Below are 222,194 nucleotides of genomic sequence, written 5' to 3'. Positions count from 1 at the left end.
GGCTATGCCATATGGATGTGGGCTGAAATAGTTAATTTAGCAGATAAGATTTGCTTATAATTCTCGTGGCATTCTTTTTATTTTATAGTAAGAAGAATACATTTGAAAATTGCTGAGTAAAATAGAAAGGATATTTTTCCCAAACGATTTCCAAAGGAGTGCGGACATGTGGCTATTCTGTGTTGAGCGGTTAACAAAGTAATCATTTGAAACAGGTCCTCTTATATGCTTAATATAGAGTTATTTATGCAAATTTAGTTGTGATACAAACCTTAGGCTATACACTGAGCGTAGAAAACATTATGAACACCTGCTCTTTCCATGAAGTAGACTGACCAGGTGAATCCAGGTGAAACTGTTGGTTAAGGGCTTGTAAGTAAGCATTTCACGGTAAGGTCTACACTTGTATTCGGCACATGTGACAAATAAAGTTTGATTTGATTAGCTTTGATTTTGAAAGCTATGATCCCTTATTGATATCACTTGTTAAATCCACTTCAATCAGTGTAGATGAAGGGGAGGAGATAGGTTAAAGGAGGATTTGTAAGACTGCAGACAATTGAGACAGGGATTGTGTATCTCTGCCATTCAGAGGATGAATGGGCAAGACAAAATATATGTGCCTTTGAACAAGGTATGGTAGTAAGTGCCAGACGCACCGGTTCATCAAGAACTACAATGCTGCGCTCAACAGTTTCCCGTGTGTATGAAGAATGGTCCACCACCCAAAGGACATCCAGCCAACTTGACACAACTGTGGGAAGCATTGGAGTCAACATGGGCCAGCATCCCTATGGAACGCTTTCAACACCTTGTAGAGTCCGTGCCCTGATGAATTGATGCTGTTCTGAGGGCAAAAGGGGTGGTGCAACTCAATATTAGGAAAGTGTTCTTAATGTTTTATATACTCAGTGTATGTTTTGATTTCTAACACATTCTAAGGCTGGATGATGCGACTCTCATGATGATTTGAAAAAAAGTTGCACGAAAGGCAAAGTCTCTGCTCTGTTTCTTGCGCAGGTGGGACACACTTCGTCAGTCTCTGATTATCAATTTGACAAGCACTTAATAACATTCTCACCCATTAGGCTATTCTCAATTTAATCTGGTCTTTATATATAGCCTACTAATATATGTGTATGAAGGTAAAATAGAGACATAAGAATGTAAAGTATGATTTGCACATGTAAAATATGAGTTGTACCTGTATAATCAGTTTTGTAGTTGCAAACATGTAACTTCTTTTGAGAATCAGTGCAACAACACTTGCAAGCAGGTAATGTGATGTGTGAATAAATACCAACAACACTTGCAAACATGTAACATGATGTAACATGTAGTCTTCTTCTTTGAATCAAAACTAAATTTGCCGATGTCAAATCTGTGCGCTCTGAGTTTTGTCACTAGTTCTGTGCTTTTAAGAGCTGCTCTGCAGGAAAGCAGCAGAGAAAACATTACAGCTCTGGTGGGCAGGGTTTTCTCTTCAGATCAATCAGGTGAGGTGTTGTCATTCTGGAACGTGCTTTCACATTTCACAAGGTTCCGATCTGGAAGCAAGTTTGTTAAAATGACTAGCTAAATGATATTCACAGAATTTGAAAGCTACAGCAAGGGGATGGCGAAGAAGAATTAAAATGAGTATTTGGACGTTCCCTTTCAGTCCTTATATACTGCTACACAGACAAGTTATATTATTCATGATTTACATGATTCATTATTCATTATTAACGTTGGTTCCTGCATGTGACTGATTGATACCTCACAAGGCTTCTTCTGTCAAAGCTGAGACCTTAAAACTGAGATACTCCTTTTGGTTCCCAGAGCAATGTTGTACTGCCAAATTGCTTATCAGTCATAGTGTGGATTCCTCCCTTGTACAATCAATCAGTCACTCGCATGAACCCAACCAAGTTGGTTAAAGAAAAGCAGCATTATGCTAAACATACGATCTGATACACTGAGAAACTTCCATCACACTCCCTCCTTTTATCACTCTGTGACAACTATTGTTACATTTTAAGCTAAGCATTAGATTATTAAACATTTATATTACAAGTAAAACCAGACACTTTATCCTTTCAAACCCTTCATTCTGGGTTGTACAATCTAACTAGTAACTGATCATTATTCCATAGCCCTTACACTTGTAAAACCATTGCAATAGAATGGTTTAACTTAACTTCTCTTGGATATGTGAGACGCTAACGTCCCACTTGGCCAAAAGCCAGTAAAAATGCAGAGCGCCATATTCAAATAAATTACTATAAAAATCTAACTTTCATGAAATCACACATGCAATACACCAAATTAAAGCTACACTTGTTGTGAATCCAGCCAACATGTCAGATTTCAAATAGGCTTTTCGGCGAAAGCAAACAATGCTATTATCTGAGGATAGCACCATAGTAAACAGAGAAAAACACATTTCAACCCTGCAGGCGTGACACAAAACTCAGAAATAAAAATATAATTCATGCCTTACCTTTGACTAACTTCTGTTGTTGGCACTCCAATATGTCCCATAAACATCACAAATGGTCCTTTTGTTCGATTAATTCCGTCGATATATATCCAAAATGTCAATTTATTTGGCGCGATTGATCCAGAAAAACACCGGTTCCAACTTGTGCAACGTGACTACAAAATATCTCAAAAGTTACCTGTAAACTTTGCCAAAACATTTCAAACTACTTTTGTAATAGAACTTAAAAAAATACCTAATGTAAATAATCGATAAAATTGAAGACGGGATGATCTGTGTTCAATACAGGATTAAAACAAACTGTAGCTAGCTTTCTGGTCATGCGCCTCTATCTAACAGTACACTTCAAGTTACCCTCGTTCTGGATGGCCGTACTTCTTCATTACACAAAGGAAAAAACCTCAACCAATTTCTAAAGACTGTTGACATCCAGTGGAAGTGGCAGGAACTGCAAGAAGGTCAATTAGGAATCTGGATTCCCAATGAAAACCCATTGAAAAGAGAGTGACCTCAAAAAAAGAAAATCTGAATGGTTTGTCCTCGGGGTTTCGCCTGCTAAATAAGTTCTGTTATACTCACAGACATGATTCAAACAGTTTTAGAAACGTCAGAGTGTTTTCTATCGAAATGTACTAATAATATGCATATATTATCTTCTGGGGATGAGTAGCTGGCAGTTGAATTTGGGTATGCTTTTCATCCAAACGTTAAAATGCTGCCCCCTATCCTAGAAAAGTTAAGACCTTTATTTCATAGTGTTACACACATGCTTTATTACACAATCTCATTCATGTAAATTATATCATCATGAGCAGCACCTTCATTGAGTTCCTTTATAGTCCTCATTATCTTCATTATTCTCATTAGCAAATGGCATTTATTTTAGGCCAATCAAATGAACAGTCTCTCCTGCAGTTGCAGAAGTGAACATAATAGTTGCTGAGACCTGTGAGACAAAAGAAGAGCACAGAGCTTTACAACACAAAATCAATGTTATAACACACAAGGACAAATACTCCCAACATGTCCCATTTTGCAAGGTTCCAGACTATGATTCAAACATAGCTGTCACCTCCCACTCGGTATCTTCATTGCCAGAGTAGCTTCTAGCGGTTTCTGATAATGACATTTCAGCTGGAGCTTTTGACTCTCTCTACTTCCTTCGGGTTCTTAAGAGAGTGACAGTAAAACACTTGAAAAGAAAAAGAAAACACAAAATATAAAGTATTAGTAATGTATTGTGTATATAGCCAATTAGTAATAATTGAAAAGAAAAAGAAAACACAAAATATAAAGTATTAGTAATAATTGTGTATATAGCCTTGTGTTACTTTTATTTTATTTTTAACTTTAGTTAATTTAGTTAACATTTTCTTAACTCGATTTATTGAACTGCATTGTTGGTTAAAGGCTTGTAAGTAAGCATTTCACGGTAAGGTCTTCACCTGTTGTATTCGGCACATGTGACAAGTGTAAGACAGGGACAAATGGGGGCCGTGATGAGAAAAGTTAATGCTAGAAATATAAGATGAATATACTGTATGTCAATGTTAGCAGTACATACTGTACATTTGTTTCCCGTATGTAAATGTACATTCTGCCTTTATCGGTGTGTGCTAAATTGAAGGTCTTCAGAAACCACCTGCAGGATGAGCAGTGGACCCTCCCCTCACTTAGTGCTCTCCTCACAGTTTAGGAGCAGCACTCTGTCTCGCCTTGTCTTTCCGAATCATAATTAGAACTATTAAAAAATTATCCAACCCAAATTGAGAATGACAGTCCTTAGTGCTTCACGTTGAGTCTATCACTCAAATTGAAATAGTTCTAGAATCCAGTGAGTTTAGGGAGGGTTCCTCTCAGGGAAACCTTATCTTTTCGTGTCTTCTGAGAGGGAAGTTATCAGAAAGCCCACTAGATTGTAGCTTGGGCTAACCATATTGATAGTAGGGGCTTTGTGGTCCTTGTCCCAATCTCATTCTCATTCTCATTAAGGGTGGTGTGAAATGATTGTCTATACATGTATTCTCTCTCTTCCCTGTTCAAGTCAATATGTTTTCTAAGTGGCATGGACATTTGAGTGATCATTATTCCAGATGAGTGATTGTTGGAAACTGACTAATTGACTTGAGCACGTTTTATGTTTATAACTATATAATTGGTCTAGAAGTAGTAATTAATGTGTTATGGGTTAAATGGAATGATTTCTGTGCAAATGTATTTGTGGCCGGAGGCATAGTACAAAGGGGGCCTGTCTCTGAAACTAGTGGACTGTGGCAGGCTGCAAGAATGTGCACTTCCTAATCGGAAGGTTTCTCCTGACTGATAAGAAGACCGGGAGATGTGTGGAGGAATACAAAGGTTCTGGATTTGGGCTTGTTACGATAACACCACCTGCCTAGCCACCGAGATCCATTGTACATCCTAGACTCAGGAGGGAGAAGAGATTGTTTGGGAAAACATTCATTATACTAGCTGACTGCACATAGCATGCAAATAAAGGGCAAAGTGAGAGGGACATGGCGTGGGAACACCTCTCACACACCTGTAGCCTGACAGGAAAGCCTGGGTAAAAACATGAGTAGGTGTTTTTAGAGCCTTAATTTTTGTGGATCCCAGCAGAACAGTATCCCAAAGGTAAAGAGTCAGGCGAAGGGAGAGTGGGAATCGTCATGTTATGATATATGATTATGGATAGCTTAGGGTACTAGTACCAAGTCAATGTGTGGGGGTACAGGTTAGTCGAGGTAATTTGTACATGTAGGTAGGGGTAAAGTGACTATGCATAGATAATAAATTGCGAGTAGCAGCAGTGTAAAAACAAAGGGGGGGGGGGGGGGGTCAATGTAAATAGTCCAGGTGGCAATTTAATAAATTGTTCAGCAGTCTTATGATTTGGGGGTAGCTGTTAATGAGTGGTCTAAGACACTGCATCGCAGTGCTAACTGTGCCACTAGAGATCCTGGTTTGAGTCTGGGCTCTGTCGCAGCCGGCCGTGACCGGGAGACCCATGAGGCGGCGCACAATTGGCCCAGCGTCGTCTGGGTTAGGGGAGGGTTTGGCCGACAGGGATGTTCTTGTCCCAGCAACTCCTGTGGCGCACGCTGACACAGTCGCCAGGTGTACAGGGTTTCCTCCGACACATTGGTACGGCTGGCTTCTGGGTTAAGGGGACATTGTGTCAAAGAAGCAGTGCGGGTTGGCTGGGTTGTGTTTCAGAGGATGCACAACTCTCGACCTTTGTCTCTCCCGAGTCTGTACAGGAGTTGCAGCGATGGGACAAGACTGTAAAAACAACCAATTGGATACCACGAAATTGGGGGGAAAAAGTGGTACGAAAAAAGGAGCCTTTTGGAGCTAGACTTGGCGCTCCGGTACCACTTCCCATGCGGTAGCAGAGAGAACAGTCTATGACTTAGGTGACTGGAATCTTTGACAATTTTTTGGGCCTTCCTCTGACATAGCCTAGTATATAGGTCCTAGATGGCAGGAAGCTTAGCCCCAGTGATGTACTGGGCCGTACGCACTACCCTCTATAGTGCCTTACCGAGCATGCCATACCATGTGGTGATGCAACCGGTCAGGATGCTCTCGATGGTGCAGCTGTAGAACTTTTTGAGGATCTGGGGATCCATGCCAAATCTTTTCAGTCTCCTGAGGGGGAAAAGGTGTTGTCATGCCCTCTTCATGACTGTCTTGGTCATGTTTGGACCATTATAGTTTTTTGGTGATGTGGAGACCAAGGAACTTGAAACTCTCAACCCACTCCACTACAGCCCCGTCGATGTGAATGGGGGCCTGTTTCGGCCCTCCTTTTCATGTAGACCACGATCATCTCCTTTATCTTGCTCACATTGACGGAGAGGTTGTTGTCCTGGCACCACACTGCCAGGTCTCTGACCTCCTCCCTATAGGTTGTCTCATCGTTGTCAGTGATCAGGCCTACAGTCAGCAAACTTAATGACGGTGTTGGAGTCGTGCTTGGCCACTCAGTCGTGGGTGAACAGGGAGTACAGAAGGGGACTAAGCATGCACACCTGAGGGGCCCCAGTGTTGAGGATCAGCGTGGCATATGTGTTGTTGCCTACCCTTACCACCAGGGGAGCAGCCCGTCAGGAAGTCCAGGATCCAGTTGCAGAGGGTGGTGTTCAGTCCCAGGGTACTTAGCTTAGTGATGAGCACTGTGGTGTTGAATGCTGAGCTGTAGTCAATGAATAGTATTCTCACATAGGTGTCCCTTTTGTCCAGGTGGGAAAGTGCAGTGTGGCGTGCAATTGCGATTCTGTGGATCTGTTGGGGCAGTATGCAAAGTACTTCATGGCTACTGACATGAGTGCTACGGGGTGGTAGTCATTTAGGCAGGTTATCTTTGCTTTCTTGGCCACAGGGACTATGGTAGTCTGCTTGAAACATGTAGATATTACAGACTTGGTCAGGGAGAGGTTGAAAATGTCAGTGAAGACACTTGCCAGTTGGTCAGCACATGCTCTGAGTACAAGTCCTGGTTTCCCTTTGTAGTCCATAATAGTTTGCAAGCCCTGCCACATACGGCGAGCGTCAGAGCCGATGTAGTAGGATTCAATCTTAGTCCTGTATTGACACTTTATCTGTTTAATGGTTCGTCTGAAGGCATTAGGGGATTTCTTATAAGCATCCGGATTAGTGTCCCGCTCCTTGAAAGTGGCAGCTCTAGTTTTTAGCTCGGTGAGGATGTTGCCTGTAATCCATGGCTTCTGGTTGGGATATGTACGCACGGTCACTGTTGGGACGACATCGTCGATGCACTTATTTATGAAGCCAGTGATTGAGGTGTTATAACCCTATAATTTTCCAATGATTGCACTTTGGCCAATAGAACAGATGGTAGAGGCGGTTTACCCACTCTGACGTATTCTGCCCTCTATATTTCCATTTTTTTTTAGAATATTATGAACACATTTTCAGTGAATCAGCCATATGATATGTCCACCCTGTTAATTACTTTCACTTGACTATTTAATAATATTTACATTTTCATTAAGCTATTGTCCATTGTCCATGCTATCCTGTCCATTTGTTCTGGTCAAATTATAAAGAAATAACAGATTTTGTGTACAATGTGTGGTTTTATACAGAACTTCATCTAATTTGCACCTTATCTTTCTAAATTGACGTCCCGCTAGCGGGACAACTTCCGGTAAAGCTGGAGGGCACGCAATTCAAATAAAGAATCATAAAAATTATGGATATTAAACATTTAGGTAAATATAAGTGTCTTATATCGGTTGACAGCTTAAATTCTTGTTAATCTAACTACACTGTCCGATTTACAGTAGGCTTTACAGCGAAAGCATGACATGCGATTGTTTGAGGACGGCGCCACACATCAAAATATTTTTCCACCGGCACAGGTTTCCTAAATTCACAAATTAGTGATTAAATATTCATTTACTTTTTGAAAATCGTCCTCTGATTTGTCATCCAAAGGGTCCCAGCTATAACATGTAGTGTCGTTTTGTTAGATAAAATCCTTCTTTATATCCCAAAAAGTCTGTTTAGTTGGCGTCATCGATTTGAGTAATCCACTCATTCAACATGCCAAGATAGGAATCCAAAAATCTACCACTAAACTTTGTTTCAACAAGTCAAAATACATTTCTATTTAATCCTCAGATACCCTAAAATGTAATCAAACTATAATATTTAATACGGAAAGAAGTATGTTCAATAGGAAAGCAATATTAGCAGGTGAGCGTTGTCTTCATGGCACACGCACACACAAATTTCCAAGCAGATGTCTTGTACTAAAACTTATTCTTACTCGTTTTGGAAGAAACAAAACTGAAACCTTGAACAAAGACTACTGACACCCAGTGGAAGCCATATGAATTGCATTCTGGGAGCTAGATTTAATTATTTCCCTATACGTTCCATTGTAAGAGCACGGGCTCTCAAAAAATATATACACTGCTCAAAAAAATAAAGGGAACACTTAAACAACACAATGTAACTCCAAGTCAATCACACTTCTGTGAAATCAAACTGTCCACTTAGGAAGCAACACTGATTGACAATACATTTCACATGCTGTTGTGCAAATGGAATAGACAAAAGGTGGAAATTATAGGCAATTAGGGCCAACCCCCACCTGTGGACGTCGGGCCCTCATACCACCCTCATGGAGTCTGTTTCTGACCGTTTGAGCAGACACATGCACATTTTTTGGCCTGCTGGAGGTCATTTTGCAGGGCTCTGGCAGTGCTCCTCCTTGCACAAAGGCGGAGGTAGCGGTCCTGCTGCTGGGTTGTTGCCCTCCTACGGCCTCCTCCACGTCTCCTGTTGTACTGGCCTGTCTCCTGGTAGCGCCTCCATGCTCTGGACACTACGCTGACAGACACAGCAAACCTTCTTGCCACAGCTCGCATTGATGTGCCATCCTGAATGAGCTGCACTACCTGAGCCACTTGTGTGGGTTGTAGACTCCGTCTCATGCTACCACTAGAGTGAAAGCACCGCCAGCATTCAAAAGTGACCAAAACATCAGCCAGGAAGCATAGGAACTGAGAAGTGGTCTGTGGTCATCACCTGCAGAATCACTCCTTTATTGGGGGTGTCTTACTAATTGCCTATAATTTCCACCTTTTGTCTATTCCATTTGCACAACAGCATGTGAAATGTATTGTCAATCAGTGTTGCTTCCTAAGTGGACAGTTTGATTTCACAGAAGTGTGATTGACTTGGAGTTACATTGTGTTGTTTAAGTGTTCCCTTTATTTTTTTGAGCAGTGTATTTCAGGTTGGTTTATCTTTGGATTTTCTCTTACCATATCTATTGTGTTATAGTCTCCTACATTATTTTAACACTTCAAAGTGTCTTCTTTCCAATGGTACCAATTTTATGCATATACTGGCTTCAGGGCCTGAGCAACAGGCAGTTTACTTTTAGCATGTCAGTCAGGCAGAAATTGAGAAAAAAGGATCTCTATGGGATCGATGTCCCTATACCGGGATGGTTGAGCTAACGTGTGCTAACGTGATTAGCATGACAGTAACAGCAAACTTTCCAGGACGTAGACATATCTTATATGGGCAGAAAGTTTGAATTCTTGTTAATCTAACTGCACTGTCCAATTTACAGTAGCTATTATAGTGAAAAATACCATGCTATTGTTTGAGGAGAGTGCACAACAACAAAAAACTTTTATCGTGGCAACTGGATTGATTCATTCATACATTCACCTCTGAAGGTAAATAATGTACTTTACATTCAGTAATCTTGCTCTGATTTGTCCTCCTTAGGGTCCCAGAGATAAAATGTAGCATAGTTTTGTTTGATAAAGTCTATTTGTATATTCAAATGTAGGGAATTGGGTTTTACAGTTTGAACCCCTGCTGTCTCTGTCTCCACACCCACCCCGCCATCTAGATGTGTGAAAGTTAGTGTATTAACTAATGATCCATCATGCATGACATTCCTGGGAGTGTGTAAATTTACATTTTGTATTACCATATAATTTGTGTATGTTCTCTATAGTTATGTACTTGAAAATGTATCATTTGACCATTTTGGGCTGGGTTGATACAAAATATTGTCCAGTATTGTAATGCTTCACTAGATCAATCTGAAACTTTGCACACACACTGCTGCCATCTAGTGGCCAAAATCTAAATTGTGCCAAAACTACAATAGTATATCATGGCCTTTTTTTATTTTTTTTATTTCACCTTTATTTAACCAGGTAGGCTAGTTGAGAACAAGTTCTCATTTACAACTTTCTCTTGCATTTCAAAAATGATCGGGGAAAATTTTAGAAAATCCATGTTTTTTTGTTTGTATTACCTTTTACTAGATCTAATGTGTTATATTATCCTACATTAATTCCACATTTCCACAAACTTCAAAGTGTTTCCTTCCAAATGGTATCAAGAATATGCATATCCTTGTTTCAGGTCCTGAGCTACACGCATTTTTGGGTATGTCACTTTAGACAAAAGTTTTAAAAAAGGGTCCGATCCCTGAGAAGTTTTATTACATTTTTGATAATTTATTAACATTAAAAAACAGAAATACCTGATTTACGTAAGTATACAGACCCTTTGATATGAGACTCCAAATTGAGCTCAGGTGCATCTTATTTCCATTGATGATCCTTGAGATGTTTCTACAACTTGATTGGAGTCCACCTGTGGTAAATTCAATTGATGGGATATGATTTGGAAAGGCATATAATGTAATGTAATGTAATGCATACACCTGTCTATATAAAGTCCCACAGTTGAGAGTGCATGTCAAAGCAAAAATCAGGCCATGAGGTCAAAGGAATTGTCCGTAGAGCCCCGAGACAGGATTGTGTCGAGGCACGGATCTGGGGAAGGGTACCAAAAAATGTCTGCAGCATTGAAGTGGCCTCCATCATACTTATTTTTTATTTAACCTTTATTTAACTAGGCAAGTCAGTTAAGAACAAATAGTTATTTACAATGACAGCCTACACTGACCAAACCCGGAACAAACACGGCCAGTCGTGATACAGCCTGGAATCAAACCAGGGTGTCTGTAGTGATGCCTCTAGCACTCAGATGCAGTGTCTTAGACAGCTGCCCCACTCGAGAGCCCTTAAATGGAAGATGTTTGCAACCACCAAGACTCTTCCTAGAGCTGAACCCGATGGTCATTCTGACAGAACTCCAGAGTTCCTCTGTGGAGATGGGAGAACCTTCCAAAAGGACAATCATCTCTGCAGCACTCCACCAATCAGGCCTTTATGGTAGAGTGGCCAGATGGAAGCCACTCCTCAGTAAAAAGGACATGATAGCCCACTTGGAGTTTGCCAAAAGGCACGTAAAGGACTCTCAGACTATGAGAAACAAGATTTTCTGGTCTGATGAAACCAAGTTTGAACTCTTTGGCCTGAATGCCAAGCGTCCCGTCTGGAGGAAATCTGGCACCATCCCTACGGTTAAGTGTTGGCAGCACTCAGGATTCAGGATTGAGAGAAAGATGAATGGAGCAAAGTAGAGAGAGATCCTTGATGAAAACCTGCTCCAGAGCGCTCAGGACCTCAGACTGGGGCGAAGGTTCACCTTCTAACAGGACAATGGCCCTAAGCACACGGCCAAGACAACTCAGGAGTGGCTTTTGCGTCTTTGAATGACCTTGAGTGGCCCAGCTAGAGCCTGGACTTGAACCCAATTTGAACATCTCTGGAGAGACCTGAAAATAGTTGTGCAGTGATGCTACCCATCCAACCTGACAGAGCTTGAGAGGATGTGCAGAGAAAAATGGGAGAAACTCCTCAAATACAGGTGTGCCAAGCTAGTAACGTCATACCAAAGAAGACACGAGGCTGTAATTGCTGCCAAATGTATTTCACAAAGTACTGTGTAAAGGGTCTGAATACTTTCAGTTTTTTATCTTTAATACATGTGCAAAATATTCTAAAACCCTGTTTTTGCTTTGTCAATATGGGTTATTGTGTGTAGATTGATGAGAAAAACAACAATTTAATCAATTTTAGAATAAGGCTGTAACGTAATAAAATGTGGAAAAGGTCAAGGGGTGTGAATACTTTCCAAACACACTGTAGGTTATCATGATTAGAATGGTGTAGAACTTGATTACATTTTGAGATATTTGGTGAAATAGACAGACATGTCCCTATTTCCCCAAAACAATGGCAGTCGAAAGGTTAAGAGCAGTATTTATTTTTTAACCAACTTACTATTTCTCTGCTACCATTTGCCTTATTTGTGTTTAAAATGTTGTGGTTTGAACTAGGCCTCTATGTGAAAACGTGGCAATAACTTTTCTTTAATTTCACAGTTCTACTCCTCTGATGGCATGGCAGGCAGGCAGCACACTCCTGAAAATAAACTGCTCAGAAAAAGAAAAAAAAACTTTTGAGAGCTACCAGATAAAAATAAAAATAATTTTTTTTTTCTCCTGTGTCTGTGTTTATATGTTAAGGGGGTGTTACTTTGGCAGATAATGTTAACCATCTAAAGAAAGTGTATTTGTAGAGAATTTACTAAATGTATGGTGTTTTTGGTTTATGCGTATTTGGTTATTTTATGGTTATAAGTGATAAAACGAACTAGCAAACATTTTATATTTTGCAATTCTGAGTAATTATTACTTCAGTAAGGATATACTCTTTATTCGGTGACCTGAGGTATAGAAACATTTGGATGGTCTGAAAAAACCCAGAATGTACTGCAATTGGTAAATAAATCCAATAGGTGGTAGCATAAGAACACAAATTACATTTCAGAAGATTCTTTTTCTGCCTGGATACACCACTTCCCCTTATAGGAATAGTTTCACGTTTTTATTTCACATGCACAAGTACAATGAAATGCCTTTCTTGCAAACTCAAAACCCAACAATGCAATAATCAATAACAATGTAATACTAGAAAAAAACCTACAATAAATATGAAGAACACAAGTAAGCATACTATATACAGGGTTAGTTCCAATACCATATTTACAACGTGCAGGGATACTGGAGTGATGGAGGTAGTTTTGTATATGGGTAAGGTGACTAGGCATCAGGATAAGATAAACAGAGTATCAGCAGCTTGTATGTGAATGGGTGTGCGTGTGTGTAGAGTCAGTATAAATGTATGTGTGAATGGGTGTGTGTGTGTGTAGAGTCAGTATAAATGTATGTGTGAATGGGTGTGTGTGTGTGTAGAGTCAGTATAAATGTATGTGTGAATGGGTGTGTGTGTGTGTAGAGTCAGTATAAATGTATGTGTGAATGGGTGTGTGTGTGTGTGTAGAGTCAGTATAAATGTATGTGCATATGTGTGAGTGAGCAGACGATGGAGTGTGTGTGTGTGTGTGTGTGTGTGTGTGTGTGTGTGTGTGTGTGTGTGTGTGTGTGTGTGTGTGTGTAGGGCCCTGTGAGTGTGCATACAGACAAAAATAAAAAGGTCAAATGAGGATACAAGATTAACTCAGATAGTCCGTGTAGTTATTTATCAGTCTTATTGCTTGGGGATAGATGTTCAAGAGCCTGTTGGTGCCAGATTTGATGCACCAGTACCGCTTGCCGTGCGGAAGCAGACAGAATAGTCTATGGCTTGGGTGGTTCGAGTCTTTAACGATTTTCTGTGCCTTCCTAACACACCGCCCAATATATAGATGTCCCGGATGGCAGGGAGCTTAGCCCCAGTGATGTACTGGGCTGTCCACTCCACCCTCTGTAGCGCCATGCGATCGAGGGCGGTGCTATTGCCATACTAGGCAGTGATGCAGACAGTCAAAACACTTTCAATGATACAGCTGTAGAACCTTTTGAGGATTTGAGTGCCCATGCCTAACTTTTTCAACCCCCTGAGGGAGAAGAGGCGTTCCCGCGCCTCCTTCATGCCTATGGTCATGTGTTTGGACCATTTTAAGTCTAGTGATTTGGACAAAGAGGAACTTGAAGCTCTCGACCTGCTCCAATGTGACCCCGTGAATGTGGATAGGAGAGTGCTCACACCCCCCCCCCCCTCCCCCCTTTCCTTCCTGTAGTCTATGATCAGCTCATTGGTCTTACTGACGTTGAGGGAGAGGTTGTTGTTCTGGCACCACACTGCCAGGTCACTGACATCCTCCCTGTAGGCTGACTCATCGTCGCCGGTGATCAGGCCTACCACCGTCGTGTCGTCAGCAAAATTGATGATGTTTGGGTCTAGGGTGTCCAGCATGGTGGAGTTAATGTGTGACATAAGCAGCCTCTCAAAGCACTTCATGATTACAGAAGTGAGTGCTACAGGACAGTAGTCATTGTGGAATGAAGCCTGAGAGTTCTTGGGAACAGGAATGATGGTGGTCATCTTAAAACATGTGAGGATTACAGACTGAGACAAGAATAGGTTGAAGATTACCGTCGGGCCCCGTGACCTTGCGGATGTTGACCTGATTAAAGGCCTTTTTCACGTTGGCCTCGGAGAGCGAGATCACCCAATCCTCTGGGTCGGTGACGGCCCTCACACCCGGAACCATGTTGTTGTCTAAGCGCGCATAAAATGCATTGCGTTCATCTGGTAGAGAGGCATCGTTGGGCAGATCACGGTTGGGTCTTCCTATGTAATCCGTAATGGACTGTATCCCCTGTCACATACGGCGGTCGTCGGAGCCTGTGTAGTATGATTCGACCTTATTGCCATATTGTCCTTTTGCTCGTTTGATGACTCTGCGGAGGTCATAGCGGGACTGCTTGTACTTATTCCTGTCCTCAGCCGTATCCTCAGGGTTGTCTATGATAGGTCTGTGTGCGGTAGCCCTGTCCTTTAGTTTAAGGCAAACCTCGGTATTAATCCAGGGCTTTTGATTGGGGAAGCAGCGAACCCTCACCGTGGGGACAACGATAACTCCCGTGTGTGCTTTTTTTGGTCCCTTTCCGCACTGCAAGACGAAGGACTGAAAAAGTATTTGAACAGAGTAGTGGAAATTCATACAATTAATAGTGGGAGTTAATGTAATGATGATTCATGTTTATTATTACCTGTTTCCATGCTCAAGGCTAGAAATTAAACTTGATTACTATTTTAATACGATTATCAATAATCCTAAACATGAATTCAGTCACCTCTAGTCAAGAAAAACTTTTCTTAGTTAATAAGTTCATTGTCAAATTCATCAACAGGACAGGAGCAGGTCAGATGGGCCTAGTCTGACAGACTGGACTAGTGGTGCCTATTCAGCAGCTTGGTGGTCTGGGTGTAGAAGCAATTGCCCAGTGTGACAGAGGTTACCATGACGCGCCTCTCCTGCCCACGTCTGAGTGATGGAAGCGGGGAGGACGGGCAGTGGCTGGGGTGGCTAAGGTCCCTGAGGGAACGGTTAGTGCTGTCCGGAATCCTTGGGACATCTCTACCCTAACCTTAACCCCTAACCATAAGCCTGTCTGTGCTAACATGAACCCTTACATGAACCATTTTACATTTCAAATTCAATGGTGTATGGCTGTCCCAAGGATTCTGGATAGCAACAACCAGAGGGCACGCCAGCAGGACTTTTCCCTCCAGGGGACAGTAGCCAATCAGATGCATGCATTTGAGTTGCCCCGGGTCAATCGGCTATTGGCAACACACTAGCTGACAGCCCCCCTGTGCCAACATACCCCGGCAGCACTGCGGAGATTATATATTTATATACAAAACTGTTTATGGATTAAGCAAGTTTTCCGAATGTAATTTATTGTTAATCTGTGACCTCCCGTGTAAACGTAATTTCTGATAACATTTAAAAAGGTTTCGACCAAGTTTGATGCGAAAGCGAGCTAGGTAATGGCAGCAGGCACTCTGCCTTCTAGTGCAAGTGAGATCATTTGCTAGCCGCGAGGTTTGCATGATGTAATCTATTGGCGGGCTGTGGAAGATGCACTCTCTTGTCCTTTCTATTCCAAGGCTGTTTACTCGCACTGTCATATGAGATATTAAGATGCTTCAACTTCAACAAGATCCATACCAGGGTTGAGGTTAGCTCATCTGACTAGTAATTATTTGGGAGGGATTCAATAGGTCTACCTGCTATAGTTTTTTTTAAAATTTGTTCTCCCAAAAGCAACACAGGCCTAATACGGTGTATATACAGTGGGGCAAAAAAGTATTTAGTCAGCCACCAATTGTGAAAGTTCTCCCACTTAAAAAGATGAGAGAGGCCTGTAATTTTCATCATAGGTACACTTCAACTATGACAGACAAAATGAGAAAAAAAAATCCAGAAAATCACATTGTAGGATTTTTAATGAATTTATTTGCAAATTATGTTTTTGTTATTCTGGCACCATACGGCCAGGTCTCTGACCTCCTCCCTATAGGCTGTCTCGTCGTTGTCTGTGATCAGGCCTACGACTGTTGTGTCGTCTGCAAACTTAATGATGGTGTTGGAGTTGTGCCTGGCCATGCAGTCGTGGGTGAACAGAGAGTACAGGAGGGGACTGAGCACGCACCCCTGTGGATCTCTAGTGTTGATCAGCATGGCAGATGTGTTGCTACCTACCCTCACCACCTGGAGGCGGCCTGTCAGGAAGTCCAGGATCCAGTTTCAATCTTAGCCATGTATTGACGCTTTGCCTGTTTCATGGTTCGTCGCAGGGCATAGCAGGATTTCTTGTAAGCTTCCGGGTTAGAGTCCCGCACCTTGAAAGCGGCAGCTCTACCCTTTAGCTCAGTACGAATGTTGCCTGTTATCCATGGCTACTGGTTGGGGTGTGTACGTACAGTCACTATGGGACGACGTCCTCGATGCACTTATTGATAAAGCCAGTGACTGATGTGGTGTACTCCTCAATGCCATCGGAAGAATCCCGGAACATGTTCCAGTCTGTGATAGCAAAACAGGCCTGTAGTTTAGCATCTGCTTCATCTGACCACTTTTTTATAGACTGAGTCACTGGTGCTTCCTGCTTTAATTTTTGCTTGTAAGCAGGAATCAGGAGGATAGAGTTATGGTCGGATTTACCAAATGGAGGGCGAGGGAGAGCTTTGTACGCGTCTCTGTGTGTGGAGTACAGGTGATCTAGAATTCTTTTCCCTCTGGTTGCTCATTTAACATATGGGATAGCGGTCAGGGCTTTATGATGCCACTCCAATACCTTGACTTTGTTATCCTAAAGCCATTTTGCCACGACTTTGGAAGTATGCTTGGGGTCATTGTCAATTTGGAAGACCCATTTGCGACCAAGCTTTAACTTCCTTAATAAAAAAAACATTTTTTTCCTTTGTCGTTATGGGGTATTGTGTGTAGATTGATGAAAACAATTTTTTATGGCTGTAACTTAACAAAATGTGGAAAAAGTCAAGGGATCTGAATACTTTCCGAATGCACTGTAGATTACTAAAATTATCAGATCCTACATTTATCTATAGGATGTCATATTTTGTGTTTGGTCCACTATCACTGATCAGCTGATGGCTTATCCATCATGTGATGGATATACTGTAGACCCAAGAAATGTAGAAAGATCTGCGGGACAATCACACCCTCAGAGGACATACAGGAGTTGGCGAAACGGCACAATCCGATGGAAGACTACGCTAACATTTGACTGATTGTCAGAACAGAAAGAGTTCAACTTCAATGTACTGGAGGACTACTCTAGAAATTGTAGGCTTTGTTACAGGAAAGATAGAAAGCAGAATAGGACGTGGTTTGTTTGTGTAGCACCAGAATGCAAGGGCAAGTGGATGGTTATGCATCGTAGGGGACCAAAATAATTTTAGGATGAGGCACTCTTGGTGTGAATCATTGCAGACATAGGCACCAGTAAAGGTTACTATCAAAGATGTTTACACTGACACCCCGTCTAGGGAATAGGATTCCATTTGGAATGCAGCCCTAACATTCAGAGATTATAAACTATTGTTCCTCCTGTGCGTTGGCCTACACTGAGCTGGGTCTGACAGAAGAGCTGGGTAGTGTGAGAGGTCTGGCTGTCAAACAGAGTGATCCTGAGGAAGATATCCCACAAGCAGATGGGTCAGTATGTACCAAAACATGATGCAAATATTAAAGATTAAACTCCATATTGATGTTGAATAAATTAGAATACCCTTGTGACAGGGTTTCCCAAACTCGGGACTGCCGCCCCCCGGTCATTAAAAAGAGTAGGGGTGTTAACCCCGGTGTCATGGCTAAATTCCCAACCTGGTCCCATTCCATCAGGACCACCTAATCATCCCCCTCATTCCTAATGGGCATGTACAGTGGGGCAAAAAAAGTATTTAGTCAGCCACCAATTGTGCAAGTTCTCCCACTTAAAAAAATGAGAGAGGCCTGTAATTTTCATCAGGTACACTTCAACTATGACAGACAAAATGAGGGGGAAAAATCCAGAAAATCACATTGTAGGATTTTTTATGAATTTATTTTAAAATGATGGTGGAAAATAAGTATTTGGTCACCTACAAACAAGCAAGATTTCTGGCTCTCACAGACCTGTAACTTCTTCTTTAAGAGGCTCCTCTGTCCTCCCCTCGTTACCTGTATTAATGGCACCTGTTTGAACTTATTATCAGTATAAAAGACACCTGTCCACAACCTCAAACAGTCACACTCCAAACTCCACTATGGCCAAGACCAAAGAGCTGTCAAAGGACACCAGAAACAAAATTGTAGACCTGCACCAGGCTGGGAAGACTGAATATGCAATAGGTAAGCAGCTTGGTTTGAAGAAATCAACTGTGGGAGCAATTATTAGGAAATGGAAGACATACAAGACCATTGATAATCTCCCTCGATCTGGGGCTCCACGCAAGATCTCACCCCGTGGGGTCAAAATGATCACAAGAACGGTGAGCAAAAATCCCAGAACCACACGGGGGGGACCTAGTGAATGACCTGCAGAGAGCTGGGACCAAAGTAACAAAGCCTACCATCAGTAACACACTACGCCGCCAGGGACTCAAATCCTGCAGTGCCAGACGTGTCCCCCTGCTTTAGCCAGTACATGTCCAGGCCCGTCTGAAGTTTGCTAGAGAGCATTTGGATGAACCCAGAAGAAGATTGGGAGAATGTCATATGGTCAGATGAAACCAAAATAGAACGTTTTGGTAAAAACTCAACTCGTCGTGTTTGGAGGACAAAGAATGCTGAGTTGCATCCAAAGAACACCATACCTACTGTGAAGCATGGGGGTGGAAAAATCATGCTTTGGGGATGTTTTTCTGCAAAGGGACCAGGACGACTGATCCGTGTAAAGGAAAGAATGAATGGGGCCATGTATCGTGAGATTTTGAGTGAAAACCTCCTTCCATCAGCAAAGGCATTGAAGATGAAACGTGGCTGGGTCTTTCAGCATGACAATGATCCCTAACACACCGCCCAGGCAATGAAGGAGTGGCTTCGTAAGAAGCATTTCAAGGTCCTGGAGTGGCCTAGCCTGTCTCCAGATCTCAACCCCATAGAAAATCTTTGGAGGGAGTTGAAAGTCCGTGTTGCCCAGCAACAGCCCCAAAACATCACTGCTCTAGAGGAGATATGCATGGAGTAATGGGCCAAAATACCAGCAACAGTGTGTGAAAACCTTGTGAAGACTTACAGAAAACATTTGACCTCTGTCATTGCCAACAAAGGGTATATAACAAAGTATTGAGATAAACTTGTTATTGACCAAATACTTATTTTCCACCATAATTTGAAAATAAATTCATTAAAAATCCTACAATGTGATTTTCTGGGGGGTTTTCCCTCATTTTGTCTGTCATAGTTGAAGTGTACCTATGATGAAAATTACAGGCCTCTCTTATCTTTTTAAGTGGGAGAACATGCACAATTGGTGGCTGACTAAATACTTTTTGGCCCCACTGTATCACCTGTCCACCTGATTGCTGATGTATGGTGAGCGTTCTGGTACAACAATAGTCGCTGTGCATCACCCAGGTGGGCAATGTACAGTGGCAATAAAAAGTATGTGAACCCTTTGGAATTACCTGGACTTCTGCATTAAATGGTCATCAAATTTGAACTGATCTTCATCTAAGTCACAACAATAGACAAACCGAGTCTGCTTAACCTAATAACACACAAACAATTATACGTTTTCATGTCTTTATTGAACACACCGTGTAAACCTTCACAGTGCAGGGCTGGGAAAAGTATGTGAACCCCTGGATTTAATAACTGGTTGACCCTCCTTGGGCAGCAGGTGTATGTATGGTGTAGCATCTCAATCAGGTTGAGGTCAGGACTGACTGGGTCACTCTAGAAGGTGTATTTTCTTCTGTTGAAGCCATTTTGTTGAAGCCATTCTGTGTTTTGGGTTGTTGTCCTGTTGTATCACTCAACTTCTGTTGAGCTTCAATTAGCAGACAGATAGCCTTACATTCTCCTGCTAAATGTCTTGATAAACTTGGGAATTCATTTTCCCGTCGGTGATAGCAAGCTGTCCAAGCCCTGAGGCAGCAAAGCAGCTTCAAACCATAATGCTCCCTTCACCATACTTTACAGTTGGGTTTTGATGTTGGTGTGCTGTGCCTTTTTTCTCCACACATAGTGTTGTGTGTCCCTTCCAAACAAGTCAACTTTAGTTTCATCGGTCCTCAGAATATTTTGCCAGTATCGCTGTGGAGCATCCAGCTGCTCTTTTGCGAACTTCAGATGTGCAGCAATGGTTTTTTTTACAGCAGTGGCTTCTTCCATGGTGTCCTCCCATGAACACCATTCTTGTTAGTGTTTTACGTATCGTAGACTCATCAACAGAGATGTTAGCATGTTCGAGATTTCTGTAAGTCTTTAGCTGACACTATGATTCTTCTTAACCTCATTCAGCATTCGGCGCTGTGCTCTTGCAGTCATCTTTGCAGGACGGCCACTCCTAGGGAGAGTAGCAACAGTTCTGAACTTTCTCCATTTATAGACAATTTGTCTTACCATGAACTGATGAACATCAAGGCTTTTAGAGATACTTTTGTACCCCTTTCCAGCTTGGTGCAAGTCAACAATTCTTAATCTTGGGTCTTCTGAGATCTCTTTTGTTAGAGGCATGGTTCACATCAGGCAATGCTACTTGTGAAAAGCAAACTCAAATTTTGTGAGTCCTTTTTTATAGGAAAGGGCAGCTCTAACCAACATCTCCAATCTCGCCTCAATAATTTTACTCCAGGTTAGCCGACTCCTGACTCCAATTAGCTTTTGGAAAAGTCATTAGCCTAGGGGTTCACGTATATTTTTCCAACCTACACTGTGAATGTTTAAATTATGTATGCAATATAGACAAGAAAAATACAATAATAATTGTATTATTAGTTTAAGCAGACTGAGTTTGTCTGCTGTGACTTAGATGAAGATCATATTACATTTTATGAACAATTTATGCAGAAATCCAGATAATTCCAAAGGATTCACATACTTTTTCTTGCCACTGTACATTGATGGTGGATGAGGTGAGTTCCCCCCTACTATGTAAAGCGCTTTGAGTACCTCAGTTGGTAGAAAAGCGCTATATAAATCTAATCAATTACTATTATGATTTCTGTCTTCCACCATGTCTCATACGCTGCCCAGCATCGCGTCCCAGCCTTCTAATGTCCCTCCCCAGACCGCCTCCACCTCCTTCTGTTCCCCGCTCTTATTCCCCCACTGGCCCTGCCTCCTACTCCTGCTGGCCAACCAGCCACCGGCTGCACACCCGCTTCCAGTTTGACCACAGCTACTCCGAGATAGCCTTTCCTTATCCCATACATTCTGCATGCCAGCCTGCCTGTATGTTTGAGTTATGACTCTCATGGAATTGAATATGTTAAAACTTCTTATGTTAAAACTTCCGCTAGCGGAACCCCTCGACAACATCCGCTGAAAACGCAGAGTGCAAAATTCAAGAATATTTTTTTGAAATATTTAACTTTCATACATTCACAAGTGCAATACACCAAATTAAAGCTTCACTTCTTGTTAATCTACCCATCGTGTCCGATTTCAAAAAGGCTTTACAGCGAAAGCACACCATATGATTATGTTAGGTCAGAGCCTAGTCACAAAAAAACATACAGACATTATCCAGCCAAAGAGAGGAGTCACAAAAAGCAGAAATATAGATAAAATTAATCACTAACCTTTGATGATCTTCATCAGATGGCACTCATAGGACTTCATATTACACAATACATGTATGTTTTGTTCGATAAAGTTTATATTTATATCCAACAAAAATCTCAGTTTACATTGGCGCGTTATGTTCAGTAATGTTGTGCCTCGAAAACATCCAGCGAATTTGCAGAGCCACATCAATTTACAGAAATACTCATCATAAACTTTGATAAAAGATACAAGTGTTATGCACAGAATTAAAGATATACGTCTGCTTAATGCAACCGCGGTGTCAGATTTTGAAAAGCTTTACAAAAAAAGCACACCATGCAATAATCTGAGTACGGCGCTCAGACACAAAAACAAGCCATACAGATACCGCCATGTTGTGGAGTCAACAGAAGTCAGAAATAGCATTATAAATATTCACTTACCTTTGATGATCTTCATCAGAATGCACTCCCAGGAATCACAGTTCGACAATAAGTGTTTGTTTTGTTCGATAAAGTCCATCATTTATGTCCAAATACCTCCTTTTTGTTAGCGTGATTAGTTCACAATTCCAAACTCACGAGGCGCGGGCAAAAGTTCAGACAAAGTCCAAAAAGTTATATTACAGTTCGTAGAAACATGTCAAACAATGTATAGAATCAATCTTTAGGATGTTTTTAACATAAATCTTCAATAATGTTTCAACCGGACAATTCCTTTGTCTTTAGAAATGCAATGGAACGCAGGTCGCTCTCACGGCCACGCCGTCTGTCAGACCCCTTAGTCAAACAGCTCTTATTCTCTCCCCCTTCACAGTAGAAGCCTGAAACAAGGTTCTAAAGACTGTTGACATCTAGTGGAAGCCTTAGGAAGTGCAATATAACCCCATTTACACTGTATATTAGAAAGGCAATGGGTTGAAAAACTACAAACCTCAGATTTCTCACTTTCTGGTTGGATTTTTCTCAGGTTTTTGCCTGCCATATGAGTTCTGTTACACTCACAGACATCATTCGAACAGTTTTAGAAACTTCAAAGTATTTTCTATCCAAATCTACTAAGAATATGCATATATTGGATTCTGGGCCTGAGTAGCAGGAAGTTTACTCTGGGCACGCTTTTCATCTGAATGTGAAAATGCTGTAAGACTGTAAAAGAATGTTGGGCTTTTAAATTGATCCCGTTCTGACTCTTCATGTTATAGACTATAGGCCTAGTGTAATGGGTGTACAGAATAAATGTAAGTTGTAAAAGCCAATTGTTATGACATGCCTTCTCATATTATGGAATTCCAGATACATTTGGATAACAATATCCCTGAGATGAATGTTGTACATAATGTTATGGCTATGGTAGCTATAATTTGCACTTTTTGAATGAGACAATGTATTCCACTAACATTCTTTCAATAAACTTAGTTTTATTAATATTATATTCATTGTTTTTTCTCTTTCCTTATCATATATAAGATTAAATGCTATTTGTAATTTTGGTGTAGATTTGTGTTTAATATTCTATCCAGATAAGAAAGTGTCTGATCCAGGAACATGCCATAGAATTATTGAAAAATACGATCGGTCCCGAAAACAGCTGTAACTTGTTCACAGTAAGAGGTATTTCTATTCTGATTTCAGATGTTCAATCTTTACCAAACAAGGAACAGTCAGAATGATTTCACCTTTCTCTATATTCATTAGAAAGTTGTAAATGGCAGTTGTTTAGATTGATTTATTTTTAGATTTTCACAGGTGTTTTCTTAACTGATTACAATTGGATTGATGGGGTGCTACTATATGTCATCATTTTAAAGAGATGTTTCTCAGCTTTCTAAATATACACTTAGGTTGGGGTCATTAAAAATCGTTTTTCAACCACTCCACAATTTTCTTGTTAACCAACTACAGTTTTGGCAAGTTGGTTAGGACATCTACTTTGTGCATGACACAAGTAATTTATTTATTATTTCGCTTATAATTCACTGTATCACAATTCCAGTGGGTCAGAAGTTTACATACACTAAGTTGACTGCCTTTAAACAGCTTGGAAAATTCCAGAAAATTATGTCATGGCTTTAGAAGCTTCTGATAGGCTAATTGACATAAATTGAGTCAATTGGAGGTGTACTTGTGGATGTATTTCAAGACCTACCTTCAAACTCAGTGCCTCTTTGCTTGACATCATGGGAAAATCAAAAGAAAATCAGCCAAGACCTCAGAAAATTGTAGACCTCCACAAGTCTGGTTCATCCTTGGGAGCAATTTCCAAATGCCTGAAGGTACCACGTTCATCTGTACAAACAATAGTACGGAAGTATAAACACCATGGGACCACACAACCGTCATACCGCTCAGGAAGAAGACGCATTCTGTCTCCTAGAAATTAATGTATTTTGGTTCGAAAAGTGCAAATCAATCCCAGAACAACAGCAAAGGGCCTTGTGAAGATTTTGAAGGAAACAGATACAAAATATCGTACTTTTTGGAGAATTGTCCTCTGGTCTGATGAAACAAAAATAGAACTGTTTGCCCATAATGACCACGGCTGTGTTTGGAGGAAAAAGGGGGAGGCTTGCAAGCCCAAGAACACCATCCCAACCGTGAAGCACGGGGGTGGCAGCATCATGTTGTGGGGGTGCTTTGCTGCATGAAGGACTGCTGCACTTCACAAAATAGATGGCATCATGAGGAAGGGATTTGGGGATATATTAAAGCAACATCTCAAGACATCAGTCAGGAAGTTAAAGCTTGGTCGCAAATGGATCTTCCAAACGGACAATGACCCCAAGCATACTTCCAAAGTTGTGGCAATATGGCTTAAGGACAACAAAGTCAAGGTATTGGAGTGGCGATCACAAAGCCTTGACCTCAATCTCATAGAACATTTGTGGGCAGAACTGAAAAAGAGTGTGCGAGCAAGGAGGCCTACAAACCTGACTCAGTTACTTACACCTGCTATGTCAGGAGGAATGGGCCAAAATTCACCCAACTTATTGTGGGAAACTTCTGACCAACTGAATGTGATGAAATAAATAAAAGCTGAAATAAATAATTCTCTCTACTATTATTCTGACATTTCACATTCTCAAAATAAAGTGGTGATCCTAACTGACCTAAGACAGGGAATTTTTACTAGGATTAAATTACAGGAATTGTGAAAAACTGAGTTTAAATGTCTTTGGCTAAGGTGTATGTAAACTTAAACTTCAACTGTATACACTACCATTCAAAAGTTTGGGGTCACTTAGAAATTTCCTTGTTTTTGAAAGAAAAGCTAACTTGTTGTACTTTAAAATAACATCAAATTGATCAGAAATACAGTGTAGACATAGTTAATGTTGTAAATGACTATTGCAGCTGGAAACATCAGATTTTAATGGAATATCTACACAGGCATACAGAGGCCCATTATCAACAACCATCACTCTGTCACGACTCCCCCGAAGTCGACCCCTCTCCTTGTTCGGGTGGCGTTCGGCGATCGACGTCACTGGCTTTCTAGTCACCACCGATCCATGTTTCATTTTCGTTTTGTTTGTATTACACACACCTGGTTTCAATTCCCATATCACGTCCTTATTTAACCCTCTGGCATACCTTTCTGTTCTGTCTGTGATTGTTGGTGTCTTAGTGGTTCGTGTAGGTGTTATTCTGTCTGTATTTTCCTTATTGGAATATTGCTTTTCTTTTTTGTGAGTAAACTCAGTTGTTTTGCTCAAACCTGTGTCCTGCGCCTGACTCCGCTACATCTCTGCACCCAATCGCTGACACACTCCTGTGTTCCAATGGCACATTGTGTTAGCTAATCTAAGTTAATCATTTTAAAAGGCTAATTGATCATTAGAAAACCCTTTTGCAATTATGTGAGTACAGCTGAAAATTGTTGTCCTGACTAAAGAAGCAATAAAACTGGCCTTCTTTAGACTAGTTGAGTATCTGTGGCATCAGCATTTGTGGGTTTGATTACAGGCTTACATGGCCAGAAACAAAGACCTTTCTTCTGAAACTCGTCAGTCTATTCTTGTTCTGAGAAATGAAGGCTATTCCATGCGAGAAATTGCCAAGAAACTGAAGACCTCTTACAACGCTGTGCACTACTCCCTTCACAGAACAGCACAAACTGGCCCTAACCAGAATAGAAAGAGTGGAAGGCCCAGGTGCACAACTGAGCAAGAGCAGAAGTACATTAGTGTCTAGTTTGAGAAACAGACGCCTCACAAGTCCTCAACTGGCAGCTTCATTAAATAAACTCAGCAAAAAAAGAAATGTCCCCTTTTCAGGACCCTGTCTTTCAAAGATAATTCGTAAAAATCCAAATAACTTCATTGTAAAGGGTTTAACCACTATTTCCCATGCTTGTTCAATGAACCATAAACAACTAATGAACATGCACCTGTGGAATGGTCGTTAAGACACTAACATCTTACAGACGGTAGGCAATTAAGGTCACAGCTATGAAAACTTAGGACACTAAAGAGGCCTTTCTACTGACTCTGAAAAACACCAAAAGAAGGATGCCCAGGGTCCCTGCTCATCTGCGTGTACGTGCCTTAGGCATGCTGCAAGGAGGCATGAGGACTGCAGATGTGGCCAGGGCAAAAATTGCAATGCTCGTACTGTGAGACGCCTATGACAGCACTACAGGGAGACAGGACGGACAGCTGATCGTCCTCGCAGTGGCAGACCATGTGTAACAACACCTGCACAGGATTGGTACATCCGAACATCACACCTGTTGGACAAGTACAGGATGGCAACAACAACTGTCCGAGGTACACCAGGAACGCACAATCCCTTCATCAGTGCTCAGACTGTCCGCAATAGGATTAGAGAGGCTGGACTGAGGGCTTGTAGGGCTAATGTAAGGCAGGTCCTCACCAGACATCACCGGTAACAACGTTGCCTATGGGCACAAACCCACCGTTGCTGGACCAGACAGGACTGGCAAAAAGTGCTCTTCACTGACGAGTCGCGGTTTTGTCTCACCAGGGGTGATGGTCGGATTGGCGTTTATCGTCGAAGGAATGAGCGTTACACTGAGGTCTGTACTCTGGAGCGGGATAGATTTGGAGGTGAGGGTCCGTCATGGTCTGGGGCGGTGTGTCACAGCATCATCGAACTGAGCTTGTTGTCATTGCAGGCAATCTCAACGCTGTGTGTTACAGGGAAGACATCTTCCTCCCTCACGTGGTACCCTTCCTGCAGGCTCATCCTGATATGATCTTTCAGCATGACAATGCAACCAGCCATACTGCTTGTTCTGTGTGTGATTTCCTGCAAGACAGGAATGTCAGTGTTCTGCCATGCCCAGCGAAGATACCGGATCTCAATCCCATTGAGAACGTCTAGGACCTGTTGGATCAGAGGATGAGGGCTATGGCCATTCCACCCAGAAATGTCCGGGAACTTGCAGGTGCCTTGGTGGAAGAGTGGGGTAACGTCTCAGAGCAAGAACGGGCAAATCTGGTGCAGTCAATGAGGAGGAGATGCACTGCAGTACTTAATGCAGCTGGTGGCCACACCAGATACTGACTGTTTCTTATCGTTTTGACCCCCCTCTTTGTTCAGGGACACATTCTTCCATTTATGTTAGTCACATGTCTGTGGAACTTGTTCAGTTGATGTCTCAGTTGTTGAATCTTATGTTCATACAAATATTTACACATGTTAAATAAGTTTGCTGAAAATAAACGCAATTGACAGTGAGGACATTTCTTTTTTTGCTGAGTTTAGTACCCGCAAAACACCAGTCGCAATGTCAACAGCGAAGAGGCGACTCCGGGATGCTGGCCTTCTAGGCAGAGTTCCTCTGTCCAGTGTCTGTGTTCTTTTGCCCATCTTAATCTTTTCTTTTAATTGGCCAGTCTGAGATATGGCTTTTTCTTTGCAACTCTGCCTAGAAGCCCAGAGGTATTTTGTGGGTACTGTTAAATGAAGCTGCCAAACTTCTTCTTATTGGTGTCCTTCAGTAGTGGTTTCTTTGCAGCAATTTGACCATGAAGGCCTGATTCACACAGTCTCCTATGAACAGTTGGTGTTGAGATCTGCCTGTTATTTGAACTCACAGAGCATTTATTTATTTATCCTCGGCAGTAGAGGTAACTCTGGGTCCTCCATTCCTGTGGCGGTCCTCATGAGAGACAGTTTCATCATAGCTCTTGATGGTTTTTGCAACTGCACTTGAAGAAACTTTCGAAGTTCTTGAAAAAGTCTGGATTGACTGACCTTTATGTCTTAAAGTAATGATGGAGTGTCGTTTCTCTTTGCTTATTTGAGCTGTTTTTGCCATAATATGGACTTGGTATTTTCCCAAATAGGGCTATCTTCTGTATACCTTGTCACAACACAACTGATTGGCTCAAACGCATTAAGAAGGAAATTCCAAATTGATGCAGCCAATTATATTGCTGGATGCAACAATCTATCCACAATATTAAAGCTGATCCACCCCTTATTTTTAAATTATTATTATTATTTTTCTTTAATAATGAAATTCCACAAATTAAATTTAACAAGGCACACCTGTTAATTGAAATGCATTCCAGGTGAATACCTCATGAAGCTGGTTGAGAGAATGACAAGAGTGTGCAAAGCTGTCGAGGCAAAGGGTGGCTATTTGAAGAATCTCAAATATAAATATATTTTGATTTGTTTAGCACATTTTTGGTTACTACATGATTCCATATGTGTTATTTCAGTGTTGTTGTTTTCACTATTATTCTACAGTGTAGAAAATAGTAAAAATAAAGAAAAACCCTTGAATGAGTAGGTGTTCTAAAACTTTTGACTGGTAGAATATATATATTTTGTGTTTTCATATATGGTTTTACACCAGCAAATTATACTCATTAATGCAAGTAGAGGTCATGGTCCAGCAAGAAATTGAACATTCCGTCAAGGCTGGAAAGGGTTAACCTAATGATGCTCGTTCATGATTGTTTTAATCTTGTCTAGAGTAATGACATAGTCAACTGCTGAGGAAGAATAGATTCTGCCAGATCATCCTATACATAACCACTGTTTGTACTTATATACATTTTTTCACAACAGTTGGGTAAACTGCATTTGCATTTACCCTCCACCACTTATCAACGTTTTCATATAAGAAACAGGAATTCCAGATCGTTTGTTTTGAAATGGCTCTCAGGTTGATGAGAGAATGGCCAGACTGCTGTTATTGATAAACTTTCAGGAAAATGTACGTTAGTATCTTTCCATCTGTCTAGTAGGAGTATTTGGAAAACAGAAAGGAAAACGCTATACACTGCTGCTGAAGCTCACAGGTGATATTTATGTACATCGTTTCGACCCTTAGGTCTTCATTAGGCATCCATAATCCAGGTGGGGGTGGAAGGACCTATATAAAGGGGCAGTACTCAGTGACATCACTTCCTGAAACAGGAGGTATAAAATGTATAACAGTTTCACAATATTAACATTCAATGTATCAAAATATATTGATCACATTCTCTGTGTATGATCATATTTATAGTAATATACATACACATACAATATTACATTAGGATAAAAAATATATATTATTAGACAATTTAAAATGGTTTCAAGTCAAACTCCTCGTTAAGGCCAGGAGGAGACAGCCTGTAGATCCAGAAATATTCCCTTTGAAGAAGTTTCCTCTCAATGTCTCCTCCCCTGCATGACATCTTGACTATTTCTATTCCAATGTATCTCAGAGAGCTAACAGGATGTCCAGCTTGTACAAAATGAGAAGCAACCGGATTTTTTGTCTCACCTGTCCATATATTGCTGCGGTGCTCACTGATCCTTGTCTTAAGGCTTCTACAGGTTTTCCCTATGTAAGACAGACCGCAAGGACATTTCAATATGTAAATAACATTGGTGGACATGCAGGTAATCAGGCCCTTGATCTTAAATCTTTTTCCTGTGGGGGGGGGGGGGGGGGGGGGTGATGTGGTGTAAATGAGTTGCATTTGTACGTAAAGCTGCATTGAGTACATTGGCCATATTTGTAATTACCCTCCGGAACCTTGTCCAAAAAGGTTTCCCTTTTCTCTGGTGGGTAATCAGATTAAACCACAATATCTCTCACGTTTGGGGGTATTTTAAAAACCATACGTGGGGGATATTTAGATTAAACCACAATACTGCCCCTTTATATAGGTCCTTCCACCCCCACCTGGATTATGGATGCCTAATGAAGGTCTGTTCAATGCTGGTCCGACCAATCTAATTCCACGCTTCAAGACTGCTTCGATCACGCGGATTGGAATATGTTCCGCATTGCGTCCAACAACAACATTGACGAATATGCTGATTCGGTGAGCGAGTTCATTAGAAAGTGCATTGACGATGTCGTACCCACAGCAACGATTAAAACATTCCCAAAACAGAAACCGTGGATTGACGACAGCATTCGCGTGAAACTGAAAGCGCGAACCACTGCTTTTAACCAGAGCAAGGTGACTGGAAACATGACCGAATACAAACAGTGTAGCTATTCTCTCCGCAAGGCAATCAAACTAGCTAAGTCCCAGTAGAGACAAAATTGAGTCGCAATTCAACAGCTCAGACACAAGAGGTATGTGGCAGGGTCTACAGTCAATCACGGATTATATAAGGTAGTAGTTGTGGAATTGTTAGGTTAGATTACTTGTTGGTTATTACTGCATTGTCGGAACTAGAAGCACAAGCATTTCGCTACACTCGCATTAACATCTGCTAACCATGTGTGTGACAAATAAAATTTGATTTGATTTGATTTTTTAAAAATGGGTTTCAATTGAGGGTCAGAATCAATAATGTACCAGTGCTTCCTGATAATGTCCTTAAATGTCTTCCCCAATGGTGAGTATTGGGTAAAGCATGATGGGACATGTCCTGCTTTTTCTTTTAGGCTTCCCAACAGTGTTAGTCCTTCAAAACGATGATTGGCATGTTTTACCCAATTGTCTTTGTACCCCCCTTTCCTTAAACCTTCACGTGAGGGCCGTGGTCTGTTTTTGATAAGCAGCATGCGAGCTGCATATTCTTCTGATACGATTGAATTGACTTACAGAGAGACTTTTAATAAGTGGACGTGGATGAAAGCTGTCACCTCTAAGGAGGGTATTTCCTGTCTGTAGGTTTCCTATAGAGATCTGTAGAGAGGGAGGTTTTGTCCTTAAAACCTCTCTGGGATATGTGGGACGGTAGTGTCCCACTTGGCCAATAGCCTGGGAAAATGTAGAGCGCCAAATTCAAAAAATTATATAAAATCAAACTTTCATTAAATCACATATGTAAGATATCAAATTAAAGCTACACTCGTTGTGAATCCAGCCAACATGTCAGATTTCAAATAGGCTTTTCGGCGAAAGCATAAGATGCTATTATTTGATGATAGCACAACAGTAAACAAAGAGAGTAGCATATTTCAACACTGCAGGCACGACACAAAATGCAGAAATAAAATATAAATCATGCCTTACCTTTGACGAGATTCTTTTGTTGGCACTCCAATATGTCCAATAAACATCACAAATGGTCCTTTTGTTAGATTAATTCCGTCCATATATATCCAAAATTGTCCATTTATTTGGTGCGTTTGATCCAGAAAAAACAGCTTCCAATTTTCGCAACGTCACTACAAAATATCTCAAAAATGACCTCTAAACTTTGCCAAAACATTTCAAACTACTTTTGTGATACAACTTAAGGTATTTGTAAACGTTAATAATCGATCAAATTGAAGACGGGTCAATCTGTTTTCAATACAGGAGATCAACAAACTAACGCTACTTTTCGAGTCTTGCGCAACTCTCAAACAGTACACATGACGTTACACTGTTTCCAGATGGCCTTACTTCTTCATTCCACAAAGGAATAACCTCAACCTATTTCCAAAGACTGGTGCATCCAGTGGAAGCGGTAGGAACTGAAAACAGGGTGATTAGAAATCCAGTATCCCAATGAAAACTCATTGAACAGACAGTGACCAAAAAAATTAAATAAAAAGAATGGTTAGACCTCTGGGTTTTTCCTGCTACATAGGTTCTGTTATACTTACAGACATGATTCAAACAGTTTTCGAAACTTCAGAGTGTTTTCTATCCAAAGCTACTAATAATATGCATATCTTATATTCAGGGGATGAGTAGAAGGAAGTTGAAATTGGGCACGCTATTTATCCAAAAGTGAAAATGCTGCCCCCTATCCTAGAGAAGTTTTAATAACCATCACAACAAGAAAACTGATGTGTGATTGGTTATAGTTAATGGTTAAGTGAAGGTGTTCATTCAGAGTTTAGATAAGCATGGAATTCCAAAAGTCGTTCCTGTGTGCCTGTATAGATCACGAAAATGTCATCCAAATATCTCTGAATATTGGAGAGAAAAGGATTAAGGCCTGGATTCAGCACCATCTATTTCGGAGTATTTCTCATCCATTTTCACCTAATGATGCTGACACATTGTTGTTTGAAACTTTACTTTCATATCAACGAGTGGTCAGTAGTTGTGTGGTTTTGGTCAGGAGTTATGTTCAGTAGATATGTGGTTGTGACAGTACTTGTCAGTAGTTGCAGTCATTACTTTTGGTCAGTAGTTTTGTGGTTGTGGTCAGTAGTTGCAGTCATTGGTTGTGGTCAGTAGTTGCAGTCATTACTTGTGGTCAGTAGTTGTGATCAGCAGTTTGGTTGTGGTCAGTAGTGGTAGCCAGGCGTTATGGTCTGTAGGTGTGTAGTTGTGCTCTGTAGTTGTGTGCTCAGTAGTTGTGTGGTTGGGGTCAGTAGTTGTGTACTTGTGGTCAGTAGTTCCAGTCAGTCATTGCATGGTTGTGGTCAGCAGTTATGGTCAGGAGTTGTGGTCAGTAGTTTTATGGTCCGTAATTGTGTGGTTGTGGTCAGTAGTTGTATGGTTCAGTAGTGGTGGTCAGACGTTATGTGGTTGTGGTCAGTAGTTGTGTGATTATGGTCAGTAGGTTAGGTCCTTAGTTATGGTCAGTATTTATTGTCAGGAGTTGTGGTCATTAGCTGTGGTGAGGAGTTGTGTTCTGTAGTTGTGGTCAGGAGTTGTGTAGTTGTCAGTAATTGTGGTTAGGGCTGTTATGGTGACCGTATTATTGCCACACCGGCGGTCACGAGTCATGATCCCAGTCAAATTCCACGTGACCGTTTAGTCACAGTAATTAGGTTTCTCCTAGCTCTGATGCTTGCTAACTGCCTGATACTCAGGACTCTATTGTCCCTCTAATCACTCGGACATCAATGCAAATGAAATAAAAAATCAAATCAAATACATCATGGGCACTTCACAACAGCCCACGCGCTCATGTTGCGCAACATTTCAATAGGCAATGCAATTGTGAGAAAACAAACTTATTAAAAAGAGGATCCCACCAGCTTTCTATAGGCTAGGCCTACTATATTTATTAAAATGTTCCTAATATTAAGCACATTGCTTCGCTTTACAACAGGAGTATAGCCTACCTAGCTTGCATGAAACAACCATGGGAAAAGCGTCCTCCATTTGCTATTTAAGTGCATAGATTGCATTTATTATTTTCCGCTGCCCATGTCGAGACAGGTGCATTATAATGGTCCATTCTAACTCAAAACTATTTTCACAAATATATGATTTAGTATATGTAAAGATAAGATTAAATCAAGAATAGTCTGATGGGTGACAATATTAGCCTATCACTTGTGAATTATATATTATCACTTGTGAACGATGCCCAGCTTGTGTGAAGGCAAGAAACAGTGCATGCCTTTTTTTGGTGACTTTTTCAAATCAGCCACACACCTAACGTAGCCTAGCCCATAGGCCTATAAGTTTTGATAAGGTTTGTATCACAACTAAAGTGGCCAAATAACTTTTTAAAATCAAGCATTTTAAGCTAAACGTTCTGATTTGTTGCATCAGACTCATTGCTTTTAAACGTTTTTTTGGCGAGTGGTTGTATTAATTTGGGATCTATCGCATCCCACAACTGTCCCAGATTTTTTTTTTGTATAGGCCAATTGAATAGGTCAACTTTTGAACTATGTAGGATAGTAGACTGACATAGGCTAGTGCTTTTGCTGTTCACCTAATCATCTTGGTGGCTGACGAAAAGTAAATGTGGACAGTTCTTCTAACATCTTCAATATGCACCTCGGAATTCAATAAGAAGGACGCGAGCACTTGCGTCCCCAATGTGTCTGTCTTCACTTGTAGGCTACTTCGGAGCTGAGATGCCTGTGACAACGACCCAATCATTTGACAGGCATTGGTTAATAATAATTGCGATATCTGAGAGAGCCATGTGAGTGAGAGGTGCATCGAAGCACGCAACCGGGAGAAGGGAATTATAATTATTATATTCAGCCCAAGCCACAACGGCCACTGGCCGCAAAAGGGATGGATTTTTTTAGGGGGCATTTTGAGGTATTATCAAGTGCTTGTCAAATTGTGAATGAGAGACTGATGAAGTGTGTGCAGCCTGCACAAGAAACATTTCTTGCCTTTCATGCAACTTTAAAAAAAAATATTTGTCACATCATGCAGCTTTAGAATGTATTAAAAATCTAAACATATAGCCCAAAGTTTGTATCACAATTAAAGCTGGATAATTAACTCGAAATTAAGCATATAGGAGGACCTGTTTCTTTGCAGAGAACTGCAGAAGTAGAGGAAGATTTCAGATGTTTAAACTTGTTGTCTATGTTGTTGACAAAGTGGTCAAAGTAGCTGATTTGTGTCAAGTTGCATTGTTACATTTACAGTGAATGGAATGTTGGAAGTGATGACGTCACAATGGGGCCTTTAAGAATGTTGAGGAAATGACATGAAAGTCGATGGAGGACAAAAACAAAAAGCGTACAAAATACAAAAGATATCAATAAGTCAAACAAGATTTTAAATCCGGAACGGTCTACACGTTTTGAAGTTAAATGACGTTTCTAGCTCAAACGGTGTAAAAGTAGCGTGCCAAATGATAAATCACTTTAAGTAACACGGAACCCAAACCGGCTGCGCGCCATCGTGTGCTATCGTGCATAAATTAATTTTGCCCCACCACACCAAACGCGATCACGACACACAGGTTAAAATATCAAAACAAACTCAGAACCAATGACATTAATTTGGGACAGGTCGAAAAGCATTAAACATGTATGGCAATTTAGCTAGTTTGCTTGCACTTGGCTAGCTAACGTTAATTTGTCCTATTTAGCTAGCTTGCTGTTGCTAGCTAATTTGTCCTGAGATATAAACATCGAGTTGTTATTTTACCTGAAATGCACAAGGACCTCTACTCCGACAATTAATCCACACATAAAACGGCCAACCGAATCGTTTCTAGTCATCTTTCATCCTTCCAGGCTTTTTCATCGTTTAACTTATGGTGATCCATCTAAACTTTCATTGTATTACCACGACCGGCAAAACAGTTTGTCTTTCAATCACCCATGTGGGTATAACCAATGAGGAGATGGCACGTGAGTACCTGCTTCTATAAACCAATGAGGAGATGGGAGAGGCAGGACTTGCAGCGCGATCTGCGTCAGAAATAGGAATGAGTTCTATTTTAGCCATTGGCGTCGCAGACGCTCATTGCCACGCACGAGCAGTGTGGGTGCAATAATTGAATAACATGGATTTCGCGACGTGTCCGGTCTGGTCAGCATGTAAGAAGTACAGTATGGTCAAAGACTTAGACACACAGGTTCCCAACTGGGCACACTGGTTGAAATCAATGTTGTTTCAAAATAAATGAAATGTTATTTTTCACGTATGGAATACAACAGCTGTAGCCTTTAACGTGAAGTCCTTACTTACTAGCCCTTTCTCAACAATGCAGAGATAAAAAGTAAGTGATGTAATATTCTGATCAAAAATATAAACTCAACATGCAACAATTTCAAAGATTTTACTGAGTTACAGTTATTATAAGGAAATAAATCAAATAAATCCATTAGGCACTAATCTGTGGATTTCACAACTGGGCATAAGCCCACCCACTTGGGAGCCAGGCCCAGCCAAAAAGATTTTGTTTTTCCACACAAAAGGAATTTAATACAGACAGAAATAGTTCATTTCATCAGCTGTCCGTCCGGGTGGTGTCAGACGATCCCGCAGGTGAAGAAGCCGGATGTGGAGGTCTTGGGCTGGCATGGTTACACGTGGTCTGCGGTTGTGAAGCCGGTTGGACATACTGCCAAATACTTTAAAACGACATTGGAGGTGGCTTATGGTAGAGAAATTAACATTCAATTCTCTGGTAACAGCTCTGGACATTCCTGTAGTCAGCATGCCAATTGCATGTTCCTTTAAAACTTGAGACATCTGTGGAATTGTGTTGCGTGCCAAAACTGCACATTTTAGAGCACAAGGTGCACCTGTATAATGCGGTTTAAACAGCTTTTTGATAATCTATCCACCTGACAGGTGTGGCCTATCTTGGGAAAGGAGAAATACTCACTAAAAGGGATGAAACACTTTTTGTGAACAACATTTGAGATAAATAAGCTTTTTTTGTGTTTATGGAACATTTCTGGGCTCTTATTTCAGCTCATGAAACATGGGACCAACACTTTGCATGTTTATAAGTTTAGGAGTAGAAATGTGCTAAACAAGTCACAATATAAGTTTCAGGGACTCACTGTGTGCAATAATAGTGTTTAACATGATGTACCCAACACATAAGGTCCCTCAGTCGAGGAGTGCATTTCAAACACAGATTGAACCACAAAGACCAGGGAGGTTTTCCAACGCCTCGCAAAGGGCACCTATTGGTAGATGAGTAAAAATTGAAAAAGCAGACGTTGAACATGCCTTTGAGCATGGTGAAGTTGTTAATTACAATTTGGTATCAATACACCGTCACCACAAAGATACTGGCGTCCTTCCTGATTCAGTTGGAAGGAAAGCGCTCAGGGAATTCACCACGAGGCCAATGGTGACATTAAAACAGTTAGAGTTTAATGGACGTTACAGGAGAAAACTGAGGCCGGATCAACAACATTTTAGATACTCCACAATACTACCCTAAATGAAAAGAAGGAAGCTTGTACATAATAAAAATATTCAAAAACACGCATCCTGTTTGCAACAAGGCACTAACGTAAAACTGTAAAAAATGTAGCAAAGAAACGTTGTTTGGCGCAAATCCAACAACACTGAGTACCACTTTCCATATTTTCAAACATGGTGGATGCTGTATCATGTTATGGGTATGCTTGTTATCGGCAAGGACAAGAATGTTTTTAAACTTATTTTTATGAAAATAAACAGAATAGAGCTAAGCACAGGCAAAATACAAGACCAAAACCTGGTTCAGTCTGCTTTCCAGCAGACAGTGGGAGACAAATTCATCTTTCAGCAGGACAATGAACTTAAACACAAGGCCAAATATACAGTGCATTCAGAAAGTATTCAGAGCCCTTGACGGTTTGCACCTTTAATTACGTTATAGCCTTATTCTAGAATGGATTAAATGATATTTTCCCTCAATCTACACACAACACTTCATAATGACTGGTTTTTAGAAATGTTTGCAAATGTATTACAAATAAAAAACTGAAATATCACATTTACATAAGTATTCAGACCCTTTACTCAGTACTTTGTTGAAGCACCTTTGGAAGCGATTACAGCCTCGAGTCTTCTTGGGTATGACGCTACAAGCTTGGCACACGTGTAATTGGGGACTTTCTCCCATTCTTCTCTGCAGATCCTCTCAAGCTCTGTTAGATTGGATGTGGAGCATCGCTGCACAGCTATTTTCTGGTCTCTCCAGAGATGTTTGATCAGATTCAAGTCGGGGCACTGGCTGGGCCACTCAAGGACATTCAGAGACTTGTCCCGAAGCCATTCTTGCATTGTCTTGGCTACATGCTTAGGGTCGTTGTCCTGTTGGAAGGTTGAGCCGTCGCCCTAGTCTGAGGTCCTGAGTGCTCTGGACCAGGTTTTAATCAAGGATCTTTCTGTACTTTGCTCCATTCTTCTTTCCCTCGATCCTGACTTGTCTCCCAGTCTCTGCCGCTGAAAAATATCCCCACAGCATGATGCTGTCACCACCATGCTTAATCACAGGGATGGTGCCAGGTTTCCTCCAGACGTGACGCTTGGAATTCAGGCCAGAGTTCAATCTTGTTTTTCATGGTCAGAGTCCTTTAGATGCCTTTTGGCAAACTCCAAGCGGGCTGTGATGTACATTTTACTGAAGAGTTTAGTGTCGTCTGGCCACTCTACCATAAAGGCCTGATTGGTGGATTGCTGCAGAGATGGTTGTCCTTCTGGAAGGTTCTCCCATCTCCACAGAGGAACTCTGGAGTTCTGTCAGAGTGACCATTGGGTTCTTGGTCACCTCACTGACAAAGGCCCTTCTCCCCCGATTGCTCAGTTTGGCCAGGCGGCCAGCTCAGTGGTTCCAAGCTTCTTTCATTTAAGAATGATGTCAGCCACTGTGTTCTTGGGGACCTTCAAGGCTGCAGAAATTTTTTGGAACCCTTCTGCAAATCTGTGCCTCGACACAATCCTGTCTCAGAGCTCTTCAGACAATTCCTTCGACCTCATGGCTTGGTTTTTGCTCTGACAGCTGTGGGACCTTATATAGACAGGTGTGTGCCTTTCTAAATCATGTCCATTCAATTGAATTTACCACAGGTGGACTGTCAAGGATGATCAATGGAAACAGGATGCATCTGAGCTCAATTTCACATCTCATAGCAAAGGGTCTGAATACTTAAGTAAATAAGCAGTTCATTTTTAATACATTTGCAAACATTTCTAAAACCCGTTTTCGCTTTTTCATTATAGGGTATTGTGTGGAGATTAAATAAACAATTTTCCTCATCAATTTTAGAATACGGCTGTAACATAAAATGTGGAAAAAGTCCAGGGGTCTGAATACTTCCATTTTGTTCAGTGTTTTCATCTTCAGTGATGAGTTGAGGATTAAAGTTGATGTTGCACTAATGCTCTAGCACTAATGCTCCTGCAAGCAAATGGCAGCTGTGGACTGCACTGTCCCTTCCCTCCCCCCTACACTCTAAATGGACTTTACGACCAGTCTTTCTCCCGCTGAGGTACAGAGCATGCAGTTGTTAAGACTAACCGAATCTGGATTTATAGGTCTGGATCCATTCATTGATTGTAGTCAATAAGGACAAAAGGAGAGCATTTAGATGAAAATGCATTCAAAGCTTCAACCCATACGAGTCAGCATTCCCAAGGTGAGCAATACTCAGAAATGTTGCTGGAATACATATGACGTCCATAATAAATTATACAGATTCAACCTCAATATCTACACAACGTCAAAACAAGATAAAAATGATCGATCTCACTAACTTTTACCAAGACGTGTTAAGCTTTCTTTCTTGGTGCTAATCGTCAAAGATATTCTGCCTGCTCATTAGAACTATCAGCGTTTTTTTACCTGTAGGCCCCTCACCCTCAAATGTCTTGCTCTTCCTTCTCCCCCTCTTCACTCCACTACATGACAACAGTAAGCACTCTTCATCCCCAAAGCTGCCATACTCTTAACTGTATGACATGCATGCACTCCCACACTCAACAGTTTTCCCTCTTATTTCAAGTCATGTTGTGATAGACTAAACAGACCAATTTTCATGCAATGTGTCTTTATTAAGAATGTGCCTTGGAAGCATACAAGTATCTCTAGTGCCAGGTTTTCTTATCCATGTGATTTTGGTTGTACTTCTATAAAATTGTCATACATCAATGAAAATCAACATGCCAATATCCACATAGATTATAGTAGCCAATGGTAATACAAAGACTGCAAAATACTAATTAACAAAGACTAGCAGACTACCTCTCCTGTCCACATTATAAGAGCTATAATGTTAACTCATAACTATGAAGACTCCACAATATATATGTTACCTTACCTGCAGACACAATTAATTTTAACATCTAAATACTAACAGAGGGGAAAAATGCCTAATACATTAAATCATACAGAAAATTTGCATTAGGGTAGGAATTGCTGTTGATGGACTTTGAGGTCAAGGCATAGTAGTATCTAAATTAAAGGTAGTCTCAGAGACATGACCGACGCATTAAGTAAACAACGTAGTGGGTCAATTTCTGCAACAACTAAGAGCGTGGAAGTGTGAGGCTCATCTTCTCTTCCGTGCACCTGTGCAGATACTGTGTGTGACCGTGTGAGTGCGAAGCCTTGCATCTCGCTCATCAATATTGGCGATGCTGCTCATGGCAATGTCATTTCATCTACCTTAAACTTAAGTTCCAATTTAAAATAATTCCCAATGAAAAGTGTTTGGGCAACAGGAGTTGTGGGAATGAAAGGTAGGTACTAACCAGAAACGTTGCTTGGATTCAAGGGTAGATACATTTAAAAAAAAAAAAATGTTTATCCATCAATTTATTCACTTAATTGTGGCGTTGTTGATTGAAAATTGATTCAACATTTTAAATGCAGGGTAAAACATTTTATTTTAGCCACAGCTAAGCAAAACACTACAGGAATAACAGGGGCATAATTTGCATGTTCGAAATTTGTGGACAAATCACTTCAAGGAACTTCAAACACGTTACCATCCATTTACGAGAGTAAAGTCATACTGTGTATCTATCCATATATGTATATATATAAAAATCACTACAGCTGTGATGGAAACATGATGTTTCGGTCCAATTTTATAAATGCCGACAGAATGTTTTCATTCGACGTGGTGGGATCTTTTTGTGTTGGTAAAATTAAATATGCGGTGTTAACACTAGGCGCAAATATTGATATAATAACCATCATATCGAAGTAAACTTGGAGTCATGTGATGATATGGTGTGGTTCCTCCCACTACAACTCGGGGAAACCATGCGGTTTATTAGGCTACAGATTAAATAAATTATGATGAACTTCACAGGGTGGTGAACGTTCACGGTGATGAGACACACTCCTTCCTAATAAATAGAGGGTCTTATTCAGATGACATGATGATCGATGCTCGACTGCCGTTAGAAAAATTAAATATTCTTGCTCTTATCCGTAATAATCTCATGTAGGCTTGTCTATTTGTACTGTGTCTGAGATCTGTTGGCTAGAGCGCACGTACCAGAACCAGAGTTGGCACATTAACTATTAAATGCAACAGTTTGTGACAAAACTATCGGTCGAGTTAAAAATGCAATGGAAACACATTGAATTAAGCTTTAAAAATCTAATTGCGTGCACTACAACGTCAAGCACTGGTTTGTATCCGCAGCAATTCTGTTTGGTGAAAAATATTCACATTGTCTTTATGCAGATTATGAATGAAAAATCTGTCACCAAATGAATGGAAACCTGGCTATTGACTTGAGTTGATTTGGCCAAACCATTTTTACCATCAACAATGCCCCTTTTGCTTCCATTGTGTTCTAGTTAGCTGTGGCTATTTAAACAAATCTGAACCCTGCACCTAAATGCCTGGATCAAATCGACAACACAATTAAGCGAATAAACCAATGAAAATGTCAAGTGAACTGAACCTTCCCTTTAAAAGTCCACCACTAGATGCCCAGCATGAGGATCAGATACCCACTTGATTCAATCGGAACGATTACAGATTATATTCTCTGGGTCCCCATACACTAAATACCCAGGGGATCTTACTGTATTTCCAGTATCGCCAAAGTGAAGACTGGCAATTCATTTTATTGTGACCAGCCACAACAGTGCAGTGACTATGTAATTTGGTATATGCATGGACACACACCACGGCCATCTATCATCGATAGCTCAGTACTTCAAAAGCATCAGATTATGAAACGTGTGGTTTAAAATCTAAAACATTATACAAAAAGGGACAATAAATAAAGTTTCACTGATTCAAAATGGCAGAACTTTAACAATTCCCGGATGCTGTAAATAACCTGCTATGATTTGTTTTTAGGTTTTTCCACTTCTCTGGTCAGCAATGCTCTCATTCATTAACAGTCTAAAGGCCCATCCTCAGTGTGGAAAATGGATATAAAGTCACTGAATTACATATCATTTTGTGTTCCTCCTGCCACCCATTTTGTATCCATTTCACCTTATTTCCAGGTCCTAAGCCAAACACATGGAAATACACTGTATATTGCGGTCACCAAAAGCTTTAAAGCACAATGACAACTTTATTTTTTGGGCACAATTGTGTCCTTTACTTTGACTTTGCTTCGTGCCCAAGAAATGTTTATCCCTTCCATCTTCTCAGCAGTTGTGTGTTGGTGAGCGTCGTTCCCGCCTGCCCTCGCTCTTAAATTACAAAATGGCTAACAGTAGCCTGAAAGACAGGAAGGATATGCACTGACTGAAACTAGAATCTAAGCCTATTCAGAAATGAAAGGGGAATTCTTCCTCTGAAATTAATTTCCTCTGAGTTTCTATTGCACGGCAAATCCCTCAAGCACCTTCATGTACTGATGGGATTTTTATGCCAAGCTGAATTTCTGATGTGTCCTTTCGTCAGGGCAATGAAGGATGGACTAAGCAGACATTTTGTTGTCCTCCAATGATTGTAGGTAATCAAGCTCTGAAACAATCCTCCCAGTTTCTCTCACATCGATCACACCTCCTTTGAACAATCTCTTCTGTTGTTGTTGTCATCCTCTCTCACTACATCTCGTTTTCGGTCTGTCTCTCTGATCATGGCCAGTGGTTGAGGTAATGGCGCCTTGTCAAGGACAGTGTGCAGTGTTGGGCAGAATACAAAGTAAGGGATTATTCCGATCGTCTGTTTCTCCACTGCAAGATCCATCATTGGAGAAGCCCAGACCAGTTCGGAGTGGAAGCATCTTTGCATATCGTTTTTTCATTAACAAAGGATTTACGTAATATCAATTATAGAAAGGTATGTAATATCAGGTGTATAATATTCATAGCATGTCCAGTTAATGACTACACTGTAAGAGACGGTAAAAAAGGAACAGTCAGCTAGATAGATCCCGTTTCCGGATATCCAACTGTTAGATCCTGTTTCACGGCAAGACGATACTCAGGATTTCACATTTACTAAAAAAGAAAAAAAGGAACACATCAGCAGTTAGTAAAGCAATTTTTCATTCTGCCAGCTCAATATGGAAGTAGAAGCAAACAGAGCTAAAGAGAACAGTTACATAACGTATCAAAAAGGGCTACCGGCCCTTTACCTCCAGTTGTGTGTACAATATGCAAGTTTTAGTTCCAGTCGCTGCTCTCAGTGAGTTAATTAGGACATCTCTTTGGCTTAAGACCCGACGGGATGGACATTTTTTCACATTCAAAAACAGACAAAGTACTGTTGTTAAGCATTTGATTGAACATAAGTGAACTAAACAATCCCACATGGGTCATTTCATTTGAGTGATTGACCCAGCTTTTTGGCTGTGTGAGTATTTTTGGAGTGAGCCAGTGGACACACACAAAAGTCCTGGGCCCAGTTTCCCAAAACGCATCTTAAGGCTAAGAATATTGTTAGAACCTTTGCACGAGCAAAAATCTCTGAGCGGTTTCCCAAAAACATCATTATCAAAGTTGCACTTACATTTGAGTTAATTAGCAGACGCTCTTATCCACAGCGATTTAGCGGAGCAAATAGGATTAAGGGCCTTGCTCAACGGCACAGAGATTTTTCACCTAGTCGGCTTGGGATTCCAAGCAGCGACCTGTCGGTTACTGGAGCAACACTCTTAGGCTCTAGGCGCATCACTTAAACGCTTGTTATTTACCAACTGCCTCAGACCGCTAAGTGAGTCGTTAGATGCTCTTTTGCATCACTTTATACACAGAGGTTCTCCACTAAACACAGAATCAAGCTTTTTATCTGGTCTCTCAGTGACCTCTGATAACTTCAGAACGAAGTTGACTACAAATACAAAGTCGCCAATGTCTTTGCAATTGTTACGAGCAAAGGATAGACATGTTTCAAACGAAAACCGAGATGACTGCATTAAAAAATAAACAGTATAGACTACATAGGCCTATACATTTTTTTGTTTGTTGTTGAAATCAATTTCATGTTCAGTCAACTGAGTTCTATTTAGCTAAATGTAGGCTACACTTTGTCATTTTTGCCTCAAGATATTTTATGATCTGTAACATGTGCGCAATGATGTGCCAAATCTGTGATTTTGTGCATTATAGGGTAGGCTAAGCATTCGAATAAGCCACCTCAATATTTGCAACCTTATAGGCGATAACATCGCTCTAGGAGCTGATCCATCATAAATATGGTGAAATAATTCTAATGTTAAGGTAAAATTCGAATGGAAAAAGCTGATGAGAGAGCAGTGCTGATTTTTATTTAATTTTTTACATAAGTAAAAAATAACGACACACTTAGCGAACGTTCTTTCGGCGCGGAGTTTTGGGAAGCATGTTACATCTTCGGGAAGTTGTCGGAAACGACGTGTCGTTAAAAACACTCGTAAGCCTAAATTCCATTGCTATAGGGAAACTGGGCCCTGTTTGATTCCTCTAAAACGCAGCCTTCCTTGCTCCCTGTAGATCAGGGCTGTCAAACTCATTCCATGGAGGGCAGTGTCTGCTCATTTTTGTTATTACCTTTTAAAATTTGTCTCCAATGAAGACCTAGACAACCACATGAGGAGTTCCTAACTAATTAGTACAACGGAGGGGTGAAAATCCGCAAACACTTCATGGAATGAGTTTGACACCTGCGCTGTAAATGACCAATGATCTTTAAGTGATTGGATGATTAGATAAGTGAAATCAAAGTGATCACCCTAATGTTTTTGGGAAGGATATCAAACCCTCATAAGTCCCATAGGCCCCTGAGCTTAAGTCCATGCATTAGCTCTGGGAGAAAACAAGTCTTCAGGTCTCAGGCATGGTTACTCATCACACAAGCGTAATTAACAGAACCCTTTTTGGTACACTTTCACTAATCCAAATGAGACATCAGGGAAGGAAGGAGGATTGCATTTCAAGTCCTCAAGAGTGCCAGCCATGGGATTTGTTGGAAAGGCTTTGAGACTTCTGGTAGGATTCAGAAATTAAGAGAGTAGGGCCCGTATTCATGTTGATCTAGGATCAGTTTTGTCTTAAAGATCAAAGACAAAACTGATTCTCGATCAGCACTCCTACTCTAACTCTTTATGAATACAAGCAACAAGAGGTTGGCCAACTGTGATACTCACTCGCCAGGTTTACAATGCAGGCAATGATGATGACTGTCCCTCCTATCAGTGACACTGTAGAGAGCATCCTGGCGAGACGACCCAATCGTCGAGCTCCATCCAGGTTGCCCTGCTCCAGACTGTTCTTGGACTAGGAAAGGAGGAAGGAAGCAGTTGGTTAGTTATGGACTGCTTAAAGGCCCAGTGCAGTCAAAAATATGATTTTACCATGTTTTATAAACACTACATGACCAAAAGTATGTTCGTCGAACATCTCCTTCCATTATCATGGGCATTAATATGGAGTTGAACTGACGCGTTGGAAAGTTGGCATCCTATGATGTTGCCATGTTGAAAGTCACTGAGCTCTTCACGAAGGCCATTCTACTGCCAATGTTTGTGTGCATGGCTGTGTGCTCAACTTTATACACCCGTCAGCAACAGGTGTGGCTGAAATAGACAAATCCACTAATTTGAAGGTGTGTCAACATACTGTTGCATATACAGTGCATTCGGGAAGTATTCAGACCCCTTGACTTTTTCCACACGTTGTTACATTACAGCCTTACCAACTTACCTTATTCTAAAATTATTCAATTGTTTTTTCCTTCATTAATCAACACAAAATACCCCATAATGACAAAGCAACATTTTTTTTTTTTTACAAAAATATCACATTTACATAAGTATTTCAGACCCTTTACTCGGTACCTTGAATTACCTTTGGCAGTGATTACAGCCTTGATTCTTCTTGGGTATGACGCTACAAGCTTGGCACACCTGGATTTGGGGAGTTTCTCCCATTCTTCTCTGCAGATTCTCTCAAGCTCCGTCGGTTTTTTACAGGTCTCTCCAGAGATGTTCGATCTGGTTCAAGTCCGGGCTCTGGCTGGGCCACTCAAGGACATTCAGAGACTTGTCCAGAAGCCATTCCTGCGTTGTCTTGGCTGTGGGCTTACGGTCATTGTCCTGTTGGAAGGTGGACATTTGCCTCAGTCTGAGGTCCTGAGAGCTCTGGAGAAGGTTTTCATCAAGAATCTCTCTGTACTTTGCTCCGTTCATCTTTCCCTCAATCCTGACTAGTCTCCCAGTCCATGCCGCTGAAAAACATCCCCAAAGCATGATGCTGCCACCACCATGCTTCACCGTAGGGATGGTGCCAGGTTTCCTCCAGATGTGACGCTTGGCATTCAGGCCAAAGAGTTCAATCTTGGTGTCATCGGACCAGAGAATCTTGTTTCTCATAGATTCCTTTAGGTGCATTTTGCCTCCAAGTGGGCTGTCATGTGCCTGTTTTTTACTGAGGAGTGGCTTCTGTCTGGCCATTCTACCATAAAGGGCCGATTGGTGGAGTGCTGCAGAGATGGTTGTCCTTCTGGAAGGTTCTCACATCTCCACAGAGGAACTCTGGAGCTCTGTCAGAGTGAGCATCGGGTTCTTGGTCACCTCCCTTAACATGGCCCTTCTCCACCGATTGCTCAGTTTGTCCTTGTGGCAAGCTCTAGGAAGAGTTTCGGTGGTTCCAAACTTCTTCCATTTAAGAATGATGGAGGCCACTGTGTTCTTGGGGACCTTCAGTGCTGCAGACATTTTTTGGTACCCTTCCCCAGATCTGTGCCTTGACACAATCCTGTCTCGGCGCACTACGAACAGTTACTTCAACCTCATGGCTTGGTTTTGCGATGACATGCACTGTCAACTGTGGGACCTTACATAGACAGGTGTGTGCCTTTCCAAAATATGTCAAATCAATTGAATTTACCACAGATAGACTGCAATCATGTTGCAGAAACATCAAGGATGATCAATGGAAACAGGATGCACCTGATGTCAACTTCAAGTCTCATAGCAAAGGGTCTGAATACTAATGTAAATGAGGTATGTTCTTTTATTTTCAATACGTTGGCAATTTTTTTTATAAAAACCTGTTTTCGCATCATAAGGATTTTTTATCCATTTTAGAACAAGGCTGTAATGTAACAAAATGTGGAAAAGGAAAGGGGTCTGAATAGTTTCTGAAGGCACTGTATAGTGTATATTTCCACACTGAGGTTGGAATAATACTGTGAAATTGTGAAAATTAATGATAATGCCCTTTTAGTTTAAGAGCCGTTTGAAAAGACCACCTGAAATTTCATCCTGTTTTGGTGGGACGGATTTTTGGCTTTCCAAGGTGACCATGCTGTAAATTAGTTAATAGACCAATAAGAACAATTATTTCAAACCTCTCTGCCAATAACAGCTATTTTTCAGCTTTCACCTGCACACCCAGACCACTCCCAGATAGTTCTAGTAAACAACTCACCCGTTGCTAAGAAGCAATGTTTGTTTCTTTTGACCAGAAATGTACTTAATTGTTACCCAGAAATGGTTTAATAGAGATAAAAACAGACTAACACTAACTGCACAAGGTATTCTGAAGCCAGACACAAAGCTGGTAGCTTGGTCCCAGATCCACAAACAGATCTGGGACCAGGCTACAAAGCTAGTGCTAACCGTCAATAACACCACAGCAGTCTAAGATGAATAGAAGTCGTTTCTGATAAAGGTACAGACATTTCTGATGAATATGAAACCACATGCATAAAGGCAAAGGTCTTCAAAGCTGTACTAAAAATAGTATTTAGCAAACATTGCAGAACATTTGACACTAAAATGTGACAGAAAGAGGAACACAGTTGTCTAGCAGTAGTCCTGCAGTTCAATCCCCGGTCTTGCCACTCCCTTACTGTGCTATAATCCTTCTCACCAATCTCCCCATCTACATTACTAACCTGTCAAAAGAAAGAGGCTTACCATAACAGAGTAAACAAACCCCACAATGTTGATTGGCCAGACAGGGCAGAAGCAAGCCAGCACAGCCAGTATTAGGTAGTCTTTAGGCTTGGCTCTGTCAATGGGTGGGTTGGTGGCGATGCTGGAGTGGCGTGAGATGGAGGGCCGTGGGGAGAAGGCGGTGTAGCCGATGGATCCGGCACGACTCCCCTTCCGGGTCTTGCTGTTGTGGGGGTGGTGGGAGTAAGAAATGGACTGCTGCCTTCTGGGAGGTGAGGAGATGACTGAGGAGGTGGTGTCAGCAGGGGCTGGGTGTATACCATTACCTAGAGAGGGGGGGGGATGTGGATGAAAGGCATCAGTAAATGATTGAACTAGTGTCCCCTGAGCACTAGTAGACCAGAATCTTATGTTAAATGGATTTGACATGCCCCGAACTAACCGTCTAAGCAAGCGTATGTTGTACAACAGTCCTGTATTCCGCGGGCACACAATTAACTTAAATGAGTCTGAGCTTAAAACGTTTGGGTTGTGTGGTCTAGTGGTTAGTGCCGCAAACCCTGGCACAAAAAAACAGTCGGCATGGGGTCAAATCCGACCCAGTGCCCTTCTGACTTGCAACTCTGCTTACTTTCCTATCTTCTCTCCACTATCCTACGCACCAATAAAATACACAAGGAGCGGGACTGCGCCACTGCATAAAAATGTTTTATCATGTCTTACTGTTCTCCATTTTCTCATTGATCACAATGACCAGTTCCCCTGCCGTGGCTTGACTCAGGCAGGGCCCAAAGCTGGTGGTGGTGCTGTGGATCTCTTGTTCCTCCATCTCTGGTGGGGACGTGACAGTCACAGCGATGATGGGAGCTGGGCTTAACAATGATGCATCTTGGTCCAATAGGGACGGCTGTTCCTCGCCTGGCCAAATGGCGGGGGCTGGGTTCGTGTTTGTGTTCAGAGCCATGTTGATAACAAAGGAGTGTGCTTGTGGGCTTCTGCTTACCTTCTATACACCTGGGGGTTAGACAAAGGGGTTGAACAAAGACAAAACAAAACCTGTTCACCAACTATTGTTTACACTCTGTTCAGAGCAATTTGGTATTTTACTTATTGAATCTGTACTCACTGGCATATGAGCGCACATTATAATCATAACCTTTAGTATTCCGGGGGACTTAGGGTCTGCCGAGAAATTATGACCAGTTTTTTTTCTCCCAATGCTCTGCTTATGCAATAGTAAATATAACAGGAAAGGCTAAGAGGCCAAACAGCTATTTTAAACACTGATCTGGACCTATACCGCACAGGGGAGAATTAATACAAAAAATAAAAGGCCTGTGTATTGAATAATAAATAGATGACAACATTTTATTATACATTTTTTTAAGATATAAAAAAAGGCAGCTGGGCCATGTTTTTATAAAATAATGCTAATAATATTATTGGCAAAAGGTTTATGTACAGGTGTGTACAGACCTGCTAGTATTTATTGACGTGTTCATAACCACTTTCTGAGCACAATGGGGTATATGATTGCAGGCTACTTAGCACAGAACAATGGGACAAAAAAATATATTTAAAAAAAAGGTAACAGGGAAGAGTGAAGACATATGGAAGGAGAGTGAAAGGGGAGGGGTATTATACAGCTACAATTATGGGCTAGAGCATTGGATGCAAATTCTAAAAAGCAAACGTTTACCAAAAGGGAAATGACTGTGGCAAAAAAAACGATGCACATGCAGCAATGTAGGCTTGCATGGAAAACATAAAAAAACGGGATAGGACATAAGTACCCACATTCTCAATTCAAAGCCGTTATCACGGCCTATTGGCATTCTACACAAAACGTTGTATTGAGGATAATGGCATAAGCAAATTGACGATGGTAAAATATTATCAACTCACCTTTTATCCAACGGATTCTTCAAAATACCCGAAATGACCCGTGATTTTGCATGATAGTATTTTCATAAGCGAACCCAATTGCATTCAGCGATTTATTATTCGTTACAGCCTTCAGTATGTTTGCATGCGCAACTCTAAAGTATGTTCCCTAAATACGCGCATCTCTTTTGCAATATTCTGGAAGACGTGTACAGTACTGAATTACGTGATGTAGAGCCCTTTCGAAATGCTGCGCTTCGGGGGTGGGGAGGGTGCAGAGAATGTGGATCAGATAAGAGGGGGAAAGCGTGAAATGAATAAACTGAAATAAACCCAGCCTACGTGCAGGGGGAGGGATGGATTGACAGCGCAGCACCCGACAGAAACGCATCCTTTTTGTCGAATGCCTCATTTCCCAATGCCACATTTACGCGATAAAACGATTGCCAACAGTTTACTTCAACGCCTTCCCATATTAAGGTATGTGTAATAATTTGGGTTATCAAAATGGAGATACCCTTCCACGTGTTCTGCTATTGTCATATTTCACCAATGGTAATATTATTTTGAACAGTGTTGTTGGCTATACATTTATACAAGCAAGCCACATCCTTGAACAACACATACCACATGTAAGTAAGGATTTTAAAGTAGAGACATTTATTGAACGGCAATATTGCGCCATCGGCTGGAATAGCCCAAATACTACAAAAACATCTCAAAATAAAACAAGGACAGATATCACATTTTCGCAAAATATAATAAAAAGTCATACAAGTAAACGCTTGCTGACCACCTCTTATAAGAGGTGTATATACACAGACATATCACGTCATACAGTTCTAAATGAAGAGTCAGAGAGTGGTAAATAATCAGAGAACATTCTTCAAAAACATAAACATTAAAATGTGTTAGAGAAAATAAAAAGGCAAAAATATTGGAAGTACAGGAAAAGTAGACAAAGACCAGATAGCAGAATCACGTCCCCATCATGCTGAGAATGTTGGCCTGTGAATGAAAAGAGAAAACAGTCACGCACCATAAAAGCCTTGCTTAAAGCTTTATTCTTTAATATGGACCAAGAGGACACCCGACGCCTAATGGCCAAACGATAGTTAGCGCCTGGGTTGAATTCATTAGTGTAAATGTACAGTGTAGCAAAACGCTTAGCTGTAGAAAACGTAAACATGCGTTCAGGTAGTCCCTCCCATTTTGCCACTTTGTTTCGGTTTTATTCCTAGTGAATACAACCATGGAAATATCTTACACATGGGCCATTCACGTCTGCTACAACAGTGTTTTAAGGTGTTCCACAAATACTCCAGAGAACATTGGGTTTTCAATGCATCGGGTTATCAATACAATTCGTGCTTAAAAATCCATCAAAAGGATATCCCAGCTAACACCAAACGTTCCCACAACTTTAGAGAATGTTCCCTTAAGTCTCAATAGGTCATTACCTAATGTTTTCAGAGGAATGTTCTGGTGCTGTGCAAGGACTGTTTCCATGAGACCATTTCCTAAATATCAAAATGGAACATACCCAGAACGTGGTTACCATGTTCTCAGAACATTCAGTATTAATGGTCTAGACATGTTTCGTTGGAATGTTGCAAGAATATTCCATTGTACAGTTTGAGGGTTAGGAGAATATTTAAAATCAACATCACACCAAACAAACAGAAAATGGACGCCACATTCTCAGAATATACGATATTAATGCTCTGCACACGTTTCATGGGGAAATCATTTTTTGTCTATTTCCCAGTTTGTTCCGGGGACCTACCTAAAGACTTTTATAGGCCACCGCCGAATGGTCCAAAATAAATGTTATCCCTCACAAAATATGACTTGTTTCTTTACACACCACACCTTGTTACTGCTGCCAAGCCCATTAGGGCCCTGATTGGTGAACCACTGATCCATTTACAGCTCTTTGTCTGTTGGCAAGGTTACCCAAACAGTGCTTTTGACATAATGTTATCAACTTACACACTTGACATACATGATTCCATTGTGCACGTTCATTTAAACAGTAATTATTATTCAACATGTCCTCACCTGGGATTTGAACTCACAACCTCTTGGTTCACTGCATTCCGATCTTCCTGCTATGCCACCTGCTATCTCATTGTCTAATGTTGGTGGTGCATATTGCTCAGTTTTAATGTTACTCCTTAATCACCATGATAAATAAAATCATTTTATTGAGTGTACTTTTAACAGAGATGAGGTTTACTTTGAATTGCAAAGTGTACCAATACAGGTGAAATCAGTCATTGACACAGATGCGGTGGCGTAGCAGAAAAATACTGATTTTAGAGATGAATAATGTTACGGTCCTCACTACTACTACAACAACAAAAAATACTTAAATACAGTCATTTAAAATACTGTAGAATTTCATGAATTCCTATAGAGAACTGCTACTACTGGGGAGAGCCAATACGTCAGACTGTTGGCTTCAAAGCCTCGCAAAGGCCAATACATAGCATCAGGAACCCAGGGTTTATAGACATCATTGTGTTGAAAGCACTGTGTGTGTGTGTGTGTGTGTGTGTGTGTGTCCTTAACCTTGCCAACAGACTGAGCTGTAAATTGATCACTGGTTTACCAATCAGGGCCTTGACTGTCTCGGCAACAGTAACCAGGGGTAATATGTAATGAAACAAGTTTTTCTATTGGAACCATCAGGCGACCTGCTAAAATCTTCTTTAGGGACGTCCCCGGGAGAATCCGCAAACTAGACAAAAACCTCCATGATGCAATGAAAGACTGCCCCATGTTTTAAACCTCCTAGGACACAGGAATGTTATTGTAACGTTGCAAAAAAAATTGTCTAGAAAATGTCTCCTTTTTGGAGAACATTGCAACCATATTCTGTTTATGTTTAGTATGATGATGTTGGAATACTCTCCTAACCCTCACCGAAACATGCTAAATAGGTTCTCAGAAGATTTTTGCAAATATAGATTGAATGTTCCCTTAACTAACGGAAAACTGAATACTCAAACATTTAGGGTAACATTACAAAACGGTCTCGGCCCCTAGAATTGTTAGCCGAGATAGCGGTGAAGCTCGGCAAAGAGATCATTGATGAAAATCTGCTCCACAGCGCTCAGGACCTCAGACTGGGGTTCTACAATAGATTTCTCACCATTTCTCTTATTTACTGAAGAGTGACTGGAGCATAAACCATGTTCATACCCTGACACTTTCAGTAAGACTTCCTGTTCAAGTGTTGGGGCATTTTTTTTGTAAGCGTTACATTTTCTTGACAACATCTATACCATGTACCAATGTTCCATTTCCAAACCAAAACACAAGAGTGATTGTGCTGGTGTTTTTTCAGATTACGATACCACAATGAAAGATGGGGAAAGAGTATTGAGACTAACCCAGATATATTCTATGGAATCTGCTTGTCAGTCTTACCTTAATGAAGGAGGAGAGCCTTTTGGCTGTGATTCCCTCGATTTTGGTTAGATCCTCCAGCTGGAATAAAGAGAGATATTGGCATTAGAACCAGAATGAATGAAACTCAACTTAAATTGTATGTACAGAGCATTTGGAAACTATTTAGACCCCTTGACTTTCTCCAAATTTTGTTACGTTACTGCCTTATTCTAATATTTCTCAATCTACACACAATACCCCACTATGATGAAGCGAAAACAGGTTTTCAAAATGTTAGCAAAGTTAATAAAAATGAAAAACAGAAATGTTATTTACATAAAATTCAGACCCTTAGCTATGACACTCGAAATTGAGCTCAGGCGCACCCTGTTTCCATTGATCACCTTTGAGAGGATTCTACAACTTGGAGTTCACCTGTGATAAATTCAATTGATTGGACATGATTTGGAAAGGCACACACCTGTCTATATAAGGCCCCACAGTTGACAGTGCATGTCTGAGCAAAACCAAGACATGAGGTCAAATGAATGTTCCGTAGAGCTCCGAGAGAGGATTGTGTCGAGGCACAGATCTGGGGAAAGGTACCCAAAAAAAATCTGCAGCATTGAAGGTCCATGAAAACAGGATCCTCCATTCTTAAAATTGGGAGAAGTTTGAAACCACGAAGAATCTTCCTAGAGCTGGCCGCTTGGCCAAAGTGAGCAATCGGGGGGAGAAGGGCTTTGGTCAGTGAGGTTACCAAGAACCCGATGCTCACGGACAGAGCTCCAGAGTTCCTCTGTGGAGATGGGAGAAACTTACAGAAGGACAACCATCTCTGCAGCACGCCACCAAATCAGGCCTTTATGGTAGACTGGCCAGACGGGAGCAGCAACTCAGTAAGAGGCACATGAGTTTGCCAAAAGGCACCTAAAGGACTCTGACCATGAGAAACAAGATTCTCTTGTCTGATGAAACCAAGAATGAACTCTTTGGCCTGAATGCCAAGAGCCACGTCTGAAGGAAACTTGGCACCATCCCTACAGTGAAACATGGTGGCAGCATCGTGCTGTGGGGATGTTTTTCAGCAGCAGAGACTGGGAGAGTAGTCAGGATCGAGGGAAAGAAGAACGGAGCAAAGTACAATGAGATCCTTGATGAAAATCTGCTCCACAGCGCTCAGGACCTCAGACTGGGGTGAAGGTTTACTCTCCAACAGGACAACGACCCTAAGCACACAGCCAAGACAACGCAGGAGTGGCTTCGGGACAAGTCTGAATGTCCTTCAGTGGCCCAGCCAGAGCCCGGACTTGAACCCATTCTAACATCTCTGGAGAGATCTGAAAATAGCTGTGTTGCGACGCTCCCCATCCAACTTGACAGAGATTGAGAGAATCTGCAGAGAATGGGAGAAACTGCCCAAATACAGGTGAGCCAAGCTTGTAGCGTCATACCCAATAACACTTGAGGCTGTAAATCACTACCAAAGGTGCTTCAACAAAGTACAAAGAAAAGGGAATACTTATGTAAATGTGATAGCTTCAGATATTTCATAAATTTGCACAAAAATCCCCAAAGCATTATGGGTGTAGATTCATGAGAGAAAAAACACAATTGAATACAGTTTTGAATAAGGCTGTAGCGTAGCAAAATGCGGAAAAAGTCAAGGGGCCTGAATACTCTCCGAATGCACTGTGCTTGTGTATATACAGCTCTGGAAAAAATTAAGAGACCACTGCAAAATTACCAGTTTCTCTGGTTTTACTATTTATAGGTATGTTTTTGGATAAAATGAAAAGGTTTATTTTATTCTATAAACTATTGACAACATTTCTCCCAAATTGTCATTTAGAGCATTTATTTGCAGAAAATGACAACTGGTCAAAATAACAAAAAAGATGACGTGTTGTCAGACCTCGAATAATGCAAAGAAAATAAGTTCATATAAATATATATATTTTTTTGTACCCCCTTTTTCGCCCCAATTTCATGGTATCCAATTATTAGTAGTTACTGTCTCGTCTCATCGCTACAACACCCGTACGGACTCGGGAGATATGAAGGTCGAGAGCCATGCGTCCTACGAAATACAACTCAACCAAGCCGCACTGCTTCTTAACACAGTGCGTGTCCAACCCGGAAGCCAGCCGCACCAATGTGTTTGAGGAAACACCGTACACCTAGCGACCTGGTCAGCGTGCACTACGCTCGGCCCGCCACAGGAGTCGCTTGTGCGCGATGAGACATGCCCTACCGGCATGGACCTCCCGGTCGCGGCCGGCTGCGACAGAGCCTGGGCTCGAACCCAGAGTCTCTGGTGGCACAGCGACGCAGTGCCTTAGACCACTGCGCCACCCGGGAGAGCCCATATTAATTTTTAAACACAATACTAATGTTTTAACTTAGGAAGAGTTCAGAAATTAATATATTTGGTGGAATAACCCTGATTTTCAAATCACAGCTTTCATGCGTCTTGGCATGCTCCCCACCAGTCTTTCACATTGATGTTGGGTGACTATGCCACTCCTGGCGCAAAAATTCAAGCAGCTCGGCTTTGTTTGATAGCTTGTGACCATCAATCTTCCTCTTGATTACATTCCAGAGGTTTTCAATGGGGTTCAGGTCTGGAGACTGGGCTGGCCATGACAGGGTCTTGATCTGGTGGTCCTCTGGTGGTCTAGGGCACTGCATCGCAGCGCTAGCTGTGCCACCAGACTCTGGGTTCGCGCCCAGGTTCTGTCGCAGCCGGCCGCGCCCGGGTGGTCCGTGGGGCGACGCACAATTGGCCTAGCGTCGTCCGGGTTAGGCCGGTAGGGATATCCTTGTCTCATCGCGCACCAGCGACTCCTGTGGTTGGCCGGGCGCAGTGCGCGCTAACCAAGGTAGCCAGGTGCTTCCTCCGACACATTGGTGCGGTTGGCTTCCGGGTTGGAGGCGCGCTGTGTTAAGAAGCAGTGCGGCTTGGTTGGGTTGTGTTTCGGAGGACGCATGGCTTTCGACCTTCGTCTCTCCCGAGCCCGTACGGGAGTTGTAGCGATGAGATAAGATAGTAATCACTAACAATTGGATACCACGAAATTGGGGAGAAAAGGGGGTAAAATGTAAAAAAAATAATAAAATAACAAAATAACAATAGCGAAAGCACATAGACGCTGTTAGCTAAATGCTAACAAGCAAAAACGAACCAACTAATTGCAAAGACAGGCAAATCCAGCACATACAGTTATAAAAGCATAGCTAGTAGCTACCAAATTGTATTTTCTGTGGGTGTGGATATTTACAAACAAAAGTGAACAAGAGAAATTGTGCAAATGAACAAAGTTGTTATGCATGCTTTTCTGAAGGAAGAGCAGCATGTGTACACGGAGCAGAGGGGGGGGGGGGACGGAGGAGAAAAAAAAGCTAATACGAAGCACAGGGGAAAAGATGGCAACAGCACAGATAACTAATCAGAGGTCTTTGACTTCTGGCAGAAAGCCATTCTAAGATATCCGATGGAAAAATGTTTGTAGTGAATTGCATACAATTGTACATGACAATTGTCATCTCATGTGCGCAGCACACAGAGACTCACCAATAGATATAAAACGCAATAGACTCACCAGCTCCCGCTTTCTCCCGTTCTGCTATTTACAATCAAACATGTGACTCGCACAATTAATCTGGGGAACTATGGTAAACTTCATAATGTAAAATTATGTGAAAGGTGAAATAAGATTAAATCTGCTTTATCGCCTAAGGGATTGCACAAGTTGACTGCAGGTATTAACTTAAAAGGATCTAAAAATATTCAAATTTATTTAAAAACTTAATAAATAGTTTGGACGGTATTGAAAAACTATCGTGTTTTTTTCTCCAAATACCCCGGTATGCAGCCCAAACCTAGTGACAGTAACCAAAGGATAATCAAAAACCTGTGTGTACACACAAAAGATGATACAATGCGTATCTAGAGGAAACACAACATTGTAAATCAGGTAAAAAAACAGCTTGTGACAGCAAGTAAGCACGACATTCGCAAAACCCCTTTGGTTACTGTCTGTCATTTTAAGTTCCATTACACTTAAATGTATATAAAACCTAGGACTCACATGCCATGCAATGCCCCCTGTAACTATTGTCTGATCTGTTTATGTTGTGTTTGAACCGTCTGTGATGCTGTGCTGCCACTAGTATTTGTTGTTCTTACTTTTTACAGTGTAACTGGGTGCCTTGAAAGGACGGCGTGTCAAATAAAATGCGTCATCATTCTGATGGTGACAAGTTGGCTGAAACATTGGTCTCAAAGTATTTGTTTTACTTCAAGAGTGAGAGCTACACCCATTCCCCCCCCCACTATCAACATTACTTTTTCTTTTGTAAAGAAATGGGCTAGCTGTAAACGCTGAAACTTAATATGGGCCCAAACAACACAGACCTTGGTGAAGGAGCCTTGAATCTCCCTCCAGCCCAGAATGAGCTTGGCCTTCTTGTCCCCAATCTGCTGCAGGCCCTTCAGGTCTTTGAGGGACCCAGAGTTGAGCACCTGTAGGATCTTGTGTCGGGACTTATCCAGCACTGACTTGTCCAAATGAGACTCCCAGCCGGTGTCCTTCACATTCTCTTTTCCCTCTTGGACCTGAGAGCGAGAGAAGGTGGACGGCAGAAACAGACATATATATATAAATATATACACTGATTTTTTTTGGTTTTGCCTGCATATTACAGTGCACACCAACACGGGACAAAGGGTTCTGAACAGCTGTTTAATATTGCATGTTATGTGGCTTTGTTCCAATAGTCACACTAGAATTACCACTTAGCATCAATCAATGGATTGGGTGTGCATGCTAAGTGGTAGGTTAGTGTGGTTATTGGAATGAAGCCAGTTTCATTTTACATAGTCAAACAACAATGCTGTTGCTGACCTCACTCTTTTCCAGATTCTTCTGTTTCTTCACGAGGCAGACAGATGGCTTTTTGACCACCGGACACTGCTGGAGAGGTTGTAGCTGGGACACTTAGGGGAAAAAGAGATGTCACACACACACACAACAGATTTCTTTCAATACTACATACAGGAAAAGCATAGACCCTGGCTATTTACAGAGCAGCATATTAAACATTTATATATAAAGCACTATATGAACGTGCCAGAAAACATGCTTAAGCGAAAGACATGGGAAGATGTCCATTGGAAATGCACCGCTGCCAGACCCAAAAGGTGCTGAAGTGGCTACAGATTGTATTAGTCATCATTATTTGATTAGTTTGGGCAGTTTAATAGGCAGACTGCATGGTCATATCAAGTTCCCGATCTAATCAATAGCCTTACTGTTTTACAAGACATTGCGCAATACGATATCAATTGTTGACACTTAAAGGGATAGTTCAGATTTTTTTAGGATTGGGTGAAATGTGACTTGAGTTGTCTACATACTAGTAGTGACAGCATCCACAAAATTAACGCATTGTGAAACCCAGATGTTTTTGAATGCTAACCATTAGCCAGTGGTGCCTGGAGTAAAGAATGCATTATCGTATATTATCACTATGGGCATAAAAAGACTAAGGTAAAATGAATTTAAGCCAAGCATAAAAATAATATATAAAACATACCTTTAAAATTGGCAGGGTCATGTTCATTAGGCACTAAACGGAAGAAAACTGACTAAAATAGGGAGGGACTACCTGAAATTAATGAGATGCTATTTTTCAGTTTCCGTTGAGGAACATTTTAAGCTGTTTTCCATTGCGTGCCCTTATGAACACGACCCAGATGTGTTAGAGAGGTTAAGCTTTGAGAGGTTCATGGGGTAAACGCCCTGGATTAGTGGGTGGGCGGGCTCACTGACCTTGTAGGGGCGACACAACAGCCTGCAGTTTTTTGGGTTTGGCTGCCGTGGACTGTTTTCTGTGTAGTGGGGGTACATGCGTCCTGAAGAGGGGCGAGTCTCCCGATGACACACTGTCCGAGCTGTTGCGAGTGGCACCATTTCCTGTCTCTTTGAGCACCTTGGCTTTGCTCTCAAACGCCTTCTGCTTCTCTTTCAACTCCTGCACAGACAGCAATTCATCAGTGAAGAGTTTTGTAGCCATAGAATTACAAATGAGAACTAATAGGATCTTTGTGATTGTGGGACAACGCACATTAAATCAACATTGCTGTAAATGTGCCAAATTTAGTCCAGCCAGCTAATCTTCCTATTTGCTGTGTAAAGGTGATTCACTATTTAGAATTAGGGATGAGCATTTGAAATTATTTCACTATTTGAATATCATGAAACTTTTGGACGTGGCTTTTGACCATTCCTTATGTCTAACTATTGTTAAAAAAAGTTTGGTCCAAATCAGAAAGGTTTGGTACTATATTTATTGAATATGATATGAATTTTAAGTATTTGAGGTAGATATGTACATGAAGGCAGGGTTGTGACTAGGCATCAGAATAAATACTAAGAGTAAAATAAAGAACAGAGTAGCAGCAGCATATGATGCATGTAAAAGTGTTGTGTCGGTATGTGGGTTTTGTGCGAGTGTCAATGTAGTGTGTGTATATAGTGTCACCCCCTCCTCCAAAAATTCACCTCAGGCAGGCGTTTCAGGTCACTCATGACCAAAACCTCCTGCCACCTGAAAGTTTCTTCCCGGGGCTGTGGCCTTCACCAACCGGCCCATAGAGACTAATGGAGTATGCTGCACACCGCATCAAGCCATCTTTACACTGTACACAAAATAAGTGGACTATACTGCATTGGTACTCTGTTAATCTCTCATTTAGATACAGTGCTTTCAGAAAGTATTCACACCCCTTGACTTTTTCCAAATTTTGTTGTGTTACAGCCTGAATATTAAATGGATTATATTGAGATTGTGTCACTAGCCTACACACAATACACCATAATGTCAAAGTGGAATTATGTTTTTAGAATGTTTACAAATTGAGTCAACATTTAAAGCTGAAATGTCTAAGTATTCAACCTCTTTGTTATGGCAAGCCTAAATAAGTTCAGGCGTAAACATCTGATTAACAAGTCACATAAAAAGTTGCATGGACTCACTGTGTGCAATATATAGTGTTTAATTAAGATGATTTTGTAATGTCTGTACCCCACACATACAATTATCTGTAAGGTCCCCCAGTCGAGCAGTGAATTAAACCAAAGACAAGGGAGGTTTTCCAATGCCTCGCAAAGAGCGGCACACATTTGGTAGATGGGTAAAAAAAAAATCCCTTTGAGCATGGTGAAGTTATTTAATCACACTTTGGATGGTGTATCAATACACCCAGTCACTACAAAGATACAGGCTTCCTTCCTAACTCAGTTGCCGGAGAGGACGGAAACGGCTAAGGAATTTCCCCATGAGGCCAACGGGGAGCAAATCAGTTACAGAGTTTAATGGCTGTGATAGGAGAACGCTGAGGATGGATCAACATCATTGTTTTGTCCACAATACTAACCGAAAAGTGAAAATGACGACTGTACAGAATAAAAATATTCCAAAACAATAGAATAATGTGCAAATACTGTACAATCCAGGTGTGCAAAGCTCTGAGAGACATAGTCAATACATGTTAAAATCACCCTTGGAAGTGATTACAGTTGTAAGTCTTTCTGAATAAGGGGTGTGAATACTTGTCTGCATTTTCACTTTAATGTAGGCAAACTCATGATAAGCTGTAGACCACACTATCTACAAAGAGATTTCCCATTTATATAATTCGTAGCCGTCTATTTACCACCACAAACCGATGCCGGCACTAAGACCGCACTCAAAGAGCTGTATATGGCCATAAACAAGAAAATGCTTATCCCGAAGCGGTGCTCCAAGTGGCCAGGGACTTTAATGCAGGAAATTTAATTCTATCCTACTGATTCCTGCTTACAAGAAAAAAATAGAGCAGGAAGTACCAGTGACTCGCTCAATATGGAAGTGGTCAGATGACGCGGATGCTCGCTACAGGACTGTTTTGCAAGCACAGACTTGAATATGTTCTGGGATTCATCCAATGGCATTGAGGAGTATAACACCTCAGTCACCGGCTTTATCAATAAGTGCATCAACGACATCATCCCCACAGTGACCATACGTACATTTCCCAACCAGAAACCATGGATTACAGGCAACAGCCGCACGAGCTAAAGGCAAGAGCTGCCCCTTTCAAGGAGCGGGACAGTTACCCGGCCAACTATAAGAAATACCACTATGCCCTCAGACGAACCATCAAACAGGCAACGCGTCAATACGGGACTAAGATTGAATCATACTACATCGGCTCTGACGCTCGTCAGATGTGGAAGGGCTTGAAAACTATTATGGACCACAAAGGGAAACCCAGCCGCAAGCCTACCAGGCGAGCTAAAATGCTTTTATTGCTTGCTTCGAGGCAAGCAACCCTGTAAGCACCAGCTGTTCCGCACGACTGTGTGATCACACTCTCCGTAGCCAATGTGACCAAGACCTTTAAATAGGTCAACCTTCACAAAGCCGCAAGGCCAGAGGGATTACCAGGACGTGTACTCAAAGCATGCCCAGGAACGTGACATTTTCAACCTCTTCCTGGCCGAGTCTGTAATACCAACATGTTTCAAACAGACCACCATAGTCCCTGTGCCCTACGTCGGTAGCCATGAAGTGCTTTGAAAGGCTGTTCATGGCTCACGTCAACACCATCATCCCTGAAACCCTAGACCCACTCCAATATGCATACCGCCTCAACAGATCCACAGATGACGCCATCTCAATCGCACTCCACCCTGACCTTCCCCACATGGACAAAAGGAACACCTATGCGAGAATGCTGTTCATTGACTACAGCTCAGCGATCAACACCATAGTGCCCACAAAGCTCATCACTAAGCAAAGGACCCTGGGACTAAACACCTCCCTCTGCAACTGGATCCTGGACTTTGACGGGCCTCCCCCAGGTGGTGAGGGTAGGAAATAACACCTCCACTCCGCTGATCCTTAACACTGGGGCACTACAAGGCTGCGTTCTCAGCCCCCTCCTGTACTCCCTGTTCACCCACGACTGTGTGGCCATGCAAGCCTCCAACTCAATCATCACGTTTGCAGACGACACCACAGTGGTAGGCTTGATTACCAACAATAACGAGACAGCCTACAGGGAGGAGGTGAGGGCCCTCGGAGTGTAGTGTCAGGAAAATAACCTCGCACTCAACATCAACAAAACAAAGGAGATGATCGTGGACTTCAGGAAACAGCAGAGGGAGCACCCCCCTATCCACATCGACGGGACAGCAGTTGAGAAGGTGAAACGTTTTAAGTTCCTCGGTGTACATATCACCAACAAACTGAAATGGTCCACGCAGACAGTGTGATGAAGGCGCAACAGAGCCTCTTCAACCCCAGGTTGAAAAAAATGTGGCTTGTCAGAAACAACCCTCACTAACTTTTACAGGTGCACAATTGAAAGCATCCTGTCAGGCAGTATCACCGCCTGGTATGGCAACTGCACCGCCCATAACCGCAAAGCTCTCCAGAAGGTGGTGTGGTCTGCACAACGCATTACCGGGAGCAAACTACCTGCCCTCCAGGACACCTACAACACCCGATGTCACAGGATGGCAAAAAAAAGGTCTAGAAGCATAAGCATTTCGCAACACTCGCAATAACATCTGCTAACCATGTGTATGTGACCAACAAAATTTGATTTGGATAGGATTTGAAATCGTAGTATGCTGTAGATGAGGGCAATACAGAAGCTTAAAAAAAAAGAGTTCAGAATGACTAACAAAAATTATAAAACATTTCTTTTATAAAATCTTACACCCCTTAACTTTATCCAAATTGTATTACGTCACAGCTTTATTCTAAAATTGCCCATAAAGCAAAAACAGTTTTTTTTTTTGCAAATACACACACACATTGAATATCTACGTAGGCGTACAGAGGCCCATTATCAGCAACCATCACTCCTGTGTTCCAATGGCACGTTGTGTTAGCTAATCCAAGTTTATCATTTTAAAAGTCTAATTGACCATTAGAAAACCCTTTTGCAATTATGTTAGCACAGCTGAAAACTGTTGTCCTGATTAACTTCTTATGGCTGCAGGGGCAGTATTGAGTAGCTTGGATGAAAGGTGCACAGAGGTGCCCAGAGTAAACGGCCTGCTCCTATGTCATAGCTGCTAATATATGCATATCATTATTAGTATTGGATAGAAAACACTCTGAAGTTTCTAAAACGGTTTGAATTATGTCTGAGTATAACAGAACTCATATGGCAGGCAAAAACCTGAGAAGTTCCACTTCCTGTTTGGAATTTTTCTGGGGGTGCCAGATTTTCAACCAAGCTCTCATTGAAATTACAGCGAGATATGAGTTTTCACTTCCTACGGCATCCACTAGATGTCAACAGTCAATAGAACTTTGTCTGACTCTAATGTGAAGGGGGGCCGAAGGAGACAGGATTTAGTCACCACTGCCTCGAGGTGATCACGCATTGAAGAGGCGCATTCACGTGAGAGGGAGCTCCGTTCCATCGGTCAACTGAAGTCAATGTAATTCTCCGGTTGGAACGTTATTCAAGATGTATGTTAACAACATTCTAAAGATTGATTCAGTACACCGTTTGACATGTTTCTACTGACTGTAACGGAACTTTTGGACATTTCGTCACGTTATAGTGGTCGCGCTTTGTGACTTTGGTTAGGGCTTTTGGTAAACAATTCCAAAGTAGCTAATTGGACATAAATAACGGACATTATCGAACAAAATCAAGCATTTATTGTGGACCTGGGATTCCTAGGACTGCATTCTGATGAAGTTCATCAAAGGTAAGGAAACATTTATCATGTATTTTCTGGTTTCCGTTGAGTCCAACATGGCGGCTAATTTGGCTATTGTTCTGAGCTCTGTCTCAGATTATTGCAAGGTTTATTTTTCCGTAAAGTTTTTTTGAAATCTAACACAGCGGTTGCATTAAGGAGAGGTTTATCTATAATTCCATGTGTATTATCATCTACATTTATGATGAGTATTTCTGTTGAAACGATGTGGCTAAAATCACTTGATGCTTTTGCAACTAGTGAATCTATCGCGCCAATGTAAACTCAGATTTTTTTATATAAATATGAACTTAATCAAACAAAACATGCATGTATTGTGTAACATGAAGTCCTATGAGTGTCATCTGATTAAGATAATCAAAGGTTAGTGATTCATTTTCTCTATTTCTGGTTTTTGTGACTGCTATATTTCATTGGAAAAATGGCTGTGCTTATTGTGGTTTTGTGGTGACCTAACAATCGTTTATAGTGCTTTCGCTGAAAAGCATATTTGAAAATCGGACACTTTGGTGGGATTAACAACAAGATTACCTTTAAAATGGTATAAGACACATGAATGTCTGAGGAATTTTAATTATGAGATTTCTGTTGTTTGAATATGGCGCCCTGCACTATCACTGGCTTTTGTCATATCATCCCGGTAGCGGGATTGCAGCCAAAGGTTAAAGAAGCAATAAAACTGGCCTTTAGACTAGTTGAGTATCTGGAGCATCAGCATTTGTGGGTTCGATTTCAGGCTCAAAATGGCTAGAAACAAAGGACTTTCTTCTGAAACTCGTCAGTCTATTCCTGTTCTGAGAAATGAAGCCTATTCCATGCGAGAAATTGTCAAGAAACTGAAGATCTTGTACAACACTGTGTACTGATAATGGGCCTCTGTATGCCTATGTAGATATTCCTCAGCCGTTTCCAACTACAATAGTCATTTAAAACATTAACAATGCCTACACTGTATTTCTGATCAATTCGATGCAATTTTTTGGACACATTTTTTTGGCTTTTCTTTCAAAAACAAGAACATTTCTAAGTGACCCCAAACTTTGGATTGGTAGTGTATATAAATACAACTGATATCACATTTACTTAAGTATTCAGACCCTTTACTCAGTTCTTTGTTGAAGCATCTTTGGCAGTGATTACAGCCTTGATTCTTCTTGGGTATGACGCTACAAGCTGGGCACACCTGTAATTGGGGAGTTTCTCCCATTCTTCTCTGCAGATCCTCTGAATCTCTGTCAGGTGGATGGGGAGCATCGCTGCACAGCTTTTTTCAGGTCTCTCTAGAGATGTTCGATCGGGTTCAAGTCCGGACTCTGGATGGGCCACTCAAGGACATTCAGAGACGACTCCTGGGTTGGCTTGGCTGTGGGCTTACGGTCATTGTCCTGTTGAAAGGTGAATCTTTGCCCCAGTCTGAGGGCCTGCGCGCTCTGGAGCAGGTTTTCATCAAGGATCTCTGCTACGTTCATCTTTCCCTCGATCCTGACTAGTCTCCCAGTCTGTGCCACTGAAAAACATCCACACAGCATGATGCTGCCACCACCATGCTTCACCGTAGGGATGGTGCCATGTTTCCTCCAGATGGCCAAAGAGTTCAATCTTGGTTTCATCAGACCAGAGAATCTTGTTTCGCATAGTCAGAGTCCTTTACGTGCCTTTTGTCAAACTCCAAGCAGGCTGTCATGTGCCTGTTACTGAGGAGTTGCTTCCGTCTGGCCACTCTACCATAAAGGCCTGACTGGTGGAGTACTGTAGAGATGGTTGTCCTTCTGGAAGGTTCTCCCATCTCAACAGAGGAGCTCTGTCAGTGACCATCGGATTCTTGATCATCTGCCAGACCAAGGCCATTCTCCCCCGATTGCTCAGTTTGGCCAGTGGTCTGCTCTATGAAGAGTCTTGGTGGTTCAAAACTTCTTTCATTTAAGAACGATGGAGGCCACTGTGTTCTTCGGGACCTTCAACGCTGCAGAAATGTTGCGGTACCTTTCCCTGATCTGTGCCTTGACACAATCCTGTCTCAGAGCTCTACGGACAATTCCTTCGACCTCATGGCTTGGTTTTTGCTCTGACATGCACTGTCAACTGTGGGACCTTATATAGACAGGTGTGTGTCTTTCCAAATCATGTCCAATGAATTAAATTTACCACAGGTGGACTCCAAGCAAGTAGAAACATCAAGGATGATCAATGGAAACAGGATGTACCTGAGCTCAATTTTGAGTCTCATAGCAAAGGATCTGAATACTTAAGGTATTTTATTTATTTATTTATAAATGAGCAAAAACCTGTTTTCGTTTTGTCATTATGGGGTATTGTGTATAGATTGATAAAATATTTTTCCTCAATTTTAGAATAAGGCTGTAACGTAACAAAATTTGGAAAAAGTCAAGGGTTCTGAATGCTTTCAGAATGCACTGTATACTAACAGCATAACTGGTTATAACGTGGTGGAATTGTCCTTTAATGATAGGTGTGCAAGGTAGTTGGATTTTCCACAAGCCTTTTTCAAATGACAAATTAATGAAACCATAAACACATTGGTTAGCTAGCACACTGAACAACTAAATCAAATGCTTATTGCTATTATGTGTATAAACTTAAAAACACCTGCTCGAGTTGAACTGATTTTCAGCTGATGTTTTTTGTTAAAGAAGAAAAAAGTAGACTAATGATTCTGATGAAAATACGCTCTTGGCCTTATTCCAAAACTGCAGCTTGTGGTTGGAACACACATAATGGGGTCCGAAATTATTGACACACCTGATAAAGAGCAAAAATATTTCAAATACGTAGCTATATTGTATGCTCCAAAAAAGTGGGAAATATTATTTTATAATAAAATGATTGCTCAGAGAAAGAGATTTTGTTTAACAAAAAAAAAGGTAGGTGTCAATTATTGACACCCCTATTTTCAATACCTCACCTTGTGAGGATAATGGCACGGAGACTTTAAAAAAATATATATTTGGAGAACATATTGGGAAGGATCTTAGATCATTCCTCCATACAGAAGAATCCTTCCACATTCTTGATATCCTTCGTCTGTGCTTATGGACTAACCTCTTCAATTCAACCACAGCTTTTCAATGGATTTCAAGTTCGGAGACTGAGATGGAATATGTTGATTTTGTGGCCAATTAATCAATTTGGTGGATTTTGATGTAGCTGCCTGAATAACCCCAAGCACACAAAGCAGATTCCACCTGCCCCAATGTTCAGTTTACCTGCACATCAGCAACTTAATGTCAACCCCTGCATGGTATGTCCTTGTATGTAACAATGTCAAACAGATCATTTAATACAGACATAGCTTTTTCATTGTTAAAATAGGCATACCACCCCCCCCCAAAGTGAACACTCACACAAGTGACCTAATACTAACGTCCGTCCAGATATTCAAATAACTGTACCCATCGCTAGTGAGAACGCGAATATTCAGTATCTCATGACAGTTCAGTCTTATTAACTAGGAAATCAGCTTGTACACTATTCTGAGTGTGTGTGTGTGTACACTCTGTGATAAAGAGCGCATGCTCTTTACCTGGATCTCTCTGTGCATGTTGAGTCTTTCCTTTACTGGGGTGCCCATCAACAGCTTCTCCAGAGCCATCAGCCGGTTCAATACAGATGGGTCTGTGGGGCTGAGAAAGAGACGAGAGAGAGAGCGAGAGATAAGCAGGGGAAAGGGACAAAGAAATGTGACTAAGCTCAGATCGGAGGGAGCTTCCAAAGTTGCTCAGTAAGGAGACAAAAAAAATAGAAAGAGCCCATTCCTAGTAGTAGAATGAATTGTTATGAGTACAGTAAAACACAAAAGGCATAGAAAAGACAGATGTCTCTTTCTATAAAGGTCACCAACAGGCACAGCTGTCAGTGGTGTTTGTTACAGGGAGAGAATTCCTTTCAGCACCAGCTACCAAATCCTGGCCTAAAACCTGTTAAGATGCTGTCAGAGAGAGGATAGATAGATGGATTTACAGTCATGTAGAAAAGTAAGTACACCGCCTGGAAAGTTTATTATTATTATTATTATTTTTTTTTTTTTACATATTTCGACACATGGACAGTTGAGCTTAATTCCAACCACATTCATTGATAAAAAGGTGACCCAATTTAACAAATCACAAAACAAAAGTTAAAATAAACAAAAATGCAATTTCCTCATGCGGAAAAAGTTAGTACACCCCTACCTTTACCATCACATAAAATGGCTAAAATATGAAATCAGGTGCACCAAAATGTGGAAATTATTAGAAAAACAGATTAAGTTGGGAGGGTCCAGTCTTCCATAAAGATCAGAAACTTGGTCTGGTTTGGTCTTAACCATATGGGTGTGTGGTAACATCATGCCAAGACCAAAATACCTATTCGAGGCCCTCAGAATAAAGATGTTTGATGCCCATGAGTCTGGGAGGGGTGAAAAATCATTTCCCAAGCAGTTCGAAGTACATCATTCCACTGTCTGATCATCAACAAATGGAGAAAACTCCAGACCACTGGCAATCTACCTAGCACAGGTCGTCCCACCAAATTCTGCCCAAGAGCTGACCGAAAGATGATCATAGAAGTCTCTACGAACCCCAGGGTAACATCAAGGGATCTTACAAACCTCTCTTGCCACTAATCAATGTCAAAGCGCATGAGTCAACTGTCAGAAAGAGACTGCACAAACTTGGCCTACAAGGGAGGCCGGGAAGAAGCCTCTGCTCTCAAAAAATAATATCAAGACACGACTGACATTTGCCAGACAACACCTGGATTAAGAGCAAAACTACTGGAACAATGTGCTCTGGACAGATGAGTCAAAGGTGGAGTTGTTTTGTCCTCAATGCCAGATGACATGTTTGGCGAGAAAACGAAACGCTGCCTTTGAACAGAAGAACATCATACTAACCGTAAAGCGTGGAGGCGGTGGCATTATGGTTGGGGGATGCTTTGCGGCCTCAATGATTGCAAGTTGGCTAGGTCCCGAGTCAACCATGAATCCCATATTGTACCATTGAGGAGAATGTGAGGCCATCTGTCAAAAAGCTGAAGCCTGAACCAAACATGGCTCATGCAACAACAGGACAATGATCCAAAACACACAAGCAAAGCTACAACAGAATGGCTCAAAAAGAAGAAATGGTGGGTTATGGAATGGCCGAGTCAAAGCCCAGATTTCAATCCTGTCAAAATGCTGTGGGGGGGGAACTTGAAGTGGGCCGTACATGCAAAAAAGCCCACGAACATGACACATTTGAAGCAGTACTGTAAAGAAGAGCAGGCAAAGATTCCTCCCAGTCGATGTAAGAGACTAATAGACAGTTACAAGAAACAGTTACATTAAGTTATTTCATCCAAAGGGGGCTACACCAGCTATTGAAGTTAGGGGTGTACTTATTTTGTCCGCATTTCTGTAGATTTTTCATGAATAAATTATTGCAAAGTATAATCTTTCAGTGTCCATTTGTTAAATTAGGTTACCTACATCTGTCAAAAGTGTTGAAGTGAAGATTACATACCCATCTGTCCCCCCAAAAAAGACAACTTTCCATGGGGGTACTTACTCAGTCACTACCGTGAAAGAGATCAGTTAGTCATGTGGAAAATTATGTTTATATGCACACTAACAAGTCAATATTAAACTGATTATGGCAGTAGGTAGATTATGCAATAGTCCTGTAAACACCGTACTGTGCTTATCTTAAAACGGCTTAAGGTCAAAATCGACGTAAGCATACGGCGATGAAAATACCTGGTTTTCTAAGATATCTTTCGAATTATTAGGCCATGTAAACATCTTAAATCGCCGTTCCAGCAGTGTATTTGATCTGCGCATGTGTGCTAGCCTCTCTTTAGCGCGAGGGAAGTGTGTTCAGAAACACCTGAATGTATGCGTCTTGAGTCATTTTTACATACAAATGATACGTTATGAATTCATATGCTTCCCAAAAATAACATGTTCGCTGTGGTAGAACATTTATTTTAATTGACAATTTTCTGCATTTATCAGACCGCCATGAAGTTGCCTGATTTCAGATGTAAACAGGGTAATTAGGGAAATCGTTCATCTTGCAAAGCATGTAAATGTTTTAATTGAACTACTATATCAAATCTGACTATGCACATAATCATATTATTGTGTGCATGTAACTGCACTCACAGTTTGACATATTACAACGTTAGAAAGTCAACCTTCTTACAACTAACCACTTCAAAATTGTTATGTTAATAAATGTTTAAATATAATAAATAATATTATATACACGCATGCACACGCAGACGCAGTAGCCATCTGACATAAAGAAATGCATGTCGGTGTCGTAGAATGCCACCGGCATATCTCTACAGTACAAGTCAAAAGGTTAGGCACGATTACTCATTCCAGGGTTTTTCTTTCTTTATTTTTTACTATTTTCTACATTGTAGAATAATAAAACCATGAAATAACACATATGGAATCATGTAGTAACCAAAACAAAGTGTAAAACAAAATCTAAATATGTTATATTTTAGATTCTTCAAATTAGCCAACCTTTGATGACAGCTTTGCATTCTCTCACCTGGAATGCATTTCAATTAACAGGTGTGCCTTCCTAAAAGTTAATTTGTGGAATTTCTTTCCTTCTTAATGCGTTTGAGCCAATTAATTGTGTTGTGACAAGGTAGGGATGATATAAAAAAGATAACCCTATTTGGTAAAAAGAACAAGTCCATATTATGGCAAGAACAGCTCAAATAAGCAAAGAGAAACGACAGTCCATATTTTTAAAGATTTAAAAAAATATATATTTTACTAGGCAAGTCAGTTAAGAACAAATTCTTATTTACAACGACGGCCTAGGAACAGTGGGTTAACTGCCTTGTTCAGGGGCAGAACAACAGATTTTTCTCTTGTCAGCTCAACCTTCCGGTTACTAATCCAACGCTCTAACCACTAAGCTACCTGCCGCCCCATTACTTTAAGACATGAATGTCAGTCTACCCGGAAAATGTGAAGAACTTTGAAAGTTTCTTCAAGTGCAGTCGCAAAAACCATCAAGCGCTATGAAGAAACTGGTTGTCATGAGGCCTGCCACAGGAAAAGGAAAACCCAGAATTACCCCCGCTGCAGAGGATAAGTTCATTAGAGTTATCTGCACCTCAGATTGCACCCAAATAAATGCTTCACACAGTTTAAGTAACAGACACATCTCAACATCAACTGTTCAGAGGAGACTGTGTGAATGAGACCTTCATGGTCAAATTGCTGCAAAGAAACCACTACTAAAGGACACCAATAATAAGAAAATACTTGCTTGGGCCAAGAAACACAAGCAATAGACATTAGACCAGTGAAAATCTGCCCTGATGTGAAAATGTGAGATTTTTGGTTCCTCCCGCCGTGTCTTTGTGAGACGTAGAGTAGGTGAATGGATGATCTCTGCATGTGTGGTTCCCACCTTTAAGCATGGAAGTGGTGGTGTGATGATGCTTTGCTGGTGACAATGTCTGTGATTAATTTTAAATTCAAGGCACACTTAACCAGCATGGCTACCAAAGCATTCTGCAGCGATACGCCATCCCATCTGGTTTGCGCATAGCATGACTATCATTTGTTTGTCAACAGGACAATGACCCAACACACCTCCAGGCTGTGTAAGGGCTATTTGAACAAGGAGAGTGATGGAGTGCTGCATCAGATTACCTGGCCCCCACAATCACCCGACCTCAACCCAATTGAGATGGTTTGGGATGAGTTGGACCGCAGAGAGAAGGAAAAGCAGCCAACAAGTGCTCAGCATGTGGGAACTTAGTCAAGACTGTTGGAAAAGCATTCCTCATTAAGCTGGTTGAGAGAATGCCAAGAGTGTGCCAAGCTGTCGTCAAGTCAAAGGGTGGCTACTTTGAACAATCTGAAATATATTTGATTTGTTTAACACTTTTTTGTTGCTAGATGATTCCATGTGTTATTTCATAGTTTTAATGTCTTCACTATTATTCTACAATGTAGAAAATAGTAAAGATAAAGAAAAACCCTGGAATGAGTAGATGTGTCCAAACATTTGACAGGTACTGTATGTATGTATAACACATTGATTAAACACTGGAATGGCTTAATGGTGAACTGGGTCAGGTGTGTAAATTAAGGATTCACTGATGTGGACATTGAGCCAATATTGATCATTTCTTGGCCATAATGACCAACACTGACAACAATATGTTTTTCTGTAATTCTCGGCTAATACAGAAATGAAGACTAATATATTGTGAAACCCTATTTGCACAATTACGGTTGGTATAGTTTGTTGCTATAGTTCCTTTTTTTGTGTAGGGAAGATATAGATTGTGTTCAATAGGGAAGGGCCTCCAACCTGTGTAGCTGTGCTGGGGGTGTAGGCTCCTCCTGGCCAGTCTTCTTCACGTCTTTTAGCTTCTTTTTCTGGGGCTCACCGGACCGCCCAGCCTCCTGCTCCTCCCTGGACCTCTTCACTGAAGCACAGAGGGGAGGGGGACATCAATGATATTACATATCAAAATTAATGTTGCAAAATCCTGGTGCCTCATAAATAAACACTGCGTAAATTTGTCACCAAGACTGAGCATGCAAATATATATTGAGATTTAACAATGCCATACATACCCATGCTTCCCGTTTTAAAAATCTGACCCGTCGTAAAAACTTGCGCGTTAATGAGATTGTCACTATAAAAGTTGAATTATGGGCGAGTTATAATGTCCTTATTTGCTGTATATTTTGGACCTACTGGAATTAGACCAAGTCAGTATCTAAAGGAAATAGCAAACTTGATCAAACGGTTAGGAGCACGTAAAACGTCAGCCATCCCCTCCGGCGCCATTCTACCAATGTCTTTGTGAGGCGTTTCTGAAAGACCAACAATTGCAAATGGTTGTGGACTTGTAAACAGATCATTTGAACACAATAATGTTTTGCATTAACTTTTTATGGAACCTAAATATGCTGCACTGCCCACAAATTCTGAAATAGTGTCTATACACTATCTGAGTATAGCACAGTAGACCTACTTACAGTGGTAGCCTACACACTTCAATGCAAAATAAACTGTCTGTTCACCTGTTTAATTTTACTGTGTGTTATAAACCACGCTGCCTGTCAGATGCATATAGAAAAAACTAGAAATAATAATAGCCTATCTAATAGGCCCAATTAAATGATATGTGGATGGTAAATTGTTGTATGGCTACTTCAGAAAAATAAACTCAACCGTCTCAACATAACCAGAAATGGTGAGGAATTTATTCTGCAATGGTTCTGATATACATTGACAAGAAAAAGTATGTGTACCCTTTGGAATTACCTGGCTTTCTGCATAAATTGGTCATAAAATTTGACCTGATCTTCATCGAAGTCCCAACAATAGACAAACACAGTCTGCTTAATCGAATAACAAACAATTATACCTTTTGTTTTCATTGAACACACTGTGTAAACATTCACAGTGCAGGGTGGGAAAAGTATGTGAACCCTTGGATTTAATAACTGGTTGACCCTCCTTTGGCAGCAATAACCTCAACCAAACGTTTTCTGTAGTTGCGGATCAGACCTGCACAACGGTCAGGAGGAATTATTTTCCTCTTTACAAAGCTGTTTCAGTTCAGCAATATTCTTGTGATGTCTGGTGTGAACTGCTCGAGGTCATGCCACAGCATCTCAATCGTGTTGAGGTCAGAACCCTGACTGGGCCACCCCAGAAGGCGTATTTTCTTCTGTTGATTTACTTCTATGTTTTGGGTTGTTGTCCTGTTGCATCACCCAACTTCAATTGGCGGACAGATAAACATTTTGCAGAAGAATATAAGGCTAAACTTGGGAATTCATTTTTCAGTCGATGATAGCAAGCTGTCCAAGACCTGAGGCAGCAAAGCAGCCCAAACCATGATGCTCCCTCCACCATACTTTACAGTTGGGATGAGGTTTTGATGTGTGCTGTGTTTTTTTTCTCCGCACAGTGTTGTGTTCCTTCCAAACAACTCAACTGTAGTTCCATCTGTCCACAGAATATTTTGCCTGTGGAACATCCAGATGCTCTTTTGCGAACTTCAGACGTGCAGCAATGTTTTTTTGGACAGCAGTAGCTTCCTCCATGGTGTTCTCCCATGAACACCATTCTTGTTTAGTGTTTTACATATGGTAGACTCGTCAACAGAGATGTTAGCATGTTCCAGAGATTTCTGCAAGTCTTTAGCTGACACTAGGATTCTTCTTAACCTCATTCAGCGCTGTGCTCTTGCAGCCATCTTTGCAGGACGGCCACTCCTAGGGAGAGTAGCAATCGTGCTGAACTTTCTCCATTTCTAGACAATTTGTCTTACCGTGGACTGAAACATCAAAGCTTTTAAAAGATACTTTTGTAACCATTTCCAGCTTTATGCAAATCAACAATTCTTAATCTTGGTTCTTCTGATATCTCTTTTGTTAGAGGCATGGTTCACATCAGGCAATGCTTCATGTGAATAGCAAACTCATATTTTGTGAGTTTTTTATATTGCAGGGCAGATCTAACCAACATCTACAACCTCATCTCATTGATTGGACTCCAGGTTAGCTGACTCCAATTAGCTTTTGGAGTAGTCATTAGCCTAGAAGTTCACAATTTTTTCCCCAACCTACACTGTGAATGTTTAAATTATGTATTCAAAATAGGCAAGAAAAATACAACAATGTGTGTTATTAGTTTTAGCCGACTGTCTGTTATATATGGAAGATTAGATCACATTGTTTGACCAATTTATGCAAAAATCCAGGTAATTCAAACAGGTTCACATACTTTTTCTTGCAACTGTATGTATTATGCTTAGAAATTAAATATTGTCTACACAAGAAACTTGACATTACAATATTCATATGTATAGATAAAGTCGGAGGTTTACATACACCTTAGCCAAATACATTTAAATTCGGTTTTTCAAAATTACAGACATTTAATCCTCGTAAACATTTCCTGTTTTAGGTCAGTTAGAATCACCACTTTATTTTAAGAATGTGAAATGTCAGAATAATAATAGAGAATGATTTATTTGAGCTTTTATTTCTTTCATCACATTCCTGGCTCAGAAGTTTGCATACACTCAGTTAGTATTTGGTAGCATTGCCTTTAAATTGTTTAACTTGGGTCAAACGTTTCAGGTAGCCTTCATCAAGCTTCCCACAATAAGTTGGGTGAATTTTAGCCCATTCCTCCCGACAGAGCTGGTGTAACTTGAGTCAGGTTTGTAGGCCTCCTTGCTCGCACACGCTTTTTCAGTTCTGCCCACAAATGTTCTATGGGATTGAGGTCAGGGCTTTGTGATGGCCACTCCAATACCTTGACTTTGTTGTTCTTCAGCCATTTGCCACAACTTTGGAAGTATGCTTGGGGTCATGTCCATTTGCGACCAAGCTTTAACTTACTGATGTCTTGAGATGTTGCTTCAATATATCCACATCATTTTCCTACCTCATGATGCCATCTATTTTGTGAAGTGCACCAGTCCCTTCTGCAGCAAAGCACCCCCACAACATGATGCTGCCACCCCCGTGCTTCACGGTTGGGATGGTGTTCTTCAGCTTGCAAGCATCCCCCTTTTTCCTCCAAACATAACAATGGTCATTTTGGCCAAACAGTTCTATTTTTGTTTCATCAGACCAGAGGACATTTCTCCAAAAATTATGATATTTGTCCCCATTTGCAGTTGCAAACCGTAGTCTGGCTTTTTTATGGCGGTTTTGGAGCAGTGGCTTCTTCCTTGCTGAGCGGTCTTTCAGGTTATGCCGATATAGGACTCGTTTTACTGTGGATATAGATACTTTCGTACCCGTTTCCTCCAGCATCTTCACAAGGTTCTTTGCTGTTGTTCTGGGATTGATTTGCACTTTTCGCAACAAAGTACATTAATCTCTAGGAGACAGAACGCATCTCCTTCCTGAGCGGTATGATGGCTGCGTGGTCCTATGGTGTTTATACTTGCGTACTATTGTTTGTACAGATGAACGTGGTACCTTCAGGCGTTTGGAAATTGCTCTCAAGGATGAACCAGACTTGTGGAGGTCTACAATAGTTTTTCTGAGGTCTTAGCTGATTTCTTTTTTAAATTTCCCCATGATGTCAAGCAAAGAGGCACTGAGTTTGAAGGTAGGCCTTGAAATACATCCACAGGTACACCTCCAATTGAGAGAAATTATGTCAATTAGCCTATTAGAAGCTTGTAAAGCCATGACATCATTTTCTGGAATTTCCCAAGCTGTTTAAAGGCAGTCAACTTAGTGTATGTAAACATCTGACCCACTGGAATTGTGATACAGTGAATAATAAGTTAAATAATCTGTCTGTAAACAATTGTTGGAAAAATTACTTGTGCACAAAGTAGATGTCTTAACCGACTTGCCAAAACTATAGTTTGTTAACAAGACAATTGTGGAGTGGTTGAAATGTGTTTTAATGACTCCAACCTAAGTGTATGTAAACTTCCGACTTCAACTGTAGGTCTAGCTTACAAATGCCAATGGAAAGGTTGAAACATTATTCAACCGTTAAACTGCGCTTCGGATTGGATCGCATAGAGCAAAATACTTGAAATAGCTCATCTAATTTACTACTGTGATGTGGGTCCAATTAAATGAGAGATGGGACGAATGGTAGCCTATACTAACTTGTTGTAGGCCTATAGACTACTTTGCAAGTAGCCTATGAAACCACAATAGTGAGAATAGGTGAGGAATTTATTCTGCAATGATCATGGAAATGTATTTTTCTAATTATTTTGGAATGCAGAGACATAAATAAAGTTTCACTCTTCTCCCTAACGGCAAATGTTTACATCTTATTATATTTAGCTAGGCTACCTAAGAGTCATATATTCCCCATTTGCACAAGGCTACTACTTTTGCCTTGCGACATAATACTTCAACAACTAGAAACTGTGCGTACACATTATCTAAAGTTTGCTGGAGGATAAGCACATGCTCACGTCGAGTTGGGTTTTTATAAAATGTCAACTTTCTCAAAGTTCCCAGGTTTTTAAGAAATCTTGGTAAGAGGGTTCCCTCCCAGCTTATTCCCTGTTCCTGGGAATCATCCAACTGGGTTTTCTAAAGAACCTTAACTTTGGGATAGTTTCCATAATACATTACAGCTTACTAGTGTTCCACGGTACTCTAAATGCTGTACTTTTTCAAAAATAGATAATGGTTCTGTACTAGGATTTGTTACGTTCAGTTCATCTTTCAAATGTGTCTCACGTGATTGAGGGGATCAAGTCTAAATGAGCATAGCCCCTTTAAAAGCATGAAGAGCAAAGTGCCTGGTCCATTTACTCAATCATTGCTAGAGCTGTCTAGGCTACATTGTTAGCTCCCCAGTCACGCTGCACAGAAGTTAACACACTTGAATAATGCACCACGGCATGTAGAAATGTTGAAACTGTTCATTACTGTAGGCAAAACAATGTCCATACAGCCTAGAACACTTATGATGCAAGACGATACCGCTAGGCTACAATTAAAACTGGAAGCTAACTTTCCTTGCTAGCTTACAGCTGAATTCACTTCCCTAGTACATTTTGTGTGATAATATGCATACCATAACACAAAATATGTTGACGTCAAAGCTGATTGCGACCACAAACGTTAACTCGTCTCTCTCGTCACCAAACAATCTAATCACTTCTTAGTCTACCTCGACTCCCGTCCGGTTTCTACTAGATTCCATAAGCACAGTCAGATTCGACAGCCAAATTCTGCCTCGTAAATGAGTCATTACTTTCGTAAAAGAGACTGCACACACTTGTATAAAAGAGAATGCTTCTATGTTATTGATCAGTTCAACAAAATAATATGTTCTAATAGTTGCCAATATAAGAAGTCCTAAATGGAAGGGATAGTTAGTAATCTGTAGCTAAAACAAGCTCAACTCAATGCTCACACACACTCCATTTGAATAATATGCATTCACCTGTATTGTGAATAGACCGAGGCTACATCTTGATTTACCCAGTTCATCAGTAGAGATTTACCATTCAAATAAATTATTACCATTATGTTGTTTGGAAGTTAGATTGGCAAAAACTATGTCAAATTGATTGTATGATTGTATAATGGAGTCATTAACATACATACATACATAGCTGTCTAATTTTTGTTTGTTTTTTGTTTGTTGTTGTTGTGATTAATACAATTTTATGTCAAACAAGAACCACCAGGAAAAAAGGGGTGAGTCATTTTAGCACCACAGGGTTCTTGTCAAACTCGAATCCATCAAAATCTATAATTGTGCTGTGCCATATTACTTGCTGCCTGCAATGAACGGGCCCATAATATAAATAGCTCTGAATTTCACCCCCCTTTCTCACCTTGTACAGACGGCACGGTCACCGTCTCCCGTACGAAGGGCTTGTTGACAATCTGCTTGGACTTGGCGGCAAAGTTGAGTGCTGTGAAGGTTTCAAAGTAGAATGTGTACTCGGGTGCGATGTTGGTGATCATGACCGAGTGGGACGAGCCGCCCAGCGAGTCCTGCAGAAGCCTCGTCAGCTTGCTGTCACGGTAAGGCACACGCCCGCCGCCGCCCGCGTTGAGTGAGTCCACCACCTTGCTGAGGGTGAAGAGGGAGAGGTTGATGGCGCCGCTCTCCTTTAGGCGGATGCCCCTGTTGCCCGTACGCCGGTTGTCCTCCGAGCCGGCCAGGTCCACGAGGTAGAGCTTGCCTGTCTGCTGCCGGTGCGGGGGGTTGCGCTGTGTCCGCACCACCTGGGGAGAGGCAGAAGGAACTATTAACTTGTATTTATTCAGGGAAGCCCAATTGAGACCAGGTGTCTCATTTTCAATAGTGCCCTGAAGACATAAAAGAAAATATAAAACTACAATACGAAGTACACTAGAACATCAATCACAAACAAGTTATCAAAAGTAAAATCAAAACAATTGCACACCTCGTGAATTCATTTGTCAGAGTTTTAAACTGAGCAAATCCAAACATAATGCATTTTGTAAGCGATTCCAAAAATGTGGAGCGTTAAACTTAAAAGCGGATTTACCTAGTTCGGTGGAGACCTGAGGAACCTCAAGAGTTACCAAACCCGTTCACAGGGTTGCTTATGTCATGTTTTTATACTTTAAGAACTAAATAAGGTAAGTGGGAAGCTTGTATAGTTTGGCAAACAAAAAAGGTAGTAATGAAGTGATCTACGGATCTTTAATGAGAACAAGCCAACTATCTGGCAACAGCTCTGGAGGACATTCCTACAGTCAGCATGCTAATGGCACTCCCTCAAAACTTGAGACATCTGTGGTATTGTGGTGTGTGACAAAACTGCACATTTTAGAGTGGCCTATTATGGTCTCCAGCACAAGGTGCACCTGTGTAATGACCATGCTGTTTAATCAGTGCCTTGATATGCCACACCCATCAGGTGGATGGGCCATCTTGGCAAAGGAGAAATTCTCACTAACAGGGATGTAAGCAAACTCGTGCACAACATTTGAAAGAAATCCGCTTTTTGTGCACATGGAACATATCTGGGATCTGTTATTTCAGTGTCTTTAACCTGAGAACAGTTTACATGTTGAGTTTATTATTTTGTTCAGTGTAGTTACTCCACAACACTAACCTAATTGACAGAGTGAAAAGAAAGAAGCCTGTACAGAAACAAAAATATTCCAAAACATGCATCCTGTTTGCAATACGGCACTAAAGTAAAACTTCAAATAATGTGTCAAAGATATTAACTTTATGTACTGAATATGAAGAGTTACCAACTTGACAGTGCTTGAAGAACGTTTAAAATAAAATGATTGTATAATCCAGGCGTGGAACGCTCTTAGAGGGTTATCTAGAAAGACTCACAGCTGTAGTCGCTACCAAATGTGATTCTAACACTCAGGGGTTTGAAAACTTATATAATCAAGTGTGTTCTTTTTCATACATTAAATATTTTTATATGTTTTTTTTATATTTTACAAATGTTACATTTTTCTTCCACTTTGACATGAGTATTTTGTGTAGATCATCGACAAAAAAAAGCAAATTAAATCCCACTTTTACAAAATGTTGAAAAAGTCAAGGGGTGCGAATACTTTCTGAAGGCACTGTATATTTAGTCTTGTCCACATCAAGGACAAGTTTTAAACCAACTTATTGTAAGGTAACAAAGTCAGATCACAGCTCTAATACAGCCTGGTCAACAGTTTGGGCAATAGCATAGATATGTGTCTTCTGAATACAAATGAATATTATAAACAGATAGACCAAAATTATTCATATAAATAGTGAAGAGAACACACCCCAATACCGATCCCAGCATTACACCTTTTGTAATATACATGAAACTAGACTTTGGTTTACACCATAAGAAATCACGCAATGTGTCCTATCTGACAGATAGGCTTCAGTTTGAGAACTGATCTAGGCCTATTTCAGTCAGCCTTTGAATGAGAATCTAATGGTCAAGAGTGTCAAATACCTTGGAAATGTCTATAAATAAGTCAGCACAATGGTTTTAATGACCTAAGCAATTTAACACATCTAGAACAAGCGTAGCAGCTGAAATGGTGCCATGACCAGGTCTAAAACCAGACTGGTGCCCATTTAGAAAAGGATGAGAAAAAAATATATTAGCTGAGAGTTGGGCAGGGATTCTAAAACTTTGGAAAGCCAAGATAAATACGGTTCAATTTATCTAAGTCAGAAGGATCTCCTCCTTAGTGTAGGGGGAGGACATGTTCCGCTTTCCAGATCTTAGGAACAACACCAGAAACAACTGTTAAGTTAAAAATATAGGTTAACGATTCTGCAATAAGTAGGGCAGAGAGCTGCATGGCACTTAGTACTAGAGGTCGACCGATTAATCGGAATGGCCGGGGTATTTGTGGGCGCCAATTTATCAACAAAAAAAAGGTACACCTTTATTTAATCTTTATTTAACTAGGCAAGTCAGTTAAGAACACATTCTTATTTTCAATGACGGCCTAGGTTAAAAATCTGACAGATTTTTAACCTTGTCAGCTCGGGGGATCCAATCTTGCAACCTTACAGTTAACTAGTCCAATGCTCTAACACCTGATTACATTGCACTCCACGAGAAGCCTGCCTGTTACTCGAATGCAGTTAGCTAAGGTAAATTGCTAGCTAGCATTAAACTTATCTTATAAAAAACAATCGATCAAAGACTGTCAATGCTCCAATGTGTACTTAACCATAAACATCAATGCCATTCTTAAAATCAATACACAAGTATATATTTTTAAACCTGCATATTTAGCTAAAAGAAATCCAGGTTAGCAGGCAATAATAACCAGGTGAAATTGTCATTTCTCTTGCATTCATTGCACGCAGTCAGGGTATATGCAACAGTTTGGGCCGCATGGCTCTTTGCGAACTAATTTGCCAGAATTTTACGTAATTATGACAACATTGAAGGTTGTGCAATGTAACAGGAATATTTAGACTCATAGATGCCACCCGTTAGATAAAATAGGTAACGGAATAAACGTTTTGTTTTCGAGGTGATAGTTTCCGGATTAGTCAAAGGTATATGGTTTAGAGAGAAATAGTCGACGCGTTATAATTCATGTAATAACTTGCGGCTGAACTTGAAAGGGGTTCCTTCATTATTTTACCGTTCATGTCTTCCATAGAGAATGTCTTGATCTACTTCAAATAAGGTCTGTGTTTCGTGCAGGCTTAAACCACCTCGACGTTTTGATACCCGTGTAAATCCCACTAGGATAAGGTAACATGTCAACATATTTTCATAAATCCACTCTACAATTTTTTTTATCTTCGCTTATATTTAGCCAATATTGATCAGAGTTACCTTGTCCTATGGATATCTACACAGTTATAAAATTGGCACGGTGGTGTAAGCCTACACAAAACACAGACCTTATTTTAAGTGAATCTAAAAATATTCTATGGAATAAATGAAGGAACCGCTTTTCAGATTTTGCTAGGTGTCATGGGAATTATGACTCGCACTTTGGTCGTCAATTCTCACCATGCCCATTATTAAAAATAGGATTTCCTGCATATAGAAATGACAGTTTTTGTTTTCAACATTCATCACAGGTAACTTACTCTATTTTTATTCAAACAGTTGAGAGTATTTGTCTCCTAAGCAGACTCTTCAGTATCATTGTCACTTCAGAGCTGTGTGTGTGTGTATTTATGTATTAAGTTAAAATAAAAATGTTCATTGTTTATTCAGTATTGTTGCAATTGTCATTATTACAAAAATGTGTGTGTGTATGATATATATAAAACATTTTTATTTATTTTTTAATAAAATCGGCCGATTAATCGGTATCGGCTTTTTTTTGTCCTCCAATAATCGGTATCGGCATTGAAAAAGCATAATCGGTCGACCTCTACTTAGTACATCATATATATAAAATGGTTGAAATAAAAAATAGTGAATGTGTATATGGGAGTTCATCATTCTTTATTTACAGTCACTTTCAAGGCGAATAAAGTACTCCCTCTAATGGAATTAGAAGAATGTCCAGAAACTATTCTTTCAAATAGATGGCCTATCATTTTTTTTTTTTTTATTTTATACGAAGCATGCTTATCTGCTACCTGACCTCGACATTATACATTGGGTTAGGGACGGGTAGGTCCTGTTTTTGCATCAATAACTAGGGTTACGAGTATGGCTCAGGTATCACTAACCTTTTGAAGCTGAGCCATTTGCATGATTTGCTGCGCAGTACAGTGATATCTAAGATCACAACATGGTGTCAGAAGTGCTTCAAACTCGTCAAGTATAATACAGGAGAGATTATTTATCAGAAAATAATAATGTTCCTTGAGTTTTGTCAGAGTTTAGAGTGACGAAAGGAACCAACTGCTCTCTAATGTCTCGTCATTGAGCAGAGCAGCCCAAACGGAGCTATGGATACTCAAAGAAACAGAGCCACCATGAGCAGAGCGTGACTGACAGAGAGGAACAGCTAATGGATTTACTAACAAAGTTATTTCATATTTCGGGCAGGGCCTTAAATTTGGCAGAAGCAATTGAGCCTGGGTAGGTAGGTCCTGAACATTGCGGGCATGGGTAGGGCTTAAAATGAATGTCCATGCAGGGCTCTGATTTGCAACAATGTTAGAGAAGTGAAACAATTTAGGGCCTGATCCGAGTCAGAGATCGATGACAATGTCCCAGTCACACAACCCCAGATCAGACATGAAATTATGCTCATTACAATCCCTAAAATGTCTTTGTAATAATGCATGGATGGTATTTAGGTAGCTTTGCATCTCTTATGCAGGCAATGGTCACTGGTCACTGAGCTCAATAGCAAAAATTCTATGGATGCATTGGTCCTCGAGTCTTCAGTCAGAAAATCTATTTAAACATCACCATTAACAGATTCACAATTTTTTTTTTGTTGCTTATATTGCCTTCTTTCCACCCTCCTAAAAATAAGCTACAGTTTTTGACAACAGTTGCGTCCTCTCCTTCAGTGTCGAATTTAGCATGCAACTGTGTTGACAGTCATTGATCTACAAGTAATTTCACATACCGAACAACCCCAGGGAATATCAGTAGCCTGCCTAGTCAAACTGCGCACTGTGCCCAACGCGAAGTAGGTGGCCTGTACCAGTCAAAAGTTTAGACTCATTCAAGGGTTTTTCTTTATTTTCACTATTTTCTACATTGTAGAATAATAGTGAAGACATCAAAATGATGAAATAACACAGATGGAATCATGTAATAACCAAAAAAGTGTTAAACAGATCAAAATATATTATATATTTGAGATTCTTCAAAGTAGCCACACTTTGCACACATTTTTTAAAAATCTGTTTTTACTTTCTCATTATGAGGTATTGTGTGTAGATTTATGAGGGAGAAAAACAATGTAATGAATTTTAGAATAAGGCTGTAACGTAACGAAATGTGGAAAAAGTCAAGCTGTCTGAATACTTTCCGAATGCACTGTGTATCTCAATTTTTTGTGTTTCTTTCGGGGGGGGAAAAGACAATTAAAATAGGTGTTTTCTTCATTAAAATGAAGAAATAAACAATGCCACTTTCTGTATCAATTAAGCCTATATGTGCAAAATAAACAAACGAACACCATCACTTGCCAGGCTGTCATTGAACATAATATTTTTTAAATATGAAAACATGCCTCATGTATCCCTGAAAATGTGCAAAATAAAACAAATACTAAATTTTTGTCAAACAAAATAATATTTTACTTTGCTCCTATAGGTTTCTGGAGGAACTCAAGCCTGTCTACCGACTCTGGCTTGAGGCATGCCCTACAACATGTAGGGCATGCCACCTGTGCTGAAGACCCTATCTGAAGGGGCACTTGTAGCAGGAATGCATAGGTACTTCTTTACAAGTTCGCTCAGTCTTGGGAAGTTGGCCTTCTGAAGCCTCCACCACTCAAGCGAGTCCGTGTCTGGGTCTGTGTCAATTAGCTTGACAGCTCAGTTTTGATGGTGTCATCCTCTGACTGGGAGGCAGACGTTACGGTCTTCTTGAAGATGCTTGCAAGTATTTTCTTGCTCTTCTTAGCCACAGGTTCAGCTTCTAGGCGCACATGCAGAGCTGTGCCAGGCTGAGGTGTGCTCTTCTCAGCTAGCAGAGACTGGAGCTCCAAAACAGCTCTTCGTTTGATGCCTTCAACCTTGTCATCTGCTATGCATTTTTTCCTGGACCGGGGATCCGGTTTTGCTTCTACACCTGCATTGCTTGCTGTTTAGGGTTTTAGGCTGGGTTTCTGTACAGCACTTTGTGACATCTGCTGATGCAAGAAGGGCTTTATAAATACATTTGATTGATTAAATGAAGCCATATCCAGGTGGTCTTCTTTGGCAGGGTCATCGTACTTGTCATTTAGATACTCCAGTGTTGCGCTCTTGATTTGCTTTGTGTAGACCGTTCTCACCCTCCTCTGGCTGCAGGAGGTGTTGAACAGATGCAGCACAAGCTTCCAGACACCACATCAGTGAATTCTTGTAGTGGGCTTTTGGCTTTGTTCACTGACTCCAAAACGTTGATATAATGCCAGCTGGGCATCAGGTGCCTGCTTTTCTTCTCTGTGCCCATGACCCGTGCTATGGCCTTCTCCTGCTCCAGGACTCGTTCAACCATCTTCTGTCCTGGTACCAAAACCATATCTCTGCTATTTTTGAAGCTGATGACAACCTTTTTGCATACCCCGATGGCACAGTCAATCCAAGGGTCTTTCACACCATTCTCTGTAAAAAATAATAATAATAATATTTAGAATGGCAACATTTTTAGTAATGTAACAAACACAGCATTCCTACACATCGTGATGTAACAGGTTTTGATAAGCCTTATTTCTATTTAACAAAAAATATATTGGCAAAAACTTTTCACCCTGTATAATACTGCTACATTGTTTAGGAATGTTTAGGAATGCATAGATTACATATTTAATCTTTTTGATTGAAAAGATTTCAAATCAATTACATTTAGTCCATATTGTTGTTATTCTTTAAACATGCCTGTGGTTAATTTGCTATTGGATTGGTAGAATTACAACCAGCTACAAAGGTAACTTATTATTATTATTATAATAAAATAAATGTTTACAGCTGGTCTGAAGAATAATTTTGTTAATGCATTTTCATCTTTCATCATTTTCATTTTCATATCCAATGTCACACTTACCGATAGCGACGTGAAGCCTGTGTTCAAAGCACTGCAGACGGGTCCACTTGTTCAAGCGCAATGCTTTTATCATGTACACCGTATGTCTTCTCTCCGCTTCCATGCCAGTGTGTCTTTGAGACCCTGGGCTATTATTTCACCCGTATGGTCATCGGGGAAGTATGATGTCTAGAGGCATACATTTAGCAATGTCCATTCTCCATCTATATACTGGACTGTCAAGCTTAGATATGGCTCCAACGTTCTGGTCGACCATAGATCGGCTGTGGTGGAAAAGTACGACACATTACACCACTGTGAAAGAGTCACAGAGAAGCTGGCTAAAGTACTTAAGTAATAATTATTTAAAGTACTATTAAGTAGTATGTGTACTTCACTATTTATATATTTTTGACAACTTTTACTTCACTACCCCCCCCCCCCCCCCAAAAGTACTTTTCACTCCATACATTTTCCCTGACAATCAAAAGCAGGACAGGAAAATGGCCCAAACCACACACTTATCAAGAAAACATTCTGGTCACCCCTACTTACTAAACACACGTGCTTCATTTGTAAATTACTTTTACTCAAGTATGATAAATTTGGTACTTTATCCCCACCACTGCTCGTTCGCAGGTAGCGATGAATAACCGTGGCAATGCTTCTTCCGCAAAATACTTGCGGCCTGGTAGCTGATATTTGGGGTCAATTGCGTTTAGCAGCTTTTTGAAGCCAGGCTTTTCCACCGTATAGATGGGGTCCATATATTTTGCTATATGATGAGTCACCGCATCTGTTATCTTCTACCACCTCAAACTGTTCTTGTCATATGGATTGACGTTTGAAAATTATGCGGCTATGGTATATTGTCTTTTACCAGACATTTTGGGAGTGGGACAACTGGAAGCATCAGCATCGTGTAGTTTCACGTATTCCTCCCATTCCACTGAGTGTTTCTGTCTCAGGTGCTGGAAGAGGTTAGTTGTGCTGCCACACCTGGTGGCAATTGTCTTGAGACACACTTTGCACAGGACATTGATTTGCTGAACATCTGACCTCAAACCCATACCACTTCCATATGACAGAACAAACATTGCTACCCTTGGGAAGGATTTCATTCTCACGCGAGGCTGAGCTGGCTACCTCGTTGTCCATTTTGATAGAATGTCTGCCGCTACACTTCACGGGCATGGTTACAACTTGGGAAAGGGTGTCCAGGATTGTTATTTGTGGACAACTTTTTAGCAGGGGCTGTGACACCATTGGTTCATGGTTCGGTTCAGTATGGGCTGACAGAGGGCGAGATGCCGCATTTGCCAAAGTTATAATGTAACCCCTCGTAAAAACAACAAATCCTCAATTCTTGTGATACAGCCATTTGGCATATCGCACAAAAACAAATTTGAATTAATCAAATCGATATATCGCCCAGCACTAGTTTCATGTGACAAGAGGAAAATATTAGTTCGAAATCAAGTCAGAAACGGGGAAGATGCTTCAACTAGCATGGGTTATTAATATGAACTATATGAATTATAAACATACGTTTCAAAATGCTGAGCACCTCCACTCAGATTCAAAGTGGTTGATGTGTTGTGAGCAAAAGGCACTCCCCTTCACCCTCCGGATTTGTGACCATTTGATCTGAACGAACTGTGTCTCGAGTATACCGACAGAATCAAGCCTTTAGACGCTCATGTTAATTATCCTTCATTATATTTGTCAAATATATTTATGTAATTAAAAGTCTCATTAAAGTTTGACTACATTTTCTGGCGCCTTCATGGCAGCATCGGTTTGTACATGAGACTGTAGCCAATATGCACGTAGGACTACATGGAAAAATAGATTTGAATATTATTCCAATGTTTGTCTCTCTGATCCAATTCTGATTGGAGTAATCGTTTGATTGGTGATTGTTGTTAGATTTTTTTGTTACTTGTTCTGGACAAGATGAGACAGGGCTCGGCCTTAACGCCTGATGCGCGCTTGAAAATTGTGTTTTACTGGAATAAAATTAAGCTACCGGAGGCAGCTCTCATCTGGCTATAGACTACCTGCTGAACAGGGCTAACAATAGATTTCATTTTGATTCTTCAGGTTCACCGTCAGCAATAGTTTTGCTTTAGGCTAAACAATCAGCGTATATGGTCATCTTGAGAAATAAAGCGTAAAATTGATCATTTCATAACTGAGCACATCAATCACTTTGCGAAGCAAAACCAAGGGAAAAGAAGCTCACTAAAAACTTCCGAACGGTCAAAACCATTTGATTTTGAGATTATGCGAAATTAAAGTTGTGCCATATATACAGTATTCATTGGCTATGTCATAGCTAATTTGTAAAAATATATTGATACATTACTAGCCCAAACACTTAATCTGCAAAAATGACAAGTTAATTACTAGGTGATGGTGATTTCAGAACGGACACACACACACACACAAAAAAACATGCTACATTGCCACCGCCTGCCACCCGCCACCCCATGATGATAGTGGAGAGGTAGATGCCTAGTCTCCCTTATGGCTCAGATCAGGTGCCTACATCGTAGACACACAATTTATACACGCACGCACACACACACGTCAGCTCAGACAGATCCAGCGCAGAGGCCAGCTCATGAGCTCCATCAGCAGCAGATTTTAATTTAGAATGGAAAATGAATGTGTTTACACAACGAATGTTAGTGCATTGACTCATTCTCTAATCAAACCGAATCGTTTCAAACTAAAACGCATTGTTCCTGTATCGGAGCCCATATATTTAGATATGTATCGAATGGTCTTTAAAGGGAAAGATTTGTATCCCGAAAATATTCCATTGGCAGTATACTTATGTGGGGCATTTGTTAGAATAATATCTAAAATAGTTCATTTTTCAGGGTGTTTAAAGTTGGGGCAAGTTGTTTTAGTTATCAGCCAAGTTATATTTGTACTGCGCTAAATCTCTCTCAGCCAATCTGATACTGGCATCAACCAATCCAGATTAAAAATCATCCAAAATTAATAATTCAGATTTAACATAGTCAGACAGTAATTCAGACAATTTGCTTAAAGCACAAGGAGAAGCGATACATTTCCACTAGTGTCAGTTGGACATTATTACCAAGGCCCACATTTAGAATTAACCATTATAATTGAGGAGGAAAAGAAGAATGGGAAAACTGGGAGAACGATAAAGGTATGGTGGAGAAGGAGCAAGGGAGAAAAGTGGAGAACGATAAAGATATGGTGGGGAAGGAGCAAGGGAGAAAAGTGGAGAAGGATAAAGGTATGGAGAGTGGAGGGAAAGAGGAAGGGAGGGGTGGGGAATAATTTTGTGACCCATCTATGGCTCTGCTACAGAGATATCTAAATCTGGGTTCAGACTGCAAAATATGAGTTGCCGTAATCACTAGCCACACGGACTGTGCTATTAAAGACAGAGGTCTTTACCTCCCCGAGATTGTCCCAACAAGCATAGCAGCAGCAACCAGAGGGATGCTTTATGTACTTCTATCTATGTCATGTATCTAATGATAAATATATATATATATATATATATATATATATATATATATATATATATATATATATATATATATATATATAAAAATAAACCTATGGGAGTCAGAGTGTGTAGAAACCTTGATAAGTAGAATGGCGTGGCTGCGGCTGGAGCGCTGGTTGAGCTTGGTGGAGGCCGTGGTGCGGTTGAGGCTGGCAGGGATGAAGTGAGAGTGGAAGTCGGAGAAGGAGGAGAGGGGCGTGTGGGTCAGGCCCGGGATGAGGATGTTCCTGTCCTTGTCCTCTCGGATGGGCAGATCCTGAGCACTGGGAGACAACAGGTCCAGCACCTGGAACAGGGAAGGATCCAGGGACAGACCATGAGATGTAAAAACACGGCACAAAAAAGTCTCAGTAAAATAAAACCAAATCATTGATTCAACATTAGTTTCCCTTTCTATTCTTTGTGTCCACCTCATTCTCAAAAATGCATTGGAGAGGATCTAAGGTCCCTCCATTCTGACTTTCTCCCCTGATGTGTTTTGAGGAGGTGAGGAATGACAAATTAATTAAAGACATATTTTCAAACACATGAAAACACTCACAATGCATCACAATAAATACCAGCAACAATTATAACCAAACAAAACCGCTAAGCATATTTCATAAAAGATCAGACCACCCAGTCCTACCTTCTCGTTGTATATTTCCAGGTAGGACATGCCGATGCTGTAGTCCCAGCCTTCGTGCTCCCTCTCCTTGGCTTTCACCAGGTTGAAGACACCTCGGACCGCCCGTGGGATCACCCCTGGCTGTTCCTGACTGCCCAGCATAGTGTGGGTCTTCCCTGGGTGAGGAGATAGAGGAGCAGGCGGTTGGTGCTGGCTGGTGGATAATGGAGTTTTCTAGCATGCTTCCAGATATAACATATTGCTGCTAACCACTCTTGTTTAGCCATTACTGATAATGCAAATTAGAGCAGTGGTTTTCAGGCCGTGATCCGCGGCCGTACCGAATGCATACATTTTTTAAAATATATTTTTCCAATTTGTAATAAAATGCCTTTAATGTGTTACGTTCACTGCTAAAACTGACTCGAAATTTGACCAGATTTTTGTTGTTGCAACTTATGACTGATTTGGAGGTCCCTGTAAAGGCTGGGAACCGTTGCATTAGAGTATACTCAAAGCTGCACATACGCACAGCGCTGATAAGCAGCTCTAGAAACATTAATGATATAAATATGATGGAAGAGCAAAAAAATGCAGTGGAAAACCGTATGAGAGTGAAAGTACTGATGCTTAACCTGAAATCAGTCTGTGGCAGCAACTCATTGACAGTACCATATATCGCCCTCAAAGGAATACGTAAAGGAGAGCCCTTTGACATACCAGCTCCTGTTGGGCCGTAGGCAAAGACGCTGGCGTTCTGTCCTTTCAGTAGGTGGGGCAGAATGGGCTTCACTGAAGAGAGGAACACCTCCTGTTGAGTTGTCTCCTCATCGTGGAAGACGTCAAACCTGAAACCCACCACAGAATTTTAAGGGACAGTCTGTTGCCTGTGGTATTTTGTGCCCCACACACACGAAAGGAAGCAAGTGATCCATCTGGTCCCCAAACACACCCTCTTCTATGTTCAACAACATCTGTTTTTTAAAAATCAACTATTAAAATAAACTGGCATGTGATGACTAAAGGTTAATATTGTATCAGGCAAAAAGCCACTGACTGGTATTGCAGAGTCTCTGTGGCGTTCCTCCAGTTGATTATCTCCAGGGTCTCCGTATCCAGTCTTCTTACGCAGGCCCCCTCGCCCTTCTGGTCCTGCATGTGCATATAGGGCCGTAGGCGCACCGCAACCCGAACCCTGGCTGTCTGTTTAGTTCCTTTCGCAACGTCCTCAGCCACGCGCTGGGCCGCCATGTCTATGAAACAAGAAATTACCTTTACTTAGCTAGAAAGTGATAATGAGAGTCTAATAAACACGGGTTAGCCAGCTAATGTTAGCTAGCAAACAAGCTTGAAATACATAGGGTGGCAGACCGCTGGCTATCTTTGTTGTTAGACGTCGTTAGCCAGTTTAGTTGTCGAGAATCTAAAGCGAATAAAACAATCAACCTTACCGATAGTTTTCTCCTGTTCTCTATAAAATGTGGTTTGTATAAAAAGTTCAAGATGTTTGCTAAAGTAAATGATGCCAGAATTTGTTGATAAAAAAAAGACTTAAACGATCGTAAAATGGCCTTCCGCCCAATATTTTCAAACGATAAGGCAAAGGGGCCGTAACCAAACTGAGCCAATCGACACTCTTGGTCGTATGACCTATGACGTAACTTCCTCCACCACTTCCTCATCAAATGTAATTGTCAAAATCACGTAAATGTTGCAATTATCCAAGTAAGCAATATAATATACATTTGGTCGATTTGAATATTGATACCTGATATCATGAAGCTTGGAAATTAATAATTATTTTTGGATGCACGGTTCCTTACGCCCCGCCCCCACTGTCTGTGTCTCGTTTCTCCAGAAAATGGCGCTGTGTTTACGTCTGTGTGTCTCCCATCTGCTTAGTTTTGAATGTTTAGACTTTTGATGCATTTATCAATTACTAACTGGTAGGATAATTTGCGTTTATCTACCCGATCTATCTGCGAAAACAGACTGACAATTGGATCAAGGTAGCAAACGTAATATCTTGCAATAGTTTCTTACAGTGACAATTGCAATGCATGTTCCTGCTCACTAACATATAGTTAGTTAGCTGACTAAACTCCACTCCATGGTGAAGGAAGTTTATGTTGAACTCCAGCAACGGAGTGAAGCAGAGACCAGGCTTTGTGGAATTCAGCTCCGACTACATCGATTCGCCCAAGGTCAATACTTTAAACGTGCTTAATTCTGAAACGCTTAACTTACCTATATTTGTCCTCAGTGTAGTTGCATGGTTTTGTTTGTTTGCTGAAATTCATACTTTTTTAATAACTTGTTTGCTCATTGCTGTTGATCTAAGATGGCAACTCATCGCATGTGCCAGTTGAATCTCAACAAGGAAACCAGTCTGTGGTTGTATTTGATTAACGTTTATTGAAAAAGTATGGATTTCAGCAAACAAAGAAAGGCAGGCAACTACAGAGGATACACATAAGTACAAGGTACATGTTTCGTAATTCAATTATTTTGAAGTATTGACCTTAGGCAAATCGATTGTAGTCGGACTTGAATTCCACAAAGCCTGGTCTCTGCTCCACTCCTTTGGTGGAGTTCATCAGAAACGTCTTCACCATGGAGTGGAGTTTAGTCAGCTAGCATACAGTTAACTTAGCTAGCTGACTTTAATAACATGTAATGTGTAGCTAGGCTAATAGTAGGCAAAACAAACATATTTTCACGATTTCACTATCATCCAAATCTATCAATCATATCATGTTTTTTTGGCTCATTCAGTCGTTTTTACCTGATTTAAGTAGAATTCTGTCCAAATGAATAATCAATATGTTGAAATATATTGATATGTTGAAGACCAAGACATAAAAAAAATACTCTCTGTACACATGTCAGATGTGTGTTCAGCTTACTTGTATTTAGCTAAATTAGTACATTTAAAACTGCTCACTCATTGATGAGCTGGTTTTACTGTAATTAATAGAGCGCACGCAAATTAATCAACCACATCGATATTGTATTGAAATCAATGGAACTTGGAAAATACCCGTGGCAACATGTCCCGTTTAAACTCTTCTAAGAGACAAACCTCAAACTTCGGTATACTACATATCAGTCGATATGTATTCAACCTCTTTGTTATGGTAAGCCTAAATACGTTCAGGAGTAAAAATGTGCTCAACAAGTCATGATAAGTTGCATGGACTCACTCTGTGTGCAATAGTGTTTAACATTATTTTTTAAATGGCTACCTCATGTCAGTACCCTACACATACAAGTATCTGTAAGGTCCCTCAGTTGAGCAGTGAATTTGAAAAACAGATTCGACCACAAAGACCAGGGAGGTTTTCCAATGCCTCGCAAAGAAGGGCACCTATTGGTAGATGAGTGTAAAAAGATAAAAAGCTGAATATCCCTTTGAGCATGGTGAAGTTATTAATTACACTTTGGATTGGTGTATCAAAACACCCAGTCAAGTGGTTGTCTCACAATGATCAACAATCAATTTGACCGAGCTTGAAGAATTTTGAAAAAAATAATGGGCAAATGTTGCACAATCCAGGTGTGGAGACTTACCCAGAAAGACTCACAGCTGTAATCGCTGCCAAAGATGCCTTTTTTGTTGTTGAAATAAGTCAAGGGGTATGAATACCTTCTGAAGGCACTGTATTTCTTATTACCTTAGCCATGGAGACAGTTTAAAAGTGTTCATAAATATAATTTAACCAGGGAATCTAGACTAGAGTTTCCATAGGGACTGTGGAGCAGGCTGATCATTCAGCGTCCATGTAATAGCCAGGCTATTTTTCTGACCCAAAATTTCTCCATAAGCTGTGTTGAAAGACACTTTCTCAACATAGATCAGTTTTTTTTTATATGCATGTCTTCTGTCCTAGGGGTGGGTTTGTAGCAAACATTACTGTTACTGGTGCTAACATGTAACTCAACTCAAACTCTCTCTAGCATAGTAGCAACATCAAGATAATGCAGGCTGCAGAGGCTACTACAGACTCCTCACTGAGAGAGGGAATAGAGGTGCTTGGAGTGGGGGACAGTGAGAAACCCACTGGTCGGGAAGAGGAAGGTGACGAAGACGGGACAGATGTGGCAGCTGCAAAAGCAGAGGAGACCAAATCAGAGGATGCAAAAGGTAGGCCCCTCTGGGGTAATGCTAACTACACATTCACAACTTTATGGGAAGAAAGAAGCCTCTACCTAGCTAGCTGCTTTAAGTCCTAAGTGTCCTCAATGGGCTCTATTTTCAGCTAACGTTAAGCCAGCGCAATTGTGAAACGCACGCTTGTTTGCAATTTCGACCTGTTAAAGTCTGCGTTCTTCTATATTCAAACCCTAGCACCAGGATTGGTAATTTACCTGTCTTATATGAGCTCGCTTGCGCTGAGGTGGGAGGGGTGTCAATATCTGAGGTGTTTCCTTAAAAAGGTGCGCCAAAGTGCCATTTTCAGTATGGGCTGGTGTGGCTATTTAAGACTAACTGAAAGCTGGTCTTAGCAGTAACAAGGTTTGTTATGACAGGATTTTGACAACGAAAGTCCAGCCTATCCAGCCGTGGTGCACAGTGGCCATATGCACATGGAACAAGAGAGGTGTGCTTTTTGTGGCCGTAAACCTCGTATTTAGAAACATATATTTTTATAGCCTCCCCTCCTCTCAATGAAGGCAGTTTATTTTGTCATGCCCAATGCATTCGCCAGGTAGTCAAGATTATCGATAAAAGGTTTGGCTCGTGAGACCGCTTCGAAATAAATCTTAATCACCAAAGCTTTATTGAAAGATTAATTGTGGTAGCAGCAAAACAGTGAGCGGACATCCCCTTTTTATCTATGTAGACTATTACATTATTTTAGCCTGCTCCTTTTATTATTTTGGATGTGCATAAAAACCCATCGGTAGGCTATATGCCCATCATGGAACGAGAGTTGAGATAATCCGGTGACACTCCTATTTAGAAACATTTAAGTTATTTTCCTGTAACAAATGCTTGTTTTCTGTTTTAGTTCGATTTTTTTTTTGAAGCCCTTAGTAGGCTATCCTTACCGAAATATAACGAAAGCTGGTTCAACAGCAATGTGTCTGGTGTCTTTCTTATCCTGGCCATGCATTAGCCAAGTAGTCTATCCATAAAAGGTTTTTAAATGGTATACACGTGAGGCTTTTGCCAATATGCTTCTGCATTATTCACAATTCACATAGGTCTACCTGCAATGCATACATACATTTAGCTTGAATTCCTCCCCATTTCCAAAGAGCGCCTCTTGTCCGGCTACCAAAGACGCGCTCCTCCAAACGTAGGCTGTTAACATTTTTCAGTCCATTAACGCCATATGAATGTCAGGCCTAGGATATATCTTGCTTATTGAGAATGTGCCTCACACATACAATACCATTTACGGGAGCCTAGTATTTTTTTATTTGAGAAGTGCGATGCGTGAAGGCCTATACTCGTTAAAGCCAGTTGCAATGTTGACTGTCAACACTCCAAACATATTGAGTAAACACCGGATTTTTTTTGTAACTGTTGCCTATGCTATTTAATCCCTTACACTCGTGGGAATTGGCCTATATAGATAAGGCTAAATTGAGATCTTTCTTTCAGAAGAAATATGGAAATGCATAACCATGGTAGCAATTAAAAGGTAACAGTTTGGAGATTATGGGACAGTTACTAGACTAAAGGTGAGGACACAACAGTTCACCTGACAGAAGACTGAATCCGAACATTACACTGTTGATTTTATGCGCATTCTACATTTACTGTACTTTTCAACTCGTTTTGTTGATAACAAAATCTGAAAATACTCTATATACATTCAGTAGCATAACGAGCAAATGTGGAGTAGGTGCAACAAGGTTTTGAGTGTGTACAGTTGAGTCATTTTAATGCACTTTTATGAATCAAAGAAGAATCTTAAACTATAAGGTCCATTTTTTTTCCCAGCTCTCCTAGCTGTGCGGTTGTGGAAGTATAGAAAGCACACTTGTAGATGTTTTGTTTGGAACACAACCCTGCATCTCTGCCTTTACACAATGTACTGTTGTTGTTTACGCAATCCAAAAACTGTCCATTATCTGGTTCAGGTGGGTGTAATTTGAAAGCTTGTTCTATTGCCAACACGACTAGCTAAATTATAAAATATGATATTACAGTGTTAGGCTTTCACTAGGTAATTCAGAGAAGCAGGTTGTAGTTTTGGTGAGAGTAGAATGGAGTCATGAGTGCATTCAGTTACATGTTCCACGGCAAATTTTCTTCACAATACAACAAATATAACCTAATTCTGTTCAGGACAACCCAGGATATAGTGCCATGACATCTTGTAACTGTACATCAAACATAGTGATCATAAACGTTGACACTGTATATTACATTCGTTTTATCATTATGGAAATGTGAAGTGCACATTTAGACTCATGGATGTTTGGCTTGCATGTATGACATCAAAGCGGTATTTATTATAATCCTCAACGTCTCATCCTTCAAAATACATAGAGTCCTCGTAATTTACAGCATTTCCCTCACTCAGACAACAAAAACATTTGTTAAAGTTGCCCATTTAGCGGGAGGGAGGGGGCAACCTCTTGTATCGCGCGGTGCTTAAGTTCAGAACGGCTGTCAGTCAAAACCAATACAGAGCTGTGAAGCGGAGAACCTGTACAGCCACTGCGTTCCAATTTAGGCGCTTATCAGTGTCCAAATCTGCCATTTTCAAGCCGTATACTGGTATGAATGTAAAGGGCTACTAATCTGTAGTGTCAATCCACAATGAACTAGGAGGAGAATATTCCGTGCCCTCAGCCGAATTGGAGTTGATGACCGTCAATAACCTACAGAGCGTATTGACGCAAAGACCGTCAATAACCTAAAGAACTTCAGACAAACGCATGCAGTATTAAGCCATGGAACGCCTTGCTTGGCCAGTGAGTGGCCAAGCCCTCATCACAACTACAACTTGTTTATTTACCAAAACCCACAGCATTTCGCGCCACTGCCAGCAATTGCGCTTATAATAATTGCTTGTGAAGATATTTCTGGCTCACCCCCGGACCCCACTCCCGAGTGGCGCAGTGGTCTAAGGCACTGCATTTCAGTGTTAGAGGTGTCACTACAGACCCTGGTTCGATCCCGGGCTGTATCACAACCGGCCGTGATCGGGAGTCCCGTAGGGCGGCGCACAATTGGCCCAGCGTCGTTCGAGTTTGGCCGGGGTAGGCCGTCATTGTAAATAAGAGTTTGTTCTTAATTAACTGACCTCCCTAGTAAAATGAAGGTTACACACACACACACTGACCAAAAAGTTATTTTGTTAGCATTTACGCATGTCTCCATTACCAGTAAAACATAATGAAAACCTATTCCTTTCACTTACTGACTTGCTGTGCTGTTTCATTGTTCATTTGTTTAGTCGTTTATTGTGCCTAATCCTTATTGTGGCTAGCTTCACAACACACAACCCCGGTCCATTTCACTAGCCAAATGAAGCTAGCTGGCTGTAACGTTAGCTTTGGACAACAAGGTTAAGTAGCTAGCTAGCTATTTATTTTCATGAACTGTTCAATTTCAACAGGTGAACAACAAGTGGCAACCTAGCTAATACTTACTCAGAAGGATTCCTAAATCATTGGTAAGAATAAATGTAAAAAGTTTCTACTTGTCATTGTTTTCAAGCTGGTTGTATTGGTGCTAGCTAGGTACCAAGCTAAAGCTAGCTACCCCAGAAGTTGCGGTCGAACAAATTATGCTTTATTACCAACGCGGTTTTGTAAACACATCGTTTGTGGCCGGTGTTTGTGTGTTTGCTGACTTCTTTTGCACAGCTTTGACAGTGCTACTGTATCTTTTTTGACGCGCAAAGACCCAAACGGCGTTCCATAGTATGTATGTCGTGAAGCTAATAGCAGTGATGCTATTACTGTGTAACTCCGGTAGGGCAACATCTGAAATATAACGCACTTGGTAGTGTGTACCGGTGCTCGACCAGTCGGCGAAAGCCAACATCACCCACGACAGAACGGTTGATTGTCAAGGGCAGTGAATTCCATTATCTTGGCTTTAATGGATTTCGCCTTTGAGTTGTCTCGCTGAAATGCTCTTACTCTTTCAAATGACTGCTCGACTTGACTGCTCAATCCACATGGCAGACATTGTGGGATAGGTTATTTATTTATTTTTATTTTACCTTTATTTAACTAGGCAAGTCAGTTAAGAACAAATTCTTATTTTCAATGACGGCCTAGGAACAGTGGGTTAACTGCCTGTTCAGGGGCAGAACGACAGATTTGTACCTTGTCAGCTCGGGGATTTGAACTTGCAACCTTTCGGTTACTAGTCCAACGCTCTAACCACTAGGCTACCCTGTGTTGCGCACAATTTTACCTGGATTCATTACATCATGTACCTTCGTTATATAGGTGTACACGTCAGCTTTGACATCGGTTTTGCACATCGGGCGTTAAACTAGGCATCGGCCGATAGCGATGTTGACATTTTTACTCATATCGTCCGATTCCGATATGTTCACTTATATATCGTGCATCCCTACTATGTATAGCTTCGTAAGACTAAAATGACCAACCACCCAGCTTTGGAGTAGTTGGAAGTCTGTTTTTGAGAGGAGCTGGCTACTGTGGGAGACTTCTAGTAATTGTGCTAAGCTAACTATGTGCTAACTTCAATCATCTCCAAACTACACGCTGAGACAGAAATTAGTTCGTCTGACTGAGAAAAACAACCTAAATCTCCCAGTATTCCTTTAAGCCATATCAGTGTCTGGAATAATATTCAACATTCTTTCTGCCATGAGTCATTTATAAGTCATTATTTTTAAAACAATATCTTGACAATACATTGTCAAATGCTCATTTGCAATCGATGATTAAAAACGTACTCACCAATTATTGCGGTCACGTTTTCAGGATCTGATCTCTTTTCCCCCCCCCATCTTATTCCCTTATAGCTTTTGCCACCTAGAATTGTTCAAATGAAAAAAGTTCAACGTGTCAAATAATTATCTAAAGTCATGATGACACAGCCCGATATTTAAATTTGAGTTAGGTCTGAAGATGACTCTGGCTTAGCTGTACAATGATACAAATATTACATACCTATAACGATTGTCCCATAGGATTAGAATGAGTAGAACGGACATTCCCATCCAAAACAGTGTTGGTTTGTGTGAACAGCAAGTAGACCCTTTTTCACAGACGATCTATCTCTGGCCCAACACCCATTATCCTTATACAGTGCATTTAGATAGTATTCATACCCAAGAAGACTCGAAGGCTATAATTGCAGCCAAAGGTGCTTCAACAAAGTTCTGAGTAAATGGTCTGAATACTTATGTAAATGTGATGTTTTAGTTTATTTTTAATACATTTGCAAAAAATTAATAATAACCAGTTTTTGCTTTGTCATTATGGGGTATTGTGTGTTCGATGGGGTTGAAGTCAGGGCTCTGTTACAGGCCAGTCAAGTTCTTCCACACCGATCTCGATAAACCATTTCTGTATGGACCTCGCTTTGCGCATGGGGGCATTATCATGCTGAAACAGGAAAGGGCCTTCCCAAACTGTTGCCACACAGTTGGAAGCACAGAATCGCCTAGAATGTCGTTGTATGCTGTAGCGGTAAGATTTCCCTTCACTGAAACTATGGGGCTTAGCCCGAACCAAGATAAACAGCCCCAGACCATTATTCCTCCTCCCCTAAACTTTACAGTTTGCAAGGTGCATTCGGGCAGGTATCGTTCTCCTGGCTTCAGCCAAACCCAGATTTGTTCGTCGGACTGGCAGATGGTAAACTGTAATTCATCACGCCAGAGAACAAGTTTACACTTCTCCAGAGTCCAATGGCGGCAGGCTTTACATCACTCGAGCCAACGCTTGGCATTGCGCATGGTGATTTTAGGCTTGTGTGTGGCCGCTCGACCATGGAAACCCATTTCATGAAGCTTACGACAAACAGTTCTTGTGCTGCTGTTGCTTCCAGAGGCATATTGGAACTCGGTAGTGAGTGTTGCAACCGAGGACAGACGATTTTACGCACTTCAGCACTCGGCGGTACCGTTCTGTGAGCTTGTGTGGCCTACCACTTCGCGGCTGAGCTGTTGTTGCTCCAAGATGTTTTCACATCACAATAACAGCACTTAAAGTGGACCGGGACAGCTCTAGCAGGGCAGAAATTTGACGAACTGACGTGTTGGAAAGGTTGCATCCTATGACGGTGCCACGTTGAAAGTCACTGACCTCTTCAGTATGGGCCATTCTACTGCCAATGTTTGTCTATGGAGATTTACATGGCTGTGTGCTCGATTTTATTCACCTGTCAGCCACAGGTGTGGCTGAAATAGCCGAATCTGATAATTTGAAGGGGTGTCCACATACTTTTGGTGATGTAGTGTAGCTCAGGCAGTAGGAAGCTTTCCCATCCATTTATATGCAGAGGATACAGTCTCATACTCAGCTGGCACTTCCCTGGATTCTGCGTTAAACGCTCTGCAACAAAGCTTTCTCTGCCCTTGACCTTTGTTTTGGAGGTGTTCAGAACAAGGTTTTGTGGATCATTAAGAAGAATGCTCCAACCCCCCCCCCCCAACCGGTGTGATTACTACCTCTGAGGGTTTAGAGCTTGAGGTAGTCACTTCATACAAGTACTTGGGTGTATGGCTAGATGGTACACTGTCCTTCTCTCAGCACATATCCAAGCTGCAGACTAAGGTGAAATCTAGACTTGCTTTCCTCTATTGTAATCACTCTTTCACCCCAGCTGCCTAACTAACCCTGATTCAGATAACCATCCATAGATTGGCAAGTAAGGGTGGTCTTAAGCAGCTTGATGTTCTTTACCATTCGGCCATTCAGATTTGCCAACAATGCTCCTTATAGGACACATCACTGTATTCTACCGTATACTCCTCTGTAAACTGTCCATCTCTGTATACCCGGCGTGAGACCCACTGGTTGATGCTTATTTATAAAATCCTTTTAGGCCTCACTCCCCCCTATCTGAGATATCTACTGCAACCCTCATCCTCCACATACAACACCCGTTTTGCCAGTCACATTCTGTTAAAGGTCCCCAAAGCTCACACATCCCTGGGTCGCTCCTCTTTTCAGTTCGCTGCAGCTAGCGACCGGAACGAGCTGCAACAAACACTCAAACTGGACAGTTTTATCTCCATCTCTTCATTCAAAGACTCAATCATGGACACTCTTATTGACAATTGTGGCTGCTTTACGTGATGTATTGTCGCGCTTACTTTTTTGCCTTTCGTACCATGTTTGTGCTGCTACCGTGTTGTTGCCATGTTGTGTTGTCTTAGGTCTCTCTTTATCTAGTGTTGTCTCTCTTGTCGTGATGTTTTTTTCCCTACATTTTTATTTTAAATCCCCCGTCTCAGCAGGAGGCCTTTTGCTGTAAATAAGAATTTGTTCTTAATTGACTTGCCTAGTTAAATAAAGTTTTAAAAAAAATATTCGCACCCAGGCCAGGAGCTAGTACTTGATACACAGCCTTTGGCCAAGATAACTGCTGACAAATGCTTCTTGTAGCCGTCAATGAGCTTGCTGCACTTGTCTACTGGCAATTTGTCCCACTCTTCAGCTGTGTTTGAGGGGTGCATAATTAACTTCTTAGGGATGAGACGGGCTGAAATCCGGTTAACGGGATCGATTTGACAACAGCCAGTGAAAGTGCAGGGCGCCAAATTCAAACAACAGAAATCTCAAAATAAAATTCCTCAAACATACAAGTATTTTACACCATTTTAAAGATAAACTTGTTGTTAATCCCACCACAGTGTCCGATTTCAAGAAGGCTTTACGACGAAAGCATACCATGCGATTATGTTAGGTCAGCACCTAGTCGCCGAAAACAACAGCCATTTTTCCAGCCAAAGAGAGGAGTCACAAAAAGCAGAAATAGAGAAAATGAATCACTAACCTTTGATCTTCATCAGATGACACTCATAGGACTTCATGTTACACAATACATGTTTGTTTTGTTCGATAAAGTTCATATTTGTATCCAAAAATCTCAGTTTACATTGGCACCTTATGTTCAGTAATGTTTTGCTTCCAAAACATCCGGTGATTTTGCAGAGAGCCACATCAATTTACAGAAATACTCATCATAAAAGTTGATGAAAATACAAGAGTTATACATGGAATTAAAGATATACTTCTCCTTAATGCAACCGCTGTGTCAGATTTCAAAAAAGCTTTACGGAAAAAGCCTGTAACAAGGTTCTAAAGACTGTTGACATCTAGTGGAAGCCTTAGGAAGTGCAATGAACCAAATGTACACTGTATCTTGGATAGGCAAAGACTTAAATCTACAAACCTCAGATTTCCCACTTCCTGGTTGAATTTTTTTCTCCGGTTTTTGCCTGCCATATGTGTTCTGTTATACTCACAGACATCATTCAAACAGTTTTAGAAACGTCAGAGTGTTTTCTATCCAAATCTACTAATAATATGCATATCTTAGCTTCTGGGCCTGAGTAGCAGGCAGTTTACTCTGGGCACCTTATTCATCCAAGCTACTCAATACTGCCCCCCCATCCATAAGAAGTTAATTAAGCCATTATACCACGGCTAAGGGTTGTTCTTAGGCACGACACAACAAAGTGCCTGGACACAGCCCTTAGCCGTGGTATATTGGCCATATATCACAAACCCCAGAAATGCCTTACTGCTATTATAAACTGGTTACCAACTTAATTAGAGCAGTAAAAATATATGTTGTGGTATACGGTCTGATATACCACGGCTGTCAGCCAATCAGGATTCAGGGCTCGAACCAACCAGTTTATAATTTAGTCTAGAGTCTAGACCAACTGCTACCATAGGTTTTCTATGGGATTCAGATCTGGACTCATTGCTGGCCCCTCCAGAACAGTCCAGCATTTTTTCCTTAACCCTTCCTAGATGCTTTTTGATCTGTGTTTGGGGTTGTACTAATGAAAGACCCAAAACCTTTGACAGAGACCAAGGTTTTGGACACTGGGTTGAACATTGGACTCCAAAACACCTTGCACATTCAAGGCCCTCCGCAACAGAGGTCTCAAAGACACCCCACTGCATTATCGAATAGAGGTCGACCGATTATGATTTTTCAACACCGATACCGATTATTGGAGGACCCAAAAAAAGCCGATACCGATTAATCGGCCGATTTTAAAAATATATATTTTTTATATATATATATTTGTAATAATGACAATACTGAATGAACACTTATTTTAACTTAATATAATACATCACTAAAATCAATTTAGTATCAAATAAATAATGAAACATGTTCAATTTGGTTTAAATAATGCAAAAGCAAGGTGTTGGAGAAGAAAGAAAGTGCAATATGTGATGTAAAAAAAGCTAACGTTTAAGTTCCTTGCTCAGAACATGAGAACATATGAAAGCTGGTGGTTCCTTTTAACATGAGTCTTCAATATTCCCAGGTAAGAAGTTTTAGGTTGTAGTTATTATAGGACTATTTCTCTCTATACCATTTGTATTTCATATACCTTTGACAATTGGATGTTCTAATAGGTACTTTAGTATTGCCAGCCTAATCTCGGGATAGGCTTGAAGTCAAGCATTGCGAAGAGCTGCTGGCAAACGCAGTAAAGTGTTGTTTGAATGAATGCTTACGAGCCTGCTGCTGCCTACCACCGCTCAGTCAGACTGCTCTATCAAATCAGACTTAATTATAATATAATAACACACAGAAATACAAGCCTTAGGTCATTAATATGGTAAAATCCGGAAACTTGTAATTTCGAAAACAAAACGTTTATTCTTTCAGTGAAATACGTAAGTGTTCTGTATTTTATCTAATGGGTGGCATCCATAAGTCTAAATATTGCTGTTAAGTCATAATTACGTAAAATTCTGCCAAATTAGTTCGCAACGAGCCAGGCGGAACAAACTGTTGCATATACCCTGACTCTGTTGCACAGAACGCAAGAGAAGTGACACAATTTCCCTACCTCCGCCATGTTTTAGGCATGTTTAGGTGGGTTTTCTTGTCTTTCTTTCAGATGTTTACCTACAACCAAGATCAGGTAGTTGATTATTCATTGTAGCCTAGGTCTAATACACTGAACAAAAATATTAATGCAACATGCAACAATTTCAAAGATTTTACTGAGATACAGTTAATATTTTTTTGTTTTTATTTAACCTTTATTTAACTAGGCAAGTCAGTTAAAGAACAAATTCTTATTTACAATGAAGGCGTACCAAAAGGCAAAAGGCCTCCTGCGGGGATGGGGGCTGGGATTAAAAATAAAATAAAAAATACCGTGTGGCAGCAACACATGAGAGCACAGCATGGTAGCAACAACATGGCAGCAGCGCAAAACAGGGTACAAACATTATTGGGCACAGACAACAGCACAAAGAGCAAGAAGGTAGAGACAACAATATAACGCGCAAACTGTCAAATCAAATTTTATTGGTCACATACACATGGTTAGCAGATGTTAATGCAAGTGTAGCGAAATGCTTGTGCTTCTAGTTCCGACAGTGCAGCAATATCTAACAAATTCACAACGACTACCTTATACACACAATGTAAGGGAATGGAGTAAGAATATGTACATATAAATATATGGATGCGCGATGGCATAGGCAAGGTGCAATAGATGGTATAAAATACAGTATGTACTTATGAGATGAGTAATTTAGGATATTAAAACATTAGTGGCTTTATTTAGTGACTAGTGATATCTTTATTAAATCAATTTAAGTGGCCAGTGATTTGAGTCTGTATGTTGACAGCAGCCTCTGTTAGTGATGGCTGTTTAACAGTCTGATGGCCTTGAGATAGAAGCTGTTTTTCAGTCTCTCGGTCCCAGCTTTGATGCACCTGTACTGACCTCGCCTTCTGGATGGTAGCAGGGTGAACAGGCAGTGGCTCAGGTGGTTGTTGTCCTTGATGATCTTTTTGGCCTTCCTGTGACATCGGGTGCTGTAGGTGTCCTGGAGGGCAGGTAGTTTGTCCCTGGTGATGCGTTGTGCAGACCACACTACCCTCTGGCGAACCTTGCGCTTGAGGGTGGTGCAGTTTCCGTACCAGGCGGTGATACAGCCTGACAGGATGCTCTTGATTGTGCATCTGTAAAAGTTACAAGCCACATTTCTTCAGCCTCCTACGGTTGAAGAGGCACTGTTGAGCCTTTTTCACCACGCTGTCTGTGTGGGTGGACCATTTCAGTGTACGCCGAGGAACTTAACTTTCCTCCTTCTACACTGCTGTCCCGTCTTTGTTTTGTTGACGTTGAGTGAGGTTATTTTCCTGACACCACACTCCGAGGGCCCTCACCTTCTCCCTGTAGGCTGTCTCGTCATTGTTGGTAATCGAGCCTACCACTGTAGTGTCGTCTGCAAACGTGATGATTGAGTTGGAGGCTTGCATGGCCACGCAGTCGTGGGTGAACAGGGAGTACAGGAGAGGGCTGAGAAGACACCCTTGTGGGGCCCCAGCGTTGAGGATCAATGGGGTGGAGATGTTGTTTCCTACCTTCACCACCTGGGGGCGGCCCGTCAAAGTCCAGGATCCAGTTGCACAGGGTAGGGTCGAGACCCAGGGTCTCAAGCTTGATGAGTTTGGAGTGTACTATGGTGTTGAATGCTGAGCTGTAGACAATGAACAGCATTATTACATAGGTATTCCTCTTGTCGAGATGTGATAGGGCAGTGTGATGGCGATTGCATCGTCTGTAGACCTATTGGGACGGTAAGCAAATTGGACTGTGTCTAGGGTATCAAGTAGGGTGGAGGTGATATGATCCTTGACTAGTCTCTCAAAGCACTTGAAGATGACAGAAGTGAGTGCTACGGGGCGATAGTCATGTCAGTTACCTTAGCTATTTTGGAAACAGGAACAATGGTGGCCATCTTGAAGCATATGGGGACAGCAGACTGGGATAGGGATTGATTGAATATGTCCGTAAACACACTAGCCAGCTGGTCTGCGCATGATTTGAGGACGTGGCTAGGGATGTCTGGGCCGGCAGCCTTGCGAGGGTTAACACATTTAAATGTTTTACTCATGTCGGCCACGGAGAAGGAGATCCCACAGTCTTTGTTAGCGGGCCGTGTCGGTGGCACTGTATTGTCATTTACATTTACATTTTACATTTAAGTCATTTAGCAGATGCTCTTATCCAGAGCGACTTACAAATTGGAAAGTTCATACACATTCATCCTTGTCCCCTCGTGGGAATTGAACCCTGGTCCCCCCGTGGGAATTGAACCCACAACCCTGGCGTTGCAAGCGCCATGCTCTACCAACTGAGCCACACGGGACGTCGTCTGCAAACTTGATGTCCTCAAAGAAGTTGTTTAATTTGTCTGGGAGCAAGACGTTGATGTCCGCGATGAGGCTGGTTTTCTTTTTGTAATCCGTGGTTGACTGTAGACCCTGCCACATACATCTCGTGTTTGAGCCGTTGAATTGCGACTCTACTTTGACTCTATACTGACGCTTTTCTTGTTTAATTGCCTTGCGGAGGGAATAACTACACTGTTTGTATTCGGTCATGTTTCCAGTCGCCTTGCCATGATTAAATGCTGTGCGGGTAAACAAGAAATATCATAGTCAACAAAGCATGCAGGAGTCATGAGGCAGATAGCAAAATGCACAAGAAAAAATATATAATGACCTGGGGCTAGCCATTGTAAGTTCAGAGTCACTCGCCCCAACAGTGCAAGTGTGCTGGAGGCGAGCGAAAGCTTGTGAGAGAGGGGGGAGTGTGGTAGGGGTACCTGTACCAGACTGGGAGACAAGCCAGGGCAGACCGTGATCAGATCGCCAGGTGGAATCCAAACAGCAGTGCAGCAGGCAACGGGAGTCGGTATCATACCCACTTTGGAGAAGCTTTTACTTCTTTTGGCTGATTTCTTGTAGAAAATGCCAGTGGATGGTCTTTGAACAGCAGGGGGAAGCTTCAAGGCCTCTGGATTTGGGTGGGGTAACCTGCCATTTGTTGGGCTCAAAGGCCTCGACACCTCAGTACTAATTGAAGTTGTATCTGGTCTGTCTCAGTTCCAGGTTGGATGGTGTCCTTGGTAGTGTTAATCCTTCCAGGTAATTTTGTCCAACATTAGGTTGTAGGTTTCGAGTTTTGATCTGGAGTGAAGGTTATGCTATGGAGAGTAGCATCCTGTATATGTCGCTGCCGAAAAATTCTAGTTTCTTACTCCAAATCTATCTTTTTGCAAGAAACATGTTGAAAAATGTGAGAGCTCACTGTGTCTCTCTCGCTCTCTCTTTTTCTATTCATATAAGGCAATCAGTCAATTGAAATAAATACATTTGGCTCTAAATCTATGAATTTCACATGACTGGGAATACAGATATGCATCTGTTGATCACAGATACCTTAAGTTAGGGGCGTGATTCAGAAAACCAGTCAGTATCTGGTTTGACCACCATTTGCCTCATGCAGCGCAACACATCTCCTTCGCAAAGAGTTGATCAGGCTGTTGATTGTGGCCTGTTGAATGTTGTCCCACTCCTCTTCAATGGCTGTGCGAAGTTGCTGGATATTGGCTGGAACTGGAACACGCTGTCGTACACGTAGATCCAGAGCATCCCAAACATGCGCAAATGGTTGACATGTCTGATTATGCAGGCCATGGAAGAACTGGGACATTTTCCGCTGCTAGGAATTGTGTACAGACTTGCGACATGAGGCTGTGCATTATCATGCTACAACATGAGGTAATGGCGGCAGATGAATGGCACGACAGTGGGCCTCAGGATCTCGTCACGGTATCTCTGTGCATTCAAATTGTCATCGATAAAATGCAATTGGGTTCGTTGTCCATAGCTTATGCCTGCCCATACCATAACCCCACCACCACCACCATGGGGCTCACCCACACATCTGCCATCTGCCTGGTAAAGTTGAATCTGTGAGGTGCACACTTCTCCAGTGTGCCAGTGGCCATCGAAAGGTGAGCATTTGCCCATTGAAGTCGGCTACGACGCTGAACTGCTGTCAGGTCAAGACCCTGGTGAGGACGACGAGCATGCAGATGAGCTTCCCTGAGACGGTCTCCGACAGTCTGTGCAGAACTTCTTTGGTTGTGCAAACCCACAGATCATCAGCTGTCCGAGTGGCTGGTCTCAGACGATTCCCAAGCTGGATTTGGAGGTCCTGGACTGGCGTGGTTACATGTGGTCTGCGGTTGTGAGGCCGGTTGGACGTACTACCAAAATCTCTAAAACGACGGCTACGGTAGAGAAATTAACATGTCCACCAGAGCTGTTGAATTTTATAACTGCAGCCATCATACCAATTGCATACTCTCTCAACCTGAGACATCTCTGGCATTGTGTTGTGTGACAAAACTGCACATTATAGAATGACATTTTGTCCCCAGCACAAGGTGCACATGTGTAATGATCATGCTGTTTAATCAGCTTCTTGATATGCCACACCTGTCAGGTGGATGGATTATCTTGGTAAAGGAGAAGTGCTCACTAACAGGGATGTTGAGACTCCCGAGTGGCGCGGCGGTCTAAGGCACTGCATCTCAATACTAGAGGTGTCACCACAGACTCGATTCCAGGCTGGATCACAACCGGCCTTGGTTGGGAGTCCCATAGGGCAGCGCACAATTGGCCCAGCATCGTCCGGGTTAGGGTTTGGCTGGGGTAGGCCGTCATTGTAAATAAGAATTTGCTCTTAACTGACTTGCTTAGTGAAATAAAAGGTTACATAGAATTACAGAGAAGCTTTTTGTGGGTACGGAACATTTTGCGTTTTCTATTTAGGGCCTATGCAACCATACGAATTATCGATTAATAGTAATTAACTTATAATTTACACATTTTTTATTTTACCGTTATTTTACCAGGTAAGTTGACTGAGAACACGTTCTCATTTGCAGCAACGACCTGGGGAATAGTTACAGGGGAGAGGAGGGGGATGAATGAGCCAATTGTAAACGGGGGGTTATTAGGTGACCATGATGGTAAGAGGGCCAGATTGGGAATTTAGCCAGGACACCGGGGTTAACACCCCTACTCTTACGATAAGTGCCGTGGGATCTTTAATGACCTCAGAGAGTCAGGAAACCCGTTTAACGTCCCATCCGAAAGACGGCACCCTACACAGGGCAGTGTCCCCAATCACTACCCTGGGGCATTGGGTTATTTTTAGACCAGAGGAAAGAGTGCCTCCTACTGGCCCTCCAACACCACTTCCAGCAGCATCTGGTCTCCCATCCAGGGACTGACCAGGACCAACCCTGCTTAGCTTCAGAAGCAAGCCAGTAGTGGTATGCAGGGTGGTATGCTGCTGGCTATCTGTCTTTACTGTTCCCTTGCCAAATTCACGCATCGCCACTGGCATTTCGCCCACCCCACCGAATACCCAATTCGAAAAATAACGACAGATTGCGGCTGGATGATATTTCACAAAAGCGGGAAAGGTGTCAAACAAGACATGCTCGTATTTAGTTTTTCCGTCAACATTTTTGGGATTTTAAAAAAGGGCCTATTATTTATAGTTATTTCATTTATACTTATACTTGGGATATTGTTTTGTAACAGGAAAGGTAAAAAGAATAGCCGGAGGGCGTCCTTGGATGAGTTTTTCATGGTTGCAAATACCACCGCAATTCAAGAATGACACACTAACTTACTAACACACATGCATGCTTCTGTCCGATTCATCTGTTTTTTTCCAGATGGAGACAAAGGTGGAGATGCGATGGAAGGAGAGGGGCAGAAGGGGGAGATGGAAGCAGACAGCAAGATGGAGGGAGCCGATCGAAAGCAGGTGGAGCGAGAGTGGGAAATCGCCTACAGCGATGACGAAATCGAGGACCCCAAAAACTGGATGCCCCCTCCTGACGAAATCAAAAGACTGTATGAGCTCCTTTCAAAAGGGGAGAAGCTGGAACTGAACTTTGTGCCCCTTCCTCGAAGACCGCCTACACCTGAGAGGACCCCCTCTCCCGAGAGGGATGATGAGGACGAGGCGGCAAAAGAGAGGGAGAGGGAGGATAGAGAGCGCAAGTGAGTTGTGTATTCATTTATATCTAAGGTTGGTTATGTTTCCTTCTAGCTCTGGTCCAGGAGGACTACGGTAAGCAGAGTTGTGTTCATTGTGGTACGCAATGGAAAAGCAAAATTAGCGTTTCTTATTGAACAAGTCTAGGGGCTCTATTTTCAAACACACTTTAGTTTGCAATTGCGTCATGTAAAAACTGGCACACTGGCACTTTTTTAAAATATTACGAGCAGCAAAACAGTAAAGACATTCCCCTTTTTTTTTTATATATTGGACATTATTTTTGTCCAGCTTCTGTGAAAAGTTTGGATGCCCAATGCATGAAAGGTGTTAGCGACTAGGGAAGCGTGTTTAGGAACAAGTTATTTAACGACTTATTGTTTTTCGTTGATAATTTTGTAAAAAAAAATGCACCTTCCACTTTCTTTTGTTGAATCTCGGGAATTACAATCACTGTCCAAGGTTCTGAATCTGCTTGTAAGATGTTTGTTTTTTAACCTTTCATGTTGCAAAGTCACTACTGGCCATTTCAATGGCGATGGTAGGCTATTGCTACAATGCCTTCAGAAAGTATTCACACCTTTTTACTTTTCAGATTTTGTTGTTACATTTTATCCCATTTCAAATTCAGGTTGTATTACACACAATACCCCATAATGTCAAAGTTTAATTATGTTCTTCCAAAATGTTCCCAATTAATTACAAATGATAAGCTGAATTGTCTTGAGTCAATAAGTATTCAACCCCTTTTATGGCAAGCCTAAATAAGTTCAGGTGTAGAAATGTGCTTAACAAGTCACATAATTAGTTGCATGGACTCACTGTGTGCGATTTAATAGGTTTTAACATGATTTTTGAATGACTACCCTAGTCGAGCAGTGAATTTCAAAAACAGATTCAACCAAAGCAGACACTAAATATCCCTTTGAGCGTGGTGAAGTTATTAATTACACTTTGGATGGTGTATCAATACACCCAGTCACTACAAAGATACAGGCATCCTTCCTAACTTAGTTGCCGGAGAATAAAGAAACCACTCAGGGATTTCCCCATGAGGCCAATGGTGACTTTAAAACAGGAGTTTAATGGCTGTGATGGGAAAAACTGAGGATGGATCAACAACAGGTGCAGTTACTCCACAATAGTAACCTTATTAACAGTGAAAACAAGGAAACCTGTACAAAACACATTCCACAACATGCATCCTGTTTGCAACAAGGCACTAAAGTAATACTACAATTTTTTTTTGTAAAACAAACATTTTGTCCTGAAGTGTTATGTTTGGGGAAAATCCAATACAACACATTACTGAGTACCACTCCATATTTTCAAGCATAGTGGTGGCTGCATTATGTTATGGGTATGCTTGTAATCGTTTTTCCGGATAAAAAAAGAAACGGAATGGATCTGAGCACAGGCAAAATCCTAGAGGAAAACCTGGTTCATTCTGCTTTCCACCAGACACTGGAAGATTAGTTCACCTTTCAGCAGGACAATAACCTAAAACACAAGGCCAAATCTACACTGGAGTTGCTTATCAATAAGACAGTGAATGTTTGAGTGGCCGAGTTACAATTCTGACTTAAATCTATGGCAAGACCTGAAAATGGCAAGACCTGAAAATGGTTGTCTAGCAATAATCTACAACCAATTTGACAGAGCTGGGAGAATTTTGAAAAGATGAATGGGCAAATGTTGCACAATCCAGGTGTGGAACGCTCTTACAGACTTACCCAGAAAGACTCCCAGCTGTAATCACTGCCAAAGGTGCTTCTACAAAGTATTGACCCTTGAGTGCGAATACTTATGTAACTTAGATATCTGTATTTAATTTAATACATTTCTAAAAACAGGGGGTATTGTGTATAGATGGGTGCACCTTTATTTATTTAATCAATTTTGAATTCTGGCTGTAACAACAAAATGTGGAATAAGTCAAGGGATATGAATACTTTCTGAAGGCACTGAGCGTATTTCCATATTTAAGCCATGCAATTACTTAACAGGTGGGGGCCACAATCTCAACTCATCATGAGGGGCCACAGTGGCTTGCAGGTCTGCATACCCTGCATACCCAGATCCACAGGCGTTCTCAGAGATTTGCTGGTTAGTCACTTTGAAAACAAGAGTCAGTCCAGTCCGTCTTTTGTTGGCCAATAAGGAAGGCTGCAATTGTGTGGGCCCAATAAGTTTTTTGGGGAAAATAATAGTGAAACTATCATTCCACTATTACTGTAGATCATTTTCTGAAAATACAATGCAAAAATATTACATAACTCTTTTAATATACAATTTATGTTCATAACGCTGGGCAACATGGGCCTGGGAGACTCACATGGATATTGGTATCCACAGTACTCCACCAATTATAAATGTTTCAACTCAATACTTCTTGTTTTCCCCTTAAACATTTTTTTGTACATAAATGTACTATTTAAGCTTTTGTGTAGAATTGCAGAAAATTTGCTTAAACTGCAAAAATGGCTCTTCGATGCCAAGAGGCGGGCCTTTAAAATGTGTCTTCCCAGACTTGGTCCGGCCTTGCATTGCCGAGGTCATAGAAAAACTCCTTGTATGCTATTTTCAAGTTGTGTTCTGATGAATTTGCCATCACTAAAAGGGTCTCTGGCTGGTCTCAAAAAGTTTGATTTGTGCAGTTAAAGTAAACTGTTAACTAAATGCATTATGCCAGAGCCGGCCCCTAAGCGAGATTTGGTTGGGTGGCACCCATACCTCGCGGGCAAAACATTTTACTGGGTCCGTCGTGACGGCAAAGATGTGTACTCTTATTCTAACACTCAACAGTAAGTTGAGACCCCGACTGAGTTGACTGGTCAGGGGCCCCGTTTTGGTAATTGAGGGCCGCCAGTTGCCCATCCCTGACTCAGAACAATGCGGAGTGCAAACATGTTCAACATATTTAGGAAATATGGGATAGGCCTACATTATATTTTGTGTCTGTAGGCCAGCGTTTCCTGGAGACCCTGAGGGGGTGCACGTTGTGGTTTTTGCCCTAGTATTACACAGTTGATTATTTGAATCGGCTGTGTAGTGCTAGGGCAAAAACCACAGCGTGCACCCCTCGGGGTCCCCGGACCACGTTTGGAAACACTGCTGTAGGCCATTTAAAAAAAAATTGGCTATAAATGGACTAACATTCGATTTGGATTTGCTGACAACGCAATACATAAAATGCACAACTTGAAGCAACCACACATTTAGCCATGAAGCAAGTTCTGATTGGCCAGTGAGGGGGTCAAGCCTGACAAACCTACAACTTGCTTATTTGTCAAAACCTAGCCCTTTCGCACCACAGCCAGCTGCTGCGCCCATAATTCGGGTTGTGAAAACAGCAAAATTATTTGACCCCCCCCCAAAAAAAAACTATAGTGCTACCACTTACCATTGGGTTAGGTTTGTTGAAATAGAGGCCTAGGGACTCCCCCTGTTTTTCATAAAGATAAACTATGGCAGTATGGATGACTAGTATTTTCTTTCTTTGTCAGGGCCCCATCTCCCACAGAGTTTGATTTTGATGAAGAACAGATGCAACAGACTCCAAAAAATGCTTTCATCAACCGACGCAGGACACCAGGTATGACTTTCACTTACCTCATTCTTTGTTTTGGAAGATACCTTTCATGCCACAGTATCTCACGCAACTTAGGGTCTACAAGCACTTGCCTATTGCCTAATATCGAGTCATTTTCACAGTGATTTGATGAGATCCAATTAGACTGAACCGGAGTGCAGCTAAAACTGGTGCTGGGGAATAATTGTCAAGAAGGTGGCATAATGCATTTTTCATGAAATATGTACACTACCTGACCAAAAGGTATGTGGACATCTACTTTTCGTACATCTCGTTCAAAAATCATGGGCATTAATATGGATTTGGTCCCCCCCTTTGCTGCTATAACAGGTTCCACTCTTCTGGGAAGGCTTTCCACTAGATGTTGGAGCACTGCTGCGGGGACTTGCTTCCTTTCAGCCACAAGAGCATTAGTGAGGTCGGGCACTGATGTTGGGCAATTAGGCCTGGCTCGCAGTTGGCGTTCCAATTCATTCCAAAGGTGTTCAATGAGGTTGAGGTCATGGCTCTGTGAAGGCCAGTCAAGTTCTTCCACACCCATTTCTGTATGGACCTCACCTCACTTTGTGCACAGGAGCATTGTCATGCTGAAACACGAAAATCCAAATTGTTGCCACAAAGTTGGAAGCACATAATTGTCTAGAATGTCATTGTAAGCGTTAAGATTTCTCTTCACAGGAACTAAGGGCCTGATCCATGAAAAACAGCCCCAGACCATTAATCCTCCTCCACCAAACTTTACAGCTGGCACTATGCATTCGGCAGGTAGCATTCTCTTGGCATCCGCCAAACACAGATTCGTCCGTCGGACTGCCAGATGGTGAAGCGTGATTCATCACTCCAGAGAACGGGTTTCCACTGCTCCAGAGTCCAATGGCGGCGAGCTTTACACCACTCCAGCCGACGCTTGGCATTGTGCATGAGGATGTTAGGCTTGTGTGCGGCTGCTCAGCCATGGAAACCCATTTCATGAAGCTCGAACAGTTCTTGTGCTGATGTTGCTTTCAGAGGCCGTTTGGAACTCGGAAGTGAGTGTTGCAACCGAGAACAAATGATTATACACACTTCAGCGGTCCCGTTCTGTGAGCTTGTGTGGCCTACCACTTTGCGGCTGAGCCGTTGTTACTCCTAGACGTTTACAGTTCACATTAACAGCACTTAGTTGACCAGGGCAGCAATTTGACTTGTTGGCATCCTATGACGGTGCCACGTTGAAAGTCACTGAGCTCGTCAGTTAAGGCCATACTACTGCCAATGTTTTCCTAAGGAGATTGCATGGCTATGTGCTTGATTTATACACCTGTCAGTAACGGGTGCGGCCGAAAATAGCTGAATCCACTAATTTTGAAGAGGTCTCCACATATACTTTTGTATATATAGTGTCTTGCATAAAATGTATGCCCTAATTTTCAAACTAGTTTTCTTCAAGAAAACACCTTTTCCTGTGAAAACACAGAATACTAACTCTGTTCTCCACGTGCTTGACATTTGACTTTGTTGAGGAAATTTCACCATCTGCTTCAGCGGGGTACCCGGCTCATGCCCGGAAGGCAGCCTGGTTATTAGTGCTGAGCGATTAGTGCTTTTTTTAAATCGGTTAGATTATGAAAGAATTATCACAGGTTTACAATTATTTACATTAAATGGACTATGCATTATGTGGGTTAAATCCTGTAACATAGAATAAATTAATAAGTCCCATGATAGTAGTGACTGCTACTTGTTAACCATCATTTGTTCACATTTAAATCTGTTTGTTAGTGTATTACATTTGTTTTATTTCATTCCAAGTCATCTCATCTCTATAGAGGTTCTGCCTGTGCCCTAACAAAATCACAATTTTGTAGTTCTTAAAATGAAATAAGGCGTACTTTTGACTGCTGAATACCACATATCAATCACTTAGATCATTTATTTTCTGGTAGATACCTCAAAGCAACAGCTGCTCTTTATCACCTCACGATTGCGCATTCTTCGCTCTTCTGTAGCAGGTGTGAAAGAAACACAGATCAGACAAGTTGATGCGCAACGGATTATGGTCATTGTAGTTAAGGACCACATTTTATGAGTTAAACTATGTAGAATATTGGCCTGTTGGAAACTACAACACTGCACAGTTCAGGCTGGATCTGATTCATCTCTAGAGAAACTTGTGTGACGTGAAATTCAAATAATTGACCCGATGTAGGTCAGTTACTCAGCACTACTGGTTAGCAAACAAATGCGATCACTTTTCCAACCTGGGAGTAACTCCACCCACCAGGTGAACTAAAACAAATACCCTCAATGGTTAACTGCGGTCAACCACTATCCTCATTCTGGGGTTTATTCATGCATTGTCCTCTTTTCGCAGGGTCTTCGGCTCGGTCCTCTGTCAAACGGGAGGCTAGGTTGGACAAGGTACTGTCAGATATGAAACGCCACCGCAAAATTGACGAGCACATTCTCCGGACTGGACGAGACCTCTTCAAGAGCGAGAAGAGCAGCCGGGCCGGGCCCGAGGAGGCACTCTCTCCCAACAGTCAAAAAGAGCGAGAAAAGGAGAGGGAGAGAGACAGCGACCCCAGCAAAATCTTCTCGCCAAGACAGAGGCGATATTGAGACAGGGGGAAGAACTGCAGGCCAAGAGCTTCGAAGCCTGATTTTTTTTTTATACCATTACCAATTTTGTATGATTGTGCGTTTTGTAGCCTTGTAATAAACATTACTCTTTTTTTTGTTTTTATATATATAAATCAGTGTCTTGATATAACACCCAGACAAGTTCAGAACAGAGGAGTATATTTTAGCTATAAGTTAACAATATAGCCTTCACATAAGGCTCAGAAGTTTATACGGTACATTAATACGTATTCAATTCAAAACCACAAATAAATAACATAAGCATATACAGTAAATCAGTTAAAATGCATTTTTCCCCCAATGGCAAGAACCACATAGAAATAGTTTATCGCCGTCTAGACGTTATTGTCCTATCTTCTTTCTTGCATCCAAGGTTACTGGACCACGTTTGTTTTCCTAGTATTTTATGTTTTCTGAGTGAACAGGGCTCCTGAAACCAGTGGCTCAATTAAATTTGCTCAGTACAAATAAGAAACTGAAGAAGTGGAAACAGACTCCTAAAGCAGTTTCAAGAGCTTTAGAAAGGTCAACCTATGCTAAATGCTACCAAGACAGTGTATTGATTATATTCTGGTCGATTTATGCAATTCACTAATTACAGCAGTGGTAATAAAACATGTTTTTAATTGTTTTATTAAATATTCTTGTGTAACGTCAGCCAATGAATGACAGTATGTGGAATAAATAGGGCTGCTTTTTTTGTTGTTGCACTGGCACTAACTCATTTACCTAATATGCTTCAATTACCACTCACTCAAAAGTTAAGGACCCACGTAGAGCATAGAAACCCAAAGGCCCACAAAATTGGCCATTTATTTTGTACCTCAAAATTACATTCCCTACACTGAATAAAATAACGCTGTTGCAAGGCGGCAGAGTTTAACTGCCAACAGGTGAAATGATTCATGCATTTGCTACCTGAACTACTGGAGATCAAAATGGATTAAAAAAAATAAAAAACAGGATGGGAAATCAGACACAGAACTACAATCCAAATCAACGTGAAGCTAAGAACACTTGTCACATTTTCAGTCCAAGGGAAAATTAAGTATTCCACATTAAAATAAATAAAATGTAGTACACACACAAACAATTGAGATAAGGCAGCATAATAGTCTTATGAGGTTACCTCCCTTCCACCCTGGTCACATTTGTTAAGTGTACAGAGGATACAGATAAATACTAACAAGTCAAAATACTGCTTGGAGAGGTCGTTTCTTGTTACTAAGCCGAATCAGGCCTTTCTATCTACAGCAATGTACTAAACATACCAGTATAATACATTCCTAACTTACCTCCTAGGCAGACAGGATTTCATTTGATCTACATGAGGACGCTCTCCACTTCTCACTCGCTATACTTCTTTCAGGCTAATCTCTCTCCATTCTCAACGTGCATCAGGGGGAACAATAGCTTCTGATGCCTTTGTTGTGTGCTGTTCAATGTGCAAACGCTCGCCTTTATTCGCACAAGCAGAATATCGGTATTGAGTATAGATTCTGGCAACAAAGACCGTACCATTTGAAGCATTTCGAAACTCATGCTTGTTCAAAGTCTCACTACCTTTCGTTCCCTTTCAACCTCACCCATCGGTACATTATCCCCAACTCCTTCCTTACCGCTCACCCTCTTCTCAGTGAGAGTCTGACTTTTGCTCTGTGGCATGAGTGCTGTACCCATTGGCGGGCTGGGACGGCGCCAAGTCATCCTTGGCGGTGACCGGGGGCCTCCGGGAGCGGGAAGAGCCAGTGAAGAGTCGCAGGGCCCCTCGGCAAATGAGGGAGAACCAGTAGACCTGGGGGGCCATGAGCATAGCTGCGCCCAGGTTAACTTGCCAGGGCACGTTGAAAGGAACCATGTGGAGGGGAATGGACGCATACCTGGAGGGGAGGAATTATAAAGAGAATGGGCACATGGGGCATTTAGAGTGGCCACATACAGCCACATACAGTCGGAAGTTTACATACACTGAGGTTGGAGTTATTAAAACTCGTTTTTCAAACACACAAATTTCTTGTTAACAAACTAAAGTTTTGGCAAGTCGGTTAGGACATCTACTTTGTGCATGACAAGTAATTTTTCCAACAATTGTTTACAGAGAGATTATTTCACTTATAATTCACTGTATCACAATTTCAGTGGGTCAGAAGTTTACATACACTAGGTTGACTGTGCCTTTAAACAGCTTGGAAAATTCCAGAAAATGATGTCATGGCTTTAGAAGCTTCTGATAGGCTAATTGACATCAATTGGAGGTGTACCCGTGGATGTATTTCAAGGCCTACCTTCAAACTCAGTCCCTCTTTGCTTGACATCATGGGAAAATCAAAAGAAATCAGCCAAGACCTCAAAAAAAATTGTAATGGGTCAGAAGTTTACATACACTCAATTAGTATTTGGTAGCATTGCCTTAAACATTTTTAACTTGGGTCAAACGTTTCAGGAAGCCTTCCACAAGCTTCCCACAATAAGTTGGGTGAATTTTGGCCCATTCCTCCTGACAGAGCTGGTGTAACTGAGTCGGGTTTGTAGGGCTCCTTGCTCGCACACGCTTTTTCAGTTCTGCCCACAAATTTTCTATGGGATTGAGGTCAGGGCTTTGTGATGGCCACTCCAATACCTTGACTTTGTTGTCCTTTAGCCATAACTTTGGAAGTATGCTTAGGCTCATTGTCCATTTGGAAGACCCATTGTTGCTTTAATATATCCACATAATTTTCCTCCCTCATGATGCTGTCTATTTTGAAAAGTGCACCAGTCCCTCCTGCAGCAAAGCACCCCCACAACATGATGCTGCCACTCCCGTGATTCACGGTTGGGATGGTGTTCTTCGGCTTGCAAGCATCCCCCTTTTTCCTCCAAACATAACCATGATCATTATGGCCAAACAGTTCTATTTTTGTTTCATCAGACCAGAGGACATTTCTCCAAAAAGTACGATCTTTGTCCCCATGTACAGTTGCAAACCGTAGTCTAGCTTTTTTATGGCGGTTTTGGAGCAGTGGCTTCTTTTCCTTGCTGAGCGGCCTTACAGCTTATGTCAATATAGGACTTGTTTTACTGTGGATATAGATACCTTTGTACCCGTTTCCTCCAGCATCTTCAAAAGGTCCTTTAATGTTGTTCTGGGATTGATTTGCGTTCATCTCTAGGAGACAGAACGCGTCTCCTTCCTGAGCTGTATGACGGCTGCGTGGTCCCATGGTGTTTATACTTGCATACTATTGTTTGTACAGATGAACGTGGTACCTTCAGGCGTTTGGAAATTGCTCCCAAGGATGAACCAGACTTGGAGGTCTACAATTTATTTTCTGAGATCTTGGCTGATTTCTTTTTGATTTTCCCATGATGTCAAGCTAAGAGGCACTGAGTTTGAAGGTAGGCCTTGAAATACATCCACAGGTACACTTCCAATTGAATCAAATACTGAAATCATGTCAATTAGCCTATCGGAAGCGTCTAAAGCCATTACATATTTTTCTGAAATGTTCCAAGCTGTTTAAAGGCACAGTCAATTTAGTGTATGTAAACTTCTGACCCACTGGAATTGTGATACAGTGAATTATAAGTGAAATAATCTGTCTGTAAACAATTGTTGGAAAAATGACTTTTGTCATGCACAAAGTAGATGTTCTAACCAACTTGCCAAAACTGTAGTTTGTTAACAAGAAATTTGTGGAGTGGTTGAAAAACGAGTTTTAATGAATCCAACCTAAGTGTATGTAAACTTCCGACTTCAACTGTAGAACTAACAAAAGGGGGGTGGAGGCATTAAAGGGATAGTTCACCCATATTTCATCATTCTGTATTTTCATCAGTTCACCTTAAATGGCTCAATTTGACGTAAATTAGTTGCCTGACAACTCATCCTGAATTACATTTTCCTGCTATATCAAATCGCTCTATACATCAGTCTGAACCAATTCTAGATATCTTTTGTGCTGAGGCCAAAATTACATGATCCATGTAGGCCGTCTCTGGCCCAACCCATCTGTTTCTGGGACCAATCAGAACGGTTTGAATGTGTCTGCATTCGAGAAGTCATTGGGGAGACCCACAAAGAAGCATTAGTGGGCGTAGCGTTTGGCCAGAGTGATGTGGATGGGTAGCCAGGCTATTAAATGAGAGCCACACATGCTATGCTCCCATTGATGTCAATAAATGATTAATGCAAAAGCCAGGGTTCCTTGCGCTTATCTCAACTCTGAATCTGTCCCTAAATGTACAAGGACTCCAAATGAGAAAATGTTGAAAGTATTATGAAATGTAGATGAACTATCCCTTGACAGCCACCCATTACAATGCTGCTCTCTTCACAAGCCCCCGAACCCTGATACAAGAGTTAGAAAAAAATAAGAGATGTGACCAAAATCACCATGCACATCAGTCCTTTAAGCTCAGCATGGAAGCAGAGCGTGATAGAGAGTGAGGGACAGACAGAGACATACCTGCCATACGCGTAGTAGAGGTAAGGGAAGAGGAGGACTCGACAGATGAAAAAAGTGACCAGCATAGTAGCCCCATTCACTTTGTGCAGGAGAGTGTGTTGCTGTTTGTACTGAGAGGAAAAAGAGGGAGAGAAAGAAAGAGAGAAAAAAAGGAGAAAGCGCAAGCAGTAGATTGGTGAGAGCCGAAAAATAGTTAATAGGTCTATTGCTCTACTTTGCACGGACACCAAAAAGTGGAAAATGGAAGACAAAGTATACCTATCATGCTTCAAGCCAAAGGCGGGCTTGTATAGAATACAGTGCTTTAAGGTGTGGGAGAAAAACATGACATTATACACAGTATATTCCGCAGAAACATATGTTTCCACCAGCTTGCTAGACTTCTTCTCTGCTCCAGCAAGCCAAGCGTTTGATCGACAGCTAGCGCAACTTTGACAAGACAACAACACCGAGAAGATGATGATAACAGTTCAACATTTAAGAACCTCAACATTTTCATTTCACATCTAGAAGTATAATTTTTTTTTATCGATCAAATGTATAACACCACACCAAACTGTACTGTGTAGTTTACTTTAAATGGTTCCCTTTGCACAGAGGTTATAAGAAGCATCTGGCCCCAACTCTACACAACACACTGTGGGGAAGGAAGGGGAGGTGTGTGATGTAAAGGGAGGAAGAGAGGTGGACAGGCAGATATTGTATCCGCGGTTAAATCCAGTAGAATACAGGGGGCTATATTCAAAGGCTAACAGATGTGGGAGCATCAGATGTCAGTCAAATCAGCATACAGTGCATGTGGGAAGAGTTCAGACACCTTGACTTTTCCACATTTTGTTATGTTACAGTCTTATTCTAAAATAGATTAAATAAAAAAATCCTCAATCTACACACAATACCACAATGACGAAGCAAAAACAGGTTTAGAAATATTTGCACATTTATTACAAATAAAAAACATATACCTAATTTTAATAAGTATTCAGAACTGCGCTCTGGAGCAGGGATCTTCTGTACTTTGCTCTTTCCCTTGATCCCAACTAGTCTCCCAGTCCCTGCCACTGAAAAACATCCCCACAGCATGATGCTGTCACCACCATGCTTCACCGTAGGGATGGTGCAAGGTTTCCTCCAGACTTGGCATTCAGGCCAAAGAGTTCAATCTTGTTTTCATCAGACCAGAGAATCTTGTTTCTCATGGTCAGAGTCCTTTAGGTGCCTTTTGGCAAACTCGAGGCAGGTTGTCATGTGCATTTAACTGAGGTGTGGCTTCCGTCTAGGCCACTCTACCATAAAGGCCTGATGGGAAGAGTGCTGCAAAGATGGTTATGCTTCTGGAACGTTCTCCCATCTCCACAGAAGAACTCTGGAGCTCGGTCAGAGTGAGCATCGGGTTCTTGGTCACCTCCCTGACCAAGGCTCTTCTCCCCCGATTGCTCAGTTTGGCCGGGCGGCCAGCTCTAGTAAGAGTTGTGGTTCCAAACTTCTTCCATTTAAGAATGATGGAGGCCACTGTGTTCTTGCGGACCTTCAATGCTGCAGAAATGTTTTGGTACCCTTCCCCAGGTCTGTGCCTCGACATAATCATGTCTCGGAGCTTCAATAGAATACAGTATATACAGGTCATGGCCAAAAGTTTTGAGAATGACACAAATATAAATGTTCACAAAGTCTGCTGCCTCAGTTTGTATGATGGCAATTTGCATATACTCCAGAATGTTATGAAGAGTGATCAGATGAATTGCAAAGTCCATCTTTGCCATGCAAATGAACTGAATTCCCCCCAAAAAACATTTCCACTGCATTTCAGCCCCGCCACAAAAGGACCAGGTGACATCATGTCAGTGATTCTCTCGATAACACAGGTGTGTGTTGATGAGGACAAGGCTGGAGAAGCTGTTTGAATTCGAATAACAGACTGGAAGCTTCAAAAGGAGGATGGTGCTTGGAATCACTGTTCTTCCTCTGTCAACCATGGTTACCTGTACGGAAAATCGTGCCGTCATCATTGCTTTGCACAAAAAGGGCTTCACAGGCAAGGATATTGCTGCCAGTAAGATTGCACCTAAATCAACCATTTATCAGATCATCAAGAACTTCAAGGAGAGCGGTTCAATTGTTGTGAAGAAGGCTTCAGGGCGACCAAGAAAGTCCAGCAAGTGCCAGGACTGTCTCCTAAAGTTGATTCAGCTGCGGGATCGGGGCACCACCAGTACAGAGCTTGCTCAGGAATGGCAGCAGGCAGGTGTGCATCTGCACGCACAGTGATGCGAAGACTTTGAGGATGGCCTGGTGTCAAGAAGGGCAGCAAAGAAGCCACTTCTCTCCAGGAAAAACATCAGAGACAGACTGATATTCTGCAGAAGGTACAGGGATTGGACTGCTGAGGACAGAGGTAAAGTCATTTTCTCTGATATATCCCCTTTCCGATTGTTTGGGGCATCCGGAAAAAAGCCGTCTGGGCCTGAAGCCTTGGGAGGGTTAACACGCTTAAATGTCTTACTCACGTCGGCCATGGAGAACGAGAGCGGCCGGCGCCAGTGGCACTGCGTTATCCTCAAAGCGGGCCAAGAAAGTGTTTAGCTTGTCAGGGAGCAAGACGTCGGTGTCCGTGACGTGGCTGGTTTTCCCTTTGTTAACCATGATTGTTGGAAATCTCTGGAATTGTGACTCCATTTTGTCTGTGTACTGTCATTTTGCCTGTTTGATTGCCTTACGGAGGGCATAACAGGACTGTTTGTATTCGACCATATTCCCAGTCACCTTGACGTGGTTAAATGCAGTGATTCGCACTTTCAGTTTTGCGCAAAGGCTGCCATCTATCCATAGTTTTTGGTTTTAATATTCACATTGGGAACAACATCCCCTATACACTTCCTGATGAACTCAGTCACCATGTCAACCCGGAACATATCCCAGTCTGCGTCACCAAAACAATTTTGAAGCATGGATTCCAATTGGTCTGACCAGCATTGAATAGACCTTACTAGATCTGTTCACTTCCTGTTTGAGTTTCTGCCTAGAGCAGAATGGAGTTGTGATCTGATTTGCCGAAGGGGGGCAGGGGACGGCCTTGTGGCCATTCCGGAAGGAAGAGTAACAATGGTTGAGAGTTTTTGAAGTGTGAGTACTGCAGGCAATGTGTTAAGAGAACTTCGGTAGGTTTTTACTCAGATTTGCTTTGTTAAAGTCCCCAGCTACAATAAATGCAGCCTCAGGATATGCGGTTTCCACTCCTGTGTAGTCCAGTGTAGTTCCTTGAGAGCCGCCGTGGTATCGGCTTGAAAGGGAATATAAACGTCTGTGACAATGACCGAAGAGAATTGTCTCAGGAGGTAATGCGGTCGGCATTTAATTGTGAGGTATTCTAGGTCAGGTGAACAAAATTACTTGAGTTCCTGTACGTTACCACAATCATACCATGAGTAGTTAATCATGAAACATACACCTCCACCCTTCTTCTTCCCGGAGAGCTGGCTGTATGGACGGGCACAGTATATCTGGAGAGATATGATTCCGTGAAACAAAGTATGTTACAGTCCCTGATGTATCTCTGGAAGGAGATCCTTGCCCTGAGCTCGTCTACTTTATTGTCTTGGGACTTAACATTATTGAGCAATACACTCAGAAGCGGTGGATGGTGTGTACACCTACTGAGTTGGACTAAAAGTTCACTCCGAATACATCTTCTCTGCCGGCGGGGTCTTGGAGCAGCCACTGGAATAAGTTCATCCTTGGGGGGTACGAAAAAAAGGATCCAGTTCAGGAAAGTCGTATTTCTCTTCGAAATGCTGGTGAGTTACTGCCGCTCTGATAGCCAAAAGTAATTTCTGTATGTAATAACACAAAAAACATTCTGGGCTAATAATGTGAGAAATAACAACAAAAAATAAAACTGCAAAGTTGCTTACGAGCTAGAAACAGAGCGGCCATGTCTATCGGCGCCATCTTTATACTTTAGCGTAAATTAGACCAACTTATGCCGGTGCGCAGCACCCCCAAAAATTAATCTATCAGCACTTCACTCAATGCGCACAGCTCAGTGTCGCTGCACGAGGTGGGATATAGGATTCATATATATTTGTGCAATCAGCAGCTATGAAACAAAACAGCAGAATTTTTTTTTAAACAGCTACTGCAGCATTTTTCTGCTATAAATCGCAACTCACACATGTACTCATTCTTTTTACTATTTTATCAAGCCTTAAAAATACTTCTTCAACCCATCTCCTCCCTTTCATCGACACTGATTGAAGCGGATTTAACAAGTGACATCAATAAGGGATCATAGCTTTCACCTGGATTCACCTGGTCAGCCTATGTCATGAAAAGAGCAGGTGTTCATTTGTTGAATACTCAGTGTATACTGCTGTAATTGAGGTAATCATATTACAGATGTGCTGTTATACACCACACACACGACAGAGTGATGAGCCACATGCCAGGAACCACTAGTCCAATTAAAAGTCAGAGAAATTGAAACGCGAGTGGAACACCTAGAGATGTGTGCAATTCAATAAGTACTTTGAACACAATAGTTAAAAAACTGAAGTACCTGGATGAGGATTTTTCCCAGACAGACCCACGGAGTGCTCACTTCTGCCAAGAACATGACGCCTTGGAAGTAATCCCCCTTGCCCTGTCGCCAGAACTGGGGGAAAGAGGAAGAAGACAGTTCATTGAAAGTCATGTTTTATCATCATGAATAAGCCTTCAACAAACTTTTTTACCAGTGTAAAGTAAGCCTTGTCCATAGGGCAGGAGCCTTTATCCTGTTTTTGTAGCAAGATGCAGCTTGATGTACAAGTACACCCCCAAGACAGGAGGCTAGTCTGTCACAGGGCCTTACCCCCAATCCATCTGTATCCCTAATGCTCAGTACCAAGCAGAGAGGCATCAAGACGATTTTTTGAGTCTTTGGTTGGACTCGACCAGGGATCAAACAGCCAACTTCCCAATATCCGGGCGGAAACTCAAACCACACGGCCACAAAGATTTGCCTGTGTACCCTACCAAATACCGGCAAATATCTTTAATAATGACACACAAGATACTTCCTATAAACACTCACTCGCTCACACGTCATTCTCCCAGCATTTGAATGTCGTCATTGGGCGACAGTTACCACAGAGACGGGGAAGCACACGGTGACCATGACGACGTGGTGGAGTACCATGAGGAACTCGCGCCGCAGGTAGCTGGTCAGGGCCGCACCCAGGGGTTTGGCGCCGCTGTCCGCTTCATGACCCTTGATGCGCAGCTTGTACCAGTAGCACATGAACATGGCGTAGATGTCGTACACAAAGTAGGGCACGGCAAAGAGGATGTAGGCGCTGGTGAGCCAATGCCTGATACAAAGAAGAAGAAAAAGAGGTCGAAAAAAGGGGTTACGGTAAGGTAACTTAGTTGAACAGTGGGCATTCAATAAGTAAGGCTACAATATTTGGATTTGATTAATTTGTATGTAAAAAGGTTTTACAAAAGGAATATAGTTTGGGGATGGAGACTAGGGAGGGATGGTATGGTTTACAGCAAGGGTATTCTGAGTGGGGAAGGACCAATCGGAGGGTTTCCGTGTAAGTTCTGCTTTTTGTTACACATCCATGGGCTCAATAACACTAAAGACAACAATGATATCATTAACATTACTTTCTGAAAAATAATGGCAACACTAGCTATTCTCTCTTGGAATGTGAAAGGCCTAAATTGTCCTATCAAACATTCCATCTGTCTTGATCTTCTAGCAAGTAACCCTATTGATATAACAATGCTCCAAGAAACACACCTGCTCCAAAAGGACACACATAGAATAGAGAACCATTTGTACAAACTGGCTTATTTTTCTTCAGCCCCAAACAAAACAAAAGGTGTAATCAATGATACAAAAGAAACTCAAAATCACCATATTGGGTAAAGGCAAAGACCAGGAAGGCAGAATCACTTAAATATCCATAATGGAAAGAAAATTGCCTTTTTTAATGTGTATACTCCAAATTCATATGATCCTAGGTTTTTGATTCTCTGAACAGCATATTGTTAGGATTAACTGAATTCCAACGGGTTAACGGGACAGACATGAATGCCATTTTGGACACGTGGGACAAAATCTACAGTGTCTTCAGAAGGAATTCACATCCCTTGACTATCCATTTTTTGTTGGAATTTAATTGTCATTTTTAAATGATCTAAACAAAATACTCAGTCAATGTAAAAATAATAATAATCTAAATGGAAAATAAAACACTAATATATCTTGATTAGATAAGTATTCAACATATTACAATCCCCTTTGGCAGCGATTACAGCTGTGAGTCTTTCTGGGTAAGTCTAAGAGCTTTGCACACCTGGTTTGTAACGTATTTGCCCATTATTCTTTAAAAATATTATTTAAGCTCTGTCAAGTTGGTTGTTGATCATTGCTAGGGCAGCCATTTTCAAGACTTGCCATAGATTTTCAAGGCAATTTAAGTCAAAACCGTAACTAGGCCACTCAGGAACATTGTCGTCTTGGTAAGAAAATGCAGTATATATATATATATATTTGGCCTTGTGTTTTAGGTTATTGACCTACTAAAATATGAATTAGTCTATCTATCTTCCAGTATCTGTTGGGAAGCAGACAACCAGGTTCCTATAGGATTTTGCATGTGCTTACCCCTATTCTGTTTCTTTTTATCATAAAAAACTCCCTAGTCCTTGCCGAGGAAAAACATACCTATAACATGATGCAGCCACCACCATGCTTGAAAATATGAAGAGTGGTATGTTGTGTTTGCTCCAAACATAACACTTTGTATTCAGGACAAAAAGTTCCTTTGTCACATTTTTTGCAGTATTACTTTAGTGCCTTATTGCAAACAGGATGGATGTTTAGGAATAGTTGTAACGGCATTCCTCCTCCTCTTCATCTTCGGAAGAGGAGGAGTATTGAGGGAACCAAGGCGCAGCGTAGTGAAATGACATATTTATTGAACAAAAACACGAACTTGATTAAACTAACAAAAACAACAAACGGTGTAGACAGACCTAGACGACGTACTTACATAAAACAAGAAAACGCACGAATAGGAACATAGACTACACAAACCGAACAAACCGTAAACAGTCCCGCGTGGTGTACAGACACAGACACGGAAGACAATCACCCACAACGAACACTGTGACAACGCCTACCTAAATAGACTCTTAATTAGAGGAACGCCAAACACCTGCCTCTAATTAAGAGCCATACCAGGCAACCCAAAACCAACACAGAAACAGAAAACATAGAATGCCCACCCAACCTCACGTCCTGACCAACTAACACACATAACAAACTAACAGAAATAGGTCAGGAACGTGACATAACCCCCCCCCATAAGGTGCGAACTCCGGGCGCACCAGCACAAAGTCTAGGGGAGGGTCTGGGTGGGCATCTGACCACGGTGGTGGCTCAGGCTCCGGGCGAGGTCCCCACCCCACCATAGTCAATCCCAGCCTCCATCTACCCCTAAAAATGTCCACCCATATCTTACCCCCACAAAATCCTCTTAGTAACATCCATGACAGGGACAGCACCGGGACAGAGGGATAAATCAAGACAGAGGGATAGCACCAGACAGAAGGATAGATCAGAATATAGAGGTAGATCAAGATAGAGAGGGAGATCATGATAGAGGGGCAACTCCGGACTGAAAGGCAGCTCCGGACAGAGAGACAGCTCTGGACTGAGGGGCAGTTCTGGGTATAAAGCCGTTTCTGGCTGAAGGGCAGCTCATGGCTGACTGACGAATCTGGACGCTCATGGCAGGCTGACGGCTCTCGACGCTCATGGCAGGCTGACGGCTCTCGACGCTCATGGCAGGCTGACGGCTCTCGACGCTCATGGCAGGCTGACGGCTCTCGACGCTCATGGCAGGCTGACGGCTCTCGACGCTCATGGCAGGCTGACGGCTCTCGACGCTCATGGCAGGCTGACGGCTCTCGACGCTCATGGCAGGCTGACGGCTCTCGACGCTCATGGCAGGCTGACGGCTCTCGACGCTCATGGCAGGCTGACGGCTCTCGACGCTCATGGCAGGCTGACGGCTCTCGACGCTCATGGCAGGCTGACGGCTCTCGACGCTCATGGCTGGCTGACGGCTCTCGACGCTCATGGCTGGCTGACGGCTCTCGACGCTCATGGCTGGCTGACGGCTCTCGACGCTCATGGCTGGCTGACGGCTCTCGACGCTCATGGCTGACTGACAAATCTGGACGCTCATGGCAGGCTGACGGCTCTCGACGCTCATGGCAGGCTGACGGCTCTCGACGCTCATGGCAGGCTGACGGCTCTCGACGCTCATGGCAGGCTGACGGCTCTCGACGCTCATGGCAGGCTGACGGCTCTCGACGCTCATGGCAGGCTGACGGCTCTCGACGCTCATGGCAGGCTGACGGCTCTCGACGCTCATGGCAGGCTGACGGCTCTCGACGCTCATGGCAGGCTGACGGCTCTCGACGCTCATGGCAGGCTGACGGCTCTCGACGCTCATGGCAGGCTGACGGCTCTCGACGCTCATGGCAGGCTGACGGCTCTCGACGCTCATGGCAGGCTGACGGCTCTCGACGCTCATGGCAGGCTGACGGCTCTCGACGCTCATGGCAGGCTGACGGCTCTCGACGCTCATGGCAGGCTGACGGCTCTCGACGCTCATGGCAGGCTGACGGCTCTCGACGCTCATGGCAGGCTGACGGCTCTCGACGCTCATGGCTGGCTGACGGCTCTCGACGCTCATGGCTGGCTGACGGCTCTCGACGCTCATGGCTGGCTGACGGCTCTCGACGCTCATGGCTGGCTGACGGCTCTCGACGCTCATGGCTGGCTGACGGCTCTCGACGCTCATGGCTGGCTGACGGCTCTCGACGCTCATGGCTGGCTGACGGCTCTCGACGCTCATGGCTGGCTGACGGCTCTCGACGCTCATGGCTGGCTGACGGCTCTCGACGCTCATGGCTGGCTGACGGCTCTCGACGCTCATGGCTGGCTGACGGCTCTCGACGCTCATGGCTGGCTGACGGCTCTCGACGCTCATGGCTGGCTGACGGCTCTCGACGCTCATGGCTGGCTGACGGCTCTCGACGCTCATGGCTGGCTGACGGCTCTCGACGCTCATGGCTGGCTGACGGCTCTCGACGCTCATGGCTGGCTGACGGCTCTCGACGCTCATGGCTGGCTGACGGCTCTCGACGCTCATGGCTGGCTGACGGCTCTCGACGCTCATGGCTGGCTGACGGCTCTCGACGCTCATGGCTGGCTGACGGCTCTCGACGCTCATGGCTGGCTGACGGCTCTCGACGCTCATGGCTGGCTGACGGCTCTCGACGCTCATGGCTGGCTGACGGCTCTCGACGCTCATGGCTGGCTGACGGCTCTCGACGCTCATGGCTGGCTGACGGCTCTCGACGCTCATGGCTGGCTGACGGCTCTCGACGCTCATGGCTGGCGGACGGCTCTCGACGCTCATGGCTGGCGGACGGCTCTCGACGCTCATGGCTGGCGGACGGCTCTAGCGGCACCTGTCTGGCGGACGGCTCTAGCGGCTCCTGTCTGGCGGACGGCTCTAGCGGCTCCTGTCTGGCGGACGGCTCTAGCGGCTCCTGTCTGGCGGACGGCTCTAGCGGCTCCTGTCTGGCGGACGGCTCTAGCGGCTCCTGTCTGGCGGACGGCTCTAGCGGCTCCTGTCTGGCGGACGGCTCTAGCGGCTCCTGTCTGGCGGACGGCTCTAGCGGCTCCTGTCTGGCGGACGGCTCTAGCGGCTCCTGTCTGGCGGACGGCTCTAGCGGCTCCTGTCTGGCGGACGGCTCTAGCGGCTCCTGTCTGGCGGACGGCTCTGTAGGCTCATGGCAGACGGGCGGCTTTGCAGGCTCATGGCAGACGGGCGGCTTTGCAGGCTCATTGCAGACGGATGGCTCAGACGGCGCTGGGGAGACGGATGGCTCAGATGGCGCTGGGGAGACGGATGGCTCAGATGGCGCTGGGGAGACGGATGGCTCAGATGGCGCTGGGGAGACGGATGGCTCGGATGGCGCTGGGGAGACGGATGGCTCGGATGGCGCTGGGGAGACGGATGGCTCTGGCCGGATAATGCGCACTGTAGACCTGGTGCGTGGTGCCGGAACTGGAGGCACCGGGCTAAGGACACGCACCTTCATGCTAGTGCGGGGAGCAGGGACAGGGCACACTGGACTCTCAAAGCCCACTCTATACCTGGTGCGTGGTATCGGCACTGGTGGCACCGGGCTGAGGACAAGCACATCAGGATTAGTAGGGGGAGAAGAAACAGTGTGTACAGGGCTCTGGAGACGCACAGGAGGCTTAGTGCGTGGTGCCGGAACTGGAGGCACCGAACTGGATACACGCACTACAGGGAGAGTGCGTGGAGGAGGAACAGGGCTCAGGAGACGCACTGGTAGCCTAGTGCGTAGTGTAGGCACTGTAGGTACTAGGCTGGGGCGGGGAGGTGGCGCCGGAAATACCGGACCGTGGAGGCGTACTGGCTCTCTTGAGCATTGAGCCTGCCCAACCTTACCTGGTTGAATGCTCCCGGTCGCCCGACCAATGCGGGGAGGTGGAATAACCCGCACCGGCCTATGTAGGCGAACCGGGGAAACCATGCATAAGGCAGGTGCCATGTATGCCGGCCCGAGGAGACACACTGGAGACCAGACGCGTTGAGCCGGCCTCATGACACCTGGCTCAATGCCTAATCTAGCCCTACCAGTGCGGGGAGGTGGAATAACCCGCACTGGGCTATGCACTCGTACAGGAGACACCGTGCGCTCTACTGCGTAACACGGCGCCTGCCCGTACTCCCGCTCTCCACGGTAAGCCTGGGAAGTGGGCGCAGGTCTCCTACCTGCCCTTGGCCCACTACCTCTTAGCCCCCCCCCCCCCCAAGAAATTTTTGGGTGTTACTCACGGGCTTTTTGGGCTTCCGTGCAAGACGCGTTCCCTCATAACTCCGGTTCCTCTCTCTCTTTTCCTCCACTCTCCGAGCTGCCTCCAGCTGTTCCCATGGACGGTGATTCACTTTAGCCCATGGTCCTTCTCCGTTAAATATTTGCTCCCAACTCCACAAGTCCTGTATACTTTCCCGTTGCTCAAAACTCCGCTGCTTGGTTCTGGATTTTTGGTGGGTGATTCTGTAACGGCATTCCTCCTCCTCTTCATCTTCGGAAGAGGAGGAGTATTGAGGGAACCAAGGCGCAGCGTAGTGAAATGACATATTTATTGAACAAAAACACGAACTTGATTAAACTAACAAAAACAACAAACGGTGTAGACAGACCTAGACGACGTACTTACATAAAATAAGAAAACGCACGAATAGGAACATAGGCTACACAAACCGAACAAACCGTAAACAGTCCCGCGTGGTGTAAAGACACAGACACGGAAGACAATCACCCCCATATGTCCTGTGGCATATCTTGACAAAGGAGAAATGCTTACTAACAGGGATGTAAACAAATGTGTGCACATTTGAGAGAAATAAGCTTTTTGTGCGTATGGAACATTTCTGGGATATTTAATTTCAGCTCATGAATCATGGGACCACACTGTACATGCTGCGTTCATATTTTTGTTCAGTGTACAATGTTGTTCATCTATCCTCAGTGATCTCTCATCACAGCCATTAAACTTAAATGTTAAAAAATATATATAATAATAAAAATGTATTAATTAAAAGTAAAATAAAATCGCCATTGGCCTCATGGTGAAATCCCTGAGCGGTTTCGTTCCTCTTCGGCAACTCAGTTAGGAAGGGCGCCTGTATCTTTGTATTGACAGTGTATTGATACACCATCCAAAGTGTAATTAATAACTGCAACCATGCTCAAAGAGATATTCAATGTCTGCTTTTTTTATTTTTACCCATCTACCAATAGGTGTCCTTCTTTGCAAACCATTGGAAAACCTCCCTGGTCTTCATGGTTGAATCTGTGCTTGAAATTCACTGCACGACTGAGGGACATAACAGATAATTGTATGTGTGGGGTACAGAGATGGGGTAGTCATTTAAAAAAAATCATGTTAAACACTACTTTTGCACAAAAAGGTGAGTCCATGCAACTTATATGACTCGTTAAGCACATTTGTACTACTGAACTTATTTAGGCTTGCCATAACAAAAGTGTTGAATACCTACGGAGTAAAGACATTTAAGCTTTCCATTTAATTAATTATTTTGTAAAACATTTCTAAAAACATAATTCCACTTTGACATTATGGGGTATTGTGTGTAGATCAGTGACACAAAATCTCAGTTGAATCCATTTTAAATAAAAGGCTGTTAAAAAATATATATATATTTAAAGGGTGTGAATACTTTCTAAAGGCACTGTAATAAGACCAACTACTAACCACACGCAGCCAATGCTCTCCAACATATACTCACTGATTACAGCCAGCCTCATTGATGCCTGGCGAGCACATAGTCCAAAAGCAAACAAGTACACTTTCTACTCAAACAGGCATAAGACATTCTCCCGAATAGACGTTATATTATCTGCGACTTTATTTTCTAAAATGAAGAAAGACACTCAACATATGAGCTTGTCTGATCACCATGCCCACTACTACCAATTTCACATTTCAGAATCTCCTAAAAGAGCCACAAGATGGCGTTTCAATGTTTCATTACTACAAAATCCTACATTCTGTGATCAATTTGAAATTTAACTAAATTAATTCATAATGCTCAATAAAAATTCAGTCAATGAACCCCGGATTCTATGGGATGACACCAAAGGTTTTATAAAAAAGAATGCAACTTCATTTGCATCGGAGTTTAATAAATCACAATTAAATAAGATATCAGAAATGGAAATGTTGATAACTGCGTTGGAGCCTTCTCAACAAACTTCATTTATTGATAAGACAGAGAGCAGAATTTGCCATCCACTTAGTTAGGTTCAACCATTACTTCCATGGAAATCGTCCCAGTCATTTACTGGCCAACAAGCTTCCCAGTAATGGCCAACAAGCTTTGCAGTAATGATCAATTAGCTGATATAGCAACTATTGAATCTGAAACTGGAGAATTACTATCAGAACCCAAATGAATCAAAGATTCTCCCAGCTCTCTAAAGAACTGTACACCTCTGATTGTAAATACACACCAAGCCAGACTAAGTCCTTTCTAAAAGAATTAAGAACTCTTCTCTCAACAGAAAAAGCTGCATTGCTGGGAACCCAAAATCACTCTCAATGAACTCAAAAGGGCATTGCATAGCATGAATAAAAGGCAAATCACCTGGATGGGATTCCCCCTGAGTTCTATTGACATTTTTATCGGTAAGGATGCTACTCAGTGTTCTCACTATCACTACTTGGACTGTTTTATCTCGATGCAGAAAAAGCTTTTGATAGACTAGAATAGTCATATCTCTGGTCGGTCTTGAATAGCGGGATCCGGGTTACCGAGATTTCCTGCCCAAACCCACTCTCTTTTCCCAGGACAAATAACTAAGAGAAACCGGTAAATTATAAAAGTGATTTATATGAACAGCATGACGTGAAATGGAACTTCAATTATATGTAATGTCTAAATCTGTCTTATCTAAGGGCCACAGCCTACTCTGCATGATCAATCATCAACGCTCAGGTTGGGAACATACAGCGCATTTCAGTATAGAGTGCAGTTCACAATGCATGTAGGCCTTTCATCTCATCATGGTAACTTTTTTCTTGTGAAAGGTAGGACTACATTTGCTGTAGCATAACCTATGTATTAGTAATATAAGGACTGAATGCGTGTTTCATTTACACAAAAGGGCACAACAAAGCCTATTCCCCCTCAGCAGACGGAAAAGATTTGGCATAGGTCCTCAAAAAGTTCTACATCTGCACCATCGAGAGCGTCCTAACTGGTTGCAACACTGCCTGGTATGGTCTAGGTCCAAAAGGCTTCTTAACATCTTCTACCTCCAAGCAATAAGACTCCTGAACAGTTAATCGAATGGCTACCCAGACTATTTGTATTGCACCCCCCTCTTTTACACTGCTGCTACTCTGTTTATTATCTATGCATAGTGACTTTAAGTCTACCTACATGTACATATTACCTCGACTAACCGGTGCCCCCGCACAATGACTCTGGACCGGTACCCCCTGTATATAGCCTCGCTATTGTTATTTTACATGCTCTTTAATTACTTCTTACTTTTTTTTAGGTATTTTCTTAAAACAGTATTGTTGGTTAAGGGCTTGTAAGTAAGTTTTCACTGTAAGGTCTACTACACCTGTTGTATTCGGGACATGTGACAAATAAAATTTGATTTCCATCTGGCTTTCGGGGGTCACCTTACTTTTTCATTGTAAAGATGATTTTTTTTTTTTTAAGTTGCATTTGTTTATTTCCCAAGATTTATCAAACAACATTTTAGGACTACATAAAGCAGCTTTTTAAAGGAGTCTGATTTGTGTCTTCTTTTTTGCCATGACAAATCAAGTATCGGGACAACCCTTCTCCCAAGGCACAAAAAAACACTGACAGATTATGATTCTGAAGTTAACAATTCACTTAAAACATTTCTAGTATGGCCTAATGTAAAATATCGCTCAAGGCTGAATGAGACTAAAAAAAACATGCTTTTCTTTTCTCTTCACTCTATGCTGTAGGTAACTGGTTTTTTTTTGTGGGAGGGGGTTTATGAGTCTGATATCTTCTGTCTCTTTCTGGGGCGTGTTCATTAGGACAAGAAACTGAAAATGTTTTACAACGGGACAGAAAAGTAATACTTTCTTATTGAACAACTGTGTCTGTTTTCTTCCATTTTAGTGCCAACAATTTTAGTAACAACAATTGTCAGAAGGACGAGGTGAATTTCTACACTTACTGATCCTCAATGATGTCATCACAGGAGGAGGCAATGATGTAACCAGCAGAGGAGGCCATAATCGCCTGAACAGAGGACACCAACCTGAGAAAGGCCCGCAGGAGAAATTAAACATTAACATTGTTAATAACCTCAGACTACAATTGCTAAATGTCTGGTAAAACATAAAATATTGTGAAATCCAATTTTTTACAAAAATATCATCCTATGTCATTATCAGAATTAACCAAAAGTCATCATAGGACAGAATTAGTGTGGATTTATTTTGAGTGGTAACCAATAGCTCCATCTCAATTAGTCTTTCTGCGATTCCTCACATCCCATCTCCTCGCTTCCTTCTCAAATGTATATTGAAAAAGAAAGTCCAAGGTCACTCCCCTCAGACTTTCTTCTCCAATGCGTTTAGAGAAGGCAAGGAGAGAGAACGAAAATAATTGAGGAAAGATTAACTGAGGAAGAGCATGCATATATGCAGTTGAAGTCAGAAGTTTACATACACTTAGGTTGGAGTCATTAAAACTTGTTTTCAAACACTCCACAAATTTCTTGTTAACAAACTATAGTTTTGGCAAGTCGGTTAGGACATCTACTTTGTGCATGACACAAGTCATTTTTCCAACAATTGTTTACAGGCAGATTATTTCACTTATAATTCACTGTATCACAATTCCAGTGGGTCAGAAGTTTACATACACTAAATTGAATGTGCCTTTAAACAGCTTGGAAAATTCCAGAAAATTATATCATGGCTTTAGAAGCTTCTGATAGGCTAATTGACATAAATTGAGTCAATTGGAAGTGTACCTGTGGATGTATTTCCAGGCCTACCTTCAAACTCAGTGCCTCTGCTTGACATCATGGGAAAAAAACTAAAATCAGCCAAGACCTCAGAAAAAAATGTATTGTAGACCTCCACAAGTCTGGTTCATCCTTGGGAGCAATTTCCAAACACCTGAAGAAAACACGTTCATCTGTACAAACAATAGTAGGCAAGTATAAACACCATTGGACCACACAGCCGTCATACCGCTCAAGAAGGAGATGCGTTCTGTCTCCTAGAGATGAACGTACTTTGGTGCGAAAAGTGCAAATCAGTCCCAGAACAACAGCAAAGGACCTTGTGAAGATGCTGGAGGAAACAGGTACAAAAGTATCTATATCCACAGTAAAACTAGTTCTATATCGACATAAGCTGTAAGGTCGCTCAGCAAAGAAGAAGCCACTGCTCCAAAACCGCCATAAAAAAGCCAGACTACGGTTTGCATCTGCACATGGGGACAGAGATCGTACTTTTTGGAGAAATGTCCTCTGGTCTGATGAAACAAAAATAGAACTGTTTGCCCATAATGACCATGGCTATGTTTGGAGGAAAAAGGGGGATGCTTGCAAGCCGAAGAACACCATCCCAACCGTGAAGCACGGGGGTGGCAGCATAATGTTGTGGGGGTGCTTTGCTGCAGGAGGGGCTGGTGCACTTCACAAAATAGATGGAATCATGAGGCAGGAAAATGATGTGGACATATTGAAGCAACATCTCAAGACATCAGTCAGGAAGTTAAAGCTTGGTCGCAAATGGGTCTACCAAATGGACAATGACCCCAAGCATACTTCCAAAGTTGTGGCAAATGGCTGAAGGACAACAAAGTCAAGGTATTGGAGTGGCCATCACAAAGCCCTGACCTCAATCCCATAGAAAATGTGTGGGCAGAACTAAAAAAGCGTGTGCGAGCAAGGAGGACTACAAACCTGACTCAGTTACACCAGCTCTGTCAGGAGGAATGGGCCAAAATTCACCCAACTTATTGTGGGAAGCTTGCAGAAGGCTACCCGAAACGTTTGATTCAAGTTAAACAATTTAAAGGCAATGCTACCAAATACTAATTGAGTGTATGTAAACTTCTGACCCACTGGGAATGTGATGAAAGAAATAAAAAGCTGAAATAAATCATTCCCTCTACTATTATTCTGATGTTTCACATTCTTAAAATAAAGTGGTGATCCTAACTGACCTAAGACAGGAAATTGTTATTAGGATTAAATGTCAGGAATTGTGAAAAACTGAGTGTAAATGTATTTGGCTGTATGTAAACTTCCGACTCAACTGTACATCGTACCAATCAAAAGTTTGGACACACCTACTCATTCAAGGGGTTATTCTTTATTTTACTATTTTCTACATTGTATGGAATCATACAACATATGGAATCATGTAGTAACCAAAAAAGTGTTAAGCAAATCAAAATGTATTTCATATTTGAGATTCTTCAGAAGTAGCCACCCTTTGCCTTGATGACAGCTTTGCACACGCTTGGCATTCTCTCAACCAGCTTCATGAGGTTGAGTCCAAATTAGACCTGGAATGCATTTCAATTAGCAGGTGTGCCTTGTTAAAAGTTCATTCGTGGAATTTCTTTCCTTCTTAATGCGTTTGAGCCAATCAGTTGTGTTATGACAAGGTAGGGATGGTATACAGAAGATAGCACTATTTGGTAAAAGACAAAGTCCATATTATGGCAAGAACAGCTCAAATAAGCAAAGAGAAACGACAGTCAAGAACTTTGAAGTTTCTTCAAATGCAGTCGCAAAAAACATCAAGCACTATGATGAAACTGGCTCTCATGAGGACCGCCACAGGAAAGGAAGACCCAGAATTACCTCTGCTGCAGAGGATAAATTCATTAGAGTTAACTGCCCCTCAGATTGCAGAACAAATAAATGCTTCACAGAGTTAAAGTAACAGACATTTCAACATCAGCTGTTCAGAGGAGACTGTGTGAGTCAGGCCTTCATGGTCGAATTTCTGCAACGAAACCACTACTAAAGGACACCAATAACAAGAAGAGACTTGCTTTGCCCAAGCAATGGACATTAGAACAGTGGAAATCTGTCCTCTGGTCTGTTGAGTCCAAATTAGATTTTTTGTTCCAACCGCCGTGTCTTTGTGAGACGCAGTCTAGGTGAATGGATGATCTCCGCATGTGTGGTTCCCACCGTGAAGCATGGAGGAGGTGTGGTGGTGCTTTGCTGGTGACACTGTTGGTGATTTATTTAGAATTCAAGGCACACTTAACTAGCATGGCTACCACAGAATTCTGCAGCGATACGCCATCCCATCTGGTTTGCGCTTTGTGGGACTATCATTTGTTTTTCAACAGGACAATGACCCAACAAACCTCCAGGCCGTGAAAGGGCTATTTGACAAAGAAGGAGAGTGATGGAGTGCTCCATCAGATGACCTGGCCTCCACAATCACCCAACTTCAACCCAGTTGAGATGGTTTGGGATGAGTTGGACTGCAGAGTTAAGAAAAAGCAACCAACAAGTGCTCAGCATATGTGGGACCTCCTTCAATACTGTTAGAAAAGCATTCCAGGTGAAGCTGGTTGAGAGAATGCCAAGACTGTGCAAAGCTGTCATCAAGGCAAAGGGTGGCTACTTTGAAGAATTTCAAATATATTTTGATTTGTTTAACACTTTTTGTTACTTAAATGATTCCATGTGTTATTTCATAGTTTTGATGTCTTCGCTATTATTCTGCAATGTAGAAAATAGTAAAAAAAAAAAATTAAAAAAAACTTGAATGAGTAGGTGTGTCTAAACTTTTAACTGGTACTGTATATGATCCCCACTTTTCCTCATCTCTCACCTGGCTGACACTATGACCGCATCCCCTTCGCTCCACCTCAGTGCAGGGATGTGCTTGAGGCATTGCTTGGAGAGCACGAACAGGCCTGGGAAGAAGACAGACCCGGCAGCCAGGATGGTCAACATGGTCCAACGTGTTTGTCTTGGTGGCAAAGTTCAGCAGGTAGTCTGGTCTTTGAGATCTTTCTTCCCTCTGAAATTGGAAGCACCGAGATAAACAATTTCAAAACAAGCAGGCAACTAATGCACTAATAAAAGTTGTTTCCTTTCTTTTATCATGTGTCGCCAAAGGGACACAGAATATTAAGTGGGAAAGGGGCATTGGGACAAAAATAGCACCAGTACAGAGTGGAGAATAGGGCATTTGTTGAATTTACAAAGGGACAGAGAGGGTTAGTGCGTGTGGATGATTGTGGTGATGCTGAGGGCTGGGTGTGGTGGCTGGTGAGTGATTTTCATAGATGAGGAAGTCCATTGTGCTAACATTACAGGGTGGCCATCTAAGGTCATTATGAACCTCATCAGTACTAGGGCTGTGGCGGTCACGAAAATTTGTCAGCCGATGATTGTCAAGCCTGTAACTGTTGGTCTCACGGTAATTGACCGTTAATTAACATAACACATTTAGCATATCATATACAAGCCATTTGAAAAAGTCTAAATCCATGTAATATAGCCTACACCTCCACAATAAATCCATTATTTATATTAGACTGGCCTAAAGATGCATGATATGAAGAAAAAGTATATTTCAGAAGAAAAGGATAGCATACTCTGAGTTGTCCTTTTATGTTAGGACCTGATGTGGCTGTGGCCTACACTAGTTAATTTAGCAGACAAGATTTGCTTATAATTCCGTGCCATTATTTTATAGTATGAAGAATACAATTGAACAAAGCTGAATAAAATATAAATATTTTCTCCAAATGATGAGGGAGCGCGCACATGCGGCTATTCTGTGTTGAGCGGTTAACAAAGAAATAGATACTCCTATATGCTTAATTTAGAATCATTAACTTTAGTTGTGATACAAATGTTGGGCTATATGTTTTGATTTTTAATACATTGTAAGGTTGCATGATGCGACTGATGATTTTTATAAAGTCACTTGAAAGGCTCTGCTTAGTTTTTTTGAGCAGGCTGTACACACTCCAATAGTCTCTCATTCACAATTTGACAAGCACTTTATAATGCCTCGAATTTCACGTTTGTGGCAGTAATCCAACCAAAAACAATCTGTGCCTTTTGTGGCCCCGGAGTGCTGCGTTGTGCCCTTCTCCCCGAGTGTGCTGCGCAATCAGATGGCTCTCCGTCACGTGATCGATCGGGTCTTTCTCACAGGCTACAAGTGAAGACGGACACATCAGGGACGCAACTGCACGCGTCCTTATCCAATTCCCTAGGTGCATATTGAAGATATTGGAAGAACTGTCCATATTTACTTTGTCAGCCAACAAGATCAGCAGGCCTAACGAACAACAAAAGCACTAGCCTATGTCAATCTACTATCCTCCATAGTACAAAAGTCGACCTATTCTATTCTGTGGGAGAAATAAGTATTCCAAACATAGTCTGGGACAGTTGTGGGATGCAATAGATCCCAAATTAATATAACCACCAGCATCTAAAAAACAGTTGTATGCAATGTGGCTGACGCAACAGATCAGAATGTTTAGTTTAAAATGTTGATAAACTAATAGGCTATTTCTTCACATTATAAGCGCAGCAATGTGCACATGGTAGTAGGTTATAAGCACAAATATTCCATTAGCGGGAATACACCATTATCAAAAGTGACCGCAAATGTGATTATGCATGTAATGCTTTTATTATAAAAGTTGAATTTTTATGGTGAAAATGATCTTCCCCAAATGTGCTTAATTTTAACAAGTTATTTGGCCACTTTATTTGTGATACAAACCTTATTAAAACGTAGACCTATGAGCTAGGCTACATGAGGTCTGCGACTATCATTCGAAAAAGTAGCAAAATAAGACATTGTTTCTTATGCTGGGCATCATTCACAAGTGATAATATATAATTAACAGGTGATAGGCTAATATTGTCACCCATCATACTATTCTTGACTTAATCTCATCTTTACATATACTAAATAATATATGTGTGACATTTGTTTTGATTTGGAATGGACCATTATCATGAACCTGTATCGAAACAGGGGCAGCGGAAAAAAATACATGTGCACATAAATAGCGAATGGAGGACGCTTTTCCCTGTGGTTTATTTTCATGCCAGCCAGGTAGGCTATACTCCTGTTGTAAATATAAGCAATGTGCTTAATATTAGGAAAGTTGAGAAATAAATATAGTAGGCCTAGCCTATAGAAAGCTGATGAGATCCTCGTCTATTTATTAGTGGCCATCACTCTGTTCTCACGCAATTGCGGTATCATGTTTTTTTTGTCAAGGACAATATCGGATATCGGTATGGGCAAAAATGTCATATTGGTGCATCACTAGTTGTAAGCAAACCACAATATCCAGAACTCATAGCGATTTCAGGACACGGTATCGCCTCTGTTGAGGTGGATCCGTTTGAGAGTGGGTGTCAACAGGTAGCTAATGTTACTCACTGGACCAGCCACTCGTTCATAAAACATAAGCTTGCGAAAAACTATAACTATATAATAACTATTTTGTGTCGACAACTGTAAAGTTTAGTCATTGTGTACCTGGATCTGCAAACTACAAGCAAGCACAGGAGCTGGGGTAACATTTAAATCGGTTACCTTAAAAAGAAGACAAGCAGAGGTAACGTTGCTAACTTAGCTAGCGAACTAAATTAGTGTATCTAAACCAAAGAAATTCTAATGTAATGTAAATTAGCCAGCTGCTATCTGGCGATGTGATCTGTAACTTTGCAAGCTAACTTTAGCTATGTTAAGTTAGCCAGCTAGCAGTTAGTTACCTTAGTATCTAACACAGAGGCTAACGTGACTGGCATATGCGTTCTATCTACAGAGTCCGATCCCATCAACATGTGCAGCGGCATCAACATCAAGCTCAGCACTAGGAACTAGTTTAAGTAACCTTTGATAAATCTTTCCATAACTCCATGATGAGCTAATAAATATACTGGAGCTAGGCATAAACATGGTCCGTGTTTTGTTGTCATAGTTGATGTGTTTATAAGTAGGCTACGACTTCTACTGTAGTTCTCTGTGTTATGGAGGCTTAGTTGATTGTTTATGCAAAGCTTGAAGTCAAAATGAGAAAATCTGAGTTATTAGTAAGGAGGGGATAGTGTGGGTGATTGACTGGTGTCTGTTGGGGGTGGGTATTGTGTGTGAAAGTTAGCATGATCTATTGACACGAGGGGGATGGGTGGATAAAGTACATTGTTTGCGAGTGTATTAGGGTTGAATAGCGTGAACCGGGTTATCGAGATTTACTGCTCAAACCCACTCCCTTTTCACGGGAAATATGACTAAGAGAAACCGGTAAATTATAATAAATTATTCATATGAACGGCATGACGAGAAATGGAACTGCTAAATTATATGCGATGTCTAAAATCTGGCTTCTTTGCGGCCTTCTCTCTGCGTGACCAATCATCAACGCTCAAAGTGGGGATATTCAGACCATTCGCTATGAGACTTGAAATTGAGCTCAGGTGCATCCTGTTTCCATTGATCATCCTTGAAATGTTTCTACAACTTTATTGGAGCCCACCTGTGGTAAATTCAATTGACTGAACATGATTTCGAAACGCACACACCCGTCTATATAAAAGTCCCACATTCGACAGCGCATGTCAGAACAAAAACCAAGCAATGATGTCAAAGGAATTATCCATAGAGATCCGAGACAGGCATGTGTCGAGGCACAGATCTGGGGAAGGATACCAAAAAATGTCTGCAACATTAAAGGTCCCCAAGAACACAGTGGCCTTTATCATTCTTAAATGGAAAAAGTTTGGAACCATCAAGACTCTTTGACCAGGTGGCCAGCTCTAGGAACTGAGCAATCGGGGGAGAAGCACCTTGGTCAGGGAGGTGACCAAGAACCTGATGGTCACTCTGACAGAGCTCCAGAGTTCCTCTGTGGAGATGGGAGAACCTTCCAGAAGGACAACCATCTCTGCAGCACTTCACCAAATCAGGCCTTTATGGTAGAGTGGCCAGACGGAAGCCCCTCAATAAAAAAAGGCACATTACAGCCCACTTGGAGTTTACCAAAAGGCACCTAAAGACTCTCAGACCATGAGAAACAAGATTCTCTGGTCTGATGAAACCAAGATTGAACTCTTTGGCCTGAATGCCAAGAGTCACGTCTAGAGGAAACCTGGCACCATCCCTACGGGCTGCCACCCATAGGGGTGGCAGCATCATGCTGTGGGGATGTTTTTCAGAGGCAGGGACTGGGAGACTAGTCAGGAGAGGCAAAAATGAACGGAGCAAAGGACAGAGAGAGATCCTTGATGGAAACCTCCTCCAAAGCGCTCAAGACCTCAGACTGGGGGGAAGGTTCACCTTCCATCAGGACAAATACTCTAAGCACACAGCCAAGACAATGCAGGAGTGGCTTTGGGACAAGTCTCTGAGTGTCTTTAAGTAGCCCAGCCAGAGCCTGGACTTGAACCCGATCGAACATCTCTGGAGAGACCTGAAAATAGATGTGCAGCAACGCACCCCATCCAACCTGACAGAGATTGAGAGGATCTGAAGAAGAATGAGAGAAAGTCCCCAAATACAGGTGTGCCTAGCTTGTAGCGTCATATCAAAGAAGACTCGAGGCTGTATTCGCTGCCAAAGGTGCTTCAACAAAGTACTGAGTCAAGGGTCTGAATACTTCTAATTTTTTATAAATTAGCTAAACTTTTTTTTGTTGTTGCTGTTTTTGCTTTGTCATTATGAGGTATTGTGTGTAGATTGATGAGGGGGAAAAAACAATTTAATACACTTTAGAATAAGGCTGCAACGTAACATGCAACGTAACAAAATGTTGAAAAAGTCAAGGGGACTGAACACTTCCCGAAAGCACTGTACTTCTCATTTAACTTTAATTCCATCCTTTTAATTCTATAACCTCCTAACTTGCTTTTTCACACAAGGAGGCTCTATAGTGGTGCTTTGATGATTTGTGATTGGCTGAAAAACAACAATCTACACGCGCCACTCTGCATAGGCTATTCTCGTTGAGCTGTGGAGAACATACTTCAAACTTTTTATCCACAACTTTGTCCATCGTAGTTGGAAATCGACTGAAGCCAAAATGTTACCAAACTGGAGATTTAAACAATGATGGAGGATCCTCCAATTCTGGTTTACCTCAAATTCTACAGAGTTCCCAGCTGCGCCTCACAAAATTAGTTTGAAATCCGGCAGTTAAGATTTAAATTTTGGGGCATCCGGTTGAGCGATGTAGAAAGAAGTCGCACGAGATCTCTCCTCTGAAACATCACCTAAATTCATACTTCCAATGCCTGCAAAAGTTATTTGTATTACCCAGTAAGAGTGTACCTAAGGTGGCATGAGCAAAACAGTTTGGAAAATCGACTGAAAAAAATTCACACTCCACTAAATCAACTTCATCTAAAATGGCTACCATCACTGGAGATCGCTTGAAAGTTTGGCATCAGAACTCACTCAACTCAGAATAACTGACTGGTGGCTGCTCTGGCTCCAATTCAGGCAACCGTGGAAACCATCCAGGATTCTGTGGCATCTCACACTACCAAACTGGTCGAAGTTGAGGCCGGGCTGTCGGGCCACAGCGACCAACTCAACTAACTACGCTGGAAACAAGGCTTGACGATGTGGCCGCTGCCAACAAGTCGCTGCAGCGGAAGATTTGATTTCACGATCAAAATGCCAAAATATCCGCATGATTGGACTGCCAGAGGATTCTGAGACAGGATCTCCAACCCACTTCATGGAGGTTTTGGGCAATGAGGCTTTTCACAATCTTCCTTAACTCAATAGAGCCCAACGCAGCCTTACACCTAAACCTCGCCAATGCAGCCAACCGCGTCCCATCATTTTTTTTAATTTAACCTTAATTTAACTAAAAAAATCAGTTAACCTGTTGAGGACAGAGGGCGCTGTTTTCACTTTGGGTAAAAACCGTGCCCAATTTAAACGGCCTCGTACTCAATTCTTGCTCGTACAATATGCATATTATTATTACTATTGGATAGAAAACAATCTCTAGTTTCTAAAACCGTTTGAATTATATCTGTGAGTAAAACAGAACTCATTTTGCAGCAAACTTCCTGACAGGAAGTGGAAAATCTGAAATCGATGCTCTGTTCTAGGGCCTGCCTATAAATGGGCTTCATATATATCAGTATACATGCACTTCATACATCTTCCACTAGATGTCGACAGGCTGCGAGAGAAGAAATGGAGTGTATAACTTGATCTGGGGTCGAATAAAAGCTCTCGGCATGACGTGTCACCAGTTTCCTGTTTTCTGGAGAGCGCGTGAAGGGACCTGGTTTTGCCTTCTGAAAAGCTGTCGTTATAGACGACTAATGTCTCCGGCTTTGATTTTATTTGATACATGTGACAATATCATCGTAAAGTATGTTTTTTCAATATAGTTTTATTAGATTATTGAAATTTATTTGGGACGTTAGGCGTGTTGCGTTGTGTGCCTTTGTTCAGGAAGGAGAGCTTTGTGCTACTTTGCTAGCTTTCCGTGCTAATTGACTGGAGAAGAGGACATTCTAAATCCAAACAACGATTGTTCTGGACAAATGACCCCTTGTACAACATTCTGATGGAAGATCGTCAAAAGTAGGACCCATTTTATGATGCTATTTCATATATCTGTCGAACATGTGAAATAGTCGTTTGCGCCCAGATTTTGGGTACTCTCTCGCTATAACTAAGCTGGATGTCGTAATGATGTTATTTTTAGAATTCTAACATGGCGATTGCATTAAGAACTAGTGTATCTATCATTTCCTATACAACATGTATTTTCTAGTAACGTTTATGAATAGTTATTTGGTCAGAATAGTTGAGTGTCATAAAAATCTCCGCACATTCTGGGAAAAAGATGCTACGTTAGCACAATGTATAACCACTGATTTCAGCTCTAAATATGGACATTTTCGAACAAAACATAAGTGTATGTATAACCTGATGTTATATAGGACTGTCATCTGATGAAGGTTTATGAAGGTTAGTGAAAATTAATATCTTTTGCTGGTTTATTCGCTATCGCTAACGTGCCTATTGCTATCGCTAACGTGCCTTGATGAATGAATGCGGTAGTGTGGTAGGCTATTGTAGTAAGCTGATATAATGCTATATTGTGTTTTCACTGTAAAACACTTTTAAAAAAATCGGAAATATTAGCTGGATTCACAAGATGTTTGTCTTTAATTTGTTGTACACCATCGATTGTTCAGAAATGTTTTATGATGAGTATTTAGGTATTTGACGTTGGTGTCTGTAATTACTCTGGCTGCTTCAGTGCTATTTCTGACGTTAGCTGTGATGGTAGCTGCAATGTAAAACTGATTTATACCTCAAATATGCACATTTTTCGAACAAAACATAGATTTATTGTATAACATGTTATAAGACTGTCATCTGATGAAGTTGTTTCTTGGTTAGTTTGGTTGGTTCTTGGTTAGTTAGGTTGGGGCTTTGTGCATGCTATCTGTGCTGTGAAAAATGTCTGTCCTTTTTTGTATTTGGTGGTGAGCTAACATAAATATATGTGGTGTTTTCGCTGTAAAACATTTTAAAAATCGGACATGTTGACTGGATTCACAAGATATGTATCTTTCATTTGCTGTATTAGACTTGTTAATGTGTGAAAGTTAAATATTTCAAAAAAATATCTTTTGAATTTCACGCTCTGCCTTTTCAGTGGAATGTGGGAGGAGTTCCGCTAGCGGAACCCCGGTGCCAGACAGGTTAACTTGTTATGGATAGGGGGCAGCATTTTCACGTTTGGATGAAAAGTGTGCCCAGAGTAAACTGCCTGCTACTCAGTCCCAGTTGCTCAGTCACAGTAGATTTGGATAGAAAACACTAAAACTGTTTGAATGATGTCTGTGAGTATAACAGAACTCATATGGCAGGCAAAAACCTGAGAAAAAAATCCAACTAGGAAGTGGGAAATTTTAGGTTGAAGGTTTTCAACTCATTCCCTATTGAAGATACCGTGGGATATTGGTCATCTTGCACTTCCTAAGGCTTCCACGAGATGGCAACAGTCTTTAGAACCTTGTCTGATGCTTCTACTGTGAAGTAGGGCCGAATGAGAGGGGATTGAGTAAGGTCTCTCCCAGAGTGCCATGAGCTGAACATGCACTGACCATGCACGTTCACGTGAGAGCGAGCTATGTTCCATTGCTTTTCTGAAGACAAAGGAATTCTCCGGTTGGAACATTATTGAAGATTTATGTTAAAAACATCCTAAATTCTATACTTCGTTTGACATGTTTCTACGGACTGTAATATTACTTTTCATCTGAACTTTTTCCTGGACCTGCCCGCTCGTCGTGAGTTTAGATTGTGTACTGAACGCACGAAACAAAAGGAGTAATTTGGACATAAATGGACTTTATGGAACAAATCAAACATTTATTGTGGAACTGGGATTCCTGTGAGTGCATTCTGATGAAGATCATCAAAGGTATGTGAATATTTCTAACGCTATTTCTGACTTTTGTTGACTCCAACATGGCGGATATCTTCTTGGGTTTGGTCTCTGAGCGCCGTACTCAGATTATTGCATGGTTTGCTTTTTAAATCTGGCACAGCGGTTGCATTAAGGAGAAGTATATCTTTAAATCTGTGAATAACACTTGTATCTTTTATCAATGTTTATTATGAGTATTTCTGTGATTTGATGTGGCTCTGTGCAAATTCACGGGATGTTTTGGAGGCAAAGGAAAATGTAAACTGAGGTTTTTGGATATAAATATGAACTTGATTGAACAAAACATACATGTATTGTGTAACATGTTGTCCCGGGAGTGTCATCTGATGAAGAATTTCAAAGGTTAGTGATTTATTTTATCAATATTTCTGCTTTTTGTGACTCCTCTCTTTGGTTGGAAAATCGCTGTATGCTTTCTGTGACTAGTTGCTGACCTAACATAATGATATGTCCTGCTTTCGCCGAAAAGCTTTTTTGAAATCGGACACTGTGGTTGGATTAACGAGAATGTTATCTTTAAAATGGTGTCTAATACTTGTATGTTTGAGAAAATTGAATTATGAGATATCTGTTGATTGAATTTGGCGCCCTACAATTTCATTGGCTGTTGGCGAGCGGTTCCGCCAGTCCTAGACAGGTTAAGAACAAATTCTTATTTACAATGACGGCCTACTAAAAAGGCCTCCTGCGGGGACTGGGGCCTGGGATTAAAAATTAAAAATAAATACAATATAAATATAGGAGAAAACACACATCACAACAACGTAGACAACACTACATAAAGAGAGACCTAAGACAACACAGCATGGTAGCAATACAACATAACAACAACATGGTAGCGCCACAATATGGTAGCAGCATAAAACATGGTACAAACATTATTGGGAACAGACAACAGCACAAAGGGCAAGAAGGTAGAGACAACAATACATTACGTAAAGCAGCCACAACTATCAGTAAGAGTGTTCATGATTAAGTCTTTGAATGAACAGATTGAGAAAACTGTCCAGTTTGAATGTTTGTTGTTGTCGTTCCAGTCGCTAGCTTCAGCGAACTGAAAAGAGGAGCAACTTAGGGATGTGTGTGCTTTGGGGACCTTTAACAGAATGTGACTGGCAGAACGGGTGTTGTATGTGGAGGATGAGGGCTGAAGTAGATATGTCAGATAGGGGGGAGTGAGGCCTAAGAGGGTTTTATAAATAAGCAACAACCAGTGGGTCTTGCGACAGGTATACAGAGATGACCAGTTTACAGAGGAGTATAAGGCAGGTAGGGTACAGGCCGGTGCTGATTGAGAACGATAGCACCCAGCAACAGTCAACAAACAGCTATTTGAAAGTTTAATGCTTAAAACCAGCAATTCAAATTGTTTGAGGACAGACTTGGTGGAGAAAACCGAGCACTGAAGGTGATCCTTGTTAAAGATTGCCACTCCCCCACCTTTGAAGGATCTGTCTTGACGAAAAAGGTTATAACCAGAAAGGTTAACATCAATATTCAAAACAATCTTTCTTAAACACGTCTCAGTAATGACCAACACATCTGGATTGGAGCTGTGAACCCACACTTTCAATTACCAATTTTAGGTAATAAGCTTCTAGTTTTAACGTGCAGAAAACCCAGGCTTTTACAAGAGCAGAAGTCAGTGAAGCAGCTATCAGAGCACAAATCAGAATAGGGGGTAGCAACAGTAGATGGGCCAGGGTGTACATGCACATTTCCAGATATAATCAACAGTAATACATTCAAGGCATAGTACAGACAGCTCTGCAGTGCTGATTTATGACATTTGAATGTGCATCAGATGGCAACAAGATCATATTGTACAGCAATTTCCTCAGGTAACATGAATACAAAGCCGGCGAGAGGTGGTTAGAATAGGATGGGAGGCCAAAAGTCGGTGTAACCAATAGAGAGTCAGAGTCCCGAGTGTGGGAACAAACAGTCCCACGGTTGGGTAAAGAGAGTTTGTGGTCAACAAAGTATGCAGGAGTCATGAGGCAAATAGCAAAATGCACAAGAAAGTGTGTGAGTGCTGGAGGAGAGCGAAAGCTCGGGAGAGAGGGGTGAGTGTGGTGGGGGTACCTGTACCAGACAGGGGGAGACAGGCCAGGGCAGACGGTGCACAGATCGCCAGGTGGAATCCAAGCAGCAGTGCAGCAGGCAACGGGAGTAGGTGTCACACCCACTTAAGAAATGCTTTTATTTCTGGAAGCAGATTTCTTGTAGAAAATGACCGTGAATGGTCTTTGGACAGCAGGAGCGGGCTTCAGAAGATGCTTCAAAGACTCCGGCCACTTGTTGGGCCCAAAGGCCTCGACACCTTTTACCTCACACCTTAGTGCTAATTGAATTTGTATCTGGTCTGTCCTTGCAAGCCTGACAGCCTTAATTCAGCATTCAGTCCCCATAAATAAAATATATCATTGTAATGTACTTTATTTAAAAATGTTCTTCTTGGTTTTCAAAATAGCATCAGACCAAACACTACCCACTCAGTGCCAGGTTGGATGGTGTCCTCAGGTTTCTGCTGTTTGTTTGCTAGAGTAGCCTCTGTATAGCTTGGAAAAAGAAAACCTTGAAAGCAGTAATCTCTCCAGTTAATTTTGGTCAAAATTAGGTTGTAGGTTTGGAGTTTTGATCTGAAGCGAAGGCCATGCTGTGGAGGGTAGCATCCTGCATATGTACCCGCAGAAAAAAATCTAAGTTTCTCACTCCAAATCTATCCTTTTGTAAAAAAACATGTTGAAAAATGTGAAAGCTCACATGCAGCTGTCTCTCTCCCTGAGGGGGGCATGTCAGGTTGCGGTTCCATCGATACAAAGGACCTCGTCCTTAAGTGGGCAAGGGAACATGGCGACATCACTTTCCAAGGCCACAAGATCAAGTTCTACCAGGATTTCAGTTCTAGCCTGGCGAAGAAATGGGCCACATTCAACGATATCAAGTCCACTCTGTACAAGAAGGGAATCAGCTTTGGGCTGACTTATCCTGCCCTTCCCCGTGTCACCTTTAACTACAAATTCAATTTGTTTCCGAAACTCCTGAAGAAGCTGAGTTCTTCTACCGACAGTGCATACATTGAATGCCTGGATTGGGATGATTTCTCACCTGCCTGTATTATGTGAGTAATGTTAGTTCTAGTGACACTAGGCTACATTCATCTATGGCCAGCTATTGATCCATTTCTTGTGAAACAATTCTATGCTAAAGCTTGATGGTGCAGTAGGTATGTTTGAAGCAGCACATAACTAGTGTGTGTTGTTGACAATGACATACTATGCTGTCTCTACCTTTCATTTGATCTTGTTTAGTTTCTTAAATCAAAGACAATCGCTGTTAAAAGCGCATCATTTTGATTTCTTTCGTTTTACTAAGGCTTTGAACTTGCTGCTCCACTTATGGCAATCTATAGCCTACATTGCAGTTTGGCAGCCTTTAGGTCATTTCGGATACTAATGTTACTCGCTAGTTAGACACCGATCCTGTCTACCAATATGTGTATGTGTGTATATATATTTATCTCATTGGGGGTCTTTTTGACCTATACCATTTTTGTTGTTGATTTTTTTTATAGACATTCTATACTACCGTGGTTTACGTTGGCCTTAATTGGTGTTGTTGGTCACTGATGGTTCTCAGTTACATTCACTTTATCTTGGACTAGTGTACGACTCTCCTCTTCCAATTTTACTCGTTTAATTGTTGCACTAGCTGAAGAGTTTAGACTAGAGGTCGACCGATTAATCGGAATGGCCGATTAAATAGGGCCGACTTCGAGTTTTCATAACAATCGGAAATTGGTAATTTTGGACGCCGATCTTAAAAAAATAAAAAAATAAACTAGGCAAGTCAGTTAACCTGTTTGGCGTGCAAGCCCGACGTCGGTACATTTATGACAACAGCCAGCTCAAAGTGCAGGGCGCGAAATTCAAAATATATTTTGTTTTAATATTTAACTTTCACACATTAACAAGTCCAATACAGCATATGAAAAGGTACAGATCTTGTGAATCCAGCCAACATGTCCGATTTTTTTAATGTTTTACAGGGAAGACAAAATATGTAAATCTATTAGCTAACCACGTTAGCAAAAGACAACTTTTTTTACTATAACAGTTTATTACTCCATCAGTAGCTATCACAAATTCGACCAAATAAAGATATAAATAGCCACTAACCAAGAAACAACTTCATCAGATGACAGTCTGATAACATATTTATTGTATAGCATATGTTTTGTTCGAAAAATTTGCATATTTCAGGTATAAATCATAGTTTACATTTCAGCTACAATCAGAAATTGCACCGGAAGCAGCCATAATATTTACAGACACCAACGTCAAATACCTAATTACTCATCATAAAACATTTCTGAAAAATACATAGTGTACAGCAATTGAAAGACAGGCATCTTGTGATTCCAGACAATATTTCCGATTTATTAAATGTTTTACAGCGAAAACAAAATGTAGCGTTATATTAGCGTAGCCATAATAGCCAGATACACTTGGGCGCCGACGACCAGTTCACATGCGTGACAGATATTAGAAATAGCATCATAAAATGTTTCTTACTTTTGGTGATCTTCCGTCAGAATGTTGGACACGGTGTCCTTTGTCCAGAACAGTCGTTGTTTGGATCTGGAATGGCAAATATCCCTCTTCATTTAGCATGGGCACTTGCCAAGTGGCACGGATCACTCCAACGTCAACAAAGTCAGAGAACGGAACACGGCAAAACTCCCAAAAAAAATTCAATTATCTGATTAAACTATATTGAAAAAACATACTTTACGATATGGTCACATGGTATCAAATAAAATCTAAACCGGAGATGTTAGTCGTCCATAACGACAGCTAAACAGAAGGCAAATCCATGTCCCCTTTCGCGCGCTCCAGAAACAGGAAATGGACGGTCACGTCATACAAAGAGCTTTAATTCCACCTCAGACCAAGATGAACACAAAATTTATTCTCTCCCAGCCTCTTGACAACCAGGGGAAGGTCTATGAAGTGTACGAAGACTCTTACGTTTTATGCCCATGTATAGGCATGAAGTTGAACAGAGCATCGATTTCTGACATTCCACTTCCTGGTCAGGAGATGTGCTGCAGAATGAGTTCTGTTTCACTCAGAGAAATAATTCAAACGCTTTTAGAAACTAGAGAGTGTTTTCAATCCAATAGTAATAATAATATGCATATTGTACGAGCAAGAATTGAGTACGAGGCCGTTTGAAATTGGCATCCTTTATCAGGCTACTCAATACTGCTAATAATTCAAGCCTATCAACTCCCGAGATTAGGCTGGTGTAACCGATGTGAAATGGCTAGCTAGTTAGCGGGGTGCGAGCTAATAGCGTTTCAAACGTCACTCGCTCTGAGACTTGGAGTAGTTGTTCCTCTTGCTCTGCATGGGTAACGTTGCTTCGAGGGTGGCTGTTGTCGATGTGTTCCTGGTTCGAGCCCAGGTAGCGGCGAGGAGAGGGATGGAAGCTATACTGTTACACTGGCAATACTAAAGTGCCTATAAGAACATCCAATAGTCAAAGGTATATGAAATACAAATCATAGAGAGAGAAATAGTCCTATAATAACTACAACCTAAAACATCTTACCTGGGAATATTGAAGACTCATGATAAAAGGAACCAGCTTTCATATGTTCTCATGTTCTGAACAAGGAATTTAAACGTTAGCTTTCTTACATGGCACATATTGCACTTTTACTTTCTTCTTCAACACTTTGTTTTTGCATTATTTAAACCAAATTGAACACGTTTCATTATTTATTTAAGGCTAAATTGAGTTTATTGATGTATTATATTAAATTAAAATAAGTGTTCATTCAGTATTGTTGTAATTGTCATTATTACAAATAAATAAATTTGCCAAAAAAATCGTCAGATTAATCGGTATCGGCTTTTTTGGCCCTCCAATAATCGGTATCGGCGTTGAAAAATCATAATCGGTCGACCTCTAGTTTAGACCCATGGTTCGTTTGCTTAATTGTACATATCCAAAATGCTAGTTGTCCTTATACCATCATTTAATTGTTCCCCCTAAAGACGTTTGTAACAATTTACCAATACAGGGGCTGACCCTTTTTCATAGTCTACTAGTTAATTTCAAATGTTTCTCGTTACTCAGCCCTGTGGCAACACCTAGTGAACTACATTCATATTATGGCCAGTGAAATGTCACCGATTGCTGTTAACATCTTTCAATAACTGACACTTAAGGTTATAAGGTTATACTCTTTGTTTAAAGTGTGATCGAAACCCAAATTGTTTGGGGTTTTTAAATTTCAAGGTTGTATGTAACTTCTTTCCTAGGTCGGTTTGACCTCACATCACGTAATCAACGGATGCTGAGTAAGAGAATTCCTGCTGCTCGTCGTGTTCATAATGACGAGATTAGGATTAGATTTTTTTTCCTTTAAATGGTTTTATACCATCACTTGTATTTTATTGTTGTGTATGTTGGGGTGGTGTGGCAAAGATTATTGTGCTCTGCTTCTCTAAAGGAGTTTTTTTTTTCAGATTTTTTTTTTCCATGCTGCTCCTCTTTCAATCTCTCTTTTAAGGATTCATGTCTAGTTCAACAACAAGTCAGGATGGTATTTTGGGGCTTCCGCTCAGACTGGTGACATGGAACATTTGCGGTTGTGGGGGGGAAATGAAATGCTTCTGAGCATTTTCGCATCTGAAGAGCCTGAATAATGATATCGCATTTCTTCAAGAAACGCACCTACATATTAACGACCATACTAGATTGCATAAAGCATGGGTTGGACAGGTTCTTAATTCTAATTTGTACGGCAAAGCAAGGGGAACAGCAATAGTGATTTCACCCTCACAGATCATTTCAGATTCTGGAGGATGTTATACCATAGTTAGTGGCACCCTCTTCCAAACCCCTGTAGTACTTGCCAATGTTTACACCCCTAACTGGGATGACACTAGATTTATGACACCTCATTTAGCCTATTTCCCGAATCTTGACACCCACAACCTCATCTTCGGCAGTGACCTTAACTCTGTTACTGAACCAAGACTAGACCAGTTTAATCCCAGAACACTTACTCCTTCCAGGATGGTAAAAGCTCTTTCTACATTCATGACCCAAATGGGTTGTGTTGATCCATGGCGCTTCCTCCACCCGGTCACAAAAGACTTCTACTTTTCTCATGTTCATCAAGCCTACTCACGAATAGACTACTTTTTTTTATAGTTAGAGCCCTTCTCCCCTCAATTAAAATTACAGAATATTCTGTTACAGTAATTTTGGATCATTCCCCCACATTCTGGATTTTGCTCTTACTCCGAACACAAAACAACAGTTTGGATTGGAGATTTAACACAGCCCTAATGTCTAACAAAAAATTATGACTTTATTTCAACCAACATAGATGTATTCATTCAAACAAATAAAAATGACGACACCTCCCCCTCTTTTTTAGGAGACTTTCAAAACTGTATTATTGGGAAAGAATTTCTTACAATGCTCATGATTTCAAACAAAGAAAACTGAAACGTCAAGAACTGGTGGACTCAATCCTGGCAATAGACCACCAATATTCACCTTCTCCATCCCCTGAATTATACGCAGAGGCTGAAACTTCAAACTCAACTTAATCTGCTTTCCACTGATAAAGCAGATTTTCTGTTGCAACAAACAAAGGGGATGTACTACGAATATGGTGACAATGCCAGCCGCCTTTTGGCACACCAACTTAAAACGCCAGTCAGCATCTCATCTCATAGGTATATGACTCTTCCCGTAGTATTACAAGTGATCCCTCTAATATTACTTCAACTTGTGTCATTTTATTCTAACCTCGACAAATCCGAACCCCCATCAGATAATACGGCTATGGACAACTTTTTAGATATCTTGGAAATTCCATCCATTGATTTGAACATGAATAAAGTTCTGGATAACCCTCTGCATCTAGATATCTAGATAGGGGTGGCAGGTAGCCTAGTGGTTAGAGCGTTGGCCTAGCAACTGAAAGGTTGCAAGATCAAATCCCCGAGCTTACAAGGTAAAAATCTGTCGTTCTGCCCCTGAACAAGGCAGTGAACCCACTGTTCCTAGGCCGTCATTGAAAATAAGATTTTTTTTCTTAACTGACTTGCCTAATTAAATAAAGGAAAAATAAAAATGGGATAAAAGGTTCTAAAGTTAATGCAAAGTGGCCAGGCCCTGATGGCTTCCCTGTCGATTTTTATAAAAAATCCCATAAACTAGCCCCGTTACTATTAGATATATTCACCGACTCGTTTTCACAAGGCTCTCTCCCCCCTGACGCTAACTCAAGCCTCCATCTCACTTATACTCAAGATAGATAAAGATCTAGCAGAATGTGGTGGATATCGGCCCATTTCACTTTTGAATGCTGATGTTAAACTATTAGTTAAGGTTCTATCATGCCGGTTGGAACCCTGCCTTCAGGATGTCATATCTGATGATCAAACAGGTTTCATCAAAGGATGACAACTGTTTTCCAATGTACGCCATCTTTTGAACATTATACTCTCTCCTTCTGTCTCTGCAGACCCTGAAATTGTTGTTTCTCTTGGTGCATAAAGGCTTTCGACCAGATGGAGTAGGATTATTTATTTAAGATTTTGGGAAGATTTGGGTCCAATTTCATCTCAAGAATGCGTCTGCTCTATTCTGCTCCTATGGCTAGCGTACACACCAACTCTCAACATTCAAAATACTTCCCCCTCTCCAGAGGGACTAGTCAAGGGTGTCCTATGTCCCCGCTCCTTTTTGCACTTAGAACCACTTTCCTTGACCTTAAAATTATCATCATCATTCACTGGAATCCACCGAGCTGGTGAAGAACAAAGTGTCGATGTATGCAGATGATCTACTATTATATCACTAATCCTTTGACCTCTGTCAATAATATACTACATATTTTAGACACATTTGGATCATTCTCAAGTTACAAATTGAACGTTCAGAAAAGTCAATGTTTTCCGATCATCCCCACTGCCAAGCAAATTCCCCATGGAGCCCTGCCTTTCCGTCTGTTTCCCTCTGGTTTTTCCTATTTAGGTGTGAATATAACAACATTTCTGGCTATCCTACATAAAAACAAACTTTGCAAATCTAGTCACACGAGTTAAAGCAGACTTAAAACGCTGGGATAGTCTGCCTCTCTCCTTAGCTGGCAGAATCTAATCTCTTAAAACATTTTTTTTACCTAGGTTTCTGTACCTTTTTCAATGTCTTCTGATCTTAAGCCAAATTTTTTTTTTACCAAGTTGGATAAGCTCAGTCATTTTATCTGCGCTGGCAAATCACCTAGGAGACATAAAGCAATACTTCAAAAAAGGAGACAAGATGGAGGATTGGCACTTTCAAATTCTGGTGTAATGTTCCAAGTACCAACTGGTGCTCATTAGAAGCACACTCTTGCCAATCATCCTCCCTTTCTGCTCTTACTTGTGCCCCACTGTCCTTCAAAGTATATACTGTAAACCCCATTGTGCACTCTGAAGATCTGGAGACAATTTTAGACTGTCTGCCCCTTCCTCTTCTAAGCCCTGTTTGTAACAACCACCTATTTTTACCCTCCAAACTCGACCAGGCTTTTGTTTTGTGGTGAGAAAGAGGTTGGGTATGTTTCAAATATGTATTTTTAGATACTAAGTTAGCAAGTTTGAATATCGTAGCTAAATGTAATCTGTCTCATTCTAATCTTTCTGATATTTTCAAGCCTGTAACTTTGTTTGCTCTCATTTTCCCACCTTTCCTCAACTGCCTCCCAAGACGTTGCGAGAAGAGATTTTGTCCCTCCCGTGGATTCAGCAAGGTTTGATTTCGGGATTATATGACATTATGCTTTCCTCTGAACCATCTCCAATAAACAAAATCAAGGCAGGTCAAGTTCACTACCCCAGTCTTACACAAGACTGGTGGGAGGAGGCTCTTCTTAGGGTTAACTCCACATCCTCTTGCACAGAATTCCCTACACCAAAGAAAAACATAGTAAATTCCTCCCAGACACAAATGAGACGTGATAGATGTTCATTCACTCCGGCAAACCACACCCATATGTTTTATTCATTTTCTAAGCTGTCTACGTATTTGTCATCCTTTTTTAACACTCAAAAATTCTAGATAGTGACCTGCAGCCTTGTCCTTTGATAGCTATATTTGGAGTTCTATCTTTGTAGCCTAGTCTCACTAAAAGTAAAGCAGACGTTGTAGAGTTTGAATGAAAGATATATCTTTTCTACACTTCAAAAAAATGTAATACACAGAGGTTGTACTGATAAGTTTTTATTGAGATGGCAGCCTTTAATTTCCTTTTTTGAACAGTTGCCTTCTATTGATCTATTCTATTATTCTATTGAGTAACAATTTTGGCCAACAGGATATATGAGAGGGTGTGGGAGGGAAGGGATACTATCCTGTGATCTTTATTTATTTTTGTGTATGTATTTGTGGGTATGTATATTTATATTATTATTATTTCTAATTATATGTTTTAATTTATTTTAGCATGTATGATGCTTTTGTTAAGGGGAGGGAGATGTTTCAATAAGTATAGGGGGATAAAATTATGTATCTGTTCAATTTGTATTTCTTGATATGTTCAATAAAAATATAACAAATAAAATAGATTTGAATTTTGATTGCAACGTGCGCATATACTGCAGTTGTTTTAACGGAATAGCCTACGTCTTTTCAGCTCAGATTTACCCACGATGCTATGGCACACGACGCAGCTTAGGAATAGCCTATAGGCCTAGTGTTTTTGTTTTTTTAAATCCATATTTGTTTATGTATTCATTCGGATTCACAGTGCGGACTGTGAATCAGAATTAGTTAGGTAACATAGATAATAAAGATGTCTTATCTGCATAATTTGTTTATATGATATGCTTGTTATTAGAATGTATCCCTTCAGACTCTGATGTTGGCAGTTGCACTTCCTCCCTCAGCTGGGCCTCAAGTCAACTGGGGCCCAGAGAGGGGAGAATGAATTGGTGTTTCTGTGCTATGAAGTACCAGGAACGAGATCGGAGCCTCGTCTTAGGGGCCAGACTAAACAATAAGAACAGTCTTCATAGCAAATGCTATCTGGCTGCGGGATACTCCTTTCTCATATATCAAGTTTCACCTTGTGACCCATTCCATACATCTGTTGTTTGTCAAAGACTAAAAGGGGGTATCTTTTTTATAAAATATATTTGTAATCTTTGTATGTCAGAGCTACTCGCCACAACACTTGGAAGTGTTGAGCCAACCAGCCTCATCATTATAGAAGCAATTGTTCTATGCTTTCCTTATAAATACGTTTTGAATAAAGTAATATCCTGATTGGTGATTGACCTTGTCTCTTCTCATTATTGATTAGAATTTCCACCACAGGACCAAACAGAGGCCGTAGCGAATTGTTCAGTACAAATACATGTACTGTTACAGCCCTAGTAAATACTGTCCTTCTCTCCCACCTACCCTCACCGTCATTAACAGAACTGCGGGAAAACAATGCCCGACAGGCGGGGGCGAAGGACACTGTCTAGTAACGGTTGCCCCCGCTAGCACAGTAGGCAGGGGGCTGGGGCGAGATTGTGTGCTAGCTAACTAACTAGTTAGTGACACCTTGTGCTAGCACACAGTGTCACCCCCGCCTCCCGCGTATTGGAGAAAAACGTGCCTGACAGGGTCGAAGGACACTGTCGACTGGTCGTCCCCGCCACCCGCTTGCGCAGCAGGCGTGAGGCTGACACTGTGTAGTTGTTAGCAACACCGTATGCTTGCTAGTTACCTAAATCACGATGTAATTCCCGCCTGTTGTGTACCAGTCCTCATTAGGACTAGTTGTCTGAACACCTGCTCTCGCCGTCGTTAACAGACCGGAGGGAAAACAGTGCCCGACAGGCGGAGTGAAGGACATGGTCTACCGGAGTACGGCTAGCTAACTCTCATTGTCGCCCCGTCCCTTCTTCTGTGGGGTTTATCGGCAGCTGGCATCCAACGCTATTGTGCCACCTACTGTACTGGAGCCAAGCTCCCAAGCCAGTCCTAACTTGAAAATGGACCAATAGAAGTATAAAGAGGGGTTCCTGCAGATGCAGGAATGCCCCGAATTGGGGGCCACAATTGCACCTTTCTCGGTCAAACTCGTCGTCAACATCTCAAATGCACAGATATGGGGCAAGAAATTGTACATTATTAAAAGAAATTGTATATTATTAGTCCACAGGATCCATAATTTATTTTCTCAAGGAAACGGAGGTCCACAACATAAGGACCGAGGTAAAGTTGGTTTTATATTCACACATTTGGACATTCAACAGACATTCGCCAAATGCCATTTACAAATGTAAAAATCAATAACTAATTCACCGTTTGTCACAGAAACATCAACCTAGGTATGATTTATTCTATAAATGTCAAGCATACTTTTACAACCTGGTTTGAGTAAACATTCCAGTTCTGATTTGATAGAAATACATCAAATGCCATTTAAAGCTATATAAATCATTAACGTTTTCACTGATTATGACAGAAATATCAAACTAGGTATGATTCATTCTATAAATGCCAAGCATAATTTTACAACCTGGTTTGAGTAAAAATTCCAGTTGACTTGTTAGAAAAACATAATATTTATAAAATGCCATTTAAAGCCATATAAATGAATAACATTTTCACAGATTATGACAATCATACTAAGTATGATTTATTTTGTCTAGTATACTTTTACAACCTTTGCTTTGAGTAGAAATTCCAGTCTTGATTTGATAGAAATACATAAAATCTCAAATATTGCATTTAATAATTCAGTGAAGCAGAAAAAAGGGAAACTTTGCATTTATTTGCAATAACTTTAAAGAAATGTTAATTTCAAGTGCAATTTGAAGTTGTACAATGTTTACAATCTTAAATTGTATGCCAAATCGTGTCAGAACATTCAACAACCTCTGACTCCACTTCGTCAGAATTCTGAAGTAGGAAATCAACAAGCTCCTCAGCATCGTTCTGCTCAAAGTCCAGGTCACCTTCTCCATACTCATTGAGCTCAGATCCCAACTTTGCCGCTCTCCTGTTCCTCATATCCTCTACTGCAGGGTTGGTAGTGGATAGTGTCTCCACTGGATGGTTGCGTCTGGCCTCTCCAGGCACCACCAGCGCTGGTACCCCCTGCTCACTTTGAGATGGCTCCTCCAGAAGCTCCCTCTCCTCCTTCCCTGTGTAGAATATGAACTGCCTGGTACTGCTCCACATTCAATTGGGATTGACCTTGACTAACCTGGGGGTCATTCAAACCATTTGTTTTGCTAGCACAGACTGGAATATGTTCCGAGATTCTTCCGATGGCATTGAGGAGTACACCACATCAGTCACTGGCTTCATCAATAAGTGCATCGAGGACGTCGTCCCAAAAGTGACTGTACGTACATACCCCAACCGGAAGCCATGGATTACCGGCAACATTCGCAGTGAGCTAAAGGGTAAAGCTGCCGCTTTCAAGGATTGGGACTCTAACCCGGAAGCTTATAATAAATCCAACTATGCCCTCTGACGAACCATCAAACAGGTAAAGCTTCAATACAGGACTAAGATTGCATCGTACAACACCAGTTCCGTATATGGCAGGGCTTGCAAACTATTACAGACTACAAACTCGCTTCGAGGTAGGTAACACTGTAACATGCATGAGAGCATTAACTGTTCTGGATGACTGTGTGATCATGCTCTCCGCAGCCGATGTGAGTAAGACCATTAAAACAGGTCAACATTCACAAGGCCGCTGGGCCAGACGGATTACCAGGACGTGTACTCTGAGCATGCGCTGACCAACTGGCAAGTGTCTTCACTGACATTTTCAACCTCTCCCTGTCTGAGTCTGTAATACCAACATGTTTCAAGCAGACCACCATAGTCCCAGTGCCCAAGATCACGACGGTAACCTGCCTAAATGACTACCGACCCGTAGCTCTCACACCTGTGGCCATGAAATGCTTTGAAAGGCTGGTCATGGCTCACATAAACACTATTATCCCAGAAACCCTAGACCCACTCCAATTTGCAGCACTCCACAATGCCCTTTCCCACCTGGACAAAAGCAACGCCTGTGAGAAAACTATTAATTGACTACAGCTCAGCGTTCAACACCAGTGCCCTCAAAGCTCATCACTAAGCTAAGGACCCTGTTACTAAACAGCTCCCTCTGCAACTGGATCCTAGTCTTCCTGATGGGCCGCCCCCAGGTGTTAAGGGTAGGTAACAACACAACCGCCAAGCTGATCCTCAACATGGGGGCCCCCTCAGGGGTGCGTGCTCAGTCCCCTCCTGTACTCCCTGTTCACTCATGACTGCACGGCCAGGCACAACTCCAACAACATCATTAAGTTTGCTGATGACAACAGCCTGATCACTGACAATGATGGGACAGCTTATAGAGAGGTGGTCAGAGACCTGGCCATGTGGTGCAAGGACAACAACCTCTCCCTCAACGTGATCAAGACAAAAGGAGATGATTGTGAACTACAGGAAAAGAAGGACGAGCACGCCCCCATTCTCATCAACGGGGCTGTAGTTGAGCAGGTTGAGAGCTGGAAGTTCCTTGGCGTCCACATCAATAAACTAACATGGTCCAAGCACACCAAGACAGTCATGAAGAGGGCACGACAAAATCTATTCCCCCTCAGGAGACTGAAAAGATTTGGCATGGGTCCTCAGATCTTCAAAAGATTTTACAGCTGCACCATCGAGAGCATCCTGACGGGTTGCATCAATGCCTGGTATGGCAACTGCTCGGCCTCCGACCGCAAGGCACTACAGAGGGTAGTGCGTACGGCCCAGTACATCATCGGGGCCAAGCTTCCTGCAATCCAGGACCAATATACCAGGCGGTGTCAGAGGAAGGCCCTAAAAATTGTCAAAGACTCCAGCCATCCTAGTCATAGACTGTTCTCTCTGCTACCGCACGGCAAGCGGTACAGGAGCGCCAAGTCTACGTCCAAGAGGCTTCTACCCCCAAGCCATAAGACTCCTGAACAGCTAATCAAATGGCTACCCAGACTATTTGCAACCTGCTGCTCTTTAATTATGTTCTTCTTATCTCTTACTTTTTTCTTAATTTAGATTTTTTAGGTATTTTCGTTGGTTAACCTGTCTAGGCTGAGGGTGCCGCTAGCGGCACCCCCCCCCCACCCCCACTGAAAAGGCAGAGCCGCGAAATTCAAAAAAAATATTTTTTTTAAATATTTAACTTTCACACATTAAAGTCCAATACAGCTAATGAAAGACACAGATCTTGTGAATCCAGCCAACATGTCCGATTTTTAAAATGTTTTACAGGGAAGACACAATATGTAAAGATGTAAATCTATTACCTAAAAACACATTAGCATAATCCACCATCTTTTATTTGTCCACCAACACCAGTAGCTATCACCAATTCGGCTAAACTAAGATATTTATAGCCCCTAACCAAGAAAAAAACTCATCAGATGACAGTCTGATAACATATTTATGGTATGGGATAGGTTTTGTTAGAAAAATGTGCATATTTCAGGTAGATGGCATAGGTTACAATTGCACCCACCGTCACAAATGGACTAGAATAACTACATAGAGCAACATGTTTACCTACTTACTAATAATCAAACATTTCGTAAAAATACACAGCATACACTAATCGAAAGACACAGATCCTGTGAATACAGACAATATTTCAGATTTTCTAAGTGTCTTACAGCGAAAACACAATAAATCGTTATATTAGCATAGCACATAGCACATAGCAGCCCAGCATTGATTCTAGCCAAAGTGAGCGATAACGTCAACATCGCCAAAATATATAATTTTTTTCACTAACCTTCTCAGAATTCTTCAGATGACACCCCTGTAACATCACATTACAACATACATATACAGTTTGTTCGAAAATGTGCATATTTAGCCACCAAAATCATGGTTAGACAATGTGAAATGTAGCCCAGCTGGTGAGAAAATGTCCGTGCGCCATATTAGACAGTGATCTACTCTTATACATAAATACTCATAAACGTGACTAAAAAATATAGGGTGGACATCGATTGATAGACAATTTAATTCTTAATACAATCGCGGAATTACATTTTTTTAATTATCCTTACTTTTCAATACAGTTTGCGCCAAGCGAAGCTACGTCAAAAAACATGGCGTCCTAAGCCACTAACATTTTTCGACAGAAACACGATTTATCATAATAAAAATGTCCTACTTTGAGCTGTTCTTCCATCAGTATCTTGGGCAAAGGATCCTTTCTTGGGTCTAATCGTCTTTTGGTGGAAAGCTGTCCTCTTGCCATGTGGAAATGCCAACTGCTTCAGCATGAACTGGAAGCGTGCCCAGCGATTCACAGCGTTTCAGAAATAAATGTCCCAAAATCGCACTAAACGGACATAAATTGCTATAAAACGCTTTAAATTAACAACCTTATGATGTTTTTAACTCCTATAACGAGTCTTAACATGACCGGAGAAAGATTACTCCCAACACTAATGCTTGGAACAGGTGCGGGTCGGTGTCCTCCACGCGCATAACGCAGCTCCAAAAGACTTACTAGCTACAGGGTTTTTTAATTTATAGTGCCTGTGAACGCGCAATCGACCCCATTCAAATCGTCATCACGTAAAGGCATCCAGGGGAAGACGTAAGCAGTGTCCGTATACTCATAGCAATAACTGTGGCCTTTTAACTGACTCCAGATCAGGGGCCAACATTTCTGAAATCTGACTCCATGTCAGGGAAATTGCTGTAGAATGGGTTCTGTTCCACTTAGAGACAAAATTTCAACTCCTATAGAAACTATAGACTGTTTTCTATCCAATAATAATAATAATATGCATATTGTACGATCAAGAATTTTGTGGGAAGCCGTTTCAAAAATTACACGATTAGCATAAATAGTGACAACAGCGCCCCCAGCCTCAACAGGTTAAGGGCTTGTAAGTAAACATTTCACTGTAAGGTGACACCTGTTGTATTCGGTGCATGTGACAAATAAAATTTGATTTGAAATCAATGTTTGCATTTTTTTGTGCAACAGTTCCACATTTTAAAGTAGTTAAATGGCACAACAGTCATATATTTATAAGTATCTAATTTAACAGCAAAGAGAACCCTTCCAATCATTTTCTATTTTGGCTTTGTTGAAGTCCTTCTTCGTCATCCCCATACAAGCTAAATGGTACCATCTCCTGAGGTAATAACTGTTCAACGCTTACAGCCAAATGTTTAATACCCAGAACACATTGCAGGTCTATAGATAGTGGCCACTTTATTAGGTACAACCCCCTTTGCATCTGGAACAGCGTGAATTCAAAACTGTTGATGAAACTAGGAAAAGGAGATACTCTGTTCAAGTTTAAGTCCAGTTGGAGTTTATTACAGTCAGTACAAGTTTTGGAACTTTTGAGTTACAAAAGACCATCACAGACAGTGTTGTCGTTTTACACATTCTAAAGTTCAAACAAACAGTAACAGAATACCTGAATACATCTCTGCATGCTTCAGTGTCCAGCAAGCCAAGACCATGGGACTTGGTGTATGTAGGAGCAATTTATTTTTGTGAATGGGGTGTTGAACCTACTAAAGTGGCAACAGAGTAGATATCACAAACAACTCCTTTTGAGCAGTGTCTGTTATACGATGATCAATGGGTATAATGGTAAATCTGATCCCCAAGGTCCTCATCAGCTCACTTGGATATATAGAGTTGGAGGTAAAGAAATTAAATATGAAACTAAGACATTAAAACACTGGCAGAATTCTTTCATCCACATCTATTCACATAAAATGTCTTTTAAAGTATAAATACCCTTCTAAGACCACTGTCTTTCTGGACATTTTAAAAAGGTTTGCAAATAATTAGTTCTGCAAGGAATATGAATTCAAAGGGATATGGTAATAACTACAGTTGAAGTCAGAAGTTTACATACACTTAGGTTGGAGTCATTAAAACTCGTTTTTCAACCACTCCACAAATTTCACGTCAGGAAACTATAGTTCTAGCAAGTTGGTTAGGACATCTACTTTGTGCATGACACAAGTCATTTTTCCAACAATTGTTTACAGATTATTTCACTGTATCACAATTCCAGTGGGTCAGAAGTTTACATACACTAAGTTGACTGTGCCTTTAAACAGCGTGGAAAATTCCCGAAAGTGTTGTCATGGCATTTGAAGCTTCTGAAAGGCTAATTGACATAATTTGAGTCAATTGGAGGTGTACCTGTGGATGTATTTCAAGGCCTACCTTCAAACCCAGTGCCTCTTTGCTTGACATCATGGGAAAATCAAAATAAATCAGCCAAGACCTCAAAAAAGAAATTGTAAACCTCCACAAGTCTGGTTCATCCTTGGGAGCAATTTCCAAACTCCTGAAGGTATCACGCTCACCTGTACAAATAATAGTATGCAAGTATAAACACCATGGGACCACGCAGCCATCATACCGCTCAGGAAAGAGACGTGTTCTGTCTCCTAGAGATGAACGTACTTTGGTGCGAAAAGTGCAAATCAATCCCAGAACAAAAGCAAAGGACCTTGTGAAGATGCGGGTACAAAAGTATCTATATAACCTGAAAGGCCGCTCAGCAAGGAAAAAGCCACTGCTCCAAAACCGCCATAAAAAAGCCAGACTACGGGCCTCCCGGGTGGCGCAGTGGTCTAGAGCACTGCATCGCAGTGCTAACTGCGCCACCAGAGTCTCTGAATTCGCCCCCAGGCTCTGTCGCAGCCGGCCGCGACCGGGAGGTCCGTGGGGCGACGCACAATTGGGCTAGCGTCGTCCGGCTAAGGGAGGGTTTGGCCGGTAGGGATTTCCTTGTCTCATCGCGCTCCAGCGACTCCTGTGGCGGGCTGGGCGCACTGCGTGCTAACCAAGGGGGCCAGGTGCACGGTGTTTCCTCCGACACATTGGTGCGGCTGGCTTCCGGGTTGGAGGCGCGCTGTGTTAAAGAAGCAGTGCGGCTTGGTTGGGTTGTGCTTCGGAGGACGCATGACTTTTGACCTTCGTCTCTCCCGAGCCCGTACGGGAGTTGTAGCGATGAGACAAGATAGTAATTACTAGCGATTGGATACCACAAAAATTGGGGAGAAAAGGGGATAAAAAATTTAAAAAATAAATTAAAATAAAAAAATAAAAAATAAAATAAAAAAAAATATTTAAAAAAGCCAGACTACGGTTTGCATCTGCACATGGGGACAAAGATTGTACTTTTTGGAGATATGTCCTCTGGTCTGATGAAACAAAAATAGAACTGTTTGCCCATAATGACCATTGCTATGTTTGGAGGGAAAGGGGGGATGCTTGCAAACCGAAGAACACCATCCCAACCGTGAAGCACGGGGGTGGCAGCATCATGTTGTGGGGGTGCTTTGCTGCAGGAGTGACTGGTGCACTTCACAATATAGATGGCATCATGAGGGAGGAAAATTATGTGGATATATTGAAGCACCATCCCAAGACATCAGTCAGTAAGTTAAAGCTTGGTGCAAATGGGTCTTCCAAATGGACAATGACCCCAAGCATACTTCCAAAGTTGTGGCAAAATGGCTTAAGGACAACAAAGTCAAGATATTGGAGTGGCCATCACAAAGCCCTGACCTCAATCCCATAGAAAATTTGTGGCAAGAACTGAAAAAGCGTGTGCGAGCAAGGAGGCCTACAAAACCTGACTCAGTTACATCAGCTCTGTCAGGAGGAATGGGCCAAAATTCACCCAACTTATTGTGGGAAGCTTGTGGAAGGCTACCCGAAACGCTTGACCCAAGTTAAACAATTTAAAGTCAATGCTACCAAAAACGAATTGAGTGTATGTAAACTTCTGACCCACTGGGAATGTGATGAAAGAAATAAAAGCTGAAATACATAAATCATTCTCCCTACTATTATTCTGACATTTTACATTCTTAAAATAAAGTGGTGATCCTAACTGACCTAAAACAGGGAATTTTTACTAGGATTAAATGTCAGGAATTGTGAAAAACTAAGGTAAAATGTATTTGGTTAAGGTGTATGTAAACTTCCGACGTCAACTGTATGTAGGTGATGTAGTTTCTCCACTGGTATAATGTGCGGTAGTTGCACACCTCCCTGCTGAATTATGTAGAGGTGATTTGGGCCAGGTGATATTTTTTTTTTATGATCTTTTGTGAAAAATCATTTTCACGTAGGCTTTGTGCTAGCAGTTTGAGAAAGAGAGCAAATAGCATAGGGACAGACTGGTTGAAGTCCTAGTAATTAATGGTTAGTGCCAGTAGATTACGGAGGGGTTCACATACTGTTCATAAGCAAATCATAATGTATACGTTTAGCCCAAAAACAAAGCATGTACTGTCCACTTCTTAAATTTGTGCTTTTTTTGTTATCCACCCTCTGGTATCTTTCAATATCATGCTAATTAATATATATATATATATACACTGCTCAAAAAAATAAAGGGAACACTTAAACACCACAATGTAACTCCAAGTCAATCACACTTCTGTGAAATCAAACTGTCCACTTAGGAAGCAACACTGATTGACAATAAATTTCACATGCTGTTGTGCAAATGGAATAGACAAAAGGTGGAAATTAAAGGCAATTAGCAAGACACCCTCAATAAAGGAGTGATTCTGCAGGTGGTGACCACAGACCACTTCTCAGTTCCTATGCTTCCTGGCTGATGTTTTGGTCACTTTTGAATGCTGGCGGTGCTCTCACTCTAGTGGTAGCATAACCAGCAGCAAGACCGCTACCTCCACCTTTGAGCAGGAGGAGCACTGCCAGAGCCCTGCAAAATGACCTCCAGCAGGCCACAAATGTGCATGTGTCAGCATATGGTCTCACAAGGGCTCTGAGGATCTCATCTCGGTACCTAATGGCAGTCAGGCTACATCTGGCGAGCATATGGTGGGCTGTGTGGCCCCACAAAGAAATGCCACCCCACACCATGACTGACCCACCGCCAAACCGGTCATGCTGGAGGATGTTGCAGGCAGCAGAACGTTCTCCACGGCGTCTCCAGACTCTGTCACATGTGCTCAGTGTGAACCTGCTTTCATCTGTGAAGAGCACAGGGCGCCAGTGGCGAATTTGCCAATCTTGGTGTTCTCTGGCAAATGCCAAACGTCCTGCACGGTGTTGGGCTGTAAGCACAACCCACACCTGTGGACGTTGGGCCCTCATACCGCCCTCATGGAGTCTGTTTCTGACCGTTTGAGCAGACACATGCACATTTGTGGCCTGCTGGAGGTCATTTTGCAAGGCTCTGGCAGTGCTCCTCCTGCTCAAAGGCGGAGGTAGCGGTCCTGCTGCTGGGTTGTTGCCCTCCTACGGCCTCCTCCACGTCTCCTGATGTACTGGCCTGTCTCCTGGTAGTGCCTCCATGCTCTGGACACTACGCTGACAGACACAGCAAACCTTCTTGCCACAGCTCGCATTGATGTGCCATCCTGGATGAGCTGCACTACCTGAGCCACTTGTGTGGGTTGTAGACTCCGTCTTATGCTACCACTAGAGTGAGAGCACCGCCAGCATTCAAAAGTGACCAAAACATCAGCCAGGAAGCATAGGAACTGAGAAGTGGTCTGTGGTCACCACCTGCAGAATCACTCCTTTATTGGGGGTGTCTTGCTAATTGCCTATAATTTCCACCTTTTGTCTATTCCATTTGCACAACAGCATGTGAAATTTATTGTCAATCAGTGTTGCTTCCTAAGTGGACAGTTTAATTTCACAGAAGTGTGATTGACTTGGAGTTACATTGTGTTGTTTAAGTGTTCCCTTTATTTTTTTGAGCAGTGTATATACACACACTCTAGAGGTCGACCGATTAATAGGGCCGATTTCAAGTTTTCATAACAATCGGAAATCGCTATTTTTGGACACCGATTTGGCCCAATTTTTTTGTCAGTTAAGAACACATTCTTATTTTTAATGACAGCCTAGGAACGGTGGGTTAACTGCCTTGTTCAGGGGCAGAATGACAGATTTTTACCTTGTCAGCTCGGGGATTCAATCTTGCAACCTTACAGTTAACTAGTCCAACGCTCTAACCACCTGCCTCTCATAGCACTCTACAAGGAGCCTGCCTGTTATGCGAATGCAGTAAGAAGCCAAGGTAAGTTGCTAGCTAGCATTAAACTTATATCTTATAAAAAACAATCAATCAATCACTAGTTAACTACACATGGTTGATGATATTACTAGTTTATCTAGCGTGTCCTGCGTTGCATATAATCGATGCGGTGCGCATTTGCGAAATAGGACTGTCGTTGCTCCAATGTTTACCTATCCATAAACATCAATGCCGTTCTTAAAATCAATACACAAGTATATATTCTTAAACCTGCATATTTAGTTAATATTGCCTGCTAACATGAATTTCTTTTAACTTGGTAAATTGTGTCACTTCTCTTGGAACAGAGTCAGGGTATATGCAGCAGTTTGGGCCGCCTGGCTCGTTGCGAACTGTGTGAAGACTATTTCTTCCTAACAAAGACAGCCAACTTCGCCAAACGGGGGATGATTTAACAAAAGCGCATTTGCGGAAAAAAAATCACAATCGTTGCACGACTGTACCTAACCATAAACATCAAAGCCTTTCTTAAAATCAATACACAGAAGTATATTTTTTTAAACCTGCATATTTAGCTAAAAGAAATCCAGGTTAGCAGGCAATATTAACCAGGTGAAATTGTGTCGCTTCTCTTGCGTTCATTGCACGCAGAGTCAGGGTATATGCAACAGTTTGGGCTCCCTGGCTCGTTGCAAACTAACTTGCCAGAATTTTACGTAACTATGACATAACATTGAAGGTTGTACAATGTAACAGGAATATTTAGACTTAGGGATGCCACCCGTTAGATAAAATACGGAACAGTTCCGTATTTCACTGAAATAATAAACGTTTTGTTTTCGAAATTATAGTTTCCGGATTCGACCATATTAATGACCAAAGGCTCGTATTTCTGTGTGTTATTATGTTATAATTAAGTCTATGATTTGATATTTGATAGAGCAGTCTGAGCGGTGGTAGGCAGCAGCAGGCTCGTAAGCATTCATTCAAACAGCAATTTGCTGTGCTTCAAGCATTGAGCTGTTTATGACTTCAAGCCCATCAACTCCCGAGATTAGGCTGGTGTAAACGATGTGAAATGGCTAGCTAGTTAGCGGGGTGCGCGCTAATAGCGTTTCAAACGTCACTCGCTCTGAGACTTGGAGAAGTTGTTCCCCTTGCTCTGCATGCGTTGTACAAGATCTTCAGTTTCTTGGCAATTTCTCGCATGGAATAAGCCATCATTTCTCAGAACAAGAATAGACTGACGAGTTTCAGAAGAAAGTTCTTTGTTTCTGGCCATCTTGAGCCTGTAATCAAACCCACAAATGATGATGCTCAAGATATTCAACTAGTCTAAAGAAGGCTAGTTTTAGCTTCTTTTATCAGAACAACAGTTTTCAGCTATGCTAACATAATTGCAAAAGGGTTTTCTAAACTGGGATTAGCTACCACAACGTGCCATTGAAACACAGGAGTGATGGTTGCTGATAATGGGCCTCTGTACGCCTATGTGGATATACCATAAAAAATCTGCCATTTCCCGCTACAATAGTCATTTACAACATTAACAATGTCTACACTGTATTTCCGATAAATTTTATGTTATTTTAATGGATCAAAAAATTGCTTTTCTTTCAAAAACAAGGACGTTTCTAAGTGAGCCCAAACTTTTGAAAGGTAGTGTATGTTATGGTTCGCTCTTAGTTTTTCTTATCTCCACTGTGGAATGTACATCTTGGTCCTCTCGATCCATCCACCTGTCCTCTTTGTTAGTCAGGCCTGACCCCTTCATCCCATAGTTTTTTCCTGTAATCTAATTTAATATGACTGAAGATGCAGAATTTTAAGCCAGGCCCCTTCTAAAAGGGTATAACAGACTCGTTAGAACTTTTGACCACACGCCCTCCATCAAATCAAACTAATTTTTACTCAAAACAAAAGTTGTAAAAAAGTATGCTAGACATTTATAGAATAAACCATATCTAGTTTTATGTTTCTGTGACAATCAATGAATTAGTTATTGTTTTTTTTACCATTTTAAATGGCTTTTGGCTAATGTCTGTTGAATGTCTGATGAATTTCCGAATGTGTGAATATAAAACCAACTTTACCTCGGTAAAATAAGGTTGCAAATCATACGAATAGCTGAGACCATGTTGGGCAATGCTAGCTAGCTGGTTGGCTAAAGACGAGACTCGGTGCATTGTAAATACGCAATGCGCTATCTTTCCACATCGAAATAAATGCATATAAGACTAATTGTATGCTGGCTGACCACTTATTTAGATAACTAATTATATTTTGGTTATTGCACATCTTTGAGCTTACAAAGAAATGTAATACTTCTAAAACATGACCAGCTTGCTGAAGCATCAGTGGACTTGTTCACACAGGCTAATGTTAGTTACAGCTACCTAGCTAATGAACAGTCATTGATAAAAAAAAAGGGACATCTTTGGCAGTGACGTTCAATCACAAATGACAAAATCAGGCAGTGAGCTAACGTCTTACAGCCGGCTAGATAACGTATGCTAAGTTAACGTTAGTTCAACAACAATATATACATTCTGTATAGAACACGTATAAAACCAAGGCTACAAATTGAATCGCAATAGTACAAAAAAATTGGTGGAAAAAGCACAAGAGTACAGTGGCTAACTAGAAAGCTAATATTTAGCAGCTAGCTAACATTGACCAGTTAGCAACATTACTAGCTATCTAAGCCAAAACACCACGAACGTTTGAAAACAAAGACAAGTAGTTAGCTAGCATGACATGGGTAGATAACGTTAATTCTAATAGTACCATTAGACAGCTCACGTTAGTTCACTCCTGTTCTGGCCTAGCTAGAAAGGCCCAGTAGCGGTAGCTAGCTAGCCACTAGGCTAACACAAACATGCTAGCTAGTTAAATCGAAATGAATGGAACGAAGTTAGGGAGATTTACGTAGATATTTTGCAGTCGGGTCAGCGGCCTGTCGAAACTCGTGTCCTGGAGAAAGCGATTAGCGAGGTCCCGGGGGTACCCGCTTGGATGATCCACATGTTCAAACTGTTAGTATTTGAACCCAAATATATCTTACAATAAAAGTGCTGTGCAAGGGCTTCCAAAATTCCGATAGTTACCCCTTCCAAAATATTTAGACCAGCCAGTGATTGTGCCCGGCGACGCTCTAGCACCTCATCTGGACAACTTGACGGTTTGCAACTGTAAAAAAAAAAGTCTAATTGACTCCAGATGTTGACTGCTAGCACATTGCTTTAGGATAACACAAAACCGCCTCTCCTAGATTTGCAGATAGCCAAGTCTAGATAAATGTGGTCTGGCAGCAACAGTGCTAAGGGGCGGATTGGCCATCTAGCAATTATGGCAAATGCCAGATAGGCTGGGCCTTTTTGTTGACGCATACAAAAAAAATATATATATTTCATTTTTCTTTATTTAACGAGGCAAGTCAGTTAAGAACAAATTCTTATTTACAATGACTGCCTACCCCGGCCAAACCCTAGCAACGCTGGGCCAATTGTGCGCTGCTCTATGGGACTCCCAATCGTGGATAGTTGTGATACAGCCTGGAATCGAACCAGGGTCTGTAGTGATGCCTATAGCACTGAGAAGCAGTGCCTTAGACCCATTACATAAAAAAAACAATGAAAAAGGTGACATGGCTGACAGCCCGTGGGACTGTTAAGATTTTTTATTTTAGAATTTTGCGCAATTTCTGTTAAACTAATCTATAATAAGCCTTGGGCTGGTCAGTGGGCAACGGCCCGTTTTTTCTGATAGGCTGAGCTGAGGTCACACAAACATTCAAAGTCAAACACTGCATCAGCAAAGAGACCTGCTCCGACTGTCATCAGTTAGACAGTCAAGATCATGGATTGTAAAAAATGGAAAGGGTGGATATAAACATATAAAGAGCACATTCTACATTGTCACCTCACTCAAAACGTCCTATTTTTTGGGCAGCTAAAACCATGATATGGTAAAACAGTAAAGTGCATTACCATGATTCTTGTAATGAAAGTTTCTGCCCCTGTCACTGCTGAAGCCTGCTGCTGTGATGAGCGAGCCACTCTCCTCTCCCCCCATGTGCTCAACAGAAAAATGTGTGCTGATCGTATAACATTTCAAAATGCAATTGCAGAAAATTCTGGAGTCCTATTTTGACAGTAAAATATAGCAACTATAATTAATTGTCAACCCACAATGTATGACAATCAGTGGATTAGGGTGCACATCAAAATATCTTGAATCTTTCATTCCTGCTTGGACGTATTAGATGAAACAACTTATTTCTTGAAAACCTAGGTAGTCTATTTATTATACTTTCATGATTTGGGTCGGACCAAATCATGATGTGGGTGCGACCAAATCATGGGCTGGTGCTACCAACTGTAAAAGTGAGTGGCACTAGTGACACCAGGGGAAAATGTTAGTCTAAAGCCCTATAATAGTAAGTAGGCTCTGCACATGTGTTATTTTACACACACTACATAGCTGCTACTCATATTCCCCCTCCTTTCACATTTATTTCTTAGCTCACCCTGTTCGGAACCATGATGTTGTAGCCTATCTCTGGCTCATATTTCTGAACAGCTGAAATAAACATTTGACGGTGATTTGAACTTACATTCCAATATAATGTGCCTTCGGAAAGTATTCAGAGACCTTGACTTTTTGCAAATTTTGTTTCGTTGAAGCCTTATCCTAAAATTGATTAAATGAAAAAAAATCCTCAGCAATCTACATGTAATACCCCATATTGACAAAGCGAAAACACGTTTTTAGAATGTTTGCAATTTAGAAAAAAAGAGAAATACCTTATTTCCATAAGTATTCAGACCCTTTGCTACGAGACTCGAAATGTAGCTCAGGTGCATCCTGTTTCCATTGATCATCCTTGAGATGTTTCTACAACTTGATTGGAGTCCACCTGTGGTCAATTCAATTGATTGGGCATGATTTGTAAAGGCACACACCTGTCTATATAAGGTCCCACAGTTGACAGTGCATGTCTGAGCAAAAACCAAGCCAGGAGGTCGAAGGAATTGTCCGTAGAGCTCAGAGACAGGATTGTGTTGAGTCACAGATCTGGGGAAGGGTACCAAAACATTTCTGCAGCATTGAAGGTCCCCAAGAACAGACTGGCCTCCATCATTCTTAAATGGGAGAAGTTTGGAACCACCAAGACCAAACTTAGCAATCGGGGGAGAAGCACCTTGGTCAGGGAGGTGACAAAGAACCCGATGGTCACTCTGACAGAGCTCCAGAGTTCCTCTGTGGAGATGGGAGAAACTTCCAGAAGGACAACCATCTCTGAAGCACTCCACCAATCACGCCTTTATGGTAGAGTGACCAGACGCAAGCAACTCCTCAGTAAAAGGCACAAGACAGCCCGCATGGAGTTTGCCAAAATGCACATAAACACTCTCAGACCATGAGAAACAAGATTATCTGGTCTAATGAAACCAAGATTGAAATGCTCACTAAATGGGATGTAAGCAAACGTGTGCAAAAATGTGAAAGAAATAAGCTTAAGGTGCATATGGAACATTTCTGGGCTCTTATTTCAGCTCATGAAATATGGGACCAACCCAACATGTCGTGTTAATATTTTTGCTCGCTGTATTATAAAGGCTATACAACCTACTCTGTCTGATGTGATGGATATTGTAGTTGCACAAGCAGGACACAGTCCCTACACATTGCATTGGAGCAAAAACAATCAGTGTTTTGTGTGATTATTTCATTTGTATTTTTTGCCTTTTGTGTGATGATGTAAGCTAATCGTACCCACTTGCCAGAGTTTCTGAAAAAATAACTACTATTTTGAGTGCAATGCTTGCAGTGATCATGAAAAAACAACATTCAATTGCTAATTAGACTGCAAGTCTGTGTCTTGCTTGTGTTTGATATACTGAAAAGATAGCTGCATGTAACTCCCCACTTGAGTTTGCATTGGGGAAATGTTTTATTTTATTTAACCTTTAATTTAACTAGGCAAGTCAGTTAAGAACAAATTCTTATTCACTATGACGGCCTACCAAAAGGCAAAAGGCCTCCTGCGGAGACGGGGGCTGGGATTTAAAAAACTAAACAAAAATATAGGACAGAACACACATCACGACAAGAGAGACAACACAATACTACATAAAGAGAGACCTAAGACAACATAGCAAGGCAACAACACATGACAACACAACATGGTAGCAACACAACATAACAACAACATGGTAGCAACACAACATGGTAGCAGCACAAAACATGGTAAAAACATTATTGGGCACAGACAGCACAAAGGGCAAGAAAGTAGAGACAACAATACATCATGCAAAGCAGCCACAACTGTCAGTAAGAGTGTTCATGACTGAGTCTTTGAATGAAGAGATTGAGATAACTGTCCAGTTTGAGAGTTTGTTGCAGCTCATTCCAGTCATTAGCTGCAGCGAACTGAAAAGATGAGCGACCCAGGGATGTGTGTGCTTTGGGGACCTTTAACAGAATGTGACTGGCAGAACGGGTGTTGTATGTGGAGGATGAAGGCTGCAGTAGATATCTCAGATAGGGGGGAGTGAGGCCTAAGAGGGTTTTATAAATAAGCATCAACCAGTGGGTCTTGCGATGGGTATACAGAGATGACCAGTTTACAGAGGAGTATAGAGTGCAGTGATGTGTTCTATAAGAAGCATTGGTGGCAAATCTGATGGCCGAATGGTAAAGAACATCTAGCCGCTCGAGAGCACCCTTACCTGCCGATCTATAAACGATTTCTCCATAATCTATCATGGGTAGGATGGTCATCTGAATCAGTGATAGTTTGGCAGCAGGGGTGAAAGAGGAGCGATTACAATAGAGGAAACCAAGTCTAGATTTAACTTTAGTCTGCAGCTTTGATATGTGCTGAGAGAAGGACAGTGCACCGTCTAGCCATACTCCTAAGTAATTGTATGAGGTGACGACCTTAAACTCTAAACCCTCAGAGGTAGCATTCACACCTGTGGGGAGAGGGGCATTCTTCTTACCAAACCACATAACCTTGTTCTGAACATCTCCAAAACAAAGGTCAGGGTAGAGAAATCTTGTTGGACCTTAAGAAAGCTTTGTTGTAGAGCATTTAACACAAAATCCAGGGAGGGGCCAGCTGAGTATAAGACTGTATCATCTGCATATAAATGGATGAGGGGGAGCTTCCAACTGCCTGAGCTATGTTGTTGGTGTAAATTGAGAAAATCGTTGGGTCTAGGATTGAGCCTTGGGGTATTCCCTTGGTGACAGGCAGTGGCTGAGACAGCAGATTTTCTGACTTTCTACACTGCACTCTTTGAGAGAGGTAGTTAGTAAACCAGGCCAAAGACCCCTCAGAGACCTTAATACTCCATTGCCAGCCCACAGGAATGCAATTGTCTACCGTATCAAAAGCTTTAAAAATAGCGGCACAACATTGGTTAGAATCAAGGGCAATGCTGACCTCATTGAGGACCTTTAAGGTTGCAGTGACACATCCATAACCTGAGCTTAAACCAGATTGCATACCAGAGAGAATACTATAGACATCAAGAAAGCCTATCAGTTGATTATTGACAAGTTTTTCCAACACTTTTGATAAACAGGGCAGAATAGAAATCGGACTATAACAATTAAGATCAGCTTGATCTCCACCCTTAAATAAAGGACGCACCATGGCTGCCTTCCAAGCAATAGGAACCTCCCCTAGAAAGGAGAGACAGGTTAAAAAGGTTGGAGAAATGCTTGGTGATGATAGGGGTAGCAACCTTAAAGAAGAAAGGGTCTAAACCAGGCTTTTTGGGGTTAAGTTTCAGGAGCTCCTTTAGCACCTCGAACTCAGTGACTGCCTGCAAGGAGAAACTTTGTAGCGGGGCAGGGAGAAAAGAGGGAGAAGCATCTGGGATAGTCCCATTCTAAAGGGTGGGAGATGAGGAAATGTTGTACGGGCAAGGATGCATTGCTGAGTGAAATAGGAATCCTGAATTAATGAAGTGGTGATTAAAGAGCACAGCCATGTGCTTCTTGTCAGTAACAATCACATCAACTTTAAGGGACATGGGAAGCTGTGAGGAGGAGGGTTTATTCTCCAGGTCTTTAACCTTTCTCTAGTACTTCTTGGGGTTTGACCCATAGAGAGGTAACTGCTCCTTAAAGTAACTAACTTTGGCCTTCCGGATAGCCTGAGTACACTTATTTCTCATTTGCCTGAACGATTGCCAGTGTCACGACTTCTGCCGAAGTCGTTGCCTCTCCTTGTTCGGGCGGTGTTCGGCGGTCGACGTCACCGGCCATTGGTTTTGTCTTGTCTTCCCACACACCTGTTTTCAATCCCATTCATTACCTATTGTGTATTTAACCCTCTGTTTCCCCTCATGTGTTTGTCAGAGATTGTTTAATGTCAAGTATTGTTTTCTTGTTGTATAGGTGTGCGACGGGTCCTCATACCCATGTTTATTTGATATATGTATATTTTCGTGCTTGGAGCATATTGAGTGGACATTTAGTAAAAGTCTACATTTACACTCCGTCTTACTCTCCTGCGTCTGACTTCCATGCCACCTATACACACTACTATGACAGCCAGTCAGCCTGAGTATGCGTGTGCGGAGCCTTTCGCCAAATGCAATTCTTGAGGTGGAGTAACTCTGCAAGATCACGGTCGAACCAGGGGCGGAAGCTGTTTTTAATTCTCATTTTCTTTATGGGGGTGTGTTTGTTGATAATACCATTGAAAAATTCAAAAAAGAAGGTCCAAGCGTCTTTGACAGAGGGCATGAAGCTGATTCTATACCATTTTACAGAGGCCAGTTCATGAAGGAAGGCTTGCTCATGAAAGTTTTTTAGCAAGCATCTATGACAAATCAGGACAGGTCGTTTCACTGAGCAGCCATTACGAACACAGGCTGTAAAACAGTGATCACTAAGGTCATTACAGAAAACACAAGACTGATACCCACCAGGATTATTTGTGAGGATAAAATTGAGGAGAGTATCCTTTTCTGGGTGTTTGGAGTCATACCTTGTTCGATTTGTAATAATCTGAGAAGGATTTAGGGAGTCCCATTGCTTTAGGACTTGGTCAGGTGGTTTAAGCATGTCCCAGTTTAGGTCACCAAGCAGGACAAATTCAGACTTAGTGTAAGGGGCCAGGAGAGAGCTTAGGGCAGGTAGGGTACAGGCCGGTGGTGATGGAGGACAATAGCACCTAGCAACAGTCAACAAAGAGCTATTTGAAAGTTTAGTATTAAAACCAGCAAATCAAATTGTTTGGGGACAGACTTGGTGGAAAAAACCAAGCACTGAAGGTGCCAAGGTCATCCTTGGTAAAGATTGCCACTCCCCCACCTTTGGAAGATCTGTCTTGCCGAAAAAGGTTATAACCAGAAAGGTTGACATCAGTTAATGTCAAAACACTCTTCCTTAACCACGTCTCAGTAATGACCAACACATCTGAATTGGAGCTGTAAACCCACACTTTCAATTCATTCATTTTAGGTAATAAGCTTCTGGTGTTAACATGCAGAAAACCCAGGCTTTTACGAGAGCAGAAATCAGTGAAGCAGATATCAGAGCACAAGTCAGAATTAGGGCTAGCAACTGTAGATGGGCCAGGGTGTACATACACTTTTCCAGATATCATCAACAGTAATACAATCAAGGCATGGCATAGGACAGGGAGAGCTTGCAGTGCTGATTTATGACATCTGAATGTGCATCAGATGACAACAAGATCATATTCCCGAGTTTGGCAATAAACATAGTCTGTCCCACAGTTGGGTAAAGAAATCATGCAGGAGTCATGAGGCAAATAGCGAAATAGCAAAATGCATAAGAAAAAATGTAATATATAACGACTTGGGGCTAACCATTGTAAATTCAGAGTCACTCGCACCAACAGTGTCAGGTTTAAATACCCAGGGGATAATGGGGAAGGTGGGTGACACCTGGAGGGGGTGGAGACAAGCACAAGGACAGGTGAAACAGATCAGGGTGTGACAGGGAGCTCATCTGCTCATGACCTCCCTCTCTCTCTCTCTCTCTCATAACTAATAACTATCTGTTTTAACCACACACAGACCCTACTAACTACTATTTTGCTTCTCAATGATCATGCAAGTGCCGCACAAGTAGGCTTCCACCTCTGGGCAGCCAAAGTTCTATACAGCGGAGCGTGTATCTGTCATTTGGCGAGTTCTTTTTGCATCGCCTGGTGCGCTATTATTCCTTACGTTGTTTGTACTATTTGTGATGATAATTTTCATAGTTATGATGCCATATCGAAGCGAGAGTTGCTGAAAAAAGAACTAGCCAATGTTTGCAACGATGATGAGAAAATAACCTTCAATCGCTATTTTGAGAGCCTGTGTAACGGTTTTCCTCCTCGTCTGATGAGGAGTATGAAATGTCGGACCAATTTGCAGCGTGGTAAGTGTCCATTTTAATAATACAATACAAAAATAACAACGTGAAAGAACAAACGAAAATCGAAACAGACCCGTATGGTAACAAATACAGACACAGGAAACAACCACCCACAAAACACAAAGGAAAACAAGCTACCTAAATATGGCTCCCAATCAGAGACAACGACTGACACCTGCCTCTGATTGAGAACCATACTAGGCCAAACACATAGAAAAAGACAACCTAGACATACAACATAGAATGCCCACCCACATCACACCCTGACCAAACAAAACATAGAAACATACAAAGCAATCTATGGTCAGGGCGTGACAGCCTGTCTTTTTTATTTTTGTTCTTTTTTTTGTGCTTGTCTGTGTCTGCCTGTGTATGCTTGCCTAAATAGCTGCATGCAACTCAGTAGCTAAGCAGAACATGAAATCCCGAGACTGTCTCTGTGTCGTGCTTATGTTTGCAATACTGTTACAACGGACAATAAAGTTTGTAGGAATATTTCAATCATGTCGGTTGTATACAACATGATAGTTGCATGTAGCCTAACATCCTTCTTGAAAAAATAACATGAAATCGCGCCAAGAGTGTGCAAAGCTGTCATCAAGGCAAAGAGTAGCTACTTTGAAGAATCCCAAACACTTTTTTGGTTACTACATGATTACATATGTGTTATTTCACAGTTCTGATGTCTTCACTATTATTCCACAATGTAGAAAATAGTACAAATAAAGAAAACCCTGAAATGAGTAGGTTTGTCCAAACTTTTGACTGGTATTGTAAATCTATAACGTTCCATTTATTGGAGTTAGGTTACATTATGAATGGAAAAGCGATCGTACAATATCATACGAATTATAGGATGTATAGTTTCATATGTCTTACCCGGTCGCACAATAGCACACGAATTGGAGGATGTACCTTATCATATGTCACTGGTTAGAACTTGCACATTTTACCACACCTGTCACGTTGGCATGAAGGATCGGGAGACAGAAGCAGGAATGCGTAATAGTTTTTTTTTATTAAGCCCAAATGATGGCGTGTAAGGACATGGGGACTAAGACCAAACAAGCACTATACAAAAACACAGGATTGAAACCCAAACAAAAGATCGAGGAGTACCTCAAATATATAACACACGCGCACAATGATTATCACATGGGACAAGACCCGTAATCATCTGCGGAATCGACAAGGACACGAAATCCCAAAAACACACAGCACAGGTACTCACACGCACCAACGGACATTGTAACAATAATCGACAAGACCATGGAAACCAATGGGCACATGTATACAAATACTAATCCGTGGGAATAGGGGATAGGTGTGAGTGTGTAACCGATCTGAAATGGTTAGCGGGGTGCGCACTAATAGCGTTTAAATCGGTGACGTCACTTGCTCTGAGACCTTGAAGTAGTTGTTCCCCTTGCTCTGCAAGGGCTGCGGCTTTTGTGGAGCGATGGGTAACGATGCTTTGTGGGAGGCAATTGTAGATGTGTGCAGAGGGTCCCTGGTTCGAGCCCCAGGTAGGGGTGAGGAAAGGGACAGAAGCTATACTGTTACATTGATGTTGTTGACCCGGATCACTGGTTGCTGCGGAAAAAGAGGAGGTCAAAAGGGGGATGAGTGTAACCGATGTGAAATGGTGAGCGGGGTGCGCGCTAATAGCATTTCAATCGGTGACGTCACTTGCTATGAGACCTTGAAGTAGTTGTTTCCCTTGCTCTGCAAGGGCTATGGCTTTTGTGGAGCGATGGGTAACGATGCTTCGTGGGAGGCAGTTGTAGATGTGTGCAGAGGGTCCCTGGTTCGATCTCAGGTAGGGGCGAGGAGAGGGACGGAAGGTAAACTGTTACACGTGATGAATGTTCCGGAGGGATCTGTGTGGTATAGCTTCTGTCCCTTTCCTCACCCCTACCTGGGGCTCGAACCAGGGACCCTCTGCACACATCTACAATTGCCTCCCACAGATCTCTATCTCCATCCATGGCTCCATCCACAACACCGTCCTACACAAGAATAATACGAACTGTTGAGAAAACATAGGGAAGTGACATCAAAGGGGAGGAAATGATGAAGGTAATGAAGTCCAGGTGTGAATCATAATGATTAACAGGTGTGCGTAATGATGAATCCCAGGACCTGCGGTTAGTATTCTGGCGACGTCGTACTCCGGAGGGGAGGAGCTGTGACAGTACCCCCCCCCCCCCCCCCTCTGATGTGCGGCTTCAGCCGCAGAACGACGCCGACCAGAGGGACAACCCCGAGGACGAGGAGTGGGTCAGTCCGGAATGTGAAGGGGGAAATCCCGGATGATGTTGGGATCCAAAATGTCCTCCACCGGAACCCAATGTCTCCCAGTTCAACCCAACGCCTCCCAGTCCACCAGATACTGGAGCTAACCCCCACAACGTCGGGAGTCCAATAGGGATCTGACAGTGTACGCCGGACCCACCTCAATGTCCAGGGGGGTGGAGGTGTGTCGTGGGGGATAGTATCAGCTAGGGGGCCAGGAACCACCGGCCTGAGAAGGGAGACATGAAAAGAGGGTGAGATACAATGGTGACTGTGTATTTGTAACCTGTACGTCACCTCATTGACCCTCTGGAGAACCTTGAACGGCCCCACAAACCAGGGGCTCCGTTTCTTGCAGGGCAGGCGGAGTGGGAGGTTCCTGGTAGAGAGCCAGACGCGGTCCCCAGGATTGAACACAGGGGTCTCACTACGGTTGGGGTCTGCCTGTTCCTTCTGACAATGGACGGCGCGCCGGACTCTCACGTGCGCACACCTCCTCTGCGCGCCTGAACCACTCATCTACTGTAGGAGCCGTGGGCTGGCCCGGGGTCCATGGGGCCAGGGCCGGCTGGAAACCCAAAACACACTGGAAGGGGGTCAACCCAGTGAATGAGAGTTGTCAACTCACCCTGCCAATCCTGACAGTGACGCCTCAGGAACCTCCCCAGCTCCTGGTTCATCCTCTCCACGTGCCCATTGGACTGAGGCCGATAGCCGGAAGTGAGGCTAACCGATCCCCCGAGCTTCTCCAAAAAGGCCCTCCAACATCGTGATGTGAATTGGGAGCCACGATTGGAAACTATGTCCTCCGGAAGGCCATAATGCCGGAAGACCCGCTGGAAGAGTGCCTCAGCGACCTGGAGATTAGTGGGGAAACCAGGAAGAGGGATTAATCGACATGACTTGGAAAATCTATCCACTATCACCAGAATGGCAGGAACTTCACTGCTGGAGCATTTCGGGGGACTTGGTTTGAGCACATACGGATTCCGGGGGGGACTTGGTTTGAGCACGTACGGAACAGGAGTTTACATACCGAGTGACATCCTGCACCAAGGTGGGCCACCAGTACTTCTCAGCGATGGAGTGGATGGTGCGAGAAATACCTGGATGTCCAGTGACGACAGCTGTGTGTGCCCAGTACAGCAGCCGATCTCTTATCCCTGTGGGTACGTAGATGCGCTTGGGAAGACAACTCCGGGGTGCAGTCCCCCCCTCTAGAGCCTGGCGGATGTCCACATCTATGGCCCAAACCACTGGACCCACGACTCGGGAGGATGTGACTATGGGTGCCCTCTGGACAGGAACCTCTCCTGAATCGTAGATATGGAACAGAGTATCAGCCTTGATGTTCTTAGTACCTGGGTGATAGGTCAGCGTGAAGTCGAACCTGGTGAAGAAAAGTGCCCACGCGGATTCAGTCTCTTCGCTGTCCGTATGTACTCTAGGTTCCGATGGTCAGTGAGGATGACGAATGGTTCCTTGCCGCCCTCCAGCCAGTGTCTCCACTCCTCTAATGACATCTTCACCATCAGGAGCTCCCGATTGCCGACGTCATAATTCCTCTCTGCGTAGGACATTTTCTTGGAGAAAAAAGCACAAGGATACAATTTCAATGGGTTACCCTGTCTTTGTGACAAAACTGCCCTTACGCAGGTGATTGACCAAGAGGCATTCCAGAACTGCTCGAACGTGGGTGATGTGATCTTTCAGGTTGGTCGAGAAGATCAGGATGTCATCGATGTATACAATCACTTGCCGTCCGAGCATGTTCCTGAACACCTTGTTGACGAATGCCTGGAACACTAATGGAGCATTGGCTAAGCCAAAGAGCATAACCAAATACTCGTGGTGACCAGACATCATGCTGAACGCCGTCTTCGACTCATCCCCTCCTGCATACGGATGAGATTGTACAGGTTCCGCAGGTCCACTTTGGTGAAGAACTGGGCCCCGTGGAACTGCTCAATGGCTGACGGCACCAACGGGAGAGGGTACCGATATTTCTCGGTGATGCCATGGAGTCCTCGGTAATAGATACATGGGCGTAATCCTCCATCTGGCCACGAAAAAGATACCAGCCGACGCAGGGGTTGTGGATGTGCGGATGAAACCCTGTTGGAGCGCCTCTTGAATGTAATCCTCCATGGCCTGGGTCTCAGCCATAGACAGAGGGTAGATGCGTCTGCGCGGAGGTGTAGCACTGGAAAACAGGTCGATGGCACAGTCCCAGGGGCGATGGGGACGGAGAACAGAGCACGGATCTTGGCGAATACCTCATTCAGGTCCTGTTATTCCTCCGGGATGTTGGGCAGAAGGGTAACCATAGGACTCTCAACCGACATGGAACCACAGGGGACAGGGACGCAGGTCTTCCGCAATTCAGGTGACCAGTCTGTGATTTTCATCCTCGACCATGAGATGGTAGGGTTATGGCGTTGGAGCCAAGGGAGGCCGAGGATCAATTTGTGAACTGGTGCACTTGTGATGAAGAAGGAGATGCTCTCCTGGTGATTGGATTCCACGGTGTGGGTAAGTGGTTGAGTGATGTGTGTGATGGTTGAAGATCCTAATGGCCGACAGTCGAGACCTTGAACCGGAAAAGGAGAGGAGAGCGGGTAGATGGTAATATTGAGGGAGGAGGCAAGGGTCTGATCCATAAAATTCCCCGCGGTGCCGGAATCCACTAAAGCTGTAGACACAGTACATGAGGGACAGTCAGCCAAAGTGATGGACACCAAAAATAGTCTAGCAGGAAGAGCTGAATCTAGAATACTCACTCCTAGTCCAGGGGATGGAGCATAACGTGACCGTCCCTCTGCTCTAGTGGCCTGAGTGGGTTGCTGAATGGGCTGTTGCGCTGGTTCGCTGGATAGACTGGCTCTAGAGTATCCTCCGATGCTGGGCTGCAACGTCGCTCGGGGGTGTTCGAGACGCTGCAGCCTGCAGTAAACCTCCTCCATGGCCATCCCCAGTTGAGCCATCTGGTCATGTTGTTGACGTAGAAGGTACCCTTGTTCGTCGACCGTCTGAGAGATATCTGACTTTCCTGCTGCTTCCATAGTTTGAGTTGGTATTCTGTAATAACGGAGCTGTGAGTCGGGAAGCAGTTGAAACGTTTAATGAAACGAATTTAAAGAGTTGCTTTCTCAGTTGCAGAAGCAGCAAGAACTTTTCACAAAACTGCATTCAGAAAACAACGGAATTGCGAGAGTACTGTACTATGTACTATGTACTATGCCAGTACTATGTACTGTCCCACAAAATTGCTAAACATAGCAAGCCATTCGCTGAGGGTGAATTCATTGAAGAATGTTTAATTGACTCTGCAGCAATACTTTGCCCCGACAAGAAAGTGTGAGGGTGTTGGTGAAATGAAGAAAGGTGGAGTCAGGCGCAGGACACAGAGATGAGTATAGTCCGACAGTTTACTCAAAAATGAAAGAATAATATTCCAACACGGAACACAAAATCCAAAGCACAAATAACACGAACCCACATGACAAGCACTAATGCATAAAACAGAGAGGGAAGCCAGGGGGTTAAATAAGGAACATAATTAATGGAATATAAATCAGGTGTGTAATAATGAAGACAAAACCAAACGAAAATGAAACATGGATCGGTGGCGACTAGAAAGCCGGTGACGTCGACCGCCGAACACCGCCCGAAGAAGGAGAGGGACCAATGGCGGAAGTCGTGACAGAAAGAGCTGAATGTTTCCCTGTCAAGACGAACTGTGACTCGGCGTGTTCAGGACATCGCAGAGAATATGGAACAACAAATCACCTATTTCTCCTTGGCCCTGGATGAGAGCAGTGATGCATGTGACACAGCACAGTTGTTGATACTCTTACAAGGCATAACCCCAGTCAACGAAGAGCACAACCACAGGGAAAGATTTATGGAGGTTAATAAGTGTGTGGCAAAGCTGGGACTGAGTTTTGAAAAGTTATCAAGTGTGAAAAGTTATCCACTGATGGGTGCCCAAACTTGACAAGAAAAAACGTTGGCCTTTTGAAAAGGATACAAGATCAAGTACCTGAACTGAACCCAGATCAGTTTTTTTCCCCCCTGCATTCCATTATTCATCAGGAGGTGCTCTGTAAATGTGTTCTGAAAATGAGCCATGTTGTGGATACAGTCACTAAAGTGGAACACTTCATAAGAGTAAAATCTTTAAACCACGGGCAGTTTGTCTAGGGTCATGCAGATCTCCCCTACCACACAAATGTGAGATGGCTGAGTTTGGGGAATGTGCTTAAAAGGGTTTGGGACCTGAAGTCAGAGATTGCTGAGTTTTTGCAAATTAAAGGAAAATATGTGGATTTCTCTCAACTGCAAGATAACCTGTTGAGGCTGGGGGCGCTGTTGTCACTATTTATGGTAATCGTGTAATTTTTGAAACGGCTTCCTACAAAATGCTTGATCGTACAATATGCATATTATTATTATTATTGGATAGAAAACAGTCTATAGTTTCTATAGGAGTTGAAATTTTGTCTCTAAGTGGAACAGAACCCATTCTACAGCAATTTCCCTGACATGGAGTCAGATTTCAGAAATGTTGGCCCCTGATCTGGAGTCAGTTAAAAGGCCACTGTTATTGCTATGAGTATACGGACACTGCTTACGTCTTCCCCTGGATGCCTTTACGTGATGACGATTTGAATGGGGTCGATTGCGCAATCACAGGCACTATAAATTAAAAAACCCTGTAGCTAGTCAGTCTTTTCTTGCTGCGTCATGCGCCTGGAGGACATCAACCCGCACTTGTTCCAAGCATTAGTGGAGGGAGTAATATTACTCTGGTCATGTTTCTACTCGTTATAGGAGTTAAAAACATCATAAGGTAGTTAATTTAAAGCGTTTTATAGGAATTTATATCCGTTTAGTGCGATTTTGGGACATTTATTTCTGAAACGCTGTGAATCGCTGGGCACGCTTCCAGTTCATCCCGAACGCAGTTGGCATTTCCACATGGCAAGAGGACAGCTTTCCACCAAATGACGATTAGACCCAAGAAAGGATCCTTTGCCCAAGATACTGATGGAAGAACAGCTCAAAGTAGGAAATTTTTATTATGATAAATCGTGTTTCTGTCGGCTTAGGACGCCATGTTTTTTGACGTAGCTTCGCTTGGCGCAAACTGTATTGAAAAGTAAGGATAATTTAAAAAATGTAATTCCGCGATTGTATTAAGAATTAAATTGTCTATCAATCGCTGTCCACCCTATATTTTTTAGTCACGTTTATGAGTATTTATGTATACGAGTAGATCACTGTCTAATATGGCGCACGGACATTTTCTCACCAGCTGGGCTACTTTCCCCATTGTCTAACCATGATTTTGGTGGCTAAATATGCACATTTTCGAACAAACTGTATATGCATGTTGTAATGTGATGTTACAGGGGTGTCATCTGAAGAATTCTGAGAAGGTTAGTGAAAAAAATAATATATTTTGGCGATGTTTACGTTATCGCTCACTTTGGCTAGAATTAATGCTGGGGTAATGTTTGCACATGTGCTATGCTAATATAACGATTTATTGTGTTTTCGCTGTAAGACACTTAGAAAATCTGAAATATTGTCTGTATTCACAGGATCTGTGTCTTTCGATTAGTGTATGCTGTGTATTTTTACGAAATGATTAGTAAGTAGGTAAACACGTTGCTCTATGTAGTTATTCTAGTCCATTTGTGACGGTGGGTGCAATTGTAACCTATGCCATCTACCTGAAATATGCACATTTTTCTAACAAAACCTATCCCATACCATAAATATGTTATCAGACTGTCATCTGATGAGTTTTTTTCTTGGTTAGGGGCTATAAATATCTTAGTTTAGCCGAATTAGTGATAGCTACTGTTGTTGGTGGACAAATAAAAGATGGTGGATTATGCTAATGTGTTTTTAGCTAATAGATTTACATCTTTACATATTGTGTCTTCCCTGTAAAACATTTTAAAAATCGGACATGTTGGCTGGATTCACAAGATCTGTGTCTTTCATTAGCTGTATTGGACTTTAATGTGTGAAAGTTAAATATTTTAAAAAAATAATTTTTTTGAATTTCGCGGCTCTAACTTTTCAGTGGGATGGGGGGGGTGCCGCTAGCGGCACCCTCATCCTAGACAGGATAAGGAATGGTTGGATGATTTTGGTTTCACCTTGGACATCATGGCCTTCATTATTTTCTCGCCATTTTGAGGGTTTCAAAGTTTTGGAAAATGACATGCTGTTGGTTTCTTCTCCTTTCACCTTCAATGTGGATAACGCTCCCACTGACCTGCAACTTGAGCTTGTTGATCTTCAGTCTGATGCAGTGATTGGAGAACTATTCAAAACTAGTTTGTTAACAAGAAATTTGTGGAGTGGTTGAAAAACTCCAACCTACGTGTATGTAAACCTCCGACTTCAACTGTATATCTACTGTAAATCATGTCCAGATATGCTACTTATTTTACTTCTTAACATGCACAGAAATAAACCATATACATCTTCTCCTTTTGGTAGGTATTTTCATTATTAAACATGCAATGAACTACATGGAGGGAAAAGTACACTGTGCATTCAGCGTCATGGACAGAACTCTTGTTAATGGGTATTCACAAAAACACACACAAGAAGTAGAGAGAGCTCAAGATTACATTTAAACTACTCGTTCAGTGTGAGGAGTGAAGTCTCTGATGGGCATTTGCTAGAGCAGTGAAGTCAGGTATAGTTTCTAATGTCGCTATGTGCAGGATTGCTGAGAGGTAAGAGATGATCTGTGCCTTGACTTGTTATATTTCATCACTGAAAATGTCTGTTCACATTCATAGGTTGACCCAAACAGTACAGACATCTTCTGAGATATGACTCCTAATCGTTGGAAACTTTTGTTCATCAAGAGATCCAAGAGATCCATGTGCCCCAAGACGGCGTAGCAGTGTAGACGTCTTTGTCCTGTCGTGTCCCGTGTCCCTTGTATATATCTTTTTACATCTTTTTCTTCGCATATCTTTTAAAAATACTTTCTTAAACCTCAACTTCTAAATACTCTCCTGCAACCCGCCTCACCCAATGTGGCGTGGATCTGCTTTTTTCTAAAGTATTTCTATTTACTTCTGATCTGGAATCCATCTACTGAAGATAGCCAGCTAACTGCCTACCAGCTATCAGTTAGCAAACCATTGCTAGCGGTCATCAGCTAACCTTTAGCTCGGAAAGCTCTCGCTAGTTCGAACAACGTGACTAAAACCAGAGCATAACGGACCTATTTCTCTCCATATCCCCGGATTCCTACCGCAAACTCTGAACATTTTCATCTGGATCTTCGCAACTAGCTAACCACAATCCCGGGTGACCACTCCTGGCTAGCGTTTCCATCCCGCAGCAGGCACCGGAGCAGGCACCAATTAGCCTGAAGCTAATTGGCTAGGGCTCCTGTGCTACCACTGAAGCCCACCCCTGGGCTACAAGACCCGGACCCATTTACTGCCGGTACGGAGAACGGAACCCCGCCTATCCTCTACGACTGGAATACCGACATAATCTGCCCGGGGACTCCAACAGGCCCCTCAGGCGTGACACCCGCTGAAGGCCCATTCTGCTAACCTACTAGGCCTGTTAGCTACCTAGAGCTACCTGGAACCCTACTAATTACAGACTTACAGACTTCCCCCCCATCGCGACGTCCCCCAAAGGCTAACTTGCCTGCCCCGGTTTGCTAACTGCTAGCTTATCTTGCAGCTAGCGCAGCCAGGAAGCTAGCACCAGTTAGCAAACACAATTCTACAATTCACAACCTCTCTTTCGCCATCGCTATCCGGCTTGGATTCTCTGTCGACACGACCACGTCTGGTTTGCAGACGTGCCCTCAACCGGTGCCCTCAACCGGCCTCCGTCTGAGCAGACCCCCTCCGTCTGAGCAGACCACCCCCCCGGGCTACTAACTTTAAACGCGTGCTAGCTTAGTGGAGGCCTCACTACTCCATCTACGGCTGCCCCCTGGACACTATGATCACTTGGCTACATAGCTGATGCCTGCTTGACTGTCCATTAATTCACGGTACTCCATTCTGTTTATTTGTGTTTTATCTGTCGGCTCTGTGCCTTAACTCAGGATCTGTGTGTAGTTAATCCGACCCTCTCTGCCCAGTCGTCGCCATTTTTACCTTCTGTTGCTGTGTTAGCTGACTAGCTGCTGTTATTTCACCTGCTGTTTTAGCTAGCTCTCCCAATCATGACCTGCAATCACTTTATGCCTTATTGTATGTCTCTCTCTAATATCAATATGCCTTACATACTGTTGTTCAGGCTAGTTATCATTATTTTGGTTTGCAATGGACCCCGTAGTTCCACTCTCCGTACCTCTGATACCTCCTTTGTCCCACCCCCCACACATGCGGTGACCTCACCCATTGAGACCAGCATGTCCAGAGATACAACCTCTCTTATCATCACCCAGTGCCTGGGCTTGCCTCCGCTGTACCCGTGCCCCACCATACCCTGGTCTGCACATTATGCCCAGAATCTATTCTACCACGCCCATAAATCTGCTCCTTTTATTCCTTGTCCCCAACGCTCTAGGCGACCAGTTTTGATAGCCTTTAGCCGCACCCTCATCATACTACTCCTCTGTTCCTCGGGTGATGTGGAGGTAAACCCAGGCCCTGCATGTCCCCAGTCACCCTCATTTGTTGACTTCTGTGATCGAAAAAGCCTTGGCCTCATGCATGTCAACATCAGAAGCCTCCTCCCCAAGTTTGCCTTACTCACCGCTTTAGCACACTCTGCCAACCCTGATGTCCTTGCCGTGTCTGAATCCTGGCTTAGGAAGGCCACCAAAAACTCAGAGATTTCCATACCCAACTATAACACTTTCCGTCAAGATAGAACTGCCAAAGGGGGAGGAGTTGCAATCTACTGCAGAGATAGCCTGCAAAGTTCTGTCATACTTTCCAAGTCTATGCCCAAACAGTTCGAACTTCTAATTTTAAAAATTAATCTCTCCAGAAATAAGTCTCTAACTGTTGCCGCCTGCTACCGAACCCCCTCAGCTCCCAGCTGTGCCCTGGACACCATCTGTGAATTGATCGCTCCCCATCTAGCTTCAGAGTTTGTTCTGTTAGGTGACCTAAACTGGGATATGCTTAAAACCCCGGCAGTCCTACAATCTAAGCTTGATGCCCTCAATCTCACACAAATCATCAAGGAACCCACCAGGTACAACCCTAAATCCGTAAACATGGGCACCCTAATAGACATTATCCTGACCAACTTGCCCTCCAAATACACCTCTGCTGTCTTCAATCAAGATCTCAGCGATCACTGCCTCATTGCCTGTATCCGCCACGGGTCCACGGTCAAACGACCACCCCTCATCACTGTCAAACGCTCCCTGAAACACTTCTGCGAGCAGGCCTTTCTAATCGACCTGGCCCGGGTACCCTGGAAGGATATTGACCTCATCCCGTCAGTTGAGGATGCCTGGTCATTCTTTAAAAGTTACTTCCTCACCATATTAGACAAGCATGCTCCGTTCAAAAAATGCAGAACCAAGAACAGATATAGCCCTTGGTTCACTCCAGACCTGACTGCCCTCGACCAGCACAAAAACATCCTGTGGCGAACTGCAATAGCATCGAAGAGCCCCCGTGATATGCAACTGTTCAGGGAAGTCAGGAACCAATACACGCAGTCAGTCAGGAAAGCAAAGGCCAGCTTTTTCAAGCAGAAATTTGCATCCTGTAGCTCTAACTCCAAAAAGTTCTGGGATACTGTAAAGTCCATGGAAAACAAGAGCACCTCCTCCCAGCTGCCCACTGCACTGAGGCTAGATAACACGGTCACCACTGATAAGTCCGTGATAATCGAAAACTTCAACAAACATTTCTCAATGGCTGGCCATGCCTTCCACCTGGCGACTCCAACCTTGGCCAACAGCCCCGCCCCCCCCCGCTGCTACTCGCCCAAGCCTCCCCAGCTTCTCCTTTACCTATATCCAGATAGCAGATGTTCTGAAAGAGCTGGAAAACCTGGACCCATACAAATCAGCTGGGCTTGACAATCTGGGCCCCCTATTTCTGAAACTGTCCGCTGCCATTGTCGCACCCCCTTTTACCAGCCTGTTCAACCTCTCCTTCGTATCATCTGAGATCCCCAAGGATTGGAAAGCTGCCGCTGTCATCCCCCTCTTCAAAGGGGGAGACACCCTGGACCCAAACTGTTACAGACCTATATCCATCCTGCCCTGCCTAGCTAAGGTCTTCGAAAGCCAAGTCAACAAACAGATCACTGACCATCTCGAATCCCACCGTACCTTCTCCGCTGTGCAATCCGGTTTCCGAGCCGGTCACGGGTGCACCTCAGCCACGCTCAAGGTACTAAACGATATCATAACCGCCATCGATAAAAGACATTACTGTGCAGCCGTCTTCATCGACCTGGCCAAGGCTTTCGACTCTGTCAATCACCATATTCTTATCGGCAGACTCAATAGCCTCGGTTTTTCTAATGACTGCCTTGCCTGGTTCACCAACTACTTTGCAGACAGAGTTCAGTGTGTCAAATCGGAGGGCATGTTGTCCGGTCCTCTGGCAGTCTCTATGGGGGTACCACAGGGTTCAATTCTCGGGCCGACTCTTTTCTCTGTATACATCAATGATGTTGCTCTTGCTGCGGGCGATTCCCTGATCCACCTCTACGCAGACGACACCATTCTGTATACTTCCGGCCCTTCCCTGGACACTGTGCTATCTAACCTCCAAACGAGCTTCAATGCCATACAACACTCCTTCCGTGGCCTCCAACTGCTCTTAAACGCTAGCAAAACCAAATGCATGCTTTTCAACCGTTCGCTGCCTGCACCCGCACGCCCGACTAGCATCACCACCCTGGACGGTTCCGACCTAGAATATGTGGACATCTATAAGTACCTAGGTGTCTGGCTAGACTGCAAACTCTCCTTCCAGACTCATATCAAACATCTCCAATCCAAAATCAAATCTAGAGTCGGCTTTCTATTCCGGAACAAAGCCTCCTTCACTCACGCCGCCAAACTTACCCTAGTAAAACTGACTATCCTACCGATCCTCGACTTCGGCGATGTCATCTACAAAATAGCTTCCAATACTCTACTCAGCAAACTGGATGCAGTTTATCACAGTGCCATCCGTTTTGTTACTAAAGCACCTTATACGACCCACCACTGCGACCTGTATGCCCTAGTCGGCTGGCCCTCGTTCGTCGTCAGACCCACTGGCTCCAGGTCATCTACAAGGCTATGCTAGGCAAAGTGCCGCATTATCTCAGTTCACTGGTTACGATGGCTACACCCACCCGTAGCACGCGCTCCAGCAGGTGTATCTCACTGATCATCCCTAAAGCCAAAACCTCATTTGGATGCCTTTCCTTCCAGTTCTCTGCTGCCTGCGACTGGAACGAATTGCAAAAATCTCTGAAGTTGGAGACTTTTATCTCCCTCAACAACTTTAAAAATCTGCTATCCGAGCAGCTAACCGATCGCTGCAGCTGTACATAGTCCATCTGTAAACTACCCACCCAATTTACCTACCTCACCCCCATACTGCTTTTATTTATTTACTTTTCTGCTCTTTTGCACACCAGTATCTCTTCTTGTACATGATCATCTGATGATTTATCACTCCAGTGTTAATCTGCTAAATTGTAATTATTCGATTTATTGCCTACCTCATGCCTTTTGCACACATTGTATATAGATTCTCTTTTTTCTACCATGTTATTGACTTGTTTATTGTTTACTCCATGTGTAACTCTGTGTTGTTGTCTGTTCACACTGCTATGCTTTATCTTGGCCAGGTCGCAGTTGCAAATGAGAACTTGTTCTCAACTAGCCTACCTGGTTAAATAAAGGTGAAATAAAAAAAATAAAAAAAAATAGAACCTAGTCAGTGACATTGTTTTGGAAAGTTGGTTAGGACATCTACTTTGTGCATGACACAAGTCATTTATCCGACAATTGTTTACAGACATATTATTTCACTTATAATTCACTGTATCACAATTCCAGTGGGTCAGAAGTTTACATACACTAAATTGAATGTGCCTTTAAACAGCTTGGAAAATTCCAGAAAATGATATCATGGCTTTAGAAGCTTCTGATAGGTTAATTGACATCATTTGAGTCAATTAGGTGTACCTGTGGATGTATTTCAAGGCCTACCTTCAAACCCAGTCCCTCTTTGTTTGACATCATGGGAAAATCAAAACAAATCAGCCAAGACCTCAGAAAAACAATTGTAGACCTCCACAAGTCTGGTTCATCCTTGGGAGCAATTTCCAAACCGCCTGAAGGTACCACGTCCATCTGTACAAACAATAGTACACAAGTATAAACACCATAGGACCACGCAGCCGTCATACTGCTCAAGAAGGAGATGCGTTTTGTCTCCTAGAGATGAACGTACTTTGGTGCGAAAAGTGCAAATCAATCCCAGAAGAACAGCAAAGGACCCTGTGAAGATGCTGGAGGAAACAGGTACAAAAGTATCTATATCCACAGTAAAACGAGTCCAATATCGTCATAACCTGAGAGGCAGTTCAGCAAGGAAGAAGTCACTGCTCCAAAACCGCCATAAAAAATCGAGACTACGGTTTGCAACTGCACATGTGGACAAAGATTGTACTTTTTGTAGAAATGTCCTCTGGTCTGACAAAAATAGAACTGTTTGGCCGTAATGACAATCGTTATGTTTAGAGAAAAAGGGGGCGGCTTGCAAGCCCGAAGAACACCATACCAACCGGGAAGCACGGGAGTGGCAGAATCGTGTTGTGGGGGTGCTTTGCTGCAGGAGGGACTGGTGCACTTCACAAAATAGATGGCATCATGAGGCAGGAAAATTATGTGGACATATTGAAGCAACATCTCAAGAAATCAGTCAGGAAGTTAAAGCTTGGTCGCAAATAGGTCTTCCAAATGGACAATGACCCCAAGCATACTTCTAAAGTTGTGGCAAAATGGCTTAAGGACAACAAAGTCAAGGTATTGGAGTGGCCATCACAAAGCCCTGACCTCAATCCTATAAAAAATGTGTGGGCAGAACTGAAAAAGCATGTGCGAGCAAGGAGGCCTACAAAACTGAGTCAGTTACACCAGCTCTGTCAGGAGGAATGGGCCAAAATTCACCCAGCTTATTGTGGGAAGCTTGTGGAAGGCTACCCGAAATGTTTGACCCAAGTTAAACAATTTAAAGGCAATGCTACCAAATACTAATTGAGTGTATGTAAACTTCTGACCCACTGGGAATGTGATGAAAGAAATAAAAGCTGAAAGAAATAATTCTCTCTACTATTATTCTGACATTTTACATTCTTAAAGTAAAGTGGTGATCCTAACTGAAATGATTATTTGTATCCCAGAGCCGTTTGCTTTTCTAGTTAGAGCCTAATGTTAGCTAGACAACATTGAACCTGGTTGGTTAGCTCCCAGCAGTGTGGAGTTGTTGGCTCTGTGTTCATTATTGTTTAATAGCTAACGTTAGCTGGCTGACTCGTTAGCTAACGTTACGTGACGTGTGTACAACACCCGTTGAATATGGCCGGTGCCAGTAAACCTCGGCAAAAAAGCATAATTAAATTGTTGCCAGCAAAGCTGGTCAGGCTGTTTTCATGTTATCCATATGTTAAGAGTGTCAAGTGTGCGCTCCAAGAGTGAAACGAGATGGGTGGAGCTAAAGCTTAAGAGGGTGTGAATGATGCTGAATGGGTGTATACAAAGAAGAGCTCTTCACTACATACCAAAACATTCTAAGTGACATTTTCTCAAAAGTGAGTTTACAAGTTGATCAACTTTCAAAGCAGAATTACTTTCCCATTGTTCCTCAAACACAGTGTATGATATACCATCTCTACTTTTATCTAATGTAAAAAACACAATTTCAAATTTTCCTACATAAGACCAAATCCAGGTGGTGAGTCACAAATATTACGAGGTAACATTGTTAGGATAGACTCAAATTAAAACAATGCCTTCCAATATGGAGAAAGTTTTCATGTTTGTTTTGTTTTAAACCTTGCAATAGGGGGGGAGCAGAACGTTGTTTGAGAGTGATCAGTGTGTATTAGCAGTAGATTGAGAAGGTCTTCCTATTGGGAAGAAGGGAGTCTTAGTTGAAGGCAACATATGGAAACTAGTGAAAGTAACAAAGTGAATGGTAATTGTCTTTCAGATATCACTCCAATAATGCAATATTTTAGTAATTTGAAAACAGACAGACAGAGGGATTGAGCAATGGGACTGACATTAAATTAGAGGCCGCTCACTCTTCAAGTCCTGTTCCACTGCTCTCGTGTTTAAGTCATCTGTTGTTTGTGTAACCGATGTGAAATGGCTAGCTAGTTAGCGCTAATAGCGTTTCAATCGGTGACGTCACTAGCTCTGAGATCTTGAAGTAGTTGTTCCCTTTGCTCTGCAAGGGCCGCAGCTTTTGTGGCCCGATGGGTAACGATGCTTCGTGGGTGTCAGTTGTTGATGTGTGCAGAGGGTCCCTGGTTCGAGCCCAGGTAGGGGCGAGGAGAGGGACCGAAGCAATACTGCTACATTTGGGTTAGAGATAAACTTCCTGTGGAACAATAGATAGCTGTCAATACACAGTGAGCTCAAACAGGCTGTAACAGAGTGTCACGTTCCTGACCTATTTCTGTTAGTTTGTTGTATGTGTTAGTTGGTCAGGACGTGAGTTTGGGTGGGCATTCTATGTTTTCTGTTTCTATGTTGGTTTATGGGTTGCCTGGTATGGCTCTTAATTAGAGGCAGGTGTTTGGCGTTCCTCTAATTAAGAGTCATATTTAGGTAGGTTGTTTCACAGTGTTCGTTGTGGGTGGTTGTCTCCTGTGTCAGTGTTTGTCGCACCATACGGGACTGTTTCGGTTTGTTTGTTCATCGTTAATTTATGTGTAGGCTATTTTCCCTGTTCGTGCGTTATTCGTGTTATGTGAGTCCGTCGTCCAGGTCTGTCTACACCGTTTGTTGTTTTGTTCGTTTATTAGTCAAGTTCGTGTTTTCGTGTTATTCTTTAATAAATTATGTCTTCAAACTCCGCTGCATTTTGGTTCAATCCCTGCTCCTCCTCTTCTGATGAAGAGGAAGAGGAAAACCGTTACACAGAGGTATGAATAATTGAATAAGACACGTTTTTGACAATTTATTTCTCACTGGGTGCACCAGTGACTTAAGTAAGCAATGTCATCTAAAACAATAATTGTTTCCATTGCGTGGAACTGTGTCCAGAATGAAGTAGATCCAAGTAAATGTTTTAAATACTGAATATTGAGCTGATAATCCAGCCCAAACTTTTTGAAGGTCCTAGCAGATTTGTTAAACTACATGTTTCATATCTTGACTAGTTTATGTCCCAAGGACAGTTTGTACAGAATTCTATTTCAATGTAACAGGTCAAAACTGTAAATGACTGATTGAATGTCCATTACCAAGTTCTTTTTTTTATGTTAATCAATGATTCTGTATCTCTCCCTTTGAAAGGTTTCCAAAGGCAAGTGCCTTATTATAGCAGTTAAAGGTAACTGGATCCAGCTGTCAAGGGAGCTCCCAAATTAGGTAAAGCCTGTCCATTTTGTTTGTTTTTACCCTACCCTTTTTCCCGGTTCTGTCCATTCTGCAAGCCTGTCGGCTGTCCTGTACCTGCCTGACTCTGACCTTATTACGAACCTCTGCCTGCCCTGACCCCGAGCCTGCCTGCCGTCCTGTACCTGCCTGACTCTGACCTGATCACAAACCTCTGCCTGCCCTTGACCTTCCCTTTGCCTGCCTCGTGTTTCTAATAAATCATCTGAGAACTGTACTATCCGCCTCCTGTGTCTGCACCTGGGTCATATCCTGAGTTGTGATAGTACGAACTGGTCATGACTAACCCAGCAGACTCGGACCAGCTCTGCAACGCTGTCTCCTCCCTGGGAGACACCATTGGAAGACACAAGGAGTTACTTCCAGACCTTGGCGGAACACCAGGACCAAGCCTTCAACACATTGCTGGAGCAATTCTGTGGATTGTCTGTGAGGCAGCCCACCACTACGGTAACCCCCAGACTGTCAATTACCCAGCTACCAGCTATGTTTATCCCTAATCTACCCCAGTTTACCAAGAACCCAGCTTAAATCCTCCTGAGAGCTATGCTAGAGAGATACCGGATCCTGCTGGGTGTTTCTCTCCCAGTGTTCTCTCATCTTTGAGCTGCAGCCCTCTTCATTTCCCTCGGATCGCTTGAGCGTACGTGATAATGCTGATGTCCGGGAGGGCTCTTGCCTGGGCTACGGCGTGTGGGAGCAACAATCAACCATTTGCCTCAGATTTGAGAAGATAGTGAGGTACGGAAAGTGTTTCGATTCTCCGTTGTCCGGGAGAGAGGCGGCTCGTAAGCTGCTCCAACTACGTCAGGATTCCCGTAGTGTGGCATACTATTTGATGGATTTTCGCACGTTGGTGGCTGAGAGTGCCTGGAACCCAGAAGCCATGTTTTCAGCAAGGCCCGTGCCACCGCGCTTCATCCACATCGGCCCTATGACTGCGCCATTGACCTTCTTCCGGGCACTACACCCCCTCGAGGGCGGCTTTATTCGCTGTCAGGCCCGGAGACCAAGGCGATGGACATGTATGTTGAGGACTCCCTGGCTGCAGGTGGTATCCGTCCTCTGGGTTCTTTCCGGAGAAGGACAAAACTCTGCGTCCGTGTATTGACGACCAGGGCCTGAATGACATCACGATTAAAAAACATTACACGCTTCCACTCATCGCCTCGGCTTTCGAGCCTCTCCAGGAGGCCACCATCTTTTCCAAGTTGGACCTCCGGAACGCCTACCATCTGGTACGAATCCAGGAAGGGGATGAGTGGAAGACCGCCTTTAACATGGCTAGTGGGCACTACGAATACCTGGTGATGTCATTCCGACTGACCAACGCTCCTGCTGTGTTCCAGGCCCTGGTAAACAACGTTCTCCGGGACATGTTGAACCACTTCATATTCGTCTACCTTGATGACATCCTCGTGTTTTCCCACTCGGCTCAAGAACATGTCCTCCATGTCAGACAAGTCCTCCAGCGTCTTCTGGAGAACCAGCTGAATGTCAAAGTGGAGAAATGCGAATTCCATCGCTCAAGTATCTCCTTCCTGGGGTACATCATAGCTGCAGGCAACATCCAGATGGATCCTGAAAAGGTGTGAGAGGTGGTGGATTGGCTGCAACCCACCTCCAGAGTGCAGCTGCAACGCTTCCTGGGGTCCGCCATATTCTACCCCAGGGTTCATCCGGGGCTACAGTACACAGGCTTTCCCCCCTGTCAGCACTCACCTCTCCCAAGATCATATTTACATGGTCTCCAGCTGCAGACCAGGCTTTCTTGGACCTCAAACACCAATTCACTACCGCTCCCATCCTAATCTATCCAGATCCGTCCCGGCAGTTCGTGGTGGAGGCGCCTCGGACGTCAGAGTGGGGACTGTCCTGTCCCAGCATTTAGCCCAAGCCCAAAAGCTGCATCCTTGCGCTTTCCTCTCCTATCTTCTCATCCCCACGGAAAGTAATTACAACATGCGTAACCGGGAACTTCTGACGGTGAAGATGGCGTTGGAGGAGTGGAGGCGCTGGTTAGAGGGGGTGGAACACCCATTCATAGTATGGACAGATCACAAGAACCGGGAATATCTCTGCACCGCCAAGCGCCTCAACTCCAGGCAATCTCGATGGGCCCTGCTATTCACCCGATTTAACTCCACCATCTCGTACCTTCCGTGGTCCAAGAATGTGAGGCTGGATGCACTGTCAAACCTCTAATGCCCCACTGCTACACCATCGCCCCCCGAGACCATCCTCCCTACCTCTTGTCTTGCGGCTTAACTCATCTGGGGTATAGAGAACCGGATCCGTGAGGCACAGGACCCGGGGGGAGGCCAGGCTAACTGGATGTTTATCCCGGACTCTGCCCGTTCCTCGGTTCTGGAATGAGCTCATTCCTTTTGACTGGGTTGTCATCCTGGCTTCCTGGCTCCTGTCAGACCCTGGCCTTTGTACGATAACATATTTGGTGGCCCACCTTGGTTCCTGACGTCTCCGCGTTCGTCGCCACCTGCACCGTGTGTGCCCAGAATAAGACTTCGGCGGGCCTCCTTAAAATCACTTCCTGTTCCTCACCGTCCCTCATCGTCCCTGGTCACATACATCCAAACATCACACCTGCGGGACAGGTACAAGATGACAACAACAACTGCCCGAGTTACACCAGTAATGCACAATCCCTCCATCAGTACTTAGACTGTCCACAATAGGCTGAGAGAGGCTGGACTGAGGGCTTGTAGGCCTGTTGTAAGGCAGGTCCTCACCAGACATCACCGGCAATAACATCACCTATGGGCACAAACCCACCATCGCTGGACCAGACAGTACTGGCAAAAAGTGCTCTTCACTGTCGAATCGCGGTTTTGTCTCACCAGGGGTGATGGTCAGATTCGCATTTATCGTTGAAGGAATGAGCATTACACCGTGGTTTGTACTCTGGAGCGGGATCCATTTGGAGGTGGAGGGTCCGTCATGGTCTGGGGCGGTGTTTCACAGCATCATCGGACTGAGCTTGTTGTCATTGCAGGCAATCTCAAAGCTGTGCGTTAACTTCTCTGGGATATGTGGGACGCTAGCGTCAATGCAGAGCGTCAAACTCAAATAAATTACTATAAAAATTTAACTTTCATGAAATCACACATGCAATACACCAAATTAAAGCTACACTTGTTGTGAATCCAGCCAACATGTCAGATTTCAAAAAAGGCTTTACGGCGAAAGCAAACAATGCTATTATCTGAGGACAGCACCCCAGTAAACAAACACAGACTATCCTATTTCAACCCTCCAGGCGCGACACAAAACGCAGAAATAAAGATATAATTCATGCCTTACCTTTGACGAGCTTCTTCTGTTGGCACTCCAATATATCCCATAAACATCACAAATGGTCCTTTTGTTCGATTAATTCCGTCAATATATATCCAAAATGTCCATTTATTTGCCACTTTTGATCCAGAAAAACACCGGTTCCAACTTGAGCAACGTGACTACAAAATATCTCATAAGTTGCCTGTAAGCTTTGTCCAAACATTTCAAACTACTTTTGTAATACAACTTTAGGTATTTTTTAATGTAAATAATCGATTAAATTTAAGACGGGATGATCTGTGCTCAAGACCGGAGGAAAACAAAGTGTAGCTAGCTTTCAGGTCACGCGCCTCTAACAAAGAGTACACTTCCCTCGAGCCTCATTCTGAACAGTGCTACTGTAACGGCTGTCTAATGCCTCCTCCTCGGATGAGGAGGAGGAGTAAGGGTCGGACCAAAACGCAGCGTTGTATGCAGACATAATGGATATTTATTAAAGAAAGACGAAAGACGAAAACTCTTACACAAACTACAAAACAACAAACGACGTAGACAGACCTGAACTTGAGAACTTACATATCTTCTTGCGACTATAGGGGGTGCTGTTTCAAATTAGCATAATTGTCTTTACAGATGAAACGGCTTCCTACTCAATTCTTGATCGTACAATATGCATATTATTGTTATTATTGGATAGAAAACACTATGTAGTTTCTATAGCCGTTTGAATTATGTCTCTGAGTGGAACAGGATTTTTTCTACAGCGAAATCCATGACAGGTTTTGCGAAGGTCTGAGAGCGAAGCTCTGATCTCAGTTCAGTTTAAAGAGTTGTGTATATCCTATGGAACAACACGAACTGCACCCGCCTTCCCCTGGATGTCAGTAAGCAATGAGAAGTGGAATGGGCTTCCTACGTCACTCTCAGAGGTTATAAAAGACCAAGGAGTGAAGTGCGCCATCTTTTCGACGTTGAACTTTACGCAGAGAGAGACCTGGGCATGCCATTTTCGAGCGCGCAGTAATGAACTTTAGATATATCAGTCTGTAATTTAATTTGATATAGGTGTTAGAAACATCATAACGAAGCTATTTGAAACCGAGTTATATCAGATTATGCGAGTATATTGCTATTTTCGGAATTTCCTCAGTATTGCGTATTGAGGATTTGGACACGTTAGCTAATGTTAGCAATTGTTAGCTGCTATATCTGAAGTTGAATGCAACGTTTTACAACCAAGCAACGATTCTTTTGGACAAAGAACAACCATGGCAAGATTCTGATGGAAGCTCGTCGAAAAGTAAGAGCTATTTATGATGTTATTCCGTTTTTATGTGGAAAAATGTAAACTCAATAATGGTGATTAGTGACGCCATTATTGCGTCACTAGTCTGGCTGTAACGCACACTGTATGTCTAGTAACGTTAATTTTAAAAATCTAACTCTGCGGTTGCATTAATAACTAATACATCTTTCATTTCATGTCCAACCTGTATTTTTTTAGTCAAGTTTATGAATAGTTTTTGATAAAAATATTTGTATTTTCAAAATGGCGCCGGCCAGATTGCTTGAGTAGTTGAACACTATTTCCATTGTGTAAGCACGATTTGTGCCGCTAAATATGCACATTTTCGATCAAACTCTATATGGATTGTGTAATTTGATGTTACAGGAGTGTCATCTGAAGAATTCTGAGAAGGTTAGTGAAAAAATGTATATATTTTGGCAATGTTGACGTTATCGCTCTCTTTGGCTAGAATCTATGCTGGGGTAATGTTTGAAAATGTGGTATGCTAATATAACGATTTATTGTGTTTTCGCCGTAAAACACTTAGAAAATCTGAAATGTTGTCTGAATTCACAAGATCTGTGTCTTTCCATTGCTATGTGCTGTGTATTTTTAAGAAATGTTTTATGATGAGTAAATTGGTAATACACGTTGCTGTCTGTAGTAATTCTAGGAGCTTTGGTGAGATTTGTGATGCTGGCTGCAATGGCAAACTATGATTTATACCTGAAATATGCACATTTTTCTAACAAAACCTATCCTATACCATAAATATGTTATCAGACTGTCATCTGATGAGCTTTTTTCTTGGTTAGTGGCTATCAATATCTTAGTTTAGCCGAATTGGTGATAGCTACTGGTGTTGAGAAAAAATGGTGGACAAAGAAAAAGGGTGTCTTTTGCTAACATGGTTAGCTAATAGATTTACATATTTTGTCTTCCATGTAAAACATTTTAAAAATATGAAATGGTGACTTGATTCACAAGATCTGTATCTTTCATTAGGTGTCTTGGACTTGTGATTTAATGATATTTAGATGCTACTATTTAAATGTGACGCTATGCTAGCGATGCTAATCAGTGTGGGGGGGGGTTGGGGGGGTGGGGGGGGATCCCGGATCCGGGTTTCAGAGGCAGTAGAAGATATAGACACGAAGAACGCACGAACAGGAAAGACTAGCCAAACGAACGAACAAACGAAACAGTCCCATGTGGTGCAACAGACACAGACACAGGAACAATCACCCACAAACAAACAGTGTGAACAGCCTACCTAAATATGGTTCTCAATCAGAGGAAAAGTAAAACACCTGTCCCTGGTTGAGAACCATATTAGGCTAGTTAACAAAATCCAACATAGAAACACATAACATAGAATGCCCACCCCAACTCACGCCCTGACCAACTAAACACATACAAAAACAACAGAAAACAGGTCAGGAACGTGACAGAACCCCCCCCCCCCTCAAGGTGCGAACTCCGGGCGCACCCCTAAAACTCAAGGGGAGGGTCTGGGTGGGCATCTGTCCGCAGTGGCGGCTCCGGCGCAGGACGAGGACACCACTCCACCATTGTCTTTGTCCCCCTCCTTAGCGTCCCTTGAGTGGCGACCCTCGCCCCCGACCATGGTCCAGGAACCTTCACCAAGGCCCCTCCTAAATATAGACAACTCAGGACAGAGAGGTAGCTCAGGACAGAGGGGTAGCTCAGGACAGAGAGGTAGCCCAGGACACAGAGGTTGCTCAGGACAGAGGGGTAGCTCAGGACAGAGGGGCAACTCCGGACTGAAGGACAGCTCCGGACAGAGAGGCAGTTCCGGACTGAATGGTTGCTCCGGACTAGATGCAGCTCATGACTGGAGGGCAGCTCATGACTGGAGGGCAGCTCATGACTGGAGGGCAGCTCATGACTGGCGGAAGGCTCTGGCTGCTCCTGTCTGGCGGAAGGCTCTGGCTGCTCCTGTCTGGCGGAAGGCTCTGGCTGCTCCTGTCTGGCGGAAGGCTCTGGCTGCTCCTGTCTGGCGGAAGGCTCTGGCGGCTCCTGTCTGGCGGAAGGCTCTAGCGGCTCCTGTCTGGCGGACGGCTCTAGCAGCTCCTGTCTGGCGGACGGCTTTGAAGGCTCCGGACAGACGGGCGGCTTTGAAGACTCAGGACAGACGGGCAGCTCAGACGGCGTTTGGGAGACGGGCATATCAGGCGCCGCTGGGCAGACGGCAGACTCTGGCCGGCTGAGACGCACTGTAGGCCTGGTGCGTGGTGCCGGAACTGGAGGTACCGGGCTAAGGACACGCACCTCAAGGCTAGTGCAGGGAGCAGCAACAGGACGCACAGGACTCTGGAGACGCACAGGAGGCTTGGTGCGTGGTTCCGGCACTGGTGGTACTGGGCTTGGGCGGGGACGTGGCGCCGGATATACCGGACCATTCAGGCGTACTGGCTCCCTTGAGCACTGAGCCTGCCCAACCTTACCTGGTTGTATGCTCTCCGTAGCCCGACCAGTGCGGGGAGGTGGAATAACCCACACTGGCCTGTGTATGCGAACCGGGGACACCATGTGTAAGGCTGGTGCCATGTATGCGGGCCCGAGGAGACGCACTGGTGGCCAGATGCGTTGGGCCGGCTTCATGACATCCGGCTCAATACTCAATCTAGCCCTGCCAGTGCGGGGAGGTGGAATAACCCGCACCGGGCTATGCACACGTACAGGAGACACCGTGCACTCTACCACATAACACGGTGTCTGCCCGTACTCTCGCTCTCCACAGTAAGGTGGGGGAGTTGGCGCAGGTCTCCTACCTGACTTCGCCACACTCCCTTGTAGCCTCCCCCCAATAAATTTTTGGCCTTGACTCACAGGTTTCCAGCCTCGCTTCCGTGCTGCCTCCTCATACCACCGCCTCTCGGCTTTAGCTGCCTTCAGCTCTTCACGAGGGCGGCGATATTCTCCTGGCTGTGCCCATGGACCTTTTCCGTTCAATATTTCCTCCCATGTCCATGAATCCTGCGATCACTGTTGCTTTCTCCCATGCCGCTTGGTCCTAGGTTGGTGGGTGATTCTGTAACGGCTGTCTAATGCCTCCTCCTCGGATGAGGAGGAGGAGTAATGGTCGGACCAAAACGCAGCTTTGTATGCAGACATAATGGATATTTATTAAAGAAAGATGAAACACGAAAACTCTTACACAAACTACAAAACAACAAACGACGTAGACAGACCTGAACTTGAGAACTTACATATAGATACGAAGAACGCACGAACAGGAAAGACTAGCCAAACGAACGAACAAATGAAACAGTCCCGTGTGGTGCAACAGACACAGACACAGGAACAATCACCCACAAACAAACAGTGTGAACAGCCTACCTAAATATGGTTCTTAATCAGAGGAAACGTAAAACACCTGTCCCTGATTGAGAACCATATCAGGCTAGTTAACAAAATCCAACATAGAAACACATAACATAGAATGCCCACCCCAACTCACGCCCTGACCAACTAAACACATACAAAAACAACAGAAAACAGGTCAGGAACGTGACAGCTACTTCTTAATTTCTCAAAGGAAAAACCTCAACCAATTTCTAAAGACTGTTGACATCCAGTGGAAGCAATAGGAACTGCAAGAAGGTCCCTTAGAAATCTGGATTCCCAATGAAACCCATTGAAAAGAGAGTGACCTCAAAAAAAAAAAATCTGAATGGTTTGTCCTCTGAGTTTTGCCTGTCAAATAAGTTCTGTTATACTCACAGACATGATTGAAACCGTTTTAGAAACTTCAGCGTGTTTCTATCCAAATCTACTAATAATATGCATATCTTAGCTTCTGGGCCTGAGTAGCAGGCAGTTTACTTTGGACACGCTTTTCATCCGAACGTGAAAATACTGCCACCTATCCCAGAGAAGTTAACAGGGAAGACATCCTCCTCCCTCATGTGGTACCCTTCCTGCAGGCTCATCCTGACATGACCCTCCAGCATGACAATGCCACCAGCCATACTGCTCGTTCTGTGAGTGATTTCCTACAAGACAGGAATGTCAGTGTTCTGCAATGGCCAGCGAAGAGCCCGGATCGCAATCCCATTGAGCACGTCTGGGACCTGTAGGATCGAAGGGTGAGGGCAAGGGCCATTCTCCCCAGAAATGTCTGGGAACTTGCAGGTGCCTCGGTGGAAGAGTGGGGTAACATCTCACAGCAAGAACTGGAAAATCTGGTGCAGTCCATGAGGAGGAGATGCACTGCAGTACTTAATGCAGCTGGTGGCCACACCAGATACTGACTGTTACTTTTGATTTTGACCCCCCTTTGTTCAGGGACACATTATTCCATGACTGTTAGTCACATGTCTGTGGAACTTGTTCAGTTTATGTCTCAGTTGTTATATATTTACACGTTTGCTGAAAATAAACGCAGTTGACAGTGAGAGGACGTTTCTTTTTTTGCTGAGTTAAGCTTGGGCTAACCTTGCCCCAATGTCGTTCTTATCAAGGTTGGTGTGAAAATGTTAGAACTTGTTTTCTCTCTTCCCTGTAAAAGTCAAGATGCATGTGCCCAAATTCAGGAGATCTCTACAGACGTTGAGAAAATTGCCAATGCTAAAATAATTTCGTAAATTGGCTCTGCAAAACAGAGCTATCTTTTGACAGGTCAAGGGGGCACTTGTGCAATCATTGGCAATGAATGTTGTACTATTGTCCCAGATCACTCTTCTAATATGACTGATCTCGCAGAATATATTACCACTGTTGCTAAGGTTAATTCCCCACAACCAGAGTTTTTACGACTCAGGGGGCAGACAGGCTCAGGGTCAGGGCAGGCAGAATGTTAAAAACCGGGATAACTAGAAAACAGGGGCTGAAGAAAACAGGAGTACGAAAAACACGCTGGTAGGCTTGACGAGACAAGACGAACTGGCAACAGACAAACAGAGTGTCACGTTCCTGACCTATTTCTGTTAGTTTGTTGTATGTGTTAGTTGGTCAGGACGTGAGTTTGGGTGGGCATTCTATGTTTTCTGTTTCTATGTTGGTTTAGGGTTGCCTGGTATGGCTCTTAATTAGAGGCAGGTGTTTGGCGTTCCTCTAATTGAGAGTCATATTTAGGTAGGTTGTTTCACAGTGTTCGTTGTGGGTGGTTGTCTCCTGTGTCAGTGTTTGTCGCACCATACGGGACTGTTCGGTTTGTTTTTGTACATCGTCATTTTGTGTAGTCTATTTTCCCTGTTCGTGCGTTCTTCGTGTTTTATGTAAGTTCCATGTCCAGGTCTGTCTATTCCGTTTTGTTATTTTGTTAATCTTTCAAGTGTATTTCGTTTCGTGTTTTTTCCCGTCTTGTTTATTAAAATTATGTATTCACAACCCGCTGCGCCTTGGTCGAATCACTACTCCTCCTCCTCGGATGAAGAGGAAGAGGATTACCGTTACACAGAGAACACAGGTATAAATGCACAAGGGATAATGGGGAAGATGGGTGACACCTGGAGGAGGTGGAGACAAGCACAAAGACTGGTGAAACAGATCAAGGTGTGACGAGTGGACGCCTGCAACTTGGTTGGAATCAGTGTTTGGAAGTTGAGAATCTCAAATTGACAAACGGCTGCAGCGTGTTGTTTTTTCTTAGTTTGTCTAAATTGTGTTATTTAACATGCTGTGTATGAGTGTGTATTTTTTTTAAATCACTCCCGTTAATAGACGTATAACCTTTATTATGATGATTGTATTACCATACTAATTAGATTGTATAACCTAGAATGAAGGGTTTGAAATGTCATTTTTTTCTGTTACTTTCATACCGGTGTATCATTTTTTGATATAGAAGCTAAAATCTAAATGCTTACATTAAAATGTAATGATTATTCTTACACAAGTGATACGAGGACGGATTGTGATGGAACATTTTATGTTGGTACTTTTCTATTTATACATTTCTGTGTTCATGCAAGTGACTGATTGAACGAATCCTCACTATCAGTATCTGCAATTTGGCTGTACTCCCAGACTCTTGTTTTGAGAACGAAAGATCTCAGCTTAGAGAAAAGAAGCCTCGTGAGGTATTGGTCTAGCACATGCATGACCCAGTTTTGGTCGTTCACATGAATGAAGCAGACGTTAATGATGAAATAATTATGAATGAATATGCTAAATCATTCAAATATAACTTGTCTGTATATAAGAGATCTAACGGGATTCCCCCGAAAGAGCTCCTGACAGACGTTCACCATGGTGCATCAAGTTTGTTGGAATCTCTCCAGTTAAACCTTTTCTCAATATGGGGGGCTGTTTGCTCTTTGTAATAATTTTGTTCACAAATTAAACTGCCTCGTACTCAATTCTTTCTCGTACAATATGCATATTATTATTACTATTGGATAGAAAACACTCTCTAGTTTCTAAAACCGTTTGAATTATATCTGTGAGTAAAACAGAACTCGAGTTGGAGCAATTTTCCTATGAGGAAGTGAGAAATCTGAAATCTGCAGGCTGTTCTGAGGTCGGTTTATTAATTTGCATGTCTTCTATTGGTTGAGATGCACTGCATACGCCTTCCACTGGATGTCAGCAAATAGTGAGAATTGGAATGGAGTTGCTAGGCAGATCTGAGGCCTTATAAATGGGCTCGGAACGGGGGTCCTCTCTTTCCTTTGTTCGCCATGACGCGAGACAGACCTCAGGATGGCGTTCTAGAAAGCTCCCGTTATAGCCCTTAGATATATCCGGCTCTGATTTTATTCGATATAGGTGTTAAAGACATCATAATGTTGTTATTTTAAACCAAGTTATATCAGTTTATATCAGTATATTGCGATTTTCGGGGATTTATTTGTGCTGCGTTCTAGGGAGTTGGACACGTCTGGCCCACATGGCTAATGTTTACTGCTAATTCCAAAGTTGAAGGCGACAATCTACAACCGAGCAACGATTCTTTTGGAAAAAGGACAACTTGTCCAAGATTCTGATGGGAGCTCATCAAAAAGTAAGAACTATTTATGATGTTAATTCGTTGTTCTGTTGAAAAATGTAAAACTCATATTCCGCCATTAATTTCGGTGCGGTCTCGCTTTAACGCACGCTGTATGTCGTAGTAACGTTAATTTTACAAATCTAACACAGCGATTGCATTAAGAACTAATGTATCTTCCATTTGCTGTCCAACCTGTATTTTTTAGTCAAGTTTAAATTTAGTTACTGATTAGATTAGGTGCCTCTCCCAAGATTTCTCCCGAAAAAATTAATATCTTTTGCTGGTTTATTCGTTATCGTTATTGTTGGCTTGAATCAATGCTGTTGTGTGGTTGGCTATTGTAGTAAGCTAATATAATGCTATATTGTGTATTCGCTGTAAAACACTTAAAAAATCTGAAATATTGGCTGGATTCACAAGATCTTTGTCTTTCATTTGCTGTACGCTGTGTATTTTTCATAAATGTTTTATGATGAGTATTTAGGTAATTCACGTTGGTCTTTGTAGTTATTCTAGTTGCTTTGGTGAGAGTTGTGATGGTGGCTGCAATGGTAAACTATGATTTATACCTGAAATATGCACATTTTTCTAACAAAACATATGCTATACAATAAATATGTTATCAGACTGTCATCTGATGAAGTTGTTTCTTGGTTAGTGGCTATTTATATCTTTATTTGGTCGAAATTGTGATAGCTACCTATGCAGGAAAAAAATGGTGGAGAAAAACAAGTTGTGTCTTTTGCTATCGTGGTTAGCTAATAGATTTACATATTGTGTCTTCCCTGTAAAACATTTTAAAATCAGAAATGATGGCTGGATTCACAAGATGTGTATCTTCCATCTGGTGTCTTGGACTTGTGATTTAATGATATTTAGATGCTAGTATTTACTTGTGACGCTATGCTAGGCTATGCTAGTCAGCTTTTTTACTGATGGGGGTGCTCCCGGATCCGGGATTGTGTGCAAGTAGAAGTTAACTGATAATAAACAATGATTCATTTATGATTGACTTCGAGTGTCCCATGTGTAAGAATTTCCACAACACCACATCTGTGCTGGCAGTCTCCCCCTTGGGGTTATCCTAACTCAGTCTCAGAATAAGACCACAATCCTTGAGGGCCTTCAACTGTTGAAGGACATCCTAAGGGAGGACGGCTTTGCAGGGAGAGGTCAGGCTGGTCCTCGCCTCATCATTACAGATGACTGCAAGGCAGAGAGGAGAGCATTAGGGAGGGCATTTCCAGGGGCCAAACTTCTCTTTTGTTCCTTCCACCTACTCCAGGCAGTGTGGAGGTGGCTGTGAAGTAAGGAGAGTGGAATAAACCTGAGAGACAGGCATACCTCTTTGCAGTCATCAAATACATCATGTATGCCAGGGACAAGACGGTTGAAACCCTCTATCAGCAGGCAAAACAAAACCCAGTAGAAGCCAGGTTAGTGTAGTATAACAGTGTAATGAGGTGCAATCTATTAACTTATCCTTTATTCTCAGTAACTTTTTTACGATGAAACCAGGACTTGTTGATCAGTTTTAGTCCTTTCTAAATGAAATTTGCCCAGTTCTTGTTTGGGATATGTTGTTATTTGGCATACATTTTCGTTTATATTTTGTCACCAACATGTGATATTAAAAGACATTGTTCAATGACATATTTTCCTCTAATTACAGATACAGGAAATTCACGGCCCACTTCGATCAACTTTTCAGTCATGAAGAGTGTTTGGCACTCAGCTATCGGGAAGAGCTGCCAACCTGAGGGAATGACACAAATAACTTTATGGAAGCAGCAATGCGGGACCTTAAGATTAAAATCCTCCAGAGGACAAAAGCGTTCAATCTCCCTGCCTTATTTGACCTGCTGACATCACACCCGGAGGCCTACTATGAGCCCCGGGTGACTGTCATTTCCCTTGACTGCTGGGAAACGTTACAGCTCTCATGTTTTCTGGCCCAGGAGAGCAACGTCAACCCATCTGACATCGAGCAGGTAACATAGTGATAAATACAGTTTAGTAATATTACAAAAATCCATCAGGTGTTTTTTTGTTATTTGTTGTATTTTATAGCTTGCATTATAAGTTGTCTATCCTCTCTCTCCTAATGTCTGTTAAGTGGGGGTGAAGCAGTTCAGGGCACCACACCAGGCTAGACCTATACTGTGGACATGGACATTTTTTCAAATCTTCCTCTGTCCTCAAAACACCTGTTTCAATGTCAACAGTGAAGAGGTGACTCCGGGATGCTGGCCTTCTAGGCAGAGTTTCTCTGTCCAGTGTCTGTGTTCTTTTGCCCATCTTAATATTTTATTTTTATTGGCCAGTCTGAGATATGGCTTTTTCTTTGCAACTCTGCTTAGAAGGCCAGCATCTTGGAGGCGCCTCTTCACTGTTGACGTTGAGACAGGTGTTTTGCGGGTACTATTTAATGAAGCTGCCAGTTGAGGACGTGTGAGGCGTCTGTTTCTCAAACTAGACACTCTACTTGTCCTCTTGCTCAGTTGTGCACTGGGTCCTCCCACTCCTCTTTCTATTCTGGTTAGTGCCAGTTTGCGCTGTTCTGTGAAGGGAGTAGTACACAGCTTGTACGAGATCTTCAGTTTCTTGGCAATTTCTCACATGGAATAGTCTTCATTTCTCAGAACAAGAATAGAGTTATATGTTTCTGGCCATTTTGAGCCTGTAATCGAAACCACAAATGCTGATGCTCCCGATACTCAACTAGTCTAAGAAGGCCATTTTTATTGCTTCTTTAATCAGAACAACAGTTTTCAGCTGTGCTAACATAATTGCGAAGGGGTTTTCTAATGATCAATTAGCCTTTTAAAATGATACATTTGGATTAGCTAACACAACGTGCCATTGGAACACATGAGTGATGGTTGTTGATAATGGGCCTCTGTACGCCTATGTAGATATTCATATATATTTTTTTAAATCAGCCGTTTCCAGCTACAATAGTCATTTACAACATTAACAATGTCTACACTGTATATCTGATAAATTTTATATTATTTTAATGGACCCCAAAAAATTGCTTTTCTTTCAAAAACAAGTACATTTCTAAGTGACCCCAAACGTTTGGACGGTAGTGTATATTATGTCTTTAACAGTTACAGTTCAGTAGACACAACGACTTCAACAACCTTGCAAACGATTTATTAAAAGATACATCGTATTAAAAGACATATCTAGATTCTAGACTAACCATCTTTTGTTCATGTCTAGACTAAAAATGATGTTACTGCACTCATTTGACAGACATAACCACTGGCTTGACCACCAGCCTCTCGGTGTGCCAAGCAACTCAGAAGGGGGTGAGGAAATAAGGTGAGATCTTACATTTGCTCTTTTCAAATAAAATATTATTTGTTACATGCGGCCCGAAAACAACAGGTGTGGACCTTCCAGTGAAATGCTTACTTACAAGCCCTTAACCAAAAATGCAGTTTTAAGAAAATACCTAAAAAAAGTAAGAAATAAAAATAACAAATAATTAAAGAGCAGCAGTAAAATAACAATAGTGAGGCTATATGCAGGGGGTACCGGTACAGAGTCAAGGTGATGGGGCACCGGTTAGTCGAGGTAATATGTACATGTAGGTAGAGTTATTAAAGGCGCTCCGGTACTGCTTGCCGTGCGGCAGCAGAGAGAACAGTCTATGACTAGGGTGGCTGGAGTCTTTGACAATTTTCAGGGCCTTCCTCTGACACCGCCTGGTATAGAGGTCCTGGATGGCAGAAAGCTTGGCCCTGGTGATGTACTGGGCTGTACGCACTACCCTCTGTAGTGCCTTGCGGTCGGAGGACATGCAGTTGCCATACCAGGCAGTGATGCATCCCATCAGGATGCTGTCAATGGTGCAGCTGTAGAACCGTTTGAGGATATGAGAACCCATGCCAACTCTTTTCAGTCTCCTGAGGGGGAAAAGGTTTTGTTGTGCCCTCTTCACGACGGTCTTGGTGTGCTTGTACCATGTTAGTTTGTTGGGGAGGTGGACGACAAGGAACTTGAAGCTCTCAACCTGCTCCACTACAGCCCCGTTGATGAGAATGGGGGCGTGCTCGGTCCTCCTTTTCCTGTAGTCCACAATCATCTCCCTTGTCTTAATCACGTTGAGGGAGAGGTTGTTGTCCTTGCACCACACGGTCAGGTCTCTGACCTCCATATAGGCTGTCTCGTCGTTGTCGGTGATCAGACCTACCACTGTTGTGTCATAGGCAAGCTTAATGATGGTGTTGGAGGCGTGCCTGGCCGTGCACTCATGAGTGAACAGGGAGTACAGGAGGGGACTGAGCACGAACCTCTGAGGGGGCCCCGTGTTGAGGATCAGCATGGCGGATGAGTTGTTACCTACCCTTACCACCTGGGGGCGGCCCGTCAGGAAGTCCAGTTGCAGGGGGAGGTGTCTACTCCCAGGGTCCTTAGTTTAGTGATGAGCTTTGAGGGCACTATGGTGTTTAACACTGAGCTGTAGTCAACGAATAACATTCACATATAAGTGTTCCTTTTTGGGACTATGGTGGTCTGCTTGAAACATGTTGGTATTACAGACTCAGACAGGGAGAGGTTGAAAATCTCAGTGAATACACTTGACCAGTTGGTCAGCTCATGCTCGGAGTACACATCCTTGTAATCCGTCTGGCCCTGCGGCCTTGTGAATGTTGACCTGTTTAAAGGTCCTACTCACATCGGCTGCGGAGAGCGTGAGAACACAGTCGTCCGGAGCAGCTGATGCTCTCGTAATAAAACCAACAATTTAGCCCTGTCTGCAGCCTCAGCTGCATGTTGTCATGTCTCTCCAGCCTGTTCTTGACACCGTGGGGACAGTTTCTTTTGACTGCCTGGTGGACATATGACAGTTCGCCAGTGTCCTTCAGACAGAGAATAAACCAGAGCTTCTCCATAAAGGCTCTCCATACCCGTGATGTGAATTGGGGCCCACGGTTGGAGACAATGTCCTCCGGAAGGCCATAATGCTGGAAGACCTGCTGGAACAGTGCCTCGGTGACCTGGAGAGCAGTAGGGAGACCAGAGAGAGGAATGAAACAGGATTTAGAAAATCTATCCACAACCACCAAAATGCTGAAACCGTCAGAGGGGAGCTCAGTCAATGGGGGGGGGGGGACTTGGTTTGAGCACATACTGAACAGGAGTTAACGTAGGTGGCTAACATCCTGTGCCAAGATAGGCCACCAATACTTCTTGGCGATAGATTGGGGAGTGCGGGAAATACCTGGATGTCCAGCGACGACAGCTGTGTGCGCCCAGGTCAGCAGCCAATCCCTTATCCCCGTGGGAACATAGATGCGCTCATTGCGGGCTCCCTCTCTAGAGTCTGGCGGATGTCCACATCTACATCTCAGACCACAGGGGCTACAACTCGAGAGGAAGGGATTATAGGTGCCCACCTTGCTTTGTGCTGATTCAGCCTCCTTGCTGTCCGTATGTACTCCAGGTTCCGATGGTCGGTGAGGATGACGAATGGGTCCTTGGCGCCCTCAAGCCAGTGTCTCCACTCCTCTAATGCCAACTCTCGATCATCAACGTCGTAATTCCTGCAGGGGACAGTTTCTTACGGATACACACACGGATACAATTTCTGTGGATTACCATGTCGTTGAGACAGAACTGCCCCCATGAGCAATGTGATCCTCCAAAAGGTAGCCGAGTATACCAGGATGTCGTCGATACACACGACCACCTGGCATCCGAGCATGTCCCGGAACACTTCATTGATGAATGCCTGGAACACTGACGGAGCATTGGCTAAGCCAAATGGCATCACCAAGTACTCGTAGTGACCAGACATTGTGCTACGAAGCTGTTTTCCATTCATCCCCCTCCCTGATGCAGATGAGATCGTAAGCATTCCGCAGGTCCAACTTGGTAAGAAAAACGGGCCCTGTGGAGCTGTTAGATGGCTGCCAGCACCAACGGGAGAGTGTAACAGTACTTGGTGATTTCATTGAGTCCTCTGTAATCAATACATGGGTGTAACCCTCGATCCTTCATGGCCAGGAAGAAGAAACCTGCCGACGCAGGAGAAGTGGACATGCGGGTGAAACCTTGTTGGAGCTCCTCATGGATGTACTCCTCCATGACCTGAATTTCAGCCACCGACAGAGGGTCGATGCATCTGCACGGGGGTGCAGAGCCTGCAAGCAGGTAGATGGCCCAGTCCCAGGGGCAATGGGGAAGGAGACATGTGGCGGGTTTTGGAAAATACCTCCTGCACGTTCTGGTATATCACTGGGATGTTGGGCTGAAGGGCAACCACAGGCCTCTCAACCGACGTGGAACCACAGGGGACGGGGAAGCAGGTACTCCGGCATTCGGGTGCCCAGTTTGATTTTCATCCTCGACCATGAGATGGTGGGATTGTGGTGTTGAAGCCAAGGGAGGCCAAGGAGGATCTTGTGAGCTGGTGTACTGGTGATGAAGGAGATGTTCTCCGGATGGATGGACTCCACAGTGAGGTTGAGTGGTTTTGTGATGTGTGTGATGGTCCCGGAACCTAATGGCCGATTATCGAGGGCTTGAACAGGGAAAAGAGAGGAGAGCGGGTATGAGGTGAGGTTGAGAAAGGAGGCAAGGGTCTGGTCAATTAAGTTCCCTGCGGCACCGGAATTCCACAAATTCTGTACAAACAGTACATAAGGGATAGTCAACTAGTGCGATCAACACCAAAAAGGGTTTGGCAGAAAGTGATGAAGAGGGGATACTCACACCTGCCCCAGGAGGTGGAAGATTACGTGACCGTCCCTCTGCTCTCATGGCTCCCAAGTTGGTACGTACCGACATCGCTGGAGCTGGTGTCCCCCTTGACCACAATAGAGCCCCAGTTGTCTCCGTCTGCGTCATATCTGCAGCGCGGAGGCATGTGACCCCTACCACCATGGGTTCAGGCTCTGATCAAAGTGTCCACTGAGAGAGGGAGAGAAGCAATGAGTGCCGACGCTCCCGAAGAAGGCTATCCAGAAAGATGGCCATCGCGATGAGTGCGTCCAAGGAGGGGTTGTCGTCTGAACCTCCCCTCGCATTCCCCTTCTGAATAGCGTACAAAGAGCCGGCTCATTCAATCTGCTGGATGCTGCTACTGCCGGGAAGGTGAGTGCGTACTCGGCAGCCGTCTGGTCCTCCTGACGTAGTTGAAGTAGGCGCTCACCCCCCTCTCTGCCCTCCAGTGGATGATGGAGATACCACTGAACCGGGCCATGAACCACTGATACGAATCCAGCTTCTCCTCTCCCAGACGGCCGTGGCCCATTCCAACACCCGTCCATTCAGAAATAACCATGGCAACCTTGGACCTCTCAGTGGTTGGAGCTCCCTTCTGGTGCGCAAAGTAGAGGGAGCACTGTAGTAGGAAGCCACGGCATTTAGATGGGGTGCCGTCATATTTATCTGGGAGAGGGCCTCCCGAGTGGCGCAGTGGTCTGAGGCAATGTATCGCAGTGCTAGCTGTGCCACCTTTTATTTATTTATTTATTTATTTGTATTTCACTTTTATTTAACCAGGTAGGCCAGTTGAGAACAAGTTCTCATTTACAACTGCGACCTGGCCAAGATAAAGCATAGCAGTGCGACAAAAACAACAACAGAGTTACATATAAACAAATGTACAGTCAATAACACAAAAGAAAATAAAAATAGAAAGATATGTGTACAGTATGTGCAAATGTAGAAGAGTAGGGAGGCAGGCAATAAATAGGCCATAGAGGTGAAAATAATTACAATTTAGCATTAATACTGAAATATTATATGTGCAGATGATGATGTGCAGGTAGAGATACTGGGGTGCAAAAGAGCAAGAGGGTAAGTAATAATATGGAGATGAGATAGCCGGGTGCGTTATTTACAAATTGGCTGTGTACATGTACAGTGATGGGTAAGTTCCAATCATTGGCAGCAGAGAACTGGAAGGAGAGGCGGCCAAAGGGAGTGTTGGCTTTGGGGATGACCAGTGCAATATACCTGCTGGAGCGCGTGCTACAGGTGGGTGTTGCTATGGTGACCAGTGAGCTGAGATAAGGCGGGGCTTTACCTAGCAAAGACTTATAGATGGCCTGGAGCCAGTGGGTTTGGCGACAAATAGGTAGCGAGGGCCAGCCAATGAGAGGAAACAGGTCGCAGTGGTGGGTAGTATATGAGGCTTTGGTGATGAAATGAATGGCACTGTGATAGACTAGATCCAGATTGCTGAGTAGAGTGTTGGGGGCTATTTTGTAAATGACATCGCCAAAGTCAAGGATCGGTAGGATAGTCAGTTTTACGAGGGTATGTTTGGTGGCATGAGTGAAGGAGGCTTTGTTGCGAAATAGCAAGCCAATTCAAGATTTAATTTTGGATTGGAGATGCTTATTAATGTGAGTCTGGAAGGAGAGTTTACAGTCTAACCAGACAACTAGGTATTTGTAGTTGTCCACATATCCAGGGTAATGATGCTAGTCAGGCAGGAGGGTGCGGGCAGCAACCGTTTGAAGAGCAATCACTTAGTTTTACAAGCATTTAAAAGCAGTTGAAGGCCACGGAAGGAGTGTTGTATAGCGTTGAAGCTCATTTGGAGGTTTGTTATCAAAGTGTCCCAAGAAGGAACAGATGTATACAGAATGGTGTCGTCTGCGTAAAGGTGGATCAGAGAATCATCAGCAGCAAGAGCGACATCATTGAAATAAACAGAGAAAAGAGTCGGCCCGAGAATTGAACCCTGTGGCACCCCCATAAAGACTGCCAGACGTCCGGACAACAGTCCCGCCGATTTGACACACTGAACTCTATCTGAGAAGTAGTTGGAGAACCAGGCAAGGCAGTCATTTAAGAAGCCAAGGCTATTGAGTCTGCCGATAAGAATGTGGTGATTGACAGAGTCGAAAGCTTTAGCCAGGTTGATGAATACGGCTGCACAGTATTGTCTTTTATCGATGTAGGTTATGATATCGTTTAAGACCTTGAGCGTGGCTGAGGTGCACCCATGACCAGCTCGGAAAACAGATTGCATAGTGGAGAAGGTTTACAGGACACTTTACAATTGGCTCATTCATCCCCCTCCTCTCCCCTGTAACTATTCCCCAGGTCGTTGCTGCAAATGAGAACGTGTTCTCAGTCAACTTACCTGGTAAAATAACGGTAAAATAAAATAAAATAAAATAAAAAAGGTATGGTGGGATTTGAAACGGTTGGTGATCTGTTCATTAACCTGGCTTTCGAAGATTTTAGAACGGCAGGGCCGGATGGATATGCAGCAGGTCTATAACAGTTTGGGTCTAGAGTGTCTCCCCCTTTGAAGAGGGGGAGGACCGCGGCAGCTTTTCAATCTTTGGGGATCTCAGACGATACGAAAGAGAGGTTGAATAGGTTAGTAATAGGGGTTGCAACAATTTTGGTGGATCATTTTAGAAAGAGAGGGTCCAGATTGCCTAGCCCAGCTGTTTTGTAGGGATCCAGATTTTGCAGCTTTTTCAGAACATCAGCTGTTTGGATTTGGGTGAAGGAGAAGAGTTGCTGCAGGGGGTGCTGAGGTGTTGGCTGTGGTAGGGTAGCCAGGTGGAAAGCATGGACAGCCATGGAAAAATGCTTATTGAAACTATCAATTATCGTAGATTTATCGGTGGTGAAAATGTTTCCTATCCTGCTCGCTGAAGTGCTTTAGGGAGCGTTTGACAGTGATGAGGGGTTGTCGTTTGACCGCGGACCCATTACGCAACCAGGCAATGAGGCAGTGATCGCTGAGATCCTGGTTGAAGACAGCAGAGGTGTATTTAGAGGGCAAGGAACATGTGTAACCACGTCAGCCCAGGACATCCACATCCGGCTTCTTCACCTGCGGGATCGTCTGAGACCAGCCATCCGGACAGCTGATGAAACTGTCCGAAACCGTCTCAGGGAAGCTAGTCTGCATGCTCATCGTCCTCACCAGGGTCTAGACCTGACTGCAGTTGGTGTCGTAACCGACCTCAGTGGGCAAATGCTCACCTTCAATGGCCACTGTCACGCTGGAGAAGTGTGCTCTTCACGGATGAATCGTGGTATCAACTGTACCAGGCAGATAGCGTGTATGGTGTCGTGTGGGCGAGCGGTTTGCTGACATCAATGTTGTGAACAGAGTGTCCCATGGTGGCAGTGGGGTTATGATATGGGCAGGCATTAGCTTCAGACCATGAACACAATTGCGTTTTATCAATGGTGAGAGATCCTGAAGCCCACTGTCGTGCCATTCATCGGCCGCCATAACCTCATGTTTCAGCATAATACTGCACGGCCCCATGTCGCAAGGATCTGTACACAATTCCTGCAGGCTGAAAATGTTCCAGTTTTTCCATGGCCTGCATACTCACCAGACATGTCAACCATTGAGCATGTTTGGGATGCTCTGGATCGACGTGTACGACAGCATGCTCCAGTTCCCTCCAAAATATCCAGCAACTTCGCCCAGTAATTGAAGAGGAGTGGGACAACATTCCACAAGCCACAATTAAGAGCCTGATCAACTCAATGCGAAAGAGATGTGTTGCGCTGCATGAGGCAAATGGTGGTCACACCAGATACTGACTGGTTTTAAAATCCACGCCGCTACTTTTTTTTCAAAAGGTATCTGTGACCAACAGATGTATATTTGTATTCCCAGTCATGTGAAATTCATAGATTAGGGCCTAATGAGTTTATTTCAATTGACTGATTTCCTTATATGAACTGTAATCCAGTAAAATATTTGAAATTGTTGCATGTTTTTTTTAAATTTTACATTTTTGTTCAGTGTACTTTTGGCTGTAACTGTATGAAAATACCCTGAAATAAAAGGTGACATTCTGTACGGTCACCTCATATGATAAAAATCCAAAATGCTTGAATATAGAGTCAAATTTAAAATGTTAGGTTCACTGTCCAAATACATATGGTGAGGGCTGTATAACATTTCCAGTATTGATAATCAATCACATTATGAAAGAGTTTGGGGGCCCAGAGCCATGGTCCCCTGAGAGAACCTTTTGGAATGTAAATGCTGTTTACATGCAGTACCAGTCAAAAGCTTGGACACACCTACTCATTCAAGGGTTTTTCTTTATTTTTACTATTTTCTACATTGTAGAATAATAGTGAAGACATCACAACTATGAAATAACACCTATGTAATGTTGTAGTAACCAAAAAAGTGTTAAAAAAATCTACATATATTTTAGATTCTTCAAAGTAGCCACCTTGATGAAAGCTTTGCACACTTTTGGCATTCTCTCAACTAGCTTCACCTGGAATGCTTTTCCAACTGTCTTGAAGGAGTTCCCACATATACTGAGCACTTGTTGGCTGCTTTTCCTTCATTCTGCAGTCCAGCTCATCCCAAACCATCTCAATTGGTGAGGTGATTGTGGAGGCCAGGTCATCTGATACAGCACTCCATCAACTCTCCTTCTTGGTCAAATAGCCCTTACACAGTGTGTTTTGAGTCATTGTCCTGTTGAAAAACAAATGATAGTCCCACTAAGCGCAAACCAGGTGGGATGGCGTATCACTGCAGAATGCTGTGGTAGCCATGCTGGTTCAGTGTGCCGTGAATTCTAAATAAATCACTGGCAGTGTCACCAGCAAAGCACCCCCACACCTCCTCCTCCATGGTTCAAGGTGGGAACTACACATGTGGAAATCATCTATTCACCTACTCTACGTCTCACAAAGACACAGCGGTTGGAACAAAAAAAATCTAATTTGGACTCATCAGACCAGAGGACAAATTTCCAACGGTCTAATGTCCATTGCTCATGTTTCTTGACCCAAGCAAGTCTCTTCTTCTTATTGGTGTCCTTTAGTAGTGGTTTCTTTGCAGCAATCCGACCATGAAGGTCTGATTCAAGCAGCCTCCTCTGAACTGTGATGTTGAGATGTGTCTGTTATTTGAACACTGTGAAGCATGTATTTGGGCTACAATTTCTGAGGCTGGTAGCACTAATGATCTTATCCTTTGCAGCAGAGGTAACTCTGGGTGTTCCTTCCCTGTGGTGGTCTTCGTGAGAGCCAGTTTCATCATAGCGCTTGATGGTTTTTGCGACTGCGCTTGAAGAAATTTTCAAAGTTCTTAAAACTTACGGATTGACTGACCTTCATGTCTTAAAAGCAATGATGTACTGTCATTTCTCTTTGCTTTTTTGAGCTGTTCTCGTCATAATATGTACATTGTCTTTTACCAAATAGGGCTCTGTATAAATCTGTATACCACCCCTACCTTGTCACAACACAACTGATTGGTTCAAACGCAATAAGAAGGAAAGAAATTCCACAAATTAACTTTTAACAAGGCACACCTGTTAATTGAAATGCATTCCTGGTGACTACCTCATGAAGCTGGTTGAGAGAATGCCAAGAGTGTGCAAAGCTGTCATCAATGCAAAGAGTGACTACTTTGAAGAACCTAAAATATATTTTGATTTGTTTAACACTTTTTTGGTTACTACAACATTCCATATGTGTTATTTCATAGTTTTGCAATGTAGAAAATAATAAAAATAAAGAGAAACCCTTTTGACTGGTACTGTATGTCTAGGGTGGTTCCTGGGGTTGCCTGCGAATTGTCTCTATATGGATGTGGTTCTGCATATCATCTTAGTTCAAATAACTGATCCTGAGTCTGACCATGAACTTTCGTTGCAAAGAAGCCTCATGTGCCAGTGTTCTGAACAGTGCTTAATGAGCACAGCCTATGGCTTGTCTATAGCCAGCACCATGGA

General features: G+C 42.4%; 4 protein-coding genes and 1 long non-coding RNA gene across 15 annotated transcripts; 2 read left to right on the top strand and 3 right to left on the bottom strand.

Annotated features, from left to right (window-relative positions):
• Window positions 1-39,539: 39,539 nt before the first annotated feature.
• Window positions 39,540-49,995, bottom strand: prrt2 (proline-rich transmembrane protein 2). Its single transcript, XM_055921330.1, has 5 exons — window positions 49,719-49,995; window positions 48,537-48,827; window positions 47,835-48,139; window positions 45,060-45,189; window positions 39,540-42,933 (listed from the first exon to the last, which is right to left on the bottom strand). Exons 2-5 carry the CDS (start codon window positions 48,775-48,777, stop codon window positions 42,917-42,919), a joined length of 693 nt encoding a protein of 230 aa, XP_055777305.1. The 5' UTR covers window positions 48,778-48,827; window positions 49,719-49,995; the 3' UTR covers window positions 39,540-42,916.
• Window positions 49,996-50,086: 91 nt separating this feature from the next.
• LOC129854374 (uncharacterized) lies at window positions 50,087-57,367 on the top strand. Its single transcript, XR_008759293.1, has 2 exons — window positions 50,087-50,177; window positions 57,292-57,367. It is a non-coding gene; the product is annotated as an uncharacterized LOC129854374 (long non-coding RNA).
• kif22 (kinesin family member 22) lies at window positions 50,335-91,992 on the bottom strand. 2 transcript variants are annotated; one of them, XM_055921214.1, is made up of 13 exons: window positions 91,909-91,992; window positions 90,719-90,914; window positions 90,382-90,509; window positions 89,683-89,837; window positions 89,131-89,340; window positions 78,218-78,614; window positions 72,223-72,340; window positions 67,428-67,527; window positions 58,928-59,129; window positions 58,001-58,092; window positions 57,511-57,711; window positions 53,133-53,192; window positions 50,335-50,705 (listed from the first exon to the last, which is right to left on the bottom strand). In XM_055921214.1, exons 2-13 carry the CDS (start codon window positions 90,910-90,912, stop codon window positions 50,676-50,678), a joined length of 1,887 nt encoding a protein of 628 aa, XP_055777189.1. In that variant the 5' UTR covers window positions 90,913-90,914; window positions 91,909-91,992; the 3' UTR covers window positions 50,335-50,675. The 2 variants fall into 2 exon arrangements, with proteins under 2 accessions (XP_055777189.1, XP_055777179.1); XM_055921204.1 differs by lacking the exon at window positions 91,909-91,992 and adding an exon at window positions 91,113-91,301.
• On the top strand, window positions 91,491-116,625 carry pagr1 (PAXIP1 associated glutamate-rich protein 1). Of its 6 annotated transcripts, none has more exons than XM_055921264.1 (5): window positions 91,491-91,670; window positions 93,624-93,805; window positions 109,378-109,708; window positions 113,210-113,298; window positions 115,649-116,625. In XM_055921264.1, exons 2-5 carry the CDS (start codon window positions 93,640-93,642, stop codon window positions 115,894-115,896), a joined length of 834 nt encoding a protein of 277 aa, XP_055777239.1. In that variant the 5' UTR covers window positions 91,491-91,670; window positions 93,624-93,639; the 3' UTR covers window positions 115,897-116,625. The 6 variants fall into 6 exon arrangements, with proteins under 6 accessions (XP_055777239.1, XP_055777230.1, XP_055777214.1 ...); XM_055921255.1 differs by having other exon boundaries at window positions 93,619-93,805; XM_055921239.1 differs by lacking the exon at window positions 91,491-91,670 and adding an exon at window positions 91,682-91,865 and having other exon boundaries at window positions 93,619-93,805.
• Window positions 116,060-172,934, bottom strand: tlcd3bb (TLC domain containing 3Bb). 5 transcript variants are annotated; one of them, XM_055921298.1, is made up of 7 exons: window positions 172,676-172,934; window positions 138,874-139,065; window positions 135,228-135,311; window positions 125,491-125,713; window positions 124,921-125,016; window positions 120,366-120,475; window positions 116,060-117,797 (listed from the first exon to the last, which is right to left on the bottom strand). In XM_055921298.1, exons 2-7 carry the CDS (start codon window positions 138,996-138,998, stop codon window positions 117,551-117,553), a joined length of 885 nt encoding a protein of 294 aa, XP_055777273.1. In that variant the 5' UTR covers window positions 138,999-139,065; window positions 172,676-172,934; the 3' UTR covers window positions 116,060-117,550. The 5 variants fall into 5 exon arrangements, with proteins under 5 accessions (XP_055777273.1, XP_055777266.1, XP_055777261.1 ...); XM_055921291.1 differs by having other exon boundaries at window positions 172,719-172,934; XM_055921286.1 differs by having other exon boundaries at window positions 172,540-172,933.
• Window positions 172,935-222,194: the final 49,260 nt, after the last annotated feature.

The sequence above is a fragment of the Salvelinus fontinalis genome, chromosome 1 (genome assembly GCF_029448725.1).
Source record: "Salvelinus fontinalis isolate EN_2023a chromosome 1, ASM2944872v1, whole genome shotgun sequence".
Taxonomy (NCBI): Eukaryota; Metazoa; Chordata; class Actinopteri; order Salmoniformes; family Salmonidae; genus Salvelinus; species Salvelinus fontinalis.
The sequence above is the reverse complement of the archived record's forward strand: the minus strand, read 5'-3'. Positions and strand labels throughout refer to the sequence as shown.

Bases quoted from the DNA above. Each gene is read 5' to 3' on its own strand.
- tlcd3bb (XM_055921298.1), bottom strand. From the start codon at position 138,998: ATGTTGACCATCCTGGCTGCCGGGTCTGTCTTCTTCCCAGGCCTGTTC. The intron at 125,714-135,227 runs GTAAGTGTAGAA...TCTTTGTATCAG, and splicing joins GATGACATCATTGAGGATCA to GCATTGGCTCACCAGCGCCT. The intron at 125,017-125,490 runs GTAACTGTCGCC...TCTTTCCCCCAG, and splicing joins TGTGCTTCCCCGTCTCTGTG to TTCTGGCGACAGGGCAAGGG.
- prrt2 (XM_055921330.1), bottom strand. From the start codon at position 48,777: ATGGCTCTGAACACAAACACGAACCCAGCCCCCGCCATTTGGCCAGGC. The intron at 48,140-48,536 runs GTAAGACATGAT...CCCCCTCTCTAG, and splicing joins CAATGAGAAAATGGAGAACA to GTAATGGTATACACCCAGCC. The intron at 45,190-47,834 runs GTAAGCCTCTTT...CTCCTTTCCTAG, and splicing joins GGTTTGTTTACTCTGTTATG to TCCAAGAACAGTCTGGAGCA.
- pagr1 (XM_055921229.1), top strand. From the start codon at position 92,712: ATGTCCCGTTTAAACTCTTCTAAGAGACAAACCTCAAACTTCGGTATA. The intron at 93,806-109,377 runs GTAGGCCCCTCT...GTTTTTTTCCAG, and splicing joins CAAATCAGAGGATGCAAAAG to ATGGAGACAAAGGTGGAGAT. The intron at 109,709-113,209 runs GTGAGTTGTGTA...TTTCTTTGTCAG, and splicing joins AGGGAGGATAGAGAGCGCAA to GGCCCCATCTCCCACAGAGT.
- kif22 (XM_055921214.1), bottom strand. From the start codon at position 90,912: ATGGCGGCCCAGCGCGTGGCTGAGGACGTTGCGAAAGGAACTAAACAG. The intron at 67,528-72,222 runs GTTGGAGGCCCT...TCTCTTTCTCAG, and splicing joins CCCCCAGCACAGCTACACAG to CCCCACAGACCCATCTGTAT. The intron at 59,130-67,427 runs GTAAAGAGCATG...CTGTCTGTGCAG, and splicing joins ACATGCACAGAGAGATCCAG to GAGTTGAAAGAGAAGCAGAA.